Genomic DNA, 273,858 nt, shown 5'->3' on the forward strand with positions numbered 1-273,858 from the left:
TCCGCATTGGAGCGCTCAGGGAGGCCACGGCTGGACCCCCAGCGGCCTCCAGCCCACGCAGCCGCCCCCAGGCCAGGTAAACCCCAGTGTTGGGATCCGGTCTGGACTGCGTGCTGCCGGCGTACAGTGAGAGGGGAGGGGGCAGCGAGGTGGACAGAGCCCAGGAGCCGTGGAGCGGAAGGGAGGGGCACCCACGGGAGCCGCGGGCCTCCCCGAGTCACAGCCTCCCATGATCGCAGCAGCAGGGACCCTGAGGCCACGTTCTGGGTGCTGGGCCCCAGGCCTAAGGCAAGGGCACCCACCCAGGCTTCCTGGGCCCCCAGACCTGGGGGGAGTCCTGCCAGCCACAGCGTGCTAGGGAGCTTCCCAGGACACCCACAGCCACTCCACCCCGAAGCACCCTGCGTGTTCCCACACACCCCCGGCCCCCGGCACCTCCCCCTCCGTGCCCAGGGCCCCAGCCCAGGCCCAGTGTGCTGAGCCAGCAGGAGGCACTGGGGGCCCCATGGGGGCAGCGCCGGTCTGGGTTGGCGACTGACCCGATTGTCTGTTAATGGGTGACTCACTGACAGATGCCGGGGTGGGGCGGTCTGTGCTGAGCACCGTGGATTGCCATAGAAACTTCTAGAATGAAACACAGGCCTTGCCTGTCAGCTCTGGGCAAGCCTCTCCCGAACACCTCACAGGGACCAGAGGTGGGCGAGCCGCGGAGGCTGGGGTGACCCCCGGGGTCCTTGGATGCATCACACACCACTCACTCTAGAGCTTTCTGGAAAAGACCCTCGGGCGCCTTGCCCTGCGCCTCGTGGGCGGCGGTGCTGGGCCCGGGATCTCACGGCCCCGCAGCTCTGCCTGCGTCCGGTCCTCGCTTTCTTCATCTTGAAATGGGCCCCGGAAGCTTCCGGTGAGGAGCAGGACAGCAGCGGCCAGGGCTGCCCGAGGGGCCAGGGCGCGGGAGCCTCCCCACGGCGCTGGCCCGTGCCACCTGGACTGCAGACGTGTGGCCCCCGCTGCACGCCTCCGGCCGTGGTCATTTGCTGGCAGCCCCAGGCTCGGCTGACCCCCACCCCGGAAGCCGGTACCCCAGGTGCGCCAGCACAGGTCCCACCTCCCTGTGTCCTCACCGGGCAGGCGGGGACAGCTGCCTGGAGGGCCGCTGGGGGGAGCTCATCGTGCGGCCCCCAGCCCCTCCAAGAACACAGGGTCGGCCCCTCAGCCCTGAGCCGGTGCCAGGCGGCTGTGGGCCTCAGCCCCTCACACGCGTGTACATACCCATGTGCGCACACCCTGAGTGCCGGGGGCGAGGCTGGGTTTCTGGGCTGAGCCGTGTTGAGATGGGTTTCTCACGCCCCTCCTCCCTATGACCTTGGGTGCCCTTGAGCTCACAGCCCACCCCCTCCCCTTTCTCTCTCTCTCTCTCTCTCTGACCTCAGGAGGAATGGCACGGCACCCTGAAAGTCCTAGAGACACCAGAGGGCACAAAGCATCCCTGTGAGAGTGTGAGAGTGTGTGAGTGTGTGAGTGTGTATGAGTGTCTGTGTGAGTGTGTGTGTGAGTGTGTGTGAGTGTGTGAGTGTGTTTAAGCACGTGTGAGAGAGTATGTGTGTGAGAGTGAGTGTGTATGGGTGTGTGTGAGTGTGTGTGAGAGAGTGTGAGTGTGAGAGTGTGAGTGTGTATGAGTGTGTAAGTGTGTGTGAGAGTTTGAGTGTGTGGGTGTGTGTGAGAGTGTATGTGTGTATATATGAGTGTGTGAGTGTGTGTGTATATGAGTGTGTGTGTGAGAGTGTGTGTGAGAGTGTGAGTGTGTGTGTATTTCGGGTTCAAGTACTGATCCAATGCAGAGAAGCCATGAGAGGAGGGAACAGAGCCCTGAGCTGGGCCGTGGCCCTGTAGGGGAGGCGTGTGCACCTGCTGCCATGTGTGTTAGTGCATGTGTGTGTCATGTGCTCGTACGGTGTGGTCATGTGTGTGAGAGTATGTGAGTGTGTGTGTTGGGAGCACATGCGTGTTCGTGCACTGTGCACACCTTGCTCTGTGTGTTGGTACATGTGTGCGTCATGTGATACTGTGTTGGAGCACACGGGTGTCCGTGCAGTGTGTGTGCCCCTATGCTGTGTGTGCGCGTGTGCAGAGCTGATTGCACAGCAGGCACACCTGGCCCGGCCTGGCCCCCTCTCCTGCCCCCGCCCGGCCTGAGGCCCCACAGCAGCACAGCCTTTGACCAAACGGCCCCTTGCTTGGCCCCCAGGCTGACCCAGGCCCCCTTCCCAAGGGGCTGCCCACAGTGTGGACAGAGGCCCCCCTCAGCGTCCTTGTGGGCCCAGGGCCGCCCGTGGTGTGGACAGAGGCCCCTGCCATGTCTCTGTGGGCTCAGGGCTGCCCCGCAGTGTGGACAGAGGCCCCTCAGCAGTCCCTGTGGGCCTACGGTGTGGACAGAGGCCCCCCTCAGTGTCCCTGTGGGCCCGGGGCCACCCGTGGTGTGGACAGAGACCCCTGCCACATCTCTGTGGGCTCAGGGCTGCCCCGCGGTGTGGACAGAGGCCCCCTTCAGCGTCCCTGTGGGCCCGGGGCCGCACGTGGTGTGGACAGAGGCCCCCGTGACGTCTCTGTGGGCCCGGGGCCGCCCACCACACTCACAGGCCGCGGCAGGGGAGGGCAGGTGGGGGCAGCCCTGACGGCGGCCGTGGGCGCCTGCGTGGGAAGAGCAGGCTGAGGTCACCCTCTCCGGGAAGCAGTCGGGTCAAGGGCGACTTCTTGTGAACCAGCGGGCCCAGGGCACACGCGTGGGGCAGTACCGCCGTCTCCTCAAGCAGCCGCCAGGGCCAGCTGGCCCCGCCCACAGCACACAGCCCGGGCCCAGGGCCGGGCCTCTTCCACGCAGGTGCTGAAGGTGACCTTCCAGGCTGCGGCTCTGCCGGCCTCCGGCGGCCAAGTGAGGCCTCTGCTGCCCCCTGGTGGACAGTCGGCTGCGCAGGCAGGCGATGCAGGGAAGGCGACCTGGGGGCGGGACCTGCCCAGGAAGCACCTGCAATCCAGACACCACAGGGCAAGTCGCCAGACCCCCAGCTGCCGTGCCCCCGTGCCCCCGTGAGGATCACCTCCCCGGCTTCTGCATCCGGCCCGGGGACAGCAGGCGAGTGACTCAGCGTCCAAGCCCGCTTCCCCACTGCAGGAAGACTGGCGGGCCCTCCTGCAGGTGACACGGTGGCTGGCACACAGGCACGCCCCGGCGATGGGGACACCCGGAGGAAGGCGAGGATGCCCCTGTGTCCCACTCACAGTGCCCGGCTCTCTCCTCACTGAGCCCCTGCCGCTCAGCTCGGGACTGGAGGGGGCTCCCGGCTCCGGCCCAGGCCTGGCCCAGCCCAGCATTTCAGGGAAGGTCTCTCTCTCTCTCTCTCTCTCTCTCTCTCTCTCTCTCTCTCTCTCTCTCTCTCTGCCTCTGCCTCTCCCTCTCCCTCTCCCTCTCTCTCTCTCTCTCTGCCTCTCCCTCTCCCTCTCCCTCTCCCTCTCTCTCCCACTCTCTCTTCTCCACTCCCTACCTCTCAAATAAATGAATAAAAAATTTAAAAGTAAGAAAAGAATATTTATGATATTGATGATGGTGGTGTTGATGGTGATGATGGTGGTGATGATGGTGAAGACAGTGAGGTGAACATGGTGATGGCAATTATGGTGGTGGTGGTGATGGTGGTGGTGGTGGTGGTGATGGTGGTGGTGGTGGTGGTGGTGAGGATGGTGATAATGGTAGTGATGATGATGGTGGTGGTGGTGGTGATGGTGATGATGGTGGTGGTGGTGATGTGGTGATGGTGGTGGTGATGGTGATGGTGGTGATGGTGGTGATGGTGATGGTGGTGATGGTGGTGATGGTGATGGTGGTGATGGTGGTGGTGATGGTGGTGGTGGTGGTGATGGTGGTGATGGTGATGGTGGTGATGGTGGTGGTGATGGTGGTGATGGTGGTGATGGTGATGATGGTGATGGTGGTGGTGATGGTGGTGGTGATGGTGATGGTGGTGATGGTGATGGTGGTGATGGTGGTGGTGATGGTGGTGATGGTGGTGGTGGTGATGGTGGAGATGGTGATGATGGTGGTGGTGGTGGTGATGGTGGTGGTGGTGGTGATGTGGTGATGGTGATGGTGGTGATGGTGGTGGTGATGGTGGTGATGGTGGTGGTGGTGATGATGGTGATGGTGATGTTGGTGGTGGTGGTGATAATGGTGGTGGTGGTGGTGATGGTGGTGATGGTGGTGATGGTGATGGTGGTGATGGTGGTGGTGATGGTGGTGGTGATGGTGGTGGTGGTGATGGTGGTGATGATGCCACAGCTGGAGTACACAAGGAGATCCCAGGAGGGGAACAGATCATTCTTGCTCCTAAACCACGGAGCGACACGCAGGTGTCAGGTGCGGTGGGGTGAGACCTCGCCCTGGGACCCACAGGCAGCTTCCTGGGCTCCCTGCCCCTCCCCCACCAGAGGAGGCAGCCACTGCTCTCCCAGCGTCTCCCTCCGGGGGCTGGGCCTGGGGCCCCGGAGCGATCACCCAAGGTAGGAGCTCTGGACTCCACCCCCAGGGGAGACGGTTCTCCAGACCTGGCCAATCCCACCCTGACCCGACGGGCTCGCCAGCAGGTGGCTGGGCCTGGGCTCTGACCGCCCGGGACTGCCCAGGCAACAAGGGGGCACGTGGGTAAGCTGGGAGCAGTCGGGCCGCAGACCTCGGAAGCTGTGGGCGGCAGAGGGAGACACCGCAGAGCTCCAGTGCCTTGTCCCTCAGACAGCTCGGCTTGGGGGGCCCGGGAGGACCAGCTGGCCGCGGCGGCTACAGCCACCCAGGGAGGCCCGGGGAGGGCAGGGGACCCCAGAGAGGAGAGGGCAGTGCATCCTCCAGTGCCCGTGGGAACGACGCAGGGCGGACCCAGCAACCCGAGGTTTCCGATGGCCGGTCAGACCCCAGCCGGCCACCAGGCGTCAGCACAGCCTCCTGCCGGGGCCGTGACACTGACGGGTCCCCTGGGCAAATCTGAGCAGACCCTCGGCCAGGAGACCTGGCTGCAGCCGGCCTGGGGCGCCCTCTGACCTCTGTGTGGATCGTCCCATCTGGAGCCCCAGGCATCACACTCCCGAGTCTGACAGCCACTGCAGGAGAGGGCATGTACCAGGGGCCGGGGGCCAGGGCAGGGGGCCGGGTCCTGGGCGGGCTGAGCCCTTCCTGAGCCTGAGCTGCCGGAAGGGCCCATTGCGGGCAGAAGAGGTGCCCCTCCTGCTGACCTCGGCTCCTGGCAAACCCCAAGGACTGGATGGGGACAGCACGCAGCTCACACGGCCACGGGAGGCTTCAGGGCTTGGCCGTGCAGTGAGCGCCTGGCGTGGTCCCCTGGCGCTGGAGCCCGGGATGGCTGAGGCCGTCCACCCGACCTGTGTCTGGCATCCCCTCCCCAACCCGTGTCACCTGCCGGCCACTCCACCCCCGCCTCGGCTCCCCCCCACCCAGCCAGGGCCTGAGCTCTGGGGCCGGACCTCCAGCAGGACTGCAGGGCTCAGGCCGCCCTGAGCGCCAGGTGGGGTGGGAGGAGCAGCGAGCCTGGGCCCTGGCTGGCCAGAGTGACTGCCCAGCCCCACAGGGAGCACCCGTGGCTTCCCTGACCCGAGTCCTCCCCGCCTCAGACACGCGGCACTCGGCACTCGGCACGCGGCACGCGGCACGCGGCTGGGCGGGCAGGAGCCAGGAGGTTCTGCAAGGGCCAGGCCACTGAGCCGGAGAGCTGGGCCACAGGCATGGGGAGGTGCGGGCGTGTGTGTGTGCAGGGTTGTGCAGGGTTGTGCCGGGTGTGGGCGTGTAGTGTGTGTGGTGTGTAGTATGCGTGTTCGTATGTAGTTTTTGTGTGGTATGTAGCGTGTGATATGCAGTGTGTAGTGTGTGTAGTATGTAGTACATATAGTGCATAGTGTGTGTGCAGTGTGTGTGGAGTGTGTGTGGAGTGTGTGTGGAGTGTGGAGGATGGAAGCGGTGCCACTTGTGATGCGTGTGGAGTGTGTATGTGGCATATAGCGTGTGTAGTATGTAGTGTGTGTATAGTGTGTGCGTGTACTATATAATGTGTACCTTGCATGCAGTGTATGTGAGTGTGTGTATAGTGCATGCAGTGTGTGTGTGAAAGGTGGAGGGAGTGTGTGTGTGTGTTCTGTGTGCACTACTCCCCTCCCTGCCTTCTGTTCAGCATGCTTACCCCGACACCCGACTCCCGGACACCCCGACACCCGACACCCTGACACCCTGACGCTCTGACACCCTGACACCCCAACAACCCAACACCCTGACACCTGACACCCTGACACCCCGACACCCAGGCACCCAACACCCTGACATCCTGACGCTCTGACACCCTGATACCCCAACAACCTGACACCCTGACACCCCGACACCCCGACACCTGACACGCTGACACCCTGACGCTCAGACACCCTGACACCCAGACACCCAACACGCTGACACCCCAACAGCCCGACACCCTGACACCCCGACACCAGAATCCCGGACACCCCGAAACCCGACACCCTGACACCTTGACACCCCGACTCCCGGACACCCCGACACCCGACACCCTGACACCCAGACGCTCTGACACCCTGACACCCCAACAACCCGACACCCTGACACCCCAACAACCCGACTCCCGGACACCCCAACTCCCGGACACCCCGACACCCGACACCCTGACACCCAACACCCTGACACCCAACACCCTGACACCCAGATACCCAACACGCTGACACCCAGATACCCGACACCCTGACACCCGACACCCAACTCCCGGACACCCCAACACCCGACACCCTGACACCCTGATGCTCTGACACCCCAACAACCCGAAACCCGACACCCTGACATCCTGACACCCAACACCCTGACACCCAGACACTCAACATGCTGACACCCCAACAACCCGACACCCTGACACCCCGACACCCGACACCCCAACACCTGACACCCTGACGCTCTGACACCCTGACACCCCAACAACCCGACACCCTGACACCCTGATACCCGACACCCTGACACCCAACACCCTGACACCCAGACACCCAACACGCTGACACCCTGATACCTTTCACCCTGACACCCTGACACCCGACACCCAACACCCTGACATCCTGATGCTCTGACACCCTGACACCCCAACAACCCGACACCCTGACACCCCGACACCCTGACACCCCGGCACCCGACTCCCGGACACCCCGACACCCGACACCCTGACATCCTGATGCTCTGACACCCTGACACCCAGACACCCAACACACTGACACCCCAATACCCAACACCCTGACACCCCGACACCTGACACCCCAACAACCTGACACCCTGACACCCCAACAACCCGACACCCTGACACCCCGACACCCTGACACCCTGACACCCAGACACCCAACACGCTGACACCCCAACACCCGACTCCCGGACACCCCGACACCCGACACCCTGACATCCTGATGCTCTGACACCCTGACACCCCAACAACCTGACACCCTGACACCCCGACACCCTGACACCCTGACACCCCGACACCCTGACACCCAACACCCTGACACCCAGACACCCAACACGCTGACACCCCGACACCCGACTCCCAGACACCCCGACACCCGACACCCTGACATCCTGACGCTCTGACACCCTGACACCCCAACAACCTGACACCCTGACACCCCGACACCCTGACACCCCAACACCCTGACACCCGACACCCTGACACCCCGACACCCCAAGCTCCAACACTCTGACACCCTGTGAGAGTCCTTTCTCCCAGGAGGAGGATGCGGGCGCCACCCATGGCCTTCCCTGGGCTCCATGGGTCCCTGGGGCCCTCAGTCTCAACCTCCCAGGCAGTGGGTCCCAGGCAGGGTGACGGCCCTGGCAGCCCATGCGGCTGTGGGGCTGCTTCCCAGGGACCACGCCTGGCCCCGGCCTGTGCCTCCGTGGGTCGTGGGAGCCACCTGCTGGCTCCAGACGGCAGTGCCAGCCTTCCCTGGGTGGAGGTGGAGGCGCCTGCCTGTGGCAGGGGCCTGGACAGACGGCAAGAGGCCAGCCTGCCTGGACCCTCAGCCCCTGGTCACCAGAGTCCCTGAGAGCCAGTGTCCCATCCAGGGAGGGGCGACAGGGAGGCAGTGCCTCCCACACTGGCCCAGGCTGCGCTAGCCAGGGACACGAGGGTGAACCCCAAGAAGACAATGGAAGCCCCCACGTGGGGTCCCTCCCTCTCCTCCCGCTGTCCCTGGGGCCAGGGGGAGGAGAGGGTGCAGGAGGCCTGGGGCCGGCAGGTGCATGGTGCCTCTCCCTCCCCCACCCTACCCCTCCCCAAGGTCCCACCCCTTCCCCACTGGACCCCCGTGCATCCTTCCCAGGCCACACCCCACCCATCCGCCCCTCGCAGGCTCCACCCCTCCCTCCCACGCCCCGCCCAGCAAGACCACAGGACAGCGTGTTGCTTGTGTCACCTGCTCTTTATTGGCTGCCATGGGTGACCGGAGTCCCCAGCAGTGGCACTACGTAGAGGGAGGGTGGAGGAAGAGGGTCTGAGAGAGGAGGCGCCGGGGAAGGCGGGCGGGGCCGCGGCCAGGGTGTCAGGACGCCCCCGGCCCCACTGCAGTCCGGAAGCCGTCAGAGTGTCGCTAGTGGTGTTCTCAGGGCCTGGTCACCTGCTTTGACCTCTCACCAGCAGCCCCAGGACGAGGCCTCACGGAGCAGGGGACCACCACCACCCTGGGTGCCCCTCTCTCAAACCCTCACTCCCCCGAGGAGATGAGCGGGAAGGGAAGGGAAGGGAAGGAAGACGAGCCCCACGCCTGTTCTGGGGTCCCCCCGGCCCAGGCACCGGAGGGCCTCGGTGGGGGCAGCGGGCTCAGGACGAGGGCGCCGAGCTGGGCTTCTCCTCCCGGGACACGGGGATGGCTCGCTCGCTGTGGCCAGCGTCCAGGCCGGACTGCACCTTGGGGCCGGAGAAGGTGAGCATGCCGTCCGCGGAGAGCGAGCAGGACAGCGCCGACTGGTCCACGTTGGAAGGCAGGCGGTAGCGCCGGTGGAACTCGCGGGAAATGTAGCCGTGGTCATCCTGGGCAGAGGCCAGGGAGGCGCCGTCAGGGGCGGTGCAGCGGCGTGGGGGGAGGGGCACGCGTCCCCCAAGGCCCAGACCCCTCCCGGGAGGCACGATTAACCCCCCTGGAACCTCGACCTGGCCTCCCTGCCTCTACAGAGGGGCTGTGACCTCAGACCTTCCTGGGGCGCCCACGGCCCTGGGGTGGCCACTGTTTCCACTCACCACGGTGCCCCAAAATGCCCTCTGAGTCCAGCCTGGCACCCCTGGAAAGCTCCCCACTCCCCTGGACACCCTGACTCCCCCACCCTGGACTCGTCCTCTGGCCTGGGCTGAGGGGGCTGAAGAGGAAGGGTTTGGGGGTGCCCCTCCCCGAGCCACCGCAGCCAGGAACACACAACCCGGCCAGGAGGTGCCACGGCCTCAGCCCGGAGGCTGCACACAGGCCCCCCTCTGCTTGCCCATCGTGGGACCCCGTCTGGGCTTCCAGCTCCGCCCAGGTGCTGCCTCCCCCCTGCCCCAGTGCCAGGGACTCCCATGCGGCAGAGTGGGCGACTGCAGAGGGGGAGCCCCTGCCCGCCGCCTGAGCTCAGCCAGCCATGACTCGGGACACCAGGTACTGGCCGCAAAGGGGCCCTGGGAGCTGGCCGTGTCCCTGTGGGCAGGCCCTGGGGCAGCCGTTTGCCAAGGGCTCTGTGCAACCCTGCTGGCTTGGGGCCCGGTCTCCCCAGCTCCTTGCCAGCCCCACCCTGCTACTCGGACGGCTTGGGTGGGGCTGGGGGCAGCTGGGAGCAGCCGTGGCGGGGCTCCAGGGTGGCGAGCGCGCCTGTCCCATCCCCGCACCGCCGCACCTGTCTCTCGTTGTGTTTGCCGTGGATCTCCACGAAGTCCTCCTGCACCTTCACGGTGAGGTCCTCGGGCGAGAAGTGCTTCACGTCCAGGAAGATGACGAACTTGTCCCGGTCGGACCGCACCTGGAGGCCAGAGCCGCGTGGGACTCCCCAGCCGCCTCCTCCCACGAGCCCCGAGGGACGGAGACCGCCGCGGGGTCCCGGGCGCCACGCTGCGCTGCTCCGCAGAGCCGGGTGGGGCGGGCGGTGCCGCTGGCGGCTGTGTGCTTGGTGGGGGCTGACTGGCAGTTATGGTGAAGGGCTGGCTGGTTAGGGGCTACCAGCTGGTTAAGGGCTGACCAGCTAGTTAAGGCTGACTGGCTGTTTGTGAGCTACCAGCTGGTTAAGTGCTGACTGGCTGGTTGAGGGCTGACCGATTATGGGCTAACTCGCTGGTTATAGGCTGACTGCTGGCCGTGCTAAGCTCCTGTCCTGTTGTCTCTGCCCGGGGCTGGGCTCACAGGCCACCGTGGCACCCAGAGCCCTCACACCGCTCTCCTGCCCGCAGCTCGGGCACCCCTGCACCGTGGCAGTTGGGGAGACTTAGCCCAGCCGTGGCACCTGTCACCCCGCTGAGGGTGGGGAGGAAGGCAGCTCTCGCGGCCTCTCTGCCGCTGGGGGCTCCCTGAGGGCCCTGGCTGGAGCCCCGCTCCCCACCCGCACCCGGGCTTCCTGTGCTGACGGAGAGCGGCCCCCGGGAGCTCGCACTGGCACCGGACTTGCGTTGCCGGGGTTGTACTTGGGGTCTCCAGCATGAGGCTGGCGCATCAGAGACCACATACGGCTCATGAGCTAATGGAGGAAAAGACAGCGGTGGGCGCCGGGCGCCCTCCTCCTCCGGCCCCTCGCAGGGGCGAGGAGGCTGCGCTGCGGGGCCCCCGGGCTGGGCGGCTGTCCCCACGGGCTCCGTGGAACAAGCCCGCGGCGGCTCTCCGGAAGTCCCTAGGCCTGCCGCGCCCGCCGGGGCGCTTACCTCAGAGATGCCGGAGTCCAGCACGGTGCGGAAGAGGGACTGGCGGTAGTAGGGGCTGATGGTGGACGACAGGAAGGGCAGCAGGTCATACTCGAAGAGGCCCTCACCGAAGAACTGGTCGAACAGCCGGCTGGGGTAGAAGGGCCCCAGGGTGCGCTTGAACCAGGGGTGCTGGATGGTGACGTCCATGGCCGGCGGTGCTGCTGCGGGGAGCGGAGGCTGCAGAGGATGGCAGGGGCTGCTGGGCAGTGCAGTGGACAGCCGGGGCGCCGGCCCTGCTTTATACGCCCCGGGAGAATGGAGGCATTAAGGGGGATTTCTCGGGAAAGGCATGAGCTCATGCAGGAGCTGCACGGTCAGCAACCCCGCGGGGCCGGCCCTGCACCCCAGCCCGGGAGGCCTGTGCTGACCAGCACGGGGCCTGGGCTCCGGTCAGCCTGCCTGGGCGCCTCGGGCCACCAGGGCAACAAGGAGCCGCTCTGCCCTCCCCGCCTCGCCCCATGGGGCCGGGGCCAGGCTCATGTCCCGGCTACTAGGGGTGGGGGCGTCACGGCCAGTGACAGAGCTGCGCCTCGGCCCTCTGCCCTGTGTGGCCCTCACGGTGGGGGCAGCGCCCACCTGTTTCCCGGACGAGTAGACAGGCACAGCCGTCAGATGTGGGGTCCCCAGAAGCTCCCGCTGCTTCCCACAAGCTGAGTTGCCTCTTACGGAAGCCTCGGGGGCGACGGAAAGCAGAGAAGACACCAAAGGGAGCTGGCAGTTCTGGCCCCAAGGGAAGCTTCTCCTGGGGTCAGGTGCATCCCCGGGAGGCCCCGTAGCCTGTGAAGCCTGGCCCCCACGCATGACCTGCTGCGACTGTCCTTGTCACCCACACAGTGCCCTGCCACGGGCCAGGCCTGTGGCCAGGGAGGCTCGCACGTTGGGGATCCCTCCCTTGGCAGTCTGGAGGTGCTCCTGGTCCCCCGGCTGCCAGCTGCCACCCCCGCGGCACAGGGCAGTGCCGGGCCACACCCCGCCCCGGGCTGGCTTTCGAACGCACCCTCCGGACGGTGGCTTCGTCCTGCCCGTTCCATGTGCCCCAGACCCTGGCCCAGCTGGGGGCCGGCGTCCGTCTCTCGTTTGTGGGACACACTCACACCCCACAGCCCTCGGGGATGTGGCAAGTGTGTCTGGGCAGCAGCACTTGGGGGGGCGCAGCCGAGGCGGGGTCGGCGTGGGACGTGGGGCGCCGCCCCGCGGGAGGCAGGGTGCTGGGGGTCACGCCCTCACCCTCATCTTGAGCACCAGCTCCGGGCACGGCCCTGGCGCGGGGTCTGGAAGGGAGGACCCTGACCCTTCGGTGTGTGATCCCAGACGCGCAGCTGTAGCGAGGGCTGTGAGGAGGGGCCGTGCCCCCGGCCCAGCCTGCACCGCCCCTGCTGGCTGTGGGAGGCAGCCCTGGCCTCACCCCGCGTGGCAGGCCCAGCTGTGTGCCCAGGTCACTCGGCTTGGACCAGGGGAGGGGACTGCGAGCGGTGGGGCTTTGGCTGCCTGTCTGGGCTGGGGACCAGCATCCCCTCAGTGGTGGGTGTGGATGGGACAGCCGGTGGCCCTGCAGCGCTGGCCGCTGACCCCGGGGCCCGGCTGGGGGTCCGCTCCCGTGGAAGTGAGCGTCCATCTGGCTGTGTCCTGCACAGCGGGGCGGGGCTGTGTCCTGCAGCCTGGGGCAGAGGAATCACCAGATTCCTTGGGCTTTTGTGTTCACTCCTCTCCGACCTGGCGCGGCTTGACCTGCGGTGCGCCAGGGGCTGCAGCCTCCCGGGCTCCCGTCCACGCTCAGCGGCCTCTCCCAGGGCCACACCTGGCACACAGAGCCTGCGGCCAAGACTGGGGGGGCTTGAAGTGAGGCCCTGCTGCGCCAGAGGGGAGCGACCACGAGTGACAAACACACGGGGCTGCAGCCACGCGGCCGGCAGCAGGAGCTCCGCGGAAGCCGGGGCTGGGGGGCTGGGGGGCCGCCCGTGTGGCGTCAGCAGCCACGGGCGAGGCCCGCTCTGCCTCAGACCTGAAAAGTAGACCCTTCTCCCTGGGCTGGGTTCCTCCCGGAAGCCAAAGCCGCAGCGGCAATGGGTGGCCAGAGCTGATGGCCATGAGCGCCAGCACCGGGCAGCACTGAAAACCATAGTAAACCAGGCTGCCCTCGCGGCTCCCGACGCGGCCAGGCTAAGAAATGCCGGTGCAGCCTGCGTCTCCCAGGCTGAGGTCCTAACAGCTGGGGAAGCTGGCACCCCCAGGGGAGCTGCTGCGGGCCTGCGGGCCTCCCGGCCGCCTGGACACGCCCTGTGTGACCCATCCTGCCGACCGGTCCACACCGAGCCATGTCTGCTGGCACCATCCATCGCTTGTGCTGGGACAGAGCCTGTCCGGCACAGGTGGTTCCGACAGCACCGGCTCACCCTCGGGGGCATCCAAAGCGTTGGCGGTGTCCTGGGGCGAGCCGCGGCAGGGAGGCGGCTCAGCCTGGGCTGGGCATGCCGGGGGCGGATGGCTTTGCGAGTGTAGACTCACAGGCAACCACAACTCTGAGCTGGGGTGCTGTGGCCTGGGTTGCGTCCCCCCAGCCTTCACGGCCCCTGTGCTGTCTCGGCTTCAGGGCGCCCCGGACACCAACTCGGGCGTGCGCTCAGGAGTGGGCGCACGGGGGCACGGCTTTCCTGTCCTTTCGTGAGAGCTCACCCTGGGAACTGAACTGCCCAAGGCACCCCCAGCTCAGCGGCTGCCTCTCCCACAGCCGTTGGCTTTGAGGTGTTTGAAGATTTATTTATATATTTGAAAGGCAGTTACAGAGAGAGAGACAACTTCCACCCACTGGTTCACTCCCCAGATGGCCACAATGTCTGGAGCTGGGCCAGTCCAAAGCCAGGAGTCTGGAGCTGCATCCCAGTCTCCCTCGCAGGTGCAGGGGCCCAAGTGCTTGGGCGTCTCCCACTGCTCTCCCAGGTCATCAGCAGGGAGCTGGGCCGGAAGTGGAGCAGCCGGGACTGGAACCAGTGCTCTGCTACGGGCTGAAGCCGCTGCGCCACCACGCAGTTCCCGAGGCAGGTGCTGAGCTGGGAGCCGGTCGGCCTCGCAGGAGAGGGCGGGACTCCTGTATCAGGTCTCCAAAAATGACATCGGCGCACAGAGAAACAGAGCCAGGGCCCGGGAGCTGCCGCGGGGTGGCTCCTCGGGGTTCCTGGTGCCTGCGCGCGGCTGAAGCTCAGGTGCGCTCCTTCTGCAGAGCGTGCGAACAAACAGTGAGAGAAGCGATGCTCACGGCACGGTCCCCGCGTGGTCCCCGCATGACTGGACAGGGCACAAACCTGCGTGGGGTGGACGAGGTGCTCGGAACGGCCATTCGCTCTGGGTGTCCAACGCCAGGCACACGGCCGGCTGCGGGCCCTCGGGGACCTCTTGCTGCGCCAGCAGCTTCCTCAGCCCTGCAAGGGCTCCATGGCCGTCCACGGGAGACCTGGAGCCCCCCACCCTCCGGCTCTGGGGCAGCCACACTGGGACCCCAGGGGAGAGGAGGCACCCGGAGCAAGCGTCCACCACAGGGGTCACGGCCGAGGGGAGGTCCGCCCGTGCCCGACGGCACCCCCTCCCACAGGCTGCTCCCAGCAGGCCCTGGGGCGGGAGTGGACGCGTGTGAGGCTGGGAGTCCTGGGCCACACAGGGCCTGCCCTGCAGTTCCCAGCTCGGGAGGGGCTACACACCCCCCTCACAGGTCCCAGGTGAGGGCCCCGGCCCGCCCTGGGGTCTCCCAGGCAGCAGCTCTGGCTCAGAGACCCCGGCCTGTGGCTCTCAGGGTGGCCATTCTCCCCGGGACATCGCCTGGCCTCTTGCCCAGCGCCCAGCACTCAGCTCCCGGCTTCCTAAGGGGTCACCGCCACCCCCTGCAGAGCCAGCGCCTGTGACGGCCAAGGTGGCCGTGAGGCCCGGGGCCTCTGCCCGGGGCCAGTGCTGCCCTGGGGGCCCAGGGACCACAGAGGTGGCTGCACCAGGCGGGCACTGGCTCTGGGCAGCCCCTGCAGCCTGGCCCTCGAAGCTCATGGCGGGGAGTGGGGCTGAGGCCACAGCTGCACACGCGGTGCCCACGCTCACGGCCCAGGTTCCACCAGCAGGCAGCGCCGGCCACGCGTGCTCCCCGGCACGGTGTCCACACTGCAGGGGTGAGGGCGCACGTTCCCCACTCTGGGAGAAGCCGAGAGGAGGATGGAGAGGGACACGCGGTGCCCACGTGTGGCCTGCGCCCTGTGCTGTGCTCCCCACCACGTGGGCACAGAGCATGGAAGACACAGAGAAGTCACGCGTGACGGGGCTGGGCAGGCCTCACACACGGCTGGACACGGGGTCTAAGGAGGCTGGGGAGGGGCCAGCTAAGAGTGCGGGTCTGCATGTCAGGGCAGGACCCCACAGGCCTGGCAGTGCGCACGCGTGGTGCTGTGTGCAGTGTGGTGTGTCTACGCGTGGGGGTGCTGCTGACACGTCTGTGTGATGTGTGTGCTGCTGAGTGTGTGTGTGTAGTATGAGGTATGCGTGTGCGTGCGTGTTGTTGAGTATGTGGCTGTGTGTGTTGTGTGCATGTGCACACGGTGTGTGTGTGTGTGTGTGTGCGAGACGTGTGCTGTGTGCATCTATCTGCACAAGGTATGTGTGTGCTGTTGAGTATGTGGCTGTGTGTAATATGTGTGTTGTGTGTGTCTGCACACAGTGTGTGTGTGACGTGCGTATGGTGCTGTGTATGTCCGTGTGTGATGTATATGTCGTATTGTGTGAGTGTGATGTGTGTGGTGTGTGTCTACACACGGGGTCGGTGTGTGTGTCATGTTGTGTGTGTGTGTACACACGGGGTCTGTGTGTGTGATGTGTGTTGTGTGTGTGCACACAGGGTCTATGTGTGTGTGATGTCTGTTGTATGTGTGTACACACGGGGTCTGTGTGTGTGATGTCTGTTGTGTGTGTGTGCACACAGGGTCTATGTGTGTGTGATGTGTGTTGTGTGTGTGTGTGAACACACGGGGTCTGTGTGTGTGTGATGTGTGTTGTGTGTGCGTGTACACACGGGGCCTGTGTTGTGTGATGTGTATTGTGTGTGTACATGGGGTCTGTGTGTGTGACATGCTTGTGGTATTGTGTGTGCACACAGGGTCTATGTGTGTGTGATGTCTGGTGTGTGTGTGTGTACACACGGGGTGTGTACACACGGGGTCTGCGTGTGTGATGTGTATTGTGTGTACATGGGGTCTCTATGTGTGGCATGTTTGTGGTATTGCGTGTACACACGGGGTCTGTGTGTGTGATGTGTGTTGTGTGTGTGTGCACCCGGGGTCTCCATGGTGGGGGAGGCTGAGCCCCCTCCATGGGGCAGTGCTCGGTGCCCCCGCAGGCGGGAAGCGGGGCCTCCCTGGGCCAGCCCCGGGCATTGTCTCCGACCCGGGTTTCGCCCGCTCTCAGCAGTTTCCCGTCCCACCGCACAGGGGCTAAGCCGGCACTGGCTGCACCCAGCGATTCCCACAGCGCCAGCAGTCTGTGAGCTCCACAAAGCAGCCCTGGGATTCCACCCCCGGGCGCCAGTCCGCCCGCCCAGCCCCCTGCGCAGGCCAGGCCACGGCCATTGTTGAGGCCCCGCAGGAATGCGCAGGCTAAGCCCTGGTCAGCAGGGCCCAGGGCACCAGTCCCGTCCGCCCGGGACAAAGCCAGCAGGCGTGGGGCGGGGGTGCTCCTGGCCTGGGGGTCTGGGGACCCCTGTGTCCCACAGTCCTGGGGCCCTGGGAGTAAAGTGTGGCTTCGCCCAAGAACGCGGGCGTCCTCCGAGCAGAGACCCCGGTCCAGGGACCCCGGGCAGGAAGACTTCCCCTGCTGGAGCGCAGCTTGTGAAGGGAGCCTGCTTCGCCCTTTTTGGTTTCTGAGAGACAGGCGGGAGGACCTGGCCAGGCCGGAGTCTGAAGCCAGGAGCTCCCTCTGGTCTCCTTCATGAGCAGCAGGGACCCAGCTATGGGGGCCACCGCTGCTGCCCGCCAAGGTCTGCACCGGCAGGGAGCTGGCACCAGGAGCCGGGGCTGGCATTGAGCCCCGGCACTCACGCATCCTGGGCCTGACGCCCGCCCCTGGAGGGCCGCATTCAAACGGCCCCCATGCCCGCGGCTCCGGGGGCTGCGCCTGAGACCCGAGATGATTGCAAAGTCCACTTTTCAGCTGACGGGGACTTGGCTACGTCCCGGTGCCTCAGGGACCCAGAGGCGGTCAGGCTAACCTGAGCCAGAATTAGCCCTGGAATTAGCCCGTTTCCCGGCAACGGAGTTGTGCAGGCCAAGGTCAGGGTGAAGGTCGGGCAGGGCATCGGAGGCACCGCTCCATATAGCACCCAGCCACGGACCCAGGACCGCCTCCCCCCACGCACCTGCCTCGTGCGGCTCTGCTGGGGCAGCCATGGGGCTCCCAGTCCTGAGGACCCAGGCGCCTCCATGGGGGGCTCCCAGCTCGCTCCCCGGGGGGCTGGGCCTGTGGGGACAGCGGCTCTGGTTGGCTGGATGATGCTACCTTTTGCACCTGTGCTTGGAATGCCATCAGCCTGTCACTTTTCTTTCTTGTGTCTTCCTTGTGTGGCTTGTGCCTTCCTTGAGTGGCTTTCCAAGAGGAAACCAACCTGGTCAGGAGCGTGGAATCGTGTTTCTTTCCTTGCTGTGGGGATAGCGCGACCCGGGGCCCAGCAGGTCAGCTCTGGGGTGCGAGCGAGAGCCTGCAAGGAGGTCCGGGCGAAGCCCCAGGAGCAGATGGCTAGCGCCCAGTTCTTTCTGTTACCAAGATTTGTTTGTCTGAAAGGAGAGCTATGGGAGGGAGGGAAGGAGGGAGAGAGAGAGAGAGAGAGAGAGAGAGAGAGAGAGAGAGAGTCTTCCATCCTCTGATTCACTCCACAAATGGCTGCAAAGGCCAGGACTGGGCCAGGCAGGAGTCAGGAGCTTCCTCCGGGTCTCCCATGTGGGTGCAGGGGCCCAAGGACTTGGGCCATCTTCTACTGCTTCCCAGGTGCATTAGCAGGAAGCTGGGTGGGAAGTGGAGCAGCCGGGATCTGAGCCAGAGCCCATATGGGAGGCCGTGTCGCAGGCAGTGGCTCTGCACGCTGTGTCCAGTTCTGAGGTCAGCGCGTGCCCAGCTGTGTTCGTGCCCCAGGCCTCTTTCCCACTCACACTGAGTGCCACCACCCCACGCTGCTCCACTTCTCTTCCTGGTCGTAAAGAGAACCAAGTGTGGCGGCGAACGGCTCTGCAGCTGAACACGCGTGGGTGTGAGCAGAAACAGAAGGCCACGGCCATGCCAGGGCTGTGCGGGAGACCTCCACCCCCGCGTGCCCCAGGGAGCAGCCAGGCACCCACAGAATAACCCCAGGAAGCTCACGGACCCACAAGCGGCAGAGCCCAGGACCCCGCCCAGGCGCCCACCGTGTCCCCAGGGGCTTCCTTCCCTGAGTAAAAGGGCGAGGGCTGCCTGGGGTCCCCACGAGCTGCCCCCCACCCATCCCAAGGGCTGACTTCCGTTTTAACTCCTCCTGCCCGCCGCCAGCTACGACCCTTTAGGTGGAGGGCCCGGCCTGGAGGAGGAAGACAGTCTACTCTGGGTGCTTGGTGACAGAGGGCGGTGGCCAGGGTCCCTGGCGGCAGGTGGGAGGAGCTTCCTCTTCTCAAGCCACAGAGCCCAGCTTTCACTTCAGGAAGTCCCGGCTCCCCGGGTAGGCAGAGACGACGCAGGGTAGGGCATGCCCGGCCCAGAGTGCCCGTGTGCCTGGGTGACCAGCCCACAGCCTCCTACCCGTGGGGAGAGGCTCCACGCCCCGCGGGACCAGGGCTTTCGGGGTGGGGGGGCCGTGAGAGGCTGTGGTCTCTACTTGGCTCCCCTCAAAGCAGGCGCTGAGAGGGGTGCAGAGGAGGAGGTGAGGCCGGGAGAAAGCCCCTTAGCAGGAGGGGCGCGTGGGGCTGGGCAAGTTCCCTGGGGGCGGGGGTCTGGGAAGCCGCTCTGGGGCGAGTCACGTGCAGATGAGCAGACTCAGTGAAGGGGGGACCCGGGGCGCCCCGCAGCTGCACCTCGGCATCGTCCCTCCAGGACACCCCACAACCTCCCCGCTCCTGAGGACGTGGCCGCCGGCACTTCCGGGTATGTTCTCCTGGGCAGAGAGCACCCCAGAGAGGCAGAGGCGAGGGACCCCCTCATCTCCAGGGGCGCACGGCCCCACAGGGCAGCATCGGGGCCAGAGACCCGGAGCACGGGGAGCCAGGCGGCTCTGCAGGGAGACAGAACGGCGGGGGGCAGGGCCGACGGCACCCCGAGTTTGAGGGACGGGCTGAGGGGCAGAGCCGGGAATCTGAGCGAGGCGAGGCCTGGGACAGCCACGGAGGCAGAGCCACACGGTCAACGTCCCGCCAGGCTCCGTGACCTTTCCGGGGGTCGGGGTTAGGGGCCCCCTCCACCCACACCCAGGGGGCTGATGAGGCCCTGGGCGAGTCTCAGGAATTCAACCCCCAGGAACATCCGAGAAGGAGGGCAGGGGAAGCCGAGGCCCACCCCCATGTCCAGTAACCCCATGGCTGCCCCAGCAGAGCCGGGCTCTGGCCTCTCCTGGGCCTGGCAGGTGCAAGCCAGCTTCCTGCCCCTCCCTGCCTCTCCCCTGCATTCCTCTGGGGGGCAGGGCAGGTGAGAGGCTTACTTGAATGGCAGAGGTTTACAACGGCAGGGGCTGCTGATTCCCTGCGCAGGCCAGGGACTCTGCAGCTCCCGCGTCGCCGTCCAAGGAGGCCGCAAGTCCACCCACTCCGCAAACCGCGCCTGCGCACTGAAGGCCGAGGCTCCCCTCGCCGAGGGTCCCCCGCTTCACTGAGTCTGCTCATCCGCCCCAGAGTGGCTTCACAGACCCTCGGCCCCCACGGAATTCGCCCAGCCCCTGGCCTGGGTCTCACAGCCCTGCTGTCCCCTCTGACATCCACAGCCCCTAAGCCCACCAGACGCCAGCCCCGGACGACCTCGTAGGTAGGACAGGAGGGCTCGGAGCGGGGCCGCTAGCTCCACAGCCCCAGGCTGGCCACAGTGCAGCCTCCCTGAGAGGCCGCCCCCGCCCCCACCGTGAGCCCGGCTGTCTGTCCAGTTCCGGCTGCCTGCACTCATGGCCGAGGGCACTGGCAGGGTCAGCCAGTGCTGAGCAAACACCGGCCCAGAGCCAGGCTGCCGGCGACGACCACGCAGCCTATGGAGTCCAGGAGGGGCGGGAGCCCTCCCCCAGCTTCCCACCCGGACTCCCCCATGTCGCCAACCCAGGGACCCGTTGTCAGGCCTGGCCTTGGCGAGCTGACATCACAGGTCAGCCCCAGGTCCTGCTCCTCCTGCCTCACGGTGGGGCCCCCAGCCCTTCAGCTCCCCCGGGCGCCCCTCCTCACTCTCTCACCCATCAAAGCTGGGGCTCCAAGGGCTGGGGCGCCCCCCTTTTTAAATAAAGATTTATTTATTTATTTGAAAGGCAGAGTTACAGAGAGGTAGAGGTTGAGGCAGAGAGAGAGAGAGAAAGAGAGAGAGGGAGAGGTCTTCCATCCGCTGGTTCACTCCCCAAAAGGCTGCAAAGGCCAGGACTGGGCCCATCCGAAGCCAGGAGCCAGGAGCTTCTTCCGGGTCTCCCACGTGGGTGCAGGGGCCCAAGGACTTGGGCCGTCTTCCAATGCTTTCCCAGGCCACAGCAGAGAGCGGGATCGGAAGTGGAGCAGCTGGGACTCAAACCGGCACCCATGTGGGATGCAGGCGGCGGCTTTACCCGCTACGCCGCAGCGCCAGCCCCTTCCTCTCTTTGTCCATGCTCTAAGGAGCCCTGTGGACGCCCCCAAGCTTCGTTCTGTGTGCTGCTGGTCCCCAGTTCCTGCCTGGTGTCCCCGGCCGCCTCCACGGATCTCATGCTGGCCTTGTCCCTGCGGCCCTCGCCCCAGCCTCTGGCTCAGCCCTGGGGGCCCCGCACTCGCTGTCACCCAGGCCACGCTTAGCTTCAGCCTTGCCACCTCCAGCGCCACAGGTGGGAGCCCCAAGTCCCCAGAGTTCAGGGAGCCCAACAAGGATGGGCCCTCCCTGGGTAGCACCTGTGCGTGTCTGAGGGAGGAGGCAAGGACATCCATCGGATGCGGCAAGCCCAGGGCAGCAGCCTCGGGAGGCACTATGGTGCCTACGCCTGTCTCCAACCCCCAGCCTGCAGACAGTGAGACAGGAAACACCTGCGGTTTACCCCACCCAGCCCGCGGCACGTGGCTGCCTGAGCTGGCTGAGACGCACCCCGTCCCTCCCTGGCATCCAATCCTGCCACCTCCACCTGCGAGAGCAAGGCAACCCAGAATTCACCCTCCGCTCGCTGCCACCACCCCCTCCACCCAGCACCCCGTGAACCTGCTGCCCACTGCCCAGGACCCTGCACCCCGAATGCAGGACCACACCCAGCTCTCCTGCGCCCCACGCCTTGCCCGGCTGCCCCAAGGAAAAGCCAGCGTCTTTGCAGGGTCGCCCCTGCCCTCACTCTCAGCGCTGTAGCCGCACAGAGCCAGGCACCCTCCCACTCAGGCCTTCGCACCTCCGGCTTCTTTCACACAGGAAGTGCTTCCTGGGGGGCGGCACCGTGGCTGAGTCTGTGGCACCAGCATCCCGTATGGGCGCTGGTTCGAGACCCAGCTGCTCCTCTTCCGACCCAGCTCTCTGCTGGGCCTGGGAGAGCAGTGGAAGATGCTCAACTCCTTGGGCCCTGCACCTGCGTGGGAGACCCGGAGGAGGCTCCTGGCTGCTGGTCTCAGATCAGCCCAGCTCTGGCCATTGCAACCATTTGGGGAGTGAGCAGTAGAAGGAAGACCTCTCTCTGTCTGTAACTCTAACTCTCAAATAAAATAAATAAATCTCAAAAAAAAAAAAAGTGCCTCCTTCAGTCCCCTGCATGGCAGGATTGCTCACCTCCTTGAGGTCACTAACCCAGTCGGTGTGGCGCCCGCCTCGTGCAAGGCCACATCTGCTTCCTGCCCTGGCCACAGGCTGCGTGGCCTTGGAACCTGTGCTGGGCCGCAGTGTGCGTGGACAAAGCCGTGGCTGCGCTCCGTGAGCAGATGCTGCCCCTCAGTGTGGCCACGGAAGAGGAAGGCACAGAGTGAAGCCGACGCAGGAGCCCCCGGCCACACGCGGACCCTGAGCCAGGAAAAGCGCCTGCAGCGTGAGCCAGAGAGCAGTGACGGCGACAACGCTGGCTGGTCGGGTGCACGTCCCCGCCCCGCCACGCCCGTTCTCACCCCCAGCCCTGCCCCATTGTCGCCTCCCGACCACGTCACCCGCAAACTGCCTCCCCCTGCTAACGCCCTGCCTTCCCTCCCAGAGGTGAGCTCTGTGGGCACAGGGCCTTCACCACGTCTCCTCACCACGGTCTCCCCGGGGCCAGGCAGGAAGGAGGAGACACTGAACAGATATGGCTGGGTGGGGGGGCAGATGTGTGGACAGTGGATGGGGTGGATGGATGGGTGGGTGGGTGGATGGATGATGGATGGGTGGATGGATGATGGATGGGTGGGTGGGTGGATGATGGATGGGTGGATGGATGATGGGTGGGTGGATGGATGGGTGGGTGGGTGGGTGGATGATGGATGGGTGGATGGATGGGTGGGTGGATGGATGGATGGGTGGGTGGATGGATGATGGATGGGTGGGTGGATGGATGATGGGTGGGTGGATGGATGGGTGGGTGGGTGGGTGGATGATGGATGGGTGGATGGATGGGTGGGTGGATGGATGATGGATGGGTGGGTGGATGGGTGGGTGGATGATGGATGGGTGGGTGGATGGATGATGGGTGGGTGGATGGATGGGTGGGTGGATGGGTGGGTGGATGGATGATGGATGGGTGGATGGATGGGTGGGTGGGTGGATGATGGATGGGTGGGTGGATGGATGATGGGTGGGTGGGTGGATGGATGATGGGTGGGTGGATGGATGGGTGGGTGGGTGGATGGATGATGGATGGATGGGTGGATGGATGGGTGGGTGGGTGGATGGATGGGTGGGTGGGTGGATGGATGATGGGTGGGTGGGTGGGTGGGTGGATGGATGATGGATGGGTGGGTGGATGGATGATGGATGGGTGGGTGGGTGGATGGATGGGTGGGTGGGTGGATGGATGATGGGTGGGTGGGTGGGTGGGTGGATGGATGATGGATGGGTGGGTGGATGGATGATGGATGGGTGGGTGGATGGGTGGCTGGGTGGGTGGGTGGGTGACTGATGGGACTGAGATGAGAGCTAAACCTGGTAGTAACGGGAAGCTATCAGTGGAGCCCTCAACCCAGAGGGACTTCCCAGAGGAAGCAACATCCAAGCAAACAGCCCGAGTGGAGACGCTGAGTCACCCAGTGAAGGGTTCCCAGGACCAGACTCTGCTGACCAGGCCAGGGGCGAACATGGACACTGTGTGGTCACCAGGGCCGGGGACATGGTCCAGGTGAGCAGAGGGAGCAGGAGGGTCAGGGAGATGCGTCTGGGGGACAGAGGTGCGACAGGGGTGTCCCCAAAGGTGAAGCAGGCGACAGGGGTGTCCCCGCAGGTGAAGCAGGCGACAGGTGTGTCCCCAAAGGTGAGGCAGGCGACAGGGGTGTCCCAGCAGGCGAAGCAGGCGACAGGGGTGTCCCAGCAGGTGAAGCAGGCGACAGGGGTGTCCCAGCAGGCGAAGCAGGCGACAGGGGTGTCCCCAAAGGTGAGGCAGGTGACAGAGGTGTCCCCAAAGGTGAAGCAGGCGACAGGGGTGTCCCCAAAGGTGAGGCAGGCGACAGGGGTGTCCCAGCAGGCGAAGCAGGCGACAGGGGTGTCCCCAGCAGGTGAAGCAGGCGACAGGGGTGTCCCAGCAGGCGAAGCATGCGACAGGGGTGTCCCCAAAGGTGAGGCAGGCGATAGGGGTGTCCCCAGCAGGTGAAGCAGGCGACAGGGGTGTCCCCAAAGGTGAAGCAGGCAGGATGTGAACCCTCCCGTGGGGCGCTTCGTCGCCAGCACTTGGACCTCAGCAGGGCAGGACCTGCTTCCGGCGTAGACGCCCCTGCCGAGACCCTCAGGGCTCCGGCCAGCAGCCGCAGGACGTCCTCCTGCGAGTGACGCGGCGTTCACCGAGATCCCTGCTCCAGCTCCCCACGTCCGCACCCCCGTGATCGTGTCAGGGACAGAGAAAGATGGGGAGAGGGTCCAGGCCACATCCCATCCCCAGAACCGCGAGCAGCATGGAGCTGGGAGGCAGGGACAGGGAAGCCGTCTGGGGCTCAGCGATGCCGGCCAGACAGCAGCCACATCCCGGGAGAACCTGGCCCGTGCTGGTCCCTGTGGCTGCCTGGTGGTTCTGCCCCACTCAGCTCAGCGGCCACCAAGTGGGGCTGGCTGTGGATGCAGAGAGGTCAAAGGCAGGGGACAGCGCCTGCCAGGGGGCTCAGGGGCTCTGGGTGCAGGCTTTGTCCACGACTGGCCCAGCAGGTCACCGGAGGATGAACCAGGCAGGGAGGAGCTGCCCGGGACCCCATGAGGCCGTGCTGCGGTTTGAGGATTTCCCCTCTGGAATGAAGCCTAGTCCCCAAAGTCTTGTGCTTTTTATTTATTTATTAAGATGTATTTGTTTATTTGAGAGGCAGAGTTACAGAGAGGGGGGGAGAGAGAGAGAGAGAGAGTCTTCCATCCACTGGTTCACGCCTCAAATGGCTGAAATGGTCAGAGCTATGCTGATCCGAAGCCAGGAGCTTCTTCCAGGTCTCCCATGTGGGTGCAGGAGCCCAAGGACTTGGGCCATCTTCTACTGCTTTCCCAGGTGCATTAGCAGGGAGCTGGATCGGAAGAGGAGCAGCCAGGACACAAACAGGAGCCAATATGGAATGCCGGCACCGCAGGTAGAGACTTAACCACTACGCCACAGCGCCGGCCCGCCTTGTGTTAATGGGAGGAAGAGTGAACGCACGTCCAGTGTGATGTTGGAGTGGGGCCGTGGGGTCATTCGATCGGCCTGGGTCTTAGGGTGGTGACCCTGTGACCGAGCCCTGGTGACGTGAGACCTCAGACATGATGGTCACACACTCCTGTCTTCTGCCAAGGAGGCCCTGTGCCACCTGGGACTCAGCCAGCGAGAGGCCACCAGTGCTGGCCGCTTGGTCAGTGACCCCGCCGAGCCATGAGCCACAGACCTCCCATGAGTCCAGCCAGCCTGCCTCTGGCGATTTGTCAGTGACAACAAAGCCGACCAACACGGTGCCGGCTGTCACGGGCCTCACTGTGTCTCCTCCAGGAGCTGGGATTCACTGAAATCCCAGGGGCGAGAGGAGCCCCCCGGGAAAGAGGGACAAACAGGAGCCAGGGTCATCCAGCCCACGGAACAATGTCTGATTTCAATATTTATGCTTTAAACAGCGGTTAAACCAACAAAACATCAAAAATCGCCCATTGTCACTATTTCTAGGTGCACAGTTGGAGGGTAACAAGCTCCCGTCCCCACCCCGGGCTCCTGAGCCCCCTCCCTGCCGTGTGCCTCTGAGCAGGCCACTCCTCCGGGTCCCCACAGCAGTGGGGCAAGGACAAGGAGCCCTCGTCCTGCTGTGCCTGGTTGACTTCATGGGCACTGCAGACCCTGGAGGGGGGGACAGGCTGAGGTCGGCCGGGAAGGGGCTCACGAGGCGGGGGAGGTGCCAGGGAGTTAGTGTGAGAGCTAGTGTGCGCCTCCCGTCCTGGGGTTGGGCTGCACCCAGGAAGTCAGGATCTCATCCCGGATGTGCGACTGAGTACAGCCACAGACAGCACAGGAGGCGTGTGCACAGGGTGAGTGTGCACAGGGTGAGTGTGCATGGGGTGAGCACTGGGTGAGTGAGCACGGGGTGAGCACGGGGTGAGTGAGCATGGGGTGAGTGAGCACTGGGTGAGTGAGCATGGGGTGAGTGTGCACGGGGTGAGTGTGCACAGGGTGAGTGTGCACGGGGTGAGTGAGCACGGGGTGAGCACGGGGTGAGTGTGCACGGGGTGAGTGAGCACGGGGTGAGTGTGCACTGGGTGGGTGAACACGGGGTGAGTGAGCACTGGGTGAGTGAGCACGGGGTGAGTGTGCACGGGGTGAGTGTGCATGGGGTGAGTGTGCACTGGGTGGGTGAACACGGGGTGAGTGAGCACAGGGTGAGTGTGCACGGGGTGAGTGAGCACAGGGTGAGTGTGCACGGGGTGAGTGTGCACAGGCAGCGCAAACATCAAATTCTGACGACTGCTGAATCCGGTGTCGGCACCACCAAGCTCCATTATCGCCTCTGCTCTCCCTGGGCCTGGGTTCTGGGCTCCCACACCTGGGGCCACACCACACAGGACCTCGCACCCAGGCCCCTTCAGTCAGGCCTGCAGGGGTCTCTGTGTCCGGGTTCCCCAGAGAAACAAACCAGAAACACAGAGGAGATGTAGACAAAGAATGGATTCATAGACGGATGAGAGGAGTGGATTGGGTAGGTGGATGGATTAGAAATTGACAGAGCCGGCGCCGCGGCTCACTAGGCTAATCCTCCGCCTGCAGTAACGGCACTCCGGGTTCTAGTCCTGGTCGGGGCGCCGGATTCTGTCCTGCTTGCTCCTCTTCCAGTCCAGCTCTCTGCTGTGGCCCGGGAAGGCAGTGGAGGATGGCCCAAGTGCTTGGGCCCTGCACCCCATGGGAGACCAGGAGGAAGCTCCTGGTTCCTGGCTTCAGATTGGCACAGCGTGCTGGCTGTGGCAGCCATTCGGGGAGTGAACCAACGGAAGGAAGACCTTTCTGTCTCTCTCTCTCTCACTGTCTATAACTCTACCTACCAAATAAATTTTTAAAAAAAGAAATTGACAGGCCGGCGCCGCGGCTCACTAGGCTAATCCTCCGCCTAGCAGCGCCGGCACACCGGGTTCTAGTCCCGGTTGCCCCTCTTCCAGCCCAGCTCTCTGCTGTGGCCAGGGAGTGCAGTGGAGGATGGCCCAGGTGCTTGGGCCCTGCACCCCATGGGAGACCAGGAAAAGCACCTGGCTCCTGGCTCCTGCCATCGGATCAGCGCGGTGCGCCGGCCGCGGCGGCCATTGGAGGGTGAAACAACGGCAAAGGAAGACCTTTCTCTCTGTCTCTCTCTCTCACTGTCCACTCTGCCTGTCAAAAAAAAAAAAAAAAAAAAAAAGAAAGAAAGAAATTGACAGATGGATACATGGGCAGCCACGCCGGCAGGTGTCCGGGACGGGCAGGTAACGGATGATCTGCCCCGGGGACTGGCAGCCGAGCAGTGCTGTGATCTGCCTCAGAGCCCCAGCATGGTGAACAGGTGTTGTCTGAGCCACTTTGTCACGGCCACCCCAGGGAAACTGACCACGCCCCTCCTCCTCCTCCTAGGAGCGGGCTGGTTCTGCCAGCACACGGAGTCCTTGCTGGCTCCTGCACCCAGCTGAGTGCCACGACAGGTGGCTCCGCCTCCATTTCCCGTCTCTGTGCCTCGGGGGTTCCTGCAGCTCCGGGCAGGTCCTTGGCCCCAGCATCCCCGACATGCCCGCCCCGGGGAGGCGCAGCCACCCAGCCGGCAAGCCAGGAGGACGTGTGCAGCACAGCTCGGCTCACACCCAGGCCCCGGCTTCCTGAGTGGTGGGGCAGCAGCTGCCGGCGAGGCGAGGTGGCGGCACACCTGCGGGCCCTGGCTCGGTGCCCGACCCGCGGGAGGGCCTAGAGCCACAGGCAGGCTGCTCCAGGACAGTCAGCTGCCAGCCCGCCCACCCCTTACCCATCTGGACACTGACCTCGCCGGCAGGGGGGGCAGCAAGCAGGGCTCGGCCGAGCGTGGGCTGCCCGGGAAGTGGTGAGAAGGAGGGGTGCAGGCTCCAGGAGGAAGTGGCTGGACACAACCTTGACCTCCTGCGACCATGCATGAGACCGTGTGGCAGGTGGGGCACTGCCCACTACAGGCTGTGCAGGATTCTCAGAGCCTCTCCCTCCACCACTGTGCCCAGAAACCCTGCCGTGTGGAGCCCCGGCAGCCCAGGACGGCCGTGGAGCCCCACTGTGGCCACTGAGCACCCACCCGGCCTCCCCGGGGGGCAGCAGGGTCACCCTGCCCCAGTGTCCCTCAGCTGGACGCCCCCAGCCCCCCGAGGTTCCCCCATGCGCCTTGTGCCTGGGCTGGGAGGGTGGCCCTGATCTGTGCAGCCGGCAGAGTGGGAGGGGCGCTATGCTCGGCTCCAGCCCTCCCGCAGCCCCCAGCAGGGCTGTGGCCCACTGTGGACGGGCCCCACAGGGAGCGGCCGCAGCCAGGGAGTGCAGGTGCATAGTCAGTGGACTGTGAAGCAGGGCTGTGCAGGCAGCAGGGACTGGCGTGACCCAAAGGCCAGGGCCCAGGGGAAGCAAAGGCCATCATGCGTCTCACGGACGTGACCAGCGGCAGCCCTCGGGCCCTGCTTCCACGGCCAAGGCGAGAGGCCAGGCCAAGGAGACTCAGGTGCCCTGGTCCACTTTGTTCTCCACCCAAAATGTACAGCGCAAGTCCGGCGTCGCCCCCTGGGGAGCACTGAGCACCCCACCCCCACCCCGCCCCGCAGGCCTAAGTCCCGCCAGTGGCCTGGGCAGGCTTCCGGCCCAGCACCGGCACAGACTGGCGCCCTCTGGTGTCGGCCGCCGCGGCAAGCAGGCTGGAAAGAACGTCCTCTCCACGATGAACCCCAAAATAGGACAAAAAAGCCTGAGTCCTGCGAAGTCCACCCCTCAACGCCGCCTGCTAAACACACCCGCCACCCTCCCACGGCCGACGACACGCGTGCAAACCCGGCTCAGCCGTCTGCCGGCACGGTTGCAAAACACAACAGCAAAGACGGGAGTGTGTTCACTGCTGCAGCAGCCTGGAGACCACCCTCCCGGGGCTTGGGCCACATGGCGGCGCCAGTTCAAGTCCCGGCTGCTCCACTTCCGATCCAGCTCTCTGCTGTGCCTGGGAAAGCAGTGGAGGATGGCCCGAGTGGGAGACCTGGAAGAAGCTCCTGGCTCCTGGCTTCATATCAGCTCATCCCCGGCCGTTGTGGCCTTCTGGGGAGTGAACCAGCGCATGGAGGACCTCTCTCTCTCTCTCTCTCTCTCTCTCTCTCCCTCTCTGTAACTCTGCCTTTCAAGTAAATTTTAAAAGAAAAAAGGAGGGTGTTTTGGGGGAAGAGACGTTCAGACACACGCTCCAACAGGGGTGAGCCCACAGGACGTCCCAGCCATGGGAGGACAAAGTTGGTCTGGTCCCACGTGCAGGGCACTTGAAATCCCAGACTGGGCGGGGCGGGGGGGGGGGAGGCTGCGGGCTGGGGGAGGGGAGGAGCTGGGGCATGGGACAGAGTCCTGGACGCACACGGTGGGCACGGCGGCCACTGCACTGCCCACGTGAACATGTTCAGGGTGGCAAATCTCAGGTGCACTTCACCGTGACGGGAAGCGAGGGAGTGAGGGTGTTGTGTGCTGTGCCATGGAAACACCTAGCCGCTGCACAACACTGAGGCCGGACAGAGCGTTTAGCACGTGCCCGCCTCCCCACGCCCTGCACACGTGGTCTAATCCCCCACGCCCTGCACCGCCCGCCTCCCCACGCCCTGTACCTGGTCTACATCCCCCACGCCCTGCACCGCCGGCCTCCCCACGCCCTGTACCTGGTCTAATCCCCAACGCCCTGCACCGCAGGCCTTCCCACGCCCTGCACACGTGGTCTACATCCCCCACGCCCTGCACCGCCCGCCTCCCCACACCCTGTACCTGGTCTACATCCCCCATGCCCTGCACACGCCCGCCTCCCCACGCCCTGCACACGTGGTCTACATCCCCCACGCCCTGCACCGCCGGCCTTCCCACGCCCTGCACACGGTGGTCCACATTCCCCACGCCCTGCACACGCTCGCCTCCCTGTGCCCTGTACACGGGCTACATCCCCCACGCCCTGCACACGCCCACCTCCCCACACCCTGTACCTGGTCTAATCCCCCACGCCCTGCACACGCCCGCCTCCCCACACCCTGTACCTGGTCTACATCCCCCACACCCTGCACACGCCCGCACATCCCCCACACCCTGTACCTGGTCTACATCCCCCATGCCCTGCACACGCCCGCCTCCCCACGCCCTGCACACGGTGGTCCACATTCCCCACGCCCTGCACACGCTCGCCTCCCTGTGCCCTGTACCTGGTCTACATCCCCCACGCCCTGCACCGCCCGCCTCCCCACGCCCTGTACCTGGTCTACGTCCCCCACGCCCTGCACATGGTGGTCTACATCCCCCACGCCCTGCACACGCCTGCCTCCCCACGCCCTGTACCTGGTCTACATCCCCCACGCCCTGCACACGCCCGCCTCCCCACGCCCTGTACACGTGCACCGTGGGCCATGACAGCCTCGCTGTGGGGGCTCTCGTGCGCAGTTGGCGCCCCCAGCAGTTGGCAGCTCTGAGGGAGGAGGGCGGTTGGGCCTCCGGCCGCCCCGGCCAGCAGCTGGCCCCACAGTGCTGTCCGCACACTCGGCCCCTCAGGGCAGTCTCTCCTCAAGCAGAGGGCAGGGCCCCAGCCTCGAGACAGCAGCGGCAGCCGCGCCTCTAAGGAGCTCACACAGCAAACAGCGGCCGCTCTTGCACAGGAAACATCCCAGGGCCGGCGTGGCGCAGCCGGGAGAGCCACTGCTGTGATGCCGCCATCCCACACAGCCGCCGGCCGGTTCGAGTCCCGGCTGCTCCACTTCCAATCCAGCTCTGCTGTGGCCTGGGAGAGCAGTGGAAGATGGCCCAAGTCCCTGGCCCCCGCACCCGTGGGAGACCTGGAGGAAGCTCCTGGCTTTGGAGGCTGACGCAGCCATGCGGGGAAGTGAACCGGCGGATGGAAGCACCCCCTCCCCCTCCCTCTCCCTCATTAACTAAACAAACCTTTAAAAAAATTCCGTGACCTGCAGAGAGGCCACCAACACGCCCAGGTCAATGTTTGCAGCAAACTGAATTCTAACAAGAAAAAAAAAAGAGCTTGGAGTCTTCAGAACGTTTCGATTTGGGGAATTGCAGATGAGGGGTCTGCTCCAGCAGGGACTCAGCACGGGAACCTGGAGTCGGCCGCTCGAAGCGCCCTCAGCCCAGTAGGGCAGAGCCGGGCGGAGACAGCGGCTGCCGTGTCCACGGGCACTGAGGGCCGAGCTCTGGACACCGGCAGTGCGGGTGTGGCTGCTCCCCCCACATGGAAACCCTGAGTGAGGGAACCCAGACCACGGTCCCGTGCCGCAAAGCGGGTTTCAGATGTGGCGGCTCCATCCTCGGAGGGGACCCAGAGGTGCGGGAACCCAAAACGAGGTGCCCACCTGGCAGGGAGTGTGCCCGGGGCCGGGGCCTCCGGGGGTCCCCCAGCCAACCTCCCTGCTGGAACAGCGCAGGCTGAGGCGCCGCAAGGCTGGTGGTGGACGTCAAATCTGGGCTTCCCACAGGCCCCAGCGGAAAGACAACCTGTCAGCTGGCAGAGGGAAACCCAGCAGGTGCACCCAAGAATCACGGGGAGACGCGGGCCAGCGCTGGGTCGTCGCACGCGGCAGCAGAGGGAATAAAGGGAGCTGGACGCGCCCACCAAGGCTTCGCAGTGGACGGCTCCAGTCCCAGCCTGCATGCGTGCACCTGCCATGGTGTCTGGTATCAGATGCACCCCTGCCCCAAGCTGGCCAGACAGACGTGCACGTGAACGTGTGGACGGATGGACAGATGAGAGAGTGTATAGGCGGGTGTATGGACTGATGGATGGACAGATGGGTGGACAGAGGTGGGTGGGTGGATGGACAGACATGCGAATGGACGGGTAGGTGGGTCAATGGATTGATGGATGGAGATAGACGGATGGGTGGGTGGCTGGATGGACGGACAGAACAGTGGGTAAGTGGATGAATGAGTGGGTGCGCAGGCAGGGGGAGGGAGAGCCCTGGGACTCACGCCCCCGGGTGACAGCGCTCTGCTCCCAAGAGAAAACCTCAGCGCGCCCCTCCCGCCACTTCTCCCAGGGCCTCCGGCCCCGCCGAGCGCCCACTGCCCGGCAGGTGCGGACACGGCCCGCGCAGACGGGCCCACCTGCGCCCGCTCTCCCCGCCCAGCGCCGAACCTAGGCGGGGTGCCCCTTGGCCGGGGGGTCGGGGTCCGGCCCACAGCCCGCCCCTGGAGACCGTCCGCGAGCGCCAGGCCCCGGGCCGGCCAGTCCCGCGCACAGCTGGGCGGACCACGCAGAGGGCTGACACGCGGGAGGCTGAGCCCGCGCGCCGTTCCACGCGGGGGGCCGAGAACGCGCCTCGCGCCGGGTGCCCGCCGAGGGCCGACGCCTGCGCCGAGACGCCCCGGCCGCCCAGCCCGCTTCCGGCCGCCGCGTGGCGCGCAGGCCGCGGGCCCCGCGAGCGGAGCGCGGGCCAGGCGGGCGCCGGCAGGGGGCGCGCGGGCTCCCGGGGCGGCGGGGGCGGAGCCGCGCGCCTGCGCGCGCCCCGCGTCCCGCCCACGCACAGGCAGCGCCTCGCCCGATTGGGCGGCGCCGCGGCGTCGGGGGCGGGGCGAGCGTCGTCGCGTCCGGGTGACGTCTCCCGCGGGCGTCGGCAGGGTCGGCGGCGTCGGCGGCGGTGGCGGCGGTGGCGGGTGGGAAATGGCGGAGTACTTGGCCTCCATCTTCGGCACCGAGAAAGACAAGTGAGTGCGGGCGGCCCGCCGGGGCTCGGGACGGGGCGGCGGGCGGGCGCGGGGCGGCGCGGCGGGGGGAGCGGCCCTTCCGGCCCCGGCGCGCCCGCGGGAGCCGCGCGCCGCCGCCTCGTGGGCCGCGCGCGATGAATGGGGCGCGGGCGGACGGCGGGCGGGCCGGGCCGGGGCCCGCGGCGCGGCGGGCGGGCGGGGCCGGCGGTTGGGGGTCCGACGTGGGCGAGTGGCGGGGCGGCCTGGCCGGGAGGGACGGATCCCGCCTTGGGGCGCCCGCAGCGGCGAGGGCGAGAGGGGCCCGGCGGCGGAGACGTGCGTACCTGGGTGTGTGTGCAGGCCGCGCGGCTGCCCCGCCGACTGCCGGCCTGCGGTTGACGCAACTAGGGGTCCCGGGTGGCCTCCCGCGGGCCGGGCCTGGCGGGGTGTCCCGAGGAGCGCGGGCCCCCCCCCGGAAGCCTGGGCGGATCCCCGGGGTCTGCGGGGCGGGGGTGGGGTCGGGGGCCCCGGGGGCCTCGCTGCCCCTCGGCGGGTCTAAGTGTGCGGGGCTTCAGCCTCCAGGAGCCGAGAGCGAGGTCCCCGCCCGGTGTGCGCGGCCACGAGCGCGGAGTCGGGGCTCAGAGTGACTGCGAGGGTAGTGCAGGCGGCGGGAGCCTTCGTCCCGCCCGGGGCCTTTTGGGAATTTGTAGCGAAAGTCACGGAGCGCGCAAAATCGCCGACTTGAGAAATGGGAGTGCTCGGGCCCCGGTTCGAGTCCCGGCCGCTCCACTTGGGCCCCAGCGCCCTGCTGTGCCCGGGAGAGCAGCGGAAGACGCGCAGGAGCCTGGGCCCTGCACCGCGGGGGGCACCTGGCTCCGGCCCGGACGGCCCGGCTGTCGGCGGCCACCTGGGAGGGACCGGCAAGGTGGAAGGCCCCTCTCCCTCTGAAGAAGAAAGTCGGCTGCCCTGGGCTCTCTGGGCTGCCCGAGGCAGGGGCGCGGAGGGAGGCCCGTCCCTCCCGGGAGCTCGGCTTCCCCTTTCCTGTTTTTGCTGCGTTGAAAGATTGTGTTTCCGTGGCGGCTGCGCGGCAGAAAGGGAGGCCTTCCCTTCGCTGGTTCACGCCCAGCGGCCGGCGCCGGGGCCGGGGCCGGGCCGTCTTCCCCTGCCGGGGCCGGGCCGTCTTCCCCTGCCGGGGCCGGGCCGTCTTCCCCTGCCGGGGCCGGGCCTTTCCGCTCCGGCTCGGTGGCCTGGAGCGCCGTGGCCCGCCACGTCTCCCTGGGGTGTCCGCCGCGGCTCCTGGTTGACGGTGCGCGGTGAGGCCTGGGTGCTGCCCTCCCGCAGTCTGGCTCGGCACAGGCCCCGGTGCCTGTCCACGCGGCCTGCAGGTGATTGCTGGACGGGCAGGCGCGGTGGCCGTGGGTTCCTGCGGCCGCCCGCGTCCCCTGTGGCCTGGTGGCAGGTACTGGCAGCCCAGAGAATGTACTGCTGCAGGCCTGTTTGGAAACTTCCTGTTGGTCTGATGTCGGAAGTTTCCGGAGAGCTGGAGCTGGTTGCCTTAGAGCAGAGAAGACCGCGCGTGCGGGCAGCGGTGCACGGCCCCCGAGGAGGGGTGGGCAGTCGGTGGGAGCCGTGCCCTCAGGAAGCGGGGCGGTGAGCCTGGCTGTGGGCCGAGTCCACCTGTGGCGGCGGGGCAGTGGACCTTGAACCTGGAGGGGCCAGGGCGCGGCCGGGAGAGCCTGTGGCCAGGGTGCCGTCTGTGGGGCGCTCCGTCCTCAGCCAGGCGCTCTGCCGGTGAAGCCGGGGGCCGACGGGCGTGGGAGCAGGTGTGACCCCCGGGTCCACGTGCCCTGTGCGTCCTCAGCAAAGTGACCAGCTGTCCTCCCCCACAGGGTCAACTGCTCGTTCTACTTCAAGATCGGAGCGTGTCGCCATGGAGACAGGTGCTCTCGGCTGCACAACAAGCCCACCTTCAGCCAGGTTTGTCTTGCCTTGTTCTTGTTCGTCTGGTGCTCAGCCTTGCTCTCCACAGCAGTCCTGGCCGCTGTCACACCCTCGTGTCCACCAGTGTTTGTTCCCCGAGGCTGAGACCCGTGAGCTACCCCAGGGGAGGGTCTGAGCGCCTCTCCAGTTCCTCTCTTTTTTATCCGTGGGCCCTGTCTCCTGGACACGGTGCGGGCTGTGGCCAGGCCAGCATGGCCTGCGGCTCTCTCCGGGCCCTGGTGGGTGCTGGCCGGGCTCTCTGCCTTTGCTTTCCATTCAGTGGCCCGTGGAGCCGCTTAGAGGGGGGCGCCAGCGTGACTGTGTCCCCAGGCCCGTCCCGCTGTCCCCCTGCCCAGCCTTCCCCAGCGCCCGGTGGAAGGAGCAGCGGGTTGCAGCCTGTCAGGAAAGCATTGAGAAATGAAATGGCGTGGACGGTGCACGCGCAGCAGCGCTGTCACCAAGCTGGGCCCGTGGGCTGGGCTTCGGTCTGCTTCGAGCTGGGTTCAGTCCAGCGCTGTGATTTTTGAGAGCTGCCTCCTTGGCCCACTGGAGAGGCGGCCAGGGTGTCCACCCCAGAGGCTCCTGACGGACTGCAGGAGAGACTGGGGGCGGAGTCTGCCCGAGCGTTTGGGGTCTGAGACTCGAGTGTCTTCCCTTGAGTCTCCGTGGGCCGAGGGCTGCCGGCTGCCACGGAGCTGCCTGGGCCACTGCTCACCTCACGCAGGAGGCCGGGGTCGGCCAGCGAAGCCGTGGGAAACCCCCCAGCGCTGTGTTTCTGGGAGAGGCGCCGGCGCCTCCTCCCCTCTGTCCTTCCTGGTTACCAGGTAGTGAGTGGGACAGGACCTGATTTTTTTAAGAATTCTGAATGTGTTCTCCAGGATACTGGAGAACTTGGTTTAGCTCCTGTTTATTACAGTTGTTTTTAAGAAATGCTTTGATTGCACCAGGTCTCTCCAGCTAAACCATTGCTATAAATTGTACCACAATCAAGCACTTTTAATGTCCACCCAGTTGTTTGATTTGGGGTGTTAGGAGTATTGGGCTGCAAGAGAGAGCTCGATTCTTTAGTCTGGCCAGGAACGCTGGCTTGTCTCCGAGCCCTGGCTGAGCCGACGCGGTAGAGGGGAGGTAACAGGCACCGTGGGTCGAGCAGGCTGACGGAGCCCTAAAGCCTGGCGAGCTCGGTGGCGCCTGTCCACCTGAGCATCTGACCTGGGCAGTTGGCATCAGCAGGAGTTACGCTGCCTCCCTGAGAGAATTTACACAGCAGCCTCTGCGGACTGCATGGATTTGACAGTGACTGGCCGGGCTCAGCTAGCTCAGCGTGGGCGCTGGCCCCCTCCAGGGGTTCCAGCTGCAACCGACCAGAGTCCGCTCCGGGACAGCTCCGGGGCCTGTGGCTGGCAGAGTGCAGCCCTGACGGGCAGGCGCAGGTGGCTCAGTGTGTGCCGGCCCAGGCAACTTTCCCAGCCACGGACCTTCCTCTGGGGAGCTCCGCACGCGGCCGCGCCCCGAGGTGCCGCTGGAAGCTGGACGGCTCGTGTGTTGTTGACTGAGTGTTTTTCTAAGTCGTGGCGTTACTGAGTCACTCCTAAGTCTAGCGTAACTCTGGGGGGTTTCTTTGTAAGCTTACAGTGGTGTGGACAATAAGATCTCGTGTGATATATTAGCTACTAACTTAAACATGGTTTGTTTTTTCAGACAACTTGGTTTTGAGAAGAACGGTACAGTGTAAGGTTTCAAGTCTGCCTGATCCAGTTTAAAGCACAAGGGCTAAAAGGATTTTTTCCTTAAAAGGAGATCGGAAAGGAGCAGATGTGCTAAGCTATTGTATTATGTAAACAGAGACCCCGCCAAGAGAGTAAATGAGCCGGCGCCCACGGCGGCTCAGAAGCCTGTTTCGCTGAGACCAGAGAACTGGGTGTGCTGCACACGGCTGAGCTGTGCATTGATTGAGAAAAGTGACGTGTGTGGGCAATGTGACTGTGAGTGGTAGCTGGAGTAGAGCAAGCGCTGCGTTGCAGTGGCACGGCCTGCTCAGACGACAGTGGGGTCCCTCTGGGTTGCTGGCTGACTTGGCCGAGTCACTGCTCGAACTCTGTTTCCATAATATGATGGCTCTGTGTCTTCTGCTGAGGACGAGGTCTCACGTGCGGGAGAAACCGGCAGCGAGCGTATAGCCATTTGCGAACAAACTGTCTCTGCGATTGTCTGATATGTGCACAGCAGCCAGTAGAATGCCCCTTTTATTTTTTTTTCCCGCAGACCATCTTGATTCAAAACATCTATCGTAACCCCCAAAACAGTGCACAGACGGCTGACGGCTCACACTGTAAGTCCCACAGTTGGAGGAGTTTTAAAGCGATGGTGTGAAAGAGCCCACTCTTAGCTGAGGCGCGCAGTGCCGGCTCCTGCGCTGCCGGCATAGAGCTGCCGCAGGCGGGACCAGGTGCCGGGCCCGGCGCACGGCAGGACCTGGCCGCGTGGCCGCCAGGAGGCCCTGCTCTCGGGCAGGCGCTGGCCGGGCCTCTTCCCTTGCTGACACTGGTCACGCGAGATGGGTTTTGACATTGTTAGCCGGTCATGGTCTTCCCAGTGACTGAACCCTGGCCTTTCTTAAGTTCCTTCTGGAAAATTAAAAATCTTGAGAGTGTTAAGGCGTCGATCAGGTAAGTTGCCCGACGAGTGTGGGCTTCATTTCACCATTATGATTTCTCCTTTAGGGAGTGGAGGTTTCATGATATGCCATTATTGTGTTCTCCTAACGCAGGAATCTTCGCCCACCGGTACACACACTCTGCTCAGTTGATGAGGTTCTGTGTCGTACCTGGAACACGGCCCCTCGCAGCCGCGGGCTTGCTGCCTGAGTGGCTTTGGGGGCGGAGCCCCTCCTGCGTGTGGACAGAACGCAGTAGTGGCATGTCACGAGGTCTCCCCAGAGCAGCGGCAGGCAGGCAGCACAGCCACCAGCTAGGAGAACTCCGCGCAGGAGCAAATAACTCGCTCTCTTTGCAGCACGAATCTCGGCCGAAGCCGTCGCCAGAGGCAGCCGGTGAAGTGTTTACATTCAATTTTCCGTAATATAAAGTTGTTGCGTTTTGTATTTCAGACCATTGCCCTCTTGAACATTTACCGTAACCCTCAAAACTCTTCCCAGTCTGCTGACGGTTTGCGCTGTAAGTTCATACAAGTTCCTTCCCTGGTCCCCTGGGCTTCCGTGTCAGCTCAGTCCGCTCCGGTCTGCCGTGGCAGAGTGCAGGACCGTGTGTCGCTAGCGGTGGCCAGGAGCTCTCGTCCCACTGACCCTCTGGAACTGTCGGGGAGTTGACCTCCTGCCCACCCCTGGAAGAGGAAGACAGTGACTGGAAAGGGTGCCCGTGAAGCGCCGGGGCTGCTCTCCCTCCTGGGACGTCCCCCGGGGCGTGGCCCTGTCCTCCGTCCCAGAGCACAGCCAGTGCGCCCTGCTCCCAGCGCAGGAATGACTTTCTCCCTGGCCTCCTGGCCTCAGACCTGGTGCTGAGGCCGCACGGTGGGCCTGAGAACGCTGCCCCCGCGGGCCCGGCGTGGGCCTGGCCGGGGAGAGGCGCCGGCGGCCTCCGCCGCTCGGGTCAGGCCACCTGCACTCGCGCAGCGCCCGTCCCCCCGCCCGCCCTGTCGGGAAGTTCAGGTTGAGGGTGTGAGTGTTTCCTGAGCGGAAGCTCTGGAGAACGGGCCGCACGCTGGTGTCTTCGGAGTTCGCAGACCAGAGCTGAGTTTTCACAACTCCGCGCACGGCTCGCTGGGCTGTAGTCGTTTGGAGGAACCGAGGATCGGCCGGGCTCCTGCCGCAGTGAGACAGCCAAACCAAAGCAAACACTTCGCCAGTTCATTAAAGCAGTGGAAGCTGATGCAGGACCCCGGGGCGGCCACGCCGAGGCTGACTGCACCCTTGGGCTGGAACCCCTGTTTCCAGGGTGACCTGCCGGGGGGACAGTTGCCACTGTAGCTGCCTAGAAGCGGGGAGGCCTTGGGGATGCCCCCTGCCAGGCACAGCTCCTCCGTGGGGGAGGGGCAGGGAGGGTCCCCAGGCTCCTGAGAAGCCCAGGCCTGCAGTGCTGAGACCGACCTGATGTGGGCCTGCTGTCCTGACCCTGCCGGGGGCGAGCCCTGGAGTCAGATGCCTGGTGTTTTGTTTTGCTGAGGTGGAGGGAAGTGTTACTGTATTTACTCACTGAATAATTTTTGCGAACAGCTGCCCTAGGACAGTGATTGAGAAGTAGTGGCTGAGTTGGGAGTGAGGGCCCTCGGCCCGTGCCCCGGGCTGTCCGCGCGCTGCCGTCCGGCTTCTGTGTCTTCCTCTGCAGCTCGCGGCACTCTGTTTGGCGTCTGCTACGGAGTCGAAGTTTAGCTGTTTCTTAAATATTCAGATTCTGGGTTCACATCGTACAGATCGAATGAAATTCTAATTCTTCATTTTGGGAAGAAAATCAGTTATCTAAATAAAATGACTGGCTCTTGACACATCCTTCCATATACAGAAACATAAGCTTCGTACGTGTGGATTGAACTTAAATAATAATCCCAGTTTAAAGCTACTTCTGCGGAAAAAAAAGTATTTCCAAGTAGCAGTATCAAAGCCGTGCCCAGTCGTTTAGGTGGCTCGTCTTTGCTGAAGCACGAGGCCCTGGCGGACGCCGAGGTCTGTGTACGCAGGACAGACGCGGCCACTTGAAATGGCCACCACGGAGGCCGCTGGGCGCCGCAGCTTTGAGCGTAGTTCCGATCTTTCTTTTCGTGTCCCTTCTGCTGTGGCAAAGGAGAAAGCGTTAGGGGTGCAGTGTCGAGCCTGCCCGTGAGCGGCTTGTCTGGCTCGCCCCGACGTCCCCGGGGCTGTTGGTCAGGGCGGCTGCCGGCAGCCTGCGTGTCGTGGCCTCGGGCCGGCACTCGGGGCGTCCGGGCTGTAAAGCAGACTGGATCCCCGGAAGCTGAGAGACAGCGAGAGCTTAGCCGTGGCAGGCGAGCAGGTGAGCCGGAGGCCCTTGAACCGGCAGGTGAGGAGTGAGGGTGTCTTCCACGTGAAAGGGTGTTGAGGGCCTCACCCCGCCAGGAGCCGTGGGGGCCGCAGCCTGCCGACTCCCTGAGCCAGCTCCCGCCCGCTGGGACGGCAGGCTGGGCTGGGCTAAGCCCGCTGGGGTCTGCACGGTGGAATGAGGCAGGGAGCGTGTGCCGGGCTAGGTGGGCGTGTGCGCCCGTGAGGGGAAGCCCAGTGCAGCAGTGGGTTCTGAGCCCTCACGGGGCGCCCAGGGCTGGGGTGCACCTGGCTCTCACGCTGCTGAGTCTGGTCGCTCGGGCTTTAATCACGTCAGTTTTCTGGCGCTCCGTGGCTGGCAGTGCGTGAGAAACCAGGCGGGAGCGCACGCCCTCGGCCACCCACCCGCCCTCGGCTTCCGCTTTATGCTAAAGGGAAGAAACCCAGCGCGCTCCCTTGACATCCGCTCTAAATCTGAGGGATTTAGGTGATCTAGATGATCCAGAAGAAGGATCTGCACAGTTTAAAATTTTCTTGATTTTGAGAGTCGACTTCTCGCTTTATGAAAACGTGGCCCTTTTGATGCTGGTTAAAACTCGTTGTGGTTTTACTGCGTGACGAGCCAGGCTGAGCCTGTCAGGGACACGTGGCGGCTGTCGCGCGCAGCCGTGGTGCAGCCTGCGGTCGCAGACGACCTGCGTGTCACTAGAGCTGAGTGGTGGCGCGAGGCCCGGCCCGGCGCGGCGCTAACCAGCAGGCTCTCTCGTTGCAGGCGCCGTGAGCGACGTGGAGATGCAGGAGCACTACGATGAGTTTTTTGAGGTGAGGCGACCCCTGGGTGGGCCTGAGCCTGGCGGCCCGCGTAGCCGTGCGCCGCGTGGGTGACGCTGGCCGTGCTGTCCCGCAGGAGGTGTTCACGGAGATGGAGGAGAAGTACGGGGAGGTGGAAGAGATGAACGTGTGTGACAACCTGGGCGACCACCTGGTTGGGAACGTGTACGTCAAGGTAGGCGCCCCGCCCCCTGGTCCTCGGGCACCGGAGAGCAGGGCAGGGCTGCGGTCTGAGCTGCCCCGCCGTCCGGTCCTGGGAGCGTGGGCGGTGGGGTCAGCGTGTCACCGTGGGTGCCGGCGCCTCTGTCCCCGCAGTTCCGCCGTGAGGAGGACGCGGAGAAGGCTGTGATCGACTTGAACAACCGCTGGTTCAACGGGCAGCCGATCCACGCCGAGCTCTCCCCCGTGACCGACTTCCGGGAAGCCTGCTGCCGGCAGTACGAGATGGGGTGAGTGCGCGTGTCCGCCGGGCCGGGGCTCCGCCCTGCGCACGCGGTGCACGCTGGGTGACGCGCTGCTTCCCCCCAGGGAGTGCACGCGGGGCGGCTTCTGCAACTTCATGCACCTGAAGCCCATCTCCAGGGAGCTGCGGCGCGAGCTGTACGGGCGCCGGCGCAAGAAGTGAGTGGGGGCGGGGCGCGGGGTGGGGAGGGCGGGGCGCGGGGTGGGGAGGGCGGGGCAAGAAGTGAGTGAGGGCGGGGCGCGGGGCGGGGCGGGGAGGGCGGGGCGCCGGCGCAAGAAGTGAGTGGGGCGGGGCGGGGAGGGCGGGGCGCCGGCGCAAGAAGTGAGTGGGGGCTCGGGGCGGGGGGCGGGGCGCCGAGGGCGGGGCGCCGGCGCAAGAAGTGAGTGAGGGGAGGGCGGGGTGGGGCGGGGCGGGGGGCGCTGCCGCCTCCCAGACCCCGCGGCCCTCGGGCTCTCAGGAGGCTGCGTGTAGGCCTGCAGCGTCGGTGTCGCTGGGCAGAGGGACAGCACAGCGGGGTGCGGGGCTCGCCCGGAGGACAGGCTGTGCGGCTGTCAACAGGAGGGGGCCCCGGAGAGAAGCCCCCGCCCTTGGGCTGGTGGTGGCTGCGTCGGTGGACTCCCCGGGCCACCTGAGTCGGTGTAGGAGACGGCTCGCAGCTGACGTCTGGTGGAGCCTCGGGCCAGGTTCTGACGTGTGTGTTTCCCCTTGCAGGCATAGGTCGAGGTCCCGGTCCCGGGAGCGGCGCTCTCGGTCTAGAGACCGTGGCCGTGGCGGCGGCGGCGGCGGTGGAGGCGGCGGGGGCCGGGAACGCGACAGGCGGCGGTCGAGAGACCGGGAGAGGTCGGGGCGGTTCTGAGCCACGCCGTTTTTACCGAGTGTCCGTTAGGAAGCCTTGTAGTTGATTGACCAAACCAGTTCATAATGGGAATTTTTTTTAAAAAACAACAAAAAAAAACACAAAGATGGGTTTCTGAATAAAATTTGTAGTGATACGGTATTCTCAAGGGAGCTTGTTTGTTGTGGAACATTTTTTTCAGGTTCCAGCGCACGTCCTCCAACCTTGGGTACAAAATGAGCTGCGTGGGGGGTGGGGGGCTCACCTGCAGCTCCTGCGCCCCTGCCCGTGGCGAGGGCTGCACCCGGGAGCCCACCGGAGGGCGCCCGGGAGAGGCGTGCGGCTGGGCGGCACTGTGGTGCAAGCCTGCCCTCCGCCGCCGGCCACCCCAGGCTGTGGCCTGTGCAGGCTCCCCGGCGCGTTAGTGGGGAGCCGGGACTCGAACCAGCGGCTTACCCGCTGCTCCACCAATGCCAAGTGTGCGGCTTGCATGGAGACCCAGGCCTGGTGCCCCGTGCAGCTGTGCGCCTGCGGCTCCAAGGCGGGTGAACCAGGGCCCCTGTGCACGTGTGCACGGTAGTTAGAAGCCATCGCACGTATCGCCGGACGCTGATGATGGGGCCCCCGTCTCCCTGCTGGCCGGAGAAGTCCTGAGCGTGCAGAAGGGGCCGACGGGCGTGGCAGTATCTGCCGTCCGTGCTTGAAGGCACAGTACGGGGGCTTCGTGGCTGGACCTCCACCTGCCACGCCAGCGTCCCACAGGCTCATGTCCTGGCTGCTGCATGTCCAGCCCAGCTCCCTGCCGACGGCCTGGGCCCCTGCACCCACGTGGAGACCTGGGGAGCACCCGTTCCGGCCATGGTGGCCCTCGGGGAGTGGCCCAGCGGACGGAAGCTCTGACTGAGATCCTAAACCTTACAGGCCCTAGCGCGGGTCTGCTCTGGCGTCCGTTCATTGCCCGTGTTCTGGCTGCACTGTGAGGTCTCGGGTGTATTGGCGTCGGGGTGGTGCTTGTGGGTTTGAACCACCGGCAGTTTTTAAAGGTTTATTTGAAAGAGCAACGGGGCAGCGCTGTGGCAGAGCCGGTAAAGCCGCCGCCTGCTGTGCCGGCGTCCCACATGGGAGCCAGTTGGAGTCCCGGCTGCTCCACTTCCAATCCACTCTGCTGTGGCCTGGGAAAGCAGTGGAAGATGGCCAAGTGCTTGGGCTCCTGCACCCGCGTGGGAGACCCGGAACAAGCTCCTGGCTCCTGGCTTCGGGTCAGCGCGGCTCCGGCTGTTGCCGGCCAATTGGGGAGTGAACCAGCGGATGGAAGACTCTCTCTCTGCCTCTCCTCTCTCTCTGCAACTCTGACCTAAAAGAGCCACAGACATCAGAGAGGTTCCATCCACTGGCCCGCTCCCCAAAGGGCTGCTTCAGCTGGGGTGAGCCAGGCCAGAGCCAGGGGCCCCGCCAGGTCTCCGGTGTTGGTGGAGGGCCGTCTGCTGCTTTCCCAGGCACTAGCAGGGGCTGGCTGCTCCCCGCACCACAAAGCTGCCCGTGGGCTGGCAGCCCTGGGGGGCGTGTGCGTGACTTCCTGCTCACTCCCGTCCTGGGCTGTCCTCACTGTGGCCCTGGCTGAGGGGAGGGAAGGTGACAGGGTCCCCATGGCCCTGCTGGCTCAGGGGGAGGCGGGCCGGCGGCCTCCCCGGCCTCGGTCAGAGGGACGGGCCTGGAGCCCGCGGCACGTGTGCTGGGGGGGAGGCCGGCAGGTTCCCGTGTGCTCGTGCTGCCGTGTGGGCGATGGGGCAGCCACGTGCGGACGGACCGGGCGCTGGGGACTCAGAGCGTCTCCACTTCATATATTTTTAAAGACGTCAGCTTCTGTTTCCTATTTAAATGTTCTTGTTTCGTTTGTTTGGGAGACAGATCTGTGGGCCGGTTCATTCCTGATGCCCGCAGATGCTGGGGCTCAGTCAGGCGCGAGACCCGGACACTCGAGGGTGGCCTGCTGCTTCCCAGGCTGCGCGTGGGCGGGAAGGGGGCAGGGCCGGACTCTGGGCCACCCCACACACACACACACCGTGCTGTGTGCCGTCAGCCGGCTGCCTGTCTCTGCTGAAGCGCCTGTGCTGCCCAGTGGTTTGTCCTGACTGGGGCTTTTTGGGGAGCCTGGACCAGCTGAGCTGCGGGAACCCGGGCTCCTGGAGTCCCCTGGCAGGGGGCGTTGTGGGGCGCCTCCCGGGCCCGGTTCTGAGGTCGTGCCGCCCTGGGGCCTGGGTGAGGTCCAGCCGCCCTGCCCTGGGTCGCGGGAGACCTGCACACCCCGCTGACCAGGACGGATTTTGTGTGACAGTGGCTGGGATTTGCTGGCAGTTCCCGTGTGGAAGGCAAAAGACAGAGGGCTGCAGGAGGCCCCCAGGGCGCTGCCTTAGGCCAGGCTAGGGAAGGGGGTGGCCCTGCTGCCTGGGGGCGGGGTCTCCCCCCACACCCTGCGACACCAGCCTCCCCTCCCCGCAGTGGGGTCCCAGCAGCCTTGTGGGGCGGAGGTGGGTGGGCCCGCCCGCCCTCTGAGACCTCAGGCTCATCTGAGTCCCAGGGAGGGCGGTCAAGGTCGCCGTAGGTCCTGAGGGTGCAACAGGTGGTGGCCCTCCCTGGCCCTCGCCTGCAAACCCAGAGCCCTGGAGACCTGGGAGGGGTCAGCCGTGCCACCCGGCCCCAGGGCCTGGGCCTGAGGGAAGGGTCGCCCCCAGGCAGGCAGGGACCCTGTCAATCCTGGTCCCACTTCCTGCAAGGTCGGCAAAGCTCCCTGCTGCTGCTCGGGCCCTGCGCCCTGTGGGAGACCCGGGTGGGGCTCCTGGCTCCTGGCTTTGGCCTGGCCCAGCCCTGCCTGTTGTGGCCATCTGGGGAGGGAACCAGCAGGTGGCAAATCTCTCTGTCTGTCACCCTGCCTTTCAAATACATAAATGAATAAATCTTTATTTAAAATGCCCGAGGCCAGTACTTGGCAAGTGCAGAGTTCTGTTTGGTCCGCACCTGGGCCAGCAGCATGGTGGAGACAGACGGACGGGAGGCGCCAGGCACAAGGGGAGGTGGCCTTGCTTCCAACAACCTGGTCCCCAAGGCAGCCTTGAGTCCCTGGGGGAGGCCCCAGCACCCCTGGGGCAGGCGGCAGCCACAGGCCAGCAGCGGCAGTGCCCCAGGGTTCAGGGTCCTGCGTCCTGGCTGGGCTGATGGTCCTTGTGGGGGGGGGGGGGTGCCCAGGCTCGGTAGCCTGCGGTCTAGATCCTGCTGTTGCCGAGTGCCCAGGGGGCCGAGCACCTGCTGCCAGCCCCGGCAGCACCCCGTGCCCGTTGGCTACAGGTTCTGAGTGGTAGCCCGGTCAGCAGCCGCAGCAGGGACGTGGGTGGGGGTGGGGGACCGGCAGAAGCACCAACGGGAGGCCTAAGGGGCCCGTGTCACCCCAAACATGGGCGTCGGGGAAGCCCGCCAGGCTGCCCGTGCTGGAGAGCCGCTCTTACGTGGCCCTGCAGAGGTAATCCCGGCTGGGTGGTGTGGGTGGGGTGGAGCCGATGCCACTGGGTCACCTGACTTCTAGTAAGCGGGGCGGGCATTTGGAGAGGGAACTAGCAGATGGGTGTGTCCCCCCCTTTCAAATAAGACTTGGTTTATTTATTTGAAAGGCAGAGTTACAGAGAGAGAGGTCTTCCATCTTGGTTCACTGGGGCTGGGCCAAGCTGCAGACAGGAGCCAGGAACTCCATCCGGGTCTCCCACGCGGGCGCTTGGGCCGTCCTCTGCGCTTTCCCAGGCCACCGGCAGGGAGCTGGATCGGAAGCGGAGCCGCCCGGCAGAGCCAGCTCCCATTGGGCTGCTGGTGTGGCTGGCTGCGGCCTCGCCCCTCTCCCCAGTCCAAAAGGATAAACGGGGGAAGCGTGTGGACCGAAGATCCCGACACCGTGGCGAGAACGAGAGGCCGCGGTGGTTGGGAACATGGCCGTGTGCGTGGTCAGAGCCGCCCGCCCCGGGCCACCTCCCCAGCCCAGCACTGGGAGATCCTGGATCCGGGAGTCCCCGTGCAACTGCAGAGGGGCCCCAAGTAGCCAAGAGGACCTTGGAGACCCCAGCTGTGGGACTTGCACTGCCGGCTGGCATCCGGGCTGCTTCCCCTCAGGTCCTGCTTCCCCTCAGGTCCATGCTGGGCGCTGGCCCCTCCTCAGGGCTCAGCCGGGTCCCTGCAGCCTAGGGGACGCGGCGGGGGGCGAGCACGGGACAGGGGTGGGGGGCGGGGGGAGGCCAGCACGCCGCCCTGCCAGGGAGGTGCACCTGTGCTGCCTTGGAGCTCAGGAGCGGGCGGGGGACACCGGCCCGCCTGCAGGGTCGCACCTGAGACCCCTCTCCCCACCACTTCCCGCCTCCCTCCCCAGCCCATCCTCCAGGCCAGCTGCCTCCACCTCCTGCTGCCAGCCACACCCCTCTCCGGCCCGTGCCTCCCTCTGGGTGTGGGGGGAAGGGAGGAGGCACAGGTGCACAGGGCCTCTCCACCCGCTCTGCTCCCTCCACTCCCCTCACGCCCACTGTGGCGGTCTGGATCCAGTCAAGCCTCACCCCACCTGGCCCCAGGGCGGTGACAGAGGGGGCGTTTGGAAGTGTTAGAAAAGTTAAACCGTTAAAGCCAGAACCTAAGCCCGAGAGGTAACAGGATATTTACATAGTTACAAAGGCCCGCCCAGGAGACAGCAGTCTGAGTCCAATAGTAACTTCAGGCAGCAGCCTGGACTGGGGGTTCCGTCAGCATTGGCAGCGGCGGGGGGTGGCCACCTGGGTGCCCGGGTTCCAGTCCCTGCCCGGGCACACCCTGGGAGGCAGCCGGCGAGGTCCCTGGGGCCCTGCCTTCCCCGTGCAGGCTCCGGGTCGCCGAGGCAGTGAACCAGCAGGTGCAGCATCTGCTTGTCCGTCTCTGTCTCTGCCTTTCAGATAAAAAACGAAAACACGCAGTGTGCAGAGGCAGCCACAGCCCGCGCGCGCACACACACACACACACACCCGCTTTCCTGTGGCCCAGCATCGCCCGGGGCCTGGTCGCCAGGGGACAGACGCCGAAGAAGCTCTCTCTCAGGCTCTGTCTGGAGAGGTGCCCGTCCGTCCTTACGGATGTCCCTGCCCTGATAAACCCTGCTGTTTGCTTTCCCCTGCTCTCCGTCTCACGCCTGGATTCTTTCTTGTGAAGACAAAAGCCCTGCCATTCACCGGTAACAATAAGGCTTTACTGGGGGGTAACAATAAGGCTTTACTGGGGACGGACGGTAGGGACAGAGAGCGCCCAGTCGCTTGGACTGGGGGGAGCGAGGTCATGTGACTGAGTGGAGCGAAGCCGGCAGTCAGGGCAGAGCAGAGGGCCTAGCGCCGGCCTGTGGGACTCCCTGGGTTTTTAAGGGCGTCTGTTTACCCCTCCCCCTCTCCTCCAGGACAAAGGGTGGGAGTCCTGGCAGAAGGGGTGAAAATTAGCAAGTTCGTCCCCAGAGTTGCAGGCAGGCCCGGGCAGGGCTGGGACCCCCGGGAGGTCACCAGGGCCCGGGCAGGACTGTGGGGGACACGGGGCTTCGGGGCTTCCGCAGTGGGTGCTGGTCCTCAGGCCCTTCACACGCAGAGGCTCAGTTTCTGACTCCTACCTAACCTCCACCTAGCTGCGGTCACAGTGATATCGGAATTTGGCCCCTAAAATATACATCGAAATGGAGCCCCGTAGAGTCCCCCAAAGTCCCATCTGGGGTGCCACACGGTATCAGCATATCCTTCTTAATAATCCCCAGCATTAATGAGCCGTGTGGGTTCTTCCTAACATTCAGAGAAGAACTCTGAATACTGGCACAGGTGGCCGAGGCAGCGTGGTACACTGTAAGCTTTTATTTGAGAAACAAGCACGGGAGAGTGAGAGTGAGGGCTTTATCTACGAGAGGGGGAATCTGGGTTCACACCGGGCACCAGCAACCAGCCCCGTGGAGGAGCACCTAGGCCAGGAGAGAGGGGGAATCTGGGTTCACACCGGGCACCAGGAACCAGCCCCGTGGAGGAGCACCTAGGCCAGGAGAGAGGGGGAATCTGGGTTCACACCGGGCACCAGGAACCAGCCCCGTGGAGGAGCACCTAGGCCAGGAGAGAGGGGGGAATCTGGGTTCACACCGGGCACCAGGAACCAGCCCCGTGGAGGAGCACCTAGGCCAGGAGAGAGGGGGGAATCTGGGTTCACACCGGGCACCAGGAACCAGCCCCGTGGAGGAGCACCTAGGCCAGGAGAGAGGGGGGAATCTGGGTTCACACCGGGCACCAGCAACCAGCCCCGTGGAGGAGCACCTAGGCCAGGAGAGAGGGGGAATCTGGGTTCACACCGGGCACCAGGAACCAGCCCCGTGGAGGAGCACCTAGGCCAGGAGAGAGGGGGAATCTGGGTTCACACCGGGCACCAGGAACCAGCCCCGTGGAGGAGCACCTAGGCCAGGAGAGAGGGGGGAATCTGGGTTCACACCGGGCACCAGGAACCAGCCCCGTGGAGGAGCACCTAGGCCAGGAGAGAGGGGGGAATCTGGGTTCACACCGGGCACCAGGAACCAGCCCCGTGGAGGAGCACCTAGGCCAGGGGAGAGGGGGGAATCTGGGTTCACACCGGGCACCAGCAACCAGCCCCGTGGAGGAGCACCTAGGCCAGGAGAGAGGGGGAATCTGGGTTCACACCGGGCACCAGGAACCAGCCCCGTGGAGGAGCACCTAGGCCAGGAAGCATGGGGTGGGTGGCGCAAGGCCACGGCCGGGGAGGCTCAGTCCCCTCCAGGCAAGAGGCCAGGGCAAGGAAAAAGGAGGACAGGGCCTCCAAGGGGAGCGGTTAATGAACCTGATTGGCGGTGGACGCTCAGCTGTGGCCAGGTAGGGGCGTGAGGTCACTCAGGGGCGTGGTGAAGGCGTGGTCTTCCAGCCCACAAAGCTAATCCATTTTAACCTGTGTGCCTGTCCACACAACAGGAACTGAAGTCACGGGAGCCGAGGTCACGGGGCTGAGGTCACGGGGCTGAGGTCACGGGAGCCGAGGTCATGGGGGCTGAGGTCACAGGGCTGAGGTCACAGCAGGGGCTGGGGGCTGGGCTGGGGTCACAGCAGGGGCTGGGGCTGGGGTCTCAGCAGGGGCTGGGGGCTGGGGCTGGGGGCTGGGGTCTCAGCAGGGGCTGGGGCTGGGCTGGGGTCCCAGCTGAGCGCGGGGTCCATCCTGCCTGTCCTGAATGCCCTGAGGTTGGGGGAGCACCTGGATGTTTAACTGATGCCCTGGGGGGCGCTCGGGGTGGGGCTGGGGCGCTCTCACCAGGCTCACCAGGTGCAGGGGGAATCGCCACAGATTTGCATTCCTTAAGACACACGTTAGGGGGCGATGCTGTGGTAGGGAAGGCTAAGCCTCCACCTGCGGTGCCGGTTCCAGTCCCGGCTGCTCCACTTCCGATCCAGCTCTCTGCTGTGGCCTGGGAGAGCAGTGGACGATGGCCAAGTCCTTGGGCCCCTGCACCCGCGTGGGAGACCCGGGGGAAGCCCCTGGCTGGCCCTGGCCCAGTCTCAGCCACTGCCACCATCTGGGGAGCGAGCCAGCAGATGGAGCGTTCTCTCTGCCTTTCAAATAAATAAATTAATTCGAAACAAACAAACAAACAAACCACACACAACTGGGGGCAGCTTCCGTGGCCCCCACCTCACTTTGGCAAAAATCCAGACTCGGCCTTGGCCTGGGGCCCTGGGGACACCCCCTCCCTCCCTGCGGGGTGCGGCCAGAGCCCCAGCAGGACGTGGCCCTTCGGGCTGTGCCCCACGCCGCCTGTGCGGGCGCCCCCCCCCGCGGTCGCCCCGCCCCCCAGGCCGCTGTCTCCGCGCCCGGCGCCCCCCTGGACCGTCCCCGGCTGCGGGCGCTCGCGGTCCGGCCCGCGCGGTGGGCAGCGCCGCCTCTGTGGCCTCGGCTCCCGCACGCGGGCCTGCGCGGGGCACTTCTGGACGGCGCAGCCCGCGGCGGCACGGGCTGGGTTCGTGGCTGCGCGGCTTCGCGGCCGGAGGCGGGAGTCGGCGGCCTCGCGGCGGGGAGGGGCGCCGGCGGGCGGGGCGGGGGCGGGCGGCGCTCCGCGCCCGGGGATTGGCGCCGCGGCCTCCGCCCGCCCCCGCCCCCGCCCCGCCCACTCCCGCGCCGGGCAGGCCCGCCCGCCGACCCCAGGCTCGTCTCCCGCGCCGCCGAGCAGGTGAGCCCGCTCCCCGCCAAGCCCCCGCCTCCTCCCACGACGCGGTCCGGGCTGCGGTGCGGACTCGCCCCGCCCGCGCCGCAGCCCGGAGTCGCAGCTGCTCCCCCGGCCGCGCCCCCCGCCCCGGGCAGCGGCCCCCTCTCGGCCCCGGTGTCCCAGCCGCTAGGTCTCCCCGCCCCGCGGGGCCCAGCCGCGGCGCAGCCCGCTGAGTGCCCACGTGGCCCGGCCGCGGGCCGGGGCGTGGGGCTGGTCCCGCGTGGAGGGCAGGGGCGCCCCAGGGGCGGTGGGGCAGGGCGGCGGGAGGCTCCGGGACTCGGCGCCCCCCCCCCCGCGGTGTCCCCCGGGATCCCTGCGGGGCCGCGGCCGAGGTGCCGGGGGCTCCCTGGCCCCACGTGGGCCTCGCCCTCGCGGTCAGAGCGCGGCCAGAGGCCCGGGGTGCCCCCGGGGGTCCCGGTGGCCCAAGCGCTTCCGGAGCCGACGACGGCGCCCGGCGACCCCGCCCCTTAGGGCGCACGTGCGTGCGGAGTGGGAGTGGGAGTGGGCAGGGTGCTGGGCAGGTCACGCACTCAGCGGATCCGCATCGCAGAGACCGCCAGGGCCAGGTGTGCACGGGCCGGGGTCGCCCTTGGTGGGTGTCGGGAGGGAGGTGCGTCTCCCCTCACCGACCCCGGTAGAACAGGTCCAAAGCCCGGCCCCTTGGGGGAGGCTGGGCAGGTTCGGCCGGGCCTGCAGAGTGGCGAAGCGCGGGCCGGCCTGGAGGGAGGGGCGGGGCGGGGCGGGGCCGCCTCTCCTGCTCCTGGAGTTGGGGAAGGGGTGGTGAGGAACATTGCACCTGGAGCCGGTGCACACTTTTCCCAGCAAAACCCAGGTGGCTGGAGGGCAGGCGGCCGGGTGGGGGCTGCGCTCAGCTCAGAGACCACCGGAGCCGGCCCCCTGCCCCATCCCCTAAGGGGCCTGGCGGCTCCGGCACCCATTAAATATATGTATTTGCATATTTATTTGAGAAGCAGAGGGAGACAGCTTGTTTGCTGGTTCACTCCCCGCCCCAGATGGCCAGGGCTGGGCCAGGCGGAAGCCAGGAGCCAGGAGCTCCATCCGGGTCTCCCACGTGGGTGCAGGGGCCCAGCGCTTGGGTCATCTTGCACTACCTCCCAGGCCACAGCAGGGAGCCGGGCTGGAAGTGGAGGGGCTGGGACCCCAGCGGCCGCCCCCCCGCCAGCCGCCGCCCCAGGCACCCGTTTGAACAGAGCAGCTGTGGATGGGCAGGAGGGTCCCAGGGCCAGGGCTGGGGATGAGCCAATCACACGGCCACGTGCTGAGCTCTGGCTCCCTCCCTCTGCCCGTCCTCACGCAGGGGGCGACAGCTGCTGTCTTAGCCGTGGCCTGGGCGCCTGTTTAGTGTCCACGGGAGGCTGGGCAGCGGCTGCGACCAGCCCTGGCCTCTGGAGAGGAGGGGGTGTCTCCTGTGCCCCAGGTGCCGCCGGACAGGGCGCACCTGGCCGCGCACCCCTCTCCCCTCCCTCCTCTCTTCCTTTTGGTCCATCTGGCTTAGGTGCACGGCAGCTTTGTGACCTGTGAGTCCGATGAGGGTAGCACGGGGCTGGCCACCCTAGCCATCTGTGAGCATGAAGGTCAAAGGCGTTAAATGCCTTCCCAGCGATGGAGACTTCCTTGTCAAACCCCAGAGCTCTGTGCAGGGGCGCCCCCGCCCCCGGGGCCGCTGGGGCAGGACACGTGACGTGGAGCCCCGCGGTGTGTGCACGTCTAGGGAGTGGCTGGCTTAGCATGCGGTCCTCGGCGCTCACCCACGGCAGCGCCCGGCCACAAGTCCATTCCTTTCCGTGGTTACATAGAGCTCCCCTGTGGACGGGCGCACTGGGCTTGTCCATCCCTGCGGGTGGGGGCCGGGGTGGCCTACGCACGGGTGTGCAGATGCCCACCGGCGGCTTTCTGGAACGGTGCCCGCGAGGCGGATTGCTGGGCCTCGTGTGAGTTCTATGTTTAACTTCTTGAGAATCAGCCAAACCGTGGTCGGTGCAGCAGCTGCAGCCCGCGTCCGCACGCCTGCTCTTAGTGGGCGGGCTTGAGGGGTGCCCGCCTCTGGCGGGCCAGGCACTGCCTCCGCCAGATCCAGCACTTTCCAAGCCTGAACCGGCGTCCCTCCTCCCTCTGTCAGATCCCAGCAATGCCTTCCGAGACAGCCCAGGCAGGAGAGGGGCCCACTGGCTGCCCCCACCTCTCGGGGGCCCAGGGCTCGGACAGGAGCCTGGACCAGAGACCCCCCGGGAACAAGGATGCCCCGGAGCGCGTGTGGATCCGGCCGGATGTCCCAAGCAGGTGTACCTGGGAGCTGGGCCGGCCTGTCGCCGACTCCCCACACCAGCACGCAGCCCTGTGAGTCCCTGCTCTTGGCCACGTGGTGGGTGGGCTGGGGTTGGGCCGGGGCGGGGGAGGGGGGTGGCCGGCTGGGGCGTGGGCCCCTCACAGTGGTCCGGGTGCTGGTGAGCTGAGGCTCGCCAGCTGGAGGCCTGTTCACGCCGAGGCCGGTACCCACGTCAGCGGCCAGCAAGACTGGGCGCGCCATATAAATATTTGCTGAACAAAGCAGCGTGAGTGCCCAAGTCGCGGTCTGGGAGTGACCGGAGGTGAGCCCAAGGCTTCGGCTGTGCCTTCCTGCTCTGGCTGGGTCCCTCGCTGCCTCTCTGTGGCCAGACACGGCTGGACCAGTTAACCACCGCTCTGGGGTGGACGGGTGTTCACGCTACCTCGTGCCAAGCACCGGCCGTGGGAAGCGGTACAGGTGGCAGCAGGCTCACCGCTACCTCGTGCCCTCTGGGCGCAGGGCAGCCATCGATGGGAAAGACACCGGCCGGGGCTCGCTCCCCTGGGGATCACTGGCCTTCGATTTGTTTCCTTGGGGTCGTCTCGAAGCCCATCAAGGACAGGCTTTTTGGAGTTGTGAGTCTTTTTAAAAAGTGGCCCTCGTTGGCTGGGTTGTCAAGCCTGGGGCTGGGGGACCCTGCGTGCCGTGAGGCCGGTGCTTGTGCCGATGGGACGGGTACTGAGTCAGGGCTCATTGTGTGGCGCTCCCAAGGGGGCCAATAAAAGGGCTGGAAATCTGTGAACCCGGAAGCTCCGGGCGTGAGTGGATCCCAGCCCTGGGCGCCCGAGAGGCCGAGTGGGCAGCTGGCCAGCTGGACCGGAGCCGGGAGAGGCCGCAGGGGTGGGGGCGGGCTGCACCTGGTCCTGCCTGGCTGGCCTCACCCTACTCAGGAGACATGGCGGGAGGACCGCACCGCAGAGCCCAGCCCGCCGGAGGGGACGTTGGTCACCAGGGCTCCCTGCAGGAGGGGGCCTGGGGCCCGCAGGGCTTGGGCCAGAGAGTCCTGGTGGGGAGGGGCCGGCCCTGCTGGGGTGGGGGCGGGGGCGTTGGGCTAAGTTGCCCGGAGGCTGAGCCAAGCAGACTCCTGGCCCCTGTACACTCGGTTCTCCTGCGGGGCTCGGCCCTGGGGCAGCTGGGCAGCTCCCAGGCGGGGGTCAGGCGCTCTCTGCCTGGTTTCTGACCCAGGGCCAGCGGGCATGAGGTCATGCCTAGGAGAGGAGCGGGCAGGAACAAGTCCTGCCTGGGCCTGAGGCGGCCTCTCCCTCCCACCCTGGAATGTGCATTCCTGCCCCGCCTCCCCAGCCCCCCGGGGGCGCTCGCTGGGGTGGGAGAGGTGAGGCCGGGCCCAGTGGGCGCTGAGGGCGGGCAGCACCCATGGGTCCTGAGGCCGAGGTGGCTGGAGCGTCCCCAGGAGGGTGGCAGGTCAGGCCCCGGCCCTCTGGCAGAGCACACGGCCCATCTTGCCTGTGGAGGAGCTGCTGGGGGGGTGCCCGGCCCCGGCCCCAGCCTGGCCCCACTGGGTCCTGTACCTGGCCCGGCCCCACTGGGTCCTGTACCTGGCCCGGCCTCACTGGGTCCTGTACCTGGCCTGGCCCCACTGGGTCCTGTACCTGACCCCGGCCCCACTGGGTCCTGCACCTGGCCCCGGCCCCACTGTGACCTGTACCTGGCCCGGCCCCACTGGGTCCTGCACCTGGCCCGGCCCCACTGTGACCTGTACCTGGCCTGGCCTCTGAGGTCCAGGGACCTGGGAGTCCCTTGGGGTGACTGCCACAGGCTGCTGGCCAGAGGCCTGGGGGCCCTGCCGGAGTCAGAACTTAGTTTTTTGGGTTTTTTAAAAAATACTTATTTTCATTTGAACGGCACAGAGAGACAGAAGTCTTCCCTCTGCTGGTTCACTCCCGAAGCCAGGAGCTTCATCGGGGTCTCTACGTGGGTGCAGGGGCCCAAGCGCAGCGCTGTGGCGTAGCAGGTAAAGCCGCCACCTGCAGTGCCCGCCTCCCATGTGGGCGCCGGTTGAGTCCCGGCTGCTCCACTTCCCATCCAGCTCTCTGCTGGCTTTGGCCCAGCCTCAGCTGTTGCAAGCATCTGGGCAGTGAACCAGTGGATGGAAGCGCTCTCCGTGTGTCCCTCGCTCTGTAACTCTTCCTTCCAAATACGTCTTTAGAAAGAAAAGAGGGGGTGGGGCAGGAGGAGAGACGGATGTCCCGCCTGTTGGTCACTCCCCTGCGCCTGCGACAGCTGGGCTGCGCGAGGCTCAAGGTGAAAGCCACGAGCTCCATCCGGGTCTCCCACACGGCGGCAGGGGCCAAGCGCTCCGGCCGTCATCACTGCCTCCCAGGTGCACCTTGCCAGGGCGCTGGATCAAGGTGGGGAGCCGAGACTCGGACCAGGCCACGGGGCCCAAACCCTCCGGCCGCAGCCCGCCTGCAGGGTTTAACCTCTCGACTGGGGAGTGACCTGAGACACCGAGCAATTCTCTGTACCTGCCCTGTCGCCGTCGGCGCGGGACCCAAGTTCACGTCCAACCCCGGGACCTGGCCTGGTGGCTGGAGTGGCTACAACACCTGAACTAGACCAGGGCACGGTTTGGGCTTTGTAGGCTTCGAGGTGCGTGTGTGGTGCGTGTGCGTTTCTGGCATGAGCACACGTGTCACAGGTGTGTAACCGCACCCGAGTCCCGCCTTGCCGCCGGCTCCGGATTTGTGTCCCTACTAATCCTGGCCTCCCTCTCTCTATAGGGCAAAATCGCCAAAAATCTTGCCCGATATTCTCCAGAAAATCGGGGACACCCCCATGGTGCGGATCAACAAGATCGGGAAGAACTTTGGCCTGAAGTGTGAGCTCTGTGAGTGCCCGGCGGGGACCCCAGGGGCTGGACCCCGGGACGGGGCAGCGGCCGGTCAGTCAGGCGTAGCAGGTGCTGTGTGGCAGAGCCAGCGGCCGGGACAGGCAAGCTCAGCGGGCGGGTCTGAGCGGGAGGCGGGCAGGTCAGAAGGTTTTGGGGGGGTCTCGCCCGGCTGGGTCCGGCCACTCCCAGCCCCCAGCACTGGTGGACTCCTGGCAGGTGTGGGCCGGCCCGGTCCTGGTGGACACGGAGGCCGGGGGTCTCCTCTGAGCTACACGAGGTGAGGGGGCTCGTGACCACCGCCTGCCTCCCCTCCCCGCACAGGCCCTGGGCGGCCGGGAGGGAGCAGCTCAGCGTGGCATCTCTGCTCCGAGGCGGTCACCGGCCGGGTCGCCCTTCTCTGGGGAAGGGGTGCCGTGTCCTCCCCTGGCCCTGCTGGGGAGCCCGGGCCGGGCCAGAGCAGCCGCCTTCCCCAAGATCCCCAGGCGCCACCACCGGGGCCTGCTCCGCACCTGCCTGAGGGGACAGAGACCACCCCCTAGCGCCTGAGCAAGCGGGGCCTCGGATGTGCCCATTTTACAGAGCGACAGCCCAAGGCCCGGGGAGGCACAAAGGCCTCCCGCTGGGCTGGCCAGAGTGGTGTCTTCTGCATCAGTCACTCCCAGCAGGGGACACCTCCACCTGGCTCTGTGTGGCTTTCACAGGCCGCTCCTGGTGGCTGCAGCCCAGAACCCCCTCCTTTGAGAAAGCAGGCGCGGCCCATGGCTGCGGGGACAGGGGGAGGAGACCCTGCCTCAGGGGTCTGACCCCAGGGGACCCCGGCCCCGCGTTTCCCAGCCGTGCCCGCGCGGGGCTCCCGGGTGTCCTCTCACGCTCAGTGGCCTTGGGGGTGGGGGCAGGAGCTGCTGGGGGGTGCCCAGGTGGGAGTGGGAGCGAGGAGGAGGTGGCTTTCAGGCCCTCATGGTCGTCCCTGGTGCAGTGGCCAAGTGTGAGTTCTTCAACGCGGGCGGCAGCGTCAAAGACCGCATCAGCCTGCGCATGATCGAGGACGCCGAGCGTGCCGGGACCCTGAGGCCCGGGGACACCATCATTGAGCCCACGTCCGGGAACACAGGTGCGAGCTGGGCCGCGGTGGGGACGCTGGCCCCAACGGGCCTGGGGCACCCCGCCCGGGGCACCCGGCTCCGGCCAGCCGGGGGGCCTCCCCTGCACGCCCCGCTCACCCTGCAGGGGAGGGCGAGGGGGCGGGGGGGGGGGCGATGGAACCCGCGGCGCCTTCTCGCTGGGGCCCGGGCTGTGGGCGGGCGGGGCGGGGCGGCGCTCACTGCTCTGTCCACCCAGGGATCGGGCTGGCCCTGGCCGCTGCCGTCAAGGGCTACCGATGCATCATCGTGATGCCGGAGAAGATGAGTCTGGAGAAGGTGCGGCCTGGGGAGGGCGGGCTCGGGCAGGGGCCCCGGGAGGGCAGGCGGCGGGCAGCGGTGAAGCCGTGGTCTCCGCACCGCAGGTGGACGTCCTGCGGGCCCTGGGGGCCGAGATTGTGAGGACGCCCACCAACGCGCGGTTCGACTCCCCCGAGTCCCACGTCGGCGTGGCGTGGCGGCTCAAGCAGGAAATTCCCAATTCACACATCCTAGACCAGGTGAGGGGCGGGGAGCCCGCCCGGTGGTCGGTGGGCCGAGCCGTGCATTCCGTGTCCGCGTGTCCCCCAGGGCGGCCTGGCTGGCTCCACCTGGGCACAAGCGCCGCCCTGCCCCACGGGCACTGGGCTGACCCGGGCGCTGTGGGGCTGGGGCGTCCCCGGAGTTGCCCCCTGGCCCGGCCGCGGCGTCCGCCCAGCTCACGGCTCTGCTCTCGCCACGCAGTACCGCAACGCCAGCAACCCACTGGCTCACTACGACACCACGGCCGAGGAGATCCTACAGCAGTGTGATGGTGCGTGCGTCCGCCTGCCACCGCGGCTCCATGGCGTGTGGCCCTGGTGTGGCCCCTGCCTGTGACACCAAGCACCGGGCACGGCCATCTCTGCTCCAGCCCCGAGCGTGTCCGGTAGCTCGGCTGAGCTCTGCCTGGGCACCGGGGTCAGTGGGGGCGGTGGTGCCTGGCTGGCTCTGCACACGGCCCGAGGCTCGGGACCACTCCCCTCCCGGGCACCGCAGCCACAGTGGGGGTGGGGCGCCTGGCTTCCTGCCTTGGCTCTGGCTCAGCCCCGTCCTGTGCCCAGGCTTTGCCCGGCTGGCCTCACTGTGAGAGTCGTGCCGGGCGGCTGCGGTCCCATGTCGGCGTGGCTCGCCCTGGCGCTGGCCCCCCACAGTCCCGGCCCGGCAGCTCTGAGCCACAGCCCGAGGGATTGAGCTCCTCTGCCCTCCTCATCCACGAATCCCCAGCCGGGGACCCAGCCGTGGAGACCCTGCCTCTGCCCGCGCCCTCCCCGTGGGCGCCCGGCCTCTGTGCATTCTGCCGGGAGGGGTGGCGGGAAGCCCGCCTTTGTCGCCTGCCCTGGTTGGGCTGAGCCAGGTGTGGCCGGATGTGGCCGGATGTGGCTTGAGGCTGGTCCCCCCTCCCCAGGGAAGCTGGACATGCTGGTGGCCTCGGCGGGCACGGGCGGCACCATCACGGGCATCGCCAGGAAGCTGAAGGAGAAGTGCCCGGGATGCCAGGTGAGCGGCAGGCGGGACCCAGGAGGCCTCGCTCCCGGCACAGCCACGCCCGCGCCGTCTCACTGTGACGTGCGCCTGCGTTACACGGACACTGCTCAGCAAGGCAAAGCAACACAGCATCTCGGTGGCCGCGCGCCAGGGCCGGGGTCGCCCACAGCGTGGCCTAGAGGGGCTTCCTGGGCTGGGAGGCTGTGCCCTGTGACGGCCCCCCACGATCAGCCCAGAGGCTCCCAGCCTGGGGCAGGGTCCCACCGGGTCTGAGAGAGCTGGGAGGGGCTCCCGGAAGTGCCCACTTCCTCCCTGTGGCCCTGACACTGCCCCCAGGAAGAGGCCAGTGCCCGTGCCGCCCGCCTCCCCGAGCGCCGGCTGGGGGCCCTGCAGGGGGCGCTCCAGGGGCAAGGCCTCCGCCCGCTCCTCCCCGGCTGCTGGCTTCAGTCAGGTTCTGGGGTTGTGCACCTGTGTGCTGTGGGCGGGGCCCCGCAGGCCGAGGGCGGGGCCTGAGGCTGCCCCCTCTGCAGATCATCGGCGTGGACCCCGAGGGCTCCATCCTGGCGGAGCCGGAGGAGCTGAACCAGACGGAGGTGACGGCCTACGAGGTGGAGGGCATCGGCTACGACTTCATCCCCACCGTGCTCGACCGGACGGTGTGTGGGGCCCCAGCCGGGACCCCGGCTATCGGGACAGGGCACCGGGCCCCCCTGGGGAGGGAGGGGCCGCCGGGGCAGCTGGCGCAGAGCCGGTGGCTGCTGGGATGGCGGCCTCTGTGCCACGCTGACCGCCGGGACGGTCTGCCGCAGGTGGTGGACAGGTGGTTCAAGAGCACCGACAAGGAGGCCTTCGCCTTCGCCCGCATGCTGATCGCGCAGGAGGGGCTGCTGTGCGGTGGGTGTGGGGGCAGGGCGGGGCCGCGGGCCTCAGGGCAGCCGGCAGGGTCACCTGCCGGGGGCGGGGTTTTGAGCTGCCCTGCCAGCACCGTCCTGTTCCAGGGTGGGCCAGGAGGACGCGAGGCTCCAAGGGCCGGGCCGGGCCGGGCCGGGCGGCAGCTCTGGGAGCCTCCGTCTCTGGGTTAGGGAGTGGGGCCCGGCGTCACCTGTCATGTGGGGCGGCTGTGGGCAGCTGAGACGCAGGCCCCGGCCCGGGTACGGGCCCAGCCCTGGCTGAGCAGAAGCCCACGTGGTTCCAGGCTGTGTTTCTGCCGTGAGGGTTGGCCACGCCTCTGAGCAGGCGGGAACTCCAAGGGGACGCCCCGGGACCCTCCCCGAGTGTGCTGGGCCCTCCACGTGTGCATGCGTGTGCACACGTACATGCTGGGCCGTTCTCCCCGGGCACACGCGTGCACTCACGGGGAGGGGTCTGACTGACGTGCCTCGGCAGGTGGCAGTGCCGGCAGCGCAGTGGCCGTGGCCGTGAAAGCCGCCCAGGAGCTGCAGGAGGGTCAGCGCTGCGTGGTCATCCTGCCCGACTCCGTGCGGAACTACATGTAAGAGCTTCAGCCAGGGGCCCTCCTGGCTTGGGGGCCCCCGTGTCTTGTCACCCGCCTTGCCCCACTGTGGGGCTTGGGTGTTTCCATGGTGATGGCACGACTCCCTGCTGCAGCCCCTGCCCCTGGGGGCCCCGTCCCCCGCACTCTGCTGAGGTTTCCGGGGCCCAGGCAACACCCAAGCTGAGTCCTGGTGACGCCTCCTGTTCACTCACCCCACCCGCTCGCTCAGGTGCTCGCCTGGGCTGGAGGCGTGCGGGCCGGGCAGCCAGGCCGGCATCCCCTAGGGCCCAGTGTGCTCAAGTCCAGGCTCCCGGGACAATGGCCTTGGTCCTGCTGGCGCGGGGGCCCCGAGCCTGCCCCGGAGCCCAGCACGCAGGTGCACGGTGTGAGCCCAGCACGCAGGTGCACGGTGTGAGCCCAGCGCTCACGTGCCCAGGCTATTGTGTGGCCACGCCTGCTCCCCGCTTTGCTGGACCTTGCCCTACCTTTCAGGACAGAGACCACCCAGGCCTGCAGAGAGGGCTTGAGAACCAGGGGGTGGGGGACCCTTGTTCATCTGTGACCCTCAGGCCTCTCCCTGGAGCCCCTGGCCAGCTGTCTGGGGCCTCTTCCCTCCGCGTGGTCAGAGGCCACCACGGACGCCCTGTGAGGCCTCGGTGCCCGCCCCTGCAGGTCCAAGTTCCTGAGTGACAGGTGGATGCTGCAGAAGGGCTTCCTGGAAGAGGAGGAGCTCTCGGTGAAGAGGCCGTGGTAAGGGCGCTGGCGCGGGGACACGGACCTGCTCCGTGGGGTTAGGGTGCTGGCGCGGGGACACGGACCTGCCCCGTGGGGTTAGGGCGCTGGCGCAGGGACACGGACCTGCCCCGTGTGGTTAGGGTGCTGGCGCGGGGACCCTGGGATCTGCCCACTGTGGTTAGGGCGCTGGCGTGGGGACACGGACCTGCCCTGTGTGGTTAGGGCGCTGGCGCGGGGACACGGACCTGCCCCGTGTGGTTAGGGCGCTGGCGCGGGGACCCTGGGACCTGCCCGCTGTCCTTGGTGGCAGTGGTCTCACCTGCCCTGGCTCCCCAGGTGGTGGCACCTGCGGGTGCAGGAGCTGAGCCTGTCAGTCCCGCTGACCGTCCTGCCTGGTGTCACCTGCAGCGACACCATCGACATCCTCCGGGAGAAAGGCTTTGACCAGGCGCCCGTGGTGGATGAAACGGGGTCAGTCCTGGGTCCCCCCACTGTCGCTGGACGGGGCAGCTGTGGGGCCCCACAGACAGCTGGCCTTGGTCGCTCTGCCTAAGACGTCCAGGGCACACCCCAGGCTGGTCCCTGAGTGGCAGCTCCCTGTCCCACCCGGGAGACGGGTGACGGGCACCCTGAGGTCGGGCTCAGAGGTCGGGGCTCGGACAGCAGGGCGCTGAGCCCGCCGCCCTTCCCCCAGCACTGTCCTGTGCCTCCCACAGAGAGATCCTGGGCATGGTGACCCTGGGGAACATGCTGTCGTCCCTGCTCGCCGGGAAGGTGCAGCCGTCCGACCAGGTCTGCAAGGTTCTCTACAAGCAGTTCAAGCAGGTGTGGCGCTGGCGGCAGGTGCAGGGCCTCCCGGGGGGAGTGAGGTGCCCGGCCCGGGACTCTGCCGGGCCCCGGAGGCGCTGCCGGGCCCCGCCCAGATCTGGAAGGGATGGGGCTCTCCCCACCTCTGCCACCTGCACTTCCCGGAGTCCGTGCGTTTGCCACTCCTGTGCCCCCCACGCCGCCATGCACCGGTTCTGAAAGCTGCTTCCTGCCCTGCCTGGCACCCGGACACGAAGTCCCTCCCTCCCCCTGCAGACCCCGTGCGGCTGCCGGCACCCGGATCCTCGGCCCTGCGGGGCCGTCACGGTGGCCGGGGTTAGGAGAGGCTCACGGGCCCCGGGTCCTGTCCCCGTCTGCGGCCTCGCCGTCCTGGCCGCCGGCGCTCAGGCTGCTCCTCCCACAGATCCGCCTGACGGACACCCTGGGCGCACTCTCCCACATCCTGGAGACCGACCACTTCGCCCTGGTGGTGCACGAGCAGATCCAGTGTAAGTGGCGCAGGGGTGATCTCGGGGGTCCTGAGGGCGGCCCCAGGAGAAGCGGACTGTGTCCCTGGTCCCCTCAGAGGGGCTCCCGAGGCTGCCTCCCGGCCGGGAGAGCTGGCTGCGCTCCTGAGTGCCCACGGCGTAGTCGAGGGGCCCTGCGGCCCAGTCCCAACCCCACCTACCCGCCTGGCCTGGCCGAGGGCTCCCATCTAACCCCTCTCCCGTCCTTGGCTCTGCAGCACGGGACCAGGCCTGGGCAGGAGAGGTGGGGGGGCCCGCAGGTACGTACGCCCCGCCCAGCGCTCCCCAGGGTGCCGGGGTCTGACTCCAGCATGGGTAGGACGGTCCCTCCTCGTGGCCTCACACGTACTTGTGTTTGCACGTGGTGAGGAAGAGGAGAGGGTGTGTGGACTTTCCCTGAGAGTCCGTCCTGTGACCCCAGGCCTGGACGCACCTCCTGGCCCGTCCTGGGCAGGCGTGACCCGGCTGTGGGCCGGCCCCCGGTGCTGGGGCCCTGTCTCTGGGCTGTTCCCCAGGTTTCCAGAGGGCAGCGTCTCCCCGACCCCGGGCGCCTCTGCCTGGGCTATGGGATGGTCCAGGGCCGGCTCGGCAGGGAAGCAGAATCCAAGGCCCGGTGTGGTGTCCACCAGCTGGCTACCGAGCGGGCCAGGGCGGGTATGGCCCGCAGGTTGCTGGCCACTGTTCTGGGCCGCCCGGCTGTGGGTGCTGCTCCTACTGCCCCAGGGGCTCGGTGTGGGGGGGACCTCGGCCGCCAGCTGGCTCTGGCCACCTCCTGACTCGCTGCCCGATGTTCCCCCCCCACAGACGGCGGCGACGAGCAGCCCAGCAAACGGCAGACGGTGTTCGGCGTGGTCACCGCCATGGACCTGCTCCACTTCGTGGCCAGCCGGGGGCAGGACCAGCAGTGACGCGTGGGAGTTGGGCATGGGGGCCCCCAGCACGCGGAGCGAGGCCCCGTCTTGCGGTTCCCCCGGTTAACCCTTGGCCATGCCCACGGCTCTATTTATGGCATCCTGGTGAACGGGCTTCCTATTAAAACGTCTCACCGAGGAACTGTTCAGACCGGATCCGGCCGTCCGGGGTGTCGGGGACGCTCGGGGAGCCTGGGTCGCCTGGGTCCCATCTCTGGGGACAGCTGCGCCCCTTGGGGCTGGGTGGGTCGGAGCCGCCGTCTGGGGCGTGCGTGACCTCTGAGTGACCAGTTTGGTGGCGCTCGGCTGCTGTGTGCTCACCACGTGGGTCCAGTCCCCAGGGACGTCCCCCCCATCAGGTGGCCCTGCCAGGCGTGGGTGTGGGTCCTGCCACGTGCGACGGCGGCACCTAGGACCCAGGGCTCTCTGAGGAGCTCCCGGCACAGTGCACAGGGCCTGCAAAGTTCCCCTCCAGCGACCTTCACCTTACCTGGAAGGAGAGCCAGGTCTTCACCCACACAGTAGCTGGGCCGGGCCAGGCGTGGCCCCGGGAGCCGAATTCCTGGGCCGTGGAGTCACCCATGGCAGCGGCTCTGGGCCCCGCCCACGCCCGCCCTCCACCGGCTCCCCTGGCGCCTGCAGCCGTCTGTCTTAGCGCCCTCTCGACAGGGCCTGCTATAGCCGAGCACCTGCCCCGGGCCGGCCCCTGCTGGAGCTGAGCACTCAGCCGGGTCTCTCGCGTGTTAGCTGTGCCAGGTACTCACGCCGTGCCAGACACGCGTGGGACTCCAAGCACCCGCTCCCTGGCTGCAGAGCCGTCCTCGCCTGCCACCTTCGGCCGCCCCCTGCTCAGCTCCGGGGCTCTGCCTGGTGCCCACTGGGAGGGGTTCTCTGTGCCTGTGCGCGTGTTCACGTGCACGTGTGTGTGTGTGCATGTGCACGCATGTGCGTGGGACCAGTTCCCGGCAGGGAGGCCCGAGTGTCCCTGGGTCGCTGTGACCTCAGCCTGGCGGCCCCCAGCTGCCCGTGATTGCCGCGGTCCTGTTTGGTGGTTTGCCGAGCAGTCGGCTCCGGCCCGGGCTTCTGTGCCGGCAGCTCAGGGCCCCGAGGGCCCCCGGGGGCTACGACGTGAGCGTCACTTGGTCCTTGTTCCCCTTTAAGGATTCAGTTGGCAGAGAGGGAGAGGGAAATGGTTCACTCCCCGCGTGGCCAGGCTGAAGGCAGGGGCTCCATCCGGGTCTCCCAGGCGTGTGCGGGGGTGGGGGGTGGGGGGCAGCACTCGGCCGCCCTCTGCTGCTTCCCGGGAGCCTTAGCAGGGAGCTGGATGGGAAGTGGAGCCAGGGCCTCCCATGTGGCAGCTTAACCTGTGTGCTACACCAGCCCCGGTGTGGGTCGTGAGGGGTCCCACAGGGTGGCCGAGGGGTCCCACTTCCAGCAGCAACCCCCCAAAAAACTGCCCTGAGCCAGTCTGATCTGGATCCAAGACCTGAGTCCACGCCTACCTCGGGGCAGGGAGGTCCACCTGGGAGGCATTCAGAATGCAGTGGGCGGGGCAGGGTGGGACCTGAGCCACCACGTGTCCCAGGGATCAGCTCAGCGCTGGGGCCATGTGCAGGGGAGGGTGTCTGCGAGCTCACAGGCGCACAGAGTGGCACCCAGCCTGCGTCACGGTGCCCAGCAGTCCCTGGCGCGTGCACGCCAACGCACACGTGCAGCTCCCAGACCCTGCACCTGCAGCATACAAGGGGGTCACACCCAGCCTCTGGGGGAGCCCGGGGCAGGCTGAGCGCTCATTCAGAAGCCTGCCTCAGCCATGGCTGGGAACGCCATCCTGTCTACGTCACGGCCAGGGGCCCACCTGCCACAGTCTGCACCAGGGTGGGACAGCGCCCAGGCCACTGCTGATAGCCATCTGCCCCGAGGACTGCACCCCCAGCGCCGCCTGCCGGCCCCAGTGAAGCCAGCAGCAGGAGCCAAGGCCTCTCTGTGTGGCTTCTACCTCATTGTCCAGTGTGGCTGCTTGAGCACCAGCCGCTGTTTATCCCATCCCAGTGGACTGCACCGGCCGATCCAGCCACCAGCTCACTTAGTGCTGTGGAGAGTTCTAGAAAGAACCCCGAGGGCACATGGCACAGTAGGTCCACCGTGCCTCAGCCCATCAGAAGCGTGGTGGTCCTGGGGCCAGTCCTGGCTGCTCCACTTCTGGCCCAGCTCCTGCTAACGCGCCTGGGGGAGCGGAGGACAGCTGAGGGCCCGGGCCCCTGCACCCGCGGGGATGCAGCTCCTGGCCCCTGGCTTCAGCCTGGCCCAGCTCTGGCCACCTGGAGTGAGCCAGCGGACGGAGGGCCTCTCTCTGTCTTCTGTAACTCTCAAAATAAATCTTTTAAAAAATAAATAAAAAGGCCGGCGCCGCAGCTCACTAGGCTAATCCTCCGCCTAGCGGCGCTGGCACACCAGGTTCTAGTCCCGGTTGGGGCGCCGGATTCTGTCCCGGTTGCCCCTCTTCCAGGCCAGCTCTCTGCTGTGGCCAGGGAGTGCAGTGGAGGATGGCCCAGGTGCTTGGGTCCTGCACCCCATGGGAGACCAGGAAAGCACCTGGCTCCTGGCTCCTGCCATCGGATCAGCGCGGTTCGCCAGCCGCGGCAGCCATTGGAGGGTGAACCAACGGCAAAGGAAGACCTTTCTCTCTGTCTCTCTCTCTCACTGTCCACTCTGCCTGTCAAAAATAAATAAATAAATAAATACCACCCACGGTGAGCCAGTGGCCTAAGCCAGGCCACACCTGCCCTCGCGCGTGTGCACCGCCACACCTGGCGAGCGGCACCAGCACACGCCTGCTCCGGTCGCTGCTGGGTGCTGGCTGTGGCAGGGGACAGCTGTGCCGGCTCTCCGTGCGCCCTGGGCAGCCCTCAGCTTCGCTCACGCCCTGTAGCCCTGTTCAGCTGGTGTCAAGAGCCGGGGCCCCCAGGGCTGCGGCCACGGCTGTGGCCCCTGTGGGCAGCACCCCGGCCACAAGACCCCAAACACCTCTGGAGAACCAGCAGCCCGAGGCCTCGGCGCAAGCCAGCACGGCGCGGGGCTCGCAGCAGCGACTCCCAAGCCCCGTTTCCCTCCCGTTCCCGTGTCTGAGGCCTTAGACGCCGGGCTCGGTGCCCTCCGGGGCTCAGGACAAGACCCCACCGCACCCCAATACCCCCGGCCCCACAGGCCTCCCTGGGACTCAGGGCCCCGGCTGTGCAGTCCTGGCGCCTCCCAGGCCACGCCAGCTGTGAGCTGGCCGCGTCCCTCTCCACCAGCCCACGTGGAGGTTCTGCCGAGGTCATACGGAGGGCACACGAGGTCCCCGAATGTGAGCTGTAAGACCACCGCGTGGAAGAGGTGCCAAGGAGGGTACAAGCTCCCCCAGGAGGCAGGGACGCACAGGTCCCCTGGGCTGCTGCCCTAGACGGGACGGAGGAAACATCTCAAGTTCACCAAGCGTGCCGAGACAGCCCCGGAGCAGGCAGCGGCCAGAGCGGCTCTCAGGGTGCAGTGCCCGGGGAGGACCCGCTGGCCTGGAGGAGGGGCACAAGGCCTCCGGGACCAGGTCCTGCCTGCCTGCCCAGCAGTGGGCGTGAGCCCTGCGCCGCACAGGACTCGCTGGGCTGGGCTAAGCCAGCAGAGAACAGGCGGCCTCCTGCTGAGGTGGGGAGGGGGCGGAGCAGACACCACGGGGCAGGCAGGGAGCAAGAACGGGGAGGGGGCATCTCTGCTGGAAGCCCCCAGTGCCCACGCCCGCCTGTCGCAGCATGGGCTCCCCCTGTTCTACAAGGCACCAGCAGCAGTCAAAAGTGGTGGACCCGGACCCAGACCCGAGACACGGGGCCCTCCCGGGGCACACTGCCAGATCTCTCCAAATGCCCGTCCCAGGTCACTGGGCTCCGTTTCTGCAAACACCTGGTGCCACTGCTCTCACGGTGGCCTGACACTGGGACGCAGCATCGCTCCTCCGGCCCACAGCGGGCCCACCCCTCACTCCTGTCCTTCCTGCCCATTTCCAGACATGGACTGGTTGACTGGCGGGAATCCCGCCCCTCCCCCAGCTCAGAGAAAGGTTCCGCAGGTGTCGCCTTCCCCTGGCATCTGGCACTGCCCTTGGGGCCCTCGGCCTCCCAGCTCCTGACCTCCTCTGCACCTGCTCTGGCCTCTCCCCACCCGGGGCTCCCAGCAGCCCCTGTGCCATTGCCCCTCTGGCTGCCCGGCAATTCAGCCTGCTGGCCCCTCCTCCTGGAAGCCCAGGTCTGCGCTGACACATGTCAGCATGCGGGAAGGAGCTTATTTGAGACGTGGACTGCCGTGTGTTAGGATGATCTGGACGAAAACGGAGACAATATAAACCATAATGCTACAAACAGCCCCGGTTTCTCTAGAAACCCTTCTGTAAACACGACGAAGCAGCTCGTGCCGATGCTACCACTCAAAGCTCCCTTCAAACTCGCTGGGACCCGGCCACCCCTGACTCCCATCCCGGCCACTGCGGCCTTTCACAGGCTGGCCACAAAGGGTGGGGACCTGGGCCAGCTGAGCCTGCAGGTCCCACGGGGCGAGCCTCACACCCACCGACCACGCCCCAGAACAACGCGCCTCGCAACCTTGGACGCATTTTCAACGTGCGCCAGGCTGCTGCACTGAGCCCCCGGCAGGTGCCGGAGCCCCGACACCGGGCCCTCTGCAGGGCCAGGGACCCTCACGGCGCTGCCTCTGAACACGGGCGACCAGACTCAGCAGTTTCTTCTCACTGCTGTCAAATCAATGACATTAAAACTACAATAAAAACAACAGAAAACCCATTTCGGATTTTTTCCGGGAAAACTAGCGACTGATGAAGCGAAGCGAGAGTCTGAGGGGAGATCCGGAACACATGGGGGGTCAGGGCCCACGGGCCACGGCCGACGCCGCCAGCGACACACACCGTACACAAATAAAGTGTCCATAAGGCTTGTTTCTGTTTTTAATTTTTTTGATTTGATAGATCAATTGCTCCACAAAAATCCTTTTAAAGACAACAATCCGAGAAACATCGTCACAGTATTCACATTTTAAAGATTGTCAGTTTCAAAGACCGAACAGAACTGAAGCAAGGAAGACTGCTGACCTGACCGTCCCCAAGGCCCGGGAGGGGCGGGGCTTCACGCACGGCCGAGCCTGCGGGGTCCCCTGGGGTCTGTCACACAGAAGGGAGCCCGGATGCCTCGGAGTCAGGGCCCTGGGCCTTCCGGGCTGACACCTGTCCGTCCCTCACCGTGCAGTCACGTGGAAGGCCAAGTCGGCTCCGGCCGGCACCTGCCGGAGCCCTGCTCACCGTCGAGCTGCACGAGGGCCACAAGCCCATCGGCCTTCCTAAGGGAACTCCTGGACAAGGACGCAGCTGGGCTGGAGGGACGGCGGCCACAGGGTCCCCCACTGTGCTGGTCGCCGCGAGACAGCCGTGGGCGCTACCCCGGGGGAGCTGCCTGAAAGCACCGTGGTCATGTGAGGCGAGGGGAAGGAGCTCAGGCCGCGCGGCACAGGTCCTCCTAAGAGACCCGCCCTGTCCTGGTCTCACCGTGGACACAGGTCCTCCTCCTAAGACACCCGCCCTGCCCTGGTCTCACCGTGGACACAGGTCCTCCTCCTGAGACCCGCCCTGCCCTGGTCTCACCATGGGCCTCAGAGGGCTGACGTCAGCAGAGAACTCAGCAGCCCACACGCCAGGGGCCCGCTCGGCGGGGGCCCACCATCCGTGACTGCGCCAAGACACGCGTGGAGGGACGGAGGGAGAAGTAAGAAGTCCCAGAAAGTCCAAGAAAGATTCGTGGAATAAAGTTAAAGTGATCTTTCCGTTTTGTGTAGACCTGACGTAAAATGTTAAAACCTGTTTATAAATAATAAACCCAACGGCCGCCTAAGAATGCGTTTTCTCGCCGACAGGAGCTGGCGCACCTCTGCGTCTCCTGCGTCTCTGGGTTCCTCAGGGAGAATCCCCCTACGATTAACACCAAGTACACGCGTTTCTATGGGGGAAAAGTCAGTTCCAGAAAAGAATCTCTGCACTAGTTAAAAACGTCCCTCAACCCAGCGTTGGTCCACAACCCCTCACGGCCACTGCGTCCCGGAGGACAGCCCCGTCCCCCCACCCGTGACGGGCGCCCGGCGAGGACACAGAGGCACCCAGTACGCACCTGGTTCTCGCCTTCCTAGCCGCAGCCCCGAGCCTCTCAGGGCTGGTCTCTGTCCCGGCTCCACGGGGCTCTGAAGCCACAGCCTTCAACACCGGGAGGGCCCACGGCTGCGCCCAGTGCGCCTGAGCCACCGCGCGTCGGCTGCTGGAGCGGGAACGGCTGCCGCCCTCTGCCGGCTCTGAGCCAGCGGGGCAGAGCACCTGCTCCGTGTGCAGAGTCCACCATAAAATCCTGCGCAGAACGCATGTGGACTAAAAACTCCTAAAACGACACTCAGGCACCGTGGGGGAGCTGCGGCTCGTCACGGGCTGCGTGGCTCCTCGCCTCCCCGGCGTCCCCTCACCAGGCCTGCACACACACGCAATCGGAGCAGCACGCGGGTGCGCGTCAGACACCAGCCTCACCGACAGCCGTCTCTCTGCGAGCGGAAAGCCAATCCTGGGGCGGGCGGGGGCGGGAAGCAGGTACTGGGTCTCCTCTAGAAATTTTTATCCTCAATACAGTCATAATCCAATTCATAACGAATTTATAAAAATAGCTTTTTATCCAATAATTCCAGCAAGGTAAAAATAGGAGCTTCTTTTTCAGTATATATAGCAAATGAAACAGGCTCACGGAAGACGGGAGAGCTGGGCTTGGTGGAACCGCCGTCTGCGCCCTCCGGGGTCACGCACGGTCTGCTCATGTGCGGCCGGCAGCTCTCGCTGGCACGTCGGCCGCGGAGCGTCCCGCAAACCCGCGGGCCACGAGCAGGCGGCGCTGCTCAGATCAGAGAACGGCGCGCTGCTCCTTAACCCACGCACGGGCTCACGCGCCACGGCTCTAGAGTTAACTTTAAAAACCCACGCACACGCACACGCACACGCACACGCAGAGGAGTCGCTGCACTGGCGAAGACGCTCCGGAAGCTTGCTAGGAAATACAAAAGTGCACTTCTATATCTACATATAAAACAATTAGGAATAAAACTGTAAGACGTTTGCTGTGCAAACTATAAAACGTCCGCTCGCGGCCGAGGCCCGCCTACTGCAGGGAGTCACTGTTCTCCAGCACGAGCCCCCCGATGTGCGCGGGGGCCAGTGCGCCCCCGTCGTCCTCCGTGCTGTCGGCCGACTCGTCCTCGCTCTGCCCCGCCATCATGACCTGCTGCACGGCGAGCGTGGCCCCGGCCGAGGACAGGGACTGCAGGCTGTCCACGTTCACGGGCGTGGTGATGGTCACGACAGCGCCTGCAGCAGAGCACCGCGCGTCAGCACCGCGTTCAGGGCTCAGAGGGAAGCAGCACCCACCCGGCTCGGTTTGCTTTCCAGGCCCGAGTGAGACACCCGCGTGTGTGACGGACGCCGAGCGGGCAGGTGGCGGTTTCTGGAGCTGGTCCCAGACCACGCGCACCTGCCGGGGTCCTGGCTGCCGCCGCGCACCAGGACAGAGGGAGCAGCACCTCCGGGCACAGCGCTGCCGGAGAGCACAGGACCAAGGAACTGGACAGAGTGAGACGAGCGAGATGGGCCGGCGGACAGAAGGAAGGGAAGTGAGGTGAGAGTGAGGGAGATCAGTGTGAGGGGACCCCAGAGTCACCCCACAGCCTGCAGCAGAGGACGGAGTCACCCCGACAGCCACCAGCAAGGCCCAGAGGCATGCGACAGGCCAGAAGGAGCCCGCATCGCCAAGATGGTTACCCAGCGAGGGAGACAGGGGACTGTACTACCGGAGCTGCTAGCAGTGGGGCGAGCTGTTTAGAGATGGACTCAGGGGCCGGCGCTGGGGCGTAGCGGGATAAGCCGCCGCCTGCAGTGCTGGCACCCCATGGCACTGGTTTGAGTCCCAGCTGCTCTCTGCTACGGCCTGGGAAGGCAGTGGATGACGGCACAAGTCCTTGTGTCCCTGCACCCACGTGGGAGACCCAGAAGAAGCTCCTGGCTCCTGGCTTCACCTGGCACAGCCTTGGCCGTTGTGGTCACTTGAGGAGTGAACCAGCAGATGGAAAAAAAAAATCTCTCTCTGTCTCTCCTCTCTTTCTCTGTGACTCTGCCTTTCAAACAAATAAATCTTTTTTTAAAAAGAAAGACGGGTTTGTTTGTTCGTGAGTCTGCACAGCACACCAGGCCCTGTGTGCCCCGAGCACAGGCAGGAGGGCGGGGTGGCTGCGCAGCCAGGGTGAGAGGCTTGCTCTCCACCGGGCCCGGCCGTCTGCAGCACACAGCACTGCCTCTCCCAGGGGACGGGGAACAATGACGCCTAACTCACTCCTACAGCAAACACTGGAGACGTGAGGTCGAAGCACGAACACGACGTCGTGACATCCAAGCCCACGTGAGGAAGAGGAAGCCGTCCTGGGGACTTCGCTTCAGAGCGCACAGCTCCAAGGGGCTTGCGGGGACAGCGAGTGTGGCTGACACCCGTGCGGCGGGCCACATCCCAGCCGCAGGCCTGCATGCGGGCAGGAGAGGTCATGGAGAACGGCGCCCCGGGCCCCCCGGCCACCAGCCACCGAGAGGTCTGTCTGTGCTGCGGGCACGGTCGGCCCCCTCAGGCCACCGCTGTGGACCACCCAGCAGGTCACGGAGCCAGACCTCAGGGAGCCAGCTGCTCCCAAGTCCAGCATGCACACTGCAGGAGGCGCTCAGGACACACAGCACCCAGCACCCTGTGCCCGGCAACGCTCACAGCGTGCCAGCAGCCAGAGAGCAGCCGGCCAGCCCCGGCCAGCCCCGGCCAGCCCCGGCCGGCCCCGAGCTGACAGACGCCCAGGCTAGCACCAGGTGTACAGCTGCGCCTCCCATGGTCAGAGCGGAAGCAGGCTCAGGCCTCCAGGGAGGTGGCCACTGTGACATCGAAGGTGAGAAGCACCTGGACCCTGCAGAGGGGACACTCATGAAGCCCAGGGGTGAACTGTGAACTCACAGAGGCAGCGTCTGCTCCCTCGGGAGGGGGGTGGGGCCCAGGACGACCCTTGGCCCTCCCTGCCCCAGGCAGCGCCCCGGTGCCACCGCAGGAAAGCAAGCAGTGCCAGACTCCACCACCGACACACGCGACAGATACGTCAGAGCGGCCGCAGGGGACAGAGGTCACGGGTGGAGGGGGGTGCACGTGGTGAGAACAGGGTCCTTCCTTCCTCGGTCCCCACGGCTGAGGGGAAAACAGGATGGGCAGGCAGAGTGCCGGGCGCACGGGTGCCACGTGAGACGCCACTGGCCCCTGCCCCACGCCACTCTCTGTGCGGGGACGCGACCACCCCTCGGGCCTCTGCGCGAGGCGGAGAGCTCAGGGAACGGCCCGCCCACTCCGGCTTGGGCTGCCCGTACCTTCCGGCATGGTGAGCTCACTTGGCGGAGGCTGTGCGACTCCCGACGCGATGGAGTCCGGCCAGAACCTCTGAACCGGCCTGCTCTGAGCTGTTTTTTTCTTTGTTTTTGGGGTCTCTGAGCAACTGGAATCCAGCATGGGCTGAAGAATCCGTCTCCGAGCGTTGATGAACCTGGGAATCAGCAGGGAACCTGTGTCAGCGACCCTGCACAGTGGCCCTCCAGCGCGCCTGCCTCGTACGCCAGGCTACCAAGAACTCAGGCCCCACCGCAGACGCCAGCAGCATTACCGGACGTCCCGCCGCCCTGGGGAGGAGCAAGCCCTGCGGACGGCACGTGGGGAGCTGGGCCCGCAGTGGCGGTGCTGCCCGTGGGGAATGAGTCCAAGCAGGTCCTGCCCAGCCCACCCCCGCCCACACGGCGGCCCCTCTGCCTCTGGGTGGGACGACAGGCTGAGCCACCCACGAGCGACTGCCAGTCCCATCCTCGGTCTACACAAAGCATGGGTCTGGGGGAGGCCTGGGCCGCCTCTGTGCTGCTGTGATGGAACCCTCGGGCCCCCCACGGCCTCGTGGGGCCGCGCGCCCGTGTGTGAGCTGTCCGCACACATAGCTGGGCTGGCAGGCGGCTGGCACGGGGTTTCCTGTCAAATGAACACGGGGAGAGACCCTTCTTTTCAGGCTCCATCCCTCTGAGTGCCCCCAGCTGTGGCCTCTAAACCTAAGAAGCCAGAGGGTGGCGGGGGGAACCAGTGTTTGCAAGGAGACCCCAATACCCCAATAGCTTTCCCCTCTGTGGTAGCCAGAGTGCAGTCTCTGTGCCGCCACGCCACTCCTCGCCGTGGGCGGCCCTGCAGGAGAGCCAGCCAGCAGCACGCAGAAGCTCGGTGGGGTCAGAGCCTGTCTACACTCAGGACCCCTTGGTAGGCACCCGAGGCGCGGGGGCCCCTCTGCTTCTCCGCAGTCGCATGAGTCACCAGGCAGGTGGCCGCTTGCCGGGCTCACACACGCTGTCTAGGAAAGGCCTGACCTCTGGACAGCGGGGGGCTGTGCTCACGGGGCCATGGAGACGGGGCGCTCGCCACTTGCCCTGACACCCTCTCTTCCAGTGCCCTCACCTGCAGAACACAACCAGCACCAGGCTGGCTCCCAAAGACTCAGCTTCAGGCTCTAAGAGGAGAGCACACAGGATACGTTCTAGCAACAAGAGAATGGGGCTCAGTACAGGTGAGCGTGACCCACAGGCACCCACAGGCCCTGGGGAGGCCCTGCGCTCTAGTGACCAAGCTCAGCTCTCGCAGAGAGGCCGCTGTGTAATCACAAAATGAAACAGTTACAGCTACAAATATCAAAATGTTACAACTCTTAAAACTTTTTATAAAAGATTGTTTACTTAAAAGTCAGAGTTGGGGCTGGTGCTGTGGCCTAGCCGGTAAAGCCACCACCTGCAGTGCTGGCATCCCATATGGGCACAGGTTCAAGTCCTGGCTGCTCTACTTCCAATCCAGCTCTCTGGCCTGGGTCAGAGCTGGCCTGAGAAAGCAGCAGAAGACGGCCCAAGTACTCGGGCCCCTGCACCCACATGGGAGACCCAGAAGAAGCTCCTGGCTCCTGGCTTCAGATGAGCTCAGCTCTGGCTGTTGCAGCCATCTGGGGAGTGAACCAGCAGATGGAAGACCTCTCTCTCTCTCTCTCTCTCTCTCTCTCTCTGCCTCTCCTCTCTCTGTGTAACTCTGACTTTCAAATAAACAGATAAATCTTTATAAAAAAAAAAAAAGGCTTGAATGTGAAATAACAGAAATAGTTAATGAGACACCAAAGCACAGCTCTTGCATAACTCACAAACAGGAATATTTTTACCATTTGCATCAGAACTTTAACAAATTTATATTTTGGCACACTTAAAGTAAAAAGGTAATGTTCACAAGTGTTAGAATTTGTTTTCCTTTTAGGCCAATCTTTACGCGCCTGGAACTGCTCCCTGCATCTGAACAATGAGAGAATTAAGCGAGACAATGGCTCACAAGCAGTCACGTGTGCCCCACACACCGGCGGTCAGCCTGTGGGCTGGGCCCACGCGTAGCTGAGGCCAGAACTGGGGCGCTGTTCCGTGAACGCACGCTCTCCTGGAAGGGACCCTGGCTAGTGTGCTGTGGGAGCCCACGAGGGGTCAGGACGCCCAGCCTCCCCACTGCAGAGGCGCAGCCCCTAAGACACCGTTTGAGGACGGGGACTCAGGGCGGCGGCGCACCAGGGAGACAGTCTAGCCAGGCAGCGGCGAGCGGGACGCTCAAGCCCAGGCTGAGTGCCGGCGTCCCGTGAGCACTGGCCAGAGTTCGGCCAGTCGCGTGGACGCGGTCTCTCAGCGCAGTCTCACTACGGACGGACGTGGGTCCGACTGCCAGGTGCTCCGGTGGCCCCACTGGGGGCGGGCTGCGGCTTACCAGTTGTTAACCTGGAGCAGCGTCAGGTTCGTCTGAGCAGCGATCTGCTTCTTCTCGTCTTCCGTCGGGTAGGGGTGCTAGAAACGAGAGAGGAGGGTCACCACGGCTTCCGCTTCCCAAAGGGGGCGGGGCCGGGAGCTGTCACCCAGAGCAACCTCTGTGAGAAGCCGCCAGGAAGGGTGGTGCGGCGAGGGCGTCACCAGGCTCAGCGTGAAGTCCGGCACATGGCGGGGCGGGGCGGGGCGGGCGCGCCGGGCGGTTGCGGAGCTCTGCGGTGCACCTCAGCGCCACTTACTGGGCTACCGGCAAACAGGAGACCGCCGCCCCGCTGCACAGCGCGGTCCCGATCCCTCACAGGCACCCCAGAGACGCGGCTCACAGCCAAGGAAACTGAGGCACGGGCCGACAGGTGGAGGTGGCGCCTCTGTCCCAGGCACCGGGGCTGGACCCGGGGCTGCATACAGCAGTGTTCCTTCTTTACAAACGACTGAACACATTCCACTTACAAACAAACCAGACGGTGGCCCAGTAGGTTAGGCTGCCACCTGCAACGCTGGCACCCCGCATGGGTGCAGGTTTGTGCCCTGACTTCTCCACTTGCAATCCCAGCTCCCGCACGTGCGCCTGGGAAAGCAGAAGACCCTAGTGCTTGGGCCCGGCACCCTCCTGGGAGACCCGACGGAGCTCCTGGCTTTCCTGACCCAGGCTGGGCCATTGCGCCATTTGTACATCTCTCTCTAACTCAACCTTTCGAATAAATCTTAAAAAAAGAAATAATGGCCAGAAGTCAACGTCAAAATTCACAGAAGAACCATGGAGAATGGTTTCTGCCTTCTGTAATATGCAATTTATCCACGACCGCCTGCACGTGGAAACCAGGGAGACGTCAGCTCAAACCCTGCCTGCCCGCGAGTCCCTTACTTGGGTTCAGCCCGGGAGTGAACAGCACCAGCAAGGCAGCGTGGGCATCACTCTGGTTTTGGTTTCCAACGGGCACCCGATTCGAGCGGCAAAGTCATGGCACACTTCCCCCGACACTAACAACAGGACGACCAGGTGGTGCTGCTGGGAGCTCCAGGCTGCAGAACAGGGACCCTCTTCTGACCGTTTACAGCCTATAAAATAGAGGGGGCGGGAACCCAGCCCGGCCGGAACAGAGCAATGGCCAATGCTGCCCTGGAGCCCAGGACGGCCGCGGAGGACAGGCCCGGCCAGGACGGCGGCGGGGCACACAGCGCCTCCCGGGAAAGAAGGTGGAGCACCGCGCAGTCCGTGAGCGCGGCTTCCAGCTTCCAGAAAGTCAACATTAAAGGAAACCCAACCCGCCACTTCTTGTGCTGTGACCACTGCATCCCAGGTGCGTCCACGGGCCAGAATCACGGCATTTAAAAACACCTATTCTCTGCTCTCACTCCAGAGCTTCACCGCCCAGGTTAACGCCTGCACAACACTGCACCCAGCTGCGTCCTGACCCGCGCACCAGGCTCACTTCCCGCCACCGTCACGAGATGGCTCCCAGCTCCGACCACCACACTTCCTCCTCTGGCGACTGTCTTTCCAGGCTGATCCTGGAGCCGTGCGGCTGCTCCAAGCCCACACCGCTGCCTTGTGCGGAGGGACACGGCTCAGCGAGGACAGAACTGGAGCTGACAAGGAAAGCAGCTGCAGCCAGAGAGCTGGGGGTCCCCCACCAGAGGCGGGGCCTTCGCCACCCAGGACTGTGCGACATCACCCCGCCCTCAACCGGGGGCCCAACGGCAGTCAGGGGACAGGGCGGGCACTCAGCCACGAAGGGCTACACCCTGCAGGGACCCAGGGCAACCCAGACAGGGTGCTGCTCGGGGGCCACGGCCAGGCGGAGGACGGAGACAGACTGCCTATGGGCAGACATGGGCTCGGCTGGGCGGGCGGCGCCAAGGTGCTGAGGCAGGGACGGGGGGCGAGAGGAGGCCTCGGACACCTCTGCTGGTGGCAGCAGCACAGTGGGGCTGAGCCAGAAGCCAGGGCGAGACCTGGACACACGAGGTGGTGACAACAGCCAGCACAGATGCCTGGACCGGAGCCGGCCGCAGAGGGGCCGCACGAGGTCACAGGGCGGGGTGAGCCCTACCGGCCTACAGAGGTGGCCCCCGAGGCTCCCTCCTGCGCTCCCCCTGGCCTCACTGCGCCCTCGTCCTGAGCACCAGGCCTGCTTACCTCTGCCCTGGCTCTAGGGCAGGGGCTGGCCCATGTCCGCCCACTGACGGAGCACAGATGTCCTCGGAAGAAGCTGCCGCCCCTCTCAGCCCGGGGAGCTGTGAACCGAGGTGTGCCGGTGCCAGGCCACCTCCTCTCGGTGCACCGTAAGCCCTCGGCATCTCCATCTGCAACCTGTCACATCCCTTCGAGGCCCACTCGGACGCACACGGCGTCTCCCACGGACCTCCCTCACTCTAGACGGGCACACGGGCTCATGGTGCTCGTGGGCGGCGTGTACAGGGAGCCAAGATGGGAGAGCCGGGGAGCCGCTCCTGCGTGTGGGGAGACGCGCTGCTGTGCGGTGGGGCCCCCTGTATTTTACGCCTCGGGAGTCCACGGTGGCCTCCCTCTGCCCCTGCTCGACACAACGCCAACACCAACAGAGCGGATGGTCCCTGAACCTCCTCCCGCCTGGCCACGCGTGCCCCCGCGGCCCCAGTCCTCACCCCGATGTGCTGGAAGAGCCAGGAGCGCATCACGTTGGTGGCGTGCTTGGGCAGGACGCCCCGCTTGTTCTTGGAGGAGCCGTCATCTTGATGCAAGATGCTGAGGTCCTGGTTCAGCTGCAGCTGCAGCTTTCAAACAATTGAGAAACAGTGAGAAGGCACAGGAGGGGCCGGTCACAGCGCCGAGGGCAGACAGACGGCAGCCAAAGGCTCCTTATGGCAACGCAGACGCCTGGGGCCCAGCCGACTCAAAGCAGACGCCTGCGGCCCGGCCGACTCAAAGCAGGTGCCTGGGGCCCGGCGGACTTAAAGCAGAAGCCTGGGGCCGGCTGACTCTGCGGAGGCGGCTCCCCCACTTCCTAACCCCACACGGGTGACTCGGAGCGCCCTGCAGCAAGGAGAGCAGTGACGCTCTCACCTCCGGGCCTGAGCCGGCCAGGGGTGTTGGGAAGGCTGCGCCAGGGGACGGCCGCTGCCCAGCCACACTCCCTCAGCAGGCATGGAGGTGCTGACGTGCCCCCAGACTACCGAGGGGAACAGAAATCACGTTCTGTCAACTCTGTTTAATTTTTAAATGATTTATTTATTTATTTGAAAGGTAGAGTCAGAGAGAGAGAGAGAGAGAGAGAGAGAGAGGTCTTATATCCACTGGTTCACTTCCCAAGTGGCCCAACGCAGGAGCTGGGCCAATCCGAAGCCAGGGGCCAGGAGCTTCTTCCAGGTCTCCCACACGGGTACAGGGGACCAAGGAGTTGGGCCATCCTCCACTGCTTTCCCAGACCATAGGAGAGAGCTGGACCGGAAGTGGAGCAGCTGGGACTTGAAGCTGCGTCCATATAGGATGCCGGCACTGCGGGCAGCGGTTTTACCTGCTACGCCACAGCACTGGCTCCTGTCAACTCTATTTTAAAAGCAAAGGCCACACCTGGCCCTTCTCTGTGACAAGTCTAATCAAGTGGCTCTCCTCTAAACGAGGACAGCCACGTGCCCCCAAGCACTAGCCCGTAGGAAACAGAGCCCAGAGTGAATACACTATGACACGCAGAGGAAGAGAGAAGGTGGAACCGAAGGAAAGCTTCAAGTGTCTGAGCCAAGGAAGCGCACATCTTAAAAAAAAAAAAAAAAAGGGCACAGAGGGCAAAGGGGAGCTCAGCCCCTCTGCTCCCGGGCCAGCTCCCTGACAGCGTGCCAGGGAAGGCAGCGGAAGGCGGTCCCAGTCCCTGGGCCCCGCCGCCCGCCTGGGACTCCTGGGCAGGGTTCCTGGCTCCTGCCTGGCCCGGCCACGTGGGGAGTGAACCAGGGGATCAAGGACCGGTCAGGCTGCCTTCCTCCCTCTCTCCATGCTCTGCTTTTAAAGTCCACGTTGACAGATCCGAAAGTACTCTCCTCCAACAGAATACAGCTGGCCCCGAAGGCGGCCCTGTCTTCACAGACGCTGTATAAACGTAGCACACAGGGCCGAGGGCGGCGCCGTGCGGCCCGCTCCTGCCTGCCCGGGCCCGGGCCCGAGCAGTCCCCTGGCCCTCTCCCAAGCCCCCGCCCTGCCCCTGCTGTCTGACTCTGGGGAATCTGTGAAGGCCCAGCGAGGACCTCGCCTGCCCGCAGCCAAGAGCAGCTGCAGACCCTCTGCGTTCGGCCGTGAGCTCCGCAAAACACAAGGGGTGAACAGGTCCAACCGCCGCAACAGGAGCCGGGCGGGCAGACGGCGTCTTTCTGAGACTTGGCTTTCAAAGAAGGTGTGCAGAGTGTGGTGTGTGTATAGTGCATGGTGTGTGTGTGCCGTGTGAGTGGTGTGCTTGTGTGTGGTGTGTGAATGGAGTGTGTGTGTGAATGGAGTGTGTGTGTGTGGTGTGTGCGTGAATGGAGTGTGTGTGTAGTGTGTGTGTAGTGTGTGGTGTGTGTGAGTGGTATGATACGTGTGGTGTGTGTATGTGAGGTGTGTGTGGTGTGATGTGAGTGGTGTGATGTGTGTGTGGTGTGTACCGAGTGGTGTGTCAATGTGTGTGTACAGTGTGTGAGTGGTGTGTAAATGGTGTGTGCGTGTGTGCTCACGTGACTCTAGACCTGAACGGGGCCCTGCAGCCCTAGCTCTGCACAGAGGTGAGGGCGAGAGGAGGGCAGGGCAGGGCAGGACGCCTGCCACACGGGCAGCCCCGCTCCGTCCCTGCTGCGCCTGCGGCTGCTGCCCGTCTCCTGGAAACCAAACTCCTGGGCGCCCAGATGCAGGGGAGGCGTGGCCGAGGAGAAGCAGGCGCAGTCTGGGGAGGGGGAGCGACTGAGAGCTGGGAAGCCCCTCGGGTTGGCATCACGGCTCTAAATGGAGCATTCCAGACGCAGAGGACACACAGCAGACACACAGGGACACACGGAGGACACACAGCAGACACACATGCACAGACACACACGGACACAGACACACGGAAGACACACAGCAGACACACATGCACAGACACACAGAGGACACACAGCAGACACACATGGACACACGGAGGACACACAGCAGACACACACGGACACACGGAGGACACACAGTAGACACATGGACACATGGGGGACACACAGCAGACACACACACAGACACAGACACGCGGAAGACACACAGCAGACACATGGACACAGACGCACAGAGGACACACAGCAGACACACATGGACACAGACACACGGAGGACACACAGCAGACACACATGCACAGACACACGGAGGACACACAGCAGACACACATGGACACACGGAGGACACACAGCAGACACACATGGACACAGACACACAGAGGACACACAGCAGACACACACGGACACACGGAGGACACACAGCAGACACACATGCACAGACACACGGAGGACACACAGCAGACACACACGGACACACGGAGGACACACAGCAGACACACATGCACAGACACACAGAGGACACACAGCAGACACACATGGACACACGGAGGACACACAGTAGACACATGGACACATGGGGGACACACAGCAGACACACACACAGACACAGACACGCGGAAGACACACAGCAGACACATGGACACAGACGCACAGAGGACACACAGCAGACACACATGGACACAGACACACGGAGGACACACAGCAGACACACATGCACAGACACACACGCACAGAGGACACACAGCAGACACACACAGACACATGGAGAACACACAGCAGACACACATGGACACACAGCAGACACACATGGACACAGACACACGGAGGACACACAGCAGACACACATGCACACAGACACATGGAGGACACACAGCTGACACACATGGATGCAGACACACACAGTCCAACCCAAGCCCCTCCCCCCGGAAGTGTGGCCAGGCTGTGGGTCTGCTGTGGCTCCTCAGGGGCCTGCACGGGGCAGGTCCTGGGGGCCCCGCGTGCAGAGGGCCCGAGCGTGCTGCTCCGACTTTGCTGGGTTTTCAACTTCCTGCAGTGAGGGAGATGACGATGACAAACAAAGCAAAGGGCTGGCACTGAGACTACCCAGAGGCTGCACAGGGCAGAGGGCAGAGGCTGCGCAGGACAGAGGGCAGAGGCTGCGCAGGACAGAGGGCAGAGGCTGCACAGGACAGAGGGCAGAGGCTGTGCAGGATAGAGGGCAGAGGCTGTGCAGGATAGAGGGCAGAGGCTGCACAGGGCAGGGCCCCCACCCGAGGGGATGCTGCAGCCCGTTCCCCTCTGCTCCCACGGCGAGCAGACTTGCCCCAAAGCCTTGCACGAAAGGCGCACGTACCTGTGAGTTCTGGATCCTAATGGTTCCGGGCGACAATGCCTGGGTGACCACCTGGCCCTGCGGAGTGACGACGGTGACCGGCTGATAGACCGTGCCGCCTCAAAGGGAGAAGGAGCGAGTCAGCCAACCACGGAGCCTCAGGGACCCAGACCGACCCCAGCGCCCCCGCACGCGGCGCAGAACACGGATTCTGCAGCTGCCTCCTGCTGCCTGCTCTGCCGCCACCCCGCCACGGCCAGCGCACATTAAGGTTCTGCACGACCAGCGCTGCAGTCCTGTTTGCCCCAGATGGCTTTCTTCCTGTGGGGCTCCCCTCCGTGCTGCTGCTGGCGGCTTCCCATTGTGAGCGACAGTGCGCATTCACACGGCGCTGTGACCCCGGGGTCTACCTGCACCCAGAGACCCGGGCTGTGCTGGTGGGGTCTACCTGCTCCCAGAGACCCGGGCTGTGCTGGTGGGGTCTACCTGCTCCCAGAGCACCTGGGCTGTGACCCCGGGGTCTACCTGCTCCCACACGGCGCTGTGACCCCGGGGTCTACCTGCTCCCAGAGACCTGGGCTGTGACCCCGGGGTCTACCTGCTCCCAGAGACCCGGGCTGTGCTGGTGGGGTCTACCTGCTCCCAGAGACCCGGGCTGTGCTGGTGGGGTCTACCTGCTCCCAGAGACCCGGGCTGTGCTGGTGGGGTCTACCTGCCCCCAGAGACCTGGGCTGTGACCCCGGGGTCTACCTGCTCCCAGAGACCCGGGCTGTGCTGGTGGGGTCTACCTGCTCCCAGAGACCCGGGCTGTGACCCCGGGGTCTACCTGCTCCCACACGGCGCTGTGACCCCGGGGTCTACCTGCTCCCAGAGACCCGGGCTGTGACCCCGGGGTCTACCTGCTCCCAGAGACCCGGGCTGTGCTGGTGGGGTCTACCTGCTCCCAGAGACCCGGGCTGTGACACCTGGGATCGAGGCTGCTCCCGCCGTCACCACCCCTTGGTGATACAATTCAAGGCTTCCCGAGCACTGTGAACGCACAGTCGGAAACCAAGCCACCTGGACTCACACTGTCTTTGCTCTGCATCTGCCTGTAGAAACCACTTTTTTCTTCTCAATGTGTTTTTGGTATAGAAACACAATTCGTGTAAAACATCTGTTAGCGAGGATTCCTAGGACACAGGCGTGCTAACGGCTCTAGCTGCTGACGCTACTGTCTCAGGATCGCGTCGGCAGGGTCTACCGCGGAAGCACGCGGAGGGGGCGCCCAGGGCCCGCCGTACCTGCCACCGCTGCCATGGTGACGTTGCCCTGCTGCAGGGCAGATGCGGGCACCACGATTCCTTGAGGGCTGAGCGTGCCCGTGATGGCGCTTTGAATCTGCTGGAAGTCAGAACACACGTCGCAGGAATTGTTAGAAAATGCACGGTCAGGTTCGCACTTCACAGTACGAGGCAGGACAGTGTCCTCAATAAAGCAGAGAACAGCGCGGATCCTGGGGAGCATCGCAGAGCGGGACGCCCAGGGCCAGCGCGACGCCAACACGGGTGCTGCTGCTCGGCGCGGCTTCCAGGAGACGGGTTTCTGCTTTCTTTCTAACCATGCATTTCTTTCAAACACTGAGCAGGGGTGGATCGGGGGCATAGAAACCCCACTGTTTACTCCCCAAACAGCTGCACGGGACGGGGCTGGACCAGTGTGAAGCCAGGAGCTCCGTCCGGGTCTCCCACACGGGTGCAGGGCCCAGGCACTTGGCCCATCTTCTGCTCCCTTCCCAGGTGCATTAGCAGGGAGCAGCAGGGCTCACACAGGCACTCTGGTTGGGATGCCAGCTTTGGAGGCGGTGGCTTAACCTGCTGAGCCACACTGCTGGCCCCACGAGGCTGTCCCCACCTCACGCCTCACGGCACACGCCTCGTCGCCACCGATCCGTGGCAGGCAGGTGCAGCTTTCTGGTCACCACGGCTTTGTCCACCCCCACACCTTTTTCCATGGATTTGGCTCAGACAGCTCTGAGTGTCCAGGAGCCAAATCCTCCTTGGCCAGATGAGCACAAAGAGTACAAGTTTGGGAGGCAGCTGGGAGTGACCTGGGCGGTGCTGGGGAGTCGCCCCTGGTGGCTGCCTTGACCACAGCCCCCCTCCTGTGAGATCAGGATTGGCCAGCAGCAGGCACACGCATGTGCTGGTGAACATGTGGGAGGCCCCCCCCACGTGAAGCTGGCTCTAAACGGGCTCCTTCTCCAGTCACTGTGACCGCTGTGTTGGCAGCTGGCCGGGGAAAGGGACACACGGCAAGCCCTGAGTCCCTGAGCAATTACATGGCACAGGTGCGTGCCGTCCAAGGCCACAGCTCTGCGGGCTCCCGGCGATTTGAACGTGTAAGTCTGTAGGTCTGTCTGAACATCTGCCATGGTAAGGCTTCTCGGCCTTTTGGCTAAGATCAGGTATAGTAACATCTGCCGTGGTAATCCGGTCAGAACAGAAGTTCAAGGTCAGACACCCCAATCAGCCATCCAAACCCACCCAGAAATCCTAAAGAACGGGGGAACAAAATGAACCAAGGAAAAGGAAGGGAATAAAAGTTCAGAGCAGTAATGAATGAAACCGAACAGAAAAACTAACGACACAGAATGCTGGTTCCTGAAAAAATCCAATACATAAAGGAACCTCCAGCAAGGCTGGAAGAAGAGAAAGCAAAGGAAAGACGCAACGCGGCTTCAGTTCAAGGAGGGGACGGCAGGGCCGGCTCCAGGCCCTGGAGACACCGAAGGTCAAGCAGGGAAGTGGACAACCCCACTCTTCCAAGCGGGAAATGCACCAAACCCTCCAGAAACGCACAGAGACACAGCCCGCCCAGCGTGAGCCGGCAACAGCCCCACAGCCTCGAGGGAGCCCAACTGCCAATTCAGAACTCCTACGCGGGGACTCGACAGGTCCCTGCAATTTTGGTGGGGAATGCTATCTATCGAATATCTAAAGGACTGATACCAATTCTACATAACCTCTCCCAGAAGACAGAAGAGGGAACACTCCCAATCTGGTTTTTATGAAGCCTATATCACCCAGACCCCAAACAGACAAAGCCCAAAACACAACACCGCGCCCTGCTGCCCCTTGTCAGCGTGCACAGGCTGCATCCGCCTGGCCTGGGCTCGGCCGCCGCGAGGCCTGTGCGGTCAGGCGGGGGCCGGCAGCGCGGCTCGGCAGGCTAAGCCGCCTTGAATCTGCTTAGAAACACAGTAGCAAACAGAATCCAGACGAGGGGGAAGAAGCAGCACCTGTGCGGCCAAGTGGCGTTTGTTCTAGCAGTGCCAGGCCCGTCCCACATTTAAGAAAGAGATCCTCGAGTCTCCCATGTAAGCAGACAAGAAAGTCACACGGTCAGACCCGCCACTCCCGAGAAAGCAGCTGGCAGAACCCAAGGTAAAACCCGTTCAGGAAGATGGCAGACGTGGGCAACTCCCCAACCTGATGAAGGTCTTGGAGACACAAGCTGTGGAGGACAGGCCCTGACAGGGCGGCAAGGCCAGCGTGTCTGCACCCACTCTCACTGGGCCCTGGCCGCTCCAGCCAACGAACAAAGGGATGAGGGTCCGAGAGGGAAAACAGAGCTGTCCCTACTTGCACAAGACGACTGGTACAAAATCCTAAGGAATCCACCCAAAACAAGCATCCGTCCACTTAGATCATCAGCGAGCCAGGTCAGGTCCCGGGACAGGGTGAACGCGCGGGCGGCGGCTGTGGCACGGCGGTGCAGCGCCAGCCAAGTGCTGCACACGCTGCTTCCCACACCCTCCCTGCTACTGTGCCTGGCTCAAAGACTCAGTCCCTGCCACCACGCGGGAGACTCAGCTGGAGCTCCAGGCTTCTGGCTCCGGCCGGGCCTGGCCCTGGCTACTGCGGCGCAGACCAGCGGACAGAAGAGTGCTCGCTCACTCCCTCTACTCCTCTGCCCAGCACTATTTCACATACACAAACAAATCTTTAAAAAAAGATAAATATTAAAAAATCAGTTATATTTCAAAATATCAACGTGAACAGGTGGACACAAAACTTCATTTTTTTTCTAAAGATTTGTTTTTTAAAGATTGATTTATTTCGGGCCGGCGCCGTGGCCCACTAGGCTAATCCTCCACCTGCAGCGCCGGCACCCCGGGTTCTAGTCCCAGTCGGGGCGCTGGATTCTGTCCCGGTTGCCCCTCTTCCAGGCCAGCTCTCTGCTGTGGCCAGGGAGTGCAGTGGAGGATGGCCCAGGTGCTTGGGCCCTGCACCCCATGGGAGACCAGGAGAAGCACCTGGCTCCTGGCTTCAGATCGGCACAGTGCTGGCCATGGTGGCCATTTTGGGGGTGAACTAACAGAAAGGGAAGATCTGTCTCTCTGTCTAACTCTGCCTGTCAAAAAAAAAAAAAAAAAAAAAAAAAGACTGATTTATTTTATTTGAAAGACAGAGTTACAGAGAGAGGTCTTCCATCGGCTGGTTCACTCCCCAGATGGCTGCAACGGCCAGAGCAGGGCTGATCCGAAGCCAGGAGCCAGGAGCTTCTTCCAGGTCTCCACGTGGGTGCAGGGGCCCAAGGACTTGGGCATCTTCTACTGCTTTCCCAGGCCATAGCAGAGAGCTGGATCGGAAGCGGAACGGCCAGGACTCGAATTGATGCCCACATGGGATACCAGCACTGCAGGTGGCAGCTTTACCCACTAAGCCACAGTGCCAACCCCTATTTATTTATTCGAAAGGCAAAGTTACAGAGAGGCAGAGGCAGAGAGAGAGAGAGAGAGAGAGAGAAAGAGAGAGAGAGAGAGAGAGGTCTTCCATCCACTGATTCACTCTCCAAATGGCTGCAATGGCCGGAGCTGCGCTGATCTGAAGCCAGGAGCCAGGAGCTTCTTCCAGGTCTCCCACGTGGGTGCAGGGGCCCAAGGACTTGGACCATCTTCTATTGCTTTCCCAGGACACAGCAGAGACCTGGATTGGAAGTGGGGCAGCCAGGATTCGAACCAGCATCCATATGGGATGCCGGCACGGCAGACCGGGGCCCTTAGCCCACTTGTCCCACAGCGCCAGCCCCAGGATACAAAAATTTAAAATATCATTTATAGGTCAGCGCCACGGCTCACTAGGCTAATCCTCCACCTGCAGCGCTGGTACCCCGGGTTCTAGTCCTGGTTGGGGCGCCGGTTCTGTCCCCGTTGCTCCTCTTCCAGTCCAGCTCTCTGCTGTGGCCCGGGAGTGCAGTGGAGGATGGCCCAAGTGCTTGGGCCCTGCACCAGCATGGGAGACCAGGAGGAAGCACCTGGCTCCTGGCTTCGGATCGGCATAGCGTGCCAGCCGTAGCAGCCACTTGGAGGGTGAACCAACAGAAGGAAGACCTTTCTCTCTGTCTCTAACTCTGCCTGCCAAAAAAAAAATTATATATATATAATTTACAATCAAACAAATAAATACTTGTGCGTAATTCTACAAACACATGTTTGGCGCAGTGGTCAAGACACCACAGGACGCCAGTGTCCGTACTGGAGGACCTGGGTTCAAGCCCTGGCTCCACTTAAGATCCAGCTCCCGCTAATGTTCACCCTGGTGCCTCGGCCACCCACCTGGGAGACCTGGATTAACTCCCAGCTCCTGGATGTGACCTGGCCAAGCCTTGGCTTTTGTGGGCACTGGGCAGTGAGCCAGCAGGCAGAAGATCTCTCTTTCTCTCTGCCTTTAAAATACAACTAAAAATTTTAAAAGAAAATAAAGACACACGTACAGGACTTCTACGTGCAAGCTACAAAGCATGGACAAAAGATCAGCTGCGACGCAAGTCAGTGGAGCCTGGAGACGTACCGCGTCTGTAATCAGAAGACCCAGAGACGTACCGCGTCTGTAATCAGAAGACCCAGGAGGATGACGATTCTACCCAGACGACACACAGGTCGTGCACGTTTGCAGATCCAGACAAGGAAAATTTGCCTGAAAAGGCGAAAGCAGCAGAATGGCTGGAGTGACTCTGAGCAGAGGACTTGGCCCACCAGGTGCCGGGGCTCCCTGGGTAACACAGAGGCGATGACACAGACCCCAGATGGTGCCGCAGGGGCCAGGCAGACGCCCGTCCGAGCTGCAGAGGTGCAGAGAGCGGCTCCGGGGGGAGAGCTGCTTTGTCAGCGAACGGCCTTCTCAGACCAAACAGCCTCAAGCTGAATTTCACACCTGACACAAAAGTCCGCTCAAAACAGACCGCGGGTTTAAACGTAACCGTGAAGCAACTCTGAGAGAAGAACACGGGACACGATCGTTAGGCTCGGCACTGGGCGGAGCGGTCGTGGACTTGCCGAGAGCGTGGTCCCTCAACGGCAGAGCCGATGAACCGTGCTCGGTCAACACTAAGGATGCTCGAGCTGCACTGAGCACCTGCTAAGGCGCCAGAAGACACTCGGCGACAGACCTGGGGAAGCTGCCAGCCGGTCCTCAGGGCCTGGCACCTGGAACAGGCTTACGGCGAAAATCGTCCAGCTGGGAGACGGGAGAGGAGTGCCGCCTGGGGCGCCGGCGTGCCCCAGCAGAGCGCTGGTTCAAGTCCCGCCTCCACCCCCACCCCCAGCTTCCTGCTGCTCTGCTCAAGTACTTGGATCCCTGCACCCTCCTGGGGCGCCCTGTGGAGGTCCAGGTTGCTGGCTCTGGCCTGGCCCAACCCTGGCTGTTGGGGACGTTTGGGGAGTGAACCGGTAGGTGGAAGGTGCTTTCCAATTAGATAAACAAAGGAACCAGAGGAGAGAGAGGCTGGGCAGGGCCTCAGCAGGCGCTGACCAGAGAAAACACGATGGGCATGAGCCCAGGGAGACACTGGCACCACGTGGAGGAGCCCACATCTGTGAGGTCCCTGGAGCGGCCACATCCACGGTGACCAACAGTGGGGTAGGGGAGGGAGGGCGGGAGCTGTGTTTAAGGGGACAGAGGTTCGGGGTGGGAGGGGGATGCAGTCCTGGAGGCGGATGCTGGTGACGGCTGCATAACCATGACAACGCCCATGATGCCCCCGACCGCACGCTCAAATGGCGAATTTTATGCTTTTTTCTATCACAGAATCTTATATGTGTAGGAAAAAGTCACAAGAGAACAGTACCCTGGTACCCACGAACACAGGACGGGGAGCCTACACAGACCCGGGACTCAGTCCACAGCTGCTCAAGGCCCAGGCACACGGGCCCTGTGCCGGTGCTGAGCCCCGGAGGGCCCCTGGGGTCAGGGCCGCCGCGGCGGGGCCTGCGAGTACCTGGGCCTGCACGGGGGAGTAGGGGCTCCCCGGCTCCCCGCTCAGCAGCGTCTCGCTGTTCATCTTGGTCTTGAGGCACGCGATGTAGCGGCTGCAGAAGTCTTTGCACAACTCGTTCACCTTCTCCAGCTCCAGGAGATGGATGCGCAGGACCTGGATGGCCTTCACCATCTGGACGCAAGAGGAGAGACGTCACGGGCAGGAGAGGTGGCATCGTACGCGGGCCCTCATCAGCGCCTCGACCAGCTCGACCGTGGGAGCAGAGATGCCACCCCCAGACGGGCTTTGGGAACCGGCCGCGCCTCCTGTGAGGGGCAGGAGCCCCGGGCCGACCCCAGTCCCGAGCTGACGTGTGAGCCCGCGCCCGCAGCCGGCCCGTCTCACGGGCTCCGTGGCTGGCCGTCTCCCAGCCTTGCTCCGCTCCGGCTCTACGTCTTAACTAGGACACGGAGGGTTCCTAGGTCGACCAAGCTCAGCTTGTCAGCTCCGCCTTCCACAGGCCGTGGTCGCGTGCCCAGTCTGAAAGGCTACGCCTCGCCCTCAATGCCACGGAGTTCCTGATTTTTCTGAAAGGTTCACATTAAGTCACTAAGTTTCAGGGGAATCTGTCTCACGACTGGGGTAACTAACGTCAACGATGAAACCATCCGAGAACAACCTGCCCAAAGCCTGCCGAACCTGCCGCGTGGGGAGGGCTCCGCGGAGCAGCAGCCTCGGACACCACTCAGACGCCTGCGCCCTAGGTGGGAACGCCCGGGGCCGGTCCCGGCCACCCCCGCTTCTACTCACTGCACCTGGGAGGCAGTGACTGCCAGCCCAGAACCTGGGTTCCTGCTGCCCACACGGGAGACCCTGACGAAGCTCCTGGCTCCTGGCTCTGGCCTGGCTCAGCCCCACCTGTTGTGGTTCTTTGGGGAGCCGGCAGATGAAGCTCTCGCTCCATCTCCCCGCTCGTCACCTGCCTTTCAGATAAGCACACACGTTAGACAGGAAAAGTCTGCTAGAGACGGGGCAGACAGCGGGCACAGCAGCTGAGTCGCACCTGGGACACCTGCATCCCACAAGGTGCTTGGTTCGAGTCCCGGCTCCTCACTTCTGATTCAACTGCATGCTAACACGCGACCCAGGAGGCGACAGGTGATGGCCCAAGCACGGGGTCCCTGTCGCTCACATGGACAACAGACTGAGCTTTGGGCTCTGATGTCAGCCTTGCTAGCCCTGACGCTGTAGGCATTTGGGGAGTGAACCAGCAGACGAAACACTGCTCTCCCTGTCCATCTCTGTGCCTTTCAACTAAAATGAAAAACTTTTTTTAAAGATTTATTTATTTGAAAGGCAGAATTACAGAGAGGCAGAGGCAGAGGCAGAGAGAGAGAGAGGTCTTCCATCCACTGGTTCACTCCCCAGATGGCTGTAACGGCCGGAGCTGTGGCGTCTCAAAGCCAGGAGCCAGGAGCTTCCTCCAGGTCTCCCATGTGGGTGCAGGGACCCAAGGACTTGGGCCATCTTCTACTGCTTTCCCAGGCCACAGCAGAGAGCTGGATCAGAAGCGGAATGGCCAGTACTCTAACCCATGTGGGACGCTGGCACTGCAGGCAACGGCTTTACCTGCTACGCCACAGCGCTGGCCCCAGAAAATGAAAATTTTAAAACAAAGTCAGCGCCAGCCTCTGACGTGCAGGGCCGTCTTGTCAGAGAACGCCGCTGAAGTCACACCCGTGTGCCGTGTGACCAGGCAGTGTGCGGCAGGAGTGCCCACAGCAGAGCGCTGAGTCCTCTGTCCACTGGGGACGGGTGCCCACGCTGTCTGACAGAGGAGGCTGGAGCGCCCGTCACTGCCCGGTCCCTCTCCATACCGTCCACTGGGGACGGGCGCCCACACTGTCTGACAGAGGAGGCTGGAGCACCTGTCACTGCCCGGTCCCTCTCCGTCACCATCTACTGGGGACGGGCGCCCACGCTGTCTGACAGAGGAGGCTGGAGCGCCCGTCACTGCCCACTCCCTCTCCATACCGTCCACTGGGGACGGGCGCCCACGCTGTGATAGAGGAGGCTGAGCGCCCGTCACTGCCCGTCACTGCCCATCACTGCCCACTCCCTCTCCATACCGTCCACTGGGGACGGGCGCCCACGCTGTCTGACAGAGGAGGCTGGAGCACCTGTCACTGCCCGGTCCCTCTCCATACCGTCCACTGGGGACGGGCGCCCACGCTGTCTGACAGAGGAGGCTGAGCGCCCGTCACTGCCCATCACTGCCCGCTCCCTCTCCTTACAGGAGCGCGCAGGCGCAAGCTCTCCAGGCGGGCAGAGCTCAGGACGCCTGAGCAGCCTGAAGGCGGAAGCGGCCCACTTACCAGGCTGTCCGTCTCGGGGTCCTCGCAGAAGAAGGGCTTCCCTTCCTTCTCCTGCTTCCGGACGAAGTTCTCGATGTCCACATCGAAGCTGGCCGATGTGGTGCCTTCCGAGCCCTGCGTGGACTGCTCGCACTTCTCCAGCAGCAGCGCTAACAGCGGAAACAGCGGGTGCCTGGGAGAGCACGGGCAGCAGAGGGCGGCCCGTCACTCTGGCGGCCGAGGGCGGCGCCGTGCACCTGCGCTCCTGCGTGGGCCCCCCGGGTCTTCAGCGCGTCCCCAGGGTGGCGCCGTGCACCTGCGCTCCTGCCGTGGGCCCCCCGGGGTCTTCAGCGCGTCCCCAGGGCGGCGCCACCGCGCTCCGGCCGTGGGCCCCCCGGGGTCTTCAGCATGTCCCCAGGGCTGCACCACCACGCTCCGGCCGTGGGCACCCCGGGGTCTTCAGCACGTCCCCAGGGCTGCGTCACCACGCTCCGGCCGTGGGCCCCCCGGGGTCTTCAGCGCGTCCCCAGGGCTGCGCCACCGCGGTCTCAGCCAGTGTCAGGACATTCCGTCACCCCTGGGAGAAGCCCTGCCAGGCCCATCTCCCCACACGCCAGCCCACAACCCATCCACCTATCCATGGACGTGCCTGCCCAGACACCGCACACAGGAGCAACACCGCCCTGCGGAACCGCTGAGGTCGGCCTCACTCCACTTCTCAGCGTTGTAGAACACATCAGAAGTTCACCTGCTGTGAGGCTTTTTTTTTAAATTTATGTTTCTGTAAAGATGTGTTTATTTAGGGGCTGGCACAGCTGTGCTGCAGCGTAGCCCTGGCCCATAGCGCCGCCATCCCATACAGGCACCTGTTAGAGTCCCGGCTGCTCCACTTCCAATCCAGCTCCCTGCTGTGGCCCGGGAGGCAGCAGAAGACGCCCGAGTGCTGGGCCCTGCACCCACGTGGGAGACCCCGATGGAGCTCCCGGCTCCTGGCTTCAGCCTGGCCCAGCCCTGGCTGCTGTGGCCACTTGGGGAGTGAACCAGCAGATGGAAGACAGATCTCTCTCTCTCTCTCTCTTTCAAATACATAAATAAATCTTTTAAAAAAACATTTACATTTTATTTGAAAGTCAGAGTTAGAGACAGAGGGAGGCAGAGGGAGGGAATCTCCTATCTGTGGTTCACTCCCCAGATGGCTGCAACGGTCAGGGCTGGGCCCGGCAGAAGCCAGGACCCCATCCGGGTCTCCCGCGTGGGTGCAGGAGCCCGGGCGCTCGGCCGCCGTCTGCTGCCTCCCAGGTGTTAGCAGGGCTGGACTCCGTGCTTCCAGAGCGGGCCCAGGCGGCCCGGGCAGCACACCCGTGTCCAGGACGCCCGCCTTCCGTCCGCGAGCAGACCCCTTTGTCCACAGGCTCCTCAGAAAAGCACGCCGGGAGGCCTCCTCCTGCCAGCAATCGTGAGGCGTGGCTGGGGGCGTCCCTGGACAAGGCGCTGCGTGGGCTGAGCCTTCACGCTCCGGGGCGCACACCAGGAGTGGACTGCTGGCTCGGACCTGACTCTAGGCTTAACTTCCGGGGACCGGCCAGGCTGCTGCACACCCACTAGCCACACGCCTGGATTCCGACGGCTCTATCAGCACCTGTTGTTGTTTCCTACCTGGTGTGAAGTGGTCTACCTCTGGTATTTACTGCACGACGCAGGCAGACAGACCTCGTGCGGAAATACAGATCCTCCCAGCCAGCACCCCGCACAGCACCCACCTCTCAGACAGCACCCCGCACAGCACCCACCTCCCAGCCAGCACCCCACACAGCACCCACCTCCCAGCCAGCACCCCACACAGCACCCACCTCCCAGACAGCACCCCACACAGCACCCACCTCCCAGACAGCACCACACACAGCACCCACCTCTCAGCACCCTACACAGCACCCACCTCCCAGACAGCACCCCGTACGGCACCCACACCTCAGCACCCCGCACAGCACCCACCTCCCAGCACCCCACACAGCACCCACACTTCAGACAGCACCCCACACAGCACCCACCTCCCAGACAGCACCACACACAGCACCCACCTCAGACAGCACCACACACAGCACCCACCTCCCAGACAGCACCACACACAGCACCCACCTCTCAGCACCCTACACAGCACCCACCTCCCAAACAGCACCCTGTACGGCACCCACACCTCAGCACCCCGCACAGCACCCACCTCCCAGCACCCCACACAGCACCCACACTTCAGACAGCACCACACACAGCACCCACCTCCCAGACAGCACCCCGCACAGCACCCACCTCCCGGCACCCTGCACAGCACCCACCTCCCAGACAGCACCCCGCACAGCACCCACACCTCAGCACCACACACAGCACCCACCTCCCAGCACCCCACACAGCACCCACACTTCAGACAGCACCACACACAGCACCCACCTCCCAGACAGCACCCCGCACAGCACCCACCTCCCGGCACCCTGCACAGCACCCACCTCCCAGACAGCACCCCGCACAGCACCCACACCTCAGCACCCCGCACAGCACCCACCTCCCAGCACCCCACACAGCACCCACACTTCAGACAGCACCACACACAGCACCCACCTCTCAGACAGCACCACACACAGCACCCACACCTCAGCACCCTGCACAGCACCCACCTCCCAGACAGCACCCTGCACAGCACCCACCTCTCAGCACCCTGCACAGCACCCACCTCTCAGCACCCCACACAGCACCCACACCTCAGCACCACACACAGCACCCACCTCTCAGCACCCCGCATAGCACCCACACCTCAGCACCCTGCACAGCACCCACCTCTCAGCACCCCGCACAGCACCCACCTCTCAGCCACACACAGCACCCACCTCTCAGACAGGACCCACCTCTCAGACAGCACCCCGCACAGCACCCACCTCTCAGCACCCACCTCTCAGCACCACACACAGCACTCACCTCTCAGACAGGACCCACCTCTCAGACAGCACCCACCTCTCAGACAGCACCCCGCACAGCACTCACCTCTCAGACAGCACCCACCTCTCAGACAGCACCCCGCACAGCACCCACCTCTCAGACAGCACCCCACACAGCACCCACATCTCAGCACCCTGCACAGCACCCACCTCTCAGACAGCACCCCGCACAGCACCCACCTCTCAGACAGCACCCTGCACAGCACCCACCTCTCAGACAGCACCCCGCACAGCACCAGGAAACTGGAAGCAGCCCGTTGGTCACGGTCATTTGGGCACACGGTAGTGGTGCAGGACTGTGGGCGGCCGTGTGCGGGAGGGGAGACGCGGCCCCGTGGGCGGCCGTGTGCGGGAGGGGAGACGCAGTGCACGAGGAGTGGGCGCCCTCCACTCTCACACCCACCACTGCCCACTGCCGCCCTCCACTCCCACACCCACCACTGCCCACTGCCGCCCTCCACTCCCACACCCACCACTGCCCACTGCTGCCCTCCACTCCCACTCCCACCACTGCCCACTGCCGCCCTCCACTCCCACACCCACCACTGCCCACTGCCGCCCTCCACTCCCACACCCCCCACTACCCATTGCCGCCCTCCACTCACACACCTGCCTGTGCGGGATGGAGTTTAGGGTCGATCCCGTTGGGCTTGGATTGCACCGTCTTGGATTTATAACGTGCCCACACAAACATCCTCCAGGGACACGGAGCCCCCCCCGCACCCCCCCCCCCCGGGTAACCTGCAGTAACGCCTGTGCCGTCTCTTCCACGTCGCTGTCACAGACCCGTGACGTGGTCGGGTTTAACCCGTTTTTGTAGCAGTTCCAACTGGAACTGTCTCATGAAATTGTTAACTGCATTAATTCTGAAGCACATGATGCCAATTTGTAAAAACGTCTGCCCACTGTATTTTCAATTTTTTATTTAAAAAAATGACCCCAAACTGACTGCTCGTGATGGCCTAACGTGCGCACAGGTGTGTGTAAGCGGCACACCCTGGCACACCCTGTCCCACCCGGCCATCACACGGCCCTGCCCCATGCCCCACCCGCCGTGGCCGATGAGGCCTCCAGCACCGTCAGGGGCAGCCGCGCAGGTGTAACCCCACAGTCGTGGTCCTCGCTCCCTCGGCATTCACGCCAGCGCTGCCGGAGCCCGGCCCCTTCCCGTTCTCTGCCAAGTGCACCCCACGGGGTGTCTACACCACCAGCCGCCCACCCACCCGTCAGTACAGGAGCATCTGGGTTGTTCCCAGCTCCTGACAACTGTGACTAAGGCTCCCACGGACATCCGTGTGCGGCCACACAGGCGTACACACACCTGTGGGGCAGGACTCTAACATTAGTGTGTGGCCACACAGACGTATGCACACCTATGGAGCAGGACTCTAACATAAGTGTGCGGCCACACAGACGTACGCACACCTATGGGGCAGGACTCTAACATTAGTGTGCGGCCACACAGGCGTATGCACACCTATGGGGCAGGACTCTAACATTAGTGTGCGGCCATACAGGCATACACACACCTATGGCGCAGGACTCTAACATTAGTGTGCGGCCACACAGACGTATGCACACCTATGGGGCAGGACTCTAACATTAGTGTGCGGCCATACAGGCATACACACACCTATGGCGCAGGACTCTAACATTAGTGTGCGGCCACACAGATGTATGCACACCTATGGAGCAGGACTCTAACATAAGTGTGCGGCCACACAGACGTACACACACCTATGGCGCAGGACGCTGTAACATCCGTGTGCAGCCACACAGACGTATGCACACCTATGGCTCAGGACTCTAACATTAGTGTGCGGCCACACAGGCGTACACACACCTATGGGACAGGACTCTAACATTAGTGTGGGGTTACACAGACGTACACACACCTATGGGGCAGGACTCTAACATTAGTGTGTGGTTACACAGGCGTACACACACCTATGGGGCAGGACTCTAACATTAGTGTGTGGTTACACAGACATACACACACCTATGGCTCAGGACTCACTCTAACATTAGTGTGCGGCCACACAGGCGTACACACACCTATGGGGCAGGACTCTAACATTAGTGTGCGGCCATACAGGCATACACACACCTATGGGGCAGGACTCTAACATTAGTGTGCGGTTACACAGACATACACACACCTGTGGGGCAGGACTCTAACATTAGTGTGCGGCCACACAGACATACACACACCTATGGGGCAGGACTCTAACATTAGTGTGCGGCCATACAGGCATACACACACCTATGGGGCAGGACTCTAACATTAGTGTGCGGCCACACAGACATACACACACCTATGGGACGGGACTCTAACATTAGTGTGCGGTTACACAGACATACACACACCTATGGGGCAGGACTCTAACATTAGTGTGTGGTTACACAGACATACGCACACCTATGGGGCAGGACTCTAACATTAGTGTGTGGCCACACAGATGTACGCACACCTATGGCGTAGGACTCTAACAGTGTGCGGTTACACAGACATACACACACCTGTGGGGCAGAACTCTATTAGTGTGTGGCCACACAGACGTACGCACACCTATGGGACAGGACTCTAACATTAGTGTGCGGTTACACAGACGTACGCACACCTATGGCGCAGGACTCTAACATTAGTATGCGGCCACACAGGCATACGCACACCTATGGGGCAGGACTCTAACATCAGTGTGCGGTTACACAGACATACACACACCTATGGGGCAGGACTCTAACATCAGTGTGCGGTTACACAGACGTACACACACCTATGGGGCAGAACTCTAACATTAGTGTGTGGTTACACAGACATACACACACCTATGGGGCAGGACTCTAACATCAGTGTGCGGTTACACAGACATACGCACACCTATGGCACTGGGCGCTGTAACAACATCAGAAGGTGGAGACCCGGGGCTGGCGTGGGACAGGGGTTAAGCCACCACCTCTGATGCCATATGGGTGCTGGTTCCAGTCCCAGGTGCTCCACTTCCAATCCAGATCCCTGATAATGCGCCTGGGAGAGCAGTGGAAGATGGCCCAAGTACTTGGGCCCCTGCACCTGCGTGGGAGACCCAGATGGAGCTCTGGCTTTGGCCTGGGTCACTGGCTGCAATGACAGAGGCTGGGCCAGGTCAACGCCAGGAGCCAGGAGCCCCCTCAGGGTCTCGCACGTGGGTGCAGGGGCCCAGGCCTTTCCAGGGGGCAGGACTGGAAGTGGGGCGATGCTGCTGCCGCAGGGCGCAGGCCCCTTATGGCTGAGTGTTCAAAGTTCTCTACTCATTCCAGACACAAGTCCTTGGCTGAACACTCTTTGTATCTTAGACACTTAGATTTTGTCCTACGCCCTCTTCTAAGGTGTTAGAATTCTGCATTTGGGAGCAGGCGTGTGGCAGAGCAGCTAAACTGCCCACCCCACGTCAGAGCGCCTGGTTCAAGCCCCAGCTTCCGAGTCTGCTTCCTGCTAACGCACCCAGGAAGGCAGTGGAGTTGGCTCAAGGACTTGGGTCCCTGACAGCCACAGGGGAGACCCAGCTGGAGGTCTGAGGTCCTGGCTTCGGTCTGTCCCAGCCCTGGCTGGTGCAGATGCTTGGGGAGTGAACCAGCGGATGAAAGATCTCCTCCTTTTTTGAATAAAATGAAAATAAATAATTTAAAATTTAAATAAATAAAATTTTAAATTTGGATATATATTTTGAGTAAACCAATGCTGAGGGTCTTGTTTCTGCATATTAATATCCACTGGCTCAGTAACACTTGTTCAAAGTCCACCCTCTCACAGGAGAGGGTCGCAGCTCACTGGACCAAGCCCCTGCCTGGGACAGCTGCACCCACATCTGAGCGTCAGGTCAGCCTCAGCTCCTCTGCTGCCGACCGAGTCCTGTTGCTGCGTCCTGGATGCAGTGGTGCGGGTGGTGACTCAGGGCCTGGCCCGGCCACCCACACGGTTCTGGGCTCCTGCTTTAGCCTGGCCCAGCTCTGGCTTTTGCGGGCATTAGTGTACGCACCAGCAGATGGAAGATCTCTCTCTCTCTCTCTCTCTCTTCTAAGTAGATGACAATAAACAAACATTTAAATAAAGTCTATCCTTTCTCCACGCTCTGTGCCTTTATCAAAGAGGAAGTGGCAGGCCTGTTTCTGGCTGTTTGGTGCCAGGGACTGGCTGTCCGTCCCTTTGCCAGCCCCACAGCTGCTTTCTGCAGCCTCGAGTAAAGTTTCACAACGAGGGGACTGACTCCTCCAGCTTCATTCTTTTCCAGAACTCTCTTAGCTGCTCTAGGTCTTTCGTCTTTCACGTGAAATCGAAAGTAGGGCGGGTATCTGGCCCAGCAGCTACGACGCCGGCTGACACGAGCACCCACATCTGTGCTCCTGGTTCGAGCCCTGGATTCACGGCAGATGCCCACTCCCTGGGAGGCTGAAGTAGTCAGGTTCCTGCCACCACGCGGGAGACCCGGGAGGAGTCCAGCTCCCCACGCGGGAGACCGGGAGGAGTCCAGCTCCCCGCGCGGGAGACCCGGGAGGAGTCCAGCTCCCCGCGCGGGAGACCCGGGAGGAGTCCAGCTCCCTGCGCGGGAGACCCGGGAGGAGTCCAGCTCCCCGCGCGGGAGACCCGGGAGGAGTCCAGCTCCCCACGCGGGAGACCTGGGAGGAGTCCAGCTCCCAGCCACTGTGGGCTCCTGGGAGTGAACCAGCAGATGGGAGTGTTTTTTCTCTGAAATAAATAAATGAACCACCTTGTCGGCAAGCACAAAACTGCCCTGCTGAGAATCTCGCTGGGATTTGAGCTGGACCTGTGGCTCCGTTCTGGGTGAGCTGGCGTCTGCTGCAATCAATCTCCCAGCCTGTGGGGCCCGGCACCGACGGCTGCCCCAGCACTTCACAGCTTTCAACCTAAGGGCTGCGCGCACCGTTGGGTTCACACCGTGAACAGTGCTGGGAGCTCCTGTGAGTGGTACTGTCTTTTTAGTTTCCAGTACACACTGGGATAGGACTGGTGTGTGCCTGCTCCCTGCAAGCTTACAAAGCTCACTGATTGAGACCTGGGGTTTCCCACACAGACGACCCAGCAGCGAAGCTGACACAGCCGCTCTGTGCCCTCCTCCCGCTTCCTCCCTCACTGCGCTGTCCGGGACACCCACTTCAAGGCTGAGCAGAAGTGAGGGTGGACATCGTGCCCCGGTCCCCGTCTCCGGGGGAAGCACCCGGTCTTTCTCCATAAGGTACAGGTGGGCTGTCACTCACTGCTCTCTTCTGTGGTTTTTAATCCTAACAGGGCACTGCGTCTGACTGAGTTCTTCTGCATCAATTCCTGTGATCCCCTGGTGGGTCTTATCGTCTGAACTTTTTTTAAAAAAAAAATTTATTTATTTATTTGAAAGAGTTACAGAGAGAGAGGGAGAAGCAGAGAGAGAGAGAGAGAGAGAGAGAGAGAGAGAGAGGTCTTCCATCCTCTGGTTCACTCCCCAGTTGGCCTCAAAGGCCGGAGCTGCACCAATCTGAAGCCAGGAGCTTCTTCCGGGTCTCCCACGTGGGTGCAGGGGCCCAAGGACCTGGGCCATCTTCCACTGCTTTCCCAGGCCATAGCAGGGAGCTGGATTGGAAGTGGAACATCTGGGTCTTGAACTGGCGCCCATATGGGATGCCAGCGCTTCAGGCCAGGACATTAACCTGCTGCGCCACAGCGCCGGCTCCGTCTGATCTTTGAATAATGAGCAAGTCTTGCATTCTTGGGATAAACGTCGCCTGGTCACCGTGGGTCACCCTCTCCATGTATTCCTGGGTTTGCTTTGTTAATGTATTGACGGTTTTTACGTCTAAGCTCCTGGGGTAGTGGTCTGAAGCGTGTGTCGCCTGGTTCTCCTATCAGTGACGCTCCACCCACGGAGCGTGGAGTGGGAGCCCCCCTCTGCTGATCCTGGACGAGGCCGTGGACACACGCTGTCCTTCTCGTCCTGGTAGGTTTGGTAGGATTCTCCCATAAATCAATCTGGGCCGATAGAGTTCTTTTTGCAAGGTTACCCAAAATGGAGATTTATATCCAGTATTAATATTTTATTTTTCAGTTATGCTGCACTGATTTTTAAGATTTATTTATTCATTTGAAAGGCAGAGAGAGAGGTCTTTCATCCACTGGTTCACTTCCCAAATGGCCGCAAAGGCTGCAGCTGTCGATCTGAAGCCAGGAGCCAGGAGCTTCCTCCAGGTCTCCCATGAGGCTGTAGGGGCCAAGGACTGGGGCCATCCTCCACTGCTTTCCCAGGCCACAGCAGAGAGCTGGAGCAGCCGGGACTCGAACCGGTGCCCACACGGGATGCCAGTGCTGCAGGTGGCGGCTTTACCTGCTCCATCACAGTGCAGGCCTCCAAACTTTTTTTTTTTTTTAAGATATTAGAAATAACCAGGAAAATTCCTCCCAGGCAGTTAGCACGTCGGCTGGCAGCTCACTGTGCCTGCTGCCAGCCCTGGTGCCCGCTGCCTGTGTCCAGCGCTACCTGTAAATGGCCTGCTTGTCCGCGTCCATCGGGGCCGGAGCCTCCGCAGCAGGGGGACGCACTCCTTCCGCGTCAGGTTCAGAGCAGGCGGGGTCTTGCTCTGTTTTTAACTCTGTGACTACCTGCATCTGCAAGAGAAAGAGACTTGGTTACCCCACACACGGTGCGCGCCACTCTGTATTCCGCTCCCGGAGAGGAAACACAAGCTGCCACTCTGTATTCCGCTCCCGGAGAGGACACACAAGCTGCCACTCTGTATTCCGCTCCCGGAGAGGCACAGCGAGCGACACCACGTGAACCGCAGCCCCAGCAGGACTCCTCCGCATTTAACACACTTGCCGCACAGACAGACAAGACGGCTACTGTCCGCGAGGGGCTCTGGTTAACCCCCGCAGGTACACGACATGAAGAGGACTGTGTGAGTTCAGTCCCTCTTCTCTCTCCTTGCACTTGATAATGGCACAGGAAGGCAGAACAAACCACAGCCCAAGCTCTTCTCGTCCTGTGACAAACAACCCAGACCCAACAGGCTGCACGGCCGGGACAGGACTCAATGCGCACACTGACCCCGGACCCTCAGGGACACCAGGCGAAACAGTTCAGAAATGTCCCTGCCTTCAGAGACCAGCTGTGTTTACTTAAAGCCTTGACGATGTTATCATTTAAACCACTTCCAACAAGCCATGTGTCTGTCCTTTACGTAAAAGGCATTTAAATCCTTAAACACAGAATTCAGTTTACCAAAAAATAAAAACAAAAAGGAAAGACAGACAGAAAAGCTGCGGTAGCTCCTAACTCCCTGTGAGCAGAGGGGACTGGCGGAGCTGGCCGGGCTGTGTCCTGCGGGGAAGCAGCGGGGCCTGGGGAGTCGGCTCCACGGGGCGCCCCTGCAGCCCCCTGCTCTCCTCTCTCCCTTTGGAGGGTGCGCTACACTGGGGACGCTGCTTTTCCTTCTCTTAAAAACAGCAACCAAAGGCAACCAAAGCCCACACACAGACTTTCTGGAGGGCCATCCGATTACGTAACCGTCTTCATAGACTTATTTCACCATCTGATGACTGAGAGACCCCAGTGCTGGAGGGATGGCTACGCTCGGCACGTGTTTCCAGGCTGCCCGAGGCATCGGTGACTTAAAAAGCAAGGGGCGTGGCCCCGGGCACAACGGCCTGCACCGCCCCGGGCTGGGAATCAGAGCAGAGACCCGAAGGGCAGGAGGGGGCAGAGCACAGGGAACAGCTGGGGCCAGCAACTCAGCACGCAAGGACGGACACACGCGGGGCCAGGCCACGCAGGGCCGGGGCGGCTGGGACTTCGGAGAGCTCAGGCGGGGGAAGGATTTGCATTTTGGATGGAAAACATCATCTGGCAATGCCACGGGCCGAGAAAGCCCACACCACAGAATTCCCTCCCTCCACTCCTGCAAGAAAAACAAAAACAACAGCCCGACAAAGGAACCTACAAAACACCTATCAAAAAACCAAAACTCTAGCACAGGAACGGAACAAGAATGGTACAAAGCCGGCCACTAAGGGGAGAGAGGCACGGCCCCTTGCCCCTGACCGCCCAGCCTCCCCAGAGCCGCTCCTGCCTCGCTGCCATCTTGAGACAGTGGATGGGAGGGGCACATTCCACCCGCACCCCAACTCCAGCAGAACCCTGCTCAGAGGAGAGCGGCAAACGGCAGGGCCCGATCTCTGCCCCGAGAAAGACTGCGAAGGCTGCCACTGCCCCTACACACAGCTCCTGCAGGTCACACAACACAAAACACGCAACCACAAATACCGCAGCTTCAAGGGAGACGCGGCCCTGCACCGCTGGACACGGGAGACGCGGCCCTGCGCCGCCGGACATGGGAGACGCGGCCCTGCGCTGCCAGACACGGGAGACGCGGCCCTGCACCGCCGGACACGGGAGGCGTGGCCCTGCACTGCTGGAGAAGGGAGACGCGGCCCTGCACCGCCAGACACGGGAGACGCGGCCCTGCACTGCCGGAGCACACCACGGAGCCATGGGGTCGCCATGGCACAGTTCTGAGCACCAGGGTGCACACGGACGCCCTGCGAGAAGTCCCCTCCCGCGTGGGACCTGGGAGCTGAAGCCACTTCTCGTAAGCAGGTCGCCGAGCAGGACACCGAGAACAGTGACTGGTCAACAGGGGTCTGTGTACCAGAACCGCCCACGTCCTTCAGAGCATCAGTACGAACCACACCCACGGGCTAAAGGTCAGCCCCTAGGAACTGTCATCTGACTCTGGGGTCCTTACTGGCAACCCTCTGCGTTCTGGTTCCGTCTCTGAACACCAGTACACAAGCGACGCACACGCGTTTGGATGGAACGGGAAAGGTGCACCAGCCCCGCGGCTCAGAGGGCAGCACACAGGACAGGCTCACCTGCTGCCCATCCTGATAGCTGTCTATGCTCAGGGTCTGCGTGGCCATCATGGTTCTCAGCTTTCCCTGGGTCCTCAGATCATCTTGAGCCGAAAGCGGAGGGTGCCTGGGAAGACAAAAGCGGAGAGCAGGCGTCAGCGCCACCGCCCTCACCTCCCAGCCTTCCTTCAGAATGTTCCTGACGTGAATGCAGACGGAGATGTGCTACCCACTGTCCAGTCCCAATGCCTGCCACGGCCAGGGCTGGGCCGGGTCGGTCAGGAGCCAGGCGTTCAGTCCAGCTCTCCCACGGGGCAAGGATGCAGCTCTGTGAGCCGCCGCCTGCTGCTTTCCAGGGCGCACGCAGCAGGGAGCTGGAGCTGAAGCAGACCCGGGACAGACAATGCCCACCGCCACATCGTGTGTTTGTAAATCCCAGCTTTGCACCAAGAGAAGAAGGCATCGTCAACACCGCGTGTCAGTGGTCCCCCCAACGGTCAGGGGCACTTCCAGCCACATGCACTGCCCCCAAACTCCCAGCAGACGCCCCCACACGGACACTGTTCTGGGCCTGCGCGCCTACTCTCCTGGAGCAGAAAAGGTGGAGAGAGAATCCACCCAGCAAACAGCAGGTGGCGCCACACAGAGACCGGCGGAGGGGCGGAGTGGCGGGGAGGGGGCAGGGGCGGCTGCCCACAGGGTCCCTGGGACGATGCCACCTGAGTTGACGGGAGGGGACCGCGAAGGCAGGGCCAGAAAGATCCAGGGAGGCGCTGACACGGCACTCCCGCACACGCGTGCGACCCAGCACCTGCACAGGGCCCGTCTGCTCACAACACCACAGAGCCTCAGAATCACAGGCCGGGGCCACCGCAGGACCTGCCACGCCACGGGGACGCAGGCAGGACGCGCACAGAGCTGGCGCAGGCCAGCGGCGCTGTGGGGGCTGAGGGCTACGTGGAGGTCAACCCATACCAGCAGGACCAGCGAAGGTCACCAGGAAGGACACCTTTGGGGACGGAGCTGCACAGAGCTACCAAGTCAGTCCAGCCCAGGTCACACACACAGGGATGGAGTTAGCAGCGAGACAGCTACCGGAGGGCGTCCAGGCCACCTCCTGAGTGGGCACTAGGACACGCGTGCACGCGTGCAGCCCCCAGGGTGCTCCTTTACAGCCGAGGGGCTGTGTGATCGGCCAAGGCTACGGAGTCGGCCGGGGCGTGCTGCGGCCACCAGCGGGGACCAGCGCCCTCACCAGCCTAACGTGAGGTCACTCCTGCCTCCAACACACACCTGTTCTGTCCCAGGCACTGGTGCACACTGGCACACGGCTGCACCAGGTGACACGGGTGCAGGCAAATGCCAGGTGTGACGGGATCCAGGCAACCAGACGGGGCAGGGAAAGCTTCAGGGAGTGAGCCCCCCCAGCACCTGGCGGCAGGAGGCGGGTGTGGGCCACCGGGGGGGTGGGGGGCAGGTGCTGACGCCAGTCCAGTCCCGACGCACAGCCAGTGACGACTCCGGCGGCCACAGGAAGACGTGAGCGGAGTGACTCAGACCACGTGAGCCGGGGGCCTGCAGCTGGATGGAGTGGGGGGACAGGGGTGCAGGTGGGCCCGGGGCCTGCAGCGAGAGGCGGGCTGGGTCTGAGCTTCCTACCTGAGCACCTGGAGGAGCGGAGCCGCAGGTCCTGAGACGCAGCAGGCTGGCGAGGCCGGCTTCTGCAGCCTGAGAGGAAGCAACGCAGTGCTTAGGGCTGGGACGTTCAGACATCCACGCGGGAGCTGTCTGGCCCAGGACAGACCTGGCCGCGCTCCGCAGACAGGGTGGGGTGCATCCGAGACCTAACCCCGTGCCCGGGCATGGGAGCATCTACAGAGGGGGCCAGGTGAGGATCCCAGCTGAGACGGGACAGACCTGACCGCTCAGCAGACAGGGTGGGGTGCATCCGAGACCTAACCCCGTGTCCGGGCATGGGCGCATCTACAGTGGGGGCCCGTGAGGATCCCAGCTGAGACGGCTGTGCTTAGAAAGGAGGGAGGAGGAGCTCCGAGGCGCAGAGGGCTATGCCCCGTGAAGAAGGGGCAGAGACCAGAGCGTGGCCCACAGTCACAGCCGGCCAGGGATGCTGGACACCAACCTGGAGGCAGCAGAAAGCCCCCCCCCACCCCGGAGCACGCAGAGGTCATGTGGCCCTGCCCACAGCTTGGGCTCAAACCACGGGACAGTCACTGTCTGTCGTTTCTCTTCCCGAGTTTGTGGTCATCCCTGGGCAGCACTGGCAAACAAGGACAGAACACAAGGCCATGAGACTGGGAGGCCCAGGAGCTCATGGGATGGCCCAGGGCACGGGCACAGCAGGCAGCGCCCCCGAAGCCACGTGCAGGAAGGGGACCTGGGAGCGGGATGGCCAGCCACGTCGAGGACGGCTCGTGCCACGGAGGAGGGGGCCAGGCGTGCTGGTGAGAAGGGGGCCTGCAGGAGTGGGGGAGGGGCGACCTGCTGCCAGGGGCAGACCCACCACGCAGCGCCCTCCTGGGAGCAGCGGGGCCGTGCGCAGAGGAGGGCAGGAGACTCCACAGGCGCCCGGCGCACGGACTGCGTGCACAGGAGAAGGGAGGAAACACTGCTCCCCGTCACCTGGGGCCTCGACTGCCCTCGGGGCCGCACCTGCGGACTCTCACTGTCCCAACGGTGTCCCCCAAACCCTGTCCTCTACAGGGCCACTCCTCCATGCCCCCCCCCAGCACAGGGACCCCACGGCTGGGTCACAGTGGAGACGTCCGCCTGGCCAGAGGAGCCCCTGTTCTCCAGGCCTCCTGTGCAGGGGAGGGAGCAGCCCCTCGGTGCCCGGTGCCAACAACGCCAACTCACAGAGAAGCAGCCCAAGTCAGGAGGCCTCGCCTGGGAGACGAAGGGGCCAGCACAGAACCTGGGAGTGGGTGCAACTCTACGGAAGTCAGACCGTTCACGACAGAAAAGAACAACCACTTGTAAAGCCGTCATTGCAGCTCGATGGGCCGGCTCTGCGTCGTGGTGGCAGCTGCTGCCTGCGTCACTGGCATCACATCTGACCAATTTGAGTCCCTGCTGCTCCACCTCTGATCCAGCTAATGCGTCCCTGCTAATGTGCCTGGGAAACCAGAGGAAGATGCCCAAGTCCCTGGGTCCCTGCACTCACGGGGGAGACCCAGAAGCTCCTGGCTCCTGGCTTCGGACCAGCCCAGCTCGGCCACTGTGGCCATTTGGGGAGTGAACCAGCGGGGCACCCGCAGGGCAGCTGGCCAGGGCCCTCCGAGCGCCAAGGCCCGCAAGGCTGCTGGACCTCTGCATGCACGTGCGGTGTGTGTGCTCCCCGAGTCCAGGGACCCCCAGAAGTGCCTTCCTTTGCTATCAAGCTCAAGAGCGAGACCGACGGCAAACTCTGAGTGGGATCGGCGAGGACGGTGGCTTGGCCTCCGGCTCCCTTCCCGACTCTGAGGACCGCATGGTGGTAACCGGGAGAGAGAAGCACACGCGGGTACGCAGCCTAACAGGGGCCGCAGGCCTGCACCCTGCTTCCTCAGACCTTTTGAAAGTTCACAGAAGTGTAAAATACTTAGGATAGAAAAGTACAGGAACTGCTCTGGGTTAGAGACTAAGGAAATACATCGGTCCATGACCTCGATTTCAAAAACAAGTGCTGTGAAGGACGAGCTAGGATCTGGAGACGCGACGGTGGTTCTACTCCTGCAATGTTCCGTCGAGATGTTTACACAGGGGTTGACACTGCGGCGTAGCAGGCTAGGCCACGGCCTGCAGTGCCAGTCCCCCATGGGTGCTGGTTCGAGTCCCAGCAGCTCCACTTCTGATCCAGCTTTCTGCTATGGCCTGGGAAAGCAGTAGAAGACGGCCCAAGTACCACGGGGGAGACCTGCAGGAAGCTCCCGGCTCCTGGCTTCAGCCTGGCCCAGCCCTGGCCATGACAGCCATTTGGGGAGTGAACCAGTGGATGGAAGGCCTCTCTTTCTCTCTCTCTCTTTCCCCCTCCCTCCCTCCACCCTTTTCTTCTTTATCTTTGCCTTTCAAATAAATTTCTTTTAAAAAGTTTGTAATAAATATTGGGGAAAGAGTCAGAATTGTTTTAAAAACATATAACTTGCAGGCCCCCCTCTCCCAGAACTGGTTAGAGCTCCTCTCTCTGGTATTAGTTCACTCGCTCTAAAGGAAAAACCTGAACTTTGTACTGAAAGTCTCGGGAGCACGTGTGTGCTCTCCGCACAGTGGAACACCACGCAAGGATTAACGCAGCCCTTCTTGGCTGGGGCGGCCAGCACCTCACCCAAGGCACGGAGCTGGAGAGTCGCCAAGAGATGGCGCTGCCCGCCCGCGGTGGCTCCACTTCTCAGCATCTGTCCATCTCCTCCGCGGCTCCACCCACTCAGCACCGCAGCTGTCCATCTCCTCCCCGGCTCCACCCACTCAGCACCGCAGCTGTCCATCTCCTCCGCGGCTCCACCCACTCAGCACCGCAGCTGTCCATCTCCTCCCCGGCTCCACCCACTCAGCACAGCATCTGTCCATCTCCTCCCCGGCTCCACCCACTCAGCACCGCATCTGTCCATCTCCTCCTCAGCTCCACCCACTCAGCAAAATGACAGCACATTTTCGTAGTAGAATAACCCAGTTCCTGCAATCAGGCAAACAGCCCCCAGTGGCATCTCTCGCACCCATCCCAGCACAACTTCTCAGTGCTAGGAGGTTACGACCTCGAGGTTAAGTTGAGGCCTGTCAATCAGCTCAGGGGACTTGGCGAAGTCTACCATTAAACGGGACAACACTAAGAGGATCCCACCCAAGGATAAGCTGTCATCAGGCTCTTCTTTCTAAGCCAAAGACTGGCTCAGCGTTAAGACAATCACGTAATCGCCGCCCCTCTCCCCACGTGAAGCCACGCTCTGGTCTGGAAGGACATAGGTGGAGACTCAGGTCCCAGTCTCCCTTACCTTGCAAGTCCTGTGTCTCACTACACAGAGGGGTCCAGGACCTCAGGCTGCAAGACTCAGAATCCTGCCATCAGCTCCACAGTACTTCCTGCAACCAGTCTCGGGGTTCTCTGACAAGGAGGGGTCCTCCTCCTGCGTGGTTGTCGCCCCAGGGCCAGCAGTCCCCTCAGGCGCTGCCCTGCAGGGCTGAGTACTTGGGGTCTTGGTGACAGCCCCTTTCTGTGGCCAACTGCTGTCCAGGCATCACTGGCCTAGGGCACTTTTCAGGCTTAAACTGGTTTGGGATTTGGAGAGGTCTTGGGCCTTTAGCACGGACCCTGCATGACAATGCAGGCAGCATTTCTCGCGATGACTGGGACTTTCCTGGGGCCGCCTTGCCCTGAAGTGGATTCCGGCTCCTCCTGAACACTGGTTCCAGGCCTCATCTAGCCCCCAGGGAATGCGCCTGGGAAAAGCAAGGGAAGACGCCCACCCCACGGCTTGCGGCCCTGCCACCCACCCTCAGACCCTGATGGGATTCTGGGCTCCTGGCTTCAGCCCGGCCCAGCCCCGGGAGTTGCAGCCACTGGGGGAGTGAACCAATGGCTGGACTGTCTGCCGCTCCCCCTCTGTAACTCTGCCTTTCAAATAAATAAAATAACTTGTTTTAAAGGTTACTGCTTTATTTCTTGCTACACTTCTTTTGTAACTTGGTTAAGTTTCCGGCGAATAATCTCAAAATAAGCATTTTGTTTCCCTCCTTGCCTCTCTGGTCAGCCCCTCACAGATTCTGGGCCCCGGTGGTAGGGCAGGGTGGGGGGAGGGGGAGACCATTCCCCAACAGGGGCAGGGCCAAGGTGAAGTGCACCAGACCCCAGCTGAGTGCACTCTGGGACCTGCTGTTGGCCTGAGGTCTCTGTGTTTTCCATGCTGCCTGCACACCCCACTTCTGTGGAGTGAGACCCGTTACACGTGTTAGGCATTTGTACACAATTTGCAGTGTGCAAGGCCACACCAAACACTGGAGTTAAAGGTTTACTGTCGGGTGGGGGAAGCTGGACGAGGGTGGGGTGGGAGGGGGAGGGCGAGAGGGTAAGAGGGGCCTGCGCTGTGGCCTAGGGGATAAAACTGCTGCCTACAGTGCCAGCATCCCATATGGGCGCCGATTCGAGTCCCGGCTGGTCCACTTCTGATCCAGCTCTCTGCTATGGCCTGGGAAAGCACTGGAGGATGGCCCCAGTCCTGGGACCCCTACACCCACATGGGAGACCAAGAGGAAGCTCCTGGCTCCTGGCTTTGGATCAGTACAGCTCCAGCTGTTGTGGCCAACTGGAGAGTGCACCAGTGGATGGAGGACCTCTCTCTCTCTCTCTCCCCCTCTACCTCTCCTTCTCTCTCAGTAACTCTGCCTTTCAAATAGATAAATAAATCTAGAAAAAGAACTTATTTAAAAAAGAGAGAGAGTATGTAAGAGATTAAGAGAGACCCATGTGTCAGGAACAGGTCCTGTGGAGCCTTTACCAGGGGGCGGGCAGGGAAGTAGGAGCAGCGAATCCCGTTAGGGTGGGAGTGGAGCTGACACTGGTGGTTGGGCCATGGGGTCACCTGGCTTCCAGCAATGGCAGCGGGAGCTGGAGCCCAGGATTCTGTCCAGGGTGTAGATGGCGCCACAGATAAGACTGCGCCATTTTACTAGCACTGTGTCTATGTGATAACATTCCCTAATTCTATTTTTGACTGATTATAGACGAATGAGTGCACACATAACTTAAAACCTAAGTGAACCCAAAAGCCTTTGGGACATGTCACTTAAATAAAAGCTAACAAACTTAACTGTCAGAAAAAACAAGTGTTTTAATAATTGTTAATATGCATTTGAGCCTGGTTTTGCTGGCCAAGGAAAAATTATACTTATTAAAAAAAAAAGATTTATTAGAAAGGCAGAGACAGAAAGAGAGAGAGGTCTTCCATCCACTGGTTCACTCCCCAGATGGCTGCAATGGCCAGAGCTGGGCCAATCCAAAGCCAGGAGCCAGGAGCTTCTTCTGGGTCTCCCACGTGGGTGCAGGGGCCCAAGGACTTGGACCATCTTCTACTGCCCTCCCAGGCCATAGCAGAGAGCTGGATCGAAGTGGAGCAGCTGGGACTAGAACCAGCACCTGTAAGGGATGCCAGCACTGCATAGCTTTACATTCTATGCCACAGTGCCGGGCCCTATACTTACTTTTGTTATATATTTTTAAAGATTTGTTTATTTGAAAGGCAGAGTCGCAGAGAGAGAGAAAGCTCTTCCAACCGTGGATTCACTCCCCAATTGCCCACAATGGCCAGGGGTGGGCCAGGCCAAAGCCAGGAGGCAGCAGCTATATTCAGGTCCCCCATGTAGGAACAGGAGCCCAAGGACTCTGCTGTTTTCCCAGGCACTAACTAGCAGGGAGCTGGATTGGAAGTGGAGCAGCCAGGATTTGAACCAGCCCCCATATGGGACGCCAGCATTGCAGGCTGCAGCCTAACCCATAGGCCAGGCCCTTCTCAGACATTCAAAATCACAAAAAGCATAATTCTGAACTAAGAGTAATGCAGGTGAACACACACAGTAAGAGTGTTCAACGCTTCCTGTGTTGAAACACAAAATTTAGTTTTTAAACTTTGACAAGAAAATGACTTAAAATAATAACCATGTTTACCAAGTTCTTTCGGTTTCTTGCGCAACCTAAGGATAATGAAAGACACATTAAGGGGCTGGGATTGTGGTGCAGTACGTAGTGGCCACCTGCAGTGCTGGCATCCCACACAGGTGCTGGTTCGAGTCCCAGCTGCTCCACTTCCAATCCAGCTCTCTGCTGTGGCCTGGGAAAGCAGTAGAAGATGGCCCAAGTCCCTGGGCCCCTGCACCCATGTGGGAGACCCAGAAGAAGCTCCTGGCTCCTGGCTTTGGATTGGCCCAGCTCTGGCCATTGCAGCCATTTGGGGAGTGAACCAGTGGATGGAAGACCTCTCTCTTTCTGCCTCTTTAGTTCTGCCTTTCAAATAAATAAATTTTTAAAGATTTGTATCTATTTACTCGAGAGGAGGACTAGCAGGGGGAACCGGACCCCTTTCCCTCACGAGCCCCAGTCTGCTCAGCTCTCAGTGGAGCCGCCCGCCTGGCAGGCAGATGTGTTCTCTCCACTGAACTGTACCCTCGCTTCCCCCAGTCTGAGTGAGCGGGCGCTCAGGTTCTGTCCCATACACTCTGACGATGCCCTGTCCCCCGCAGACCTGGCTACCTTGCTGCCCACTGCCCTCTCTCACAGCTGAATTCTTTCTTGCACAAAGAACCCCACTATGATCTCTGCTAACAGTCTCAGCTCCAGCACTGGAAACGCTCAGACCCAGGAATCAGCTCCAGCGTCGACAACACCGGGGCACAAACCAGACCCCGGCACAGTGCTGCTCCAGGGTCTACTGCCCCGTGGCCCAGAAGCCCCAGGTGTGGTAGCACCACGGGCACAAAGGCCCTAGGTGCTGTGGCAAGCCAGGTGCTGCGCAGCGCGTCTGAGGCCAGGGAGGCGGCCCAGGTCCGCGCCGGCCTGCAGGGAGCCCAGGAAAGTCCGGGCAAAAAGGAGATCTCACCTAACGCAGGGGTCCAAGCCGGATTCGTGACCACAACGGGCTCACGCACAGCCATGTCCGCCTTTTCTCTTCCCAGGTTCCACAGCTGCACCATTCGGCGGTGACTGATTCCACAGACTCCTGTGCACTCACCACTACGCTGATTCAGAGTGGCCCTGGGACGCCAGACTCCCAGGAACCACGAGACAGACCAGCGTCCGGTGTTTAAAACAGGCGGGCTGAGGAAGAGAGGGAGACCCAACGCGGGCAGCAGCCCAACAGCAGACTCGTGGGACAGCAGACGCGGTATCCAGTGTCCAGTGACCTCAGGGTCAACTGGGGGCGTTCTGCTGGCATGGAGAGCCCAGGAGAGGGCGCTTCAGGTGTAGGCAGCGGGACACTGGCGCAAGTGAAGGGCCCTCTGGTCCTTGCACTCAACGTAAGACAGTCCTTGGCAGACTCTCCCCAGCTCCAAAGGGAGGACTCCCAATGCCCTCGTGGCCTTGTCTGAGAACGGACGGGGCCTGGGGACTCAGGAGGCACCTGCAACTCAGAGATCTCAGGCCAGGATCCTGTGTGATTACTGGCATCACAGTCGGAGTTTAACCTTTTTTTAAAATTTTTATGTGATATTATTCTAATGATCACATTCTCTATTTTTTTTTAAGATTTATTTATTTGAAAGTCAGAATTACACAGAGAGAGAAGGAGAGGCAGAGAGAGAGAGGGAAGAGAGAGAGAGGTCTTCCATCTGCTGGTTCACTCCCCAATAGACTGCAACGGCCGGAGCTGTGCTGATCTGAAGCCAGGAGCCAGTAGCTTCCTCCAGGTCTCCCACGCGGTGCAGGGGCCCAAGGACTTGGGCCATCTTCCACTGCTTTCCCAGGCCACAGCAGAGAGCTGGATCGGAAGAGGAGCAGCCGGGACTGGAACCAGAGCCCATATGGGATGCCGGCACTGCAGGCAGCGACTTTACCCGCTACGCCAGTGCCGGCCCCAAGAGCATTAACCTTCTAATTAAGTGGTCCAGGAGGCACTCACTCTGTGCTGAATTCCTACGCAGGACCCCTATCCTCAGAGCTCAGTCACTGCGGGAGTTGACGGTGAACCCTGCTCCTGGAAATTTATCTAGCCGTTAGTGTGCTACACGAAGATGCTCCTCTCTCTCCCAACTTGGGGTGGTGCCTGAGTGCCTGTCACTCTGTCAGTTGGCGGGATATGCGGTCATTCCTGGGGACGTCTCTCAGGTTAACTGCTCCTAAGTCCACATCTTTCGTCATGATGCTACTCAGCTCTAGACGAGTCCCAGCGTGGATGACCTTCCCAGTGAGAAGGCAGGGTGGGCCCTCCGTGGGAGCAGGACTGATCCAGGTGGGCCACACACTGTCCCCATCACAGTCTCTTAGAAGGCAAGACAGCATTTTCTCATCAACATCAGTGACCCTTAAAGCCAGAGCTAGATGGGGACTCCAAGCCCTGGCTGCTGAGTCTCGGCATGGAGTCCTGGTTCCATGTCAGTCTCTCCCTGTAAGACCCCGATTCTGCCTGTTTCCAAGCCAGCGGGGAACAGAGTGGTTCAAGATCTCAGGGTGGCCACCACTGTACTGTGCTAAATCCCCACATCCTGCTTACCACATGCCAGACGCCTGAAGGCACCTCCCAGAGCACAGTCCTAGGCCTCAGGATGCACTTCCGTGACCACAGACGCAGAACCCTGGTGTCCGTCTTCGAATGCATGGATTTGTCCTCAAACGTAACCCAGCAGCGTACTAGGACAGTCAGTCCTCAAGACCCCAGAGACGACCCCCATCTGTCTGGCATGCTCTTGTAAAAGGACAGAGCCCCTCCACGCCAGAGCAGTCTACACTGTACGGACGCCGGAGCAGTCTACACTGTACGGACACCAGAGCAGTCTACACTGTACGGACGCCAGAGCAGTCTACACTGTACGGACGCCGGAGCAGTCCACACTGTACGGACGCCGGAGCGGTCCACACTGTACGGACGCCGGAGCAGTCCACACTGTACGGACGCCGGAGCGGTCCACACTGTACAGACGTTGGAGCAGTCCACACTGTACGGACGCCGGAGCAGTCCACACTGTACGGACGCCGGAGCAGTCCACAACGTACAGACGCCGGAGCAGTCTACACTATACGGACGCCGGAGCGGTCTACACTGTACGGACGCCAGAGCAGTCCACACTGTACGGACGCCGGAGCAGTCCACACTGTACGGACGCCGGAGCAGTCTACACTGTACGGACGCCGGAGCGGTCTACACTGTACGGACGCCGGAGCAGTCCACACTGTACGGACGCCAGAGCAGTCCACAACGTACAGACGCCGGAGCAGTCTACACTATACGGACGCCGGAGCAGTCTACACTATACGGACGCCGGAGCAGTCCACACTGTACGGACGCCGGAGCGGTCCACACTGTACAGACGTTGGAGCAGTCCACACTGTACGGACGCCGGAGCAGTCCACACTGTACGGACGCCGGAGCAGTCCACAACGTACAGACGCCGGAGCAGTCTACACTATACGGATGCCGGAGCGGTCTACACTGTACGGACGCCGGAGCGGTCCACACTGTACGGACGCCGGAGCGGTCCACACTGTACGGACGCCGGAGCGGTCCACACTGTACGGACGCCGGAGCGGTCCACACTGTACGGACGCCGGAGCAGTCCACACTGTACGGACGCCGGAGCAGTCCACAACAACGTACGGACGCCGGAGCAGTCCACACTGTACTCTTCCGCAGTACCTCTAGGGATGACTCAGAGGAAAACGCCAGCTAAGCCTTAAAACTGTAGGGAAATGAGGATACAGAGTTTATCCAGCCAACCTGCTTTCTAAGCATGAAGTGACCCACCTGCAACACCCTGACCCTCCGACTCAAGTGAAAGGAAACTGTGTCATGTACAGGACCAGCACAAGAAAATGTGGCCATAAACATTCTTGGGAACGGCAGACGTCTGCAGGATTTCAACTCCAGGATGTGGGTCACCAGTCAAACCCTTGTATGAATCCTTAAAGGGCCCGACCCTGGGGCCAACACCGCGGTGCAGTGGGTGAAGCCTCCGCCTCCCACACGAGCATCGGTTCAAGTCCTCCTGCTCCACTTCTGATCCAGCTCCCTGCTCATGCGCCTGGGAAAGCAGCAGTGGACGGCCCTGCCACCCATGTGGGTACCCAGAGGAAGCTCCTGGAGCCTGGGCTTGGCCTGCTCCAGCGCTGGCCGTTGCAGCCATTGTGGGGGGAACTAGTGGATGGAAATGGCTTCCCCTGTCTCAGACTCCCTCCCTGACCCACCCCCCCACACCTCTAACTCTGCCTTTCAAACAAATAAATAAATCTTAAAAAAAAAAAAAAAAGTCCTGAGACCAGTGGGACCAGTGTTGGGGTATGGTGGGTTAAAGGGTGCCAGAATCCCATATGGGCACTGGTTCAAGTCCTGGCTGCTCCACTTCTAATCTAGGTCATTGTTAATGGCCAGGCAAGCAGTGGAAGATGGCCCAAGTGTTTGGTCCCTGCCACCCACGTGGGAGACCTGGAAGAAGCTCCTGGCTCCCGGCTTCGGCCTCACCCAGCCCTGGCCTGTTCAGCCATCTGGGGAGTGAACCAGCAGATGGAAGATATTGGTCTCTCCTTCTCTCTCTGAAACACTTTCAGATAAATAAATAAATCTTTACAAAGTGACTCACTCAATTGCCAGGAGAACACAAGGCTTTCAGAAGATCAGAACCTAGCAAGAGGCTCCAGCACTAGGAATGGCGATTTAAAACATTTTTAAAGATTCTTCTTAAAAACAAGATTTATCTTATTTGAAAGTCAGGATGAGACAGAGACCTCCCATCTGCTGGTTCACTCCCCACACGGCCACAATGGCTGGAGCTGGGCCAGGCCAAAGCCGGCAGCCAGCTGCTTCCTCTGGGTCTCCCCTGTGGGTGCAGGGCCCAGGACGCGAGTCCCCCACTGCTCTCCCAGGCACGCTGAGCACGGAGCTGGACTGGGACTCACATGGGATCCTGACCTCGCAGGCAGCAGCTCCCGCGGCGCCGCCCTGCCAGCCCCAGAGTCCCTGAGACAACCCGTCCACTCTGCCTGCAGCAGAGACGCAGCAACAGCTCTGAGCACTTCACCCAGAGACTGGATCCACCTTGGCAGCCAGCGGCCACAGGACGGCCTGCAGGCTTAGGAGCCGTCACTGCTACAGCGTTTGGGGGAAGAAACCATGAACTTGCCTTTCAGCCACCTGAGGTCAAACTCCACGCCAGGCACAGGAGTTCTGGAGATCAGAGACCACCGTGGCGAACAGGAGGACGCCTGCTACGTACAGGGCTCCTCAGACTCCCAGGAGCTCTGAGCAGGCCAGGTCCTCAGTCCAGCGACTCACCCGCCGTCAGGACCCACTGGAGGCCAGCTGGCTCCTGTGTGCAGACACGGAGCAGGCCTGAGCTGGGAGGTGAGCCCTGGGAAACCCGGTGCTGAGGGGTTCGCTGACGGTGGCAGGTTCATGAAGGAAGGAGCCGGGAAGGCAGGCCACGCGCAGGGTGACCCTCAGGTGAGAGCTGGGCCGCCAACACTGCGGCCCAAAGGCTCGGCTTGCTCCCTCAGGGACGTGGCGGTCAGGAGAGGGCCACGGAGGCAAAGGCGGGCTCCAGCTCTGCCTCCCTGCGCTGCACGCAGGGAGGCCATCTGCCAAGCACCCCGCCCTGAGGCATGGCAAAAAGGCTTCAGCTTTCTCGGGGCAGCTTCAAGAGCCTCTGAAGTGGCTGCTGTCCACTCAGGGACACCTCAGGGGGCAGCACCAGACAGGGCAGCAGGCAAGGCGCTCAAACCTCAGCCTGGGGGGCGACCAGAACTCTCCCCGCCAGCCTGAGACAGGGCTCAGGACGAGGCCAGCGGCGGACCCCAGGGCACAGGGTCACGCTCCCGGGGGCCTCTCCTCAGGGCTTGGGGGAAAGGCCCGCATGACTGCGGGGAGGGAGGTGACCCGCCCTGGCCCTTCTGCTGCGGTCACACCAGGCCACCCCTCAGTGCCGCCAGCAGCAGCTGCACGTGGAAGGTCAGGTACCTGGTGGTCTTCCGACACTTTCACGAGATGGACAGTCTTTTCCAAGTCCCCCCAAAAGGCCCAAGGAGTGTCGGAAGCCCTGCTAAGGGAAATATTTCTGCATCTGTAGGCTCACCCAGAGTGACAGCGGACTGGGCTCTTTCCCGTCTGCAAGCTGACCCCGACTCTCCCGCCAGCGCCACGCCGCTGGGAGACCTCAGCCTTCAGGGAAAGCCACAGGGGCCCGGCAGGTCTTGGGAGGGCTGGGGCCGGGCTCCGCCACGAGGCAACTGCGGCGTAGGCTCCCGCCTGCCGCTCTCCTGAGGATGAGGGCGGTGCCAAGGGCAGGCATCCTCGGGAGACCCTTCACGCTGACGCTCCCTGAGTCAGACGCCAGGGCCAGAGAAAGCAAACCGTCCATGAGGGTCGGGTACAAAAGGCCCTGACAGACTACGGCACCAGACTCCCGCGCCGCTGATTCCAAAATCCACAGCCACTCTCCCGGACACGGCTCTGAAAAGCAGCCTCTCCTCCGACCAGTGTCACCCAGCAGGCCGGCCTATCAGTGCCGCTCGGCTCCCGCTGCAGTTACAGCACAGGCAGGCCCACTGGGGCGCCTGCCAGGACTCCAGCTTCCGGGGCCTCCGCCTGCAGCGCGGACATCCCACATGGGCGCCGGTTCGAGACCCGGCTGCTCCACCCCCATCCAGCTCTCTGCTGTGGCCTGGGAAAGCAGCGGAAGATGCCCAAGTGCTTGGGCCCTGCACCCACGTGGGAGACCCGGAGGAAGCTCCTGGCTCCTGGCTTCGGATTGGTGCAGCTGCAGTCACTGCGGCCATCCGGGGAGTGAACCAGCAGATGGAAGACCTCTCTCTGTCACTGCCCCTGTCTATAGCTCTACCGCTCAAATAAATAAACTGTTAAAAAAAAAAAAAAAAAAGTAACTCTGACTCTCCAGTCTTCATGGGTGGGCCAAGTGAGGACCGCATCATCTCTTTAAACCCCAGAGGGTAAATAGAATCGTTGCTTTGGTTACGGTGAGGCCGTTGGGCTCTCTGGCAGGTCGGTTTTACCCACTTCTTCCCGGTTTCTCAGAAAGCCGCTCTGGGCAGAAAACTCCCTGGGGAGTTCTTCCACCACAAAGAGGGAAAACCGCCTCGCCTCAGGCCGGTGCTCTAAGGCACCTCTCCCCTTCAACAGCCCGGCTGCGCAACTACGCGAGGCCGCACTCTCCACCCGAGGTGGCCACAGACAAGCAGTGGCCCTAGGCCACTCCCTGCAGGGCATGCTGTGACACGTCACTAATATCTACTGTAGGAGCAGTGTGCTCGGGAAGACGTTATCACGAGGGCTTACATTCAAGCTACGCCGGCCTGCGATTTTGGTACAGGCAGCCTGCAAGCTGCCACCATCTGAGACGCGCCAGGAGACAGCTTCCCTCTCGGAAAAGGAATCCCGACCTGGATCGTTTCCCAACTACGCTCATTCTAACGGTCAACTGCTTCTCAATCACGATGAGCGGGCAGGGACCCCTGCCACTGGCAGGGATTCACAAACCCCCGGCTCTTGAGACGGAACCATGATCAGTCAGAGAGCCCATCCCCTGGCCAGGCCCGGACATTCCCCCTTCAGCGTGACGCAGACACGAAGACGGACTGAGACAGAATGCTGAAGCAGGGACGCTATGGGGGAACTAGGCAGAGCTTAGGAAGACGGCTGCGACATCTCCCACATTTCTCTCCGCATCCCTGCACTGGGCACGGCCGTCGGGTGCGCCCAGGTTCCCATGATGCACCTGTGTCTCAGCCGGGACTGGGGAGGAGATGCCATCACCAACTCGCGGAAGCCAAACTCCATGTGGAGAAACTCCCAGGAAACCTCCGCACGCTGAGCCCTGCTCCAGTCCCCCCTGGTCCATCTCTAATTAGGGCGCCCACCCCACAAAGGGACCCGCTACTGCGTGGGCCTTCTCTTGCCCTGGTCCTCTCCTGGGGTCGCCTCTCCCCGTGGTGCCCATACTTAGGGAGCGTGCTCCTTCTGTTAATGATTCCTGCTCTCACACTGCACATTACCTGTGTCTCCACTTTGAATTCTTATCTCACACAAGGGCAAGAGCTTGGGGGGGTGCCCACAGTACCCCCATCCACTGGCTCACTCCTCAATCCCACAGCAGCCAGGGCAGGGAGGCTCAAGCCAGGAGCCTGGAACCCATCCAGGGTTTCGTGTGGGCGCAGGAACCCAAGGACTTGGGCCACCTTCCACTGCCTTACAGACACAGTAGCAGGAAGCCGGCCAGAAGTGGAGCAGCCAGACCCAGACTGGCACCTCCGTGTGATGTCAGCATCGTAATCGGCCATTTAACCTGCTGCACCGCGACACCCACCCCTCGTGGCTACTTTCAACTGTTACAGTGCAATCAGGGCAACGAGACGACTTAAGCACAGAATGTGTAATTAAAAGAGAAACTCAGCAGAAAGCTCTGGAAAATTCTCAGCCTGGTGGTAGGGAGAGAACCAGAGTACCTTCAGGGAAGGAAACCCAGGGCGCGGCTGAGCCACTGCGGAGGGCACAGGACAGAAAGGACCACCAGAGCCACGGAGGCCCCTGCAGGCATTCCAGCGACCTTCACAGCTGTTCCCACTCCCTAAGCCAGAGCTCCAGGAGAGCTTCAGGGGACAAGTCAGGACACCCCCAGGACCCCCACTGACCAGGACCACCCTCAGGGCACCCACTGGCCAGGACCACCCTCAGGGCACCCCCAGGACCCCCACTGACCAGGACCACCCTCAGGGCACCCCCAGAACCCCCACTGACCAGGACCACCCCCAGGACCCCCACTGGCCAAGACCACCCTCAGGGCACCCCCAGAACCCCCACTGACCAGGACCACCCTCAGGGCACCCCCAGAACCCCCACTGACCAGGACCACCCTCAGGGCACCCACTGGCCAGGACCACCCTCAGGACGCCCCTGGCCAGGACCACCCTCAGGGCACCCCCAGGACCCCCACTGGCCAGGTCCACCCTCGGGGCACCCACTGATCAGGACCACCCTCAGGGCACCCCCAGGACCCCCACTGACCAGGACCACCCTCGGGGCACCCCCAGGACTCCCCTGGCCAGGACCACACTCAGGGCACCCCCCAGGACCCCCACTGACCAGGACCACCCTCAGGACCCCCACTGACCAGGACCACCCTCAGGACCCCCACTGGCCAGGACCACCCTCGGGGCACCCACTGATCAGGACCACCCTCAGGGCACCCCCAGGACCCCCACTGACCAGGACCACCCTCGGGGCACCCCCTACGACCCCCACTGAACAGGACCACCCTCAGGACCCCCACTGGCCAGGACCACCTTCGGGGCACCCCCAGGACTCCCCTGGCCATGACCACCCTCGGGGCACCCCCAGGACCCCCCTGGCCAGGACCACCCTCAGGGCACCCCCAGGACCACCCTCGGGGCATCCCCAGGACCACCCTGGCCAGGACCCCCCTCGGGCACCCCCAGGACCCCCCTGGCCAGGACCCCCCTCACTGTGGTGCAGGGCTCTCAACTCCACCCCGGGGCTCACGTAAGCTCGGGTGTCCAGGTGGTGCTGCTGACGCAGGCCCACAGAACCCAGGAGCTGTGGGCCATGAACACTCCCCCACCTAGGTCTCCTTACTCCTGCACGATCCAGACGGCCTGGGGTGCAGCCTAGCGCAATGCCCACAGAACCAGGGGAGCGGCGGCCACGAGGCCCAGAGGGCGGGCGAATGCTGGTGCAGAAAGCCGGGAGGCGGGGCTGCTCAGGCCCACGGTGCATGGACAGCACGGACCGCTGTGTTCCCTGCAGGTCTCTAGACTTCCTGGGGGCCTGCGCCTCCTCTCTCATCTCTCCTTCCGGAACACGGACGTCTGCCCCACACCCGTCCCACCACGGCATTGCACAAGCACATAACTTGTTTTGCTTGCACAGGCCGCGCTGGAGCGAATCCGCGTGGTGACGAATCCGCCCGAGCCTCCCGGGGCTGAGTCAGAGGAGACTGGACTCCATGTTTGGGCTGACACTGGGAGGAGTTTAGGACGTTGGAGCTACGGGGTGGGACGAACGTGTTCTGTGCGCGACAGGGACACGGAGTCGTGGGTTCCAGGCGGAATGCGACGGTTTGAACGTATTCCAGAGCTACTGTGCTGGACACTCAACCCCACTGGTGGCATTCTGAGGTGGGTCTTTGGGAGGTGATCAGGACATGACCTCAGGAGGGCTGGGGCTCCACGGCGGCCAAGGGGCAGACAGACCCGACCGGCACACCTGCCGCCCCTGCAGCGAGGCCCTCACTGGATGCCAAGCACCTGGCAGCCCCAGCCCCAGGCAGAGTAGTTTATTAAGAATAGAAATTTATTTGGGGGGGGGGGGCTGAGCCTAGTGATTAAAATAAGGGCAGGACACCAGCATCCCCCTGGGGGGCTGGCTCCAACAGCCAGTTCCACTCAGTCTCTTGCTGTCCTGGGTCCTGGGAGGCAACAAATGATGGTTTAGGTACTTGGGTCCCTGTCGCCCGCATAGGAGACCTGGACTCAGTTCCTGCCTTCAGCCTGGCCCCACCCTGGCTGTTACAGGCTTTTGGGGAGTGAACTAGTGATGGGAGATTTCTCTCTGCCTTTCAAGTGAATACAACAAATGTTATTTAAAAACTTAAAAATAAACAAAAAACAAAACCAGGGCCAGCCCTGAGGCATCAGCAGGTAAAGAAACCCCCTGCGGCACCGGCTCCCATACGGGCGCCGGTTCGAGTCCCGACTGCTCCTCTTCCAATCCAGCTCTCTGCTGTGCCTGGGAAAGCAGTGGACGATGGCTAGGTCCTTGGGCCCTGCACCCACATGGGAGACCCGGAGGAAGCTTCTGGCTCCGGATCAGTGCAGCTCCGGCCGTTGCAGCCATTTGGGGAGTGAACCAGCGCATGGAAGACCTCACTCTCTGCCTCTCTGTAATTCTTTCAAATAATAAATAAATAACTCAAAAAAATTGTCCATAAAACAAACAAGTAATTCTTGCTCTCAGGCAGAATCAGGTGGTCTAGACTCACTTTGTCTTCTTTAAAAAAAAAAAAAAAGATTTATTTATTTATTTGAAAGAGTTACAGAGAGAGAGTTACAGAGAGAGAGAGAGGTCTTCCATCCGCTGGTTCACTCCCCAATTGGCCGCAATGGTCAGAGCTGCAACGATCCCAAGCCAGGAGCCAGAGGCTTCCTCCAGGTCTCCCACGTGGGTGCAGGGCCCAAGGACTTGGGCATCTTCTACTGCTCTCCCAGGCCACAGCAGAGAGCTGGACTGGAAGTGGAGCAGCCGGGTCTCAAACTGGCGCCCATGTGGGATGCAGACTGCAGGCCAGGGCATTAGCCCACCGCGCCCCACTTTGTCTATTTGCTGAGCTAAACTGCACTCTGCCATTCATCCAAGCAGCCGATTCCTCACGCTGGGACGGTGCTCACAGCCCACAGCTCGGTGAGGTCTGCTCACTGCTACTCACTGGCTGTTTCTAGACCCTTCTAGTAAAGCACTGGGAAATGCATTCTCCTAAAAATTATTTTAAAACAAATTAATACTGATATCTCCAATTCAAACATGAGGTTATAGGGAGTTTACTTAATTGTTTTTTTAAAAAAAGAGACTTATTTATTTATTTATTTGAAAGGCAGGGTGACAGAGGAAGAGAGACATCGTCCATCTGCTGGTTTGCTCCTCAAATGTCTGCAACAGCTGGGACCAGGCCATGCCACAGCCGGAAGCCAGGAACTCCACCCGGTCTCCCACGGGGTGGCAAGAACCCAAGTCCTTGGTCCATCATCTGCTACCTCCCGGGAGCATCCGCAGGAAGCTGGATGGGAAGCGGAGGTGGGGACCCGATGCACTCTAACACCTACCCCTTAACTGTTTCAATTTTGTAGTTTTTAAAAATTTTTATTTATTTATTTGAAAGTCAGAGTTACACACACAGACAGAAGGGGAGGGGGAGGAAGAGAGGGAGAGAGAGGGAGAAAAGTCTTCCATCCGCTGGTTCACTCCCCAACTGGCCGCAATGGCTGGAGCTGCGCTAATCTGAAGCCAGGAGCCAGAGGCTTCCTCCAGGTCTCCCACGTGGGTGCAGGGCCCAAGGACTTGGGCCATCTTCCGCTGCTTTCCCAGGCCACAGCAGAGAGCTGGACTGGAAGTGGAGCAGCTGGGACTCAAACCGGCGCCCATGTGCGGTAACGGCACTGCAAGCAGTGGCTTTACCCACTACACCACAGTGCCAGCCCCGAATTTTGTATTTTTTTTTAAAGATTATTTTATTTATTTGAAAGACAGAGTTACAGAGAGAGGCAGAAACAGAGAGCAAGAGAGGTCTTCCATCTGCTGGTTCACTCCCCAAATAACCACAACGGCCAGAGCTGAGCTGATCCAAAGCCAGGAGCCAGGAGCTTCTTCCAGGTCTCCACGTGGGTGCAGGGGCCCAAGCACTTGGGCCATCTTCCACTGCTTCCCCAGGCCACAGCAGAGATTTAGATTGGAAATGGAGCAGCCAGGACTCAAACCAGCACCTGGAGCCCTGTATGGGGTACCAGCTCTGCAGGCCAGGTCTCTACCCTGCTGTGCCACAGCGCCAGCCCCTCTATTTTCCACTTGTACATGTTTTCTCTTATCCTGGAAATCACGTTTCCTAAGACAGTAACTTACTGACCTCTTTATTGTATGATATATAAAAAGCATTGGGGCCAGCGCTGTGGCATAGCAGGTAGGGCTGCCGCCTGCAGTAATGGCATCTCATGTGGGCGCTGGTTCGAGTCCTGGCATCTCCTCTTCCGATCCAGCTCTCTGCTGTGGCCTGGGAAAGCAGCGGAAGATGCCCAAGTGCTTGGGTCCCTGCACCCACGTGGGAGACCTGGAAGAAGCTCCTGGCTTCGGATCAGCTCAGCTCCTGCCGTTGGAGTCATCTGGGGAGTGAACCAGCGGATGGAAGACCTCCCTCTCTCTCTCTGCCTCTCCTTCTGTGTAACTCTGACTTTCAAGTAAATAAATAAACTTTTTTTTTTTTTTTTTGACAGGCAGAGTGAACAGTGAGAGAGAGAGAGAGAGAGAGAAAGGTCTTCCTTTTGCCGTTGGTTCACCCTCCAATGGCTGCCACGGCTGGCGCACTGTGGCCGGCGCACCGTGCTGATCCAAAGGCAGGAGCCAGGTGCTTCTCCTGGTCTCCCATGGGGTGCAGGGCCCAAGCACTTGGGCCATCCTCCACTGCACTCCCTGGCCACAGCAGAGAGCTGGCCTGGAAGAGGGGCAACCGGGGCAGAATCCGGCGCCCTGACCGGGACTAGAACCCGATGTGCCGGCGCCGCAAGGTGGAGGATTAGCCTAGTGAGCTGCGGCGCCGACCATAAATAAATTTTTAAAAATTAAAAAAGTACCGAAGGCACACAGACTGCCGAAGTGGCACAGCTGGCCACGCCCTCGCTGAGACATCCCACAGGAGCGCTGGTTCACATCCCAGCCGCTCCACTTCTTCCCCTTCTCCCCACGGAGGAGCCCAGGAAGGCAGAGGTTGGCCCTGGTGCTTGGGTCCTCACAACTCAAGCGGGGACCTGGACGCAGTTTTCTGGCTCCAAGATGGCCCTGCCCTGCTGTTGCGGCCGTTTAGGGAGTGAACCAGGGGATGGTACCTGTCTCTTTCTGTCTCTGTCTCTTCCTATCTAACTCTGCCTTTCAAAGAAATTTTTATAAAGAATAAAAACCATTATTACTAACAATATAAGTGCTAAAAACTGCAGTATTTTTGTAGGTCCCTTGATTTTAGGATTTATCCAACCAGAATGTACAATCCAATTTGTTCTGAAGTCATTTCAAGCATCTCCTCTCTGTCTAAGCCAACTCTATTTCTGATTAGGTTCCTTCAGCTCAGTTTGCTTTCTATTATGAGACGACTTTTCTCCATTTAGATTTAAATTTAAAACTACATGACAGCTGGTGCCGCGGCTCACTAGGCTAATCCTCGACCTCGCGGTGCCGGCACACCGGGTTCTAGTCCCGGTCGGGGTGCCGGATTCTGTCCCGGTTGCCCCTCTTCCAGGCCAGCTCTCTGCTGTGGCCAGGGAGTGCAGTGGAGGATGGCCCAAGTGCTTGGGCCCTGCACCCCATGGGAGACCAGGAGAAGCACCTGGCTCCTGCCTTCGGATCAGTGCCGTGCACCGGCCGCAGCGCGCCAGCCATGGCGGCCATTGGAGGGTGAACCAACGGCAAAGGAAGACCTTTCTCTCTGTCTCTCTCTCTCTCACTATCCACTCTGCCTGTCCAAAAAAAAAAAAAACAACAACAACAAAAAAACACTACATGACATCATCTGTATGGTTTAATGGGGGTTCAAGACATGCTACCCCCGTCTCTCAGAAGGACAGTGAGGACGCCGACCACGCAGGCCCCGTCTCACAAAAGGGACAGCGAGGATGCCGACCACGCAGGCCCCGTCTCTCAGAAGGACAGCGAGGACGCCGACCACGCAGGCCCCGTCTCTCAGAAGGGACAGCGAGGACGCCGACCACGCAGGCCCCGTCTCTCAGAAGGACAGCGAGGACGCCGACCACGCAGGCCCCGTCTCTCAGAAGGACAGTGAGGACGCCGACCACGCAGGCCCCGTCTCTCAGAAGGACAGCGAGGACGCCGACCACGCAGGCCCCGTCTCTCAGAAGGACAGCGAGGACGCCGACCACGCAGGCCCCGTCTCTCAGAAGGGACAGCGAGGACGCCGACCACGCAGGCCCCGTCTCTCAGAAGGGACAGCGAGGACGCTGACCACGCAGGCCCCGTCTCTCAGAAGGGACAGCGAGGACGCCGACCACGCAGGCCCCGTCTCTCAGAAGGGACAGCGAGGACGCTGACCACACAGGCCCCAGGCACAGTGCCTCAGCATAACTTCCGGTCAGTTAACCTGGGTGCCTTTCCTGTAATTTGGGTTTTGTTAGAGTAGAAAGAAAACAAAGCTTTTGTCCCCAGAAGGTATGAACCGGCCCCGCCCCCTCCTCCATAGGTTTGGGTTTTCCTTCCTTTTTAAAGATTTATTTTTCAATGCTTATTTTTATCTACTTGAAAGGAACAGCAACAGTGAGAGATGGAGATCTTCTACCCACTGGCTCACTCCCCGAACACCCCGCACAGCCTGGGCCGGGCGGCTGGAGCCCGGGGTCTGCAACCCCAGCCGTGGCGCAGCCCAAGCACTCGAGCCATCGTCCACGCCTCTCGGCTTGTGCTTCCAGGAAGCCGGACCAGGACTCTGAAGTGGGATGTGGGTGTCCCAGCGGGCAGCCTGGATCACCGCGGCGCTGGTCCCAAGCCTCCCTCAGACAGCAGGCCCCACCCAGCAGACCGGCCTGAGCCATGTGCCCCGGCCACAGCACGCTGGACATGGCCTGCTCTCCCCGCAAAGCAGCAGCACACGCGCTGTGCAGACTGACCACGGGCTACCTGACAGCGCTGTGCTGCGGACACGGCAGGTTTCCCTGTCTAGAGAGCTTCTAGAAACCTCAATCTGACCGGGACGAGCCCGCTCAAGCCCTGCGGGTCCAGGCACAGACCCTGCTCTCCACACAGCCAGTGCCGCTGGCCATGATGGGTGTGGTCCTCTCTGCCCTCCCAGGGCCCCACCCCCACTGCTGCACCCACAGTGCCCATTGTCACCTTGCCCCTCTCAGCGGACGTCTGCAGTCCTCACCTGCTGTCCACTGACTGCGCGGTCTCTGAGGGTGTCCTCCGCCCACTCCCAGCAGGTGGGAGCCCCTGGTTCTCGCTCGCTGCTGGCCCGGGAGCCACGCCCACGGCATCTGGTCCATAGCAGGAGCTCACTGACCCACTGACTCACCCACGCGGGGCTGGGGCCTTCGCAAGGACAGCTTTCATCACCACCCCACTTCTGTCTAGTTTCTGGACTAAGGCACAGGACTCCCACCTCAAAGGCCACTTCTGGCCACTCGTGTCTCCCACTTGGAGCCCCTCCAACGCATCGCCACCCCACTGCAGAATCTTCGCACGTGGAGTCACACAGCTTTTCAGATGCATTTTCTTCTCCGGGTGGACTTCAGCCCAGCTGCTGAGGCGTCCAGAGCCCACTTTCTGGTGTCCGATACCCGGCTCTGCACGCCAGCAGTTCACTGCCAGCCTGCACCCAGGAGGCAGCGACCACACAGCCCAACAGCTGGGTCCCTGCCACCCGTCAGAGAACTGGATTGAAGGTCTGGCTCCCAGTCTCACCGCAGCCACACTGGGGGAGAGAGAGGCCCCATCCGTCTTCCTGTGTCTCTCCCTCTCCAAAAAATTTTTAGAAATCCTACTTTCGTTCCTTCTTAACCAGAATTACCAGAATGAAAATCACACCCGGCTCTGTCTTCTTCAGATTGATTGTTTTTCTAGTCTCCTAACTTTTCTTGTTCCCCAGCAGGTGTACCTGAGACCACGCGCTGTCTGCCTCGGGTCAGAGCCGCCCGCACCTCTCCCGCTGTCTTTCACCTCCACAGCTGGAACAGCTGCTGATCTGTCTGACCCTAGAGGTATACAGCTGCTGATCGGTCTGCTCCCAGAGGTATACAGCAGGGGCTTAAGAATTCCAGGCACCAGCACAAAACTTCAAGGTGCCCCCCTTCACCCTGAGGTTCTTCCACGGCTGAACCACTGTGGTCGGTGATTCTGGCCTAAGGGATCTACTTTTGGAAACTTGGCGTTTCCTGCACAGCCAACACACAGGGGGCTTCAGTCAGTTTGTGGACGGGGGCCGGCACGGTGCGGCAGGTGGACTCCACGTCGCAGCGCCAGGTCAAGCGCCAGCTGCTCTGCTGTTGACCCAGCCCCCGTTCCTGGGAAGGCAGCAGAGGATGGCCCAGGGCTCGGACTCCTGCCACACAAACGGGAGACCCAGGCCCAGCTCTGCACCCGCCTGCAGCAGGCTGCTCAGCCAGGCCGTTAAGACCCCAGTTTGGATGCCAGCATCCAACATCAGAGCAACCAGGTTTGAGCCCAGCTCCGCTCCCAGTGCCAGCTTCTGGCTAGTGGGGACCCTGGGCGGCAGCAGGTGAGGGTCCGCCTCTCAGAGACCTGGGCCAGGCCACGCGGCACTTAGGAAGTGAACTGGCACGGCTGCCTGTCCTGCCCTCTGCTTCACCTCGGGCTGTCTGGGCGATGCACGCCCTCGTGCTCTGCCCGCCCCGTCTCCCCCACCTACACAAGCAAACTCCAGACGTGCCGCTCACGTGCAGCACTCAGCTGGGTGTCGTTCTCTACTGAGTCCGCATTTCCCCGCCCGGGAGAGGTAACCCTGCGTTAACTGTGGCCAGCTGCTCTCGTTTTTTCTTTTTCCTGAACTCCCTTTGTGGAAATGACTGTATTGTTCTTTGTTCCGCCTTTCCTCTTCGGTACACTAGGAGTTCTATGTACCCCATATCCTTTAAAAAAAAAAAAATTGTTTATTTGAAAGGCAGAGTTACACACAGAGAGAAAGAGAGAGAGAGAGAGGTCTTCCATCCGCAGGTTCACCCCACGAATGGCCACAATGGCCAGGGCTGGGCCAGGCTGATGCCAGGAGCTTCTTCTGGGTTTCCCACGTGGGTGCAGGGGCCCAAGCACTTGGGCCACCTTCAGCTGCCTTCCCGGGCCACAGCAGAGAGCTGGACTGGAAGTGAGCAGCCGGGACTGGAACTGGCGCCCATCTGGGATGCCAGCGTCCCGACGGCAGCTTGTCCAGCTACACCACAGAACCGTCCTCCCCACATCCTTTCTTTGGTTTTTTAAGATTTATTTTTATTTATTTGCGAGACAGAGTTACAGAGAGAGGCAGAGAGAGAAGTCTTCCATCCACTAGTTCACTCTCCAGACGGCTGCTACAGCCGGAGCTGCGCTGATCCGAAGCCAGGAGCTTCTTCCGGGTCTCCCACGCAGGTGCAGGGGTCCAAGGACTTGGGCATCTTCCACTGCTCTCCCAGGCCACAGCAGGGAGCTCCACCCCCTTTCTTTAGTTACCCCGTGGAGACGCACACGACACCCACGCCAACTGCTTCCTGTGACAATCTCTAATGTCAATCAACACAAAAGCCCATCCCCTGCCCCTGCAGACGGGGCTCTGCGTGCTGAGGCAGGGACGTCCCACACCCTCGTCCGCCGAGCACACAGCCTGCGGTCGCCTCAGAAACGGTGTTAGACCTTCAGAAAAATCTCAGGGTATCTGAAGGCCACATTTTATCTTAATTTTAAAAATGTATTTGATTTGAAAGGCAGAGAGGAAGAAAAAGACCTGCCCACCTGCTGGTTCACTCCAGGGTTGGGCCGGGCCGGGCCAGGAGCACAACCCAGGCCTCCCGTGTCGCTGGCAGGAACCCGACCACTTCAGCCATCACCTGCCTTCTGAAAGCTCACGGGAATGTGTTCTAGCAAAACACCAGGCATCGCTTTCACAGTTCCTCACCTAACAAGCCTATCTTCTAACTCCACTTCCCACAAACTTTTTGAATTCTCCTTGTCTAAGAAAATTCCACAAGGAGTTCTAGGTACCCCATATCCTTTCTTAAAAAAAAATTTTTTTGTTTACTTGAAAGGCAGAGGGGCAGGTGCCGATTCAAGCAATTGGACCTCACCACCCACGTGTTCGGATCCCGGCGTCAGCCTGGCCCAGCTCTGGCCACGGAGACCACCTGAGCAGTGGACCAGCAGAGAGAGATTCTCTCTCTCTGCCTCTCAGACAGCTTTAAAGAGACAGGATTTTTGAGGACAGACATAAAAGGGGAGTGGTTTTTCATTTAAAACAGTTGCAGACTCCATTCTCAGGGCACACTAGACTGAAGCTGGAAGAGAAGCACCCCCCAGCACGCTGGCCAGAAGGTCCCCCCGTGGGCGAACGCTCGCAGGGACCCCGCACAGGAGCAGTCGGGCGGACTCAATCTCCTCCTTAAAACCCGCGGGCAGAAGACACACGGACCTCGGGGCAAGCAGCAGCGGGGATGCATTCTAGAGAAAGAAGCCCCAAGAAGCAGAGGGAGGCCCTCCTCCAACTCTCCCTCCCCATCCCCCAGGTCTGAGGACAATGACCACCGGCCCAGGCCTCCCCTCCATCAACCACTCACACCCAGCCCTGGGCCAGCCCCAAGGAGCCCTCTGGGCTTTCCCAGCAGCCTCGGGGCCTCGGTGGACCCCAGGAGCGCGCAGGGCTTCCCGGCACCGACAGGAACCAGCCACTACAGCAGATTCTGGGGTTAGTCTCTCGGCACTTAGTCACACGCGCCCCTGTGTGAGTCTAACGATGACAGTTACTTCTTATGGCTGTTTTTACATGGATGACTTCACACGCTGACCACAGCCCACGAAGAATCCACTGGGGGAAACATTGTACCCACTGCCCACACGTCCCGCCCACTTCCCTCGGCTGGGCTCCGCGATCCCCATTCAGACCAAACGGGGGGGGGGGGGGGGGGAGTCCAGCAAACTTCTCTTCTACAGGACAGACAGTGGAACTCAGGTCGTAGTGGGATTTGGCCCACAGGCCTGCAGGTCACCAACTCCTGGCTTAGCCGTCCAAGCGACATGCTATACACAATTCTTTAAAAACCTTAACAAACCGGGGCTGGTGCTGTGGTGCAGCGGGTGCCATGTGGGTACCAGTTCAAGTCCCGGCTGCTGCACTTCCAGTCCAGCCCCTGCTAATGCGCCTGGGAAAGCAGATGGTGGCTCAAGTGCTGGGGCTCCCCTCCAAGGGAGACCTGGAGGAAGCTCCTGGCTCCTGGCTTTGGAGCGACTCAGCTCCGGCCACTGCAGCCATTGGGGAGTGAACCAGTGGATGGAAGACCTCTCCCTCTGTAACCATCCTCCAAATAAGTAAATAAATATTTCTTTAAAACAGGGACTACTTTGTTTATGTATTTGAGAGGCAGAAAGAAACAAGAGTGACAGAGCGCTCACCCGCGGGCTCACTCCCCAAATGCCGGCAGCAGCAGGGAACCCAGTCCAGGCCCCCTGGCCGGCGGCAGCGACTGAATTACCGGAGTCAGCACTACCACTGCCTCCCAGAGCCGGACCAACCCTGGTTACTGACAGGGGACACAGGTGCCCTCTTCTTCTTTTTCTTTTTTTTTTTTTTTTAAGATTTTTTTACTTATTTGAGAGGCAGAGTTAGAGAGACAGAGAGAGAGGTCCTCCATCTGCTGGTTCACTCGCCAAATGGCCCCAGTGGCCGGAGCTGGGCTGATCCAAAGCCAGGAACCAGGCACTTCTCTCAAGTCTCCCATGCTGGTGCAGGGGCCAAGGCCTGGGCCATTTTCCACTGCTTTCCCAGGCCACAGAGAGCTGGATCGGAACTGGAGCAGCCGGGACTCAAACCCGCGCCCCTATGAGATGCTGGCACTGCAGGCGGCAGCGTTACCGGCTACACCACAGCGCCCGCTGGGCCGTCCTTCACTGCCTTCCCAGGCCAGAGCAAAGCGCTGGATTGGAAGAGGAACAGCAGGGATACAAACCAGTGCCCATGTGGGATGCCGGCACCACAGGCGGGGACGGCCCACTACGCCACTGCGCCGCCCCTGGAAGGCTAAATGCCCACCCGTGCTTTTACCTACACTTCTTTCAATCCGTATAAAGCGCACTCCATTTCATGACAGGGTCTCTGTCTCCGCACGGCAACGCAGCCGGCCCCTCTGCAGCTGCCTCACCCAGCAGGTACAGCAGCTGCCGAGGCCCCACAGAAATGCGGGGACGCTGGCCTGACCCCAGCTCTGGCACCGCAGGGTGTCCCCTTCCCACACCCAGCAATCAACAGATCTACATGTCGGGGAAAAGGTCGAAGCTGTGTTCAGCAGACGGCGCCTGCGAGGCGTCTTGGCGGCTAAGCTCGGCTGCTTCAGCCAGTGCCGGACAACGCAGCCCGCGGCCACCTGTCCCCGCCCAGAGACGTCCGGTCAACAAGCGACTCGTTCTGAGGACGCTGTCAGGAGGCTTGCAGACGCCACTCCAAGCTTAACAGGCGAGGAAAGTCACAGCTACTGGATTCTGTGCAAAAACCCAAGTATTTCCACCCAAAAACAGAGTCGCATTCCCACCCAAAGTCCACTTGCTTGCAAAAGGCAGAGCAAATCTAAACACCGGCACTCCGGTGGCTTCAGAGTGCGCTCCTCAGAGCGGGACTGCGCGGCACGCAGACCCCACAGCACACGCGTCGTCACGCAGACCCCACAGCACGCGCGTCATCACGCAGACCCCACAGCACACGCGTCACGCAGACCCCACAGCACGCGCATCGTCACGCAGACCCCACAGCACACGCATCGTCACGCAGACTCCCACAGCACACGCATCGTCACGCAGACCCCACAGCACACGCGTCGTCACGCAGACGCCCACAGCACACGCGTCGTCACGCAGACGCCCACAGCACGCGCGTCGTCACGCAGACGCCCACAGCACACGCGTCGTCACGCAGACGCCCACAGCACGCGCGTCGTCACGCAGACGCCCACAGCACACGCGTCGTCACGCAGACCCCACAGCACGCGCGTCGTCACGCAGACCCCACAGCACACGCGTCACGCAGACCCCACAGCACGCGCATCGTCACGCAGACCCCACAGCACACGCATCGTCACGCAGACCCCACAGCACGCGCATCGTCACGCAGACCCCACAGCACACGCATCGTCACGCAGACTCCCACAGCACACGCATCGTCACGCAGACCCCACAGCACACGCGTCGTCACGCAGACGCCCACAGCACGCGCGTCGTCACGCAGACGCCCACAGCACACGCGTCGTCACGCAGACCCCACAGCACACGCGTCGTCACGCAGACCCCACAGCACGCACATCGTCACACAGACCCCACAGCACGCGCGTCGTCACACAGACCCCACAGCACGCGCGTCGTCACGCAGACGCCCACAGCACACGCGTCGTCACGCAGACCCCACAGCACGCGCGTCACCACGCAGACCCCACAGCACACGCGTCGTCACGCAGACCCCACAGCACGCGCATCGTCAGACTCCCACAGCACACGCATCGTCACGCAGACGCCCATAGAACGCGCGTCGTCACGCAGACCCCACAGCACACGCGTCGTCACGCAGACCCCACAGCACACGCATCGTCACGCAGACCCCACAGCACACGCATTGTCACGCAGACCCCACAGCACGCGCATCATCACGCAGACCCCACAGCACACGCGTCGTCACGCAGACCCCACAGCACGCGCATCGTCAGACTCCCACAGCACACGCGTCGCCACGCAGACCCCACAGCACACGCGTCGTCACGCAGACCCCACAGCACACGCGTCGTCACGCAGACCCCACAGCACGCACATCGTCACACAGACCCCACAGCACGCGCGTCATCACGCAGACCCCACAGCACACGCGTCGCCACGCAGACCCCACAGCACACGCGTCGTCGGGCTCAGTGGACACGCCTGATGAACGGGGCGCTGACCCCTGGGGGCCAGCGTCTCCCCAGAGCCACGGCCCTTCCTGGCCAGCACCAATCAGCTCTCAGATGGCAAAACGGCCAAGGCCAAGGCCTACACGCTCAAGCGGCTCTGCCACACCAGGCACGGCCTTCAAAAATCACTACTGTGTGCGTCTGGAAAACACGAAACGTACGTAATGACGCCTACTAACACGCACAAACAGCTTAGCTGCGTGCGTGCAAACAGCTACCGTGACTCCACAGACCCCTCAGACGCACCAAAGCCACGCAACAACTCACGCCTGCGCCACGGCTAGGATCCCGAAGAGCTGACCAGAAGCGCGCGCTGGGGGAAGTGGTGGTGGGGACCCTCACCCCGCTGCTGGGAGCCAAAGTGGTGGCCTCCACTGAACGCGGGCCGGCAGTTCCTGCAGCCACCCTGGGACCCACCGAGCCCCCTCCGGGCCTATGCCCACGGCTGAAGCAGGTCTCGGGCACTGCACGGCCACGGCCGCGTCGCCACAGCCCACGGGAACGGGAACGGACGCGACACGCACATGCTCAGCCTTAAGAAATCCCGGCACACGCCCCACCACGGCGCAACACCGCCCAGATGCCGCGACGGCGCTGACGGGAGTCCCTGGAGGACCGCGTCCACGCACACACTGCAGAGGGGGAACACAGGTCAGCTCCAGTCTCAGGGTGGTCGCTGGAGGACCGCGTCCACGCACACACTGCAGAGGGGGAACACAGGTCAGCTCCAGTCTCAGGGTGGTCGGACACAGCAATGAACCAGCTGCCGACGAACGGTGCGCCTGCGTGGCTACAGGGTCCCAGCAAGCCGGCTGCGGCGCCGGCATCCCACGGGGACCCGGCTCCCGCCGGCACTGGCACAGCCTCAGAGGACGCACGCCAGTACTGTGGCCCCCGCCCCCATGCGGGAGACCCGATGGAGCGCCTGGCCTCGGCCTGCCCAGCTCCGGCCCAGCAGACGGACGACGCCGTCTCTCTGGACCCTGCAAAGCAGGAACAAGCGTAACTGAATTCAGAAGAATGTGAAGTGCAAAAATGTAATGTCTGTTACACCTCTCTTCCCTGTAAAGTTGTATTCCCACGTTTTGCGATGTAAAAAATGTAAACATTCCTGAAATGGCTTAGACAACACACAACACCAGGCCCACACGAGCCTGACCAGATCCTTCCAGAATCTGCAACCGCAGCACCGACCCGTGCGTGGCCCTGGGCCACAGCCCTGCTGGAAGGGGCCCCGCCTGGGCGCACCGGGGTCCGGAGCGCGCTCCAGGTGTGTGCTGGAGGGGCGGGGCGGGGCGGGGCGGGGAGACTGCTGCAGGGGCGCGGTCGGCCCCCTGAGCCCAAGCCCAGGCCCCAGGGACCCCACCGGGTTCCCGTTCTCCTCCCTCCACGGTCCTCCAGCCCCATGCGGCAGTCGGCCGGCCTCCTGAGGACCTGACCACACAGCTGGCCACAGCCGGCCACCAGCAACAGCAGCCCCGCGGCTCCACCTCGCCCGGCGGGAGAGCGCGAGGGCTGGACGCCCGGGCGACGGCGCCCCCGGCCGCCCAGCGCGGCTGCCAGGCTTCTCCAGGCGCCCAAGACCCCAGAGGAGCGCGCCGGAAGCGGCCCGTCCCTGCCCCGGGGCCTGGGCCCGGCCTCGCCGCAGGCACAGCACGCGTGCGGCAGCGTCAAATGCCTTCTGGGCGAACTTTCCAGAACCAGCAGGAAGTGGCTGGAGCGGGCAGCATCTCCGAGGCGCGGGCGGGGCCGGGGGCGCCCCCGGCCCGGGCTGTTTCTGCTCCCCGACAGCTCTGCGCAGGGACGCCATCGGGACACACTGTCGCCGGCTGACCGCCCGTGCACCTGCCACCCCTCGGAGGCCACAAAGGGCCGCGGAGCGGAGGGGGCGGCCGCACGTCGCATCATCCCCGGAGCAGCTTCCTGCGGGGGACAAGCTGGCCAGAGTGACAGCTGCGACCCTCCCCTGCGCCCCGCACCTGCTCCCGCGGCCCGGCCCCTCAGCGGCGGGCGGCCGCTGGCACAATGGTGCGTGTCGAACAACTGCGGCGCGGGGCGGCTCCAGGAGACCCCCGCGCCAGCCCGCGCCAGCCGGACCCCGCCGCCCCGAGGCCGGCAGGGTCCGGCCCCGGAAACGCTCGCCAGCGCCCCACGCCCCGCGTGTCCGCCCGGCGCGTGAGGCCGCCTCACAAAGGACCCCACGGCCGCGCCGCGGAGCCGCCGTCGGGGGCCCAGCCCGCGCCCCGGGACCCTCGGAGCCCGGCCGGGTGGGCGGCCGCCATCTTCCCGCCCGCCGAGCGCCCCCGGCCGCGCGCCCCGGCCCGCCCGCCCGCCCGCGCGCGCCCCCGCGCCCTCGGCCGGCCCCGCCCGCCGGCGCGCCCCCCGCCCGCCGGCGCGCCCCCGCGAGCCCCCCCGCCGCCCCCGCCCCCGCCCGCGCCGGGCGCGCGCCGCTCTCCGAAAGGGACGGTTAGGAGCGCGCGCCCCGAGCGGGCCCGGCGCGGCGGCCGCGGCGCCTTCCAGAAATTTCCGCGTCCCTCAGCCCACACAGGAGAACAGCCGGGCGCGTCCCCGCGCCGCCGCCGCACGGCGCCCCCGGCCCCCGCGGCCGCCGGCTCCCCTCCCCCACCCGCGCCCCCTCCCCGCCCCCTGCCCCGGGCGGCGGGGCCGGTGCGGGCCCTCCGGGGCGCCGCCGACCCCGCGGCAGCGGCAGCGGCGGGCGGCGGCCGCGGGCCGGTGTGATTGATGGGGACGGCGGCGGCGAGAGCGGCGGCGGCGGCGGCGGAGCGCTTGAGTGACAGCTTACCTGGGTGCCAATCTTCATCACACTGACAAGCGGCTGCAGCAATCGGGACCCGCAGTGCCGCGCCCGCGTCCAACCGTCACGCCGACGCTGGGCCACGCGACACAGCCTCGCTCAATGGGAGGAGGGCGACGCCGACGCGCGCCGCATCAATATTCAGGCAGGAGGCGGGGCCTGCCGCGGGCGGCCCCGCCCCCCGTGCGCGGCGGCGGGCGCGGGGCGGGGCCTGCGCGCCGGGGGCGGAGAGCGAGGCCGGGGGCCGGGCGGCGGCCGGCCCCGCCCCGCCCTCGCGCCCGGAGTCCGGCCCCGCCCCGCGCCCGCCGCGCCCGGGCACGAGGAGCTGCCTGCCCCGCCCGGAAGGCGGCCCCAAGTGCCTTATGACTATGCATCAGGGGGCGTGGGCTGGTGCGCTCGCCACGCCCCCTCCGCGCGCTCTGCTGCCGGGGAGAGGTTTGCGAAGCCGGTAGAAACCATCTGCCACGGTCCGGCGGGGGCGGCGGGCTGTACCATTAGAACAGCCCTCGTACGGGGCGTCTGGGTGCCGAATTCCCGTAAATATGCCACGCCCGCGTTGGGTGCAGGCCCGCGGCAGCCCCTCCGCCTTGCCCCGGGGCTCCCAGGCCCGGCTGGGCGCGGGCAGGGGCTGCGCGGGGGTTGCGCACGTGCGCTACAGCCGTGCCGGGCGCTGGCTCCCCGCAGTGCGCGGGTTCCAACACGGTGGTCCCGCTGTCCGCTCTGGCGGACGCGGGTGCTGCGGGCCGGCCTCCGCCCCGCCCGTCGTGCCTTCCCGGAAAGTGAACCTGGCTCCAGTTGTGGTCTGTGCTTGGGGCCTGGGCGGAACACCTGTGCCCCCGGTGGCACCTCCCCCAGCTGCAGGACGGCACCCTGGGCACACGGCCCCCACGCAGCCTCCCGGGGTAGGTCCGCCGAGGGTCGCACCAAGTCTTCAGGGCCCACGCAGCACCTGGGAGCCCTAGGACCCGCGCTGTGTGGAACTGCGTGGGCGGGGGGTCCCGCGAAACCCTCGCCTGGGCAGAACACTGAGGCGCACGCACAGCCCAGGGCGCAAGCCCGCCGAGTGGTTTGCAGGGCGGAGGCAGAGGGGGCCTTGCTCAAAAGCCGCTTCGAATGTCCGGGCCAAGGGGGCAGAGGGTGACAGCCGGGGCAGCGCTGGGCCGGGCTCATCTGCTTCCCAACCAGCGGGCACAGGAAGGCCAGGATTTGCTGGGGCCACGAAGTGGAGGGGCAGGCTGGGCCCCCGTGTCCTAGAGTGAGGGGCAGGCTGGGCCCCCCCCACCCCCCACCTGTCTGTCCTAGAGTGAGGGGCAGGCTGGGCCCCCCACACACCCCCCACCTGTCTGTCCTAGAGTGAGGGGCAGGCTGGGCCCCCCCACCCCCCACCTGTCTGTCCTAGAGTGAGGGGCAGACTGGGCCCCCCCACCCCCCACCTGTCTGTCCTAGAGTGAGGGGCAGGCTGGGCCCCCCACACACCCCCCACCTGTCTGTCCTAGAGTGAGGGGCAGGCTGGGCCCCCCACACCCCCCACCTGTCTGTCCTAGAGTGAGGGGCAGGCTGGGCCCCCCCACACCCCCCACCTGTCTGTCCTAGAGTGAGGGGCAGGCTGGGCCCCCCACACACCCCCCACCTGTCTGTCCTAGAGTGAGGGGCAGGCTGGGCCCCCCCACCCCCCACCTGTCTCCTAGAGTGAGGGGCAGGCTGGGCCCCCCCACCCCCCACCTGTCCTAGAGTGAGGGGCAGGCTGGGCCCCCCCCACACCCCCCACCTGTCTGTCCTAGAGTGAGGGGCAGGCTGCCCCCCACAACCCCCACCTGTCTGTCCTAGAGTGAGGGGCAGGCTGAGCCCCCCCACCCCCCCACCTGTCTGTCCTAGAGTGAGGGGCAGGCTGGGCCCCCCACAGACACCCCACCTCTCAGGAGGCCTCAGGACACCTCCTTCCCGGGTCGCAAAGGAGGGGGCACAAAGATTTAAAAAAGAAACATTTGCACACCTTAATGCCAATCCGTATTTGCAATCTTTGTTAGTGCTTTCCCAAGAACCCCGCGTAGGGGAATGGGCTAAAAAGTCCTTGTAGGTGTGACCTTAACAGAAATAGCAGGAGCGAATTCCTTCCTGCTGCCACTCTCACCTCCCCCCCCCGCCCCTCCCTCCCTCTCCCCCTCCCCCCTCAGCCCCCTCCGCCTCCTCCTCTCCCTTTGCCTCTCCCCTCCTCTCCCCTCCCCTCCCCTCCCCTCCCCCTCTCCCTCCCTGTCCCTCTTCCTCCTCTCTCCCTCCCTCCCTTTCAAATTTTAAAATTGCTCAGTCTTCCTGGGGGGCCTTGGGTGGGAAGTCACCAGCTATGAGCAGGGCCTCTGCTCAACTCTTCTCGGATTATTTTTTTCAAATCAATTGACCTTTGATTGCATCATTAAAATACCACAAATGAGGCATAGACTCCGTGTTCCTGTTTGTACCTGGAACTGGACAGCTTTTTTTTTTTTTTTTTAAGATTCATTTTATTTATTTGAAAGAGTTACGGGAGAGAGAGACAGAGACAGAGAGAGAGAGAGAGGTCTTCCATCCGCTGGTTCTCTCCCCAATTGGCTGCAACCGCTGGAGCTGCGCCGATCCAAAGCCAGGAGCTTCTTCCGGGTCTCCCACGTGGGTGCAGGGGCCCAAGGACTTGGGCCATCTTCCACCGCTTTCCCAGCCATAGCAGAGAGCTGGATCAGAAGGGGAGCAGCTGGGACTCGAGCCCGTATGGGATGCCGGTGCCGCAGGCTGAGGCTTTACCCACTACGCCACAGTGCCAGTCCCAGGGTCATCACCTTCTTCAGCCCAGCAACTCCTGGAAGATTAGAACCCACGTCCTCACAGTAGCCCAGGAGCATGCACAGGGCCTTCCTTCCGCCCCCGCCCCCTGACCACAGCGGCCTGGCTGTCTCTCCAACAAACCTGGACCCTGGTGCTGGCTGCTCCCTCTACCTGCAGTGTTCTTCCTGGGCAGATCGGCCTGGCTCCCTCCCTGCAGTCCTGTCGCGTCCTGTCCCAGGAGGGGTGTAAAACTGCAAGCCCCGCACCCAGCCCAGCCGCCTCGTGTGGGGACCCTGCTCATCAGCGCTGTTTATACACGCAGCGTGCTGGGATGCTGTCAGCAGCAGAGCCAAGACGTTAGCTCACTTCCTGTCTCCCACAGCCAGCACACGTTCCCCCCACCCTGTTCCCACCAGCGGTAGCGTTTGTGCCCAGTGAGAGTATGATTTCTGCTTTCTTCCTCCTTTTTCCTTCCTTCCTTTTTAAGATTTATTTATTTGAAAGGCAGAGTTGCAGAGAGAAAGAGACAAAGAGAGAGAGGGCTTCCATCCGCTGGTTCACTCCCCAGTTGGCCACAACGGCCAAAGCCGAGCCGATCCGAAGCCAGGAGCCAGGAGCTTCCTCCAGGTCTCCCACGTGGGTGCAGGGGCCCAAGCACTTGGGCATCTTCCGCTGCCTTCCCAGGCCACAGCAGAGAGCTGGATCAGAAGTGGAGCAGCCGGGACTCAAACGGACGCCCATATGGGATGCCGGCCCTGCAGGTGGTGGCTTTACCCGCTGTGGCACAGCGCCGGCCCCAGGACTTCTGTTTTCTTCACTGATGAATACCAAGCACGTGTGCTTGTCCTGGCAAGAGACTGCTGGAAGCATGAACCAACGTTCCCAAAGGGCCATGTGTCCGTTGCCTACTGCTGTGTAAGGAGTTCTCGCAAAGCTAGTGGCTCAAGACTACACAGAGTTAAGATCTGGGGTCGGAGGTGCGGGCGTGGCTCCATGGTTCATCTGCCATGGGGACTCTCACTAAGTGTCAGCTGGGGCACGGTCTGCTGGGGAGGGGTTGGCTCCCACGTCCATGTGGCCATCGGAGCTGCGGTTCCTTGTGGGGGCTTGGCAGCTTGCTGGCCTTCAGGCCTTGCCACGTGGACTTCCACACGTGGACTTGCCATGTGGCAGCTTGTTTCATCAAAGCCACGGAGGAGGATGGAAGGAGGAGTCTGGAATCACGGCCGTGTCCCCCCTGCCCCCACCCCTGGCGCTGTATCAGGTTCCACGGGTCACAGGCAAGGCACAGGTGCTGTCCACACTCAGCAGGAGGGGACGACACAAAGGCACAGATTCCAGGAGATCACCGTGGCCGTCTCAGAGCCTGACCACACGTGGCGTATTCCTTTAGAAAGGCAGTGGCGCAGTGGCCAAAAGGGCCCTGGGCTTGTGTCCGAGGTCCCGTCGCGAGGGCCCGGCTCTGACGCTCGCCACGGGGATCCCACAGGGTTCTCTGACCTCCCTGGCATGCGTGGGATCATGCGGGGGGGCACGCTTCCTGTGGGAGGGGCCCCTCTGGAGGAACCACCCAGCCTGGCCCGAGGGTGCCCCGGCGCTTCCCCCCAAGCCTCCAGGATTCCTCAGTGAAGTCCTGTGGAGAGCTTGGTGGGCCCAAGCTCCCGCAAAGACCCTCCTCCTCCCGCAAAGACCCCACTAAGTGCACCGGGAAAATGGCAGCCACATCCAGGTCCAAATGCCACCAGTGTTAAGAAAAAAAATTGTTAAAGATTTATCTATTTATTGGGAAGGTAGAGTTATAGAGAGAGGGAGAGAGAGAGAGAGAGAGGGGGAGAGAGAGGCGGGGGGGGAGAGGTCTTCCACACGCTGCTTCACTCCCCAGTGGCCACAGCAGTCGGAGCTGGGCTGACCCGAAGCCGGGAACTTCCTCCAATGTTCCCACGAGGGTGCAGGGCCCCAGGACCTGGGCTGTCCTCCGTTGCTTTCCCCGGCCACAGCAGAGAGCTGGACTGGAAGAGGAGCAGCCGGGACTTGAGCGGGCGGCCCTATGGGATGCCCACACCGCAGGTGGTGGCTTTACCCGCTGCACCACAGCGCCGGCCCCAGAGGCCCCACCTCTTACCACAGTGGCACTTAAATGCCAACCTGGGTTTTGAAGGGGATGTTCAACCTTAGCCTCAGACTCTGTGCCCACCTGCCAGCCGGCTTGGCTCGGGCACCCGTGGCACTTGGCTTAACCCTCGTGCACAAGGCTTTGCCAATTTTCTGGATGAAAAAAGACACCTCGTGCCGGCCACCTGCTCCGGGATAGCCGTGCTGATGGCGGGCACGAAGCTCCTCAGGGTCTCCTGTATCTTCCGGGTCTCGGCCGCGGCCCCGGGCAGCCTCCGTCAGACGCCAGGCACCTGGAGCTGGCCTGTGCCCCGGGCCCCCAGCGGGCTGGGGTAGCGGTTCCCTTTGGGCCCAGCGCGGTAGCAGTGTGTGGCCCAGAAGCCCCACAATTCCCTGCCAGCAGTGAGGCCGCCCCGGCCGCCGCCCCGCTGCTGCTGTCTGAGGTCGGCCAGTCTCTGAAGTAGACTCGCAGGTGATTGGGGGTGTCACTTAAAAAAAAAAAAGAAAGAAACAAATACATTTCCCTCCCTCCCTCCCTCCCTCCCTCCCTCCTTCCTTCCTTCCTTCCTTTCTTTTCCTAATTTGAAAGAGAGAAATAAAGACAGAGAGGGACAGAGGGGTCTCCCACCTGCTGGCTCTTTCCCAGTGCCCACAGCAGCCAGAGGCCGGCCTGTGTCTGGGCTGAGTGGCGTCGGAGGAGACACCTGCGCTCGCCGCGGCCTGCTTCCACCTCCTGACCGTCACTCACGCTTCCTTTGGGTCTAGAAGTGGAACTGTTGGGTCAATCGGTAATTCTGTGACTGATTTTTTTTATAAAGGCTTATTTATTTATTTATTTTAAAGGCAGAGTAACAGAGAGGTAGAGACAGAGAGAGACAGTGAGGTCTTCCATCCACTGGTTCACTGCCCAGATGGCTGCAATGGCCAGGGCTGGGCCAGGAGCCAGGAGCTTCTCCTGGTCTCCCACGCGGGTGCAGGGACCGAAGCACTTGGGCATCTTCCACTGCACTCCCGGGCCACAGCAGAGAGCTGCGTGGAAGTGGAGCAGCCGGGGTTGGCATGGGGGCCACGAGGGATGGCGGCGTCGCACGGTGCCTCCACGCCGCCCCTCCGTTTAGCCTTTCCAGGAACCACAGAGGCCGCCGCAGCGGTGCCTGCGTTCCCGTTTCTCCACATCCCTGCCACACGGTTGCTTCCTGCTTCCTCGGTGGGTGGCAGCAGTGCCGGGGTAGGAGGTGGTCTCAATGGCATCTGCCATCCCTTGGTTTCAAATACCTTGATTGCGCCCCTACCCCACACTCAAGAGGTTGGGGTTAGGGTAAGGAGTTTCCTGAGCAGACGGTGGCGTTGGCGTCAGGGAGGTTAGCGGTGACTCCCAGCCCCACGGGCTCACGTCTGCAGGCCCCTGAGCACACACGGCTCTGCAGACATGGAAACAGAGTTCAGGGGCTGGCGCCGTGGCCCAGCGGCTGGAGTTCCCACCTGTATCCCACGTGGGTGCCGGTTCCTACCTTGGCTGCTCCACTTCCCGTCCAGCTCTCTGCTGTGGCCTGGGAAAGCAGCAGAAGATGGTCCAGGTGCTTGGGACCCTGCACCCACGTGGGAGACCTGGAGGAAGCTCCTGGGTCCTGGCTTCAGATCTGAATCAGCATAGTTCCAACTGTTGTGGCCAAGTGGGGAGTGAACCAGCAGATGGAAGACTCCCCTCTCTCTCTCTCTCTCTGTCTGTCTCTCAAATAAATAAATAAATATGTGTATATATTTAAAACAAAACAAACACAGAGAGCATGTTGCTTCAGCCGGGTCAGACGCTCAGTGCTCGGCCTGGTGTCTCTCAAAAGCCCACCCCGTGGCCACGTGGGCACTGACGCCACATCGGCGCAGTCCACTCCGTGGCACACAAAGCCACTGTTCCCGCTGTCGCGCCACGTGACTTTGCGACACGGCCATTTGGGAGCTGTTAATTCTCGGAGCCCCGCGGATCGCGCAGCGGGCGCCCGTGTCGCTGCGCACTATCAGAGCCGCAGCTGTTAACGGCACCGCCCGCCTCGGCAGGGACTTGAAGTGCTGGGAGAGGGTGCAGGCGCGGGGACGGAGCCATGTTTTCCGGAGCTGTGACTTTGGCTTGGCCTTTCAGTGTTACCGTTGACAGCACAGACCGTGTGGGGCCCTCGGGGTGGTAAACCTGCTTTGTTGCTTTGAAGGAGACCTCTGGCAAGGTCCCAAGTCTTTCACAGCCGAAAGTTTGGCAAACAGTTGTTCTTTGAAGCCAGAATGGTGTTCCGGGAAAAAAGCCAGCCACGAGTTGAGCTCACAGCCCAACAACCGGCCAGGCTCTCCGTCGCCCTTGGTCCACGCCCGAGGGGCTGCCTGGGCACCACCTGGCACGGCTTCCCCCACAGCTGTCCAAAAGGACGAGCCTTCAACGGCCAGGACTCAGTAAAGCGCGACAGTTAAGGACCACCAGGCCGCTTGTCCATGGCGAGGGCGCGGTGCACAGAACACAGAGTGACTGGGGGAGACTTCCCGCCCCCGCCGCCGCTGGTTTCTGTGCCGAGGGTCCACAGTTGGCCCCACCAGCACTGTCAGGCCAGCGTTGCAAACGTCAGCGAGGAGAGGGCCGGGCCTGTGTTAGCATGACTGTAAAAACGGCTCTGACCGTGCAGCCCCCGTGACCACGCCCGGAGCAACGTCATGGAGAGGAGCTGGGAGGCGGCCTTGTTGCGGGGAGGAAGGGGGTCTTGGACCCCACCTCTCTCCTCTTGCCCATCAGCCTGTACCTGGGAGCGGCTGAGGCGCGAGGTGCGAGGCCCCGGGACGCTGTCGATGCTAAGGGCAGTGTCACCAGCTTTGGAGTTCAGTGGGGTTCCCTTCTCACACAAGAGTACTTGGCAGAGTTTGTGGAGGACAGGGTCGAAAGTTAGCTTACGCTGCTGCAGAAATGTTGAACTGGCCTGGTGGTTCAGTCACGGGTCAGGACACCCACATCCTGCCTTCATTCGCTGGCTCCGGGTCGGTCCCAGCCTCCTGCTAACGTGCGCCCTGGGAGGCAGCGAGTGGCGAGTGGCGGCTCAAGGAGCTGGGGCCCTGCCCCCACACGGGAGAGCTGGACTGAGTTCCCGCCCCGGCTTCGGGCCCCTGCAGGTGTTTGGGGAGTGACCTGGACGACAGAAGCCCTGCCTCTCTTTCTCTATTTCTGTCTCTCTTTTTGCATCTCAAACAAATATATATTTTTTTTCAGTTTTGAAATCTGGGGCAGACATTACGGCACAGTGGGGCGAGCGCCTCTTGCAATGCCACATAGCGGCTCAGAGCGCAGGTTCGAGTCCCGGCTGCTCCACTTCGGACCCAGCTCCCTGCCAATGCACCTGGGAAGCAGCAGACAACGGCTCCAAAACTTGGGCTCCTGACACTCATGTGGGAGACCCAGGTGGAGTTCCTGGCTCCTGGCTCCAGCCTGTGCTGGTTCACTCCTCAAATGCCTGCAACGGCCCAGGCCGGGCCAGACCAAAGCCAGGAGCTCAGAACTCCATCTGGGTCCCCTGGGTGGGAGGCAGGGACTCGAGTACTTAGGCCATTGCCCTCTGCCTCCCCGGTGCGCAGTAGCAGGAAGCTGGAGTCAGGAGCGAAGCCAGGCTCACGCCCAGGCTCTCTCAGCAGGATGCGGGCATCCCGAGCCCACGCCCAGGCTCTCTCAGCAGGATGCGGGCATCCCCAGCCCACGCCCAGGCTCTCTGCGGCAGGACGCGGCCATCCCGAGCCGTGAGTGACTCGCTGCGCCTCCGTGAACTTCAGAGGCGCTGTGTACACTCCCCCAGGGTCCCAGACGCCACACGGCAGCAGCTGTCCCCAGACTGTCTATGCTGCGACTTCCTGACAAGGTGGAGGTACAGTGGAAACACGGCCACCGGCAGCCCAGCACGCCAGTCAGCAGTGGAGACCAACACCAGGGGCTGGCGGACAAGGTGGACAAGGCCTGGGGCCCCGGGCGGCAGCCGCGGAAGGGCGCGAGCCAGGCGGTCCCCAGCGTTTCCATTGCAGCCTCTAAGGACCCTCGGACAGGAGAGGCGCTCGGGGGAGGGGGTGAGAACGGTGACACACACGTGTCCTGCCAGCTCTGGTCTCTGCTGCCCTGGGACGGGACCGTGCTGTGTGTGTCCCCTTGGCCACTGTGCCCAGCTGAGTGGCCACAGAGAAATTAACATTTGAATGAGGAGCGCCTTGAGTGAGGTGGGTGATTTTCCATCCTGGACGTGGGACTCCTGCCCTCTGTTGGGGGCCAGAGAGAGAAGTCTGAGGCTCCAAAAGAGGGGGCCCGCCCCCAGGCCACCTGCAGTCTCCAACTGCATGAGGGTTGCGTGCTAGGATTGCCAACCTGCTGCCTGCCCGTACTGAGGCTGACTGAGACCCCAGAAGCCTGGGCAGGCTGAGCACTTGGGCTAAGGAACAGTGCAAGGTCTCAGAAGCTGCCTTAGAATAAGGTGTCCCCCGAGGTGGGTGGCCGGCACGCGGTCAATACGCCCCTTGGGACACTGGCGTCTTGTCTCAGGGCGCTGGGTGAAGCCCCGGCTCTGCTCCTGATCCAGCCTCCTGCCGGTGTGCGTCCTGGGAGGCAGCAGCTGCCGGCCCAAGTGCTTGGGCCCCTGCCACCCACGTGGGAGAGCTGGGTGGAGCTCCCGGCTCCTGGCTTTGGCCTGGCCCAGCTCTGACCCTTGTGGGCATTTGAGCAGAGAACCAGCAGGTGGAACTGTCTGTCTCTCCCTCCCGGTCACTCTGCCTTTCTTTTTCTGTTTTCTTTTCTTTCTTTCTTTTTTTTTTTTTTTTTTTGACAGGCAGAGTGGACAGTGAGAGAGAGAGACAGAGAGAAAGGTCTTCCTTTGCCGTTGGTTCACCCTCCAATGGCCGCTGCGGCCGGCGCGCTGCGGCCGGCGCACCGCGCTGATCCGATGGCAGGAGCCAGGAGCCAGGTGCTTTTCCTGGTCTCCCATGGGGTGCAGGGCCCAAGCACCTGGACCATCCTCCACTGCACTCCCGGGCCACAGCAGAGAGCTGGCCTGGAAGAGGGGCAACCGGGACAGAATCCGGCGCCCCGACTGGGACTAGAACCCGGGGTACTGGCGCCGCAAGGCGGAGGATTAGCCTAGTGAGCCGCGGTGCCGGCCTTTTTCTGTTTTCTCAACACCGTGGGTTTAATCGGAGTTGGGCCTGCAGGCTCAGGGTAGGAGGCTCCCCCTCGGCTCTACAGCAGGCTGACCCTGCGGGCCCCCTCCCGGCTCCCCAGCCCCATGCGCCCTGGCCGCACCTTGAAGACAGGGGCATCGCACTGCAGGGCCTCCTGTGCGTGCCTGTTGGTGACCGCCTGCGCGCGAGCCGGCGTCAGGCCCGCCGTGGGTGCCGCGGGCTGAGGCTCCCGCCCCGCGCGGCGTGCGCGCCCCGAAGCGGGTGGAGTTCTCCACCACGCTGGCTGGCTGCTCCTCGGTGCTGCCGGGGCAGGTGCTTCGGCTTGCGGAGGGCGCGGACCCGGTACTCGCAGCGCGGGAGCGGCGGACGCGGGCCAGGAGAGGCCGTTCGCTCGGGGGCACCCTCTGTCCCACCCTTCTCCACCGCCCGCTTGCCGGGTGGTGACCCTGGTCGGGGACTCTCGTCCTGGCTGGAGCCTCCGCAGAAGGAGCTGCCTTCACCTCCACGTTGGTGCTGGGTCTGCCCGGAGCTTCAGGAGGGAGAGGGCCGAGGGCGATCCCCGCTCAGAGCTCCCGCGCCCTCGCTTCTCCGGGAACTCGCCGCGGATCTGGCGCACGTCCACGGCTTCGTGGGAGGGGTCACTGGCCGGGGTGCGTGGACAGGAGCTTGTGGTGTGTGTCCAGGCCCCGCTACTGCCCCAGGAAGGCTGAGAATGCCAACATCCACAGCTTGGAGCTGGCCACACAGCGGCCCCGCCGCAGGGGTGCGAGGGGTGCACGGTGGGGTGGGGTGGGGTGGGGGTGCAGAGGGAGACTCAAGCGCCGCCCACAGGGGAGGGGCACATGGAACCGTGCACAGGCGCCCTCCTTGCTGACCCAGGCCCCACCGCTACCCCTGCAGAGCAGTGCTGGTGAGCGACTTCCTGTCTCGGGTCCATTCTGCCTTTCAAATGCGGAAATAAATCTCTTTAAAAAGTGAGGATGAAGAAGGCAGGGGTCAGCGCTGTGGTGTAGAGGGCACCATACGGGCACCGGGTTCTTGTGGGTTCATATCCCAGCTGCTCCACTTCCGATCAGCTCCCTGCTGAGGGCCTGGGAAAGCAGCAGAGGATGGACCAAGGGCTTGGCCCCTGCACCCGCGTGGGAGACCCGGAGGAAGCTCCTGGCTCCTGGGTCCAGCCTGGCTCAGCCCTGGCCGTTGTGGCCACTTGGGGAGTGAACCAGCAGATGGAAGACCTCTCTCTGTCTCCCTCTCCGTCTGTAACTCTGCCTCTCGAGTCAATAAGTAAACAACTTTTTAAGTGCTTGTGGATATTCCGGAGCTGGAAGGGCTCTCCCCACACCCTGTGCAGGGCAGAAAGCCGCACACCTGTGGTGCGGGCTGGGGGCATCTTTCCTTCTGCCTCTCTGGGTTCCCGTGGGGCCGCTGTGGCAGAGACAGACGGGCAAGAGAAAAAAGAAAGAGCAGTGTCCTGGTGTCTGTGTTTCCCGTGTGTGCCGGAGACACTCGGGGATGGGTGAACTCACTGAGCTGCCTCGGAGTCGGCTCAGGTCCCACCTCTCTGAGACACAGGACGGAGGGCGTGGGGCAGCCTGGTGGGAAGGGGGTGTTGTTTGTTAGGCAGGCTGGCTGCCCGGTGGCCTCTTCCTAATGCAGGGCCACCTTCCCCCGGTCAGCCAGTTCTCGGAGCCCTCCTCCCGCCGGGCGGGCACATCCTAGTCCCCCGATGGCCGGTGCTGTCTCTACTTCCAACGTGGACCAGGGCGGGCATGTGTCTGCCTGTGGCGGGGACGCTGCTTAACAGACAGCTGCCGCTGGGGGCGCCCGCATCCCACCCAGAGTGCCTGGGCTCGGCCCTGCCCCTGCTTCTGACCCGACTTCCTGCTGGTGTGCAACCTGGGATGAGCGACCAGTGCCAACCACTGCCAGGCTCTGGGGAGTGAACCAGTGCACGGGAGCCCTGTCTCTCCCCGTCTCCGCCTCTCCGTGTGCAAGGATCGCAAAGTGCTACCCAGCAAAGATCTTTAGAAGGTTGTTGACCGGCTTGATGGAAATAATTTATGACTGGCCTAGCTTCGGCGGGATGTCCACAGAAGTTTCTGAAGTTTCAAGCACTTTTACTCATGCTGAGATCCCCCCCACCGGGTCTCGTCTACACCGTCTTCTTATCCCACAAGTGGGGGTTTGCTAAGCAAAGGTCGCCAGCGGCCCTGAGCGCCCCACGGCTTCTGTGGGCGCCTGTGTGTTTCGTGCTGTCAGGAAAGCTGGGGGCCGGCGCTGTGGCCCAGCGGGTGAAGCTGCCGCCTGCAGTGCCAGCGTCCCTTATGGGCGCCAGTTCAAATCCCAGCTGCTCCACTTCCGATCCAGCTCTCTGCCCCGGCCTGGGAAAACAGCAGAGGATGGTCCAAGTGCTTGGGCCCCTGCACCCACGAGGGAGACCTGGAAGAAGCTCCTGGCTCCTGGCTTCAGCCTGGCCCAGCCCTGGCCATTGTAGCCATCTGGGGCGTGAACCCGCAGATGGAAGACCTCTCTCCCTCCACCCCCTCGTGTGTGTGTGTGTGTGTGTGTGTGTGTCTCCCTCTCTATTCTTTTCAAATACATAATAATAAATCTTTAGAAACACTTGCACCAAGACAGACTGACCTCTGGATGCTAGTTCTGCACGAGCTACTGGAAGCCCTCCGTTAAAGCCGTCACCTCACGGGACCCGCACCGCGTGCCCCACCAGGCTTCTCAGCTTCCCACAGGGTGCCGGCGAGTCACGGAAACACCGCGCAGCTTCTGCCAGCCCTGGGTTTCACTCCCCGTGCCCGCTGCCTCCGGGAACCCGTGGTTGCGGATAAAGCCTCTGCTGGTTGGCGTTTAGGAAGCTGGAATGACACACAGGTGTCTGCAGAGGTCGGCTCTGGACACCGAGGCCGCCACGGCGCAGGCGCGTTTCCTGCAGCACCGGCTGGCCCAGGTGCGCTGCGCGTCCCCCACGCCACGAGCCAGTCCTGCCCGTAGCAGCCCAGGCTCGGAGACTTCTACCCTGGTGCCGTCTCCCAGGCGACAGTCCCTCAGGTGTCACGTAGCATCTGAGGGCGGTAAAGCCCGAGCGGCCTTAGAGCCACGGGGTCCTCGCGCGCTGGCAGGACCCGTGTCCCGGGAAATCTTCGTATTCTTCAAGGTGGGGAGAAAAGTACGACGCATTTCTGTGTGTTCAGCTTTCGATGGGAATCATTCAAACCGCGTCCCTTTATTTCATGTATTTTCTACCCTTTTATCCCTTAAGTCTTTTTTTTTTTTTAAGATTTATTTAATTATTTGAAAGTCAGAGTTACAGAGAAAGAGAGATCTTCCATCTGTTGGTTCACTCCCCGGATGGCTGCAAGAGCCGGAATTGGCCAGGATGAAGCCAGGAGCCAGGAGCTTCTTCCAGGTCTCCCACGTGGGTGCAGGGGCCCAAGCACTTGGCCCATCCTCCACTGCTTCCCCAGGCCACAGCAGGGAGCTGGATCGGAAGTAAAGCAGCCGGACTAGAACCAGTGCCCACGTGGGATCCCAGCCATGGCGGTACAGCACTGCAGCAGAGCCGGGCGTTACCAATCCTAAGAGAGTGGAAGCCAAGAATCTCGCTGTGAGGAGTCAGGGGGCCGCCACAAGGGGGTTGCCGTGCTCCGGGAGCCGCAGCAGCGCCGGCCAAAGGTCTCTCCTGAATGACAGGCACACCTGCCACCTCCCGGGGGACTGACGCTGACGAGTTACGCAGATTTATGTCAGTCCATGTGTGTTCCAGAGGACTCAGAGTTTACTCTCTGGAGCTTAAAATCAGAATCCCTTTCGGGTCGGCGCTGTGGCATAGTGGGCCAAGCCTCCGCCTGCAGTGCCGGCATCCCATATGGGCACTGGTTTGAGTCCCGGCTGCTCCACTCGTGGCCTGGGAAAGCAGTGGAAGATGGCACAAGTCCTTGGGCCCCTGCCCCCATGAGAGACATGGAAGAAACACCTGGCTCCCGGCTTTGTATTGGCTCAGCTCTGGCGTGGTGGCCATGTGGGGAGTGAACCAGCGGAAAGACCTTTCTCTCTGTCTCTCCCTCTCACTGTATGTAACTCTACCTCTCAAATAGATAAAAAAGTCTTTTTAAAAAATCAGAATCCCTTTAAAGAATAAACAGGAAGCTGAACTCCTTACGTGTCCTTATGAGATTTAAAATCCAAGAGCAGGCGTTTGGTGCGCTGGTTGGCACCCACGTCAGCGCCCGGGGTCCTGCTCCCCGTGTCGGCTTCCTGCCGCGTGCACCCCGGGAGGCAGCGCTGATGGCTCAGTAGTTCTGCCCCGCCAGCCCTGTGGGTGACCCGGGTGGAATTCTGGGTGCTGAGGGCCTCTGAGGAGTGACCCCGCTGATGGGCGGTTTCCCTTCCGTCTGCCTCACATATGTGGAATAAACAAACATGGAGTTTAAATCGGGCATAAGCAATACACGTGTGACCCTTTGTTCGCCCGCAACCCTGATCCCAGCCCTGCTGTGGCGTCCACCCCGGCTCCCTGTGCAGCGGTCCCAGCCAGCACCACCACCGCTGACGCGGGACCCGCAGGCCCCGGTGTGGCCCCGGCGGGCAGGAGGCTGCCTGGGATGCTCTCTGCCGCCCGGCAGCGCCTGGGAAGGGGCAGCCGATTAACCAGCCCGTTGCCTGCTCCTATCAGTACGCGAGGCTGCGAGCTTGGAAGCCCTTTGGGAGCTGAGGGTCTGTGGCACCGGCTCTGGTGAGGGCTCCCTCGTCTGCGGCACACCTGGCAATGGCCCCACACTGGCAGGAGGGGCAGGGGCAGCCCGGTGAGCTCCCACGAGGCCCCACCGCCTCTCAACACTGCCACACTGGAGACCCTTGGGGGCCGCACTCAGCCCCCATCCAAACCCCAGCAGCTGGCTGCTGCCCCGCTTCCTGGCAGGGAGCCTGGGCTCCAGGGAGTCCCCGAGTGACAGGGAGTGGGAGACGCTGACCACACCAGCGCTGACACTCGTGCGTTGACGCCTGTGGGCAGCTCGGGGTGGGGCCGCTCGCTCTGGAAGGACCAGCTGAGGGCTGCACCTTATCAGACCCGACCGGGAGCAGCGGAGGCCGGAGACCCAGTGCATCGTCCCTACAGGGGGGGCGGGGCCCCGGGGAGAACTGCAGCTCAGAGACCAGCTGCCGGGTGGGCGACCCCAGGCCCCCCATTCTCGTACTGTCCTTTGTTTACCTGAGGGCACCCGCCGAGGGGACACAGGTGCCCGCCGTCTCCTCACTGGCATCTCCTTCGGCTCCGAGGGCCCACAGGGGAGGGAGCCTGGCCTCCGTGCACCCCACGCCCACCCCTGCCTCCGAGGTGGGGCCAGGCCGTGTCTGCTTCCAGTGGTCAGCGCGGCGTCCACAAGGGAAGCAGACACCAGAGACCAGGGCGCGGCCTGCTTCGCTCGGGCTCCTGGGAAAGCCACACCCACCGACACCCGCTCTTCCCGCGTGGCTGTCTCCCTCGCTGCCGCTCAGCCGCCCTGCCCGGTCCGGACGCCTGGGTGACCCTCCTGGGGAAGCCCGGCGGCCTCACTGCAGTGCACGGCAAAGCGTGCGGCTCCCAGGGCGCTAACGGGGGCGGGGCTTCACTGTGTCCAGAGCTGCTGCAAAGTTGTGAAGGATTAAAAACCAGTTCATTTGAAAGGCAGAGCCAGAGCGACAGAGGGAGGGGTGAGGGAGGGGAGAGAGAGGGAGGGAGAATGAGAATCTTGTATCCACTGGTTCACTCCCTAAAAGGCCTCAATAGCCGGGGCTGGGCCTGGCGGAAGCCAGGAGCCAGGATCACCAGCCTGGTCTCCCACGCGGGTGCAGGGGCCCAGGGACCTGAGCCGTCTCCACTGCCTTCCCGGGAGTAACAGCGGGGAGCTGGGTTAGGAGCGGAGCACCTGTGTATTGAACCAAAACTCAGAAGTGGGATCAGAGGGTGGCTTAACCTGCCGCCCCACAGGCCCTCTGCAAGCCCAGCCCCCCGCAGAGCACCCCCCCCCCGCAAGCCCAGACCCCCGCAGAGCACCCCCCTCCACAAGACACTCCATTGCAGACACCTGGAGTGGATCTCTCCCCGCTCTCTGCCAGCCCAGGCCCCTGTAGAGCACCCCCCTGCAACCCCCCCCCCAAGCCCGGCCCCCCGCAGAGCACCCCCCCAAGACACTCCACTGCAGACACCTGGAGTGGATCTCTCCCCGCCCTCTGCAAGCCAGCCCCCTGTAGAGCACCCCCCGCAAGCCCCCCCTGCAAGCCCAGCCCCCCGCAGAGCACCCCCCCACAAGACACTCCACTGCAGACACCTGGAGTGGATCTCTCTGGGAGTCCCGCGGTCACACTCCCCTCCTGAGCGCAGCGGTGCTGTGAGCTTGCTGGGGCCTCCCCAGGGAGGGGGGCGGGGTGTCCACCTGGGCTTCACATACAACAGAAATCCACCCCCCAGTGCTGGAGGCGGGAAGCCGGGTGAGCACACTCGGGCGGCGGGGCCTGGTTCCCTGGCGCTGACACAGGAGCTGGTCCGAGTGTGAGCCCGTGTGGCCAGCCCGCTGCCCGCACACAGGAACCCTGTTCCGCTCATGCAGCTCCAAGAGGGCCCGTGAGGGGTGGCCGTGGACTCCAGCGGCTGTGTCCAGACGGGCAGGCTCGGAGGACGTCAGGTCCAGCCAAGCCTCAGGTGCAGCGTCACAGAGCGGTCCTGACACTGGGTGACCAGGACAGTCCTCAGTGCTGAGAGACCAGCACTGCCCGGCTCCTTGGACACTGAGTGACCAGCACCGTCCAGCTCCCCGGTGACTGGGTGACCAGCACTGCCCGGCTCCCCGGGGACTGAGTGACCAGCACTGCCCGTCTCCCTGGGAACTGAGTGACCAGCACTGCCTGGCTCCCCGGGGACTGCGTGACCAGCACCGTCCGGCTGCTCGGACACTGCCAGGTGAGTGCCAGGGACCCAGTCGTGTGCGGCATCACTGCCCTCCCCCTCCCCAGGTGCATACGAGCAGAGAACAGAGATGGGAGCCAGAGCTGGGAGTCCAGTCAGGCATGCACGAGGGGCGCGGGAACCGGACGTGCTGGGGCCTCCATTAGTCCTACACGTGGGGCGCAGGAACCGGACGTGCTGGGGCCCCCTATTTTAGTCCTCTACATTGCGCAGGCACTGCAAGTGCCTGGGCCCCACCCCTCATTTCAGTCCTCTCTCTGGCCAGGTGACCCCTTTAATACTGGAGCATGTGTCACCCTGCTCGCACTGGCCGCCCTCCACAAGCTAAGGAGGCTCCCTTGTTGCCAGGTCATTGAAGAAAACCCAGGGGCCGGGGCTGCGGCTCAGCCAGGGAAGCTGGGTGAGCCACCGTCCGCAGCGCCTCCGTCCCACAGGGCTGCCAGTTCCCATGCCGGCTGCTCCACCTCTGCTCCCGCTCCTGGGACAGCACCTCAGGGTGGCCCGGGCGCTTGGGCCCCTGCACCCACGAGGGAGACCCAGAAGCTCCTGGCTCTGGCCTGGCCCAGCCTTGGCCATTGCAGCCATTTGAGGTGTGAACCAGTGGATGAAGACCTCTCTGTCTCTCTCACTCTGCACAATAGAAGAAGAAATAGAAACAGAAGAGAATGCGAAGCAGAGACTCCCTTGGGCCCGACCGACAAGGCACGCCGCCTCTGCTCTGACAGAACACACCCACCTGGCGTCCCCGCCACCTCAGGCATCCTCCCGGGAGGGCAGTGGGCTCTGCGGCGCCCGTTCTATCGCTTCCTGTGTGCTCACACCGGCACCCTAGGCAGGGAGCTGCAACTCAGCCAGCAGCGCTCTAAAGGTATGAACGTCCCAAACCAGCAGCAGGTCAGCCCCGAGGGTGCAGTCAGAGGGCGGGGAGGGTGCAGTCAGGGGGCGGGGAGAACCTGGGATAGGCGAGGGCTGGGCCTGACCAGCACACAATCTCCAGCAGTCCAAGGGCATTAGGGCCAGATGTTACGGGAGCAAAGGTTCTGGCGACAGGAAGAACAGGAGAGGAAGCGTACACACAGCAGACTCACAGAATGACAATTGCTCTAAGTAGCACTCGGACCTCAGAATCAGCCCTTAATGCATCCTGGTCTAGCTGAAAAGCCCACGAGAGCATTTCAGCCATGGGAAGCCAAGCCACTGAGGCAAAAATATTTTACATGAAGGATCTCAGTGAGAGACCCCAGTGGAAAGGGGCCATCAAAGAAGGAGGCACTTTCTTCTGAAGGGAGGCGAGACCGTCCACTTTGCCCATGGCCTTGTCTAAATACTGACGGAGACTGTGGATTCAAAAGGCTTCCACAGCCTTGGTAGCTCACGTCAAGAGTTGTGGGTGGGGCTGGTGCTATGGTGCAGGTTAATCATCCCATTGGCCACTGGTTCTAGACCCGGCTGCTCCTCTTCCGATCCAGCTCTCTGCTATGGCCTGGGAGGGCGGTGGAGGATGGCCTAGGTCCTTGGGCTCCTGCGCCCACACTGGGGACCCGGAGGAACCTCCTGGCTTCGGATCAGCTCAGCTCCACCCACTGCAGCCATTTGGGGAGCGAACCATGGACTGAAGACCTCTCTCTGTAACTTTGCCTCTTAAATAAATGGATAAAACTAAAAAAAAAAAAAAAAAAAAAAAAAGCCTCAGGTGGTCACTGACATCCTACATAGGAGTGTTGTTAAATCAACAACGGGAGTCACTGTGCACTTACTCCTTGTGCAGGACCTCTGTCCTCAAAGAGTGGGATTATGAGAGTTAACTGTAAAACCAACGCACAAGGATTTACTTCACTTTAACGCATTAAGTGAAGGGTACTTTCTACACCTCCTAAGCTATAGTTATGTCTAAGTGCTCGCAAAACAGGAACAATTCTTGGGTTCTTCTTCAAAGTTAATTAAGTTTCTCAAAAAAAAAAAAAATATATATATATATATTAAACCTCAGAAAGGTTTCCTTCTATTGAATTAAAATGTACCTTTTTATCCCTTATTATAAACATTATCCTTTTGGTGTTCTACTGCACATCAGGGTAACAACAGTTAACAACAGCAGACTGCATTTTTCTAAATAGCTAGAAGAAAGACTTTTGAATGTTCACACTACGAGAAATCTTGAATATATGAGTGATGGATGCTCGTTATCCTAATTTTATCATTAAGATGTATGCATGTACTGAAATATTATATTGTACCCCATAAATATGTACAATTATCGTTTGTCCATAAATACAAATAATCTAATAAAAACAGAGGAGGTAAAGTGACTACCTCTGCTAACACCCGTATTACGCGGGCGACAGATCTGGCAGGGGTGACAGCACGTGACCCACAGGGTGTCCCTGGAGTAACACGGCGACTACAGGCAGACGGCACGGACTCTGCGGGCCACCACACGGGGCCCCGGGGTCGCGATGCCCAAGGACCCGCCTCTGGGAGGCGGAGGGAGTGCACCCTGCTCCCAGCAGCCCGAGTCCGGCCCAACGGGACCAGCTCCCAAGGACCAAGTTTGTCCTGTGAGGCTTCATCTTTAATGGGTACACAGGTACCCATTAAACACACCCCGGCCATGGAAGAACTCCGCCTGAGGCAGTCAGTCTGGGACACGTGGCTTCACACCCCCAGCGCACCTCCACGTCACAGGGGCTCCTCGAGCTAGTAAATCAAAGAGCAAACCAAACTCCCAACAGTGGGGTACCCGGCCCGGGCGATGCAGACGGGGCCTGCACAGCCCGCGAGCCACACGGACCCCTCTTCTGTACAATGGCCCCGCCTCAGCGACTGTTACAGCAACAGCAGGTGGACCAGCACCAAGGAGACCGACTGCGGGTACAGCCACCGCCTGTGAGGCTGGCATCCCCTGTGGGCGCCGGTTTGTGTCCCCAGTGTTACTTCTGATCCAGCTCCCTGCTAAGGGCCTGGGAGAAGCAGCGGAACCCGAGGGAGCGCCCGGTTCCTCCTGACGTCAGCCTGAGCCCGGGCGAGCAGGGCCACGTGCGGCGAGCCAGCAGAGGATGATCTCATCTCTCCTGTCATCTTGCAATCTTACACAAGAAACCTGCGCACTCACTGGTCACCTCGAGCAGGAAGCAGCCAGACGACACGGAAGCGAGCAGACTGCGGCGGCCCACCTCCCACTGTGCGTCTGGGGCTGCGGCCCCTTTCTGTCATAACTGAGACAGTGACAGAGGAACCGCTGAGCCGCCGAGCCCCTGCGTGGGACAGACCTGGCAGACGACCGCCGGCTGTCAATTCTCCCCCTTTTCTTGACTCCTTTAAGAAGTGTGGGCTTAGAGAAAGGTGACTCCCAGGACGCTGTCTGGAGTTTGCCTGAGCTGACAGAGGCCAAGGAGAATTCAGACGCGGTACCACCCAGAGAGAGCCGTGAACAAGGCGAATCGTGCGCCCACGGCACGGCTGCGGCACCCACGGCATGGCTGCTCTCGGCAGCTACGGCCCCGCCTACGTCTGCCCAGACTGCTGGCCGTCCCACCTCGCCATACACACAAGCCGTCCTCAAGAGTACCTAAAGCCACAGCGCGGGAGGTGCCCCGGCCTAGCCAGAGACGCCGAGCCCTGGGCCTGGCTGTCACTGGGCCGCCGACTGTCCCTCTTCCCACCACTGCCCTGCCGTCAGATCCTGTGGAGGGAACAAAGCGAACTGCGCTTTCCTGCCGAGACGCTATGGCCGACACGGGCATTTCTTCGCAAAGCAGCGACAAACTCCTATTTCTGACTTACCAAAAACCAGAAGTCACCGCTACCCTTCTGAGGCCCGGCTCTGACGAGCATGCGGTCACCCCATGCTGCAGCGGGCAGGACCACAGGCCTGAGGTGCAGACCCTCCCCACTGCTGCTCGTTCCGTGAGCCCAAAGCCCCCAACCAACCCCAAGCACATGTGGAGCGCATCAGCAGGTGCTGGGACGCCTCCACTGTGACAGGGAACCCGAGCCCACACCCACACCCACACCACAGTCACTACACACCCACACACACACACATACCCCCACCACACCCCCACCAATCATAGTCACTACACACCCACACCACACCCACCACCAATCATAGTCACTACACACCCACACCATAGTCACTACACACCCACACACCATAAACCATACACTACACACACACCACAAATCAGTCACCACACACCCATACCACAAATCATAGACACTACACACCCACACCCACACCATAGTCACTATACACCCACACACCACAAACCATACAGTCACTACACACCCACCACACATCATAGTCACTACACACCCACACACCACAAACCATAGTCACTACACACCCACCACCACAAACCATACAGTCACTACACACCCACCACACACACCACCATAGTCACTACACACCCACACACACACCATAGTCACTACACACCCACACACACCACACCACAAACCATACACTATACACAAACCACAAATCAGTCACTACACACCCACACCACAAATCATAGTCACTACACACCCACACCCACCACAAACCATACACTACACCCCCACCACACCCACACACACGCCCACCACAAACCATACAGTCACTACACACCCACCACACCCACACACACACCCACCACAAACCATACAGTCACTACACACCCACCACAAACCATGCAGACACTACACATACACACCACACCCCACAAACCATACACACCATCACCCACACCCACCACACACATACCCTCACCCTCACATACACCCCCATAAACCATACATGCCCTCACCCACACCACACACCCTACCCTACCCACAAACCATGCAACACCACACAAGCCCTCACCCACACACCCCCCCACACCCATACACTCACCCATGCCCGCACCACACCCTCACACCCCACGCACACATGCACCCCCCCCATACCCACCCCCACACACCACACACCCTCGTGCCTTGAGCGGGTTTTATTTTCGGAGGCGGGGACGCAGACGGTCTAGACCGCGGGCGGCTCCCTCAGTGCCGAGGCGACTCTCGCCCCGAGGAGGGCTGCGGCATCCTGAACTTCGAGAGCTCCAGGTTGAGGTCCAGGAAGGTGTAGGGGGTGTAGTCGTGGTGCTGGAGGTTCTTGTAGGTGGTGGCGTCGGACGGCTCCGCAGGCGCCAGCGCGGGCTCTGGGGAGGAAGGCAGAGCGTGAGGGGCGGGCGCACTGCCTACAGCCCGCGGCGGGGGCCCAACCGGCCACAGGAGAAGCTCCCGGAGCCACGTGCCCCCGCAGCGAGCTGAGTTCACCCCAGCGGCGGAGACGGGCACCAGGCCCTGGCGTCTTCGCGTGGTTCCTCAGCCTCGGACGCCTGCGGAGGGACTCCGGGGCCACCTGAGCTGCTCTGCCCTGGAGACCGGCTGACAGCAACCAGCAACGTCAGGAGGAAACTTGCAGACACGCAGCCCGCGAGCCTCCTGGGTCTCGATCAGGCACACCCGGGGCTCTGTCAGGGGCGGCCTGCGCCGCGCGGCTGACTGCTGTCTGGAGGAAGAAGTGGCTACAGCTTAGGTTCGTAGACTGAAAATACGAAGTCAGCTTTACTTCTCTAATGGGAAAATTCACCAAAGCCCGCACACCGGAACTTCTGCCGATCCTGAGACTGCGAAGTGTGGGGCAGAGACAAAAGAACCCTGTTCCCAGCCGTGGCACACGGGCCGCGGGTTAGGCGGAGAGCTGAGGGCACGCGTGGGCACCCGGGCGCGGCACGCGGCTCCACCACCGCGTGGACGCCCCAGCTCCACTGCCCGGTTTCAGCTGAGCTCAACGAAAGCACGAGGTGACAGTTATCCCATCTCAAGCCAACAATGCATCACCGTGGGTAAGACGAGGAAGGCGGCAGCAGAGACGCGGGCTCTAAGTCTCGTCGAGACCCAGCCCACGTGGGAGCCCGCGAGCCCGCGAGCCCGCGAGCCCGCAGAGTCGGCCCGGCCCAGCCCAGCCCACCCAGGGGCTGTGCCGTTCCGCCTTCTAAGGACAAAGAATATTTGGAAAAGCAAGCAAGCGTTCAGGACCGCAGTCTGAGACCCGGACTCTGCGTCTTGTCCTGCGGGCGTGGCGTCCACTCCGCCCCGCAGCAAGCGACGGCAGGCGGCCGCACCAGGAAACGCGGCCCGGGCGTCTCGGCGTATCAGAGAGGAGCGAGGGCAGGGGAGGAACACACGGCCCATGGCGGCGGCGGGGCGGCGTCAGGGCCGCGGCCTCCCAGACGAGTGCCCAGGACAGCGGGCAGCACAGGAAGGAAGACCGTCCACAAAGCTCGCGACAGCAGCTCAAGCAGACCACGGGCTTTCGGGAAACTCAGAGAAGGGCTCCACGCAGAGCTTGGCTGAGTGACACCTGGCACTTCCTGCTTTAACTCTAAAAAGTGAGTGTTCGCTCAGGCCTGAGCGCGCGAGGCAAACGTGGGGCTGGGTCTGCCCAAAGACCCCGCACCCAGGGCAGACACTGAGCTCCCACGCTCGCTGGCTCAGCCAGACGCTCTGCAGGCACAACAGTGGACACTCAGCGCCCAGAAGTTAGGGCAGGACATCAAAACTACACTGTTCAGGGAGCCGTCAAGAGTGCCAAGGGCACACTCCCCAGCTTGGGGCGGCGCTGTGGCGTAGCAGGCGAGGCTGCCGCCTGCAGTGCCGGCTCCCACGTGGGCGCCAATTCGAGTCCTGGCTGCTCCACTTCTGATCCAGCTCTCTGCTCTGGCCTGGGAAAGCAGTGGAAATTGGCCCAAGTGCTTGGGCCCCTGCACCCACGTAGGAGACCTGGAAGAAGCTCCTGGCTCCTGGCTTCGGATCGGTGCAGCTCTGCCCATTGCAGCCAATTGGGGAGTGAACCAGCAGATGGAAGACTTCTCTCTCTCTGTAACTCTTTCAAATAAATAAATAAATTAAAAAAAAAAAAAAAAAAAGAAAAGCGTAAGGCGCTTCAGGGCCGCGTGTGAGGCAGTGGATCCTGCAGGACAGGCACGCCGCCCTTCTCCCATCAGCCCTGCTGCCCGTGGCCCAGGTCATCGCACAGACACAGGAGGGAACTAACTGGAGTCGGCCCCGGGGACAGGAAGGGCTGTGTACCCTGTGCGGCGTCCCGCGGCGCCAGTGCAGAGGCGGCCTCCGTCACCCCGCCCGCTTCCTCGCACACGTCTTCCCCGTCCACGGGAACGGTCTTCACGCTGCCCGGGGGCTCCCGATCTTCCAGGACCTCCGCCGTGGCCGTCGCCTGCCCGGCCGTCGCCTGCCCGCCCACACTTTCTTTTCTCGTCGGGGGAGACGCGGCCTTCAGGCTGGGTCCCGGCGCTCGCTCCCGATGGCTCTGCTGGGCACCGGGGGGAGCGGCCTGCAGCTGCCCTCCTGGGCCAGCCTCTGCCGTCGCGGGGGCAGACAGCCCTGGTTCCGCGTGATCGGACGAGGCGTCTCTGATGTCACACGGCTTCTGGCTTCCTCTGTCAGCGCCAGCCGACCGCACTGCTCTCGGCACCTGCTTCCCCGCTGCGTCCCGCCGCCCGAGCTCGGCGCCTGCTTCTGGCTTGCGGGCTGCGGCTTTGGGCTTGGCCTCGCCTGTGTCCTCCCAGGGCTGGGCGGGGGTCCCGTTCTTCCTGGGTGGGTGGCTGACAAACGCGTGCGGCTTCTGTGCCCGGGCTTTCTCCTCTGTGGAGGCCTTGGCTGCTGGGGGCCTGCCTCTGCTCTTCTCGTGAGGACGGGCGCCTGGGCGGTCACCCTCCTCGTCGGACTCGGAGTCGGAAGAGCTGGATGAGGACGAGGACGAGGACGAGCCGTCCGGCCCTCTCCGGCCCTCCCGCGTCACTGCTGGGTCTGAGCGCCGCTCTCGGGACGGGAATGGAGCTTTCCGAGGAAACTCCACCGAAGTCTTCCCGGACAGGAGCCCGTGCGCCCCTCCGCCTGTGCGGCCAGCCGACGGGAGAGCCCGGGGCGCGGCAGCCGTCTGCCTGGCCGGCAGCTCTGCCCCCTCCTGGGGCTCCACTACATCTAGGAAATGCACAAAGAGCAGCGTTATTTTCCACACTTGACCCGACACCCGTCACACGGCCGCGCTCGGAACGTCACGGTGTGACGGCCCCGGGGAAAGCCGGCTGGGGGAGCCTGGCCAGGGTGCCGCCGCCCAGCCTGCCCCCGCTTCTCACCACGGCACTTCCCTCGAGACGACGCTTCACATTCTCAGACCGCACCCAAATCTAAGGTAAATTATAATAAAGATAGTTTTGAATGACATTCAAGTTTCAAAAATGCGTAATCGCTTGAATCCCTTAAAAGACATATTTCTCAAAAAACAAAAGAGTTCAGAACCGTGACTCCTATCTGGACGTGGCGCGTGTACTGCCTGCACACGTACAGGGGTCCTGCAGCTCAGAGCGCCACCCGAAAAAGGAAGACAGGTCCTTCAGACCACGTGCGTCGCTGGGATTCCCTCAGCCAGCAAGACAGAGCGTCACAGCGCCTCCCAAACTGGAATTTCCTGTCACGCACACCAGAGGGAACAGGCTTTAAGCCTGAAAACATTCCAGTATGAGAGTCCCATATTCCAGTCACTGACAGAGGGTGGGATTTTGTGGAAGAACATCGTCGTCGCTTTCCTCGCAAGCACAGAACGCCCTCCCAGCCTCCTTCTGAACACCAGGCGGTGTGTGCTGAGCCGCAGACGGACAGACGAGGGAGACAAGGGGCAGCACACGCTCACGGGGGGGGGGGGGGGGGGAGAGGAGAGGGGAGGGCGGCAGGCGGACACGGAGAGGCCTAACCGCCCCCGGCGCACTGCGGCCACCAGGCACACAGAGCAGGTGCCGAAGCAGTAAGCGGCGGCTCTCAGAGCTCAGGACGCTGCACGCGGCACGTCGCCGACCGCCGTCTCCCTGACCACGCCTGTACCACTCAGAAATCCCAACCGACCGTGCACGGTGTGCGGCCTCCGCCACCTGCCAGCCACCCACCTTTACTGTTTTATTTTCCTTCCAAGACTTATTTATTTATGTGAAACGCAGAGCTCCAGAAGGGGAGAGGCAGAGGTCTTCCACCTGCTGGTTCACTCCCCAGATGACCCCAACTGCAGGGCCGGGCCGGGCCGGACAGCAGCTTCTCCTAGTCTCCCATGTGTGTGCAGGGGCCCAGGCACTCGGGCCATCAGCAGGGAGCTGGGCTGGAAGTGGAGCAGCCGGGACTGAACCGGTGCCCATACGGGATGCCGGCGCTGCAGGTGGAGGCTTAACTTGCTATAGTCTTTACGAAGCTACGCAGATGTTATTCAGTCAACAACTTAATGCTCACTGGCAAAATTCCACCAGTGAACGGATTCAAACTCACCAAAGCCAGAGGGCCTTGTGGTTCTCCAAGAGGGTGCACGGCGTGCACGGTGCACCTGTGAGGGCAGCCGGACGGCGTGCACAGTGCACCTGACAGCAGCCGGGACGCTGACACCTGCGCCACGCAGAGCCCGAGACCGTGGACGGAAAGAGGCAGAACACGGGCTATGGGCCGGGGCCCTGCCTGAGGACAGACCCTTGACCTCTGCTGAGCGCTGTGACCCTGACAGCAGCTGCCCAGGGCCCCGTTACAGGCAGCCGGGAGGGGCTGAGGGCGAGAGCTCCTCCAGACCCCTGCCCGTCACCCACACGGGGGAGGCAGCCCTACACGTGCGGTGTAGAAGCACCACTTATTCTCTTCGTACAGGGATTCACACATAAGTGACAGGCCACAGCTGTGTGTCAGGTTGCCTTCCCTCCCAAGAGTACTCAGCCGTCCACGGAGCAAGGACACAAAGCGTGCCCCAACCTGTCCCACGTGCATCCTGCTGAGGCCCGCAGGGCCCACCACCGCCAGAGACACAGGCTGCTCCCGGAGAGCCCCCACAGCACAAGGTGGGTGGTTCTCACTCACGATTCTAAGAAGGGACTCCTGGGGCCGCCTGCAGTGCCAGCATCCCGTATGGGTGCCAGTTCGAGTCCCAGCTGCTCCACTCCTGATCCAGCTCTCTGCTGTGGCCTGGGAAAGCAGTGGAGGATGGGCCAAGTGCTTGGGCCCCTGCACCCACGTGGGAGACCTGGAAGAAGCTCCTGGCTCCTGGCTTCAGCCTGGCCCAGCCCTGGCACTGCAGCCCTTTGGGGAGTGAACCAGTGGACGGTCACTCTCTCTGCCTCTGCTTCTCTCTAACTCTGCCTTTCAAATAAATAATGTTTTTAAAGGGGGGGGGATGGCTCTTTGGCGTGACCATCTGAAAATCCATTTAGCCGTAACTCATGAATCTGTGAAGTAGAATCACGGGCATGAGACGTCAGGACGTTAGTAAAGAATTCGACTACTTGTTCGCTAGTGAACGCTCAACAGATACCAACATGTGAGGTGTGACAGTTCACCTAGCGCTCCCACAGACGTTCCCAGGTGTGAAAATGGTATCGTGACTGCTCTGGGAGGGAGTCCTTGTGTTCAGAAACACACTGAAGCACTCGCACATTCAAGGAGAGCCGCACACCGAGTAAGTTCCTGTGGAATCCAGACCCCAAGTGGACGGGGTGCAGACGCCACGGGACGGCGCCCACGTGGACGGGGTGCAGACGCCACGGGACGGCGCCCACGTGGACGGGGTGTAGACGCCACGGGACGGCGCCCACGTGGACGGGGTGTAGACGCCACGGGACGGCACCCAAGTGGACGGGGTGTAGACGCCACGGGACGGCGCCCAAGTGGACGGGGTGTAGACGCCACGGGACGGCGCCCAAGTGGACGGGGTGTAGACGCCACGGGACGGCGCCCACGTGGACGGGGTGTAGACGCCACGGGACGGCACCCAAGTGGACGGGGTGTAGACGCCACGGGACGGCGCCCAAGTGGACGGGGTGTAGACGCCACGGGACGGCGCCCAAGTGGACGGGGTGTAGACGCCACGGGACGGCGCCCACGTGGACGGGGTGTAGACGCCACGGGACGGCGCCCACGTGGACGGGGTGTAGACGCCACGGGACGGCGCCCACGTGGACGGGGTGTAGACGCCACGGGACGGCGCCCAAGTGGACGGGGTGCAGACGCCACGGGACGGCGCCCAAGTGGATGGGGTGTAGACGCCACGGGACAGCGCCCAAGTGGACAGGGACGGTGCCCAGGTGGACGGGGTGCAGATGCTATGAGGTTCCAGGCCCGGCTGCTCCACTTCCGATCCGGCTCCCTGCTACTGCTCCTGGGAAAGCAGCAGAGGATGGGCCAAGTGCCTGGCCTGCACCACGTGGGAGACCCTGGCCGCACTGGCCGCCTGGGGAACGAGGCAGACGGTGGAGCAGCTCCCTCCTTCTGAAACTTAGGTCAGCCTTCGTAAACAGACTGGTGGGGGCGACGGGAAGCCGCACCCGATCCGAGCTCCGGTTCTCTCTGTCCGGCTTCCTGCTGACGCGTCCTGGGAGGCCACAGCTGCACTCGGGTCCCCGCCACCCACACAGGGGACCTGGACAGAGCTCTGGCCCGGCCCAGCGTACCACTGCAGACATCCAGGGTGTGATCAGTGGCTCTTTCCCGCCACCGCTTTGCCTTTCAGATAAACACACACATGCACACACACACACACGCACACGCACACACACACACACACACTGTCGCAGCACAGGCAGAACAACTGTGGAACAGCTGCAAACAGCCCAGACGTCCTGCATCCGCACAGGGCGGGAGATGCCTGCTCCCCGCGCCCCCGCGCCCCTGCACCCCACTCCCGCACCCTGACTGGGTGAAGCCTGGGACCCCAGCTGGCCCCGGGACTGGAGACGGGGAGTGGGCGGGATTCACGGCGGGGCCCTGGAGATGCGGCACGGCTGTCGGCATCACCCGCTCCATGTCCTCCCCTGGCGCGTGGAGCACAGAGCAGCCAGGCCGGGCAGGGGACCACGGCCAGCTGTTCCCGAGCGGATCCGGGACCCCGTGGGGATGGCGAGCAGGGCTGGCAGGAGCCCCACGACGGCCCTGAGGTCTTACTTTTGGGTGCACCCTGCTTCTTGGGGGTCGGCGGCAGTCCCTTCTCACTCCTCCCGGATTCCGCGGAGAGAGGAGCCGTGGCAGCAAATCCTCGGAACACGCGTGCTTCTAGGAGCACCGTCTGGTGGAAGAACGAACACGCGGGGCTGTTCAGCAGGGTGCCACCGGGCCAGCTCACGACCCGTGAGGACCACGCAGGAACCGCACCCGGGCAGAGGGCGTCACCCGGAGTCTGTCTGCTTATCTTTAAAGATTTATTTATTTATTTGAGAGGCAGACACAGAGACAGACAGACAGACAGACAGACAGAGAGAGGTCTTCCATCCGCTGGTTCACTCCCCAGTTGGCCGCAACGGCCGGAGCTGTGCTAATCCGAAGCCAGGAGCCAGGAGCTTCATCCAGGTCTCCCATGCGGGTGCAGGGCCCAAGCACTTGGGCATCTTCCACTGCTTTCCCAGGCCACAGCAGAGAGCTGGATAGGAAGTGGAGCAGCCGGGACTGGAACCTGCGCCCACGTGGGATGCCGGCACTGCAGGCGGTGGCTGTACCCGCTACACCACAGCGCCAGCCCCCACACAGTGTATTTCTAATGGTTACCATGATTTTCCCAACATACTTGTATGCGCGGTATGGAAATTCTAAATAAAACAGGGGTTTCACGAACAATCACGACCAACACGCGGTGAGTGACAGTCCCACGGGGTCTTTTCCCTCCGTGAGCCCACAAAACACTGTTTCTGGGGCCGGCGCTGTGATCCCACATGGGCACCGGTTCGAGTCCCGGCTGCTCCACTCCCCATCCAGCTCCCTGCTGTGGCCTGGGAAAGCAGTGGAGAATGGCCCAGGACCTTGGGCCCCTGCACCTGCGTGGGCTTAGCTCTGGCCGTTGTGGCCAACTGGGGAGTGAACCAGCTCCCCCACCCCCCTTCTCTCTTCTCTCTGCCTCTAATTCCGGCTTCCAAATAAGTAAATAGATCTTGGGCCTCTCACCGCGCGTGGACTCAGCGGCGGCCCGCAGGCACACGCGGTGCGGCCACGCGTGTTCGCGGGGCGCGCACGCGAAGGCTGACCCCGCGCCCCAGAGATGGACCCCCCGCACACACTGTATTTTAAATTATCCTGCAGCGAACGCCGCAGCAGCACCGGGCCCGCCCAAGCCCGGCCTCCCCTCCCGTCCCGGCCACACGGGAAGCAAGACGTCGCCGCCCTCGGCCGCCCCGCGGCCCGGCCCCGACGCCGGGGTCCCCCCGGGGCCGCCCCGCCTTACCTTCAGCGCTCCGGCTCGTCCCTGCCGCAGCAGAAGCGCGGCCGCCATGGCGTCCGCACACGACCAGCCGCGCCGAGTGAACACCGGCGGAGGTCGCACGGACACGCAGGCGAACGCTGCGCGCGCACTCCCGCCTGAGTACACGCCCCGTGGGCCGGGCTCACCAATCACAGGCGAGCACGAGGGCGGGGTTGGGCGGGGCGGGAAGCGCGCGCCTGCGCTCGCCCCGGCTCGGGAACCCGCCCCTTGGGCCGAATTCACCAACCACAGGCCGCGTGGGGGCGGGACGGACGCCGATGGACTGCAAGAGCCCGCCAATCAGAGGCAGGAGCGAGAAGGGCACCGCCCCCAGGCCGGCCCGGAAGATGGGTCCGCGCCCTGCGAGGCGCTGTGGGTGCCCTTGTGGGCGCGGAGGAGCCCGGGGCGGGAACTGGGACTGCTCCTCACGCCTTTCCCCGTCGTCGCAGCCTTGAACCGACATCCTGCCCGGGCGCGCAGCCTCCCACCTCGTGTCCTGGCGACCTCGCACCCCGTGACGTCAGCGCGGTCCACGCTGACGTCAGAGTTGGCGCAGGTCAGCAATGGAAACTTTCAACCCCCGAATGTTTTTATTTTTATTTATTTATTTTTTTTGTGACAGGCAGAGTGGACAGTGAGAGAGAGAGACAGAGAGAAAGGTCTTCCTTTGCCGTTGGTTCACCCTCCAATGGCCGCTGCGGCCAGCGCACCGCGCTGATCCGATGGCAGGAGCCAGGTGCTTTTCCTGGTCTCCCATGGGGTGCAGGGCCCAAGCACCTGGGCCATCCTCCACTGCACTCCCTGGCCACAGCAGAGAGCTGGCCTGGAAGAGGGGCAACCGGGACAGAATCCGGTGCCCTGACCGGGACTAGAACCCGGTGTGCCGGTGCCGCAAGGCGGAGGATTAGCCTAGTGAGCCGCGGCGCCGGCCTAACCCCCCGAATGTTTACAGCGTTCCGTGTGGAGAGCCCTCCGAAAGCCAGGCTCAGTCGTGGAGCAGGGGTGGATGGTCAGCCTCAGTGCGGGGGCCCACCGCCCCTGGAGGACGGCCTCACTGATGGGTGTGCGAGCCCGCCCCAGCCCACCGCCCCACCAAGGACGGATCAGAACCACCAGGGAAGCAGAAAGCGAGGCATTTCCTGTGGCTCGGGCTGGGGAGCAGCGCCCAGCAGGTGGAAGCAGACTGGAGCCTTCGGCCCCTGCCCCTGCCCCTCCCTGGGAGCCACAGCCTGGACCTCGCGTGCTAGGCCCTGGGCAGGGTGGGGGAGGGGTGCCGGTGGGGGGAGGGAGGAGGGTCTCACATCGTGGCATCCTCCAGGCTCTGGGTGCAGGTCCAGAGCTGCTGAGTTACGACGATGGCAAAGCCAGCTCGGCCGTGGACTTGCTGTGGCCTGAGACACTTCGCGGCCTCGCCGGGCCCAGCCAAGCCTGTCGGGGAAATACACCACCGGGTGGCGCCCCGCTGCGCCCGCCTCGCCTTCCTGCACCACTTGGTGCCGTCTTCGTTTTATACCTGGATTAAGCCGGTCTACGAGTCCCCGGACTCCCTGGGCACTCTGATCAGACCCTGGTTCTGGCGCCCCCAGGATGGGCCGTGGTCCCGACGGCCCGCTGCACCAGGGCTCAGGGCCCTGTCCAGTTGGGTGACCACCAGCCGCAAAGCTGTTCCCTCCAGACAGCGGCCTGTGGAGCCGTGGCTGTTACACCCAGCGCAGGGGTAGGCCCTCCCACAGGCCTGGAGAGACGAGGAGGGGCTCACTGTGTCCGGGAGACAGAAGGAGCAGGCCGGCGGGGAGCTTGCTGGGAAGTGAGCGTTCTTGCAGGTCTCCTCCCCCAGGCGTCTCGTCTTGGTACAGAGCCAGCACGCAGCTCGTGCCAGCCGGCCAGAGCCCCATTCCAGAGGGAGGGGACCCACCTGTGCCTGTGGCCACCTGCGTGGAACAGAGCCAGCATGCGGCTCGTGCCAGCCGGCCAGAGCCCCATCCCAGAGGGAGGGGACCCACCTGGCCACACGGGCTGAACACTTCACCATCCAACACAGGGGTCTGCATCTCCACATCCTGTCTGTATGTTTAGGGTTCGCCTTAATTCAGTCATTTTCTTTAGAACCATCTAAGTTTACAACCTCATGGCGGAGACTCTGAGTACAACTAAAAGTCTCAGTGCAAGACGCGTATTCACCTGGCCTTGGCTGTGTGAAGAGAGGGAAAGCATTCCCTCTGGGGCCGGCGGCGCGGCTCACCTGGTTAACCCTCCACCTGCTGCACCGGCATCCCACGTGGGCACCGGGTTCTAGTCCCGGTCGGGGCGCCAGATTCTGTCCCGGTTGCCCCTCTTCCAGGCCAGCTCTCTGCTGTGGCCAGGGAGTGCAGTGGAGGATGGCCCAAGTGCTTGGGCCCTGCACCCCATGGGAGACCAGGAGAAGCACCTGGCTCCTGCTTCGGATCAGCGTGGTGCGCCGGCTGCAGTGGCCATTGGAGGGTGAACCAACAGAAGGAAGACCTTTCTCTCTGTCTCTCACTGTCTAACTCTGCCTATCCAAAAAAAAAAAAAGAAAAAAAAAGACAGTATTCCCTCTAAAGAGAGCACAGAATGCTATAAAGCGCCTTCAGGGGAAGCAGCGTGTCCAACCCCAGAGCAGAGACAGCACAAGGCGCTAGACCAGGTCCACGCTGAGCTCTTACAAGCACGTGCATCGCACATCAGAGCACGGGTTCGAGTCCCGGCTGCTCCTCTTCTGATCCAGCTCCCTGCTAATGCCTGGGAGGGCAGCAAAGGATGGGCCCAGGTACCCATGCGGGCAACCCAGACGGAGCTCCAGGCTCCTGGCTTCAGCCTGGCCCAGCCCTGGCTCTGCAGCCATTTGGGAAGTGAACCAGAAGATGGAAGAGTCTTCCTCTTCTCCCTCTTGTTCTCGCTCTAGCGTGGACCACCTCTCCGCGGGCACACCTGGTGAACCAAGGCGCCTGGGCCACCCACAGCGGCCAAGCCAAGCCCTCCGCGCATGCGCACGCGGGCCCGGAAGTACGCCAACACGCGGCGTCTCCCGTGACGTCACGCCCGGCGACGGCAGGAAGGCGCTGCCGCGGGGCGGGAGCACGTGGGTGGCGGCTGGGCGGCCGGGCGCATGGCGTGTTCCGTGGGGCTGGCGCTGTGCGGGCAGACGCTGGTGGTGCGGGGCGGCAGCCGATTCCTGGCCGCGTCCACTGCGTGCAGGTGAGGGGGTCCTCGGGCGGCGAGCCCAGGTGGCGGGCGCGCGCCGGACCTGGCGACCGCGCTCCTTCCGTCATCGCTCGGGGGTGGCCCAGGGAGCCCGGGCACACGCAGCCCGCGGGGCCGCCCGGGCCTCGGGCCGTCCTGTCGCGGCCAGCGGCCTCCGAGTCGGGCACGGACTCTTCCGGGCGGCGGCGGCGGCGGCGGGGTGGGGTCGGGACGCCCGCACCCGGAGGGTGCCCCCGGGGCCCTGTGCTCCGCGCGTCCGCAGTGCCGGCGCGGCCTGGGGGAGGCGGCCGTGGGCGGCCTCGGGCAGTGGCGTGGGGAGCCGCGGGAGTCACGCACGCCCCGCCGCGGTCAGCCTGCGCCCCGGCGGCCGGCGGCGTGGGGAGCCCTCGCGTGGGGAAGGCGGTGTCGCGACGGAGCAGGGCTGGTTTGGTCCGTGTCGCGTGGGGCTTCGGGAGCCGAGGGGCGGCTTGTCGCCTCCTGCTGAGGTTCTGCCCGCCTTTGCTTTGGGGACGGCCTTGCAGGTGGCGTGCGCAGAGTAGACGGGTCGGCGCCCCGAGTCCTCCGTGGGGTTCTGCCCCCGGCTTTCCTCCTCGCGCGCCGTCTAACGAGCGTGCAGACAGCTGGGCGGCGCTGGAAGTCCGAGTGCCGGCTTTAAAATCCCCCGTCCCTGTCTCTCCCCAGCGATGGCGACAGCGTCTTCACGTACGACTGCAGCGCCGCGGAGAAGACCTCGCGGGAAAACCGAGGGTGAGATGGGGGCCGGAGGGGCGCGTGGGCGAGCGAGCTGCCCCCGGGAGACAGCGGCGGCCCCTCCAGCCAGGAGCCCGGAGCGCGGACGCCGGGCGCGGGGAGGCGCGGGGAGCGGCGGTGGCGCGGGCGCTGTGTGTGCGTGGCTGCCCGCGGGGCCCTGCAGCGGCGCTGGGCTCCGCTCGCTTCTCGAGGAGTGTTTGACACGACCCCCTCGCTGCCTGACTCTGCCTGGGGCCTTGCAGTGAGCGGGTTTTGCTAGGAGATGGGAGGTGGCACCTGCTGCATCCCCCGCACTGCGGCCGGGAGTTGGCGCTGGACCCTCCCGGAGGCCTGACTGTCTCGTGTCTTTCCCAGGGAGGACGGACAGCCCGTGGACCAGGGCAGTGACACGATCCTGGCGTCCACCTTCTCCACGTCCGGCAGCCATTTTGCTTTGACTGATGACAGTAAGCGTCTGGTTCTTTTCCGTACAAAACCGTGGCAATGTCTGAGTGTCAGGTATGCGATGCCAGCGCTGAATAACTGAGATGTTCGCCCTCCCCGTGCTTGCATGCCACAGCAGTAGCCAGTCACCAGCGGCCAGCAGCTGGCACGCACCGCCACCAGGGGCAGCCGCCTCCGGCGCTCGAGGGGCCGGGCCTCGTTCTCTCTCGTTCCGGGTGGGGGGTTGGAGAGCCCATGGCAGGCGAGTCAGCGGGGTGGGGGCAGGGGGGTGGGGCGCAGCTGCCCTGGCCACGGTGCCCTCCGCTTTCCAGACAGGTGTCCCTCCGGCCTGGGATTCACGACGTGTGCCGGGAGGTGTTGGGGTTTGGGTCACCGAGATGTGGGTGCTGCAGCTGTGAGCTGGGTGGGTCTGTTTCTGGGCTGGAGCGTGGCGTCCGCGTGTCTGAGTGGACAGCTCAGCATCGGGCCTCTCAGAGCAGGACGCCGCGGCCTCGCTGTCCCGTCACCCAGCCAGCCCCGGCACGCCCTCGGCCTTGCTCGGCCCCATCCGAGGCGTCCCCGTCACCGAATCTTCCGTCCGTGGGTCCACTCCCTGAATGCCCACAGCGGGCAGGCTGAGGTCAGGAGCCAGGAAGCCCGGCCCCTGTGGGTGGCAGGGACCCAAGGGCTCGAGCCGCCGGCAGCTGCCTCCCGGGCTGGCATTAGCAGGAGGCTGGGACTTGATCCCCGAGACTGGTCTGGGCGCGCGTGTCTCCAGGGGCAGCTTCATGGTGGCGCCACAGTGCTGGGCCCAGCTTTGCCAGGGCTTCCTGCACTGCGCCCTGTGGGTGACGCCAGGCAGGCTAGCGTTTCTGTCGTCCTGAATCCTGCTACAGACATGCTCCATCTCCGTGGCAGGGTGGGGCCGGAATCCTTGTGATGATTGTTTGGCGTCACTGTGCGCACGCGTGGTGCGCGGTCTGCCCCGGCCCCGGAAGCCGTGTGGTTTACCCGTAGACGATGGCAGTGCTGCAGGTGTGACGCTGGAGTTACTGAGGGCCAGGGATGTCCGTTCTAGCTGGCTCACAGCTGAGTCACTGGGGCTGTTAGATCCCGTGTGTGTGTAACGTCTATTTTATTCATCTGAAAGGCAGAGAGACTGAGGGAGAGACCTCTGCCGTCTGCTGGTTCAGTCCCTGAGTGACAGCAGTGGCCAGGGCTGGGCCAGGCTGAAGGCAGCGCCGGGAGCTCCAGTCCGGTCTCCCCTGTGGGTGGCAGGCACTGTAGCGGGGCAGTAGGGCGGCCGGGGCCTGAACCAATGCTATGGTGAGGGAGGCTGGCGCTGCAGGCTGCGACTTAACCTGCCGCTCCGCAGGGCCGGCCCTGTGGGGTGGGTTGGTTTGTTTTTTTAATTTGAAAGGCAGAGAACCAGAGACAGACACGGGGAGGTCTTCAGATGCCTGCAACACCGGGCCCAGCCCGGAGGAAACCAGGAGCCCGGAACTCAACCCCCGCTGCTGGCGGGGATGGCAGGCTGTGCGCCCGCACGAAGCCACGGCGCTGGGTCTGGAGCCCGGCGCCTGGGACGGGGTGGGGGTGGGGGGCGTCTGGGAGGGGGTGAGGGGTGCACCTGGGATGGGGTGAGGGCGGGGGGCACCTGGGACGGGGTGAGGGCGGGGAGCGTCTGGGACGGGGTGAGGGCGGGGAGCGTCTGGGACGGGGTGGGGGGCACCTAGGACGGGGTGAGGGCGGGGGGCGTCTGGGACAGGGTGGGGGGCACCTAGGACGGGGTGAGGGCGGGGGGCGTCTGGGACAGGGTGGGGGGGCACCTAGGGGGGGTGGGGGGGGGCCCGAGCAGTGTGGTGAGGACTAGGCCAGGCGCTCGGCGCTGCTCCGTCTTGTTTTCCGAGAGGAGTGCGAAGCCAGGGTCCAGATGGCGCTGCGAGGAGGACCACCCTTCCCGCCCTCTTTTGGGGTCAGGTTGAGGAGCAGGCGCTGTGGCCACTTTGCTGTTTCACGTGGTGTGTGGTGTTGGATGAGACGGTTGGAGGCAGGAGCCGCGGCAGCTCTGCGGGCGGTGGGAGTCCCTCACCGGGAGGAGCCGGCTTTCCCAGGCGCGGCTGATGGCGGTGCCCTGCTGCTCCCGCTGGCTGCTGGGATTGGACTTCCAATAGGGTAGGGAGGGAGGGAGGCGGGGGCAGCCTTGGGGCTTGGGGTGGAGACGCTGGCTGAGACGCCCATGGCCCACGTTGGGCACCGGGTTTCGGTGTCTGGCCCTGGCTCCCGACTGCAGCTTCCTGCGGCTGCGTCTTGGGGACAGCGTGATGGTTCGGGTAATGGGTGCCTAGCACCCGAGGGGCCTGTTGATTGCAGGCGTTTGGGGAGTGGGCCTGTGAGTGGGCGTGTTCTCCTCTGACTCTGCCTATCAGGATGAAGCGGGGGAGGGGAGGGCAGCGGTCAGTGCAGGCTGTGGACTGTGAGGGGTTAGTCGAGGGCAGTGGGGGGGTGGGGCGCATCCTCTGGAGCGGCAGTAATGAGATTCACTCGTTCCTTAGCTGCTCACTCAGTTATGTGAGAGGCAGAGAGCGAGCGAGCTCGTCCGTCCACGGTTCACTCCAGGCGGGTGCAGCTGGGGCTGGGCCAGCACCTGCATCCGCTCTCCCGTGCAGGAGGGGCAGGCCCGGCTCTGGAGTCGTGGGCCGCCGTCTTCCCGGGCAGGGTTGGTGACAAGGGCGGCTAACGTGGCGTGGCACGGCCCTGGCACGGCCGTGGTTTTCTCCACTGCCCCGCGAGGAGGTGTTTTCTCTCTGCTTTGCTGTTCCGGAGTGCTCGGCACTGATACACAGGTGTCTCCCGTTCGTGACTGATGTGTCCGGGCGCCCCGCACGAGCTGCCGGGGCGAATGGCGTGCGTGTGATTCCGTTAGAGGACGCTCGCTGCCTTCCGAGGGGTCTGTTGCTCCGCCCGCTGGAGTCTGAGTGGCTGTGACGGAGTGGGCAGCACGGTGTCACCAAGCCCGCGGGGAAGCTGTTGTGTACTTGGCTGAGGGAGGGGGCAGGGCAGCTCTGTGCTTCCGGGCTCCTTGGGTGTGTGCGCTTTCCTTTGTTGATGGGGGGGCTGACCCAGGCAACGGAGTGTCGTCCCCCCCACCCCCCCCCAATCCACAGAAGCTGGGGACTGCGCTTCCCGCAAACCCGGAAGGCCTGGGGTCGAGCTCCGGGCCGGGCCGTCTGGGTTCCCGTGCCCCTCTGCTGGCTCCAGCCCTTTGCAGGCCCGCCCAGGTTCTCGCCCGGCTCTGGGGCAGCTGTCTGCTTCCTCAGGGTCTGCTTTGGTCTCCTGTGTTAACCCTTAGTCGTCCTCTCCCGCGTTCCAAGCCCCGCTGGCGCTGCCTGGCGGCTCTGCAGGTGTGTGCCTGCTCCTGGGTGTTGCCTCCCAGAGCGAGCTGTGTGCACAGTCCCCTGTTCCCAGCCGTCCCCTGTTGAAGTGACGCTGAACCCGCACCTCCTCCCGCCTCTCTACCTCTGGGACTTGGACAGGGAAGTGGACAAGACCGGTACCGGGGCAGGCCTGCTCCATCAGGAAAGAGCTTGATCCTGGCTCGAGTCTCAAGGTCTGGGGCTCTCATCTGGCGATGGCTTCTTGCTGGTCAGAGTCCCAGGGCAGTGCAGGCCTCGCGCATCAGGAGACAGGTGGCCGTCTGTCTGTGCAGGTGTCCAGTGATCCCTGGCCTCTCCTCATCAAGCCTCCGGGCTTCAGGGGTGTCCCCGCTAGTGATCTAGTCGTTCCTGAACGCCCACCTCCAAACGCTGTGGCCAGGTTGTGTGTCCACCCTCTCGGTTCCCTCAACGTCTGGTTTGGGGTCAAGCTCCTGCCTGAGTCCAGGGGACATGGTCGGGGGCTGTGGGGCACCCACAGTGTCACTGTTCCTGCTGAGCCCAGGGGACATGGTCGGGGGCTGCGGGGCACCCACAGTGTCGCTGTTCTGCCTGAGCCCAGGGGACATGGTCAGGGGCTGTGGGACACCCACAGTGTCGCTGTTCTGCCTGAGTCCAGGGGGACATGGTCAGGGGCTGTGGGACACCCACAGTGTCTCTGTTCTGCCTGAGTCCAGGGGACATGGTCAGGGGCTGCGGGGCACCCACAGTGTCGCTGTTCTGCCTGAGTCCAGGGGCACGTGGTCGGGCTGTGGTCTCTGAGAGCTGTGCCAGGGCGGCCTCCCCGTGGTGAGGGACGCAGACGTCAGCCGAGGGCAGCGGCACTGGGCAGTGTCCAGGAGCTCCCGCTGTGGAACGGGCCCCACTGCGTCCTCCATCACACTGCTGGGGCCTCTGCAGCGGCAGAGTGGTACTGGGTGGCCCTGGCCCCTGCCCTGTCACTGCTAGCTGGGTGCTGGGGCTCTAGGCCCCGGGTCTCCCTTGACCTCCCGAGACAGGGCAGGCGAGCTGGCTGTGTTTGGGCAGTGTGTGTCCCACACTCAGGAGTGAGCGCTGCCGTGTGTGGGGTGGCGGCAGCACGAGGCCCGGCTGGTGGCCCTGGGGCGCAGGCTCATTCTCGGGTGTCTTGCAGGTGTCTGTTGGCCTGGACAGTGTGTAGCGGGGCAGTCAGGCGCAGGCGTGGCTTCCCGGTGTGGCTGCACTTGGGAGGAGGGGTGCTGGGAGCCTGTTCACCTTCCTCCAGGGAGCTTGCCGTGCCCTGGGCTCCCGGTGGCTCTGAGCGCCCCTGAAGGCTTGGGCTGGGATGACGGTGGACGCCAGGATTCTCTCAGCCCTCAGCGGTTTCCTGTGGCACTTAGACTCGTCACTTAGGCTGGCTGGGGCAGGGCGCCCCGCATGCCAGGCCCGTGGGGCGTGCAGACTTCAGTGTGGGTGTGATGGCGGTGTCCTCGGTGGGGGAGGAGAGTCCGCGTGGGGTTCTGTAGTTTGAGGGGCGCACACTGGGGCCTCCTCAGACTCTGCTGGGCGGTGTTAGGCAGCTCGCGGCTTCCTCTTGGTGACGGGCTGTGCTTAGGAACACAACTCTGTGTAGCCAACAGTTATGTGTGGGGAGGGCACATTGCAGATCTGATGCCCTCGGCTGCCACGTGACCACGCCCAGTGGCTGCAGCTGGGGGCGGCCCTGAGGCCCTGAAGGCCCTCCTCGGACTGCCCGGCCCAGCGTGGGCGGGGTGACTGCAGGTGCCTGGTGCAGTCCTGCTCCCTCTCCCGCCAAGCCTCGAGTTCCTGAGGCTCTCTTACTGACTGCGTTCCTTTAGAATTCTGTATTTGTGGCTGTTTTGGTGCTGGGCATAGTGAGCTCAGCTGTCTCCTATGGGGACAGGTTTCTGGTAGGTGGGGTGGATTCTGGGGACACCGGTCAGGGGGGAAGGGGGCTGGGAGAGGCTGCTTCGTTAGGACAGTGGGAACTGCTTGGACGGCAGGGTCAGGACCACCGAGCTGGCCGGCTTGGGGCTGGAGCAGCCTCGCTGGACGGGGTGGTGAGGTGTTCCCCGGATCTGAGGGCCCCTCCCATGTTTGGGGTACACATGCCCATGTGTCCAATGGAACCTGTTCAGAAAATGCCCACCCTCATCCTGTCGGACGTGGGTTCTATGCACTTGGAGTTTATCTGCCTTGATCCACTTGGCGGTGGGGGGGTCTACACTGCTGGGGGCTGTGCTTGAGGGGGGACCAGCCCCGGAGCCCCGCCCAGTGATCACTGCTGGCTGCTGCTGCCCGGAGCCCCATCCAGTGGTCACTGCTGGTGCTGCTTCTCTCAGACGTGGCCTGGGAGGGATTTGAGGCACAGCCCAGGTGGGACTCGAGGCGACAAGGATTCCTCCAGGTTTAGGAGGACCGAGGCCGGCTCCCCGGCACAGGGGAGCACGCAGGTGGTGCTGCCCTGGTCTTCAGCATTTGAGAACGAGAGCCCGCAGGCCTGCGGTGACCGCTCCCAGCGAGGGCCGGGAGAGTCTGCAGCCAGGCACGGCCGCCCGCAGGCGCAGGGGTGGCTTCCTTCTGGAAACCTGAGTTTGGGGCGCTGGGGCTAGAGAAGGTGTGGGCTCCTGCAACACCCCGTGCTCTGGAGGGCCTGACCAGGGCGGCCCGGAATCGGGCTCAGGGCGGTGCCAGCTCCGTCGTGGGGGCTTCAGGCTCAGCCTTGAGTGCTTGTGGGCAAGCTCCTCCGTGGGGGCTCTGGGCCTTGAACCCCTGACTCTGGAGGGAAGAGGAAGTGCTGCGAGGTGAGGCTGCAGAGGCTGAGGGCCGGGCATCGGGTGGAGTGAGTGCACCGGCTGCCTGCGGCGCCCTAGTGGGCGATGGCCAGCTGTCCTGCCTGGGGCCTGGTTCCTCAGACCCTGGGGTCAGCCCCGGGACAGGTTTGCCTGGGAGGCTTGCAGGCGCTGGGGCTCCTCTGGGCCCTGGTGGGCTCTCCTGGGCTGGATGTCATCTTGGAAGCCGAGGCCACCACTCCTGGATACTGTGGCCGCGTTTGTCACAGCTGCGTGATTAGCCGGTGGGGACAGCGCTGCTGGCCCAGCTGGCAGTTTGCTTGCATGATGGCGCACTCTGGGAACTTGGACTCCTCTTGCCCCAGAGCCCAAGAGTCTTGCGCCGGCTGGGGACACAGCCCGGAGGCCCGTCCCTTTCTTCTGTCCTTTAGTTCCTGTGTCCATGAGAAGCCCAGGAGCCCCGTTTGGTCCATGCACTGGGGACGGCATTCTGCCAGGTCTCAGTCCCTGTCTGAACTGGCACCTGGTACCCAGCTGTGGGAGGCAGGTGCCCTGCGGCCGCCTGTGGGGACTGGCAGCTGCCACACCCTTGGTGACAGAGCGGGGACAGCTGCTCGGGGGAGGCGAGTGTGGCTGTGTGCACCTGTGTGGCACCTTCCCTTAGGCAGAGGCCGTGTCACCCCTACCTGGGAGATTCCTACGGAACTCAAGTGGGGAGCGATGGCTCGAACCCTGGCCCCTGGTTAGGGGGAGGGGTGGATGGGAGCTTTGTTTCTCGCTGAGCCAGCTGGCAGACGTGAGAACTTTGTGGCTGGGGACCGAGGATCGAATTCATGCGTGTGCTGCGCCTCACAGAGACTCGATGGTGCCCTGACACTGTGCCAGCTGAGGGCCAGAGCTTCGTACCGCCCACAGCCACCCACCCCGTGTCTCCACCTGGTTCCTACCATTGCGAGCAGAAGTGAGGTTCGCTCAGCCGTTGACGGTGTTTCGGTTCTTGGCGTGGCTGTGCTGGCGTGGCCTCATGCTCGGTGGCGGGAGGAAGGGGCACATGTGGGCCAGTGGGGTCCAGGGGCTCCGTGCTAGCGGTCACGTCCTGGTGAACCCACTGCGTTGAAATGTGCCTTACGTCATCCACCCGCGGTGTGCATCCTCGGGCCTGCCTGGAACGAGCCGGGACCCTTACTCAGCCTGCAGCTGGAGAAAGCCGGCAGCTGTGGCTGTTTTATGGTAAAGGGCTGGTTCGCGCGGTACTGACGGCCTGATGGACGCTTGGAGGCCGAGCCCTCATTGTTTGCAGGTGGCCGCGTGTGGCTTCAGGGTCTGGAGGGGCCGTCACTGCCTCCTGGCTGCTCACCGGGGGTCTCTCTGGCTTGCAGGACCGTGGTGAGGAGGTGCACAGCCCTGACCTTCACGGCCTCCGAGGAGAAGGTCCTGGTGGCCGACAAGTCGGGCGATGTCTACTCCTTCTCTGTGTCGGAGCCTCACGCCAGCGGCCAGCTTCAGCTCGGGCACCTGTCCATGCTGTTGGATGTGGTACGTGGGAGTTACCTCTGCTCTCCGTGCTCAGGAGTGGCCGTGGGCGAGGGGTGGCCCCAGGTAGGGGTGATGAGGTGGAGGGAGCCCCGAGCAGGAGCCCTGAACTCATCCTCTGCTCCAGGGCCGTTCCCCCAACCCCCCGCAAGCAGGTCACCCGCAGACACCCGAGGCCCGCAGTCCCAGGTGGTGGAGCCACGGTGGGCCCAGCAGGGGCAGTGGGGGAGGCAGGTACAGGAGGTGGCGGCTGGGTGGGTCAGCTGGCGGGGGCGCTGGGTCCAGACTGCCCGGCAGAGGACAGGCATCAGCTGGGACCCCCGGCCTCAGGAGCATGGAGCTAGGGGATGAGGGCTGGGACGCGGGGATGCGGGGACCACCCCGAGACGGAGAGGGGGTCCGGCACCAGACTCAGGAGGGCAGGAGCCCGCGCCCACGCCCTGGGTCTTCGTCCTCCCTGCTGGGGGGACAGGGGTGCTGTCAGAGACCAACGAGCGGCTTCCTTCTCTCCCCTGCGCCGCAGGCCGTGAGTCCTGATGACCGATTTGTGCTCACCGCAGACCGGGACGAGAAGATCCGGGTGAGCTGGGCCGTGGCACCGCACAGCATCGAGTCCTTCTGCCTGGGCCACACCGAGTGAGTGCCCGCCCTCCGCAGAGCTGTGCCCCGCCCCGCCCCCGCACCCAGTCCCCCCGCAGTACCCCTGCCCCGCCCCCACGCCCAGTCCTCCCGCAGTACCCCTGCCCGCGCCCCCGCACTGAGTCCTCCCGCGGTACCCCTGCCCGTGCCCCCGCACTGAGTCCTCCCACAGTCTCCCTGCCCGCGCTCCCACACTGAGTCCTCCCACAGTCTCCCTGCCCGTGCCCCCACACTAAGTCCTCCCGCGGTAGCCCTGCCCACACCCCCACACTGAGTCCTCCCATGGTACCCCTGCCCACACCCCCACACTGAGTCCTCCCATGGTACCCCTGCCCGTGCCCCCACACTGAGTCCTCCCGCGGTACTCCTGCCCGCACCCCCCACACTGAGTCCTCCCATGGTACCCCTGCCCGCGCCCCCACGCTGAGTCCTCCCGCGGTAGCCCTGCCCACACCCCCACACTGAGTCCTCCCGCGGTCCCCCTGCCCGCGCCCCCACGCCGAGTCCTCCCATGGTACCCCTCCCCACACCCCCACGCTGAGTCCTCCCGCAGTACCCCTGCCCGTGCCCCCACGCCGAGTCCTCCCGCGGTAGCCCTGCCCACACCCCCACACTGAGTCCTCCCGTGGTACCCCTGCCTACACCCCCACGACACCCCCACACTGAGTCCTCCCATGGTACCCCTGCCCGTGCCCCCACACTGAGTCCTCCCGCGGTACTCCTGCCCGCGCCCCCACACTGAGTCCTCCCATGGTACCCCTGCCCGCGCCCCCACGCTGAGTCCTCCCGCGGTAGCCCTGCCCACACCCCCACACTGAGTCCTCCCATGGTACCCCTGCCTACACCCCCACGACACCCCCACACTGAGTCCTCCCATGGTACCCCTGCCCGCGCCCCCACGCTGAGTCCTCCCGCGGTAGCCCTGCCCACACCCCCACACTGAGTCCTCCCGCAGTACCCCTGCCCGCGCCCCCACGCCGAGTCCTCCCATGGTACCCCTCCCCACACCCCCACGCTGAGTCCTCCCGCAGTACCCCTGCCCGTGCCCCCACGCCGAGTCCTCCCGCGGTAGCCCTGCCCACACCCCCACACTGAGTCCTCCCATGGTACCCCTGCCTACACCCCCACGACACCCCCACACTGAGTCCTCCCATGGTACCCCTGCCCGCGCCCCCACGCTGAGTCCTCCCGTGGTACCCCTGCCCACACCCCCACGCCGAGTCCTCCCGCAGTCCCCCTGCCCGCGCCCCCACACTGAATCCTCCTGGGGTACCCTGCCCCCGCCCCACCCTAGCCTGGGGATGAGTCTTGTTCCTGGAAAACTCTCCACGTGGGTGCCTGTGGCTGAGCCCAGCGGTGTCCGAGGGGGGGCACCCTGTGGGTTGAGCAGTCTGGAGCAGGCGTGCCTTACCTTGGGTCTGTGGCTCCTGGCCGGTGAGCTGTCGGAGGTCTGGGGAGGCGTCGTGGACCGTCCATCAGCCCTTCTGGGGGAGGTGCTGATGCGTGTCTGGGAGAGGCTGATGGGCTGCATCGGCCGGGGCGTGGTCCCGGGGTCCGTCGCCTGGGGCTGTGGCCGTCTTGGTCTGCGTGAATGCACTCTGCGGTCCTCTAGGCCGCGGCCTGTGGCTGAGCGGTGTGTGACACCCCGGTATCTGAGCAGTGGAAGAAGTCGGGGAGCGAATTCGACTCCAAGACTGCTCTGTGTTCTTGAGGGGGCGGATACGGAGATTGGCTTCGAGGGAGGTGTGGTACCCAGCCTGTCCATCGCGAGGGCTCGTTCTTGGGTCTCCCAGTTCCCTAGGGACCCAGCTGGGGCTTCTCGTGTCTGGAGCCCTCGGCCATCTCCCCCTGCTCGGCCCTGCCAGATGCCGGCTTCGGCTTCAGGGCCTTTGCATGTGCTACCCCCAGCCAGTGCCCACCCCTTGCCGCCTCAGTGCGCTGTGCGACTTCGCCTGAGTCTGGGGCAACGTGGAGGTAGCACCGAGGCTCCTCATTGGTTTCTGCAGGTTTAAAGTGTGCCCGTGGCTGGCCTTGAGGCGCGCGCTGTCTGCTGGGTGGTGCTGCCCTCAGCCCGTCGTGGACACGCGTGTCCAGTGACCCTGTGACCCCTGGTGTCCTGGGGCTTTTGTTGCGACTCTCTCTAACACAGGAAGTGGCTCAGTGGCTGTTTCCGTGATGGGATAAATGCTGGGCAGGGCTGGGGACCAGGGGACCTCATGTCACCACCCGTGATTGCTTGAGGGGACCTTGTGTTGCCATCCATGATTGCTTGAGGTCCGTGCCTTCGGCCTGGGAGGACAGCAGGGAGACTTGTCAGCCCTGCAGGTGACAGACCCATGTGGGCTTTGTGGAGAGCCAGGCCTCAGGGTCGCTCTTGCCAGCTGAGCCGGGCGTGGCGGGCAGTGTTGGGCCGGCGGGGACAGGTTGCCAGCCACACAGGACTGGGACATCGGGGCTGCGTTGTCCTTGAGGGACTGGACTGCGGTCCAACTCAGCTTGTCAGTGTGGACCCTTGCCCCCTGCCCCCTGCCCCCGTGCTGGGCTCACCAGGGCCTCCGTGCAGGAGTCTCGGGGAGAGGTGGGGAGCGTGTTGCGGTGTCGCTGAGCTCCGCAGCTGGGCAGGGCGGACTCTGGGGTCTTTGTGGCAGGTGTGCCTGGGCACCTCAGCTGGGCCGGCCCTATGCTTCTCCGAGCTGCCAGAGGCCGTCACCTGGTTACCCTGGGCTTGGGGAGCAGGGCCTGTGCTGCCTGGAGACCATCACCTGGTTAGCCTGGGGCCTGGGGAGCAGGGCCTGTCCTTCCTGGAGGAGTGGGTGGGTCCCTGAGTGGCAGACATGTGCGTGTCCCGTTACACGGCTGACCCTCTGCCCCTGTCCTGCTACAGATTTGTGAGTCGCATCTTTGTGGTTCCCGGGCACCCTGGGCTGCTGCTGTCGTCCTCTGGGGTGAGTCACCGCGCCCCTCCCAGCATGGGGAGAGCAGCCTCCACCCCTGTCTGCGTCTCAGAGATGCGTGCACGCATGTGTGTGGTGTGTGTGTGTGCACGTGTGTGTCGGCTGTGTGCAGTGTACGGGGTGCACGTCTTCTCAGGCTGCCATGCCTTCGGGGTGTTGGGGTCCCAGGTGGGAGCACGTGACAGGGAGACCCTCACATTGGCTGCGGAGCTCAGCTTCCTGGCCGTGCAGTGGCCGCGGGTGGCGCGCCCCAGGCGTCTCGGGACCCGGCTGCGGTGTGCGCTCAGCGGACTCCCGCGGGCGGTCCGAGTCTCCCTCTGCCTTGCCCCCGCTCTTGGTCTTCCCCGCTGCTGTTGCATCCTGGGATGGCCGCCCCTGGCGTGGTCCAGTGAAGGCAGTACGTCTCTGGCGTCCTGCAGGCTGGACCATGGCCGAATCTGTCCCACGCTGTGTTCCGTGTGGTTTCCCCTCTGGGTCTCCTGCCCCTCCGCTTCAGAGTGGGGTCTGCTGTCATGCAAGCAGAGGGAATGGGACCCCCGTGCCTGCCTCACGACTGAGCTCACTGCTTTGCCCCTGCTCCGGGCCCCTGGGCCCCTGGGCCCCGCTGGCCTGTGCGGCCAGCCCGTTTGTGCCTCTGCCCCGTGAGGTCTGCTCTCTCTGTCCTCTCCTCACCGGGCGTCTGCTGGAGGCTCCTGGCTTCTCGCCCTGGTGGAGAGGTCTGGGAGCGAGCAGAGGCCTGTCGCTGTATGTTGGTCTCCGTGTTTATCTGCCAGATTCGCAATGGTGCAGGTGCGTGCGTGCACATGTGTGACGTGTACCGTGATGTACGTGTCTCACGTGTGTATCATGATGTGCGTCTGATGTGTGTATCATGATGTGGGTGCACATGTGACATATATCATGACGTGCGTGTCTACATGTGTGATGTGTGTGTCGTGATGTGGGTGCACATGTGACGTATATCATGACGTGCATGTCTACATGTGTGATGTGTGTGTCGTGATGTGGGTGCACATGTGACGTATATCATGACGTGCATGTCTACATGTGTGTGTATCATGATGTGGGTGTACATGTGACTACCATGACGTGAGTGGACACGTTTGGCGTGTATCCTGTGTGACGTGTATTGTGATGTGTGTCTGCCTGTGTGTGCTCACAGGCAGCCCCCAGAGGACGCTGCCGCCCGGGAACAGACTGGGATAACTCCCGTCCATCTCTCTTCCCGGCATTTGAAGATGGTCACAAGTAACGCCGTGGCCTGGTGGCTTCAGAGCCCAGCGGTGTTGGCTCTGTGTCGGTGATGAGCCCACAGGGGCCTGGAGTCTGCCCCGGCCTTGTGCCTGGCTGGTTCACCGTCCCCCTGACCGTGCGGCTCTGATTGGCCTGAGCTCTGGCTGTCACTGGGGGAGCGGGCCCCGAGCACAGCCTGCCGTCCTCAGTGGCCTGCACCCCTCCAGGCCCGTGTGCTGACGCGGTCTCTGTGTGCAGGACTCCACCCTGCGGCTGTGGGAGTACAGGAGTGGCCGCCAGCTACACTGCTGCCACCTGGCCGGTCTGCAGGAGCCCGCGGAGCCAGGGGGCCACCAGGTAGTGTGCTTGGCTCGGGGCTGCCTCTCCTGTCCCTGTGGGGGAGGGGTCTGCTGGCCACACCGGATGGAGTGGGAGAAGCTGTGCACGTCAGCTTCTGTAGGCACCAGTAGTGTGCGTGGGAAGCTGCTGCGTTTATACAGCTCAGAATTGGGGGAAGCCAGCCAATAGGGTCACGGCTGGGGATGCCCCGGCTCTGTGCTGACGTGCCTGGGAGGCAGTACCTGCCACCCACGTGGGCGACCAGCCCTGCTGTGGTGGGCATCTCGGTGGTGGACCAGAGTGCCCTCATCTCTGTCTGCCTTTCAGATCAGTGAAAGGTTTGGGAAGCAGTGACGCTAGGCAGCTAGGCAGAGAGCAACACGTGCATTTGTCAGCCCGGGCAGGGGCGGGGCGGCGGGCCCTCCCAGCGTCCTCTCCGCCATGGCGAGGCCTCGTGGCACCGTGGTGCATGCACTGGCTCAGGATTTGCTCTCCTGCTGGACCCTAGAAGTCAGCTCTTTTTTTTTTTTAATATTTATTTATTTCGAAGGCAGACTTCCAATGCTAGCGACAGGTACAGCTGGGCCAGGCTGACGCCCAGGTCTCCATGTGGGTGGCAGAGGTCCAAGCCCTTGAGCCATCTGCCTTCCAGGGTGTGCATCGGCAGGAAGTTGGGTTGGAAGTGGAGTAGCTGGGACTCGCACCCGGCGCTCTGGTGCGGGACGCAGGCGTCGCAGGCAGCGAGACAGCTGCGGTGCCCGTGCCCGCTCCCGGGCCTGCCTTTTGACCAGAGCCTCCTCTCGGTCACCGCCTCAGTGTGTTGGAGTTACTTGAGGAACATGGAGTCGGTACCTCTCCTCCCACACTGGTCTCTAGAATGTTCTCACAGTGTCTCCTCTCCTTGTCGTGTGGGCACTGTCTTGCGGTTTTGCTCTGGGGGTGGGCAGGTGGGCTCAGCCCGGGTCCCCGCAGGTGATGTACAGGAAGTGGCCCTGGGGGTGGGCAGGTGGGCTCAGCCCGAGTCCCTGCAGGTGACGTGCGGGAAGTGGCCCTGGGGGTGGGCAGGTGGGCTCAGCCCGAGTCCCTGCAGGTGATGTACGGGAAGTGTCCCTGGGGTGGGCAGGTGGGCTCAGCCCGGGTCCCCGCAGGTGATGTGCAGTAACTGGCTGTCTTTCCCAGCAGAGGCTTGCGGCGTCCAGGATCGCGTTCTGGGCCCAGGAGGACTGTGTGGCGCTGCTGTGTGACTGGTGAGTGGTGAGGTGCTGCTCCCTGGGTGCCCCGGCAGGGGGCTGAGGGCTCTGAGCTGCGCTCTCGGTGTTGCAGCTGTGGCCTAACTGGAGTCGAGTGGCCCTCACTGGTCTCCCGTGTGCTGCAGGGCTCCCCCGTGGCCCCCGCTGGTCTCCTGTGTGCTGCAGGGCTCCCCCGTGGGCCCCGCTGGTCTCCCGTGTGCTTCAGGGCTCCCCCGTGGCCCCCGCTGGTCTCCCGTGTGCTGCAGGGCTCCCCCGTGGCCCCCGCTGGTCTCCCGTGTGCTGCAGGGCTCCCCCGTGGCCCCCGCTGGTCTCCCGTGTGCTGCAGGGCTCCCCCGTGGGCCCCGCTGGTCTCCCGTGCAGGGCTCCCCCGTGGGCCCTGCTGGTCTCCCGTGTGCTGCAGGGCTCCCCCGTGGGCCCCGCTGGTCTCCCGTGCAGGGCTCCCCTGTGGGCCCCGCTGGTCTCCCGTGTGCTGCAGGGCTCCCCCGTGGGCCCCGCTGGTCTCCCGTGTGCTGCAGGGCTCCCCCGTGGGCCCCGCTGGTCTCCTGTGTGCTGCAGGGCTCCCCCGTGGGCCCCGCTGGTCTCCCGTGTGCTGCAGGGCTCCCCCGTGGCCCCCGCTGGTCTCCCGTGCAGGGCTCCCCCGTGGGCCCCGCTGGTCTCCCGTGTGCTGCAGGGCTCCCCCGTGGCCCCCGCTGGTCTCCCGTGCAGGGCTCCCCCGTGGGCCCCGCTGGTCTCCCGTGTGCTGCAGGGCTTCCCCGTGGGCCCCCGCTGGTCTCCCGTGCAGGGCTCCCCCGTGGGCCCCGCTGGTCTCCCGTGCAGGGCTCCCCCGTGGGCCCCCGCTGGTCTCCCATGTGCTGCAGGGTTCTCCTGTGGGCCCCGCTGGTCTCCCGTGTGCTGCAGGGTTCTCCTGTGGGCCCCGCTGGTCTCCCGTGTGCTGCAGGGCTTCCCCGTGGGCCCCCGCTGGTCTCCCGTGCAGGGCTCCCCCGTGGGCCCCGCTGGTCTCCCGTGCAGGGCTCCCCCGTGGGCCCCGCTGGTCTCCCGTGTGCGGCAGGGCTCCCCCGTGGTTGATGGTGGCTGTCACCCCGTCTGGGCTGTGACAGCCCCGGAGGCTGGGATGCTGCTGGGGGGGGGGGGGCGGGAGTGTGGTTCAGCTGAGTCCTGAGCCGACACAGCCACCGGTGCTTTCTGCACGGCTCCCTCGTGCTGGGGGCAGCCGGGGGCGGGGTCTCAGTTTGATGGGGAAGCAAGGATCCAGTTAAGACTGGAAAAGCTGGCCATGCGGTGCTGAGCCTTCTGCCTGCTGCCCCGCAGGAGGGGCCCTCGGATCCCGCTGTCCTTGTCCTGTGCCGGTCACCGTTGTCAGGTGACGCAGCACGTCACCCCAGCCCTCAGGGGTTTACCAGACGCAGGTCGGGTCAGGGCCCCTCCCCCTGTGCTCTGTCCTCACCGTCCTCCCCCCGCGGACAGCGTCCCTGTGGTCTACATCTTCCAGCTGGACGCCGCCGCCCGGCAGCTGGTGTTCAGGCAGCCCATGACCTTCCAGCACCGCGTGTGGGACGTCGCGTTCGAGGAGGCCCAGGGGCTCTGGGTCCTCCAGGACTGTCCCGAGGCCCCGCTCGTGCTCTGCAGGCCCGTGGGCGGCCAGTGGCAGGTGAGACGTGGGCCCTGGGCGCCGGCGGCCTGTCCCCGGGCGCTCCCATGGTGCTTTGGGGCACAGAGGGCTCGCCACCTTGCTCCTGGGACTCCCCGGCCCCGGGTCTCAGGCGAGAGGTCAGTGCTGTGGCCTGGAGGGTGTCGTTCACGGGTGCAGCCTTGTGCCCGGGGCGGTCGTGGGACACTGTAGAGCCCCCACGGCGCGCCCTAGCCCTGCCGCTGTGCGTGTCCGGGTGCTGGGAGCGGAGTCTGCAGTGTGGGGCCCTTTGGAAACCTGCATCCCTCCTACCCGAACCGCTCTGGCCGAGCTTTGGAAACGCTCTGCAACGTTTTGGCTACTTTGGTCAGCACTGAGCCCGGGAGCTGCCGGGCCCGCGGGCTCCTGGGTGGTAGGGGAGCCGCCTCAGGACAGGATGCCTGCCTGCCAGTGTTCCCGGGACGGGCCCCCCACCCCGTGGTGGCGCTGCTTGGTCCTGCCTACCGCTGACGCGGGCGTCCGTTGTCCGCAGGCTGTCCCCGAGAGCGCCTCCGTGGAGAGACTCTCCCGTTGTCTCCGTGGGAACTGGGCCATGTTGGAAGGTGAGAACCACACAGGGCGACCGGCCTGCTTTGGAAGGGAAGACGGGGCTGTGTGCGACGGTCGCACGCTGACGCTCCAAACCACACAGTCTCTGGCCAGGAGCCACGGGCAGCTCCGTCCAGGGCTCGCAGGCTGCAGTCACCCCTCGTCCACCCCTTCCTGCTCTCTGGCCGGGGTGGGGGATTCGGCCCTTGAGCTGTAGACTGAGGGCCTGGCTTCCTCCGGGTCCCTGTCAGCCCAGCACTTCACCAACAGCCAGTGCGAGATGGAGATGAGATGCTGGCAGCGTGGGTGCCGCCCAGGCCTCCTGCTGTGTCTGGTAGAAGCAGGTGCCACTCCCCTCCCCTCCCCCCTACTGTGCAGTCCCGACTCCCTGCTGTGTCTGGTAGAAGCAGGTGCCTCTCCCCCCTCCCCTCCCCTCCCCCCTACTCTGCAGTCCCGACTCCCTGCTGTGTCTGGTAGAAGCAGGTGCCCCTCCCCCCTTCCCTCCCCTCCCCTCCTGTCCCCTCCCCTCCCCTCTACTCTGAAATCCTGACTCCCTGCTGTGTCTGGTAGAAGCAGGTGCCCCTCCCCTCCCCTCCCCCCTACTGTGCAGTCCCGACTCCCTGCTGTGTCTGGTAGAAGCAGGTGTCTCTCCCCCCTCCCCCCTACTCTGCAGTCCCTACTCCCTGCTGTGTCTGGTAGAAGCAGGTGCCCCTCCCCCCTTCCCTCCCCTCCCCTCCTGTCCCCTCCCCTCCCCCCTACTCTGCAGTCCCGACTCCCTGCTGTGTCTGGCAGAAGCAGGTTCCTGGGGGTGGCCAGTGTGTAGGCTCTGGAGGCCCCGCAGGAAGGCACCTGCTTGCTGATTCCCACCTGCCCGTGTCCTTGTTCCCTGCCAGGCTCCGCGGGTGCCGACAGTGCCTTCCACGGCCTCTACAAGGCCACCTTCGACAACATGACGTCATACCTGAAGAAGAAGGAAGAGAGGCTGCGGCAGCGCCGCAGGAGCCCCCCGCCCGGACCCCAGGGCCTGGCCAAGAGGGGCAGGGTGGGCCCGGCGGCCCTGGGCTGCTGACCTTTGGCTTGGCGGTGGCGCTCCCATCTTCGCGGCACTGGAACCCGTTTCACCTGTTCCTCCCCGCCCTGGCGGCTGATGGATAAGCCGTGGTGACAGGCTGGACCAGCCACTAGCAGAGGACAGACGAGGACAGACGCGGCTCGGAACGCCGCGGCGCTGAGCCGGGCCTGCGCGCCCTGGCTGAAGGGAGCCGCGCAGTGCGTTCGCCTGGGTGAGGACAGTGTGGGCGAGCGGTGAGCGCCGCTCCTCACTCACCTTCACGTTGAGGGGACCGTGACGGCGGCCGCACGGCTGCGGCACGACGGCGGCTGGCTTCTCCTGTGCCCCGGTGCCGCTCAGCCTGGGTCCTGCGGGCCGGGCCGCCTGTCACACTTCCATGTCCTCGTGCTTGGAGGCCGGGGCCTGCGGCAGCCCTGGGGCTGCTGAAGCTCACATACTGTCAGGGCTCAGGCCCCCGTCCCTGCAGCCCCCAGGGCAGTGCCCCCCCAGACCCCGCCTCCCAGGGCGACGCCTGCGGCCAGGTGCGTGGCTGTCGCGGGTTCTGGGCCTCCACGGAGAGGAGCCCCGGCAGCCTCCTGGGGGCGTGTAGTGGCACGTGGCCTTGGCCTTGAGACGATGGAGCGGAGCCCCTTGGCGGGTGTGCTGCCTGAGATTCGGGAAGGCAGGCGCGCGAGCAGATTCGTCCCGGTCTCAAAGGTGGCAGCGGCCGCATGCCCTGGGGACACCTTAGGTGCGGGGTCTCACCCGCACAAAACCCTCTGCTTGAGCGTTCTCAGAAGTGCCTTGTTCTCTCCCAGCCCCGTCTGTCCTGGGCAGCCTCAGCCCCTGCACGAGGACCCGGGACGCCTGGCTCAGGGCCGCTGTCCGCCTGGTGGCTAAGACGCCAGAGCCTGGGTTCGCGCCCCGGCCCCAGCCGCGTTCACACCTGCTGAGGCCTGGGTGCTGGGTCCACACGTGAGGCCTGGATTGAGCTCCCAGCTCTGCGGTTCGCCCGGCCCCAGCCTTGGCCATTGCGGGCATCGGGGGAGTGAGCCAGCGAGGGGTAGCTCGTCCTGCTTCTGTCCCTGCCTTCTGGGTAAAACCATGGCTGTAGGAGGACTTCCGGTTTGGTCTTGCTGGTTTGACTGTGACCTGCCCAGGGCGCAGCCCTGTTGGGCGTGGGAGCTGGAATGATTTTTCATTTTGAAAAAGGTAAAGCTGGCTGGTGCCCCGGCTCACTAGGCTAATCCTCCGCCTGCGGTGCTGGCACACCGGGTTCTAGTCCCGGTTGGGGCGCTGGATTCTGTCCTGATTGCTCCTCTTCCAGTCCAGCTCTCTGCTGTGGCCCGGGAGTGCAGTGGAGGATGGCCCAAGTGCTTGGGCCCTGCACCCCATGGGAGACCAGGAGAAGCTCCTGGCTTCGGATCAGCATGGTGTGCTGGCCGTAGCGGCCATTTGGGGGGTGAACCAACGGAAAGAAGACCTTTCTCTCTGTCTCTCTCTCTCACTGTCCACTCTGCCTGTCAAAAAAGAAAAAGGTAAAGCTTGCACCTGTGACGCCGGCGTCCCTGTGGGTGCTGTTCACGTCCCAGCTGCTCCACCTCCAATCTGGCTCCCTGCTGAGGCCCAGGAAAGCAGTGGAGGATGGGCTTGGGCCCCTGCACCCACGTGACCCACGTGGGAGACCTGGCTTCAGCCTGGCCCAGCCCTGGCTGTCGTGCCCACGTGGGGAGGGAGCCAGTGGATGGAAGGCGTTTCTCTGTATGAACCTGACTTTCAAGCAAGAGAATAAAATCTTTTGAAAATGATGGAAGCAAATCAGAAGAGAAGTAATGTGACGGGGCGGTCATGAGAAATCCCAGCCCCATGTCCACGAGTGGACCTTTCCCCCGGCGGCCGTGCCTGCTGGCTGCTTGCTCACCGTCCTGGGGCTGCTGGGAGCTGCAGCCGCAGAAACCGACTCCCGCGGAGCCTCAGGTCTGCCGCACGCCCGGCGCAGGGAAGCTGGTCGGCCTGTGGCTTGAGATCCCTCTTAAATACGTGACTTAGAAATGAGCTTGTTGGGGCCGGCCTGTGGCACCAGCATCCCATATGGGCGTCGGTTGAAATCCTGGCTACTCCACTTCTGATCCAGCTCTCTGCTGTGGCCTGGGAAAGCAGTGGAGGATGGCCCAAGTCCTTGGGCCCCTGCACCCACGTGGGAGACCCGGGAGAAGCTCCTGGCTTCGGATGGGCGCAGCTCCGGCCATCGCAGCTATTCGGGGAGTGAACCAGCAGATGGAAGACTTTTCTCTGTCTCAGCCCCTCTCTCTCCATAACTCTGTCAAATAAGTAAATAAATCTTTTTTTTTTTTAAAATGAGCTTGTTTATTTCAGGGAAACCTCCCCTTGCCACGTGCGCTTTGCTCTTCCTTCTTGTTGGACAGTTGCCTCCTTGGCCCTTGCTGATCTGGGTGTTGGGCGCTGGACGGCGCCCCGAGGTGCCCGAGAGCTTCCTGCCCCGGCTGGAGGCCCCGACACCCTGGAAGGTGTCCAGCCCTGGCCCTGAGCCAGAGGAGAGTCCAGAGCTGGGAGGGAGTGTGGCTGTCACCTGTCTTCCCGCTGGCTGTGTTGGGACTTTGTAAAGTAAATATTCTTTTAAAAAATTCTGGAGGGCTGGCGCTGTGGTGAAGGGTAAGGCCACCAGCGCCGGCATCCCATACTGGCACCGTTCAAGGTCTGGCTGCTCCACTCCTGACCCAGCTCTGCTGGACCTCTCTCTGCCTTTTTATTTTCCTTTTAAAGATTTACTTATTTATTTGAAAGCGTTACACAGAGGAGAGGCAGAGAGAGAGAGAGAGTCTTCCATCTGCTGGTTTACCCCCCAACTGGCTGGAACTGCGCTGATCTGAAGCCAGGAGCCAGGTGCTTCTCCTGGTCTCCCATGGGGTGCAGGGCCCAAGCACTTGGGCCATCCTCCACTGCACTCCCGGGCCACAGCAGAGAGCTGGCCTGGAAGAGGAGCAGCCGGGTCTCAAACCAGCGCCCATATGGGATGCCGGTGCTTCAGGCCAGGGCATTAACCTGCTGCGCCACAGCGCCAGCCCCTCTAACTCTGCCTTTCAAGTAGATCTTCAAATTTTTTTGAAAGATTAATTTTATTTGAAAGGCAGAGTGAGGGGGACCGAGTGAGCTCATTGGCTGACTTCACCCCCGCGACGGCCACAGCGGCTGGAGCGTGCTGCCGTCCCCGTGACCGCCCCGGGGGGGGGGGGGGTCTGGCCGCTCCGTCTCCCCTGCTGCCTTCACTGTTGGGACTTTCCTTGGACTTCCGCCACTTCCATTGAGTAGAGTCAGGTTATTTTTCTCCCGGAACCCGCACAATGGGGTTGCGCCCGCCGAACACCCGTGTTGTGCCGCTGAGAGGTGTTTGTCCTCAGCTGCGGAGCCCCAGGCCCGGCCCCAGCCCCTGTGCCCCCCACCCCTCCCCTCAGAACGCCGTTGGCTCTGACATCATCTGAGCTGTTTGGTGCCTGTGGCCTGTCTTTTGAGCCTGGTCCACACTGTCCTGTGGCTATTGGTGGTTTGTTCTCATTGCTGCACTGCCACGCCATGCTGTGAGACTGCCACGCCACCCCGTGTCACTCCCACGCCACCCTGTGACAGCCACACCACGCTGTGAGACTCCCACGCCACCCTGTGACATGGCCATGCCACGCTGTGTCACTCCCACGCCACCCTGTGATAGCCACACCATGCTGTGAGACTGCCACGCCACCCTCTGACAGCCATGCCACGCTGTGAGACTGCCACGCCACCCTGTGACAGCCACACCACGCTGTGAGACTGCTACGCCACCCTCTGACAGCCACGCCACCGTGTGACAGCCACGCCACCCTGTGTCACTCCCACGCCACCCTGTGACACTGCCACAGCGTCCCTTAGGCTGACGGGCATTTGGGGGTTTCCAGGTCTGGGCCGTGAGGGGTGGTGCGGAGCGTCCTGGAGCGTTCTGGAGCCTGTCTCGGAACACGGGGAGCATTCCTGGTGGGCCAGGCCAGGCACGACCTTGCGTTGGGGGCTGGTGTGGGGGCGGGGAAGCTGCCCTCCCAGCACCCAGGCCGGAACTTGCTCTTCTCCACAGTCACTGGAAGAACCGGACACTCACGGGGGCGGTGGCTGGGGCCCGCATAGTCGGGTGGCGTCTGGGGCGTGTAAGATGGGTCGCAGTCCCCCCACTCCATAGAGCGTGGACGCCGTCTCCATCTGCAACCCTGGCCCGCTCCGCGGCGACCCTCCCCTCCCCCCCAGGCTGCCCCCCCCCCCCATGTCTCCCAAGGCTTCAGCCTTGTCATGCAAGTCGCTGCTGTGTTCTGGGTGGGTCCTCGTGTGACGGAGCCACCTCTCTCCTGGCAGTGGGCGTCCACCGGCCCGGCTCTGCTGGTGGGAGGGTGAGTTTTCTCGCCGTGGGACTGCTTCTGCGGCCGTCTTATTTATTTGTTTGAAAGAGTTACAGGGGGAGAGGGGGAAACAGAGATCTGGTTCACTCCCATAATGGCCACATTGGCAGGGGCTGGGCCAGACCGAAGCCAGGAGCTTCTTCCGGGTCTCCCACGCAGGTGCCGGACCAAGTGCCTGGGCCATCTTCTGCTGCTTTCCCAGGCCACAGCAGAGAGCTGGATCAGTGGTGGAGCAGCGAGACTCGAACCCGTGTCCATGTGGGATGCTGCGTAGCCCGCTGCCCCACGGTGCCGGCCCCAGTGCCCATCGTCTTGGAGTGGCATCTTCGGAATTGTCTGTGTTCAGATGGACAGCATGACTTGTCTCCTGGCCTGGGCCGGGACTCCATTCTGTGGGGGTTGGGGTCCCCTGTGTGTGTGCCTTTTAGGCCTGACTCAGACCCCGGGCCCTGGGTGCTCTGTGGGCTTCTCCTTTGCAGGTTGGCTCAGTGCTGAGTTCTGTCACTAGGGGGAGCCAGAGAGACACTGCAGGAGGGAGGGCTGGTGGGCCCGGCATTGGGCTGCAGGGAGCCGGGGCACCCTCCAGGCATAGTCCCTCGGGCCCAGGGTGGCTTCCCCTGGGTGTGGCGCCCCGGCCAAGCCCCCTCCAGTGCGTCAGCCACACGCCTGCCTTCACGCCAGCTCTGGCTGGCTGCTGTGGGATCCTCAGATTCCTGCCTGTTTCTGGTGGCCGTGCCCTGGCCGCCGGGGCCTCTGTTCTGGATTCTCCAGTGTAGCTGTCGTCCTGCCGGTCACGTTTCTCCCCCAGGCTCTGCATGGGCTTGCCTGGTGTCCTCGGCTGCTTCTTAGCTTCCTGTCTTCCTGTCTTTGCCCCTGGCCTCTGACACTGCGGGGTGCATGTCTCCTGTTTGGGTTGGTTGCATCTGTTAGGTTTTTATGCGCCTTGGACGCTTTCCAGCTGTTCAGATGTCTCCCCCTTCCCCAGCCCCTGCCTCCTGCGGCTCCCCTCACAGCCACGCGCCCCGACCACCGCGGGGGCTCCCCTGTCTGGGCACGTCGTGGCCGCCCTGTGATGCTGTTCACAGCCGCGAGCTCACCCATCCGTCCCTGATGTGCACCTGTACTCACACCGGGGACCCCGAGACCCTGGCCCCTGGGGGCTTCCCTTGTGTCTGTGCGGCTTGTGTCGATTCTGTTTCTGCCCTCTCAGGAGCGGTCTCTCTGGGTCTCCCGGGCCTCCCTGGGTCTCCCTGGGTCTTCCTGGGTGTCCTGGATGTCCCTGGGCCTCCCTGGGTCTCCCTGGGTCTCCCTGGGTCTCCCAGGTCTCTCTGGGTCTCCCTTGGTTTCCCTGGGTCTCCCGGGTCTCCCTGGGTCTCCCTTGGTCTCCCTGGGCTTCCCTGGGCCTCCCTGGCCATCCTGGGCCTCCCTGGGTCTTCCTGGGTCTCCCTGGGCCTCCCCTGGCCTCCCTGGGCTTCCCTGTGTTTCCCTGGGTCTCCTGGGTGTCCTGGGCCTCCCTGGGCCTCCCGGGTCTCCCTGGCCATCCTGGGCCTCCCGGGTCTCCCTGGTCTCCCGAGTCTTCTGGGACTCCCCAGATGTCCTGGGCCTCCCCGGGTCTCCCTGGTCTCCCGAGTCTTCTGGGACTCCCCAGATGTCCTGGGCCTCCCCGGGTCTCCCTGGCCATCCTGGGCCTCCCTGGTCTCCCCAGGCACTCTGTCCAGGAAGCTGGGCTGTTTCTATTTCACGCGGGGGCAGTGTGCTCCTCGCCACCACTCTGCTGCTGGCTCCTTTGAACGTCGTCCGTGTCTCTCCGAGCACCGTCACACTTGTGCGGCCAGGAGCCCCGTGCACATGGACATACTCACGTGACTGTGTTCCGCACGTCCCGCCGTGAGCAATTCCTGCTCAGCGATGCGCCGTGAGGGCGGCCGGGGAGTCCCCGGTGGGTGCTGGCTCTGTCCTTGTCCTCTAAGGGGCATCTCAGTCTTCCCGGCCGGCAGGGAAGCCACCTGGGGACTCATCAGACCTCTCTGGGGATGGTTTAGTCTCCGCCCTGTGTCCTCAGGGGACCGCCCCCTGCGCTGGAGGCTGGGGGGATGCCTGGGCCAGGTCTGGGAGTTGTTCTTCCCTCCAGAGCTTCTCTTATGGCCAACAGGTTTCCCGAGGGGTTGACATTGGCGGGGCCCCTCCCTCGGTCCCTTTCCTGCGAGGAGAGGAGAGCTGGGGTGGGAGAGCTGTGCCCATGGAGGAGAGAGGGGAGCCTGGGACAGCCCTGTTGGTCAGGATGTGGGGCCGAGGGTGGGCGGTGGTGTGGGTCCAGCGAGCCTGTGTGTCAGGGCTGGTTGGGGGGGCCGGCTCAGCAATTAGTGCGATGAATCAGACACGAAGTCATAGCAGCACTGGGAGAAAACGTGTCAGTCCCTGTGTGGCAGACGGGGCCACCTGGGCCTGCGCCCCGTGACGTGAGGCAGGGACCAAGGCCAGGTCTCACTTAGCAGCTGGCTGGAAGCGTCACCTGGGGCGGATGGTCACTGCTCTCCTGGGGGACCAGGCAGTGGCTCACAGGGCCACCCTCCTGTTGGGAGCCCACCCTGAGCATGTGCCAGCATTAGGGGACCATGGGGTCATTTATTGCAGATTGTCACCGCAGAGACCGAACAGGTGAGTGGAGGGAGCAGGTGAGCTGAGGGAACAGGTGTGCGGAGGGAACAGGTGTGTGGAGGAAACAGGTGTGTGGAGGGAACAGGTGAGCCGAGGGAACAGGTAGTGGAGGGAACAGTTGTGTGGAGGGAACAGGTGTGCGGAGGGAGCAGGTGTGCGGAGGGAACAGGTGTGTGGAGGGAACAGCTAGTGGAGGGAACAGCTAGTGGAGGGAACAGGTGTACAGAGGAAACAGGTGTGCGGAGGGAACAGGTATGCGGAGGGAACAGGTGTGTGGAGGGAACAGGTAGTGGAGGGAACAGGTGTACAGAGGAAACAGGTGTGCGGAGGGAACAGGTCTGTGGAGGGAACAGGTATGCGGAGGGAACAGGTGTGCGGAGGGAACAGGTGTGTGGAGGGAACAGGTAGTGGAGGGAACAGGTGTGCAGAGGGAACAGGTGTGTGGAGGGAACAGGTAGTGGAGGGAACAGGTGTGCGGAGGGAACAGGTAGTGGAGGGAACGGGTGTGCAGAGGGAACAGGTGTGCGGAGGGAACGGGTGTGCGGAGGGAACAGGAAGTAGAGGGAACAGGTGAGCCGAGGGAACAGGTGTGCAGAGGGAACAGGTGTGCAGAGGGAACAGGTGAGCGGAGGGAACAGGTGTGCGGAGGGAACAGGTGTGTGGAGGGAACAGGTGTGTGGAGGGAACAGGTAGTGGAGGGAACAGGTGTGCAGAGGGAACAGGTGTGCGGAGGGAACAGGTGTGTGGAGGGAACAGGTGAGCCGAGGGAACAGGTGAGCCGAGGGAACAGGTGTGTGGAGGGAACAGGTGGGTGGAGGGAACAGGTGTGCAGAGGGAACAGGTGGGTGGAGGGAACAGGTGAGCGGAGGGAACAGGTGGATGGAGGGAACAGGTGTGCAGAGGGAACAGGTGTGTGGAGGGAACAGGTGAGCCGAGGGAACAGGTGTGCGGAGGGAACAGGTGTGTGGAGGGAACAGGTGAGTGGAGGGAACAGGTGGATGGAGGGAACAGGTGAGCTGAGGGAACAGGTGGGTGGAGGTGTGTCAGGCAGTGGAGCGCAGGGCACTGTGGCGGAGGAAGGGGGGCCTGTGAGCAGTGGGGAAGGGGTCTGTGCCCGGTTCCCTTCCTGTGAGCTGGGGTGGTGGGGAGGGGCGGACGAAACCAAAACTTCCCATTAGAACCAGCGATGTTTCACAGATGCCCCCACCCCCAAACCAAGCGGTGTGACTTGGGGACAGGTAGGAGGAGCCCTCGTCCGCCCCGGGGGTGGGGAAGGAAGAAGCATCCAGGCTGTGGCCGCTAGGAAGGAGCACACAGTGGACACTGGAGAGGGAAGCCGAAGGGAGCCCCGGGGTGCTGGGTCGGGATCCGGGGGGCCCTGGGCTGCGTGCAGGTAGAAGCAGAAGTGGACACCGAGGTGCGTGAGCTTGGGCCACCTGCAGGCTTAGCGGCGGCTGCCCAGGTACAGCGAGCTGGCTGCCGCCGGATCGCGTTCCCTAAGCACCGTGCTCCAAGTGGGAACAGGGCTCCTCGGACAGCAGGGGCAGCCTAGGCCTGGGGCAGGGAGCCTGGGACGCCTTGCGGTGGCAGGAAGTGGGGATGAGCTGGCGACTGGCGGGAAGAACTCAGGGGCCAACCTGGAGGAGCTCCCGGAGTGGGGCAAAGCCGGAACATTTTGAGCAACGGGAAGATGATGGCGGCAGCGCTGGTTCTGACCCACAGCACAGAGCAAGCTCGCACGGAGCCTTCCCAGCCATGAGCGACCATGAATGGAAGACCGGAAGCCCAGAGCCACCGCCGGGCGGCGTCACCGGGAGCTCAGCTCAGCGCAGGGGAAGCACCCAGCACCGACAGTGGAGAAAGCTGGCCACCGAGACGGGGGCGTGGCCACTGAGTGGGGGCGGGGAGCTGGGCAGCAGGGAGGCAGTGTGACCGCGGATGGTCCGTGTGGTTGGTTTCTCTGGCTCTCAAATGAAAGTAAGAAGCACTAGCAGGGCAGCCCGAGGCATCGGGGGCTGGAATATGCTGGGTCCTGTCTGTCGGTGTCAGCGTGGCTGTGACGCTGGCTCACTGGTGCCAGGTGTCACCGTGGGGGCCCCGGGGATCTCCCTGTGTTCTCTCTTACCCCAAGTATTTCAAAGTAAAGGGTTTAATTTAAAAATGGCCGTTTTCTTAGTTCTAACCCGAGCTACGCCATCACCGTCTCTTAGACTGTCACGCGTGTCCTGGACACCCGTGCTGTGACGGCTCTCGCGGTGAAGCAAACGGCTCCGGAACACCTCTTCCTGTCTGGACACCTGTCTGTCCAGGTGCACCTGGCACCGGGCAGCTCGGGCTCAGGCTGGAGCCTGGGCTTGCAAAGCTGACCAGGGCCACTTTCCTGAGCTTGTTGGCTTGAGCTGGGCTTCCCAGATTTCAGAGTTGGGGTAGGGGGGTCTGCGGTGGGGAGGTGCTGTGGGATGGGACTGGTGGGTTCCTGGGTCATCCATCAGCACTGAGGGACGTAGAACCTCAGGAGGCCCCGCTGGAGGAGGTGATGGCCAGCAGCCTGCAGCCAGTGCCCCGGGGGACTTGGCGGCTTTGTCTCCCTGAGAAGCCAGCTTGTCAGGGGTGATGGCAAGGGCGGGAGGGGCCTCCTGTGTCCTGGGGTGCAGCAGGCGAGAACCAGGGCAGGTGTGACCTGGCTGAGGTCAGCAGAGCGCCCCACCCCTCGTGGACAGACACGCGCTGCTGGCAGAGGTCTCGGACTGCGCGGCTCCCCCTGGGCTGGGGACCCATCCTCACCCCCCAGGGAGGCCGGGCTTCCCCCATGGGCTCGCTGCCTCCTGGCGGTCACGTTCACAGGTCCTCCTTGTCCTCCCCGCTCCCCGCTCTGACCCCGATGCCTCCTGCACCTGCTCCCCTGGGGCTCCTGTCCCCCACAAAGCAGGAGCCCTCCTGCAGCAGGGCAGCGGCTACCACGGAGGATTAATGTGCCCTCTTCCCGGGGCTGTGGTGAAATTTTACCAGAGATGACTAGTGTGCTGGGAGCCGCTCCAGGCACCGCGTTCCCCTGCCCTCCGCAGCTTCCTGGTCGTCGGTCTTCCCGCAATGCTGGGAACCGCGCTGGCTGCGAACCCAGTGCCTGCGCAGGCGGCTAATGAAGCTGCGTTTTGTTTATTTTATTTTTAATTCATTCACCTGCTTACTCATTTATCCACTTTGCGTTCGTCAGGGCTCCCACAGCCTGGGTGGGGTCCCCGGGCTGGGTGCAGAGCGTGCGCCTCCTGCCCACTCGCTGCTGGGCTCTGCCCCAGCCCCGCTTGAGACACCCGGAGGAGGCTGAGTTCAGACAAGGGGGCTCGTTTTCCCAGCCTCCCAGTCCTTGTGGCATTTTTCTCGGCCGCTGGGTCTGTTGTGCCGACCGACCCGGCAGATGTCTGACCCTGGGGGCAGGCACAGCAGAGCCCCCGCGTGCACGTGTGAGGTTCGTTGTGGAGGGGTGGGGAGGTGAAGGTACCGCGGTCGCCCCCACAGGCCCCGCACTTGCCGCCCTGGGTTCAAGTCGAAGGTCAGCTCTGGGGAATTAAGCTGCCGGCTCTGCACCCGCGGTGGGCGCGGTGCCCCACTCCCTCATCATGGTCTCGTGCCCAAGGGAGCACCGGGGGCTCGGCCGTGGGGACTGCCCAGCACCTTCGGGGCACAGCTGGGCAGAGAGCCCCAGGCAGGGGCTGCAGGCTGACCCGATGGAGCGGCTGCCAAGGCCAGGCTGGGGTGGGGCTCCTCTGACCACGAGGTGAGGGTGGCAGGCACCGTGTGCGCCCCGGTGAGCAGACGCGACTCTGCCCGGTTGTTCCCACCTGGGAACTAACACTGGTTAGTGGACTTTGTGTTTTCTAAGATTTTTTTAAATTTTTTTTTATTTTTTGACAGGCAGAGTGGACAGTGAGAGAGAGAGACAGAGAGAAAGGTCTTCCTTTGCCGTTGGTTCACTCTCCAATGGCACACCGCGCTGATCCGATGGCAGGAGCCAGGAGCCAGGTGCTGCTCCTGGTCTCCCATGGGGTGCAGGGCCCAAGCACCTGGGCCATCCTCCACTGCACTCCCTGGCCACAGCAGAGAGCTGGCCTGGAAGAGGGGCAACCGGGACAGAATCTGGCGCCCCGACCGGGACTAGAACCCGGTGTGCTGGTGCCGCTAGGCGGAGGATTAGCCTAGTGAGCCGCGGCGCCGGCCCTAAGATTTTTTTTTTGTTGTTGTTGTATTTATTTGAAAGGCAGAGTTACAGACACAGAGAGGGAGAGACAGAGAGAGAGAGAAGTCTAACTTCTTCTGGTTCACTCCCCAAATGGCTATAACGGCCGGGCAGGCTGGAGCCAGGAGCCAGGAGCTTCCTCCAGGTCTCCCACGCGGGTGCAGGGGCCCAAGGACCCGGGCCATCCTCCACTGCTTTCCCAGGCCACAGCAGAGAGTGGATAGGAAGTGGAGCAGCCGGGACACAAACCTGCGCCCCTGTGGGAAGCGGTGTCACAGGTGGTGGCTCTGCCTGCTACGCCACAGCGCGGGCCCCTCCTTTATTTCCAGTGGACGTTTTTCAATAAAACTAAACGTCCTTGAAACACACTTCTCTCCTGCCTGTGCACGGCTCTGTCTGTCTGCGGTCTCTCCATTGGTGACACGCTCTCGTCCCCGCCCTCAGAAACCCAGCGACCCTGCTCCGCGCGCTGGCACTGGGCGCGGGGTGCAGAGCCCCTAATTGCAGGCTTTCACGCAGGTGAGTGCTGCACCCCTGCGTTTCTCTGAGGGCCTGCGCAGTGCACGCCGCCTGCAGGGGTCAGGACTCACTCGCCGCAGACGCTGGACAGACGGACGGGGCTTTGGGCCTGGAGGCACCAGCGGTGGGCAGCCGTCCTGTCTGGGCTCTGTTGCTGGAGCAGAGGCTGAGCCTGGGCACTCTACAAGGGAGACAGGTTCACGTGGCCCCGGGTCTGGAGGCTGGAAGTCCACGAGGGGGCAGCCACCAGGGTCTCCACTGCATCTCTGCATGGGGTGGGGGGGGCAGGGGGAGGGAGGGGGAGAGGGGAGGGGGAGGGGCAGGCAGGCCAGTGCAGGGGGGAGGAGATGGAGGAGGAGGGGAGGGGCAGGCAGGCCAGTGCGGGAGGGGGGAGGGAGGAGGAGGGGAGGGCTCAGAGGCTCACGGCAGCTGGGCCTGAGGCTGAAGCCAGGAGCCAGGGCTCCGCTCAGGGCCCGCATGGGTGGCAGGAGCCGGGTTTCCTGAGCCACCTCCTGCTGCCTCCTGGGGTCTGCACTGACAGGAAGCTGGAGCTGCACCAGGCCCTGGGACGACCTCTAGGCTAAACGGTGGCCCTGGCAGCCTGGCCTCCTCACAGCCCCCTCTGCTCCCCGCCCGACGCCTCGCCTCCTTGAGGGGCCGCCACCCCTTAGATTTTGCACGAGTTCCGGAGGGGCCGAGCAGATCAAGCCACAGCCGGCGTGGGTGTGGGACGTGGGTGTGGGACGGACGGAGCGGCAGACAGAGGCTGCCGCGCTCCCGGGAGCATTGTTCGACCCGACCCCGCTTCCTCCTGTCCCGAGAATTCTGGGAACACTCACTCCCCCAGCTGCTGTCACTCATTGTCACTTCCCAGGAGCTGGAGGAGTGAGGGGTGGGAGCGTGGGAGGGGGTGCGGGGGGGGGCTCTGCTGGGGGAGAGGGGACTCAGGAGCTGGGGCTGCCCCTGCCGGGGTCAGGTCTCCCACTCAGGACGCGCACCCTGGAAGCCCCTCCCAGGCCACCTGGGCTCTGGGGCGCCCCCGGGACCCTTCCCTTTGCCGGGGCGGGGTCACCGTGACAGTTTCCTCCATTCTACCGAGCTCGGCTCTCGGTCTCCTCGCTGCCCATGAGGGAGGGGGGCAGGGAGAGCTGACATCACCGAGCCTGCAGTCACAGCAAGTGACAGTGGGCGACCCTCTGAGCCCTTGGGCGGTGGGCTGGGCTCAGCGCGAGTGGGCTGCCTGCGTTGTCCCTGGCCCCAAGAGCAGCTCCCCTGGAGGGGGTGGGAGATGAGAGCTGCCCCCGTGTGCTGAGTCCCCGCCCAGGACACTGCTGCGGGCGGGCGCGGCCTTCATCAGCAACAAGATCAGAGCAGGTGCGACCTGAGCGGCCCCGGGGTCTCCTAGTCCTGCACAGTGGGGAATGCAAATCCGGGCGGGCTGTGGGGGGAGCAAGCTTTCTGCAGCTCCCTGCGGTTTCCCGAGGGCACTGACCCCACCGAGAGTGAGAGTGTCTGCCTCGGACCCCCCCCCCCCCACCTCCGCCAGTGCCCTCCCAGAGTCCAGGTGCACACTGCCATGGGGGCCCAACCCGGGAGGGGGAGGGGGAGGGGGAGGGCACATTCCATGCAGATCAGCAAAGGGCGGGGGGGGGGGGGGAAGGGGGAGGAGGAAGCAGGGAGGCAGGAGGCGAGCAGCAAAGGGCCGGCTCTGGCTCACTCTGTGGCTCTTCCAACGTGGTTGGGGCCGGGCACTCCAGCCGTGACCTGGTGCCCTCCAGGGGCTCTGGAGCTCACAGCCGGGGTTGAGGGGCGGACGTGCCGGGGGCCCAGCAGCTGGATAGGTTTTGTGGAAGGGGAGGAGGGGGGAGAGGGGACGCCGGCCTAGGCAGCGCCTCTGCTGGGAAACTCAGTGTCCTGCTGTGTCTGTGTGCCCACGTGTCCTCTCTCCCGTGGTCCTCCCTCTGTGCCCACGTGTCCTCTCTCCCGTGGTCTCCCTCTGTAATCATGTGTCCCCTCTCCCGTGGTCTCCCTCTGTGCCCACGTGTCCTCTCTCCCGTGGTCCTCCCTCTGTGCCCACGTGTCCTGTCTCCCATGGTCCTTTCTCTGTAATCACGTGTCCTCTCTCCTGTGGTCCTCCCTCTGTGCCCACGTGTCCTCTGTCTCTCTCCCATGGCCTCCCTCTGTGCCCACGTGTCCTCTCCCGTGGCCTCCCTCTGTGCCCACGTGTCCTCTCCCGTGGTCTCCCTCTGTGCCCACGTGTCCTGTCTCTGTCCTGTGGTCCTCCCCCTGTGCCCACGTGTCCTCTGTCCTGTGGTCCTCCCTCTGTGCCTGTCCATGTCCTCATCTCCTCTTCTCTAACGGACACCTGCCAGGTCAGGTCAGAGCCCACTTCCCGGCCTTCTGTTTCCTTGGTTCTCTCTTCAATCCCTGCCCCTGGAATACTTGGGGACAGGATTCCGCCCATAGCTGGGGTCTTGCCCCTTTGAGGTTGTGGCTCCCACAGGAGGTCTCGCTCCCTGGGAGATCTTCTGCCAAACACAGAGGCGACCCAGCGGTGGGGGGACCTGCACCCCGGTTCCTGTCTCGTGCCAGGGCTGGGAGGCCGGCGGCGGGCACGACCCGAGGACTCCTGTATCCACGGGGCCCAGCACGCCTATGACAGTGATGTTCTCCATCCGTGGGCAGAGCGAGGCAGAGCAGAGCCTTGTCCAGCCCCGGGTTCTGGGCCGAGGGTGGCCCTGGCGCCCCCTGGGGCAGTGGGCCAGGCAGCCAGGCCACGCGCAGCACGGGAAGCCACAGGCAGCCCCTGTCACTCTCGCTCTCACAGGGCACCAAGGCAGGCGAGCTGGACCGAGACGGGCAGCTCACGAGAGGCAGGGCGGGGGCATCCAGCACGCGGAGCCTCCGGGGCGGCCACGTCTCTGCTTCCTTCTTTCCTCACCTGCTGGTCAAAGCCCAACTCTCAGCCAGAGACCTGGGTGGGCGGGAGCTGCGTGTCCCAGGCAACAGGCTGTCGGGGGACATCTAGGAGGCTGAGGGGCTGGGACCTGTGGGGTCTGACTTTGGCCTGCACCCTGCTCTCGGGAGGAAAGCCACAAGGACAGGACGGCAAGGTGACGAGGGCACGGCTGGCCTCAGGCCGTGGCTGGTTGCCCGGGGACAGCGCCGCCCCTCAGCCGAGGGCCTGGGCCGCCGTGCTGCGTGGGGGGTGGCAGCCGTGCCGGTCGTGTTTCGGAGCATGGCTGTCACCCGTTTCCAGATGCGGGGCTCTGCTCTGGCACGGCCGTCCATCACGCTAAGGGAACAGGTGGGGGCGGGGCTGGCCATGTGAGGGGCGTCACGCTGTGGGGCTGTGCTGGCCCTGGGGCCCTGTCTGCCTGGAGCCCCTGGGGCCACGCACTCGCTGGTCTTGCTGAGGGCGGGGAGCTGTGTGTGTTCTCGGCCTCCCCTGCTGGGCCGCAGGCACCTCTAACCCAGCCCGGGCCATCAGTGACAAGGGCGGCCGCTGACTGAGCCCCACGCGTGGATGCGCTGGGGGCAGGTTCCGGGCACACGGGCTGCTCCCCCAGAACCAGCTCCCACCAGAGCTGCCGCCCAGGTGGCCTCTCCCCGTACCTGGCTCCCTGCCCAAAGCCAGAGGCAGTGCAGTGCGGAGTGCAGGGGTGTGGTATGTGTGTCCACACGTGTGTGCGTGTGTGACTGTCATACATACACATGTGCCCATGCATGTGTGCACACAAGCACATGTAAACACGGGTCATGTTGGCATGCCACACGTGTACCTATGTGAGTGTGCGTGTGCACGTGGGCTCTGTGAAGCGTGGGGATGAGGGCCCAGCTACGTGAGGGAGGCCTTGCCAAGGACCCGGCCGAGAGAAGCCAGGGCCGGCAGGGGTGAGGGGTGAGGGGAGCAGCGGCCGCCTGCGCTGGCTTCAGCAGGAAGTCCCCGGGCAGGCTGAGCTGGGTGCAGGTGGGGAGGGGTTTATGGCCGGAAGTGAACTGGTGGAGACGGATGCACTGTTCTGGAATTCACCAAGAGGGGGCGGAGGCCGAGGACCTGGAACCGACGCACCACGGAATGTCCACGCGGCTCTCACGGTCAGGCCGCTGGCGGAAGCTCGCCACCGTCCCAGCGCGTGGGGAGGGGCCCGAGGGGCAGCTCAGGCCAGCCTAGGTCAAAGCTTGACCAGGGGCCTCCTGGGGGTGAAAAGGCCACCTAGAACGTCCCCAGTGCCTGTCCCCAAAACTGAGGCAGGAAGGGCAGGGGAGGGGAGGGCGCTGCAGTGGAGTGACAGCCTCTGCTCCAATCAAATGGATGCTGCAGCCCCGCCTCCCCGCAGACAGACTCCGCCCTTGGCCGGCCACGTGGGCACTCATGGGTGGGTCGGCGGGGGAGGCTGGAGAGGTGGGGGAGGAGGGGGAGGTGGGGGAGGCAGAGGACACTGGGCTCCCCCACACGCGCTGCAGGCGTCCTGGCCACTCCCACACCAGGCCCGTCTCCACCACCCCGTCCCCGCCCTGCACAGGAGGCTGCAGGCATCCCGGCCCCCCCAGGGACCACACCTTCCCCCACCCCCAGCCGGGTGGCTGCCCCCAGGGACACGGCAGAGAACAAGCCAGGCCGATTTCTGTATAAGAATATATTATCTAAAAGACAGTTCAAAAATAAAAGTTCTGTACAGCGTCGTGAGTTCCTGTGGTTCTGGAAGCTGTAGGCGGAGGCACCCAGAGCCCCACCCCCGCCCGGCCCGGGGGCTCCCCGAGCTCCTCGGCCTCCGGATCCCGCCGTCCTCAGGCGCGGTCTGCTGGGGAGAGGAGGGCCTGGGTCGGCTTTGGCCTGACTGGGCATGCGTGGGCTCACACCCAGGCCACGGCACAGGCGGCGCCAGGACACGCCGGGGACCCCGGCCAGGCACTGTGGAACCAGAGCGACCCCTCCCAGACCCCACTGGGCTGGCTGCCTGGCTGTGGTCACGACGCCCACGTCCCAGCTCCCTGCTGTGCGCACCCGGAGCCAGTGCAGGCGGCACAGGTGGCCGGGGCCCTGCCACGCACCGGGGACACCTGGGTCGGTTCCCGGCTCCCGGCCTAGCGTAGCCTCGGCCGTTTGGGCATCTGGGGAGTGAACCCTGGACGGGGCTCTTGCCTGTCTCTCGAATACATAGACACAAACAAAAAAATGTTCTGACTTAGAAATGAAATGCTGGCACGCCTGGCACTTGTGCGGTTGCTAAGACAACCCCGGGGCGGGTGGGGCCAGGGCGCCAGGGCAAACCCCGCCCGGCCGCAGGTGCTTCAGCGGAGCTGCTCCCAGCTGGCCCCCACGGTCACTTCTGCTGTGAGCTGGGGGCGCCCCCTGCCCTCGGCCCGAGCGCCACCTCCACACGGAGCAAACACACGGGACCACACGGGGGGCTGGCTGCCCCCGCGCCTGCCTGCCCTCCCCCACTCCACCGGGGCCTGGTGTGTGGCAGGGGAGGCGGGGGCGGTGGAGGCAGGGGAGGCGGGGGGGGGGGCGGGTCGCCATCACTCAGCGCCTCCCACCTTGGCTGTTGTGCACATCCCTGCTCTTCTGTGTGGATCGCTCCGTGCTCCCAGATGTCAAATTCTCTGTCCTCTCCGGTCCCTAGGGCGGAGCAGAGTGGCTGCGTCAGTCCCAGGGAGCCAGTGGGGCGCTGAGATGCCTGCGCCCACACACACACGCATCATACACAGACACGCACACACCACACATACATTGTACACACACACCCCACACTCAACACACACATCATACCTGCACATGCACACACACCATACACACCACAATCATACATGCGTACACGCACCACACACACCACACATCATACATGCACACATACACACACCATGCACACAACACACATTGTACACACACACCCCACACTCAACACACACATCATACATACACATGCATACACGCCATACACACCACAATCATACATGTGTACACACACCATACACACACTGTACACACACACCCCACACTCAATACACACATCATACCTACACATGCATACACGCCATACACACCACAATCATACATGCGTACACGCACCATACACACACACCACACATCATACATGCACACACACACCATGCACACAACACACATTGTACACACACCCCACACTCACACACATCATACCTACACATGCATACACACCACAATCATACATGTGTACACGCACCATACACACACACCACACATCATACATGCACACATACACACACCATGCACACATCACACACTGTACACACACACCTTTACACACGCCCACACACATAATACACACCACACAGTGCACATCATATCCCCCACACACCCATACACACAGCCTTACACACACCCACATACACCCACACACACAGGTGCCTGCCAGGTCCTGCCTCTGCAGCCCGGAGCCCCACCCATGAGCTGCTCACGAGAGCTGGGCCCATGTGGCTGTCCCCGATGGCCGGGCCTCGCCTGGTGCCTGGACCCGGAGCTCAGGCGCTCCACTGGCTGCAGCCGGCACAGCCGCAGGGGCCTGGCTCGGGCTCGGCCTCTCCTGTCCATCGGGGGCAGGGTGGCAGCACCCCGGGTCTGGGCAGCAGGCCGTAGGATCCCTCCTGGCCAGCCCTGGCTCCCGGGACAGCTGGGAGAGCCGGGACCGTGCTGCTGTGGGGAGACCCCTGCCGTGGGGAGAGCCCCCCTGCTCTGGGGAGACCCCCCCACTGTGGGGAGACCCCTGCCGAGGGGAGACCTCCCTGCTGAGGGGAGACCCCTGCCGTGGGGAGACCCCTTGTCCTGGGGAGACCCCCCCTGTTGTGGGGAGACCCCTGCCGTGGGGAGACCCCCCCTGCTGTGGAGAGACCCCTGCCGAGGGGAGACCCCTTTGTCCTGGGGAGACCCCTGTTGTGGGGAGACCCCTGCCGTGGGGAGACCCCTTTGTCCTGGGGAGACCCCCTGCCGTGGGGAGACCCCCCCTGCTGTGGAGAGACCCCTGCCGAGGGGAGACCCCTTTGTCCTGGGGAGACCCCTGTTGTGGGGAGACCCCTGCTGTGGGGAGACCCATTTGTCCTGGGGAGACCCCCTGCTGTGGGGAGACCCCCCCCCCGGTCCTGGGGAGACCCCCTTGCTCATTTCCAACCCCACCCCCGTTTCTCCTGCTCTTGGCCTCTGGGCCTTCCCAAAGCCTCTGACCTGGCAGACACCTGACTGCTAAGCACTTATTGGGCGCCACTGCATGCCTGGCCTTGGGTGCAGCTGGGGGAGACAAGCCCGACACAGGGGACCAGGGAACCAGCTCAGGGCCAGCAGGATGCCGAGGGCAGCCGGGGCCCAGTACCTGGGGGGGGCAGTGGACGTGGACACGTTTCAGCTTGGGCAGTGAGATCACGCGGGCAAGGCCAGACCTGGGACAAGGTGTGAGGGGCGGGGCCTGTGTGGGCGGGGCTGCTGGCATCTGTGGGGCACCTGGCAGGCTCTGGGCGGGAGATCTGCACACACTGAGTTCTGACAGCCAGGGTGGCTCGTGGGCTCTGAGCCTGGGAACCTGACCCTTTCTGGAAGGCACATGGGTTCTCTGCAAACGGGGAGGGGGGCCGGCTGCCGTGTATGTGGGTGGCTGCTGCGTCCCTGTCCAGCGGCCACTCCTGAGCGACTCGGAGGCTTTGTGGTGGATGGCCTTGTGCCCCCCTGGCCTCCTGGGGCCGCTGGCCCCTCCCTGCCCCTTCCCTGCCCGCTGTGCCAGGCGCCCTTTCCCCACACCTCCCCTGCCTGCTGTGCCAGGCGCCCTTTCCCCACCCCTCCCCTGCCTGCCGTGCCCGCGTACCTCCCCACACCTCCCCTGCCTGCCTGCCACGCACCTCCCCACCCCTCCCCTGCCTGCCGTGCCCGCGTACCTCCCCACCCCTCCCCTGCCTGCCGTGCCCCCACACCTCCCCACACCTCCCCTGCCTGCCGTGCCTGTGCACCTCCCCACACCTCCCCTGCCTGCCGTGCCTGTGCACCTCCCCACACCTCCCCTGCCTGCCGTGCCCGCGCACCTCCCCACACCTCCCCTGCCTGCCTGCCACGCACCTCCCCACCCCTCCCCTGCCTGCCGTGCCCGTGTACCTCCCCACCCCTCCCCTGCCTGCCTGCCACGCACCTCCCCACCCCTCCCCTGCCTGCCGTGCCCCCACACCTCCCCACACCTCCCCTGCCTGCTGTGCCCACGCACCTCCCCACCCTCCCCTGCCTGCCGTGCCCCACCTCCCCACCCCTCCCCTGCCTGCCGTGCCCCACCTCCCCACACCTCCCCTGCCTGCCGTGCCCGCGCACCTCCCCACACCTTCCCTGCCTGCCGTGCCCCCACACCTCCCCACACCTCCCCTGCCTGCCTGCCATGCACCTCCCCACCCCTCCCCTGCCTGCCGTGCCTGCGCACCTCCCCTGCCTGCCGTGCCCGCGCACCTCCCCACCCCTCCCCTGCCTGCCGTGCCCGCGCACCTCCCCACCCTCCCCTGCCTGCCGTGCCCCCGCACCTCCCCACACCTCTCCTGCCTGCTGTGCCGTGCACCTCCCCACCCTCCCCTGCCTGCCGTGCTGCACACCTCCCCACCCCTCCCCTGCCTGCCGTGCCCCTGCACCTCCTCACCCTCCCCTGCCTGCCGTGCTGCGCACCAGCCCACCCTCCCCTGCCGCGCACCTCGCCCGTGGCGTCGTCTCTCCGCTTCAGCTCCTCGTAGTGATCCCTGGACTCCCGCAGTGGCTGCAGCATGAGCTCCTCCACCACGGGGAACAGCTGTGGACCCACGGGTGTCAGGCCTGGGCCTTCAGGGCCATCCACGGTGCGCAGTGCACCCCCAGGGACCCTCGTGCCCCCACCCCATTTGTCTCCTGTGCCCCTCCCTCATGGGCCCCTCCCACGCCTGAGAGCAGGTGGAGGCTGCGGAGGTCTGGGAGGGGCTGGAGGAGGATCCAGGGAGCTGGGGGCCACAGAGGCAGGGGGAGGGGCTGGGAGGCTCTGCAGCCTTGGCCTGGCTCAGAGAGGGGAGGCCTGGGGCCGGGTCTGTTCTGTGCACGGGGGCGGGGGGTGTCTGGAGGTGAGGGTCTGGGCAGGTGCCCCAGGCCGCTCTGGGCGCTGGAGGGGATGGGGATGATATGGGAGGGGAAGGCTGGGGTGGGTGACGAGATGGGACCTGGAGCCCGGGGCTAACGGCTGGGGGCGCCCATCCCAGGGCAGAGGACCCAGCTGGTGGTCAGGGCTGCAGAGGGAGGGGCCGGGAGTGTGGGGGATGGGGCAGGGCTGCAGGGGCGGGGGAAACAGTTCTGGGGCCACAGTGGGAGCAGGCTTCTGAGGCTGTGCGTGTGTCCATGTATGCCTGCTCATGTGTGTGCCTGCACATGTGCATGTCCATGTGTGCCTGCGCATGTGTGTGTCATGTGTGCCTGTCTGTCCATGTGCGCCTGTGCATGTGTCCATGTGCGCCTGTGCATGTGTCATGTGTGCCTGCGCATGTGTGTCCATGTGTGCCTGTGGATGTGTATGTCATGTGTGCATGTGTGTGTCATGTGTGCCTTGTCATGTGTGTCTGCACATACGTGTCCATGTGTGCCTTGTCATGTGTGTCATATGCGCCTGTGCATGTGTCCACGTGTGCCTGTACATGTGTCATGTGTGCCTGCGCATGTGTGTCCATGTGTGCCTGCGGATGTGTATGTCATGTGTGCATGTGTGTGCATGTGTGTGTCATGTGTGCCTGTGTCATATGTGCCCACACATGTGTGTCCATGTGTGCCTGCGGATGTGTATGTCATGTGTGCATGTGTGCCTTGCCTGTGTCATGTGTGTCTGAGCATACGTGTCCACGTGTGCCTGTGTCATGTGTGCACACACGTGTGTGTCATGTGTGCCCGTGCATGCAAGCACGGATGTGTACGTTTCCCTGCTGTGACGTCTCACCTTGGTCACCATTTCGAACATTGGGATCAGGACAAACTTGATGAACCCAATCTGGGCTGTGGCTTTGGTCACTTTCTCTCGGTCCATGAACGGGGCCACAGGGAGCCCCTCCGACTTCTCGCGGTCACTCTGGGGGAGGCAGAAGATGTGACATGAGACAGGGATGGCCCCGGACCCAGATCTGAGAGCAGGGAACACCACTGGTCTTGGAGGAGGCCCCAAACCAGCCGGCCAGCCGGCTACCAACCGAGCCACCACCACACAGCCGGCAACTGACAGCTGTGGCCACACCGCCGGCAATCACGGGGACAGAGAGACAGGCAGAGAGAAGTCCTCCATCTACTCCTTCACTCCCCAAAAGCCCACAACAGCTGCAGCCGGGCCAGGCTGAGCCAGGAGCCTGGAGCCCCACCCAGGTGTCCCACGTGGGTGCAGGGGCCCGAGGACTTGAGCCATCGCCACTGCCTCCCAGGGTGTGCGTCAGCAGGAAATTAGATGGGGAGCGAGCGGAGCAGGGACTCCGATCTGGGATTCACCACGAACCGGTCCCTGCCGGGCGCGCAGCCAGGAGCCACGAGGACGCGTTTCGGGACAGAGGCCGCCCGGGACAGAACCCCAGCCGGCGCCGAGCCCCACCACTCTGTCTCAGCCTTCCAGCGGACGGCTGGGTGTCCCCAGCCCGAGCTCTCTCCCGCCCCCGCCCCCAGTTCTTGCTGGTTGACTTCTAAGCCTGACAAGTCGGCCCGGGAACCAGCGGCCCCATGGAGGCGGCCGTGCGCCTCAACCACATCGGCTCTTCCGCGTGTGGGAGGGCTCTCCGGAGGCTGGCCCGTCCCCGCCGCTGGCTCCTGCGGACACGGCCCTGATCCCTGCGGCTGTCACCTGCATGAAGTACTCCTCCAACAGGCAGTCCACCCATGGCTCGGCGGCTTCCATGGGTCGCACCTCGTTCGAGACGTCACAGCACTTTATCAGGATCATCTTCAGCTGGAATGGAGGTGCCGGAAGTTAGGGGAGGGGGCGGGGCCCTGCGTCAGGGGCTCGTCGGGGCCCTGGGCGGCGGGGACCGAGCTCTGCCAACTTTAGGGAGGACGCGCTCCAGCAGGGTACCTGGGTCTTAGCCTCCTGGGGTGGGGGGAGGGGACACCCTGCACCCCAAAGCAGCAGATTCACGCTACTTTGCATAAAAACCATAAACTGCAAATCCCAGAAACAGCTTCCTGATTTATGGAGACGCAGGAAGAGAGAGAGAGCGAGAGAGCGAGAGAGCGAGAGAGCTAGCGAGCGAATGAGCCAGGGACAGCATCGGCCAAAGGCACAGGTTCAAACAGGGAGCTGGGAGACACCTGCTGAGCCGACGGCTACAGGGCCCCGGCGGCGGCACTGAGGGAGTTGGCTTCAGAGACACAGAGCGAGGAGCGGACCCTCCTGTGAGAGCTCACGGGGCGCCGGCCTCAGCTCCTCTGTGCCCGAACACAGGGGCAGAAGCAAGCCGGGCCCTGCTGGCCGCTGGGTGTCCATCGGGCAGAACCCAACTCTGCAGGCCATCAGAGGAAGCCCTGGCTCCGCCCTCGGCTCCTGGACCTTGTGCATTTGCTGGGCGGTTGGGTGTGTGTGGCGGGGATGCCTGGGCTTGTACCCGCAGGTGCCCCTGCCGTGTGGCTCAGCGCGCTCCTCCTGGGCCCCGGCCGGGTGGGGCCCCTTCGTCTGGCCTTCCTGGCCCCAGTGATGGCCCCTGCGGCACCGCTCCGCGTCCGGTTGCCCCCTCTTGGGAGCCCTCCCTAGATAGTGGACCTCCTCGTCTTTCCTGGAGGCTGGGTGCCCTCCTGCCCGGCAGGGGTGGGCGGCCACCTGTACTTCAGGAAGTTCACAGCTCAGGCCGCAGGGCCGGCCAAAGCGTCCCCCTGGACCCAGCCCAGTAATGGCCTGCAGCCTGGCCCTGCAGGGCTGGCATCCTGGCCGTCCCTGGGATCCCTGACCTCCCCGTCCAGGGCTGATCACGTGTCACGTGTCACGTGGCCTCGAGGGTGGCCCTGGAGCTGCCTGTGGCCTCCCGTGGGAGGGGGACGTGGTTTGGCCGAGGGCGGCTCTGGCTCCAAGTCCCTGCAGGAGAGCAGACCGCACTGGCCCAGCCTGCCTCTGCCATGGCTTCTCAGCTCTCCTCGGTGAAGGGCTCGCTCAGACTACGTGGGATCTAATAAGCTGCCCTTAGCCTCTTCTGGCCTCCGGGCTGCACTGCGGGCCCCGGCGCCACTCTGAGCGCGCCCCCGCCTGCTGCCCTCTCCGTCTCCTCCGCGGGCCCCGCCTCCCACCCTGCCCGTCCCCACTCCTCCTTGTCTAGACCTTTACACGCCCTGGACCACAGGGACACCAGCCACCTGCCGCTGCTGTCTCACAGCGAGGTCTCGAGTGCCAGCCGAGGGCTTGGACCCTGAGCCAGCTCCACGCTGCGGTGACCCCGTGCCAGAAGCCCCGCCCCTCGCCAGGCCTGATCCCGTCACCTTTGGGCACCCTCCCTGCTGACGGAAGGCGGCGGTGTCCCTGTCACACAACCGACTTCCGAGCACAGGGCGTGCCCTTGGCCAGGACCCAACCCCACGACCCTCCTCTGGAGGCCCCGGAACGTCTGCCTGTTTCTCTCCCCAGAAAGGCAGACCCCGGGAAGGTCAAGCATGAGGTCCCCTCCCCCTCTGGGCACACAGCCCTGAAACGCAGGCTGGCTGGGGCGGGGGTCCTGCTGGGTCCCTGGGGGCTGGCCCTTGGCGGCTCCTGTTCTGGGGGCTGTGCCTTCGTGGGAGAGGCCTGACCTCCACCCAGGTGGCCCCCGCAAGTCAGAAGGGGGCGGGGCGCGGGAGGAGCACCCCAGCCGCAGGGCAGCTGTGCAGGGCAGGCCCCGCCGAGGTTTGCTGGAGGAGCAGGGGCCCTGGAAGCCGCGTCGGCAGCAGCCACTCACCAGCGTCGTGTGCTCCTCGTTCCTGTAGTCGAAGTCCTCCAGCTTCTCTCTGAAAGCAGCCACGATCTCGGCGTGCCGCGCCATGTCCGTGGCCAGGATCAAGGTGATCATGCCCTGGGCGGGGAGAGCAAAGCGCTGACTCGGACTCCGCGCTGAGGCCTGGGGTCCCTGTCCCCCCAGATGACGGCTGGGGCGGGGCCAGGGCCGGGGCCGGGGTCTGGGAACGCAAGCCGGGTCTCCACGCGCGTGGCAGGGACTCGACCACGGGAGCCCTCACCACTGCCTCCCCGGGGCTGCGTCAGCAGGGACAGGAGCGGGTGCCGGAGCTGGGACTTGGGCCTGGGCTCTCTGCAGTGGGAGTCCTCACCGCCTGCCAGGACGCCACCCCAGCCCGCAGCCCAGCACTCACAGGACGCCAGGAGGCAGCCGACCTCGCCCTGCCACAGCTGCGCCCAGGCTGCGAGCCTGCCACTGGGCGCGGTGCCCTCGTGCCACAGGCCTGGCCCCGTGACTGGCCGGGCTCGGCTGTGCGGCCGACATCTCCCCTCGATGCAGCAACCCAGGTCCACGAGGGCACTCGGACGTTCTGGGAGAATCTGCGGCACCTGCTTCCACGCCCCGGGACCTGGCGGAGCCCTGCGTGTGGTCTGTCCCCAGCTCCTGGGGGGGTGGGGCAGTAACTGGCCTCCCAGGGGTCTTCCCTGTCATCTAACTGCATGTGACATGCATGTGCTCACGGTTTGGCAGTGAGTGAAGTCTCAACACAGCTAACGACACTTAATGATTTGTAAAATGAGAAAGCAGTGAGTTTTTAAAAAATATAAATAGGGCTGGCGCTGTGGCGTAGCGAGTAAAGCCACTGCCTGCGATGTCGACATCCCACATGGATGCTGGTTCAAGTCCCGGCTGCTCCACTTCCCACCCAGCTCCCTGCTAATGCACCTGGGAAAGCAGCGGAAGACGGCTTGAGTGCCTGACTCCTGGCGTCAGCCTGGCCCACTCCAGCCGCTGTGGCCACTTGGGGAGTGAGCCAGTGGATGGAAGACCTCTCTCCTGCCTCTCTGTAACTCTTTCAAATAAATAAATAAATCTCTAAAAAATAAGTAGCTCACTGCCTGGTTAGCCAAACTGGCTCAGGAAAAGCAGCATTAATTTGAAACCATGACCACCCACCCATCCCTCATCTGTCCTCGCCCCCACCCCACCGTCTCTCCATCCCACGGTATCTGCAGAGCACAACTCGGCATCGGCTGTGCTGTTCTATGTTTCCAAAACAAGAAGCCCCCAAGTATCACACACAAAATCCACGTCGGGAATTCAGGGAATCCCAGATGTGTATGGGGGGCAGCATTCCATTTGAATTCAGCAATTTGGGTAAAGATTTACTTGTGTTATTAATGATCTATTCAGCTACCCCTCAAAATCCTCAAAGCCAAAATTTTTGTAAACCATCAGGGCGACTACACCCCAAAAGTCTCGTCTTAAAGTTGGTGGGGCACCTGACACAGGAGCTCCATGGTGGAGGATCCCACGTGGGGGGCAGCCCCCCACGACGGCTCCCTGGGGTGCTGGCACCCCCCCGTGAGTGCCAAACACAGGGGTGCACCTGCTCTGATGCTTCAGGCCCCGGGGGTGGGGGTGGGCGGCTCCCTCACAGCGCTGGAGGCCCAGCGTCCACACTGAGGGCAGGGGCAGGGCCGTGCCACATCACTGCAGCCTCGACCCCTCATATCTGTGCCCTCCCTCTGGGCCTCAGGGGAGTCTCTGGAGACCTAAGGGTGTGTGCCAAGACGACCTTCCAAGTACACCCCACTCCTCCTCTCCCGGGGTCACCCCGAGACCTCCTCCCCCACAAACGCCAGAGGGTGCAGCGTGGAGCTGGGGCTCAGCGGGCCCCTGCGTGGGGGGTGCTGTTTCTGATGGGCCGAAGTGCCGTGGAGGAGATGCCCGCATGGGGCAGTGGCCAGCTCTGGGGGCTGGGGACAGCACGCGTGTCTGTCCAGGGCCTGCTCGCCCGCGGGAGCGCTATCTGACCTCGTCAAGCCTCAGTTTCCCCAGCGGCAAAGTGGACAAAGGGCTGGCCACGAGAGAAGCCACGTGTGGGCTGCTCTAAGGGGCCGTGGGGGGGCCGGAGCTGTGGCACAGTGGGTAAAGCTGCTGCCTGCAGTGCCGGCATCCCATGTGGGCGCTGGTTCGAGTCCTGGCTGCTCCTCTCTGATCCAGCTCTCTGCTGTGGCCTGGGAAAGCAGTGGAAGATGCCCAAGTCCTTGGGCCCCTGCACCCGCATGGGAGGCCTGAGGAAGCTCCTGGCTCCTGGCTTTCAGGTCAGCTCAGCTCTGGCCACTGAAGCCATCTGGGGAGTGAACCAGTGGATGGAAGAGCTCTCTCTCTCTCTCTCTCTCTCTCTCTCTCTGCCTCTCTGTAACTCTGCTTTTCAAATAAATGACTAAATCTTAAAAAAAAAAAAAAAAGGCCATGGGTGCGGGTCGGTGGGACGGCGCGTCGGGAGGGCCCAGGCTCCGTTGCTGGGGCTCCGCGCGAGCCCTGGGGTAGGGCACAGGCGGGTTGCCAGCACCCCCGGGGGCACGGCCCAGCCGCGCACCTGTCTGAGCTGCCTGTAGCCGTCGGGCGGCAGGTTGCAGAAGATGTTGCACTCGGGCCGGGCGAGGATGCGGAAGGCCACGGCGCAGTGGTGGTTCTCGAGCGGCGAGATGTCGTTGTAGCGGACGGCCAGCTCCGTGCGGGCGTTGATCTGGTACCTGCAGCAGCGAGGCGGCGGGGGAGGCTCAGGCCAGAGCCGGACGGCAGCACCGCGGGGCCCCTCTGCTGGCTCCCCTGCGCGCAGCAGCTCCCGGGCCCGGGCGGCGCCCCCACGTCCTCTCAGTCCTGCCCGACAGGGGCCGCTTGTGAACCCTGTGCTGGAAGTTACCATGGCCTCTTGCAGAAGTGGGGCAGACGTCCAGGAGGGGCAGCAGGGAGCAGGGGGCACCACGGGGACAGTGACTCGGGCCCCGACAACGCCTGCTCGGGCTCTCGGCACAGCTGATGCCCACGAGGGACGCAGCCCCCAGTCCCGTGGCCAGCAAATACAGCCGATACAGGCTGGAGGCCAGCCGTGTCCTGCGGGGCTCAGCCCCCCTCCCCCAGGTCTGCAAGGACCCCTCCCCAGGTCTGCTCATCTGTAGCCCCTGCCCTCACCTCATTCCTGCCGGGGGCTGCCCCAGGAGGAGGGAGCCGTGGGGCAGGGTGTGCGTGTGGGAGCGGGAGTGTACACATGTGTGTGTCTGCGTGTGTCACGCACAGGCAAAGCCCCCTGCTTCACGGAGACGGGAGGTGCCGCGTACCCACTGAGCCTGGACCCCAGGGCCAGCCCCACCGTGCTGGTGGCCCTGACGGCTCGTGCTAGGGGAGGCCTGGAGCCCAGGACAAAGTCCTAGGGAGGCGGCCGAGGGCTGAGCGGCCGGGGCCCCCGAGAGGCAGCACGCACGTGTTGTTGTAGCCCGGGTGGTCCAGGTCGTGGCAGATGGCCGCCGTCAGCAGGGTCAGGATATCCAGCGGTGGGAACTTCTCCTGGGCAGGAAACAGGGTGCGAGTTTTAACCGCTTCACCTGGCCGCTGGCATGGGGAGCGGGGGCACGGGCTCGCCACAGCCCCTCCCGGCCACCCAGCCCATGGGGGCAGGCGGTGGGGTCCCCAGGGTTCAGTTAACCACGAAGGGCTTCACCCATGGGGTGCACAGCAATGGGGGTCCCTGGGAGAGGGAGGAGCAGCTGGGGACCCCCAGCTGTCCCTGAGGGGGCCTGGCCTCCCAACAGGCCAACAGGTGCAGCTCCCCGCCCCAGGACTGGGGGCGGCGTGGGGGCGGGACCCACCTGGAGCCGGCAGAGCCAGACCATGCTGTACATCATCTGCGCCACGCAGAAGCAGTGCCGAAAGTTGTGGAAGGGGTTGTTCCTGTAGTTGTCATGCACACAGAGCTGCGGGGCCCAGAGCAGCCAGCTGACCACCGGCCCTGCAGGTGCACGGTCCACCCTGCGGCTCAGGCACCGGCTCAGACACAGCGCCACACCTGCGCCGCCGTGAAGGCACCCTGCACACTGCACACACTCACCGCACACTCACACTCGCACCTTGCACGCCCCTCACGTGCGGCCCCCACACTCGCACACTCCATCTCCACGTGCTCGCAGCTGCCCGCTGTTCTAGACCAAGCGGCCTCCCCGTCCTCCCGGGCTCTCCCTGTTTCTCCCGCGTTGGGACGGGGGCTCTGGGACAAAGGGCGCCGTGCACAAGGACGGACAGGCTGCGTGTCCGGGCCACCTTGCAGGCAATGCCGCCCCCTCGGAGAGCGGCCCGCGCACTCACCAGCCACCTGCGCAGCGTGATGGGGTTGATGCAGAAGTCCCTGACGAGGCCCAGGTCATGGAACATGTGCTCCAGGCAGCTCAGCATCTGCGGGAGGCCGGGGGTCAGCAGCCCGCAGGCGCGGCCTGGGGGACACGGCCGGGCGACCGGGGAGCGTGGCAGGCCTCGGGGACACGGCCGGGCGACCCGGGAGCGTGGCAGGCCTGGGGGACACGGCCGGGCGGCCCGGGAGCGTGGCAGGCCTGGGAGACACGGCCGGGCGGCCCGGGAGCGTGGCAGGCCTGGGAGACACGGCCGGGCGACCGGGGAGCGTGGCAGGCCTGGGGGACACGGCTGGGCGACCGGGGAGCGTGGCAGGCCTGGGGGACACGGCCGGGTGACCCGGGAGCGTGGCAGGCCTGGTTCACGGCTGGCGAGCTCTCCCCCTTCCCGGCCCCCCCACCCCCAGTGTGGAACCTGAGTGGCGAGTCCTGGGAGGAGGAGCCTAGACAGGATGTGGGGGCTTGAGAGAGTGGCCGGTCCCCTGGGCAGTGGGCAGGACGGGCCCCACTCCGAATGACCACACCGAACACTGCCGTATCCATTTCTACACGGTGAATCCGGGTCAGGGGAGCACAGGGGTCCCGAGGCTGCGGGTGGGTGGGAGGGGCTCATGCTACTGCAGCGTGGGGGGTGGGTCTCTGCGGCGACTCCCTCCTTCTAACCCCAACCCCACTGCACTCTGCTACACACAGCCCGGCAGGCGAGGCAGACTCTGTTTTCAATCCCGAAGAGAATTTGGTCACAGCTGAGATGGATTTAAACATAACCCAGGGCTTTGGTGCTAACTGGGCAGGGGTTGGAGGGTGGGCCGAAGCGACCTGAAAACTCGAGACCTTGAACGCAGCCGGCCTTGGACAGAGGGGGGGAGCTGGGCAGCCCCTGGGGCATGTGCTCTGCCCAGGCCACACACCTGAGCCTGCCCGTGTCCTCCCCTGCTGCCGGCCACCTGCTGGGGCGGTGGGCTGTCCCTGAGGGGGCCTGGCCTCCCAACAGCCTCACCTCTGCACGCCGTGCACCGAGCCACGGCCCCTGCGGAGGTACAAGCCGAGCCCGGTGTCCCAAGGACTTCTGCATCTTAGTAACTTGGCAGCTGCTGAGCCAGCAAGTGTCCCCAGCAAGTGTCCGCCTCGCTGCCTTCACCAGCCGGGGCTCGCTGCCGTATGCTTAGCATTGTGGCTGCCGTCAGCCCCTGAACTCGCACCACAGGCCGGAAAGGGGCTTAGGAGGGGAGGAGCAGGTGGTGCCGTCCTCCTTCCTGGGCCTGTGTCACGGACACCCCGGCAGAGGGGCTCCAGGCCCGCCTGGCTGCCGGTGCTCGCTCCTCCCGGCCTGCCTGGCGATCGCCCTGCCCCTCCCCGCCCCCATCGGCTCTGCTGGCTCAGTTCACTCCCGGTGCTCTCCAGAGAACCTGCACGCACTCTCGGTCTGACCCCCACGTCCAGCACTGGAGCCGGGACCCCAGGGGCCTTGAACGTGACCATGTCAGTGAGGCCCCTAGGAGGCTCTGATCCCGCGACACAGACACGCAGCTGACCCTGTGAGTGCCCACAAGCCAGGGAGAGGCCACAGGAGGGCAGGAACGTTGCTCCGTCCCGACGCCCCGGGAGCAGAGAATTCCGTGGTATCAAAGAATCCACCTGCACCAGGTCCTGTGTGCGAGGCCGGGACAAAGCCTGCTGAGCGCACACACGCGCGTCTCCCTTGTGGGGCAGCTCAGGTGCAGGGCACAGGTGTCCGGGAGCCCCTCACACAGCAGGTGTCCGACAGCAGGACCCGGCCTGAGGATGGGAGGGCCAGCTCCCACGCCCTGCTCAGCTGCTGCTCGGCCACCCAGCCCGGGGCCTCGATGCAGAGAGCTGCTGGTCCCCACCATCCTGGACGCGGGCCCTCGGGACCGGGTGTCTGCTGCCTGGTCACCCTCGCCCCCGCCCCCGCAGCCCAATGCCGCTCACAGCAACCCAAGGGCTGAAACGTTCCCCGTGGGATCAGAGTCGAGGGTGAGGACGGTCGGCAGACGGTCGGCAGACGGAACCATCTGGTGCCGCTTCTGCGGCGAAGGCGGTGGCACCTGTTCCGGGCTCGCAGCCCTGAGCCCCGGTGAGCGCCTGAGTGTGGGCCGGGCAGCTGCAGATGCCGTGCTGGGCCCTGGGCCGAGCGGGCTGCGTGATGGAGACCGTGGGGGACCCACAGCCCCAGAAAGGGGCCCTAACAGTCAGGGGGACGAGAGCGGGGAGGGGCTGGGCGCTGGGCAGAGCTGCTGGTGCAGAGACGTGAGCCGTGAGCTGCCCCGCGAGGCTGGGGGGGTCCCAGGTGCCTCCGCCATCTGTCACTCATGCGTCCAACGTCCTGGCTCCTCCAGCTTTGCCGGCCCCGCGTGGCGCCTCACTGCGGGCAGCGAGGTCCTTTTGGAGCACGGGAAGCCCTCAGCAGGCCCCCTGGGGAGAAGCCTCGCAGAAGCCGAGTGCCCCTGCAGGGAGCCGCCGGCCACCTCCCAGGGGACACAGAGGCCGCTTTGCTGCTGTGGCCACGCGGCTCCTCCCACCTTGGCCAATGTTCACGGCTCCGGCTGCACACAGTGCTGTGCTGGGGGTGGGGGTGGAGGGGCTCCATGGTCAAGGGCGGCAGGAATGACCGCCAGGGCCTTTTCCATGCAGGGCCGTCCACCAGGGGCCCCAGCTGCTCTTCCTCCCAGCAGGCTGAGGTCAAAATGACTTTGGGGACTGGGATCTTTCTAGAAGTGGCACTGGCTGACCTACAGGAGGCAGGAGCCTGAGCCCTGGGCCACTGATCGGGGTACGATGGACCCCCAGTAGGAGCAGCCAGGTCGAGTGGTTCTGCCGCTTCTCTGTGATGCTCCACCCCTCGCCGGCCACGGCAGCCTGCCGGGGTTCGCTGAGGTCCAGCCCCACGGTGGCCGCTAGTGGCCTTCGCTGGGCTGCACAGCCAGGGCTTCTGCCGCGGGGTGGGGGGGGGCACGTGTGTACAGCAGTGTGCTCAGGGCACTCCCCGGCCCCGCACGGCAGCCCCGCGTCACCAACGCCCTGCTTCCTGCCGTCTGCGCCGCAGCTGTGACCTCGGCGGAGGAGCAGGTGCCCGGCTCTGCCTTCCGAGTCACGGCCGACCTGGGCGATCCCTCAGGCTTTGGCTGAAGGCAGCCGGGCCTGGTGTCGGTGTGAGACCTCTTCCTTTCCGTGGGTTTGGAGAGAAAGGGCCGGCGCGGCTGCTACCAGATGATGACACTAAGCGATCTCCGTCTAAGCACCGGGGAAGAGCTGGAGGATCACCGCGGGCGCACGCGTCCCTGCTGCCACTGTCTGGGGTGCTGTGCCTGGCAGAGGCCCCCACGGAGGCCCGGCTGGCTCCGCGGTGCTGCCTCGTGCCCCTGCAGCTGCGGCAGAAGCCAGCCCCCTCCTCGGCATCAGAAACCCGGGGAGTCGGGGTTTGTCCCGGCGGGAAAGGCACGGAGAGAAGCAGCAGCGGCCCCTGGTGCCGCCCGCTTACCTCGCTGGGCTCCCAGAGCCAGACGTCGAAGGTGGGCCTGCGCAGGGCGTCCACGGTCTCCGGGGACAGCAGGTACTGGAAGGAACGGGGCTGCCGTGAGCCGGGACCCAGGCCTGTGCCCCCCACACCCTCCCCTCTTTCTCCTCGCTTCCCCTCACCACGCCTGCACCCCTGGGACACCCGGATGGAGCTGCAGGCTCCTGCTTCTGCCTGGCCCAGCCCTGGCCTCGGCGGCCGTTTGGGGAGTGACCAGCGGATGGACGAGCTCCCCGTGTCCGTCTCTCCCTTGCTCTAACCTTGCCTTTCAGATAAAATGAAACAAATCTTGAAAACATGTATAGAACTCTGCAGCCAGAAACAACGGATTTAGCTGCCCACAAATGACAACTCAACAAGCCTCAGACAGGAGGCGCCACGCAATCAAGTCGGGGAGAGGAATCCTCCCGGCGCAAATGCAAGCATTAGCGAAGAGGCTGCCGGGAACCCCAGCCTGTGCTGTGACCTCACACCGGCACCTGCTGACCTCACACCGGGGGCTGGCTCCACCAATCACCAGCGTTGGGTCACACTGCCGGCAGGAATGAAGGCTACTGGTGGCTCACTCCCCAGACGGCTGCAACACCCAGAAACTCCACCCCCATCTCCCACATGGGTGCAGGGGCTCAGGGACTTGGGCATCTTCCGCTGCTTTCCCAGGCCACAGCAGAGAGCTGGATCGGAAATGGAGCAGCCAGGACTTGAGCCAGTGCCCATACGGGACGCCGGCACTGCAGGTGGCGGCTTAACCTGCTGCACCACACTGGCCCTGGAAGGCCACGCTTCCGACAGGGGGCAGTGCAGTGTTTGCTGTTCAGAGTGTGCCAGGTCCTTTTGCTCTGTGGAAAGCAGCTGGCGTGGACTGGCGCTCTCCAGTGGGTCTGGGCTGGGGCAGCAGGAGCCGAGGCGCGAGTCTTATTTTCCTACAGAAAAAGGCAGTGGTCCACCTGCAAACCGCGGAGGCCGTGTGGTGAGGGGCTCGGAACCCACCGCCGGGCACTGCAGCCCGCAGAGGCTTCCCGAAGCTCCGTGCCGGGGCTGGGATGGAGAGCTGCAGGTGGCCCTGCCGTGTGCACTGCCCAGGCCCCTGCCCACAGGGCCCCTGCCGTCCAGGCGCCAGCACAGAGTGGGTGGGGGAAAGGCAGACAGCCACAGCTTTGCTGCCTCGCCTTCCACCATGGCTGCCTGCAAGAGACCCAGCTCCGTTCTCCCCGCTCTGCTGCCCGCCCAGGGCCCCGATGTCCCCTGCAGCTGAGACAACGCCCGTGCAGAGAAGCCCCGATGAGCAGCTTCCAAAGCCCGGGGAAGGCGCAGTTAAAGGTAAGCGCATCTGGGCGCCGAGCATTGTGAAACCACGTGCAGTTTCTTCGTGGTTTCCCGTGAACTTTTTGAAGACGCCTGCGTTGTTCAGGGGCAGCAGAGCTGATGGATGGGTTTCCAAAAATTTAGTTACACGTCTGAGTGCCTGGGGCCGGCGTCAGGGCTCAGGTTAAGCCACCAGCTGTGACACCGACATCCCGTATCAGCTGTCTGGTTCAAGCCCCAGCTGCTCTGCTTCCAGTCCAGCTCCCTGCTAACAGCCTGGGAAGGCAGCCGATGATGGCCCAAGTGCTGCCCCTGCACCCACGTGGGAGACCCGGGTGGAGCTCCAGGCCCCTGCGCCCACGTGGGAGACCCGGGTGGAGCTCCAGGCCCCTGCGCCCACGTGGGAGACCCGGGCGGAGCCCCAGGCCCCTGCACCCACGTGGGAGACCTGGGTGGAGCTCCAGGCCCCTGCGCCCATGTGGGAGACCTGGGTGGAGCTCCAGGCCCCTGCGCCCACGTGGGAGACCCAGATGGAGCTCCAGGCCCCTGCACCCACGTGGGAGACCCGGGTGGAGCTCCAGGCCCCTGCGCCCACGTGGGAGACCCGGATGGAGCTCCAGGCCCCTGCGCCCACGTGGGAGACCCGGGTGGAGCTCCAGGCCCCTGCGCCCACGTGGGAGACCCGGGTGGAGCTCCAGGCCCCTGCGCCCACGTGGGAGACCCGGGTGGAGCTCCAGGCCCCTGCGCCCACGTGGGAGACCCGGGTGGAGCTCCAGGCCCCTGCGCCCACGTGGGAGACCCGGGTGGAGCTCCAGGCTCCTGGCTTTGGCTTGGCCCATTCCTGACTGATGAGGCCATTTGGGGACTGAACCAGAGGATGGGAGACCTCTCTTTCTCTGTCTCTCCCCGTCTCTCTCTACCATTCTTTCAAATAAATAAAATCAATCTTGGCAAAAGCCGCATTCAAGCACAAACACTACACCACATCAGCCACGGGGCCAGGCGGGCCGCCGTGAGCAGTGGCGTCTCCGTGTCCACCTGAGGATCAGGCACCGCCCACAGCCAGGGTGGGCGTGGCCCCAGGACGTGACTTCCATCTCACCTTGGGATACGTGGGGACATCACGGCGAGGGGTCAGCTTCTTGCTGTTATCCAAAAAGCTGTACTTGCAGGGACAGCTGGTCCTAAAGAGACAGCGTACGATGCGCTTGGTGTTCTCAGGGACCCGGCAAACAAGCCCCCCCCCCTGGCCTTGTTGGTTAGGGGAGGAAGTCACCGAGGCAGGGGCCAGCCCTGAGCACACCCCCACCCCCTCCTGGACCGTGGGTGCCCATTCGGCTCGGGAACGCACAGGACGTCGGCGGCCTCACTTCGGAGTTTCTCAGAAACCTCTTGGGTGCCACAGTCAGACGCCCCACGAGACCCAGACCCAGACACGGGAGGAGCTTGCCAAGCCCGAGCCCTCGCTTCTCTCCCGCAAAGCCTGCACCTCGAGCTCTCTTCTGCTAACAGCGTGGTGGTACTTCCGGAACGTTCCTGGGCATGCCCGGACCGGGGCCAGCCGTGCCCCGCAGCCGCCTGCTCTTCCGCCTGACACCACTCACAGAGCTCACGGCATCTGATGGGAGCCAGGTGCAGCCGTGGCCACAGCTCGCGTCAGCCGGGTCCCTGGCGAGGGATGGAGGCGGGCACAGGCGGGGTTTCCACCTGACCCTGCTTCCCCCGCCCTGGTATCAGGGCGTCCCCCCGGGAGAGCGCAGCGTGCCCTGGATGGGGGACCACCCTCCGCCCTTGAGCTCAGCCTGGGGACCGCGGTGGACCCGAGCATCTCCCCATTCGGCAGGGGGAGGGCAGGGTGGGGGCGCGTCCGGCTTGCTGCAGCTTCACCCCGCCGGCGTCAGGGGCGCGACCCAGGGAACCAGACACGGTGACGCTCAGGCCACGCTCAGGCCGCCTGTCAATGCAGCCCCCTCCTGGGAGAGCCACTTCAAGCTTTAGCGCGGGAAAGGAAGACCCGCGAATCCTCGAAGCCAGGATGTCTGCCGTGAGGGGTCCCTCGATGACAGGGAGAAGCAAAGCCTGCATGCAGAGACCCTCGCTTCGTCACGGGTGAGCGGCTGTCCTCCAAGCACAAAACCACGCCGGCCGCCGCCCGAGGACCCTCCCGGGCAGTGAGCCAGGTCGTCACGAGACCATCAGCACGGGCACGGGCACGGGCACGGCACGGAAGGTTCCCCACCTCGCGCACGGGCCAGACCGAGCTGTGAGGAAAGCCCACGCTCGGTGGACGGGGGCCTTCTAGAAGCACCCGTGAGCTGCACACGCACTAACTGTACTCTCTGCTTTGTTCGTGATGCTACAGTGGAAAGATCACAACGCAGTATTTGAAAGGTTTTTCTTTTAAACTAGGGACTGTGTCCCGATTTAACAGGGGCCGTGGGGGCGGCGGTTAGTTTTGGGGGCCTCCGGGCCCCAGGAAGGGACGGACCGACTCCTCTGAGGCCAGAAGCCCTCCAAACGGCTTTCTCGGCATCCTGTCCTCGGTGCCGGGCCAGCAACTGTCCCCGGAGCCGCTGGGGCCCCCGGTGTGGCTGGGGGGCTCTGACAGACGGAGCAAGTGAGTCACGAGACAGACAAAGGCCCCTCACGGTCACCCCGGGCACCAGAGGCCCAGGTGCGTGTCCTGAGCTGGGGCCGCCTGCACAGACAGGAGCTTCCGCTGCGGAATCCCACCCTCTCTACCCTGCCTCGGGGCGGCGACCCTGCCTCGCCGTTGCCATGGGAACAGGCATCCGCCGGCTACCGGGGCAGATGTCCCGTGGGTTTTCTATTCCGGGCTTGTTTGTGCTTTCCTGGGCTCCCCTGCCCCGAGGGAGGGAAAAGCCACAGAAATGACTGAGTCTCAGGACAGAGCAGCCCCTTCCGGCCCAGCCACGACCCCCCTGCTGTCCCTGACTCAGGGCTCCGACGCCCGGGCTTTGCCGCGCTGTGCGTGTGCGTGGGTCGGCTCAGGGCTGGGCTCAGCCTCGCCCGATGCCTTCTCTCTCCTTCCCGCTCCCCACCCGTGGCTGGAACGTGCTCCCGTCAGGCCGGCATCGTGGGAGGGGATCACTCCGCTGCACCGTGGACCCTGTCCTGGTGAAGCCACGTTTGCACCAGCCTCGAGCGGGGACGCCGGGCTGCGCCACGGGCCCACACTGGATGGCAGGCGACCCTGCTGTCCTCGCTGTCGGGTGCTTGGTGCTCCCTGTTCTGCACGTGGTGGGGGGGGGCTGCTGCCCAGAGTGCACGACCCTGGGGCTGCTTCTCCTGCAGCTGCGGGCACACCTGGCGCCTCTGGCCCCGTCTGCTCCGGGCGGGAGGACCCGTGCACCTGCCTCTCACCCATGGGGGGCACTGCCACAGCCCACGGCTGGGGATGAAAGCCTGGCGGGCACCGGGCAATCTTCCTGCCCGGCATCTATGCCACCGTGAGCCCTGAGAACGTGCTCGCCGGGAAAGGGAGCCGGAGCGCCTCCTCCAATGAGCCTGCAGCCCCACGACAGACGGCCCCGGCCCCCACGGGCCCTGTCGGGGCCGCTGCCCACACTGCCCGGGGCGCGAAGCCACTGCTGGAGCTGCCCAGGGGCTGGGCACCGGGCTAGGGCCAGGGGCCAGCGTGGGGGTGGGCACCTCCGTGGGCCTCTGGGCTCTCCCCTGCCGTCACAGATGGGGGCTTCGTCTTATCCCTTCAGAGCCTCCCACATGGCAACAGCTCAGTCACAACTTCTGAGGTCACACAGGAGGCGCTCAGACAGCTAGTTGACAGGGAACCATGCCGGGATGTGCCCTGGTCCACACCCCAGGGAGGCTCAGGCCAGGCCCTCCAGGGGCCACCGGCTGGCCACGCCCCTCCTGCCCCCACCCGCCTCCCAAGCCGCTGGTTTGCTCGCTAGGCAGGCTGCCCCCAGTGCGTGAAATCAGGGGCTGATCTCCAGGGGGCGTGGGCGGCGCCTGCACTGGGCGGCTCTGGTTCACTGGCACCCCCAGCAACGGCAAAAGTGGCATCGGGGATAGGGAGGAGCCGCGGCATCCCCGGGCCATCCCCCAGGCACCGAGGAGGGACCAGGACACCAGGACGTGGGTGCCGACCCTGCCCGCAGGTCAGCGCTGCCACCGCACTGCGCCCTGTCGACTGTGAGCACCGAGTCGGCCGTGTCGGCTGCCCCACACTCCCGGAGGCTCACTGACCCCAGGAGCAGCCCCGGCTCTGAGCAGGTGACAGTCGTCCACAATTCTCTTGTGGCCACCAGTGCCGTGGGGGTCGTCGCCAGTGAGCCGGCGCCAGGACGTGGGCCCCCTTCAAGCCAAATCCTTCTTCCTGTCCTTGTTCTCTTTTGAAATGGCTGCTGACTTCTCTCAAGCTGGATAAATTCCTGGGAACACTGGGCTCCCCGGGAAGGTCCCCCTGGCACCCGAGGCCACCTGCCTGGCCTCCATCTGCCACCTCCAGCCAGAGAGCCACGCGACTGAGCCGGAGCCCGAACTGGAACCGGAGCAGATGGGAGCCACACAGCCCCTCCCGCCAGCCCACGTGGGCCCACCTGTTGCTCCTGGCCGCCAGCTCCTCACGCATCTTCTTAATGTCACTCTTGCATTTCTCAATCTCCACCACTTTAAGTCCTTCCACTGGGGACAAAAAGAAACAGCACGGGGTTACACGGACCTCACAGGGGTCCCAACCGGGGCTCCGCGTCCTGGGCAGAAACCGGCTGTGTGCAGGCTGCCCACTCCCCACTTGGCTCAGCCACGCGGCTCTGCCCTGGCAGGCACGGCCTGTGGCCAGCCTGGAACCAGGGTGCCCGCCTGTGCCGTCTCCACAAATCCGAGGCCACACCCCGCCTCCCCTCTGTGGGCCCCAACTCTGGTACCCGCTTCTTGCTTTCTCCTTCTGTACCCCTACGCACCGGCCGGGGACATGGGACAGAGACGTCTTTTATCCCAGACAGAAAAGGAAAGGGGGAGACACGCCTCCGACGCGCCCGCACGCAGCAAGGATCAATGCCGCGTTAGGGTAAAACCATCCATTAGGGTCCCCTGGGAGCTTCACCAGGAGGCACCAAGGACCTGCAGCTGTGGGCACATCTGGCGCCTCTGGCCCCGTCTGCTCCGGGCCGCCGCGGAGGCACGTGGTGGCAGACGCGGCTCCCGGGCAGCCCGCGCCTCCCGGCCAGTGGCACCCTCGGCAGCCCGCGCCTCCCGGCAGCGGCACCCTCGGCAGCCCGCGCCTCCCGCAGCCTCCCAGAGGCTGTTGGATGAGAGCTGCTCTGGGAGGGAGGGGCCAGGAGCTCTGACTCTGCAATCGCACCTCAGCTTTTACGCAGACACTGCCCACGATGTCCTTCCAGCCCGTCTCCCAGCAAGCCTGGCTCCGAATCGCTACTAAAAATAAGCACCAGCGGCTTCCGAAGGAAACACAGAGCTGGGATCCGGCCGGCTCCTCCGAGTCCCCTCCCTCCCCAGGCAGCGCAGCAGCTCCAGGGCACTGGTCCAGGCAGCCCGGCTGGAACCCGCACCGGGCGGGCATCCGAGAAACCTGCAGGGCTGGAGGCCGAGCGAGGGCCTGGCTTTCCGGGGGCGCGCGGGCGGTTTGCACCTGGGCCCGGCGGCCAGTGCGGCCGCTGTCCTGGGTGCTGACTCGCCAAAGTCCACGCCACCCTTGGAGGGTGCATTCTCGCACCCAGGACCTTGAAGACGCTGTGGAACCTCACCGGTCACCTTCCAAGCACCGGGCTTTGGCTCGCACATGGCGGCCTCCAGGCTGCAGGGTCCCACCCCACCCCCACCCGCCTGCCTGCGGTTTGCTGACGAGCGCAGCAGACATGTGACAGGCAGAACATTCTGGAAAGTGAACAGATGTGGAAGGAGCCGGGCAGGTGGGGAGGGTCCTAGGCGCTGACCACGCCCACCCGCCAAGACCCAGGGCTGCAGCTCCCGAGCTTCGCGGTTAACTTTCTTGGCCTGAAAACAAGGCTGCGAGGAGGGAAGACCAAGCACCTCGAAGAACGTTTAAGAAGTGACCCATGATCCCGCGCGTCTGGGAAGACTCATTTCACTTCAGGGGTCTCCTGGGGGCGTCCTCCCGGCTTCCCTCCCCCGCCCATGCCTCCCGAGCATCGACCTCATGCAGTCTGTCCGTCCAGCTGTCCACCCCATCACCCTGTCCACGTCCTACCTCCTCCCCTTCCCAGCTGTCTCAGCCATCTGCCCACCCTCTCCGGTGTCCCCCCCCCCATTCATCACCTGCCCACCCTCTCCGGCGTCTCCCCCACCATCCATCACCTGCCCACTCTCTCCCCCCATCCATCACCTGTCCACTCTCTCCCCCCCATCCATCACCTGCCCACCCTCTCCTCCCATCCATCACCTGCCCACCCTCTCCCCCCATCCATCACCTGCCCACCCTCTCCTCCCATCCATCACCTGCCCACCCTCTCCCCCCCATCCATCACCTGCCCACCCTCTCCCCCCCATCCATCACCTGCCCACCCTCTCCCCCCCATCCATCACCTGCCCACCCTCTCCCCCCCATCCATCACCTGCCCACCCTCTCCCCCCCCATCCATTACCTGTCCACCCTCTCCCCCCCATCCATTACCTGTCCACTCTCTCCCCCCATCCGTCACCTGCCCACCCTCTCCCCCCCATCCATTACCTGTCCACCCTCTCCCCCCCCCATCACCTGCCCACCCACTCCGGCGTCTCCTCCCCATCCATCACCTGCCCACCCCCCCATCCATCACCTGCCCACCCTCTCCCCCCCCATCCATCACCTGCCCACCCTCTCCAGCGTCTCCCTCCCCTCCATCCATCACCTGCCCACCCTCTCCGGTGTCTCCCTCCCCTCCAATCAGATGCATGCATGTGGCCACGTAAGGGAGACAGAAGCCACGCCCACACAGAAGGAAGCACCTGTCTCGGCTCCACCTGCCGGCTTAAACAATAAAACACCACTTCCTGTAAGGCCCCGGTCTGTCTCTGTCCACCGCTCCTGCTACAGGTGGGCTCGGACCAGAGGCTCCTCTGGCCCCCCAGCACTGCCCGGAGCTGGAGTCCAGCCCACACTTCCTGTCCGGGCCTGCTTCGTCCTCCTGGACTCTGCCAGGGTCTGTGTGACCCTCTGCGAGCCACAGCCACCGGCAGGAAAACCTCACAGTGATTTTCTGGGAGAGACGCTGGGGGCCGAGGAGGCCGTGGCGGGCGGGAGGGCGGAGCCGGGGCCTGAGCCGCTCCATCCTGGCGGCCGAGCTCACGGCTCACACGCGGCTCGGGCTGCCTGGGCCGGGCAGGGCGAAGCTGCCTCCCACACTGTGCCAAGGACGGCGCTCGCTCCAGAGCCTGCAGAAAGCCCACTGACCCAGTGACACGGAGAAGACAAACTCTGGCCCCGCATGGAGGCCTCTGGGTTGTTGGCACAAACCCTGGTCAGCTTTGCCCCCAGGGGTCAGCTCCGCCCTGGCCCACGCCCAGGCGCAGTCCAAAGGGCACAGGGAGCAGCAAACCAGGAAGGAAGGAGTTGAGTCTCCAGGCAGGACGTGGGGCCGCCTGCGCGCTGCCTGTCCACGGACTCACCACTGAACGCCCAGAACCCCGGGCGCCCGGGGACGGCGGAACAGCTCAGGCAGGGAGGCGGGAGGAGAGGAGAGGTTTACGCGCGATTCAAAAGGGGTGTGCTTCTTTCTTTTTAAAGATTTATTTTTTTATTTGAAAGTCAGAGTTACACACAGAGAGGAGGGGCAGAGGGGGGGGGTCTTCCATCCGCTGGTTTACTCCCAAAATGGCCACAATGGCCGGAGCTGATCCGATCTGAAGCCAGGAGCCAGGAGCTTCTTCCAGGTCTCCCATGTGGGTGCAGGGGCCCAAGGACTTGGTCCATCATCCACTGCCTTCCCAGGCCACAGCAGAGAGCTGGATCAGAAGAGGAGCAGCCAGGTCTTGAACTGGTGCCCATATGGGATGCCAGGACCACGGGCAGCGGCTTTACCGCTACACCACAGTGCCGGCCCCGAGGTGCGTTTCTAAGGGTGCGGAATAACCAGGGTGCTCCACTTAACACAGGTCCCGTGCAAGGCAGCTCACCCACAGCCAGTGCACACGAGCACACGGGCACGTACGTACGTGTGTGTGCACACGTGTGAGAGTGTCTACTGGGGCAGCCCCAGGTACAGTGGTCCGTGCAGGGCAGGGCTGTCCTGAGAAGCTGGGCTGGGCAGCTCTCCAGGGTCCAGCTACAGTGACTGCCCTGGGCTGCAGGCGACTCTCACCTCCACCTGCAAGGACCCAGAGTCTCCTCTGCTCCCTTCCTGGACGGACACCTGGGCCGTCTCCCTGAGACTCAGCACCGGTGCGCGTCCCTGGGGAGAGCCCGTGTGCTCGTGCACGCTCGGTGTGGGGGAGCTGCTGCTGGCGGCCCAGGGTCACCCGGAGGCCCCAGGAGAGGGCTGGACCCAGGCCAGGTGGGGCTCAGCACCCGGAGGCTGCACCTGCTCAGCTGGGGTGGGAGGTGGGCACCCGCAGGCTGACGTGAGGACAGCTCCCTGGACACTCCCGGCCCGACTCCTTCCCTACCCCACAGAGAGACAAGCCCCTGACTGCACCCCTTGGGGCCGGTCCCCAGGGCAGCCATGGCTGGAGGGAGCACGGGCTACGCTGACCTCGGCAGGGAGCCTGCCCTTGCTGGGTGAAGGGGGACTCCCAGGTGAGCCACGTGTGTGCAGGGACACCCTGTCTCTGGGGAGGGAGCCAGCTCCGGAGAATTCTGGGCGCGGTCGTGTGGCCTCCGTCCTCCCCTGGGCTCCCACACAGGCAGAGCCAGCACACGTTCAGGGAGGTGCGCCGGTCACTCCACGCCCCAGCTATTCCTAGTCACGCGTAGGTCCACCCTGTTCTCTGTAAGGGTGCTGACAACCGGGGCCGGCGCTGTGGCACAGCCGCTAAGAGCCGCTGCCCAGGGTGCGGCATCGCACATGGGCGCCGGCTCAAGTCCCAGCTGCTCCACTTCCCATCCAGCTCCCTGCTGTGGCCTGGGAAAGCAGTGGAAAACAGCCCACATGCTTGGGCCCCTGCACCACGTGGGAGACCCAGAGGAGGCTCCTGGCTTCGGCCTGACCCAGCCCGGCCGTTGCAGCCGTCTGGGGAGCGAACCAGCGGATGGAGGATCTTTCTCTCTCTGCCTCTGCCTCTCGCTAACTCCACCTTTCAAATAAATAAATCTTAAAACATAAAACAGAGTCTGCCAATTAATGAACGAATTGCATCTTCAACTTGCATGGCTCCTGGGAAGAGACGGAGATGCTGGAGCTGGGGGCAGGAGACGACGGAGGAGGAGAAGCCGGGGCGGGGCCGAGGAGCTGGAGGAGGCCATGCGGGGCCTCCGTGACGCCTCGCGCCCGTATGGGTGGGCGGGCACCGGGCAGGGTCTCCTGTGCTGTTGGCCAAAACCCTTCCGGAGTCTGGAGAGGCCTCTGCTCTCCGGGTTTGGTAGGGAGCCGAGCTCGCCTGCCACGTGTGGAGCTGCCGTCTGCACACACGTGTCCTCCTGCTCATGGGTGTCCGCCTGGTGTCTGTGCACGGGGCCTTCTTTAGAATGGTGCTTGGCCGGAGCTCCCACGGTCAGCCAGAGGTCTTGAGTTGGGGCCATCCTGGGGTCAGGGTCAGGTGACTTGGTGGGGACGCTGGGGGAGGGGGCAGCGGGGCCTCCAGCGCCTCCAGGGGGAGGGGCCCTGCCCACACCTGGGCTCTTCGCGAGAACCGAGCTGGCGGGTGAGCTCTGGGTGCTGGAGCAGGCTTGGGAAGGCACACTCCTCCGGCCTCCCTGGGGCTGGGCTGGCAGGGACACGGCCGGCTCTGTCAGTGTCGCGGGGGCCCCGTGTGGCAGGGGCGGTCCTCACGGCACCCGGCTCCGCGTGCGTCCCAGACGTTGTCCTTGCTGCGTGAGCACCGGGCCTGCTCCCAGGAGCTGCCCAGAAACGCTTTAGAGAAAAACGCTTTCCTGCAGCCACTGTGGCCTCCCGAAGCCGAGCCGCCCGGGCCTCTGCAGCCGGGGGTGCGGGCAGTGATGCGTGCTGTGCCGGCACAGACGCTGAACGCGCTGAGCGGTGACTCAGCCCGGCTGCGGCCTCCCCCACCCACAGGGACGCAGAGCTGAGGGCAGTGCCGTGGCCGGGCAGTGCCAGCGGATCCAGCGCAGGTGCGCGTGAGGGGTCTTCCTAAGCCCCCGGGAAACGCACGCTGGGAAAAAGCTGCGTGTGGATTCTGAATATTTTTGCAGCAAACAAACCCATCTTCCACTCCCAGTTTTGAGTCGCCTTTCGGCTTATTTCAGACGAATCCAGCTTCTCGCGATTGTGAGTTTTTTCTTGAAAACTGAGGGCTCTGGGGAGCGACGCCGGGCCAGGCGCCCAGGTTTTCTGGGGCTGGCGCCATCCGGCCCCCTGCCCGGGCTCTGCTCACTCAGCTCCTGCTAACAGACGCGAGCCCGGCCTGGGCACCGACAGAGCACCCTGCCTGGGACGTGGGGGCCACGCGCCGGCCACCTCGCGCCGGACGGCGGCACAGAGGCTGAGCACCCAACCGTTCTCCCCCAGAACCTGGGCCTCTCGGCCACGGACCCACCACACAGGCTGGACCCCTCCGCTCACCCGGCCTCTGCTCTCCGCGTGTGGCTGGGAGCCAGCGACGTCTCCCTAACGATGGTGGGGGCACACGGCGTGTGAACGCCGTCACTGGTGCCCAGGGCCCTGGCTCCACGTCCTCAGCCAGCACCCACAGCACCCACAGCGCCCACAGCGCCCACAGCGCCCACAGCGCCCACAGCGCCCTCAGCGCCCACAGCGCCCACAGCGCCCACAGCGCCCACAGCGCCCACAGCGCCCACAGCGCGCACAGCGCCCACAGCGCCCACAGCGCCCACAGCGCGCACAGCGCCCACAGCGCCCACAGCGCCCTCAGCGCCCACAGCGCCCACAGCGCCCTCAGCGCCCACAGCGCCCTCAGCGCCCACAGCGCCCACAGCGCCCACAGCGCCCACAGCGCCCACAGCGCCCTCAGCGCCCACAGCGCCCACAGCGCCCACAGCGCGCACAGCGCCCACAGCGCCCACAGCGCCCACAGCGCCCACAGCGCGCACAGCGCCCACAGCGCCCACAGCGCCCACAGCGCCCTCAGCGCCCACAGCGCCCACAGCGCCCACAGCGCCCACAGCGCCCTCAGCGCCCACAGCGCCCTCAGCGCCCACAGCGCCCACAGCGCCCACAGCGCCCTCAGCGCCCACAGCGCCCACAGCGCCCACAGCGCCCTCAGCGCCCACAGCGCCCTCAGCGCCCACAGCGCCCACAGCGCCCTCAGCGCCCCAGGGCGTCAGGGCGTCAGGGCGTCAGGGCGTCAGGGCGTCAGGGCGTCAGCGCCCCAGGGCGTCAGGGCGTCAGGGCGTCAGGGCGTCAGGGCGTCAGGGCGTCAGGGCGTCAGGGCGTCAGCGCCCCAGGGCGTCAGGGCGTCAGCGCCCCAGGGCGTCAGGGCGTCAGGGCGTCAGCGCCCCAGGGCGTCAGGGCGTCAGGGCGTCAGGGCGTCAGGGCGTCAGGGCGTCAGGGCGTCAGCGCCCCAGGGCGTCAGGGCGTCAGGGCGTCAGGGCGTCAGGGCGTCAGGGCGTCAGGGCGTCAGCGCCCCAGGGCGTCAGGGCGTCAGGGCGTCAGGGCGTCAGGGCGTCAGGGCGTCAGGGCGTCAGCGCCCCAGGGCGTCAGGGCGTCAGGGCGTCAGCGCCCCAGGGCGTCAGGGCGTCAGGGCGTCAGGGCGTCAGCGCCCCAGGGCGTCAGGGCGTCAGGGCGTCAGGGCGTCAGGGCGTCAGGGCGTCAGCGCCCCAGGGCGTCAGGGCGTCAGGGCGTCAGGGCGTCAGCGCCCCAGGGCGTCAGGGCGTCAGGGCGTCAGGGCGTCAGGGCGTCAGGGCGTCAGGGCGTCAGCGCCCCAGGGCGTCAGGGCGTCAGGGCGTCAGGGCGTCAGCGCCCCAGGGCGTCAGGGCGTCAGGGCGTCAGGGCGTCAGGGCGTCAGGGCGTCAGGGCGTCAGGGCGTCAGCGCCCCAGGGCGTCAGGGCGTCAGGGCGTCAGCGCCCCAGGGCGTCAGGGCGTCAGGGCGTCAGGGCGTCAGGGCGTCAGCGCCCCAGGGCGTCAGGGCGTCAGGGCGTCAGGGCGTCAGGGCGTCAGGGCGTCAGCGCCCCAGGGCGTCAGGGCGTCAGGGCGTCAGGGCGTCAGGGCGTCAGGGCGTCAGGGCGTCAGCGCCCCAGGGCGTCAGGGCGTCAGGGCGTCAGGGCGTCAGCGCCCCAGGGCGTCAGGGCGTCAGGGCGTCAGGGCGTCAGGGCGTCAGGGCGTCAGCGCCCCAGGGCGTCAGGGCGTCAGGGCGTCAGGGCGTCAGCGCCCCAGGGCGTCAGGGCGTCAGGGCGTCAGGGCGTCAGGGCGTCAGGGCGTCAGGGCGTCAGGGCGTCAGCGCCCCAGGGCGTCAGGGCGTCAGGGCGTCAGGGCGTCAGGGCGTCAGCGCCCCAGGGCGTCAGGGCGTCAGGGCGTCAGGGCGTCAGGGCGTCAGGGCGTCAGCGCCCCAGGGCGTCAGGGCGTCAGGGCGTCAGGGCGTCAGGGCGTCAGGGCGTCAGCGCCCCAGGGCGTCAGGGCGTCAGGGCGTCAGGGCGTCAGGGCGTCAGGGCGTCAGGGCGTCAGCGCCCCAGGGCGTCAGGGCGTCAGGGCGTCAGGGCGTCAGGGCGTCAGGGCGTCAGGGCGTCAGCGCCCCAGGGCGTCAGGGCGTCAGGGCGTCAGGGCGTCAGGGCGTCAGGGCGTCAGGGCGTCAGCGCCCCAGGGCGTCAGGGCGTCAGCGCCCCAGGGCGTCAGGGCGTCAGGGCGTCAGGGCGTCAGGGCGTCAGCGCCCCAGGGCGTCAGGGCGTCAGGGCGTCAGGGCGTCAGGGCGTCAGGGCGTCGGGGCGTCAGCGCCCCAGGGCGTCAGGGCGTCAGGGCGTCAGGGCGTCAGGGCGTCAGGGCGTCAGCGCCCCAGGGCGTCAGGGCGTCAGGGCGTCGGGGCGTCGGGGCGTCGGGGCGTCGGGGCGTCGGGGCGTCGGGGCGTCGGGGCGTCAGGGCGTCAGGGCGTCAGGGCGTCAGCGCCCCAGGGCGTCAGGGCGTCAGCGCCCCAGGGCGTCAGGGCGTCAGGGCGTCAGGGCGTCAGGGCGTCAGGGCGTCAGCGCCCCAGGGCGTCAGGGCGTCAGGGCGTCAGGGCGTCAGGGCGTCAGGGCGTCAGGGCGTCGGGGCGTCAGCGCCCCAGGGCGTCAGGGCGTCAGGGCGTCAGGGCGTCAGGGCGTCAGGGCGTCAGCGCCCCAGGGCGTCAGGGCGTCAGGGCGTCAGGGCGTCAGGGCGTCGGGGCGTCGGGGCGTCGGGGCGTCGGGGCGTCGGGGCGTCGGGGCGTCAGGGCGTCAGGGCGTCAGGGCGTCAGCGCCCCAGGGCGTCAGGGCGTCAGGGCGTCGGGGCGTCGGGGCGTCGGGGCGTCGGGGCGTCGGGGCGTCAGGGCGTCAGGGCGTCAGCGCCCCAGGGCGTCAGGGCGTCAGCGCCCCAGGGCGTCAGGGCGTCAGGGCGTCAGGGCGTCAGGGCGTCAGGGCGTCAGCGCCCCAGGGCGTCAGGGCGTCAGGGCGTCAGGGCGTCAGGGCGTCAGGGCGTCGGGGCGTCAGCGCCCCAGGGCGTCAGGGCGTCAGGGCGTCAGGGCGTCAGGGCGTCAGGGCGTCAGCGCCCCAGGGCGTCAGGGCGTCAGGGCGTCAGGGCGTCAGGGCGTCGGGGCGTCGGGGCGTCGGGGCGTCGGGGCGTCGGGGCGTCGGGGCGTCAGGGCGTCGGGGCGTCAGCGCCCCAGGGCGTCAGGGCGTCAGGGCGTCAGGGCGTCAGCGCCCCAGGGCGTCAGGGCGTCAGGGCGTCAGGGCGTCAGGGCGTCAGGGCGTCAGCGCCCCAGGGCGTCAGGGCGTCAGGGCGTCAGGGCGTCAGCGCCCCAGGGCGTCAGGGCGTCAGGGCGTCAGGGCGTCAGGGCGTCAGGGCGTCAGCGCCCCAGGGCGTCAGGGCGTCAGGGCGTCAGGGCGTCAGCGCCCCAGGGCGTCAGGGCGTCAGGGCGTCAGGGCGTCAGCGCCCCAGGGCGTCAGGGCGTCAGGGCGTCAGGGCGTCAGGGCGTCAGCGCCCCAGGGCGTCAGGGCGTCAGGGCGTCAGGGCGTCAGGGCGTCAGCGCCCCAGGGCGTCAGGGCGTCAGCGCCCCAGGGCGTCAGGGCGTCAGGGCGTCAGGGCGTCAGGGCGTCAGGGCGTCAGCGCCCCAGGGCGTCAGGGCGTCAGGGCGTCAGGGCGTCAGGGCGTCGGGGCGTCAGCGCCCCAGGGCGTCAGGGCGTCAGGGCGTCAGGGCGTCAGGGCGTCAGGGCGTCAGCGCCCCAGGGCGTCAGGGCGTCAGGGCGTCGGGGCGTCGGGGCGTCGGGGCGTCGGGGCGTCGGGGCGTCGGGGCGTCGGGGCGTCAGCGCCCCAGGGCGTCAGGGCGTCAGGGCGTCGGGGCGTCGGGGCGTCGGGGCGTCGGGGCGTCGGGGCGTCGGGGCGTCAGGGCGTCAGGGCGTCAGGGCGTCGGGGCGTCAGGGCGTCAGGGCGTCAGCGCCCCAGGGCGTCAGGGCGTCGGGGCGTCGGGGCGTCGGGGCGTCGGGGCGTCGGGGCGTCGGGGCGTCAGGGCGTCAGCGCCCCAGGGCGTCAGGGCGTCAGGGCGTCAGGGCGTCGGGGCGTCAGGGCGTCGGGGCGTCAGGGCGTCAGGGCGTCAGGGCGTCAGCGCCCCAGGGCGTCAGGGCGTCAGGGCGTCAGGGCGTCAGGGCGTCAGGGCGTCGGGGCGTCAGGGCGTCAGCGCCCCAGGGCGTCAGGGCGTCAGGGCGTCAGGGCGTCAGCGCCCCAGGGCGTCAGGGCGTCAGGGCGTCAGGGCGTCAGGGCGTCGGGGCGTCAGGGCGTCAGGGCGTCAGGGCGTCAGCGCCCCAGGGCGTCAGGGCGTCAGGGCGTCGGGGCGTCGGGGCGTCGGGGCGTCAGGGCGTCAGGGCGTCAGGGCGTCAGGGCGTCGGGGCGTCGGGGCGTCGGGGCGTCAGGGCGTCAGGGCGTCGGGGCGTCAGCGCCCCAGGGCGTCAGGGCGTCAGGGCGTCAGGGCGTCGGGGCGTCAGGGCGTCAGGGCGTCAGGGCGTCAGGGCGTCAGCGCCCCAGGGCGTCAGGGCGTCAGGGCGTCAGGGCGTCAGGGCGTCAGGGCGTCAGGGCGTCGGGGCGTCAGCGCCCCAGGGCGTCAGGGCGTCAGGGCGTCAGGGCGTCAGGGCGTCAGGGCGTCAGCGCCCCAGGGCGTCAGGGCGTCGGGGCGTCAGGGCGTCAGGGCGTCAGGGCGTCAGGGCGTCGGGGCGTCAGCGCCCCAGGGCGTCAGGGCGTCAGGGCGTCAGGGCGTCAGGGCGTCAGGGCGTCAGCGCCCCAGGGCGTCAGGGCGTCGGGGCGTCGGGGCGTCAGGGCGTCGGGGCGTCGGGGCGTCGGGGCGTCGGGGCGTCGGGGCGTCAGGGCGTCAGGGCGTCGGGGCGTCGGGGCGTCGGGGCGTCGGGGCGTCGGGGCGTCGGGGCGTCAGGGCGTCAGGGCGTCAGGGCGTCGGGGCGTCAGCCTGGCTGGCCCGAGACAGAAGTTCGAGTTGTCGCCGTGCCAGCCTCGGTTTACATCAAAGATCTGCAGGCATCGCACAGAGAAAAGACGCCGCGTCTGCCTTGGCCCCCGACCCCGGCACCGTCACGCATGGGTCATGCTCATCAGTGTCGCGCGTGGTTCATGTCTGTCCCTGTCACGCGTGGCTCATGTCCGTCACTGTCAAACGTGGTTCTTGTCTGTCCCTGTCACGTGTGGCTCATGTCTGTCACTGTCACGTGTGGTTCCTGTCCGTCACTGTCACGCGAGGTTCATGTCTGTCACTGTCACGCGTGGTTCCTGTCTGTCCCTGTCACGCGTGGTTCCTGTCTGTCCCTGTCACATGTGGCTCATGTCCGTCACTGTCATGCGAGGTTCCTGTCCGTCACTGTCACGTGTGGTTCCTGTCTGTCCCTGTCACGCGTGGTTCCTGTCTGTCCCTGTCACGTGTGGCTCGTGTCCGTCACTGTCATGCGAGGTTCCTGTCCGTCACTGTCACGTGTGGTTCATGTCCATCATGATCACGCGTGGTTCATGTCCATCACTGTCACGCGAGGTTCATGTCTGTCCCTGTCACGCGTGGTTCCTGTCCGTCACTGTCACGTGTGGTTCCTGTCCGTCACTGTCACGCATGGTTCCTGTTCATCACTGTCACGTGTGGTTCCTGTCTGCCACTGTCACGTGTGGTTCCTGTCACTGTCACGCGAGGTTCCTGTCTGCCACTGTCACGTGTGGTTCCTGTCTGTCACTGTCATGTGAGGTTCCTGTCCGTCACTGTCACATGTGGTTCCTGTCTGTCACTGTCATGTGTGGTTCCTGTCTGTCCCTGTCACGTGTGGCTCATGTCCGTCCCTGTCACGCATGGTTCCTGTCCGTCACTGTCACGTGTGGCTCCTGTCCATCCCTGTCACGTGAGGTTCCTGTCCGTCACTGTCATGCGAGGTTCCTGTCCGTCCCTGTCACGCGAGGCTCCTGTCCGTCACTGTCACGCGAGGCTCCTGTCCGTCACTGTCACAGGGCTCATGCCAGCACAGGCTGGGACACGAGTGGGAGAGGACGACACGCACTCACATTCCACGCGCTTCTCTAGGGCTGCCAGGTGGTCCGCGACCTCGGCCTTCAGCTCGTTGATCTTGAATGCTCTGGGGAGAAGACGGCAGGTGAGACAGCGGCTCCAGGGCCACGCCCGGCCAGCGCAGGCCCACGAGGGTGGGCTCAGGGCGTCCCTGGGGGAGAGACTCAGACACCACGGCTGTGTCTCCCAGGACGGCGACAGCGCCCCGGCCTGCCCGCGGGTGGCACTGCTGGGCAGAATGGGGTCCTCCGATGCTGGACTCCGGCCGGCCCAGCCCCTCCCCGGCCTGGTCACTCCCCGGGTGCCTCAACCCAGGCGTGGGCTTAGAAATCGGTGGGTCCCTGTGCCCTTCCCCCAGGCCCGTGGCCCGAGAGGGCAGCTGCAGAAACTGCAGAGAGGGGGGCCCGGCCCGGAAGAAGGGGAGGCCCCGCGGGGGAGGCAGCTTTTAAAGAGACGCTGACTGCCTCCCAGCAGAGCCGCAGCCACACCAGGCCGTGCTCCGGGGCGACCCCTCCCTGCGGTCAGGCGAGCGTTTTCCGGACCCCACCCAGGCCAGCCTGCCCTCCACTCGAGCGGCTCCACGGTGCACCAGGCAGGCAGGCGACGTGGCCACGCCCGGCCCCCACGCCACACAGCGAGGGGCCACCTTCGCCAGGAAGAGGGATAGGAGACTCCAGGGGCCGTGCTGTGGTGTAGCAGGTGAAGCTGCCACCTGCGGGGCCGGCATCCCATATGGTGCTGGTTCGAGTCCCGGCTGCTCCACTTCCAGTCCAGCTCTCTGCTGTGGCCTGGGAAAGCAGTGGAGGATGCCCAAGTGCTTGGGCCCTGCACCCACGTGGGAGACCCGGATGAAGCTCCCGGCTCCTGGCTTTGGCCTGGCCCAGCCCTGGCTGTGGTGGCCGTTTGGGGAGTGGGCCCGCAGCAGGAAGACCTCTCCCTGACTCTGATTCTCCTTCTCTGTAACTCCTTCCCGTAAAGCAATCAAAGGAAAAGGCGTCGCCTACCTGGAGAACTGCTCTGCCACCTGCGCCAGCAGGCTCTGCACGAGCTCCTCTCTCTCTACGGAGCAAAGAGCAAAGACAGGTGGAGGCCGAGCAGCGCCCACGGCCCACCCCGCCCCGCCGGCCTCCCGGGGAGGGCCTTCCCGCCCACGGCCCACCCCGCCCCGCCGGGCCTCCCCGGGAGGGTCCTCCCACCCACGGCCCACCCCGCCCCGCCGGGCCTCCCCGGGAGGGCCTTCCCGCCCACAGCCCACCCCGCCCCGGCCGGGCCTCCCCGGGAGGGTCTTCCCGCCCGGCCTGCGGACCCCCGCGCACAGGCCCTCGGCAGCGCCCACGGCCCACCCCGCCCCGCCGGGCCTCCCCGGGAGGGCCTTCCCGCCCGGCCTGCGGACCCCCGCGCACAGGCCCTTGGCAGCGCCCACGGCCCCCGCCCCGTCCCCGGCTCCGGCCGCACACCGCAGGCAGGCCCGGGGCTCCAGGAACGGGAAGTTTTCCCTTCGCGTCCGGGCCCGTTTTATGGGGGGCAATTATGGTGACAGAGTGAGCTCCAGGCAGGTGCCCGGTGCCAGACACCGCGTCCTCAGGGTGGCTGCAGGGAGGAAACAGCGGGGTGCGGCGGGTTTGCTCCTCTGTGGCCTGGCCCGTGAACCTGGGCTGGGCGGCCGGGGCTGTGAGGCTCCAGTCCCAGGCTGACCGGCAGCCGCCTCGCTCCCGCCGGCCCTGACCAGGCCCACAGACGGGCAGGAGGTCAGAGCGCCGTTTCCATGGCGATTCTTGGCCCTTGGGGGAGCGAGGGCTCCTGCACCCCACCGGCCGTTGGCTCAGGCCGTGCAGCCCCAAGGATCCACACAGGTGTGGGCCTGAACTCGCCCACCAGGAGCAACACACACGGGACCTGGCCAGGCCCGGGAATCCAATTTGGCAAAGGGACTCAGAGACTCAAAATGTCCCATGTTGGGACCCAGCGACGCGTTTCCAGGCACGAATCACGCGTGTCCACACAAAGTGCTCAGCCACCCTAGGGGTCGACAGCGATGACAGCCTGGTACCGGGAACCCCCGCTGGGAGAAACAGCGGCTCAGAACGCGCGTGTCTGGTGCTAAAGTCAAGGGAAAACTTGTTGGAGAGCAGCGACACACAGGACTTCAGCTTCGCCCTTGTCGTCTGGATCGTCCACAATGAACCGACATTCATTCCACCAAAAGAAAACAAATTCGGCTCACGAATCTCAACCAAGCTCTCGAGACCGCCCCGTGTCGCCGGCCCGAGTCCCGGTGATTCACGTCCCCGGAGCTCGCAAGCGGGGCCCCGGGGCCCGACAGCACTTCCGGTTCCCGCCTCCGCCCCGTCCGTCAGTTATGCAGCTTCCTCCTGGGGCCGGACAGCGAGACCCGGCTCCTGACTCACCCTCTGGACCCCCACGCCCCCAGGGACCAGGGACCCCGAGTCACAGCAGCACCTCCTGCTGCTCCTGCCCGCTGCCTCTGGACCCCCAGGAGGGGCCCCCCCAGGGGAGCTGCGGGAGCAACGCCCTGGGCCCAGGAAGGAGGCTGGCCCGTGTGCCCCCACCCCGGGGCGGCGGGGACCTGGGCCCGTAAGGACGCCATCTCCCCCCCCCCCCTTTTTTTTTTTTGACAGGCAGAGTGGACAGTGAGAGAGAGAGACAGAGAGAAAGGTCTTCCTTTGCCGTTGGTTCATCCTCCAATGGCCGCCGCGGCCAGTGCACCGCGCTGATCCGAAGGCAGGAGCCAGGTGCTTCTCCTGGTCTCCCATGGGGTGCAGGGCCCAAGCACCTGGGCCATCCTCCACTGCACTCCCGGGCCACAGCAGAGAGCTGGCCTGGAAGAGGGGCAACCGGGACAGAATCTGGTGCCCCGACCGGGACTAGAACCCGGTGTGCCGGCGCCGCTAGGCGGAGGATTAGCCTACTAAGCCGTGGCGCGGGCCTCCATCTCCCTCTGTCTCCCTCTGTCTCCCTCCCCAGCACTCCAACAGCCGCGAGCTCAAAGCTGCCGAGGACGGACCAAGAGCCACGGCCCCAGCTCTGCCTCCCGCGACCCAGCGAGCAGAGAGGAGGTGTTCTGCTCTGTGCTCTGGAACCACACAAGTAAAACGGCAGCCGAGGGGTGTCCCAGCCGGCCGCTCGGGCACCAGGGGCTCCCACGGCTCCCACCGCCTCGGGGAGCCCAGGGCCGGCTCACTCTGGGATCCCTAGAGCAGCACACACACGCTTCCAGGAGCTCACGGCCTCGACGTCCCAAGGCTCACGGCGGAGTCCATCAATCGACACTGACAGTGGAACACACGTGGCTTCAATCAGGCACAAGTCCACCTGGTCCCCCGCCGGGCCCACGAGGAGCTCAGTGAAGCGACCGACACGAGGCAGCGCGGGCTCTCTGACCCCACGGAGCCAAGCCAGAAATGAAGGCGGCAGGACGCCCTCCAGACGCTCAGAGGCCGACGAGGACGTCCCCAGGGAAACCCGAGAAGACATCAGACGCACCGCATGGAAACGTGGCTTCGGGCAGGGCCGAGGCAGCCCACCGTGGTCCCTCCACACGGGGACACTGCCCGGCCATGGACAGCAACGAGACTGACGCCTACAGCACGGACGGGTCCGGCTGGTCCCCAAAGTTACCTACCGGAGGCCTGTGCTTCCAGAACATTCTTGCCACAGTAACATTATGAAAAGGGGGGCCGGAGCCATGCTGTAGCAGGTTAGGGACCGGCCTGAGGTGCCCACATCCTATATGGGCACCAGTTCGAATCCCAGCTGCTCCACTTCCGATCCAGCTCTCTGCTATGGCCTGGGATAGCAGTAGAAGATGGCCCACGTCCTTGGGTCCCTGCACCTGCATGGGAGACCTGGAAGAAGCTCCTGGCTCCTGGCTTCAGAGGGCCCAGCTCCGGCCGTTGCAGTTTGGGGAGTGAATCAGCGGATGAAGACCTCTCCTTCTCTCTCTCTCTCTCTCTCTCTCTCTCTCTCTCTCTGTAACTCTACCTCCAAGTAAATAAAGAAATCTTTTAAAAAAATTTTGAAAAGGGAGCAGAGATGCGTGGCTGCTGGGGTCACAGGGTGGGCGGGGAACAGAAGGGAAGTGGGTGTGGCCACAGAGGGGCAGCGTGAGGGCTCCTGCTGGGGACAGAATGGCCTCTCTCTGCCAGACCCTGGCTGCGCTCCTGGGCTGAGGGTTCGCGAGGTGTCCCCGGCAGGGCAGGCCTCTCGCTGATGCCTGCTTTTACGGCTGCGTGTGGGCCCACGCCGGCCTCACGACAGAGTGGAGCCAGACAAGGCAGCGCTCTCCCCGGCCCCCGAGGTGGGACCCCGCCAAGCTCTGTCAGATTCTCACGCCAGCAGCTGCACTCCAAGCCCGTCTCTTCCCAGCCCAGTGCCAGGACCGGCATTTATGCTGTGGTCCGCGCGGGGGCTACGGCGAGCCTTGTGCAGCCCATGCCTGCCGTCAGCTGCCCCCAGCAGGGCTCAAGGTGCCGGTGAGAACACCCAGGGGGCCACGGCCCGGGTGGAGGCACCGGCGCCTGCGCAGTCTCTGCCGCGGGCACGGTGGATGATCCATCTCCTTGGGGAACACGGGGTGTACGTTCTTTCCCCAGATGCCCGAGCAGAGGCCAGCGACACCCACACGACCCCAGCACAGCCCTGCTCCCGAGCCGGAGCCCCTCCCCCTCCCTGCACAGCCACGCCTGCTGCGGCCACGCCTCCTCCCTGGGGACTTCACACTGAAAACCGACAGCGAGACGGTGCACAGGCAGAGCTCAGGATGGAGCCCAGCCCACGGGAGCGCCAGCCCACGTCAGCCACAGGCTCTGGCAGTCACGGGCTCCGTCTGATATGGGCTCCACCTGTCAGTCACGGGCTCCACCTGTCAGTCACGGGCTCCACCTGTCTGTCACAGGCTCCGTCTGTCAGTCACGGGCTCCGTCTGTCAGTCATGGGCTCCACCTGCCAGTCACGGGCTCCACCTGTCAGTCACGGGCTCCACCTGTCAGTCACGGGCTCTGTCTGTCAGTCACAGCTTCTGCCTGGCACGTCTGTCTCGCTTCACTGCCCCCACGTGCACATGGTCAGTGGGGGGGTCGGGCCAGCTCCGGGCACTGCCTCCAGGCTGAGAAGCAGGGGTTCCTGCATGAATGTCCCCAATGAGCTCTTTGTCCCCGCGGTACCTGGGGGACCTCAGGGAACCTGAAAGTCCCAGGTTTGGGGATAACAAGCCACTCTGCGCTGCAAACGTCAACAATGGCCCCAGCACAGACCATGAACAAAACCCGACAGGACACAGGACCCCTCGGCTGCCACCCACGGCTGCAGGGCCCACCGGGGTTCCTGGCCCAGAAGCACACTCAGGGGTCTCGCTCTGAGGGTCTTCTCGGGCGTGGGCCTCAGCAGCTGTAGGCAGGGCGTGGGGCGTCACGGAGGACGCGAGTGCGTCTGCAGGGCCTCTCCAGGCCTCCGGGTCTTCGAGAGAAATGGGCGGAGCAGAGACCAGGGTGGGAGGAAGGGACACCCACAGGAGCCACGCGCGCTGGGCAGGACGGCGGGCAGGGACCCACAGCCGCTCTCTGAACACAGCCATCGCAGGAGGTTAGCTGACCACAGGAGGCCGTGCCCAGGAGCCTGGACCCACGCACGCTCCGCCGCACTCCCTGGCACCCTTGTCGGCGAATGCCGGGACACCCCAGGGTCGTCCTCACAGCAGGGCTCGGAGCAGGTGCGTGGCAGCCTCAGCGAGTCTGGGCAGCTGCTGGCCACACAGGCCTGACTCGCACAGCTGACCGCACTGGGGGCCTCCCCCATGACATGCGGGCAGGCACCGGAGCTGCCGCGGTCCCCTCCCGGCAGGAGAGGGCTCAGTTCGGTTCTACGCTATCCCGGAGGGCTGTGGAGCCTGGCTGTGGTCTTTAGGGTGGGGCCGAGGATCTGCCACCCTGGGGCCCAGGGTTTGTCCCTCACAGAGCCGAGGGGGTTGGGGTAGCCCCGCCCCAGGGGGATGGATGCGAATCTAATGGGGCTGCCGGCCCCAGGTTCCCCGGGCAGGGCTCAGCCGTGGGTGTGGCAGGACGGGCGCCCTGCCTGCGGGTGCCTCCCCAGCTCCTCCCGAGACCCGGCCTGTCGGCCCTGCCCATCGCTTCCAGGAATTGTTAAGTTGTTTCAGATGAACCTGCGGCGTACCCAGTGCAGCCGGCCTGGCGTGAAACCTGACATTCGGACTCCAGGGATCCTGTTAACGCAAGGTGCCCTCTGTGTCCCGGGCTGTGGGGAACAGGACCCTGGCCCTCTGCACACCTGAGCTGATCCAGACAGGGCAGCTCTGGGAAAACGCGGCCCCGGCGCGTGGGCTGAGGGAGGGCACCCTCGAACGCCAGCGTGGGCATCCACACGGCAGCCATGCCCTTCACCAGGCCACGGGGTGGAGCCCATCCCCACATCCCCGTCTTCCTGGCTTGCAGCTGCTGTTACGTCCATGTGGGGTGGACAGACATGGAACCAGCACGAACCCCCTTGTCAGTCCCAACCAGAAGCCATCTAGCGATCGACGGCGCCTCCCTCCCAAAGCGCCAGCCAGGCAGGTCCGCTGGCCCCTCAGGAAGCGGTGCTGTGTTAGCATCAGGGAAAAATAACGCACGACCCCGGCCCCAGAGAGACAGGCGCTCGCGGCCCTGGATACGAGATTCCCCAGGGGCCAGGGCTGGCAGCTTCCTGTGGGCAGCGTGGGGGCTCGGGGGCCTCCCCCTGGGGAGCGAGGGGGGTGAACTCACCTCCGGTCCCACTTTTGCTCTCTGCAGCCCTGCAGCTGGCAGAGGACGTCCGAGCTCGGGGAGCTGTCGCTGGCCCTGCGGTTTATGGACGCCAGAACCAGACGTTGGGACTGGGAGGATGCTTCCTCCAGGGCCCAAGAGCACAATAAAGTTATATGATTAACGGCGACCTCGCCTCGCTTCTTAAAGGCGCAGGAGCCCGGCCGTGTGCGTCCGGCCAGGGGCACGTCGGGGGACCCGCGTCTGGCACTCGGATATAACCAGGGGAGCAAGGGCACAGAGGACAGAGGCCCACGCCGGGGGTTCTGGAGGAGGCCACAAGGGCCTTGTCCTGACACACGGCTCCTTGTGGGGGCGGCACCTTTCGTCTTTGGAGAGGGATGGGTGCTTTGTGGTCCACACGGTTTCAGACATCCGGGTGGGATTCCTCCCTGTGCTGCCCGTGCCTGCGGGGGGAGCCAAGCCCAGGGCAGCCAGGGCGTCCGCCTCCAGCCCCACACACGCCACAGCCCTGCACCCCTGCTCTGCAGCCCTGCACGCTGCAGCCCTGCACCCCTGCACTGGGCTTCACTGCCGTCCAGGTGCCGCTCCCATGACCTGCGGTGGGCAGGTGACATCCAGGCACCGTCAGACCCCAGCCGGGCTCCCACTCCCGCAGAGGAAGGAGACAGCGCGCGGGCTGGGGGAGGGGCGGGCAGGGAGGAAGTGCGCCTGAGCCCCTCCCGGCGCAGCCCAGTGTGGGAACCAGCAGTGTGAGTGCTGGTGGGATCTGCGGCCAGGCGGTGTCCCGTCCCCGTAACCGGATACCCTGTGGGAAAGTTTAGCTGGGAAAGTGTCTGGATTCCTGCCTCTGTGCGAGCCGGCCTCACGAGCCCAGTTCCGGGAACAACTCCGGCAGGATAAACTCTGACCCCGTGAGCGCGCGGCTCGTGGCACAGGTGCCAGGGCATCCGCACGGAGCAGCAGAGCCTGAGCGTTTTTGGAAACCAAGGGTCTGGCTACCTCCGCGCATCTTCACGGTCACACTCGGCTGTCAAGTTTGCAGCAAGAGAAAGAAAGCACAGCCGGCCGACCCCTGCCCCAGGAGAAGCCTGGGGGCCAGCACGCCCGGCGGTGACTGGGACGGCGTCGGTGCAGCCGCGCAGCGAGGCTCTGCTCCTCAGGAAGCGCCGGCTTCGCCTCCCACGTGGGGTGACTCGGCACTGAGCGGGCTCTGCGACCGGGTGACTCAGCAGGCGGGGGCTGGCGCTTGGAGCAGGGCAGGTGCACCAGCGGAGGTGTCGGAGGACCGCGGCGGAGGCTGTCAGAGAAGAGGGGGAAACCGTGGAGCCCCAAGTCCTCTGAGGATCCGGGCTTTGCAGCAGGAGGGCGCGGGGCGGGCCCTTAGCTACCGCGGGGGGACGGACGTTGGCTGGAGTCTGAGCCCGATCCGGGCAGGGGAGCTTGGGAAAACCTCAGGCTGCCTGCCGCCCCCCTGCCCCCCACTCGCTCTGAAGGTCCCGGAGCACGGCTCAGAACCCAGCCTCCACCGTCCGAGGGAGCAGGCAGTGGCTTGACCGACTCCTAGACACACACGCTCTTCAGAGGAGGACGGCAGGAGCCGGGGTCCCTGCGATCAAACAGACTTGCAAGGAAGCTGGAAACGGGAGCCACTGGTCCAGCTCCGCCCCAGAAGGCAGCAGAGCGAGGCTTGTGAGTGTCCAGAGATGCCAACGAAGAGACGGTAGCAGACGGCAAACAGCAAACGGGGGGCGGGGGCATCTCAAGAGAGAAATCTAAGGAGGAGGCGCAAGCCAAAGCTTTAGAATTAGAAATACAGTATCTGAAATTTAAAGAATCACAACGTGCCCACAGCAGCTTGGAGTCAGCAGAACCAAAAACCCCGGAAACTGGGCACAAATGAACAGAAGTCGCCCGATCTGAAAGCAGAGATAGAAGGCTTAGGAGAAGCACAGCGAGCCCCGGACACGCCCGCCATCGCAGGAACGCGAGGAGGGGTCTGCGAGAAACCTTCCCGTCAACAGCGGCCGAACACGCACGCTTGGAAAATCCCACACTCGCAAACCCAGGAGGACAAACACATCGACCAGGACCCCGGAGACTGGGGAAGCAGCCGGCGGCAGGCACTTCCGCACAGGGCCGCGGGGTCAGACAGAGGCAGGACAGAGCCAACCGACTTCTTCAAGAAGGCAGGGACTGTGTATGCGCAATTCTAGACCCCCCAAAATACCTGCGCCCCAAATATGAAGGCGAGGGCCCGGCGCTGTGGCGCAGTGGACTAAACCTCCCCACCTGCGGGACCATCATCCCATACGGGCACTGGTTCAGGCCCCGGCAGCTCCCCTTCCCATCCAGCTCTCTGCTGTGGCCTGGAGAGCAGTAGATGCCCAAGTGCTTGGGCCCCTGCACCCACATGGGAGACCCTGGGGGAAGCTCCTGGCTCCTGATCAGCCCAGCTCCAGCCACTGCGGCCATTTGGGGAGTGAACCATTGGATGGAGACCTCTCTCTCTCTGTATCTCTGCCTCTCAAGTCAATAAATAAATGTTTTTAAAAAATGAAGGCGAGAGGAGGCCCGTGCTGATAAGCGAGGGCAGAGCGCGGCGCGGTGAGAAGTGTGGAAGAAGAGAGAATCGTTCAGGCTGAAGGAGCTAAGACCAGCGGGAGCCTGGGACACACAGAGGAACAAAAGCACCGGAAATGGCAAACGCGTGGGCGGCCACTGGAACGTCATCTTCGCTTCTCCCCACGATTGCTTCAGAGCCAACCCCCGTTTAAAGCCAAAATCATGATGCCGCATTGTGGCTCTAAAATGCACGTGGCTGGAACGTGCACGGTGGCGCCTCACGGGCTGGGGGAGGGGCAGCTTGCTGCTGCAGGGCACGTGAGGCGCAGCTGCGTCTGCACTACGGCAGGAAGTTCGGGCGGTTACACGGTGGGCCAAAGGTCTGAACAGGGCGGAGGCCTGCGGGCAGCTGCTCTCGGCCCTGGGCTCGGGCATCGGGAGTGCGGACAGTGGCAAGGCTGCAGCGCCCCCGTCAGGAAGGCGAGAGTGGGGGCCCCTGGTGGGGGGTGCAGCTGCAGGGACCCGCGTGGGCTGCTCAGGGGAGTGTGGGTGCATGTGGCTGCCAGGACCCGCGTGGGCTGCTGGCGCGGTGCACACTGTCCGGTCACCGGAGCCGGCAGTGTGGCAGCCCCTTGCAGAACCACACACACTCTGACCTGAGACCCCCCGGTCCTGCTCCGTGGCGTTTCTCTGAGACCCCCCGGTCCTGCTCCGTGGCGTTTCTCTGAGACCCCCGGTCCTGCTCCGTGGCGTTTCTCTGAGACCCCCCGGTCCTGCTCCGTGGCGTTTCTCTGAGACCCCCGGTCCTGCTCCGTGGCGTTTCTCTGAGACCCCCGGTCCTGCTCCGTGGCGTTTCCACGAGACCCCCGGTCCTGCTCCGTGGCGTTTCTCTGAGACCCCCGGTCCTGCTCCGGGGCGTTTCTCTGAGACCCCCGGTCCTGCTCCGTGGCGTTTCTCTGAGACCCCCGGTCCTGCTCCGGGGCGTTTCTCTGAGACCCCCGGTCCTGCTCCGGGGCGTTTCTCTGAGACCCCCGGTCCTGCTCCGGGGCGTTTCTCTGAGACCCCCGGTCCTGCTCCGGGGCGTTTCTCTGAGACCCCCGGTCCTGCTCCGGGGCGTTTCTCTGAGACCCCCGGTCCTGCTCCGGGGCGTTTCTCTGAGACCCCCGGTCCTGCTCCGGGGCGTTTCTCTGAGACCCCCGGTCCTGCTCCGTGGCGTTTCCACGAGACCCCCGGTCCTGCTCCGGGGCGTTTCTCTGAGACCCCCGGTCCTGCTCCGGGGCGTTTCTCTGAGACCCCCGGTCCTGCTCCGGGGCGTTTCTCTGAGACCCCCGGTCCTGCTCCGGGGCGTTTCTCTGAGACCCCCGGTCCTGCTCCGGGGCGTTTCTCTGAGACCCCCGGTCCTGCTCCGGGGCGTTTCTCTGAGACCCCCGGTCCTGCTCCGTGTTGTTTCTCTGAGACCCCCGGTCCTGCTCCGGGGCGTTTCTCTGAGACCCCCGGTCCTGCTCCGGGGAGTTTCTCTGAGACCCCCGGTCCTGCTCCGGGGCGTTTCTCTGAGACCCCCCGGTCCTGCTCCGGGGCGTTTCTCTGAGACCCCCGGTCCTGCTCCGGGGCGTTTCTCTGAGACCCCCGGTCCTGCTCCGGGCGTTTCTCTGAGACCCCCGGTCCTGCTCCGTGGCGTTTCTCTGAGACCCCCGGTCCTGCTCCGTGGCGTTTCTCTGAGACCCCCGGTCCTGCTCCGTGGCGTTTCTCTGAGACCCCCGGTCCTGCTCCGTGGCGTTTCTCTGAGACCCCCGGTCCTGCTCCGGGGCGTTTCTCTGAGACCCCCGGTCCTGCTCCGGGCGTTTCTCTGAGACCCCCGGTCCTGCTCCGGGCGTTTCCACGAGACACTCGAGCACTCTGCAAACGTCCCTGTAGCAGTTTCCCTGCTGACCGCCACAGCCCGGAGGCCACCAGGACGGCCGTCAAAGGTGGGCAGCCAGCCAGCGCGGTGCACGCAGATAACGGGGTGTCACTGGGCGCCGAGGGCCAGGAGAGGGCACGGAGTGACCCGAAGAGCAGCCGGCAAGGCAGAGAGGCCGACCTGAGCCGCCAGGCTCTGCGGGAGCCCAGCAGGCGGAGGCACGGGCTGCGGCGGGGGGTGGGGTGGACCAAAGGGAGCACGGGGGGCAGTCGGGGGCAGGACGGTCCTGGGTGGCACCGCAGCGGGGGCTGCGGGGGACTGAGCATGCGCCCCGGACACACACCAGGCCGAGCACCGCGCCCTCCGGTTGACGACCACGAGTCCCTGTGTGCTTGCTGACGGATGCTGGCGGTGAGAGGTTAGCTTTCTTCCCAAGTATTTTCCTAGGAATATTTCCCGGAGTCCATGTCGATGTACCGGGGAAAGTAAGGCTGCTTCAAGACTTGAGACTCGAGCAACATAATTCGCCATTCGCTAGAATGAGGGAGAAAACCCCGCCATCACCCAGCAGGGCACAAAGGACAGGAACAACGCAGGACACGCGTCCTTGGAAGGCAGGGATGCAACGACACTTCTCAACCCTCAGCACACTCAGGACGTCTGATAGGGTGTGGCACAGAATTCGCCAAAGAATTTGACCACAGAAGCCAGGAACGAGGACTGGGGGCACGGACGAGGTCCTCCCACCTGATAGAGAACACGGCTTCTGCCGGGCACCCGGCTCCCAGGCGACAGGGCCGCCACTCCCGTGCCTGGTGAGGGCACTGGGGTTCACGCAGTGCGGCAAGGGGGGAAGCGGCAGCAAAGGCCCCGCAGCCTGGAACGCGAGGCTGGAAACCACGCCCAGAAGGCGGCGATGCGCAGAGCGTCCTGGCTGTCGCTACGGAAACTCCCCGGCGTCCAGCAGCCAGGTCAGCAGGTACTGGGCCCACAGACAAAATCCACTGTATTTTTACAAACCGGCAGCAAGCAACTGGACAGCTAGGAAAAGCCTGTTTCCAGTAAAATCAGGAAAAATTATGAATACTTTTAACAAAAGGCATGTAGAGGCCGGCGCCGCGGCTCACTAGGCTAATCCTCCGCCTTACGGCGCCGGCACACCAGGTTCTAGTCCCGGTCGGAGCACCGGATTCTGTCCCGGTTGCCCCTCTTCCAGGTCAGCTCTCTGCTGTGGCCAGGGAGTGCAGTGGAGGATGGCCCAAGTCCTTGGGCCCTGCACCCCATGGGAGACAAGGATAAGTACCTGGCTCCTGCCATCGGATCGGCGCGGTGCGCTGGTTGCAGCGCGCCGGCCACGGCGGCCATTGGAGGGTGAACCAACGGCAAAGGAAGACCTTTCTCTCTGTCTCTCTCTCTCACTGTCCACTCCTGCCTGTCCAAAAAAAAAAAAAAAAAAAAAAAGCATGTAGAATGTCTCCACTAAAAGTCACAAAACTTTGTGAGAATTTAAATAAGACTTAAGTGTTTTCTTTCCTTTTCTTTTTTTTTTTTTTTTTTAGATTTTATTCATTTAATTGAGATGTAGAGTTAGAGAGAGAGAGGTCTTCCATTTGCTAGTTCACTCCCCATATGGCCACAACAGCCAGAGCTGGGCCTATCCGAAGCCAGGAGCCAGGAGCTTCCTCCTGGTCTCTCACGCGGGTGCAGGGACCCAAGGACTTGGGCCATCTTCCACTGCTTTCCCAGGCCATAGCAGAGAGCTGGATAGGAAGTGGAACAGCCAGGACTTGAACCAGTGTCCATATGGGATGCAGGCGCAGCAGGGGAAGGCTTAGCCCACTGCGCCACGGCGCCGGCCCCTGTCTGAATTTCTAAAAAGCCAGAGGCCTGGTGCTGGGCAGACGGAAGGGCCTCCGTGTCACACATCCTGGAGGCTTCCAAACGTCCATTCATTCCACCTTCCATGGACCTCAGGAGGCCCCTCGGGTCCTGCTGGTGGGAACGTAAAACGCTGCAGGGCTTGGCAGCTTCCTCTCACAAAGCGAACCACGCTGACCACTCCTCCGCAGTTCCCACGGCACCGGGCGAGGTCGTCCAGAGGGAGACGGGGCTGGCCAGGCAGGAGCTGGACACGTCCAGCTGGAAAGGACCCACGTCCCTCGCCCAGGAGAATCGGTGCTTGGGGCAGCAACACACAAGCACACTGCAGAGAACCACGCGCACCGGATACCACAGGGCACCGCGTGAGCAGGCAAGGCCATCAGGGGCGCCACCAGCGGTTTCCAGGTGTTATGGTGGGGGGTGGGGACCTGTGTGCAGGGGGCACGGGTGAGTGTTTTCTTGTGGGGGGCAGAAATGGTCCCTATCTTGCCTGGCGCGGTAGTTATGTGCAGCAGTGCCTTTATCAAAACTCAGGGCATGGTCTGGCGCCGTGGTGTAGTGGGTGAAGCCGCCGCCTGCCGTGCTGGCATCCCATATGGGTGCCTGTTGGAGTCCTGGCTGCTCCATTTCCGATCCAGCTCTCTGCCATGGCCTGGGAAAGCAGTAGAAGATGGCCCAAGTCCTTGGGCCCCTGCACCCATGTGGGAGACCTGGAAGAAGCTCCTGGCTCCTGGCTTTGGATCAGCCCAGCTCTAGCCATTGCAGCTGTTTGGGGAGTGAACCAGCGGATGGAAGACCTCTCTCTCTCTCTCTCTCTGCCTCTTCTTTGTAACTCTTACTTTCAAATAAGTAAATAAATAAGTAAATCTTAAAGAAAAAAAGAGAGAATAACTCAGGGCACAGGGGAGATGCGTGCGTTTCACCGTGGCTGGCCAGGACGGGGACGTGGGGCCGGCCTGTCTGGCTCTCCTGAGGCCGGGGAGAACACAGAGCGGCTTGGACGCTGGACCCATGTGGCGACGACTGGATGTCACTGTTCCCACGACACGAAGCCCCTGTGGGGTGCGTTGGCTACGAAGGCCTGAGCCACCACCCGCCACCGCGCCTCCGACGGCCACAGCACCCAGGGGAGCCTGGATAGGCAATTCCAGAAACCCCTGTTTTTCATTTTGCATCCTGTGCCCTTTATCTTTTAAAAATAACACGAGCAGAGATGACTAAGGCTGGGCTACAAGACTCCCAACCACTGCAGAGGCTTCGCAGCGCAAGGCCGCTAAAAATAGGGGCGATTACTGAGACACATTGTTACACACGGCTGCGCTCGGATTCCGGCCCTCCTCTGTGCGACTCCTCCCTGGGGAAAAGCCCCTCAGCCAGCATTTAAGGGGGGGGGGGCTCGGCCCCGCCCCGGGTACTTACATACCCTGCTGAGAACCGCGGGAGCTCCTAGGAACCCTGGGAGCTCGCGTGCCGAGCCCTGTTCTGCAGGGGAGCGGCGATGCCTGCCGTGCAGGGCAGCTTTCCCCAGGCCGAAGTCTGGGGCTCCTCGCCCGGCACTCAGAGACCAGGAGCTGAGTGTCCCAGGAGGGAGGGGGGACGGGGACGCAGAGCAAGGACAGGCACACAGCTCACGGGGGCGAGAGTGGGCAGTGGGCGGAGCCAGGGCGGAGAGAGAACTGGGCGCGTGCCCATCAGTGGAGGTGGGGGCCGTCCTCCCGGCCCGGCCAGCCCAGGGTCCCCAGCGTCAGGGCGCTCTGCTGTGGATGAGCAGTGTTTCTCTGGGGCCATCCCTGCAAGGTGGCCAGACTGTAAAACGAGAATTGATTCCGTAATTGACCCGCTCCCTATCTCACAACATCTCATTTCGAGATGCATCACTCACACAACTTGCACACAGAACTTCCCACCAGCCCATTCACCACAGCCCGAGTGGAAGCTGCCCACGTGTCCGGCAGCTGACCGGCAGATGGGCACACAGAGCTCCGCCCACCAGGGGACACGGCTCAGCGGCACTGGCACCTGCCCAGGCTGGGTGAGCCCCGAGAACGTCAGGCTGGGCGACAGAAGCCAGACACCGAGCCACACGGCGCCTGCCGGGAGGAGGCAGAGGAAGAAAGCACACGAGGGGCTGAGCCTGGGAGACACCGCGGACCGAGAGCGGCCATGGTCGGCCAGCAGTGGCCGGGAGAGTGGTGATGGCCACCCGGCAGTGACTGGGAGAGTGGCCATGGCCGCCCATCAGAGTGACCGAGAGAGTGGCCATGGCTGCCTGGCAGTGGCCGGAAGAGTGGCCGTGACCACCTAGCAGTGGCCGGGAGAGCGGTGATGGCCGCCCATCAGAGTGACTGGGAGAGTGGCCATGGCCGCCCAGCAGTGACCGGGAGAGTGGCCATGGCCACCCATCATAGTGACCAGGAGAGTGGCGATGGCAGCCCAGCAGTGACTGGGAGAGTGGCCATGGCCACCCATCAGAGTGACCAGGAGAGTGGCGATGGCAGCCCAGCAGTGACTGGGAGAGTGGCCATGGCCACCCATCAGAGTGACCAGGAGAGTAGCCATGGCTGCCCAGCAATGATTGGGAGTGGTGATGGCCGCCTGTCAGAGTGACTGGGAGAGCAGCCATGGCCGCCCAGGAGTGACCCGGCTAGCGATGGCTCCGTGTGTACTCCTTGAAGTGGATTTAAACTGACGTGAATTCTTTCTCACTTCCCCATCCGGTGTCCCTGGGTCTCTGTGGGACCGAGGCTGGGCTCCAGACACATTTGGTCACCTCCTGGCACAATGCTCACCCCGGGGCAGCTCTGGGCCCTGTCGCTGTCCCCAAAGCCCCTTCCCAGGCAGGGTGCTGGGGTCTGGGCCTTCAGGAAGCTGGTCCTCAGGCCAGGCAGAGCCGTGACCTCTGCCCCTCACGCGCCACCGCTGATGCTGGGAGTGCACGGCCAGGTGCAGACTGGTCCTCTGGGCCCGGCCCCTCCGGGTCACACCCCCTGGACAGGCAGCGCCAACTCGGGGAGCCGTCCCCGTGGGAACTCTGGGCTCGGTCCAATACACAGCTCGCCAGGCTGGCCCTCCCCGCGGCAGGCCCCACCTTCTCCGCGGCAGGCCCCGCCCTCTCCGTGGCTCAGCAAGCGCTGCAGTTAGCAGCCTGGGGCGGGCAGCTGGCCGGAGGCTCCGGTGACGCTGGGCGCCCCCACCGCACGCCGCGGGCCTGTGGCCAAGCCTCACTTCCGCTTCCCCCGCGGCTTCCTGCTAGCGGGCACCCTGGGAGGCAGCGGTGCGGCTCACGTGGTTGGGTCCTGGCGCTCACACGGGAGACCGGACAGAGTTCCTGGCTCCCAGCTCCAGCCTGGTGCAGCCCCACGTGGGCAGACATTAGGGAGTGAACCGGCCGATGGGAGCTCTCTGTCTCCCCAGCAAATACAGGCGATTAACCGGAACACAAAGCCGGCAGCAGAGGAGCCCTGCCGCGCAGCTCGCGCCCTGGCATTTCTCCGCCTCGTCTCCAAGCGCCCGAGCTCCAGAGAGAAGGCAGAGTGCGTGGTGGCCACCCAGGAGCTTGGGGCGGGGATCACGCCTCGGTAGCACTGAGGGGTCCCGGAGTGAGGCCTCCAGCACCAGTCTTGTGAGATGAGAACAGGTCTCCAGGGCCAGTGCTGTGGCACAGCGGGCGCCGGTTCGAGTCCCGGCTGCTCCACTTCTGATCCAGTTCTCTGCTGTGGCCTGGTAAAGCAGTGGGAGATGGCCCAAGTGCTTGGGCCCCTGCACCCACATGGGAGACCTGGAAGAAGCTTCTGGCTTCGGATCGGCCCAGCTGTGACCATGGTGGACATCTGGGGAGTGAACCAGCGAATGGAAGACATCTCGACCTCTTTCTCTAACTCTGCCTTTCAAATCAATAATAAAATAAATCTTAAAAAAAAAAAAGCACTAATCCTCCGCCTTGCGGTGCCGGCACACGGGGTTCTAGTCCCAGTTGGGGCGCCGGATTCTGTCCCGGTTGCCCCTCTTCCAGGCCAGCTCTCTGCTTTGGCCCGGAGTGCAGTGGAGGATGGCTCAAGTGCCTGGGCCCTGCCTTCGGATCAGTGCGGTGCGCAGGCCACAGCACACCAGCCATGGCGGCCATTGGAGGGTGAACCAACGGCAAAGGAAGACCTCTCTCTCTGTCTCTCTCTCTCACTGTCCACTCTGCCTGTCCAAAAAAAAAAAAAAAAAAAGCAGGCCTCCAGGGCAGCAGAGGTTGCCTGGGCACAGCCCAACTCTCTTTGATGGGGGGTGGGGGGAGGGGAGCAGTCTGCCCACAGGGAGAGACTGAGGCAGGACAGAGAGGAGGAGCTGTGGACAGAGGCGTGGCTGAGCACGGACGCTGGAAGGCAGAATGGCCGCTCTGTGCCTCTGCCCTCTGCCTCTGGGCGAGCTCGGTGGGGCTGCTGCGCTGGACAGCGGCCTCCGAGACGGAACGTCCCCGAAGCGGAGGAGCCGCAGCTTGACACTGCAGATGGCTGGGAAACCGAGGCTGCACCCAGACACCGGAGACAGCCGGACAGCGAAGAACAGCCCTTGTGTGGTGATGGAGACGGAGCGCTAATGGGTGCTCACCACCCAGAGGGCCCAGGGCTGCGGCCAGGAGGAGACCCAGGCAGAAAGAAACACCCAGGTTTCATGAGAACTACAGAATCAGAGATCCGCGAAGCCACGCCGAAAGATCCCCCCAGGCGCCGGCGGCGGAGGGGAGCCTCGGGCAGCTGCAGAGCAAGGCTGCCCCTGGGGCAGAGATGGCGACCGGGTGGCCCCGAGCGGCTGTGCCAGCTGAAAGCAGACAGAGAAGAGGGGCCGAGATGCAGGTGCCCCGCCCACAGCAAGGCTGGAGCAGACCGGCCCTGCGAGGAATGTTCTGGGAAACCCACGAGGCAGGGGGAAGACGGCGCCAGGTGCCAGGCTGGAGCCACCCAAAGTGGGGCCGACGACGCGCCGATGGCCGGAAGCGAGAAGTGACAATCCGCTGTGGGGGTCCAGACACTCGTGGAAGCGAGCCACGTGGCAGGAGGCACGCAGACAGGACGGGGGGCCCGCGGGACACGGGGCTGAAAGGGACGTTCAGCGGCGGGTGCCGTGGCACAGCAGGTGCAGCTCTGCCTGGGACGCCGGCACCCCATCTCCACGTGCCTGGCAGCAGTCTCGGCTGCTCCGCTTCCAATCTGTCTTCCCGCAGGCCGCAGACGACGGCCCGAGTGCCTGGGTCCCTGCCACCCAGAGGGAGCCCTGGATACGGAGCTCGCGGCTCCTGGCTTTGGCCTGGCCCAGCCCTGGTTGTTGCAAGCACTTGGAAAATGAATCCGTCGGTGGAAGATTTATGCCTCTTCCACTCTCTCTGCCACTCTGCCTTTCACATAAATAAATGGATAAATCTTTCTAAAAAGATAACTATATTTTGGAGTAAAACAAACTTGAAATCTATGTGTAGTTTTTTCATTATATGCATTTTCCACGAACTTTTCAACTTTTTTTTTTTTTTTTTGACAGGCAGAGTTAGAGAGAGAGACAGAGAGAGAGAGGTCTTCCCTCCGTTGGTTCATCCCCCAAATGACCGCTAAGGCCAGCGCTGTGCTGATCTGAAGCCAGGAGCCAGGTGCTTCCTCCTGGTCTCCCATGGGGTGCAGGGCCCAAGCACTTCGGCCAGCCTCCACTGCACTCCCGGGCCACAGCAGAGAGCTGGCCTGGAAGAGGAGCAACCGGGACAGAATCCGGCACCCCAACTGGGACTAGAACCCAGGGTGCTGGTGCCGCAGGCAGAGGATTAGCCTAGTGAGCCGCGGAGCTGGCCAGGGTGGACTTTTTTTAATTCCATTTCCCACAGACTTTCTGAGGTGCCCATGTACGCCGTTGTATTGGACAGTAAGTGGATGGAATTTTAAGGTTGACTGCAATGTCATTGATACACATTGTAAAACCAAGAACCACAAAGAAATAAGACAAAGACGTGCAGCCCGCAGAGTGGAGGAGAGGAATGAGAACGTCAGTACGCAGGAACCCGGGTGTGCGGGGAGCCTGGTTCTGCTCCTGATTCCACTGATGCACCCGGGGAGGCAGTGGGTGAGAGCTCAGGAGGCCGGGCCCTGTCTCCCGCCCGGAGGTCTGGGTTTGGATCCTGGCCCAGCCCCGGCCACGGCAGGCACCCGGGGGCGGAGCCAGCGCATGGGCACTCTGGGTCTGCCTGTCTAGCCTCAACGTTTAAAAACTTGCCCAGCATCCAGAAGAGTAGGAAAAGAGAAAAATAAACCAGGAATGAGTGGGACAAACAGGAAGTGAGTGGAAGGTAGCAGATTCAAACCCAAGCTCATCTAGAATTATGTTTAACGTAAATGGATTAAGATCTCAGTTGCAGGGCTGAAATGGGCAGAGTGATGAACGTGGTCAACAGGAAATCACTCCTAACACAGACACGGATCATTGTGGGTGTGGAGGGGTGGGGTTGAAATGCCGCCTCCCACAGGTGCACTGTTGCCTCCACTTCCTGCCCACGCACCTGCGAGGCAGCAGTGAGGGCCCAGGGTGCGGGGGCTCCTGCCACCCCCGTGGGAGACCTGGGACGCGCTTCTCAAATCCTGCCCCTGCCCCGCCTCGGTCACTGTGAACATCTGGGGAGCGAGCCGTGAACGCGAGCCTTCTCTCTGTCCATCCATCCGTCCGTCTGTCCCTCCATCCGTCTGTCCGTCTCAAGTAAATGAGAGTGTGTAAGACAGGATGGGAAAGGTTCTCACACAAGCACACAAAGCCCAACGCGTCGGCAGGGCTAAATGCACCGTGACGTGAAACCAGGGACACCACGGCGCTGCCCGGGGAGGAGGGCGAGCCACTGAGGGGCCTAAGGAGGGGAGTGTGCCCTGCACCACGGGACACGCAGAGAGCTGAGAAACACGAGGTCCACGGCCGAGGCGGACTTCCAAACACGCATCTCAGCGTTGCCAGACAAGGAGTGAGACACGGGAAGCCTGGGCCACGCCAGCGAGGAGCTCAGCCATGGGCGTTCAGAGACGACGCCACACGGGAACAGCGGGACCCGACGAGCCACGTGTCTCCCAAGCGTGAGATTAACCTGCACACCAGTGACGGGAAACACCCGAGCACACATGCTACACGGCTCGGGGAGGGAGCCACGGGGTGAGGAACGGCGTGAGCGCGTGAAAACCAGACACGACCCTCGAACACGTATGAGACCGAGCTCACCGAGACGGACGCCGGCTTGGAGTTTACAGCACACGAACAGGAAGGGCCAAATCAAGGACCTGAATGTCCACTGCGGGAGCCGAGAAAAACAGCGAACTAAGCCTGGGGAGGGCAGAGGGGATTGGGAGAGAAGACCCGAGAACAAACCAATGAGAGAAACAAACTGGGGGCTGGGAAAGGCAGCAATGGACTTGGTGACTCCCTGGGGGGCAGGCTCACGGGGGGGGGGTGCCTGGGGGGGACGGACGCCAATCAAAACCCTGGCAGAGGGGGCGGGGGAAGGAGATGCCAATCAAAACCCTGGACAAAGGGAGATGCCAAGCAAATCCCTGGACGAACGGTGCGGGGGGGGATGCCAATCACAACCCTGGACAGGCCAGCACCACGGCTCAACAGGCTAATCCTCCGCCTAGCGGCGCCGGCACACCGGGTTCTAGTCCCGGTCGGGGCGTCGGATTCTGTCCCAGTTGCCCCTCTTCCAGGCCAGCTCTCTGCTGTGGCCCGGGAGTGCAGTGGAGGATGGCCCAAGTCCATGGGCCCTGCACCCCATGGGAGACCAGGAGAAGTACCTGGCTCCTGCCATCGGATCAGCACAGTGCACCGGCCTCAACACGCCGGCCACGGTGGCCATTGGAGGGTGAACGAACGGCAAAGGAAGACCTTTCTCTCTGTCTCTCTCTGTCACTGTCCACTCTGCCTGTCAAAAAAAAAAAAAAAAAACAAAACCACAAACCCTGGACAAAGGGAGATGCCAATCAAGTCACTGGACAAAGAGGGTAGGGGGAGATGCCAATCACAACCCTGGGGGAGGGGGCGGGGCCTGAAGACCCTCCAGGCGCAGACAGGAACAGCAGGGCGTCTTTCCAAGTATCAAGCAATCGATCAGTCCCCAGAGGAGCTCAGACATGAACACGACTTCCTCGAGGAGCCGCCACCGGGACGTACTTTCTATCGAAAACGCTGAATTGGTACTTCAAGGCCTTCGCACGCAGGCGCTCCCGGAACAGCCAGGTTCCCTGGCGAAGTTCATCAAACGCTTAGGCAGAAACAGTGTCGACCACACACAGACGGTTCTGGACCACGGAGGGAGGAGCAGGGCCCCCGTCCCAGCACGCTTTGTCCGGCGTCACCAGGACAGACACCAGGTGACATCACACCAGGTGACATCGCGAGAGAGCTGTGGGCCAATATCCCTCAGTAATACAGAAATACCCAAAAACGGAATCTGAAACAGGAAGGTAACACACCGTAGCCAAGTGGAGTTCACGCTGCAAACGCAGCTCAGCAATGAAAACCCACCAGCGCGATTCAGTGTTGATCAGGCACAGACAACCCGGCTGCCGAAACTCAGGGCCGATTTCAGTTAAAGTTGTCAGCGAACCGGAAACGGAGCCGTCGGCCTGCGGGGGTGGGGGCAGCGGGGAGCCCCCGGGGGCTCAGCTGGGGGTGGGACGCTGCCTCCGCTTCCCCCAAGACCAAGAACCAGCATCCACCTCCGCTCCGGCGCCGGTCCTCTGCTGAACTGGACGCCTGGCCCAGCGGGACGCGTGAACAGAGCGGAAAGACGTCCAAGGGGCCGGCGTTTGAGTGAGGAGGCGGCGCACAAAGGACCTCCTGACCGGTTCAGCCCGCAGTCTTCCTACGAGCGCAAGGCTGAAACCTTAAAAAACCATCTGTAGCAGCACTGAAATTATGTGCTACTCAGAGATGAAATCAGCAACAGTGCACATTCCAGAACTTTCCACCCGCATTTATAAACACATTTTCGAGGGACGTTAAAGGAAACGCGAGTAAGGGGTTTAGGACACGCGTGAACCGGAAGAGCCGACGCTCGTAAGGTATTCACTCTCCCCACCCACAGCAGTGAAGACGCAGCGCTACTGGACGGACGGACACGCAGACGCGGACCAGAGGTCGAGGGTAGATGACGACCCACACCCGAGAGGTCAAAGCTGCCACACAAAGTCCCGGGAGGGACCGGCTCTCCCGCAGCGGAGCAGCCAGCAACACCGAGTGGACAGCCTGACCCCGGCGTCTCCCTCCCCAGACCCACAAGCCCCAGGCACAGCGCTCGAGTCGCCACGGGACTTCCAGTCCACGGCGCCCGGAGGGGCAGGGGTGGGACAGTGAGCAAGCCACGGCCGGCGAGGCTGGGAGGGCAAAGGCACCGGGAGAAAAGCCGAGGAAACAGCACGGGGCTCGTTTTCCGACAGCGCGAAGGGGCTGGCGCTGGGGCAGCAGGCGGGGCCCCTGCTTCCCCGCTGCCTCCGGCGTCCAGTCCCGGCCGCTCCACTTCCCATCCAGCTCCCTGCTCGCGGCCTGGGAAGGCAGTGGGCGATGGCCCAAGCGCTGGGGCCCCTGCACCTGCCTGGGAGACCCGGATGGAGCCCAGGCTCCTCGCTTTGGCCTGGCCCAGTCTCAGCCATTGCCGCCATCTGGGGAATGAGGCAGCCCTGACTGTTGTGGCCACTGGGGGAGTGAACCAGCAGATGGAAGACCTCTCTCTCTCTCTCTCTCTCTCTCTCTCTCTCTCTCTCCCTCCCTCTCCCTCTCTGCCTCTGCCTTTCAAATAAACAAATATATCAGAAAAAAATCAGTAATGCAAAAAATCCCATTTACAATTAAGTCAAGGGCTTGGTAAGCTTTTTTTTTACACTAGAATATGTTAAACCCATATTTTATTCTAACATCTCTACCAAAACAACAAACATTCCAGCCCCTGGAGTCCGTGGGTAAACTGAGGCACAGACACAGGCAGGCTCCGCAGCTCCAGGATTCTATTCCACGCCCCCATGTGGACAGACGGAAAGCGGAAATTCACAACGGAAAACCAACTTTGGCTTCCGTGCCACAGCCAGAGACGAACACCCAGTGCATCCCGGAGGCAAACACAGCAGCTGACATCCTGACGACTTCCGGGCGATGCGGACTTCTTAGGGTCCAAAACACAGAACCCCAGGGATAAACCAGAATCAGGATCAGAACCACGGTTCCTGAATGACAGCGTCGGAGAACAGGTTCCCAGCATGCGTGTGACCAGGCGTGTGAGCCCCCCGCACGGCTCACGGACACGCAGCAAGGTAGCTCAGCCACACTCCATCGTGGGAGGACCCGGATGAACGGTCAGCACTGACCGACGCCCATCGCCAGGGAAATACCAAGGAAACACATCGCTGCCCCCCGGCCAGAGTGACCAAGACGGACAGCGCGGTGGGAATGGGGGCCAGAGACTGGCATGGAGACCCCGCACACGTGCCGGGTGGGTGGAGTGCTTACACGGAGTTCCACACACACTCGTAGCCATGCCCCCCACAATGCTGCGTGCAGGCACCTGTCGGGCGGATGCGGCCCCACAACTCCCTGCTGGGGTGCACGTGGCCTCCCAGGTGTGCAGCTCCTCCCAAGCACCACCGCCTACGCACCCCGCACACACCTGGCTCACATGTGCCACAGAAGGGGTGACACCCCCGTAACCTCTCTCCTGGGGATCCCGCCCAGACACTGAGTTCACGGTGGGCCTGAAGGTGGGAGCATTTTACTATGCATAAGTCACATGTGAGTGTGATTAAATACGCAACCCCCCGACCGTGTGTGACGTGCCCAGGGCATAGCGGGGTGGGACAGGCTGCCTCCAGCAACCCGGGGAAGGTGGGGGCCCAGCACCTGCGAGGAGGCAGGAACACCGGGTGTGGGGGCGCCCAGGGCCCCGACACACGCTCAGCCCCAGCAGGCCCTTACCGGAAGCTTGCTTGACGGTCACGGGCCTCACCTTGTACGGGGTGCTGCAAGACAGAAGACAGGGCACCCAGGGGCGCCGGGTCAGGTGCACCCTGCACACCACCGCTGCCTCCCCCGTAACGCTCCAGTGAGGCCCTGCGTCAGAGTGGGCACCAATGCCTGCCCCTCTCTGGCTCTGTCCAAGCCCCCAGGGAGGAAACTCGGTCCCATCTCGATGATGTCAGCCTTGAGACCCGGGGTGGATGGGAGGCCGCATGGGCCTCACGCAGGGCACACGTGAGGTTACACGCACGTGCACCCGGCAGACAGGCGGGGAGGGCCGAGTGGGCACGGGCAGGGAAGAGGCAGGGCCCACAGGGCCCTCGGGCCAGTTCCTGGCTGTTCCAGCCTGCAGTTTGGTAAAATAGAAACCTGGACGCAGATGCTGCACCTGCGGGGGCGGGCGAGGGCGGCCGCAGCCTGGGGGCCACCTGCAGAGGTGCACCCCTTCCTCTGGGCTCAGAAGAGACCCAGGTACCGGGGAAGCCTCAGGCCCTGGCACTCACACGTCCCCTCGGGGTTTCACTGCCCATGCCCTGCCCCCGCGGCCCCCACACAGAACAGCCCCGCGCCTCTCCATGCGGGGGGGACCCTGCTGCTCTGGTCTGCAAGTCTGAGACCCGCCGGCCCCCACCCCAAATGCACAGGGTGAATGAAGGCACCTGTTGGGCAGATGGGTCCCCACATCGGGGCCCTGTGTGGCAGGTTGGGGGTGGAGCCTTTGGGAGGTGACTGGATGGGGTCTTGAGAGCCGGGTCCCAGAACGGGGTTAGTGCCTTTGAAGGGGGAGGGGACCAGCGCTCTCCTTCCTGCTGGGCCGGGCAAAGCTGGAGGCAGCTGTCCGCCCACACGAGGGCCCTCCCCCAGCCCACACAAGGTGAGTGGCAAACGCTCCCCCGGGGAGTGGGAGTTTGTGGTGGGAGCCGGGCGGGGACATGTGCACCTGCACTGCCCCAGGCATTCCCCCGGGACACACAGCGGGGACACCGCCCAGCCGGCTCTGCTGGGCAGAGGGACGGCGCAGCCTCAGCCACACCGGACACGGGGATGCCGACGGGGCTCCAGATGCTGGGGCAGCAGCCTCGGCTCCCAGCTCCGGTGGCCGTGCCTCTCGGGGCCGTTCCACTGCCGCGGCGTCTGGGGGACCCTGGCTCCGGCCTCCTGAGCTGAGCCACACAAGGAGCAGAAATCTCGCCTCTCTGGGGTCTCAGCAAAACCCGGAGTTTCGCTGCTTCTGCTGATTCCTGCATTCTCGCTGCCTGGGCCCCGAGGCCTCTCTCAGGGGGTGGAGACGGCACAGCAGGTGCCAGGCTGGGCATGGCCACTGCCGAAACCGCCTGGACTGGGTCTCCCGGAGGAGCCGTGACCCCCTCAGAGGTCCTGAAGCAGCAGTGACAGAAAGGGAGGGGCAGGGTGGTCAAGGAGCGTGCGTGCCAGGGTCCAGAACATTCTGCCACCAAAGAGGATGCCGCGCCCATGGCTCCGGCCCCGCAGGTGTGGCCGGTCAGGAAGTGCCTGCCTGCACCTGCTGGCCACTAGGAGCCAGGCGCTGCTCGGCCACCAGTCACCCCGTGCGACCAGCCCCAGCTCCACGGCCCCCTCTGACCGGCACACACTGGCCCATTCCGTCCCATCGTCCTCCACACGGGGCACAAAGCAGGGAGCGCCCTGAGCGGGGAGCCCGGCGCTGGGTTTAGCCGCGCCCGCAGGGAGGTGCCAGATGCCAGGACTGGGGTTTGAGGTGAGCAGGGAGGAAGCAGAAGGTCTCCCTGGGAGACAGGGCCGCTGAGGACACCACACGACGGCTGGAGGTGCTCGGACCAGAGCCCCTGCGGCCGGGAGGCGGTGTCGAGAAAAGCCCAACGCAGGTGCTGCAGACGGCCCTGTCCAGGCCCTTGGGGGCCACGGCTCCACCAGCCACGTGGCGCACCCAGCGCACCCAGCACACGGGGCCGTCCCAGGTCCATGGCAGGGGCGAGGTGGAGCCTCTGTGCCAAACCTCCGGGAAGCGGAGGCGGGGCTGTGGGCGGGGCTGTGGGCGGGGCTGTCCTCCTGGGTCCAGGGCTCCCTTGTGTTTCCCAGGCTTTTCCTCTGAGAGCTGGATTAGGTCCCAGGCAAGGCCTGGACATCTGCATGGGGGTTCTCATCCACACGGAGCTGAGAGGGGCGTGGCCGTGGCACTCGTGGTGTGTGAGTGGCAGGTGCCTGTCAGCACACGCAGGCGGCGCCTGGTTCCCAGGCCATCTCTTCTGGAGCTGCAGGACCCTCCCTGGACATGAGGGTGGTGCTGCCACACAAGGTGGGCCTCGAGCAGCCCCCCACCCAGCTCCCGATGTCCCTCGCCCTAGCAGAGGGTGCCCTGTGGAAGCGGGGACCATGGCGGGATGCCGGCTGCAGCCAGAGCCGGGCAGCTGGAGGGCAGGCGGGGCCTGCAGAGCAGTGGGGCAAGGCTGTGGAGGGGACTGAGACTCAGGGGCAGGGCGGACCTGGGGAGCAGGAGGCAAGGCTGCAGGGAGAGGGCAGAGGGCAGAGGGCAGAGGGCAGAGAAGAGACCCCTAGGGGGCCCCAGGCGCCCCTGAGCTTTCGTCCCATCTGTCCACACCCACGCCGCACTCGGGGCCACGTCCATGCCTGCAGCACCCGTCTGTGTCTGTGTCACCCACCCAGGACACCCCAGCTGTTTCCGCACCCCAGCCTATCCCACGCTGTCTGTCCCTGGCTCCCACTCCCTCCCACCCCGTCTCTCTGTCTCAGGACCCTTGGGCTGGGCGGGCTTTGTCTTGCTAAGGGGCCGGCGAGGTGGGGGGCCAAGGTGAGCCGCCCCCGGGCCTGCCCGGCTTGTCCTCTGCAGACAGAGTCCCTGCGCCGAAGCCACAGCAGCACCGCCGTGTGGTTGGCGAGCAGCGCCCCCCCCCCATCAGGCGGGGGGGGGGGCGCACCACGAGGCCAGGCCACAGGGTGGCTCCTGGGACATAAGCCTCGGTGGTGGGGGTTCCAGCCCACCCTGTCAGGGCAGCTACGGGCACGCGAGGGCCACCTGGTGCCAGCTTTCTCCCGGGGCTCAGGCTGTCGGATGTCCCCAGAGCAGAGGGCAGGCCAGCGAGAAGCAGGGGCAGCAGGCAGCCCATGGCCCACGGCTCGCCTCGCCCAGCCACACCTGCGGGGTGGACACCTCCGAGGGGCCGCCAACCTGCCAGGCCCTGCTCGGCGGCCTTCCTCCGGCCACAGGGCGGCCTCGCCACCCGACGCATCCCCAGGAGGGTGCACAGGGGGCTGTCCCTGCCTCCTGGGCCTTCCCTGCCCCGCGCCTCCCCGCTTCTGTGTGCAGAACCTTCCGGCACACTTCACTGTGGGACACTGGGGCCGGCCTCAGGGGTGTGAGCACTCCAGGCCCCCACCCCCCGCCCCGGGGCTCTGGCCGGGGAGTCTCCTGGGGCCTGGCTCTACCGCCTGTCACTCAGCCTCCCCACCTGTGCAATGTCTCGTCAGGGGCCCTGGACCCCACGCAGAGTGGGGGGGGGCACGTAAAGACCGGCCACAGACACCCTCCCAGGGCCGGTGGGGCAGGCCCACCCGGGCCCCACGCAGAGCGAGGCGGGGCGCCAGCGCTTACCGCTCGGAGTTGGCAGGCATGGTGGGGTCGATGGAGACCATGGCGTCGTCCGTGGTCAGGAGGGAGATGGTGGTGTTCCTGAAAGACAGCCACTACGTCAGCGTCCCCCCGGGTGTCCCCAGGAAGCCGCCTGTGCTCTCAGCGCCCGGAGATGCCCAACACTGAGCCGGAGCAAGCGGGCACAGGGAGCACCTCCCTCGGGGCAGGGCCTCCAGGGCCCCCACAGACAGCCCTGCCCCAGCCTGTCACCTGCGGGGCCCTCAGGAGCCGAGCTGCCCGGCCTCCACACCTGTGCGGGGGGGCTCAGCCGGAGCCGGAGCGTGGTTCTGAGCGCGGCGGGAGGGGTGCTGCCAGGCGCACCCCCCGGGGGCTGGGGGCCCTGCCGCCCCTGCACCCAGGCCTGCGTCCCCCCCATCCCCCCGGCCCCGAGCTCGGCTCACCTGCCTGTGAGCAGCTCCCCGCCCGACCCTGCCTCCTGCCTTCCCCACCCTGACCCTAACTCTCACGAAAGGCCGGGCCCACCCGGTCCTGGGCGCCCTTTACATTCAGAGTTAGAAGCTGATACGGCCCAGTGCCCTTCGTCCAAAACGCTCGGGATCAGAGCATCCGGGGTTTTTCTCCCGGACTTTGGAGTATTTGCTGATACACATCCACAGGTGTCAGGGAGGGACCCGAGTCTAAACATGAAACTCAGTTATGTTTCAAAAACACCATCTATTTATTACTTGTTTCGCTTTGAACTGCAGAGAGAGAGAGAGAGAGAGAGAGAGAGAGATCGATCCTCCATTGCTGGTTCATTCACCAAATGCCTGCAACAGCTGGAGCCGGGCCAGGCTGCAGCCAGGAGCTCTGAACTGGCGCTGGGTCTCCTCGTGGGAGGCAGGGACGGAAGCGCCCGAGCCGTCACGTGCCGGCGTGTGCACCCGCAGGAAGCCGGAACCAGAGGCGGAGCTGGACTCGGCCCCAGGTCCCCGGTGCTCTGAGGTGTGGCATCCACACGATGTCTGCACGGCTGTGCCGAAGCCGGCCCTCACCTGTGGCTGTCAGCTGGCAGCTAAGGCTGCCACTCGCTTCAGTGCCCTGCGTGCTGACTGCACCGCGCTACCCGCGGTCAGGCGGGGATTCCCCACTTGCAGGGTCAGCCCAGCACTCAGAAAGCTTCAGTTTGGATTTTTGGGTGAGAGATGCTCTGGGGACCGGATCCCAGCACAGCCACCCTCTCTTCTCCAAGGGGAGCCGGCCAGCGAAAGGCAAGAGCCCCGCGACCTTCAGAGGTGACCCTGCTGAACCCCACCCTCCCCTACCCCCTGCAGTGGGCGGGGCCTGGGCCAGCTTCCTCTGGCGTTTGCTTTATTGACTTGGAAGAGCTCCGGTGCAGAGGGTGAGCCCCCAGGCCCTCCTAGACCCCCTCTCGTACACAGCTTTCCCAGGGATGCCCGGGCGTGGGGCCGGCGGGGGCCACTCACCGAGGCAGGCCGGTGGCGATGCAGAACAGGTCCATGATGTCACTGGAGTTGCAGTACCTGCTGAAAACCACCTGCAACACAGAGGAGCCGCACGTGGTGAGGCGGCGTGGGGGAGGGGCCGGCCGCCCGGCGCATCGGGCACTGGGTGCGGCACACCCGTCTTGTCTGTTTCTGTGGCTCCGACTGCGTCCCCTGTGGGTGGCCTGTCACTCGTAACGTGTGAGGCAGGACTGACAGCCTGGGCATCGTGTACACATCACAGCCCCTCTGCAGTGGCCTCCTGGGACCGTGGTATGAGAAAGACAGGTTCAAGTTCATTAACTCCGCACAGACTGCCTCACGGCGTCGGCATCTGGGGACCGCGGGACTGAGACAATCGGGGAGGGACCAGAGAGACCACAAAGCAGCCGTCAGTCCTCGGAGTCCATGGGAAGCCACACACTCGGCCGAGGCACCGAGCACACGACAGCCTGTGGCTGGCGTCAGCGCCTTCGGCCCCGGGGGTCCCGGCTGCACATCTGGGCTCCAGAATCCCCCAGGGAGGGGGTTCCAAGCACAGCAGCCGCCCGCCCCTGCCCCAAACAGGGCCCCACTGCCCAGCGATCTGGAAGCACGGGACAGAAACGAGCCATGAGGTGCCGTGAGGAAACCTCCGGCTGCGTCTCGTGTCCAGGCTGGGACAGGCATCCCCTCTCTGCGCGACGTGTGCACACACGTGTTCCCGCATGTTCTGCACATGGCGGCCGGTGAGCTGCGGCAGTGTCACAGGGCCCGTAACCAAGCAACCCTAATGCTGCCACACTGTGATGGCAAAGCACTCACGGCGCTGGCAATGTCATCAAGCCACCATTAGAGTCATTCTCAGTACTGTCCCTAACCTTGAGCTGTGCCTAAGTTACAGGTGAACTTTCCCACAGAATGCACCTGCAGGGCTGAGACAGTCACACGGTCGGCATAGGTTTGTGACACCCCCTGCTCCAGGCGCCCACGGGGCATCCTGGGACGTGTCCTGCTCAGGTAAGGTTCCACTGGACTGCACCGTGCATGGGATGGCACATGACAGAGCCGTGCCCGTGCCTTGTGGCTGCAGTGCCCTTTTAAATTTTTTAAAAAGATTTATTTTATTTATTTGAGAGGCAGAGTTACAGACAGAGGGAGAGACACAGAGAGAGAGGTCTTCCATCCACTGGTTCACTCCCCAGATGGCCACGACAGCCGGAGCTGGGCTGATCCAAAGCCAGGAGCTTCCTCCAGGTCTCCCACACGGGTGCAGGGCCCCAAGGACTTGGGGCATCTTCTGCTCTCTCAGGCCATAGCAGAGAGCTGGATGGGAAGTGGAGCAGCCAGGGCTTGAACTGGCGCCCACATGGGATGCCGGCACTGCAGGTGGTGGCTTTACCCACTACGCCACAGTGCCGGCCCCGCAGTGCTCTTTGCTGATGAGCGCGGGCCCTGGGCTCTGGGCGGGGAGCCAGCCTGAGGGGCAGCTATATTCCAGTGCCCAGCACACTGGTTTTCCACAGCTTCCTCCTTTATTTAGAAACAGTGAAACAAAGGAAACAGACTTTTTCCTCCACACGCCGAGGCTTTCTGTGACTAATACCATTTCCCGTGTGCTGTGGTGGGGGCGGAGAGAGACAAACCACGCGCCTGTGTGTGCTGGTCTGTCGCTCCCCTTGGCTCCTGCAGCACGGCTGCCGGGCAGGTGCGCCGGTGCCACCCGTCGTCTGGTCCCTGACCTCTGTGGCATCCACGCCCCCTCACAGCCCTGGTGACGCCCGACCCAGTGCTGCAGCCTCCCCTGTCCCCACCACACGCTCCGACGGTGCCACTTTCTCCGCAGAGCCTGGTTGGCTCTTCTGGGTTCAGTCTGGCCCAGCCTGGCCGTGCGGCCATCAGGGGAGTGAACCAGCAGGCGGAAGACCTCTTTCTCTTTCTTTCTGTCTCTCTCTCTCCCTCTCTGTAACTTTCAAGTACATAAATCTTTAAAAACAACAGTTTCGGGCTGGTGCTATGGCATAGTGGGTGAAGCCGCTGCCTGCAGTGCCAGCATCCCATATGGGTGCCGGTTCAAGTCCCGGCTGCTCTATCTCTGATCCAGCTCTCTGCTGTGGCCTGGGAAAGCAGTAGAAGATGCCCAAGTCCTTGAGCCCTTGCACCCACGTGGGAGACCTGCAAGAAGCTCCTGGCTCCTGGCTTCGGATCAGCCCAGCTCTGGCCATTGTGGCCATTTGCAGAGTGAACCAGTGGATGGAAGACCTCTCTCTCTCTCTCTCTCTCTCTCTCTCTCTCCTGCCTCTGCCTCTCTGTAACTCTGCCTTTCAAATAAATAAATAAATCTTCAACAGCAAGAACAACAAGGTTTCTGATTCTGCAAGGAGGCTCTTTGTCTTTCTTCTTAACTCTCGTCTTTGTAAACTGAAATGCCGCGTTTTTAAACGATGCCCGTTTCCCCTGTGGGCTCTCCCTGCCTCCACACTCACTCCTGCGCGAAATCGTGACTTCTCGAAACCCCGGAGTCACCTGCCAAGGTACCTTGTCACTGGGGAGTGCTGGGGAGGGCGCCTGCTGCCAGGCTCGGCCTGAGAGCCGGTCGCGGGAGATATGCCCACCGCTCAGGGCCCGATGTTTGCCGAGTCCTCCGGGCCGGCCAGCCTTGTCGCCAGGGCCCTGGCCTCCCAGGCAGGAAGACAGATGGGTTTATGCAGGCCCAGAGCCGGGGCTGCCCGGGGGTCTTGGAGCGCAGAGCCCACCGCCTTTGGGAGGACTGATGGCCGGCATAGGTCCAGGACTCGGTTCCCCCGGCCACTGCTTCCTGCACGCCCTCCCCAGGCCCCTCGTCCACCCCTGACACGGGGTCACCTTACACCTGGGAGCCAGGACGCGCCTCTGCGGTGTGAATCCACCTTGGGTGGGGGGAGCAGGTGTGGGCGGGGCCGAGGCAGATGGGGCGGGGCATGCGGTGGTGCCCAGAGCCCACCCGTGACTGGGGGAGAGGGGGCGGCGGCTGCGGCCAGCGGGAGGGCACAGGCCTCTCCGTCCACGCGCTGACTCATGCTGCAAACCCTTTATCCAGAAACAAAGGAGGCGAGCGAACGCAGATTCAATTGAGATTTAGACAAGAGCCGCGGAGGCAGCAAGGCTGAGGGAACACAGGCGTGCTACGGCCACCCGGCTCCAGGGGCTTGGGCGCAGACCCCGCCTCTCCACGCGGCCGAGACGCTGAGCCCAGGCCTGAGGGGGCGGCAGCGCTGTTGGCTGCTCCGCGGGAAACGCGGGGGCCCCCAGGGGGACTTCCTTGTCTGGGAGCCCCCGTGCTGCCCGTGTGAGACCAGGCACCTGCAGTCCTGGGACATCGTGCAGGAGGCTGAGGCGCCCAAGGACGCACCAGTGCCCGGGACGAGCCCAGCTGGACCGCAGGCTGACCGCGACCCCCGCGAGGCCCACGTGTTCAGTTCCTCCACCGTGTGTTCAGAGTAGCGCCTTGTGGATACCGGGCTATGTTCTAGACAAGGCCACGGGTCGGGGGTCGAGGTCCTGAGCTTAACCAGTCACTGCTTTTGTCCCTGGTTTCTGTTCCTGGCCGTGGCCTCAGTTCACCACTCTGCAAATGGGTTGTCGGCCACAACTGCCTCTGCCCCGCCCACATCTACCTCAGTCCCGCCCACCCATCTGCCTCAGCCCCGCCCACATCTGCCTCAGCTCCGCCACATCTGCCTTGGCTCCCACCCACATCCACTTCAGTCCCATCCATCCGCCTCGGCCCCGCCCACCTGCATCGGCCCCGCCCACTTGCATCGGCCCGCCCACCTGCCTCGACCCCGCCCACGTCTGACCACCTAGCTCTGTGGCCTCAGGACAGCAGGGAGGGACTCAGACTCTTTAGGAGCGGGGCTGACTCAGCACAAAATTCACTTCTATGACGTCTCAAAGGCCAGAGATCGCACGGTTCCCGCTGGCCCCTAAAGTCCGGTGACCTGGACGCGGCCTCCAGGGCGCTCCGAGTAGCCACCTAGTGCAGTGTCTGGCTGGACGCCCGGCCTCGTCTGAGAGGGACTGCGACGCCCTGGACCTTCCGACGGCGGCCCGGAGGGGCCTGCACTCAGAGCGAGCGGCATCTGTCAATCAAAGGACAGGAGAGCCCAGCGTCCCTGCCACCCCGGCTCCGCGCACCGCGGCCACTGTCGCACAGCAGCAGCGAGGGCTCTGCAGGGTCGCAGCCTCCTGCCCCGGCAGTCACGCGGCCGGGCTGGGACCCCCTGGGGCTCCCCTTCCCCGTGGGGATTCAGGAGTGAGACTCGGGGGGGCCGCAGTGACCAGCCTGCGCCTGCTATGACCGGGGAGCTGGTGCCATGCGTGTGCCCAGGCTGCCGGCGGCCCCAGCCCCGCCCACGACGACGGCCCGGTCACACTCCCTCCCGCGAACTGCGAACTTCAGCGAGAGACGCGGGTCCTGGCCGTCAGCAGTGACCATGCCCATCCCCCAGGAAGTGACTGCACAGAGTGGGGGGAGGGGCTGCCGTGGGGACAGCCGGCCGCCCTGGCTTCCTGGGACTGGCAGCGCCTGACCACGGCTGCCCTCCTGGCCACGGCTTTCCTCGGCTCAGCAGGACAGACAGACTGTCCGCCTCTTGCAGCCACAGCGAGGAACCGGGGCCGGCGGCCAGCACCGCACAGAGCAGAGAGGCTTCCCACGCGCGGCTGCCCAGCCCGCGGCCTCTTGCAAGACCTCACTCCAGCGCTGGGCGCCGCGGCTCTGCCACAGGGAGCAGTCACCGCCCAGTATCAGACCCCACGCTGTGCCCAGCAGTGGGCTGGGCTCTCCAGGTCCGGGGAAGGAGGTGTGGCCGTGGCCGGGCTTGGCACTTCCTGTAAGCCCACGGCACAGGATATGAGGGCCCCAAGTTCCCCGGTGCTCCCAGGCCTCCGCCCGGCACGTGGCTGTGTCACTCCCACGCAAAGTGTGCGGCGGGGCTGGGAGAGACCCCAGGAGGAACAGGCAGCGGAGACGTCCTGGGGGCGACACGTGTCCTCAGTGGAAACCTGGGGCGGCCCCTCCCGCGGAGGCGGGGCTGTGGGGCCTCCAGGAAGGTTCCCCCTCCTTCCTGGAGGGCGGGGCCTCACTGCTGGATTTCAGGCTCCCCTTGGTGTCCGCGTCCCCTCAGCTGCCACCTGCCCCTCTCCTGACCCCCAAGGTCGCCGAAGCTCCGGGCTTCCTGGCTGGACCGTCTGCATTTCCTGGGATCCGAGAGGCCCAGCGGGGAGCTGCAGGAGCCCGTGTTCTGGGCTTAGGGCGGTCTGGGGCAGTGGCACACCACAAGGGGCCGTATTCCTACAATGCCAGGATGCTGTGGCCGGGGCCGGCTCTGACCCCGGCACTAGGAAGGGAAGGGGCTGGAGCACACCACACCCCAGAGCCCCGGCCCCCTAGGCCCGTCTGTGCGTCCTGGTCCACCTGTGTTCATGCCCACGGTCCATCCTGCCCGCCGCCCAGGCTGCTCCTGGACGCGGTGGCCGAGTGTCGCCATGCTGGCTGGACAGGGGGCTGAGCTCCGCTCTGTCCCGTGCACCTCTGACTTTTCCAGCATGTATGTAAAGCTGCACGCCCCTTCCAGACACAGCTCACACGCGTGTTTGCAACCTGGAGAACAAGGAAGCTTCAGAAAAGCTGGTCTTTCATACCCATCATCTGCTCTCTGCTCTCCGCCGTTCCCTTTTCCAGGCAGGTGACCAAGGGGCCACAGCAGGAGGACTGCCCAGGGCTGGGCCTCCTCGCTGCCCGGGGCACAGCACGAGCTGGGCTCCCGCAGAGGGCAGTTTGCAGTGGGCAACCAGGCCACGGAGCAGCCAGGATGGACACAGGGAGCAGAACTCGGCACAGGCCTGATTCGGGCTCTGGTGTGACGGTGCCCACTCAGGTCTCTGCCCAGCTGCCCTTTCGTGTCGGCTTCTGTTGAGTCCAAGCCTGGAAGCCCAGGGCTGGGCAGGAGGCGACGCCCTCGGCGGAGCAGGAGGGAGCCGGCAGGAGAGCTGCTGCCAGGGGGCAGAGTGTGGCAGCCCCCCGCCCCTCCAGGTCTGGGTTGAGCGCCAGTCCCTGGACAGGGAGAGGAGACCCCCAGGGCGCTGCTCCACTGCTGTCCAAGGCCCTGCAGCTGCTGGGAAAATCTCTCGCTGGGGCAGGGTCTGGCCCGGACTGGCGTGAAGCCAGCGGCTGGCGGCCACGGCGGTTTCTTCTAGATGCCGGCGTCCTGTTCACATCGGAAGGCCGGATGGCAATCAGGGCTCGGGAAGGAACAAAGCCCAGTGGCACAGAGGAAGCGCGTGGGCGGAGCTGGCGGGGGCAGGGAAGGTTGGCGACGCCCCCACCCCCAGCCGGTGCAGCCACAGCCCTGGGAAGCCAGGCTGACAAGGCCAGCGCAGGGCTGGGAGGCCAGGCCGGCTGAGCCCTCTGCAAACCACGGAGCACGTCCCCATCACCTTTCAAAGCTGCTCTGAGGCCACCTGTGCGGGGCAGGCCGTGCTGCGGGCGGCCACCGGGCACACATGACTGCGCCGCTGTCGTCTCCTGCGTCCGGCTGCTTTCTGAGAGCCGAATCTCGAGCAGTCTTCCTCACCCCAGTCCTCCCAGG

The 273,858-nt window shown here is 64.2% G+C and overlaps 7 protein-coding genes and 4 long non-coding RNA genes across 47 annotated transcripts in view; 5 read left to right on the forward strand and 6 right to left on the reverse strand.

Moving 5' to 3' along the window:
- Nucleotides 1-8,492: 8,492 nt before the first annotated feature.
- Nucleotides 8,493-11,211, reverse strand: CRYAA (crystallin alpha A). Its single transcript, NM_001082406.2, has 3 exons — nt 10,965-11,211; nt 9,953-10,075; nt 8,493-9,119 (listed from the first exon to the last, which is right to left on the reverse strand). Exons 1-3 carry the CDS (start codon nt 11,151-11,153, stop codon nt 8,910-8,912), a joined length of 522 nt encoding a protein of 173 aa, NP_001075875.2. The 5' UTR covers nt 11,154-11,211; the 3' UTR covers nt 8,493-8,909.
- A 21,363-nt stretch (nt 11,212-32,574) lies between these two features.
- U2AF1 (U2 small nuclear RNA auxiliary factor 1) lies at nt 32,575-41,940 on the forward strand. 4 transcript variants are annotated; one of them, XM_070071784.2, is made up of 9 exons: nt 32,575-32,682; nt 34,551-34,638; nt 36,907-36,973; nt 37,751-37,817; nt 40,422-40,471; nt 40,557-40,655; nt 40,796-40,929; nt 41,009-41,101; nt 41,655-41,940. In XM_070071784.2, the coding sequence occupies exons 5-9, from the start codon at nt 40,442-40,444 to the stop codon at nt 41,797-41,799; spliced, it is 501 nt and encodes a 166-aa protein (XP_069927885.1). In that variant the 5' UTR covers nt 32,575-32,682; nt 34,551-34,638; nt 36,907-36,973; nt 37,751-37,817; nt 40,422-40,441; the 3' UTR covers nt 41,800-41,940. The 4 variants fall into 4 exon arrangements, with proteins under 4 accessions (XP_069927885.1, XP_051685898.1, XP_051685897.1 ...); XM_051829938.3 differs by lacking the exon at nt 37,751-37,817; XM_051829937.2 differs by lacking the exon at nt 36,907-36,973.
- A 7,956-nt stretch (nt 41,941-49,896) lies between these two features.
- CBS (cystathionine beta-synthase) lies at nt 49,897-62,516 on the forward strand. 8 transcript variants are annotated; one of them, XM_051829933.3, is made up of 17 exons: nt 49,897-50,020; nt 52,197-52,414; nt 55,145-55,251; nt 56,231-56,365; nt 56,593-56,672; nt 56,759-56,893; nt 57,117-57,186; nt 57,820-57,911; nt 58,430-58,555; nt 58,709-58,793; nt 59,286-59,391; nt 60,067-60,144; nt 60,466-60,600; nt 60,846-60,954; nt 61,361-61,445; nt 61,682-61,723; nt 62,268-62,516. In XM_051829933.3, the coding sequence occupies exons 2-17, from the start codon at nt 52,206-52,208 to the stop codon at nt 62,369-62,371; spliced, it is 1,698 nt and encodes a 565-aa protein (XP_051685893.3). In that variant the 5' UTR covers nt 49,897-50,020; nt 52,197-52,205; the 3' UTR covers nt 62,372-62,516.
- A 4,821-nt stretch (nt 62,517-67,337) lies between these two features.
- On the reverse strand, nt 67,338-135,251 carry PKNOX1 (PBX/knotted 1 homeobox 1). Of its 10 annotated transcripts, none has more exons than XM_051829951.3 (12): nt 135,086-135,247; nt 103,842-103,910; nt 102,204-102,309; nt 99,814-99,941; nt 90,345-90,516; nt 87,991-88,161; nt 82,014-82,113; nt 80,752-80,849; nt 77,007-77,135; nt 74,323-74,399; nt 71,880-72,052; nt 67,338-69,803 (listed from the first exon to the last, which is right to left on the reverse strand). In XM_051829951.3, the coding sequence occupies exons 3-12, from the start codon at nt 102,252-102,254 to the stop codon at nt 69,598-69,600; spliced, it is 1,305 nt and encodes a 434-aa protein (XP_051685911.1). In that variant the 5' UTR covers nt 102,255-102,309; nt 103,842-103,910; nt 135,086-135,247; the 3' UTR covers nt 67,338-69,597. The 10 variants fall into 10 exon arrangements, with proteins under 10 accessions (XP_051685911.1, XP_051685909.1, XP_051685907.1 ...); XM_051829949.3 differs by having other exon boundaries at nt 77,007-77,129; nt 82,014-82,110; nt 135,086-135,223; XM_051829947.3 differs by having other exon boundaries at nt 82,014-82,110; nt 135,086-135,223.
- On the reverse strand, nt 111,397-127,164 carry LOC149126871 (uncharacterized). Its single transcript, XR_016232213.1, has 3 exons — nt 127,029-127,164; nt 111,782-111,856; nt 111,397-111,640 (listed from the first exon to the last, which is right to left on the reverse strand). It is a non-coding gene; the product is annotated as an uncharacterized LOC149126871 (long non-coding RNA).
- On the forward strand, nt 119,861-126,192 carry LOC103346741 (uncharacterized). Its single transcript, XR_001792820.4, has 4 exons — nt 119,861-120,015; nt 121,488-121,687; nt 124,211-124,738; nt 124,911-126,192. It is a non-coding gene; the product is annotated as an uncharacterized LOC103346741 (long non-coding RNA).
- Nucleotides 135,252-137,568: 2,317 nt separating the features above from the next.
- LOC149126872 (uncharacterized) lies at nt 137,569-156,120 on the reverse strand. The gene is made up of 2 exons (XR_016232214.1): nt 155,928-156,120; nt 137,569-137,927 (listed from the first exon to the last, which is right to left on the reverse strand). It is a non-coding gene; the product is annotated as an uncharacterized LOC149126872 (long non-coding RNA).
- A 976-nt stretch (nt 156,121-157,096) lies between these two features.
- Nucleotides 157,097-165,533, reverse strand: NDUFV3 (NADH:ubiquinone oxidoreductase subunit V3). Of its 2 annotated transcripts, XM_051829962.3 has the most exons (4): nt 165,412-165,533; nt 164,145-164,265; nt 159,255-160,166; nt 157,097-157,318 (listed from the first exon to the last, which is right to left on the reverse strand). In XM_051829962.3, exons 1-4 carry the CDS (start codon nt 165,457-165,459, stop codon nt 157,161-157,163), a joined length of 1,239 nt encoding a protein of 412 aa, XP_051685922.3. In that variant the 5' UTR covers nt 165,460-165,533; the 3' UTR covers nt 157,097-157,160. The 2 variants fall into 2 exon arrangements, with proteins under 2 accessions (XP_051685922.3, XP_051685923.1); XM_051829963.3 differs by lacking the exon at nt 159,255-160,166.
- Nucleotides 165,534-168,468: 2,935 nt separating this feature from the next.
- On the forward strand, nt 168,469-189,601 carry WDR4 (WDR4 tRNA N7-guanosine methyltransferase non-catalytic subunit). 6 transcript variants are annotated; one of them, XM_089330491.1, is made up of 11 exons: nt 168,470-168,645; nt 169,333-169,398; nt 169,756-169,899; nt 177,409-177,565; nt 178,086-178,198; nt 181,086-181,146; nt 182,647-182,745; nt 183,907-183,974; nt 185,442-185,625; nt 186,137-186,206; nt 187,086-189,601. In XM_089330491.1, exons 1-11 carry the CDS (start codon nt 168,557-168,559, stop codon nt 187,259-187,261), a joined length of 1,227 nt encoding a protein of 408 aa, XP_089186617.1. In that variant the 5' UTR covers nt 168,470-168,556; the 3' UTR covers nt 187,262-189,601. The 6 variants fall into 6 exon arrangements, 4 of the variants coding, with proteins under 4 accessions (XP_089186617.1, XP_002724079.5, XP_069927890.2 ...); XM_002724033.6 differs by having other exon boundaries at nt 168,471-168,645; nt 183,910-183,974; XM_070071789.2 differs by having other exon boundaries at nt 168,492-168,645; nt 169,756-169,847; nt 183,910-183,974.
- Nucleotides 189,602-203,718: 14,117 nt separating this feature from the next.
- Nucleotides 203,719-273,858, reverse strand: part of PDE9A (phosphodiesterase 9A) — an 87,634-nt gene continuing 17,494 nt past the window's right edge. The window contains exons 2-19 of one of the 11 annotated variants that reach the window (XM_070071790.2): nt 267,230-267,300; nt 265,764-265,841; nt 262,112-262,155; nt 239,032-239,086; nt 238,024-238,094; nt 225,829-225,913; nt 222,348-222,429; nt 219,905-219,979; nt 216,362-216,448; nt 215,869-215,973; nt 215,484-215,566; nt 214,599-214,755; nt 211,997-212,110; nt 209,926-210,030; nt 209,044-209,172; nt 207,787-207,882; nt 204,638-204,719; nt 203,719-203,898 (exon numbers count right to left, since the gene is read on the reverse strand). In XM_070071790.2, coding sequence (XP_069927891.2) covers nt 203,885-203,898; nt 204,638-204,719; nt 207,787-207,882; nt 209,044-209,172; nt 209,926-210,030; nt 211,997-212,110; nt 214,599-214,755; nt 215,484-215,566; nt 215,869-215,973; nt 216,362-216,448; nt 219,905-219,979; nt 222,348-222,429; nt 225,829-225,913; nt 238,024-238,094; nt 239,032-239,086; nt 262,112-262,155; nt 265,764-265,841; nt 267,230-267,300 — 1,533 coding nt within the window. In that variant the 3' untranslated portion in view covers nt 203,719-203,884. Of the gene's footprint in view, nt 203,899-204,637; nt 204,720-207,786; nt 207,883-209,043; nt 209,173-209,925; nt 210,031-211,996; nt 212,111-214,598; nt 214,756-215,483; nt 215,567-215,868; nt 215,974-216,361; nt 216,449-219,904; nt 219,980-222,347; nt 222,430-225,828; nt 225,914-231,924; nt 232,066-238,023; nt 238,095-239,031; nt 239,087-244,803; nt 244,939-262,111; nt 262,156-265,763; nt 265,842-267,229; nt 267,301-273,858 lie in introns of those variants that run through there. The other 10 variants (XM_070071791.2, XM_070071792.2, XM_070071793.2 and 7 more) reach the window with 10 other exon arrangements.
- Nucleotides 244,165-244,972, forward strand: LOC149126873 (uncharacterized). Of its 2 annotated transcripts, XR_016232218.1 has the most exons (3): nt 244,167-244,278; nt 244,495-244,614; nt 244,831-244,972. It is a non-coding gene; the product is annotated as an uncharacterized LOC149126873 (long non-coding RNA). The 2 variants fall into 2 exon arrangements; XR_016232217.1 differs by lacking the exon at nt 244,495-244,614 and having other exon boundaries at nt 244,165-244,278.

Source organism: Oryctolagus cuniculus, chromosome 4 (assembly GCF_051225735.1).
Source record: "Oryctolagus cuniculus isolate XC-2025 breed Fujian yellow rabbit chromosome 4, ASM5122573v1, whole genome shotgun sequence".
NCBI classification, from domain to species: Eukaryota; Metazoa; Chordata; class Mammalia; order Lagomorpha; family Leporidae; genus Oryctolagus; species Oryctolagus cuniculus.

Excerpts from the sequence above, each read along its gene's own strand:
- CRYAA (NM_001082406.2), bottom strand. The coding sequence starts at position 11,153 with ATGGACGTCACCATCCAGCACCCCTGGTTCAAGCGCACCCTGGGGCCC. Across the intron at positions 10,076-10,964 it reads TGGACTCCGGCATCTCTGAG|GTGCGGTCCGACCGGGACAA; the intron begins GTAAGCGCCCCG and ends TCTGGCCTCCAG. Across the intron at positions 9,120-9,952 it reads GCAAACACAACGAGAGACAG|GATGACCACGGCTACATTTC; the intron begins GTGCGGCGGTGC and ends GCCTCTGCCCAG.
- U2AF1 (XM_051829938.3), top strand. The coding sequence starts at position 32,639 with ATGGCGGAGTACTTGGCCTCCATCTTCGGCACCGAGAAAGACAA. Across the intron at positions 36,974-40,421 it reads GACGGCTGACGGCTCACACT|GCGCCGTGAGCGACGTGGAG; the intron begins GTAAGTCCCACA and ends CTCTCGTTGCAG. Across the intron at positions 40,656-40,795 it reads TTGGGAACGTGTACGTCAAG|TTCCGCCGTGAGGAGGACGC; the intron begins GTAGGCGCCCCG and ends CTGTCCCCGCAG.
- CBS (XM_051829933.3), top strand. The coding sequence starts at position 52,206 with ATGCCTTCCGAGACAGCCCAGGCAGGAGAGGGGCCCACTGGCTGCCCC. Across the intron at positions 56,894-57,116 it reads ATTCACACATCCTAGACCAG|TACCGCAACGCCAGCAACCC; the intron begins GTGAGGGGCGGG and ends CTCGCCACGCAG. Across the intron at positions 60,601-60,845 it reads CCCGTGGTGGATGAAACGGG|AGAGATCCTGGGCATGGTGA; the intron begins GTCAGTCCTGGG and ends TGCCTCCCACAG.
- PKNOX1 (XM_051829953.3), bottom strand. The coding sequence starts at position 102,254 with ATGATGGCCACGCAGACCCTGAGCATAGACAGCTATCAGGATGGGCAG. Across the intron at positions 88,162-90,344 it reads ACCCCGAGACGGACAGCCTG|ATGGTGAAGGCCATCCAGGT; the intron begins GTAAGTGGGCCG and ends TCTTGCGTCCAG. Across the intron at positions 82,114-87,990 it reads ACTCCCCCGTGCAGGCCCAG|CAGATTCAAAGCGCCATCAC; the intron begins GTACTCGCAGGC and ends TCTGACTTCCAG.
- NDUFV3 (XM_051829962.3), bottom strand. The coding sequence starts at position 165,459 with ATGGCGGCCGCGCTTCTGCTGCGGCAGGGACGAGCCGGAGCGCTGAAG. Across the intron at positions 160,167-164,144 it reads GAAGCAGGGTGCACCCAAAA|ATGTAGTGGAGCCCCAGGAG; the intron begins GTAAGACCTCAG and ends TGCATTTCCTAG. Across the intron at positions 157,319-159,254 it reads GCCGCGGGACGCCGCACAGG|AGCCCGCGCTGGCGCCTGCG; the intron begins GTACACAGCCCT and ends CTTCCTCCCCAG.
- WDR4 (XM_089330491.1), top strand. The coding sequence starts at position 168,557 with ATGGCGTGTTCCGTGGGGCTGGCGCTGTGCGGGCAGACGCTGGTGGTG. Across the intron at positions 168,646-169,332 it reads GCCGCGTCCACTGCGTGCAG|CGATGGCGACAGCGTCTTCA; the intron begins GTGAGGGGGTCC and ends GTCTCTCCCCAG. Across the intron at positions 182,746-183,906 it reads CGGAGCCAGGGGGCCACCAG|CAGAGGCTTGCGGCGTCCAG; the intron begins GTAGTGTGCTTG and ends TGTCTTTCCCAG.